This window comes from Pararge aegeria, chromosome 21 (assembly GCF_905163445.1).
Source record: "Pararge aegeria chromosome 21, ilParAegt1.1, whole genome shotgun sequence".
In the NCBI taxonomy this organism is placed as follows: Eukaryota; Metazoa; Arthropoda; class Insecta; order Lepidoptera; family Nymphalidae; genus Pararge; species Pararge aegeria.
This window is the reverse complement of record NC_053200.1, coordinates 11,741,455-11,974,077: the sequence shown is the minus strand read 5'-3', so window position 1 is coordinate 11,974,077 and position 232,623 is coordinate 11,741,455. Positions and strand designations below refer to the sequence as shown.

The 232,623-nt window shown below is 35.3% G+C and overlaps 2 protein-coding genes across 2 annotated transcripts; one reads left to right on the top strand and one right to left on the bottom strand.

The window, feature by feature from the left end:
• Positions 1 to 16,890: 16,890 nt before the first annotated feature.
• On the bottom strand, positions 16,891 to 205,518 carry LOC120633289. Its single transcript, XM_039903469.1, has 17 exons — positions 205,362 to 205,518; positions 117,292 to 117,737; positions 61,331 to 61,449; positions 41,994 to 42,081; positions 40,264 to 40,340; positions 37,701 to 37,835; positions 28,078 to 28,215; positions 24,755 to 24,921; positions 23,203 to 23,338; positions 22,835 to 23,084; positions 22,196 to 22,272; positions 21,895 to 22,026; positions 21,445 to 21,573; positions 19,372 to 19,559; positions 18,960 to 19,095; positions 18,760 to 18,798; positions 16,891 to 18,702 (listed from the first exon to the last, which is right to left on the bottom strand). The coding sequence occupies exons 2-17, from the start codon at positions 117,485 to 117,487 to the stop codon at positions 16,891 to 16,893; spliced, it is 3,819 nt and encodes a 1,272-aa protein (XP_039759403.1). The 5' UTR covers positions 117,488 to 117,737; positions 205,362 to 205,518.
• A 13,632-nt stretch (positions 205,519 to 219,150) lies between these two features.
• On the top strand, positions 219,151 to 223,174 carry LOC120633449 (uncharacterized protein K02A2.6-like). The gene is made up of 3 exons (XM_039903656.1): positions 219,151 to 221,450; positions 221,653 to 221,885; positions 222,393 to 223,174. The coding sequence occupies exons 1-3, from the start codon at positions 219,151 to 219,153 to the stop codon at positions 223,172 to 223,174; spliced, it is 3,315 nt and encodes a 1,104-aa protein (XP_039759590.1).
• Positions 223,175 to 232,623: the final 9,449 nt, after the last annotated feature.

The following is a 232,623-nucleotide window of genomic DNA, read 5'->3' as shown; positions in this document are numbered from 1 at the left end:
TAAAAAATCCCACTGAAACAATGTCATTAACATATGGTATGAATCAGTTATTTAATATTATAAATGCGAAAGTGTTTTTGTTTTTATTCCAGAGTTAGTTGTAAGGACGGAGAGTAAAATAGGCTATTTTCTATCCCAGAAAAAGAATAGTTCCCATGGGATTTGTAAAGAATCGTAGCAGAAGTGAACGACCTCCAGCAACAATCAAATATAAATAAATTGTTCTTGAAAGAATTCAATAATGAATAGCAAATTCGTTACAATGCTTATCAATTTAATAAAATATCTAGCACTTATCAAATTATAGTAATCAAAAGTTTAATACAAGTCCACTACTCTGAGGAAACAACAACCATAGTTCTGGTAGAAAAACAACAAAAATAACAAATTAAATACTGAGTGCAGCGAATGCAAGTATTCGATACACGGACCTGTCGATGAAATTGACAAAGTATCTACGTAACAAATATTTATCTGTAACAGAGTGACGACAAAGAAACTTATAACGACTGCGAAATACGAAGAAGTTTTATTGAGAATATTTTAATAAAAACTTATACACGATACATACTTAATTTGAAGCCGGAAATACAAGTTTGTTGTGATGCAATGCACGAGCACTGTTAGTGTACTCATAGAAGTAAGCAAGCCGTTCTTTTTTATTCTATACACAGAAATGCCAGACACACACTACATTGGGGGAAACGGAGTGGTTATAAGTCCGTCGAAGAATACACAGAGGTATTGTTCTCTGTGTGTTCTTATAGACGAGAGCACGAAGTAAGCAAGCATCGTATCGGTAAGCGGTGAGGCTAGATGTGAGCGCTGAGGTTGTAAGTAGAGGGCCTGGGTTCGATTTCCGACAGGGGCAACTTTTAATTTCAGAACCTTCGCTGGTCAGGTCTGGTTTAAGGCTTTCACGTCGGCTAGTTACCACTCTACCAACAAAGCCGCTAAGCGATTTAGCGTTCTCGTATGATGTTGCGTACAACCCGTATTTGGGTATGCGTTTAATATAACTGCCACATCCTAACAGGTTAACCCGTTGCCATATAAGACTGCATCATCGCATACCAGCAGGTGAGATTGCAATCAAGGGCTAACTTCAAATCAAATCACATCAAATACACTTTATCTTACACCAAATTAAAAAAAACAAGCATAAAAAATACACAATTAAAATAAAAGAGAAAAGGTGCAATAGGCGGCCTTATCGCTTAAAAGCGATCTCTACCAGGCAACCTGCCAAATCAAATTGAGTACATGAAGTTAGGAAGGAAAACTTTTAGTGGAACAAAAAAATACTCAGCACCGTTCCAATTCCGGTTCAACTCCGAGTTGGGATATACCATAAGGCATTCTAGAATTATTCAATCTAGCAAGTTTTTACCAGTCTCCAACCTCTCACTTACTAGTCCATAAAACTCCATAAACTCAATAATAAAATACCTATAAATAAAATTTCAAGAAAATGGAAGCAAAGATCCGTTTGCTTACATTAAATACTCTGGACAAAGAATATAGCGACTTGAAAAGTCCATTCGCAATTTTTCATTTCTTAATTCTAGTTTTTAATTAAACCGACTCGAGTCAGATATAAAGCACTTTAGCTGCTTAAAAAGTAAATGGTATTCGTTAATCGGATCTCGGTACAATGGCTATTCTTTGATTTAATATTTTTATTCTAATTTGTAGACTCATATTTGAGTCTACAAATTATGATTTAACAGTTCTTATTTTAAGGTTACACCTTGTATATATTAATATTCTGGCATCATCGATTTTATTCTAAAAATGTTCATGCAGTCACCGTCCGTTAAATAAGAGTTATTTTTAACCGACTTCAAAAATGAGGTTCTCAATTCGTCGGGATCTTTTTTTTTTAATGTATGTTACCCGATTACTCGAAGAGGCTTGAGCCGATGGCATACTTTCCAGGTGGTCGCATTTATATTTTATAGAAATCGGTCGAGGAGTTAGTAAAAAAAATCAACGATAATGTAAAGTAGCGAATTTATTTTTGCTTTTTAGTTCCTGGGCGTATGTCGAAGTCGGTTTTTTTTTATTACCAGCCCACTACAGGGCACGAGCACGGGCAAGAAAATCTCCAGTACGGTTAATAAATACTTAAAGGTAGGCTTTTTATAACTCTTACAATGCCTATTCTTAACTTTTTTATGACACGTACTTGGGATTTTCCTCATTTTATATCATCTGCATACCCTGCGCATACCCTGTATGCACGCCACTGCCTCTCAGAATGAAGAGGGTTTAGGTTACAGTCACACGCTGCCCAAGTGCGGTTTGGTAGACATCGCACGCCTTTTAGAACATTATGTAGAATTCTCAGGCATGCGGGTGTCCTCACGCTGATTTCGTTCACGTATCACGCAAGTGATATTAAAGTTGCTTAAATAAAAAACGCACATAGTTCCCAAAATTAAGAGATATGTACCGGGTTTTAACTTGGCACATAAATCAATAAATAGGATGACAATGACAATCAATCAATGACTCACATCGCCCAAGCCCCAAAGTAAGCATACATACATACATGGCCAAACACAACTGTGCTCCAGTTGTGGGAATCAAACCCCGCACAGCCGACTCAGAAAGCAGGGTCGCTGCCCACTGGGACATTCGGACGTCATACGCTCAAAAACTGCACCTTTAAGTATAATATACAAAAAATATTGTTCGGAAACCAATACTTCGTGTATTGGTTTCCGAACCGATTTTAATCGATTCATAAAATAACGAATAAACTTAAAATATTAAAAGACAAAACATATGAATGAATGAATTAATGAATATCCTTGTATTGTGCACCACAAAAATACATAAAAAAAGAAAAGTATAACAAAACAACGTATACAATTTCGCGACCTTATCGCTTCATAGCAATGCCTTCCAGGCAACCAATGGCGAAGATAAAAAATACAGAAAATAGTCTGGTAGTGCATATAAACATATACATATAAAATAAATATTTCATTACTTAAATAAATATATAGAAAACATTATTTATGACTAAAGACAATTAAGTAAATAACCAATATAAAAAAAAAAAAACATAATATTGGGTAAGGGGAGAACTTGGCGGGGTTTCATGCCATTGGGTTTCTTATCAAAGTAACGTGATTAAATACGCGTATATTCGGGTCCAGAAATCGATCATGGTCTCATCTTCGGGATTAATCGCTTTGTGCTCCGAGCGAAGTGATCCGCCCAGATATATATTATATATTACGGGAAAACGGCTCTCGTTATCTGACATTGTGGGCGGGTATGGATTACAGGGAATAAATTCCGGTTGCAACATTTGCGACCACTATTTCGAGATAAATCGATGAGATATCAAGGTCTTTTATTCCTTGTGCAGTGAATAATTTGTTGCCTTTTATAAATTTTTGCGTGTTGAAGTCAGTTTAAAGTCTTAAAGTAAAGTCTGTAAAAGTATCTTAAGATCTAGGTAAATTACCTTAAGGTTTGTGTTAGAATAATTTACCATAAGACTGGCTAATTTTTTGCACAAAGAATCATCCTGGCTGTTCAGTGCCGAAACGCAGCTATTTTTGGCACTGGATGTTTAATTTAAGATTTGACACGGAATGTTTAATTTAACAATTTCTTTTTTTGAGATCGCTTTTGTATTTTTTTTTATTTAATACTGCGTAATAAATAGACAAAAATAATAAAAATTTAAAAATCATTAATATTTACAAAAAATAAAAGCCGTCTAACTGTTCACTTACGGGCATGGTACCCAAAATGCTGCCGCTATTGCCCCTTTGTACTGCAAGACTTAGCCGTTGGGCTAAATAAGCGCCAGCTCTTGGGTCACGTAAGGAGACGTAAGGACCAATTGTTGGGACACGATGTTAATAAAAATTTTCGTGTCCGAAGACCATGGGCCCAGAGTCTCAAACGCAAGCGCTGCAACGTAGTCATTCCAAAATAACGGAGAACAAGCCGACAAGAAACTCATTCAGTTGCTCTTTTCCAACATAATTTTCAAATTTAACAATATAAAAGCGGCCTGCTTCCAAGCAACGCTGTCAAAACATAGTGCCCTAAAATACGCACGATAATTATCCAGTGTAACAAAATACATGTTCTTATTAACCTAAGCACCTTTATGATGTATATTTTATTATTTACAGCAAACATAATCCGGTAGTTACGAATACATTATCATTAGCGGTAAATTTTAATGTGTAATTTATTTACCCTTTTTAAGCACCTAAGTCTTTGTATTAAAGTGTTCCATTTTCCGCAATCTCATGAGGATTTACTCGAATGGGAACAGAATGAACGAGGAAAAGGAGGTGTCTGAAAAATTAAAAATGAAATTTCTTGGTCTGTGGCTAATATATTTCGTACATTTTTAAGCACACTTCAGAAAATATACCATAGCAAAATAGGCATTCTGTTTGACGAATTATACGCAAAAGCTGGATATAAACACTAAAATTACTCACAACGGTCAGCGGAAGGTACAGAAGTAATTTATGAGCTTGAGTAAGTATATGTTTTATTTTATTATAAGTTTGTTATATGTACATATTATATTTGTATATATAGGTTTATGCATGTTTATTTGCAACACAGTACAGTTAAATGCACCACCTACCTCTCTTCTTGAGCTGATTTTAACGCCTTTGGTTGCCTGGAAGAGATCGCTATGTATCGATAAGGCCGCCAAATTGTATACCTTTTGTTAAATTTTTACTGTTAATTTGTTATGTTTATGTGGTGTACAATAAAAGTGTATTCATTCATTCATTCATTCATTCATTCATGTTTTTTCATACCACTCGCTCGACCATGCCTTATTAAATAGCTTAGTATTGAAAGGTCAAGTACGTCAATACATCCTATAGGCTAAGCGGGAAAATAATGTTGTACTGGAGTCCCTACGGGCTTTTATGATTTGAATAAGGAACATCGCGCACGGCGCCCGGCGTATCGCAATAAAATCTGTCCATTCTCATATTGCTATCTCGCTCTAACGTATGATGGCGTCCCTGTCACTCACCAGAACCTTTGAAGTGCGAACTATAGAGTATAGATTGTAAAAAAATCCCTTCTAAACTTGATTTTATTGCTATGCGAGGTGTGAAAAGTGGAGTATTCAATTCAGCGTATGACAGGACGACTTTATCTGTAGGAAAGTAGCTAGCCGCAGCGGAAACCTCGCACCAGACTAGATCAGAGAAAATTACTATAAAAATTCCTTAATTATCTCCGCCGAGGTTAGAGCCCCGGATCTCCACTGGTAAGGTCATAGCGCTCACCACTGTGCTGTAGGTAGGTACTTTTAGGTTATTTACACTCAAAGAAATTTATTGCAAGATTAAGTTTGATATATACCCTTGTTTTATTTCTTAGCCACCTCCGTACCTCGGCTTATCCAGGTAAATCGCCGTAATGCGAGAGTACCTACTTACAATATAAAACGAAACGTAGAAGCTCTACAAAAGGCCGCGAAAAGCTATTAATTTTTCACACTAATTCAAACAGACTGTCAACTCTGAAGTCCTACTATTCTCGGGTGTGATAAAGTAAAAGATAATTAAATATCGCCCTTATCCCTATAATTAAATACTATACTTTATACATTTTTAAATATTTTGGTCTGCTAAATTATAAAAGATGAAATTAAAAACAGTTGTTCAAAAAATAGAAATAAAAATTTAGGATAAACACCCTTATCAATTAGGGATATAAAAATGGTTAACTTCCTATTCTCAGGCCTGCTGAATATACGCACGAAATTTTATAGGAATCTGTCAAACCGTTTCGAAGGAATTTTGTAACAAACACTGACGAATTTTATATATAAGATACGGATAGACTAACCTGTTATACTTCTATGCTAACACGGACAAGAACGCTTTAAAAGGAATTTGAAATAGCTTTATATCAGGTGACGCTAAGTACCGTTCTGTTGACATAGGTAAGTGCAGTTTCCGTTTGCTACGATATTACGGTGTGAAGGAAAGTTAACAAGCCATAAGTTTTGATAATATTAAAAAATATAGTAAGCGGTGATAGCATCTGTGGCCTGTTTGCACGCCACGCCTGACCTCTACTTATAAAATAACAGTGCGCATCACTGCACCAACGAGGTCGTCCAAAAAAAAAAAAAACTAAAAGGTTAAAGTTAAGTTCGATTAAAGACGCCATGCTAATATACTATCAAATAAAGAATTACTAACAAAGCTAGGCGTAAATATGTAATTTTCTATGAAAGGCCCCATGTACATTTGACAAGTCCATACAAATGTTGCAGATAAACTCAACCTGCTAAGAACCATGAAAATAACATTCACTGTTCTTAGTCAACTAGAGTATTACTAACAACGCTAGGCATCAATATGTAATTTTGTATGAAAAGCCATGTGCATTTGCCAAGTCCATACAAATGTTGCAGATTAACGCAACCAGCTAAAAACAATGTATATTACATTAATTATTCTTAGACAACCCGCGAAAGAAATAGAACTTTACCAACAAAACAAGGCATGAATGTAATTTTGTATGAAAAGCCATGTACATTTGAAAAGTCCATACAAATGTTGCAGATTTATTCAACCCGCTAAGAACAATGAATAAAACATTCCTTGTTTTTAGTCAACCCGCGAAACAAATAAATTATTACTAACATAGCTAGCCGTAAATATGTCATTTTCTATAAAAATCCATTGAATCTGCAACATTTGTATGGAATTCATAGAAATGTTGCAGATTAACTCAACCCAATCAATATAAAATTCATTGTTCTTAGTCAGGCCGTGCCATTATCTCGTCAAATAGTTCCGTCAAGAAAATCAAGTTCACGTACGTAAAAGCTCTCGTTATGACATTTTAAGGGGAAACACTAGTTAAAATGTCATAACGAGAGCGTGGACGTGAACTTTACGATCTTATATGGCACTGTTAACATTTTTAATAAAAAGGGACCTCAACTGCTATTTGAAATTGGATTTTCAAACGTTCTTTTGTATGAACATTGTATTTATATATGAACTAGCTGTGGCCTGCGGTTTCAGTCGCATAATCTAAGTATATATATATTACTGACGACTCGCCGGGCTTCGCATTTTTAGATATAAATATAAAAATATTTTTTTAAATATAAAAACTACTTTTTGTGACGTATATATCGCTGGCACAATTCTAATTGAGAAAGTATGTCATGGCAAACTACAGCTATAGTTATCTTAATATATATAAATCTCCTGTCACGATGTTTGTCCGCGATGGACTCCTAAACTACTTAACCGATTTTAAATTAAATTGGCACACCGTGAGCAGTCTGGTCCAACTTAAGAGATAGGATAGCTTAGATCTTTAATTACAGTCGCAATTTTATTTTATTGCAATAAATTAATTGACAGTCGCATGTTATATTTACTACTACACTCATTTAAGGCTTAGCGATACTGAATACTTTAAAAACAAAACGCAGACGAAGTCGCGGGCAACAGCTAGTAGCTTATAGATGTTTAACGACCTCCCTGGCGAAGCGGTGAATACTGCGGTTTTAAGCTGGAGGTTCCCAGCGAGGCAATTTGGCAATTTATCTATCTATATATATAAAAGAGAAAGTGTGGGGGTATGTTCCGTATAGGCTCCGAAACGGCTGGACCGATTTCAATGAAACTTTTAGGGAATCTCCGGATTGACCTGGCGAGTAATCCTGTCAAGTTTGGTGACGATCGGAGCACTCCTATTTTTGAACTGTCAAAATGTCAAATACAGCGTTTATTTACTATGATGATATTCTATTGTTGGGTGTACATTGGTGTAGATAATGATCTTCACCCGCTCGAGAAGAGAATAGAAGAAAATAAATACGGAGAGAAATAAATGATTTAATATATGATTTAATTATGAGACTTAAATTAAAAATTTAATGATGTAAGTTTATTGTTTAGATAAAATAAAGCGAAATCTAGCCCGGCGGAGCGGGCTGGCTACGCTAGTAATTTCTTAATTTTCTCTGGTCTGGTGGAAGGCTTCGGCCGTGGCTAGTTACCGCCCTACCGAAAAAGACGTGCCGCTAAACGATTTAGAGTTCCGGTACGAAGTCACGTAGACACCGATTAGGGTATGGTTTAAACTTAACTAGCATACTCTCTTAGCCCGCTACCATCTTAGATTGCATTATCATTTACCAGGTGTGATTGCAGTCTAAGGCTTGTAGTGGAATAAAACAAAATTTCAAAAATTTAAAAGTGTTTCACAAATTGCACGACCATTAGTTTTTCCGAACAGAAAAGTAGCCATTTTGTAAAGCAAGGCAGCCATTTTGTTTTGTTAATATATCTTAATTTCAAATTTCAGTCCAATTGGTATAGTACTTTTCGTACATAAACTTTTCCTTCGTAATCTTCACAGTCTTCTTTTTTCGCATTCGGGTTTGAGAGGTGTCACAAAAACTGATCCATGCGGCTATTATACAACGTGTAAATGAAAACCGAAATAAAACTTCTCAGGTTTTAGACATTATGTACTGTCTCTGAGACATATCTGTAACCTAAACCTACCTAAACCTAACTAAAAACCTTATAGGTTTTTAATAAACCAGTGCCATAGTTTTTACTGAAAGAAAGCACTAATATCACGTGCAAAATTATTATCATGTGACTCCTGTCACTTTATCAGGTAGGCATCGCGTAGCGTTGGTACTATGGGCGTGTCGGTCTTTTATCTTCAATAGGGTTGTAAATACATACATAGAATGTTATGACTTCGTTTGTTATGAAAAAATAAATATGATTCTTTTGATTTAATATTTTACAGGGTGATTCTTTGTAAAACCTTATGCATCCTTCAACATTATTACGTGATTAGCTTACACGTTGTAGTATCCTAGAGCTGGCGATTATTCAGCCCAATGGATATTTCAATCCCGATTAAAAATATCGCCAGCGTCTTGGACACTTTGCATATGGGATGTATTATGTATTTATTATTTATTTATTTATTATGTATATAATTTGGATGGTGTTCATTTTTGAAATATATTTAATTTTTGTAACTTTAGTATCATCATCGTCATCATATCAACCAATTAACGGCCCACTTCAAGAAACGGGTTAACTTCCACAATAAGAAGGGTTTAGGCCGTAGTCCACTAGCTGGCCTAGTGTGGATGGTGGACTTTACACGTCTTTGAGAATATTATAGAGAGCTCTCAGGCATGCAGGTCGTCACGATGTTTTCACATAACTTTTTACCATTTTACATTTTGCCGCCTTTTTGATCTTTATTTTTCTTTTTATTGTAGGTACCTTTGTGTTATGTTGCGATAAAGTATTTCTTTATAATTATATTTATCTATACATCTATCTATAATTTGTAAGTTAGAGTAGAGTGCCGAGAATAGAATTCGGTTCCCCCGAAAGTGAGGTTAAAGTCCTAACTACTAGGTTATGACCGCTTCTTGAAATAATTACCTTATAAATAAATTAATCTTTATTCATATTAAATGATCTAATTTCTAATGAAAATTTAGATGGTAAAATTCAAGAATCTTCAAACAAAAAGGCAGCTGTTTATTTTCCCCGGGCGCTATTCTCAAAAGCCTGCAAGAGTTGAAAGAATTTACTGCCTTAATGTGTGTTTTGAAGAGCTTCTTAGCTCTTAAAATATATAAACACGCTGTTTAATATTCTGTATAAGCACTTAAATAATATGAAGCATTTAACTGTGTTTCTTTAATAAATCAATTTTCATTTCATCAACAAAAAACTTACATCATAGTAGGTATCTCATGTTAATTAAATTTCTTTGTCAATTCTTGTATCTGGTAAACTCGCAACTAAGAAATAACTTTTCCAGTTCGGCTTCCCGCTGAATGAATAGTTTGTTAATTTTTAGTTAGGTAAACTAAGGCGAAAATACAGCATATCAGACTATCAGTAGAAGTTAACGAAAATCTATTATTTTGTGTTATGAACTTGCTAAAAGTAGTGTCAACTCCATACAAGTTTCGTAGATAATCCTAACTCCAATGAAGCGTAGTTAACTTGAAAATTGAAACTAGAACCCTACATACATCCAAGTTATGATACCAATTATTTAGACTGCATCGTACATAACTGATAGTTTTTGTGATAGTAGGTTTCTTTTAAAATAAAACATATTCTATACAACAAATAAATATATTTCCATTAAGTTCCATGTATAAATTTTAAAATTACCTTTCAAATAACATTCATGACAACAATATCTTAATAAGTTATTTTACAATACTTCGGAAGTTGAAAATTTGAAATCACAATGTTTCTATATAATTATAATATAATAGTTTTAAGTTACAATAATATTCTCTTCTATAATTATAATCAATTTCATTAATATGTGTATACGGTATACAATACGTTCATAATTTGGTATAAATAAGTAGGTACTCGGACTACATACTTCATCTATATCTAATTACATTTATTTACATAAATAAATGGTCGGTGCAGCAAGTTCCATTTATTAAAGAAAACATTTTCAATGTTTATTTTATACAGCGGGGCATTGACCGGATAGTGGTATAGCCTTAGCTTTTTAATTATAATGAGGGTATGGAAATAGTTTTCATTAATACATTTAAGTTAACGATATGGCCACGTCCAGCAGATAACCGTGCTGGAGGTAGACCACACTATCGGTGGGATGACGATATCAAAAACGTGGCTGGACCAAACTGGATGCTGGAAGCAAAAAACAAGCGGCTGTCTCTGGAGGAGGCCTTGACCTTGGAAAAGGGTTCTTCATAACGCAGTTTTCATTTCATTATAGCTTCTATTATTTTTACTTTAGATACTTGATAATATGAAATTATGTAAATGTATAAAGAAATTAATAATGAGAAATTAATAAAATGTACCAATAATACTAGGTTTAGGCAATCAAATAATTTACAGTACCTTTTGCATATTGAAATGCCCGTTTCCACTAAACCTAGGAATTACCTTAATCGGATGCCTAGTGATTTAGGTGTTTCCTAGGGAAAAAAGTTTCATAAACTTTTTTCTTATCTGATGTCCAACGACATGAGGCGCCGTCTAAAGTTATGACACCGATTCGGCAAATCGTAAAGTTTAGGGTACTCATAACTGACAATTGACAGATGAGTTTTTTTTTTTAATGACCTTAAATTCATACGAAAAATATAAAATTTGATAATACAAACACAAAATACCACACCTTGTGGAACCATAGACAAATAAGGTTATATGAGTTGCCTAGTGAATATCGATTGGTGAAAGGTAAATCTACGCCTAGGAATCTTTTTTGATTGCCTTGTCGTCGTTATTAAAAACGGGCATAAGACTCTAATTACGAAAAGCAATTAATTAATACCAATATTAAAACAGAATAATATAACAAAGATAAAAATAACAGTTAATTCTGTGGAGTTTAAATTACAATGCTTTAAATACTGCCGGTTAAATAATCGCGTAGAAATATTTCACTGTGCAGGCTATAAGGCCGGTTTACCACCAAAGACATTAAAGGTAGCGACATTAAATGAGGTATGATACATATAAAGATGCAAAGCTTAGTTTCACTATATAAAAACAATACTGAAAGGTGACACTGTAGTGAAATGGCTTTTACAGCGCAAAGCAGTGTAATACAACCAATATAATTAGCAAGTTATGGGTTCTAGAAAGGCAAGAACTATTTTCTTACACTTACGTGTTTCAAAGAACTTAACTTAGCCGATCCCTTTACGCAAATTAAGCTTAGTTTGCTATACTCCACGAACAGCAGGAGAATCTGTGTGGTGTTATTTATAATTTATTCAATCCGTATACTCCACACCAAACAGATCCTTGGCAATGTACCCTCTACGCACGTTTCGCTCCGAAACCGGAGCATCCTCAGGAGATGTTGACGTTACAATGTATAATTGTTAAGTCAACATCCCCTGAGGATGCTCCGGTTTAAGCTTAATTTTCATAATATTTCCGCAAAGTAACGCCTGCTCCTATCCAATATTTAGCCGATCCCTTTTTCCATCATAGCAAAACTTAGCTATAATATGAAATAAGACAAATGAAAGAAAAAAAAACCGAAACTATATGCAAAGCTTCGGAGAGTAGATAAAAAATTTTGTTAAGCTAAACCTCTTTTTATTAGCGCTAAATTAAGCAACGCGTCGCTTTATTTAGCTGTAATAATCGTTCGCTCGCTCGCTCTAAGATCGTCATGATAATAAAGCAACTTAAAATTGCTTGGTATGAAATATAACTCGAGCATCGCATCCTTGCGGAGCTTCGATGGAAATGCGCATTTAACCGCTGATAAGGCTGTTTTATTACGTACCGTAAATAATGTTGTGTATTTACGCTATGTAATCCGGTAAATGTAACTTCAGTATCCAATGAGTGCTAAAATGGCGGTTGCTGGAAGAAGCAGGATTGATTGAGGGTCAGGAGTCCCTTGTGACTCCAATAGGGCTAACATGCCCATCACGAGATAAATATGTCCAACTTGTCCTATCTCCTGATGCCTAGCTTAGTGCTTATGTACAAAAGACTTTGTGGGGTTAAAATCTCTCTTAGAAACCTTGATCTAGTTCTACTGGTGGACATCCATCAGTTACATCTGAAAACCACGACAAATTTCTCTAACTGTTGTATGTGAGGCATTTTACTCCTTGAAATGCCCCGCTTTTTATGAAATTGCTCCTTAAAACTAAGAAAAAGAAAATTCATGTGCTTACATTACCTACTAAAAAATTGAATAATGGTCCACATGACATCTAAAATAATAGTATAATTAAACATCGACAACACTATAATAAAGTAAAGTAATATAATAAGAAAGTTTATAATACTTAAGTTACAACACAAAGCGGGGGATTTTAGTGGAAATTATGTTTACACTGTTTACATTTACAGTTTTTTTCCTTTTTGATTTACAAATAAAACATTCGACATTTAACAAAAAATGAGATTTTAGTGTTTTTTCTGGAATACGGATAAAATCTTATTTTAAAATTATTTCGTACATCTCTATTGAGATGTACTCTATTAGTTTTTTCCAGTGTTTAATGTATTCATTAAACACTGGAAAAAACTAATAGAAAACCATTTTCTCAAGACTGCCAAAGTTACATCCAGAACAGTTCAGGTCCAGTGGCGTGCACTTCATACATGCACAATAGCACTGCCTACCCTAAAAATGATATATTATAACTCGTATGAACTGGTAAGAAACCCAGTGCAAGCCAATGTTCAAGTCCCACTTACTGTATTATATTTTGCCTGCTATATTTCTTTGTTTGTATGTGGCTCACAAAAACACTGGACTAAACTCTCATGGATATTCGGTTATACGGTTGACTAGGTCTGTACATACTCTTGTGATGGGAAAGTAACAGCACGTCTTCTGCAATATACGAAATAATCCCATAAATTAAATAAGCATTAACACGTGATATAAAAGCACGTCTTTTTTCCCCTAAAATCCACAAAAAAGAACTTAAAACATACATTTAACTATGTCTTTTGAATATTTTTTTTATATTGATAAGTACTTAAATCCTAGATTGGAGAAAAGAATATTTGTGGGTGCCTTATGCTGGATGGCACGAAAACTATTACTAAAAATGCTCTTATAAAATGTTGTTTCGTGAATCAATTTGCATGGTCAATATAATATATTATGTATTTAACTAAAATGTAATTTCATAAAATATCTCAAACAATTAAGTAATAACAATCGTAATAAGTAATAATTTACGTAGATACTTATGAACTTTGACAGATACACGGACAAAAACCAATGCTCGACTTTACTTTTGTTTCTATATCTCTACTTATATAAAGATATGTAATATCCAAGATATTAGTTGGGGAGTTTGTTTGAAATAAACTTTCCAAAAAATATCTTGGACGTTACATAAACCATAAACAGATGTGGTTTTTTTTTTAATAACTCCACTGACGTTATTGTTTGAAAATGAATATTCATATTTAAAAAAATCACAGTAGACAAAACCTACTTAACACTAAAAACAAGAACGTAACTCTTTAAAAAAGAATATGAAATATATTTAATTGACCACACTGATGTCTAAAGTGTAATGTTAGAAGTGCATATAAAAGCCTAAAATTACCCCAGTTTTTAGAGCGAATTATAAAATAGCATGGGCAGAACTCTAAAATCTATTTTTAACCAAAGCCAAAAAGGATAAGTTTTAGCTATCTTATGTAGTTTATTCCTATACGAAATAGTTATAATACCTTTAAACAATAGACGGACGACAATTATAGAATAAAAAATAACTTACTTTTTACCATACTAAGTGATTTTTTAATCTATATGTTAGGGATATATCTATAAGCAGGGTGTTATTTCAATCTGAGTTTTCATTCAAGCGGGGTAATGATAAGTTAATACAGGTAAACGTATATACCCACATCTAACAACCACCCTTAAACGATCATATACATATATTTTTAGTTAATGACTGAATAAGGTTGTGCGTTAATATTCGTCACGAGAATAATATTTTAAATTATTAAGTGAAATGGATTTTAAAAAACTTACGACGGTCACATCTATGCATCCATCTGAATATATCCACATGTGTGTAACATAGTTTGAGCTCTATTTTCTATGTAAATAAAACATATAACCTATAGAAAATAGAGTATCAACTCTGTAGCTATCGGTTGGTGAGTAGTTGTCGTGGTAAACTTTATACACAAATGAATTACTATTACCTATTACATCTAATTGGAACACCATTTATAAAAATAAACAAAAGTTTGCGCTCTCAGCTTTAATAAAATATTACATATTATATGATGGTCATTTATGCAGCGAATATGTTTTGCTTGCTATCAAATATCACACGTAAAAAAAATGTACGTTAAATTGGGTACCTTCAATCTATGTGTGGCATACATATCAAAGATCGATTCGTACTTGTCATTTCAGGATTCAGGACTTCACATATTTCCGCGTCCTGAGACGATTTCATAAATATGGGTGTAAAATGTAAAATCTTATAAAACACTACTGCATTTTTACCAAAAATAAAAAAAAGCTAAGAAATTTATACAGTGCAGAAACGATGAGTATATTCAGAAAAAAACTTGCCGCAAAGCGATTTAGCGTTTCGGTACGATGTCGCGTAGAAACCGATTAGGGGTATGGGTTTAAGAAAACTGCCGTACCCCTAACAAGTTAACCTGTTACCAACCTCGAATGCATCATTTCTTACCATAAGGTGAGGTTGTAGTCAAAAACACATATTGTAAGAAATATAAAATAGTCTATGTTGTATTTTATTTACCGGGAATCATAATCTTTCCAGGGTGATTTAAGTTCCTTACAATAAAAAAGTTATCTCCTGTGATATATATCGTTTCTGCGCTGTATATATTCTAATTTTAAAATTGTACATATACATATATCATTATGTTTATTGCCTTTGAATTATACATATTTATGGTCTACCAATACATCTGTTGTTTGCTATTTCCTATAAATATCAGTAGTTTCATAGCATAATCATTTTATTCACTTTTGGCCTCTGCTTTTTTATTAAGGAAGGCTCATTAATTATAATTGTCAGTGCAATTAAAAATTGATGTTTATATAAAACCCATTTTTATATATATTTTTTACTCAAACCCATTTGTTTGTCGCTATGTTACATTCAAATCGACGGACTTTTATTTAAAATACCTTAATATAAAACATAAATATATATATGACGGTTCAGGGTATAATAAGGATATCCAATCATGTCACACTAAAAGGTTTTAAATATGTACTTATAAATTAAAGGGCGACACAAAGTATTTTATAAAGCATAAATCTAAATAAGCAGTTTGGCACATTAATAAGATATATATTTTAATAAAATAACACTGATACAGAGAAGTTGTTCATAGAAGCGATACAATAATAATCATACAATATATTTTATATATATACTTTAATACAATAAATATTTTTTTTGTAAATGTAAATACTTGTAAGAAATCCAAACAATACTAATGTATTATATAATAATAACGTAATTTAATATTATAATAATTATGTTAAGGCTATCAAAGTATTGGAATTAAACTACAAACATCCAATAACGTTTATTCTAACACCAAAACATGAAATAAATATGCTTTCGTTACAATTATCAGGATATTGATTAGGACTACTTTTTTTCCTTTAGGACTACAAAATAAACATCACCTCTTTAAGTCCGGCATTCTATTAGTTTTACGCGCGATCATGTATAATTTGAAAAATCTTACTAAGAATTTACTCAATTAGTACAAGTAGGTACTTTTTACTACACATAATGCACGTTACTATGTAAAACGTCAAAACGTTACAGTGACCTTTTCTCTTTTTCTCTAAATCGACACAAATGTATAAAGCTCACATTAATGTGCCGATGTGAGTAGGACAAAAATAATTAGTTATGAATTTATCTAAATGACCCTGTGTCAGTCGAAGACTGCGACGCCGTCCGCGGCGAGCCTCGGGATCACTTTCTAAGAAATTTAGAATCTACGCTCTACTACGTAGTCGTTTCAGGCACAGCCTACTTACGGTACCGACAAGACGCCGCATTAAAATTATAATCGAAGTAATACATACAAATTCACTAATTCAATAGAATTTTGGCAGTTACGTTCGGTTCTAGGCGAGAACTAGGGATTGAGTCGGCGACGCGCTGGAGGGTCGCCAGCGTCGCCGCACCGGGGGTGGGCCCACTAAGCTATAACTACATCGGGCCCCATGCGACGCAGCGTGTAGCGCCGGCAGGTGCGGGAGCGCGCGGCGGGAAGGCACGGCGTGGGAGGCGCGGCGGCTTCGGCGCGGCGCTGGGGCCAACGCCGCCGCGCGCAGTCAGAGCGGGAAACAGCGCGCAGCGCGCCGCGGCTCGCTGGCACCGCGCCGGCGCCGCTGCGGCGCTGTACTGTCTGACGGCGACTGCGGCTCCGTGTCACCGCCGCCGCACAGCCGCGCGGGCTCGATCGGCTCCAACTTGTGCATCGACGGCCGACTCGACAGCCTAGCGCCGTCTGCAAGCGGAGTGGACGCACGCCGCTCGGACGTGCTATCCAGTTCTATTCGACCTAATTTCAATGCAAGTGCATACTCAGATCTCTCAATTACGCTCGGAGGCTCGTCCGCGACTGTTGACTCTGCAAATGTAGAGTCAGCAGCGGCCGAATCCGCTCGTAATGAATCACCCTGTGCTGTAAGATACCGTCTAGTGTCGGTTGACGATGGCGAAGTTTCGGCCCGGCGACGCTCCGGTGTTGTAAACACCGAGTCTGAAGCCCAACTTCGGGATTCCGAATTCTGTCGAAAAGTATCATCGACACTCCGTTGGGACGTCCGTCTGCTGGCGCGTGGGCTCTCATCGTCAATCGCGCGAAAGTCGAGAGTGCTTAAATCGAAAGGGCCACCCCGACGTCGCGACCCATCACGTCGAAACGAAGGCCGGTGCGATGAAAATGCTGCGTCGTACAGCTCACAGATGCTAGTGCGATCTGAATGTGGCTCCTCATATAAGGTTAGATTTCGTGTCTCGGTTGCATCGGAGGGTGTTTCATCGCGATTAGACGTGACCTCGCTGCGTTCAGATATATCGAAAGTAAATCTAGCTCCAAATCTGTCGGGACTTAGTAAGGGCGCGGATCTGGAACAATCGTCTGTGGGTTGTGCTTCAGATTCTAGCGGTAGAGGACGTATATTACTTCGCCGCGGAGACGTTTCGTCAGAATCAGTTGAACGATCGGAGCGTGGTGCTTGACAGATGTGGCGGCGAGTCAGCGCAGGCTGGGAACCACATGGTGTCCGCTTGCAGCAATTTCGCTCATGTCTGACATCCGAACCGCTGCTCCCAGTAGATTTTGAATGTGGAGGTCTTCGACGCCGGTCGTCCTCCCGCCCGTACAAGGATGTAAAATCTTCTGAGCAAAATTTTTCAAACAATTCTTGCGAACTCAAACGTGTCGAGCCCGTTGCGTTGTAAAATGCTTCAGTCGGTGAACGTTCTACGCGTTCATAAAGCGCACTCGAGCTAGCTCGTTTTGACTTATCCATTAATCCTAACTTATAAATTCTAGGCAGACGACGTTCGAAAACGCCTTGCGAGTGGGCGCGAGCGGGTACACGAAGTGTCAGCGGAGTATCGCGTCGGTCGAGCACGCGATCCGCAGACGCGCCGCGTGCATTTGCAACTTTATCTATCATTATTGGATCTGCTGGCGGAGAGGCGGCGAACTCTGGTTCGTAATCGTCTTCTTCGGGCGTATCAGCGGATGGACCGGAACGCTCGAATGAACGTTGGCACTCGCACTCCTCATGCTCATCACTGGCGTCGCCTTCGTCGAAAGAGGGCGCGCGAGGTCCGTGCCCAAAGACACGGCGACGTTCCTCGGCCGCACCGTCGTCATCTTCCATACGAATAGAGCGACGAAGAGGAGGTCGATCCCTTCGAGGTCTGCGGGGAGCGTCGACAGTGACAGCGTGCGGCAGTGGAGGACGCGCGATGTTGGGCATGAGCCGGTCGAGCGACAGGCCACGGCGGGGCCGCATCGGTCTGGTTTGCTGGCGCTTGGCGTCTCTCGGCACCGCTGTAGGGCTGGTCTCCTCCGGCGTAGTAGGTAGAGCAGCACCGCGCCCAAATTCAATGAACCAGAGCTCGTCCTTGAGTTCGCACTCTCACTTCTTCTCATTCATATCCTTACTCAAATAATGCAGCACGTAATGTAGAACCAAATCGTAGCAATACTTATATTCAGTCTGCAAAGAAGCGACAATAATGTAACATATAAAAATGTAAAAGTAACATATAAACAGAAATTAAAGGGTACTATGTAGAATGACGGTTATGTGGCCTAGATTGGTTTTATAATATAGTCATAAATAAAAAACACAACGATTACTTTATCATGATAACTTACCATGTTTTCGACGAGCTGCGGACGATGTCGTCGCACAGTTTTCACAGCCTGGAACACGTCGACCTCTCCATGTTTTATCACTTGCTCGATGCAAGCGTTGGCGGCGCAATATACGCCCGCACGACTGCGCCCATCACTACAAAAATTCCAATTCAAAGTTCAAATTTCTTATATATCTGTGTATAGGAAGTATATAAAGATATAAAATATATTAAAATAAGCTTAAAAATATATGTATAAAAACTATAGCAAATCAAGTATAACTGAATTTTAAAAATAATAATTTTACGGTTGGTCGCTTAACGTAATTAGTATATTTAACTGAAATTAATTGAATAGATACAAATATGGCAAGTAAGTATGCATGAACAACGAAGGTACTTAACAATGTTAGTTTGGGACTATTACGTACGGTGAAACAACACAGACGGGCCCGTAGTCGGTGCGCTGTCGCCAACGCTCGACCATATTCATCAGCTCGACGAGGGAGTTGGTGGATGACGGGACTTTGTGTCCCATCGGCCAGCACGTCAGTTGGAACAGCTGGACCGTCTTCGGAGGCGCTTTGACTCCTGCCATCAATTCCGTCAGCGATACAATCTGTTAGGAGATAGCAACGACGTTTTACTTCGACCTCTTATTGGATCATTCCTAACTTTTTCTTAAACCTAACCTGACGACAGGCCCAGATAACATTTGACGGCACGCAATTGTAGAGTCATTATCGAGTATCAGAAAACTGTAACAACAGAGTAAAGAAGAACTCACGAAACTTATTTTAAAGTAGATTCGTAGGCATTTTACTGCAAGAACTCTTAGCGGGTCATTGATAAAATAATAATCGGTAGTAGGTACAATATCTGCGCTGTAAAAATAAGTTGCATTACGATCGTTTTAGTTTGACGTTATAGTGTTTCAATAATCAAATACGTTTATACTGGTTGAGAGGCTATGACTGCAGCTAGGAACCCTACATGCAAAACCATACCACCAAGTAATTAAGTGGTAGTGTTTCCAGGTCTGGTTTACTCAATATTGGGACTTAAATGCAAAAAAGCTGTAACAAAAATCTGGACGTCGCTAAGATTTATTTCAATGGTGCTACCAATCTTTATTTCTAAATCACTATGATCGTGTCTAATTTTATCTATATCTTCCGTTACGTTACGTGACGTCACAAATAAAAATATGGCGTACAGGAGTAACTTTTGAGTTAGTCTATTTTTAGTAAGGCACGGCACGCCTACAAATAAACAGATCGATAGATTTTTAGTTTAATTATGATTGATACTTGTTTGTGAAATTAAAATTTAAAATTTTTATTTATTTTTAATATTCCTACTATAAGAATGACACCAACAGATATGTAAATGCTTGTAAATATACTGTTAAAATATAGTGTTGTATTTAAATATCCTATGTCGATACTGGTTTTGCATGACTATAATTTCCCGGCATTTTCCCGTTCGAATAGAGCCTTGGATATTTTCATTACGAAAAATAATATTTTTTAATACATTTCATGGAAGTTTACAAAACAGAATAACAACTGGGAAATAAATGATGTCGAAACTCGAAATTTTGGTTATTTATCGTGGCAATAAAACCGATAATGGACCATTTTAGCGAACAATAGTAAATCGTTTTCACGCATTGAGTTTGCAAAGTGAAACGTATTTTTGATATTATTTTGAACCTGGTGCAAGACAATCTATATTATAGATAAAGCAGGAGAAACCGCTTGGAACTGCTAATCCATACTTCTATGCTAATATTATAAATGCGAAATTTTTTATGGATATATATTTTTTACTCAATTATGCCAGAAAAGAAGCGATCAGGAATAAATTTAGCACAGAGATAGATTATATTCTGGAATAGTACATAGGCTACTTATTGTCCCAGAAAAAATTACGATTCCCGTGGGATAAATTTGATTCGATTTTCACAAAGCAAGAGATCGACATTTTTATTTGCTTAGCAGTAGTTCAGGGGTCAGAAAATAATTTCAATGTCTACGTCTACGACATAGACATCGAAATTCACCGGGAAAGAAGTCGCGGGAACGTTTAGTGTCCATACTAATTACGACAGTGTGTTTTTTTTCTTTGTTTATTCTACCTTAACGCCCTGACTAAGCGACCTATCGACTTGATTTTTAGCATAGAGTTAGTTGAAAAGACTAGTTGAGAATAACATAGATTACTTTTGGTCCCGGAAAACATCAAGTTGCTAAGGATGGTTTACAAGAACTTATGGCACGTAAAAGGTTCGTATTATGGCACGAAGAATGGTCCTCGATTCACGTTCTATAAAAACAACCAATTTGATTTTTTTAATGTTCTACGTTTAAAAACATCAATGACATCTCATATAGAATAATCACTGCTAGTAACCCGTAACTAACTGGAGTTAGTAGCGTTTAAAGTAAAATACAAACGATTAACTATAATAAACACGTACAGAGGCCAAAAACATGTCTTACTTTCTTGTTAATCCTAAATATCCAAGTCTTTATGTTTGTATAATGGTTATGGGAGACGTGGTCTATTGTGAACACTGGTCCGTATTTCTTAGAGTGTCTCCCTTCCGGCCAGAAGGGGGGATATTGTTGCTGTAACAGAAAAAATACATTACATTTCTATCGAATCTTCGATTCTCTAAAATCACTTTTTGATAAACAGTTGTTTTAGAAAACAATGTTTTAATTTGATTTATAACCTATGTAGTTGCTTCTATTAAAAAGTCGGTCAATAATTTGGTTGACTTTAATGCTTGAAATTTTTCAAAATTCAAATTCCAAAATTCCATCATCTAGGCGTTCATACATATTTGTTCACACATCACATTGAGTGTGTACTTACGTACGTACGTAAATTGATGGATTGACTGAAAGTATCTAGATGCTTTAGATAAGCCTAATGTACGGACTTACAGAATTTTTCTGTGGCACACACAAGACCACGACTGCAGCGCATTCGTAGTCATAGACTAGAGACCAAAACTCTCCCTGCGTTAGTACTAAAGGCCATTCCGTCACTATGTACTCTCGAGGTTTTGTGTAACCCTGAAAAGAGGAAACTTTTAGCAATGTCTTCGGCTTCGGCGGAAGAACTGTAAATTGGTCATGATCAGGATAAATCATAAATCAGATGTTGTATTGATCAAAAAGCGGAACGGTCTATGCAGAATCAAACAGTATATTCTTTAAATTATTACAGTAGTAAAATACTCACATCCACGAACACAGCATTGATGTAGTCTGTAAAACTATTGCCTTGGAAGGATGTCAAATATGGGCGAAAATTATCCGCTGGAAAAAAAATAACTTTGTATTGCAATCTGATTCTTAAAGATTTTATGATCAATAAATTCTAAAATATAGGACATTTCGAGCCAAAATAGTTTGAAAATGCAAAAAGAACGAACTATCCAATGCCAATATGTTATGAAAATGACGAAGACCAATGATTACGAGTCATAAACATTCGTGGTCAAAAGATTTTGCTCTATTTTCCAGAAACCATTTTTTTCTGTATTTATGATTATTAACAAAGTCTATTTTCCATTTCCATAAAAATAAATAAAAAATAAAATAAATATACTAAGACAATACACACATCGCCATCTAGCCCCAAAGTAAGCGTAGCTTGTGTTATGGGTACTAAGACGACTGATGAATATTTTTATGAATAATATACATAAATACTTAGAATATATATATAGACACACAGACACTGAAAAACATTCATGCTCATCACACAAACATTTTCCAGCAGTGGGAATCGAACCCACGGCCTTGGACTCAGAAAGCAGGGCCGCTGCAAACTGCGCCAATCGGCCGTCAAAATAAAATAAAACTATAGCCAACTTACGTGGAACTACAAGAACATCTCTATTCTTTTCTCTATTATCTCCCCTGTGCCCACCAGCACAGTCTCCTATAGTGAATCTTGGTGTCTGTTTACAAATTTGCTGGTACTCCTTCTGATACTCATTCAATTTGGTCACTGGATCCCTCTGGGATTTTTGTTTCAGTCTTTGTGACAGTTCTGATACTGGAAACCAGGAAACTCCGCAAACAACGTGCTCCTCTAACGTATCATAGACGAATTTGTATTGCTCCTATGAAAGATGTTACAAAATATGTATGTTGACTACAAAATAGAGTAGGCATATTTAAATTCGAATCAATTAAACTGGTAAACCTAAGAGTTTGTTTTAAATAAAAAGACTTTCATACCTCGTTTTCTATAAGGCCTTTTCTGGATTGTCTCAATTTCTTTAAATATCCGAAGACATCAAAGCAGTCTTCTTCTTCGGCTAATTCTAAATTCGCATCAACCGCTAAATACACGCCCGAACGCCCGCCACCGTCACTAAAATTAAAATTAAGCGATGTTATACCTTTTCGAGGCAGCTAATTGAAATTACACTGTCGTCGTTCATTTGAAGCAGTTTTAAGTTAATATTTTTTACAGCGTGTTTTAATGAGCGCCACCTTTGACCCTTTATTCCGTTAATTAATTTGATATGCATAAATTTTGCTAATTAACCGCCAAAATAACTGTCCATAAATTTGTTTGTTTTTAATTAAAAAAACGATGTGGAAACGATACTTGTTCACTTTCTTTATATTCTTGAAAACATTGTTAAAATGATTCTAATTACTCTGGCCTGGGATTTTTTTAAATAGGTTTAAACAATCGATTGCTAGTAGCCTTCACAATCTCGTGGAGATCATTTATAACTTCTCACTGCAATTGATAAATGACTAGGAGAATTACTCTGGTGTTCAAAATATTTATATCATATACGACGAAAATACAAGTACAATGAGTTAGGGTAAAATACATATAATTATATATGTATTTTGGTTGAAAAATGTTATGTGTATGTATGTACTATTTACTGTTAATGTATGTTTCCTTCAGTATTTCCTCTGTATCTTTGCATGTTAATGTTTTCTTGGCTGTTCAATCATGAGTTGTTTAAGGTTAAAAGACTTAGAGCGACATGTGTGTAAAAACTCTTCTTCGAAATGTTGATTTGTTCTTAATAACTTGTCTACGTTATTTTTATTGTCGTTAGAAAAACCATGATGAGAATGAAGTTATTCAGGGTTTATACAACCCGTATTGGAGGGGATTTTTTCCATTTTACGCCATGTACCTGCTTTATGCATACCCTGGTCAAAAACCTTATGCACGCTACTGAAGGGTCTCCTCCCAGAATGAGGAGAGTTAGAGAATCCACCACACTGGCCAAGTGCTGATTAAAAGACTTCACACCTTTGAAAACGTTATGGAGTTAACGTTACCCTCAGGCATGCAGGTATCCTCACGATGTTTATCTTCACCGTTAAAGCTAGTGATATTCTTAATTCCTTAAAGGAGAATGCCGTATTGAGTATGGGATTTGGTTTCACATAGTACTTATAAGGTGCCTTCTTGGAATTTATCTCGTTTTGAAGGATTTAATAATAACAATACATTACCAAAAACATTAAAACTCTAGTTAGCCGGATTTCAGAGTTACATGCAAATGAAGTTCGTGAATTAAGGTTATTGACGCATAATAATAGTATATTATTAATAATCGCATGTGTCAATGATGCGATTATTGTACCTACCTATTGATGGTACTGTTCACAATATATTAGAACCACTAATCTATTTCAATAAAAGATTTTTTAACCGTCGAAGTTAAGGCTTGGGATTTGAGAGCTTGTTAAATGAGGCACCAAACGAAACCGTGTTCCCGCATTTTCCTTTAAATTACTTCTAAACGCTTACTTGCAATGTACAAGCATAGGGCCTGTCACAGAGTTGGTGGCGAGCCTTCTTCCGACGACTGCTCGAACTCGTCTCCTGAACTCTAGTAATGCGTTGCTGAATGGACACGTGTGAGAGTGCCATTGGGTGTAATGAAACTGGAGGATGAATCTTTCTTCGACAACCACCTGTGTTAACAAAACGTAAAAGTATTCTTACTTAAAAAATACAATTTTTAAAATCACTCGCATATAAAAATCGCGTGTCGCGGTTTTTGTGGTATCTCTCTGTACCAGCTGGATCGATTTAGAAGATTTTTTAACACGTTCATTTCTACCTTGTTCTTACATATTCGAACATATTCGATGTTGAACGTACATTACGTTTTCCTGGACCTCCCTACCTAGTCAATATTATATAAAACTTTTTTTTCTTCTCTTATTTGAGATCAGACTCTTGACTATAATCTGATTTAAGGAATTTATTTGTGGGTTTGGGTCATCTTTAAAAATAAAGTATAATGTACTCACTACTCTCTACTTTGCTAATATTTTGTATGCAATGAACGCATCATAAGTGCGATCCATGTACCTACTTTAATAAAGAAACATTTGACTTTGATTTTGTTAATGTTATGTTAGCTAATCGTGTCCTTTTCAGACGGAACGTGCAATAACTATATACCTAAAACTTGAATGCAATAATAACGTATTAAATCATTGACTTGTAATAAATATACAAGACAAAACGTATTGTTACTAAAGACGCCATAAAAATGGCGAAAGCAAAACCTCATGGGGTTGTTCTATTTGGGACAGGAAACGTGTTAATGTTTATTTGGTAGATATGAGAATACGTCGTAAAGTCTACTTCATATCGCAAGGTGATTAAGCTGAAATCCAGATTTGTTTCCATGTTTTTTTTTCATTTGGCATCTAAAAGTGGAAGTTTGATTTAAATTGCATATTTTACGCGAAGGCAGAGAACTGTTATTTAATAAAAATACAAATGATAATAAAACAACGCAATGTGTCATTTGTAGTGGCATATATACCTTTGATCAGAGAACCGAATCTGGAATGTTTCCTACTAGACAGTGTTAACAGTGGGAAAGCATTCTTCAGGCCATTATTGTCGGAGAGATGCGTTTTTAAATCCCGCTGCTCTTAACATTTTAATTATATACTTTTAAAAATTATATATTGGTTAATTCCATTCTCTAAGTGAAGGTAAAAACACTTTCATAAAAAGCATCAGAATAATTAACGTTGGAAACAGAAATTTCCTAAATATAACTAACTCTACAGAAAGTGAAATTATAATTTCACCTCGTGAGTAGGAAACTGAACTAACTTTATAAAGTGAAGCAAAATCAAGACTGACTGTGTAAACTCTAGCGGTAAATATAACATTTGACTTCATTCTAATGCATCTTAAAAGTGTACATATAATAAAGCTGACATGGTTACATTTCTTCACATAGCAATTTTGTCGGGCTTTTGTTATCAGAATATGGACGAAATGTATCTATAATAAACGTAAATGAACCAACAAAGCAAACATTTACACACTCTTAGTGCAACATAATATCCCCGATACGCTAAAACGTTGCTGAAACCTCCTTCTATACAGAAGAGAAATCTTATTTTTCCTTACTTAATATAACGTGGGATTAAACGGCAAGATACTTTATCAAGCTCAGCAAAATACTCGCAAACGCTTTCTGTCTCACATTACCGTCTCTGTTGCTTTGTCCACTATTGCCTTTTGTGTTATTTCTCTGTCTTGCAGTTTCGTTTTTACTTTTTAGACAGAAGTATTTCTATTCAAATTACGTACATGATATTATCGTTAAAATATTTTTGCTAACAACGAATTTCATTTTTATTGCTCTACCACCCTCAGCCTTTCGACTTCCCAATACTTAAGCTCATTAACTTCCAAATTGATTCTTCCGTCTTGCTCTCGCTCATTACTATAAATACTCGCGTTAATACCAGATTAAAATATTTTAAACCCTTTGCCCTAAGTGTCTACAAGAACAATACTTCCTATTACAACCCCTAAGTTCACGTGTGCCGCCTTTATAATGATTTAGTATCAAGTAATCGTAATATTGTCATTTTTAACAAAAGGATAAATATTTAAAAAAATCAAATTATTAAGCACTATTCCACATAATCTTTAGGGAAATGATATATATATTATTTTTTAAGTGTTTCTTTTTTGCTTCAACTTTAATTGTATCTTTATTTTCTGTTTAATTTAATTCCAAGTTGTGTACACATACTTTGGGTTGTAGCTTAGAACAAAACTTGTTATTACTTATATTTAGATCTACTTTTAGTTATTACCTGTTTTGTGTACCTAATAACAATAAACAACAAACAATGCTCTAAACAAGCCTCTTGTCTAAACTAAGGCAACCACGCTTCTGCAATAGTGATTGGTGGGCTTTAACGACTGTTATCACTAGCTAGTGAAACTATGCTCTCGGAGGCACGGGGTTGACACCGCCAATTTCCTATTCGGACTGGAATTACAGAAAAACCCAATTTCTTGCAAGTTTTGAACCGGAGATTTGAACGCAGGACCTCGTGAGCAGTAGCTAAACAAGCTAACCACCAATGAGGCATTATTGCTCTACTGTCACAACACTTATTTAATAAGTTTCAGGTTTCATTTTAGATTTGTTTTCAAAATACAGGTGACCATTTTGATTTAACATAAACAGTATTGTGTTGAAATCGAAAGTTGTTTCAGGGTACGACCTTGCGAGACAAGTGGAAACGAACAAAGTTTGTTACTCTACTGAAAGCGCTCGGATATAAATAGACCTTAGACAAGTTTGTTTCCTTTACATACAACCGAAAGTAAAACCTTCCCTGGTGAAATAGCAATATCAGCATAACCAAATAAATGGTAGTACCACGGGTCATTTCCGAATTGTTTAGCTTTGGGGTACTCGCCTTAAGGCATTGCTTCCTTACCCGGAACTTGTTTTTTTTATTCCACTGCAAGCTAGCCTTCTACTGTGATCTCACCTTCTGGTATGTGATGGTGCAGTCTAAGATGGTAACGCGCTAATCTGTTTGGAGTAATATTAAACCGATACTCCTAATCGGTTTCTACGTGTCATCGTACCGGAATGCTATTTCGCACGTCTTTGACAGAAGCCTTTAAACAGACCAGACCAGCGAAAATTCAGCAATTATAAATTCTTGAATTGCACCTTCCGGGGATCGAACCTTGGACCTCCCACTTCAAACCACAGCGTTCACAGCTGTGCCAGGGAGGCCGTTGAAGTTTATATCATGGAATAAAATAATAACAAAACAACATACATCTTTTTCAGTCTTGTAGAGTCGGAAAGTGCGGATGTGGAAGTTCGCAAGCTCCTCTTCCTGAACGATACCGACGCTGATGTCACCATAGGTCTCGTCCTTTTCCTTGTTCGGAGGCCAGTATTGGACGCACATCACCTGCAGACAAGAAGCACAATTAACTATTGTTTGAGGGCTTCACAAATAATTATTACGACAATATAAAGGACATACACCACGGATATACAGCAAGGACATATAAAGGACATTGACCATACACGGGTCATGGTGTGTCATATTTGATACTTGAAATAAAATTTTTGAATTCAGTTCGGGACTACAAAAAAAGTTCTTCCAATGCCGAGTTTTAATTTGTGTCATTTTCATAAAACATAAAAGGCAATTGTTTTTTTTTTAACATAACCCTGTGGTAACAAGATAAGTTCATATCATAATTTACACCCCATTGCCATTTGAAATTATTGACATGGTTTCACATACTTAAGGCTTACATGGTCTAACAAATAACCATAGCACAGGAAGAAGTCGAAAGAGTTATAAATAAATAAAATACACACAAAGTAAGCGTAGCTTGTGTATTGGGTACGAAGATAATTGTTGAATAATATACACAAATACTTATAATATACAGATAACACCCAGCATCGAAAAACAATGATGTTCATCACACAAACATTTTACCAACACAACATACAACATATTTGTGGGAATCGAACCCACGACCTTGGACTCAGAAAGCAGTGTCACTGCCTTGCCACCCCATCCTCCTACTTACTTCGTTTCCCCCTCTCAAAGTTAAGCCAAAGTCAAAACTTTACTTTGACTTTGAGGGAGGAAACTTCATTCAAATAGGCCTATAGCAGGCACTTTTGATGAATATTTTTCTATGGTAATGAATAATAATATAAATGCAAAAGTATATTTGTTTGTTTGTCCTTCTTTAACGCACTGAATAAGCAACCAATCAACTTCATTTTTGGCAAAGATTTAGATGAAAGGTTTGAGAGTTACAAAGGCTACTTTTTATTCCAGGAAAACTAATGGATTCTACGGGATTTAAAAAAAAAACGTAATAAATGCGGTCAAAGAAAGCCGCCAACAGCAAATTTTCCATATTTGTAAAAATTAAACCACCAAACGCGCCTGGTAAAACGGAGTTAAATTTAGAGCTAAACCATTAAAAAATAATAAACTCCTTCATCGTACTGATCTAAAACGCGTAGCTCTTTTATAAATAAAAGTAAGATAAGTGGCTGTAGAATCTCCCACTTGTATGGGAATCATTCTGAGTGGCATCCAAATAGAATAAGCAAAGACATCGCGGCCCTACGGTACAACTGAAACGAAATAAGATTTTTTCTTATGTGAGGCTTTTCCCATAATAATGCCGCCTTCCTAAAAACGCAGTTAAACAATCATACAGATAATAAACAGTCATTTCAGTCAACGTCAGAACTTACGAACAAACCCGCACAGCAGGAACTTATGTGTTAGTATTTTAAACAAATCTTACCGATGGTAAATATTTGGATAATTTTTTTTTTGACAGAAATGAATCGACTTTGTTATACAACTAAAAAGCACGAAATATATATTTTCTACAACGTTTTTGAGTCGGTGCCAAGTAAAATTTTGTAAACAGTTCTGAGGAAACAAAACAAAAGGCAACCGAATTGATAACCTTATTTTGTTAAAAAGCACATAACATACTTAAAAGAGAGAGGAATACGGCTCAATGCTGTGCAGCTGCATTCCTCTTTTAGTTGTTATTTTGACATGCCCATAAAAAAAAATGATGATTTAAAACGCACAACCCTGTTATAAAAAGAAAGTACGAAGAGAATCTGTAGGTTTCCGCAGTGCACACTGGGCGTTAAGTATGGTGTGTAGTGAAAAAAGAATGAGCTAAGACATCGCAACACTGATGTACAGCTATAATTAAATTTTCATCACATTAATACATACTATAGGTGAAAATTTAAATGATTGTTTTACCATCTGTTGTTCTTCTGTAGTCATCATATATGAACACTCGGACGACCAAATTTCGCATTGAACAGCGACCCTGCTTTCTGAGTCCAAGGCTGTGGGTTCGATTCCCACAACTGAAAAATCTTTGCGATGAACATGAATGTTTTCCAGTGTCTGCGTATTATAAGTATTTATGTATATTATTTACGCTTACTTTGGGTCTAATGTCGATGTGTACACTGTCGTATTATATTTATATATTTATTTATTCTATTTTTCCAAGAAAGTTGTAAAATAAAGCTTTGTAAAATATTGAATACTGTAAGAATATGTAATTTGTATTTTTATTTATTTCTTTAAAATGTTTACAAACCTTTGCTTTAAGGTTTGTATGGCGGCTTCTGAACTGTATGATCGCTAAGCTGCGCTACGAAGTATGAAGGCACGGTCAAATGAAGAGAAAATATTCGCTCAAGTATTCCTTCCACTTTATTGAGGTTGGGGAGCGTCTATCTGGTTATTTAGCGAACAAATTGTTTGACATTTTTGTCTCGATGAAAACTTTTCTCCTACTCGGACGACGTAAGTTATATTGAAATTTTCGCTCTTTATTATGAATCTTATTAACTTTCATCGTTTATTTCTAAATATTATGGTTTTGGAAGGCTCCCTAGCGCATCGGTGCGATCTGTGGGACCGCATCATGACTCACCAGTGTGTGAGATTGCAGCCAAGGGGCAAGGGCTAACTTTATTGGAATAAAAAAGAAAAAATATATCGCATTTTAAATTTGTCATATTGCATTGTATTCTAGTAATCCAGACCTTTCTTTTTATTTCAATATAGGTATTGAGGGAGTTGTGAAAAAATATGTAATCCGTCATATTGTGGCGGCCATCTTAAACCGTTTTTCACCAACTAAAAACACACCTGACTAACTCAAGGTAAAAAAAACCTGAATCAAAATACGCACTGACACACACATACACACACATAAACATCTTATAACACCCCATCGTTTTTGGATTGGGGGTTAAAAATACGTGTCGCATGAAAATACTTCCTTGCCAGATAAGTCTGTGTCCCAGAGTAGGGTCAAATGAAAGAAAATATTAAAATATTCGCTGAAACATCAGCCCGCTTTGCGACGTCGGGGACGCATCCCTCGGGTTTACATAATAAACAAATTGTTTTACATTTTGTCTAGGTAAAAGGTTGTTCGGCACGCTAAGTGTTTTGCTTTTTAATGAACAATTTAGGAGCTGTTATCGTTACTTAAGATAATATTATTTTACCTATAGTATTTTCAATAATGATCGAGACAAGTCGAAGGTGGTAAGCAAATAAAGTAATATTATACATTACATATTTCTTCCATGCTGTCAACTGCATTTGAAAGTGTCATACCGCGTAAATACACTTTAATAAATTAATTTAATTGATAATCTAGTCCAGAAAACCTGTTATCTAAAATAACTAATACGCAAAATTTTAATGAATTAGTGTTCAATAAATACCATTTTGCGTCATTAAAGTCAATACTTTTGTAACCTTAGTTTAAGGTTTGCATTTGCATTACATAATAGATAAAATTATATAAACATGATGGCGGTAAGAAAAAACCTTCATTTTAATATGGTGTGTGGCTGAATGGAAAACTGTAGTTTCAAATAACCTAATATTACTAGCTTTGATTTGTGAATGTTGTACTTCAGATTTTTGACTAAGAAATGTCCCACCAAAAGCGCTAGCTATAGAATTGATAATAAATTGTTGCTTTGAATCAATATTTATCATTAATTTTATTCAAACTTTTACAGCTTTCATTGCAAAATAAAATTTTACTGTACGCAAAGTACGAATTTAAAGCGAACAACATTAGGTATATTTTACTTTGACATCGAAACTTGATAAAGAATTTTCTATTGCGAGACTGTTTTTTTGGCGAGTGGAAAAGCTTTCTTGGTTAGGACGGAGGTTATGTTAGACTCCCCCTTCTGTAGGGGGTATACACAAACTAAAAACTACCACGGCATGTCCCTCTTGTTGGCTTTTTTACACGCTCGGGTAACCCGTTGCATTCCTACCGGACTACCAACCACCCCAACAGATTGCTTGGGCTTCCCGCGCTAATAAGAGGGGATCGGGACAGCTGAAACCCCGCCTCAGACCGTAGAGAGGTTTGTGTAGTGACGGGTAGCTAGCTTAATAGCTATTGCGAACTTACATATGGATTGTGATCAGAAAAGATGGCGTGTAAACGCGGTTAGCCTAAACAGATCACTAAGAAAAATTCAATAATATTATATTGCACGCTTTTTCCCAGCGAAACATAACGTAATAATATTTCCTCATATAAAGAGGGGTCGAACCGCAGAAATAGCGGCATGCTATGATGGCACGGCCAAATGAGGTGAAAAAACTCGCTCAAGGCTTATTGAGGCGGGAGTCTCTACCGGGCTGTAAAATAAAAGTAATAATATTTTGCTAACGGTAAAAATGATGCCCTCATTTTTTCCAGAGGTTAAAAACAATTTGATTATGCTTTCCTTCATATGAAATAAAATTTTATCGATATCGACAAAGAGGATATAGAAATTGCGACATAATTATTTATGTCTTTTGACAAATATGACAAAATCTTTTTCACAAGCGGCAGTAGCCCAAAAGTTAGACTTTGACTTCACTTTCGGGGGGCCGAGTTTGAATCCCAGCACCTCTAACTTTTTGACGTTATTAAGCAATTTAAATATCACTTGCTTTCACGGTGGAGGAAAACATAAGATCGAGAGGAAATCTGCATGCCTGAGAGTTCTTCTAATGTTCTCATATTTTACTAAAATCTAAAATCTCTGTGCCAATGTTTATCCAGATCTGCTGAGCCTTTCTGGCGTTTTTGAGTAATGAACATCCATCCAAACTTTCACATTTATAAGAAGAGTAAGATAGATCAGTTTTTTAAATGTTCTGCTGAAGTGTATCTCTCTTTATTTCACTCACATATATAATAGAAAAGATTATATAAAAATGATGGCGGTAAGAAAAATTATTCATTTTATTATGGTCTGGGCTGAATGGGAAACTGTAGTTTCAATTTTGTTTGTAAATGTAAATTAAGTGTTCGAATTTAATTGTTTGTGGACGAGTTAATGAGATTAATGTGGGAATAACAGGCATAATAAATTATACTTTTTAATTATAGTGCTCAATTTTATAAGTTATTTATTATGATGGCCCATTGGTGATATTTAATTATTTTAATTTAATATGTTTACCAGAATATTGCTCATTATTCTATTTTATATTTAATTACGAATGAGGAGATCCGACGAGGACGACGGATGCCATCTAGCGGGTAGAGGGAGCCTCTGGACACAAGCGGCACAAGACTGTTATTTTTATTATAAATAAATTCTTTATAGCACAACCAAAAAAAATACGAAAAAAAACACAATATATAAAAACAAAAAAAATAGTTTAGGTGTGCAAAGGCAGTCTTACCGCTTAATCTTTTTAATTCTAATAAGGAACGGGTTGGTGCGGCAATAATTTTACCTAATAAAAATATTGCAAAATATACTTAGGAATTATAAATTTCTGAATTTTCTCTGGGATGTTGGGATGCTTTGGCCGTGGTTGGTTTCCGCGTTACCGACAAAGTCATGGCGCCAGACGATTTAGCCGGAGATAATTTTTCGTACAACCCCGCGTAGAAAAGAAAAAGGGGTATGGGTTCTATGAAGCGGTGATGGCCCAGTAGGTAGGACTCCGAATCCCAGAACGTACCTCTAACTTTTCTAAATTTGTTATTATGTGCGTGTTAAGTAACTACTAGGGGGGCCGAATCTGAACCCCAGCTCACATATCACAAGCTTCAACGGTGAAGGAAAACATCGTGAGAAAACCTGCATGTTGACAGTTCTCCATAATGAATACTTTAACCCCCTTATCATTGTAGGAGGAGACCCGAGCCCTAAAGTGGGCCAGTAATGGGTTGCTGATGGTGATGAACCTTTACCAGGTTAGCCCGCTATCATTCTAGACTGCATAGTGACCAACAGGTGATATTAAAGTCAAGAGCGAACTTGTCGCAGAACAAAAAAAAAATACTTTAAGTTACTAACTCCTGAACCAAGTTCTACATTTTTGCATCGTATATTTCTAGTGCATTAGCATCGCCAACCGATGACTACGATCCCGTATAACCGTAGGGTTATGCTCACTAATTCGTTTCCCACAAAAGAGGGTGTCGTTTTGTAAAGTCGTCTCCACACTCTTGCCAAGGCACTACTTTAGTTGCATTCATCGTATGTTTCAATTTTTCCAGAGATGTTTCCCTCATAGCGTGATTGTCCAATGTACCTCATTAAAGAGAATCTCAATATTCCTATTCTTGGTACTTATAGATCATCTCATCCTATCTGGCCGTTGTTTGTCGTCATAAGAATAAGTAACTATCGGTTTATATCTACGAAACAAAGGAAGTTTACAGCATGACTGACGTTTAGTTTATTTTTGGAATTTGCGCCAAAGTGACGTCAGATTGGTTCGAATAATTTTAATTACCCAGTTCAGTTAAAACAAATAAACGTGAAAATGCACATTAAGGATTGGTCGGTTTTCATCAAAAATACCGATGTAGTTTGACCGTCTCCTTCAATGTTTAGAGGTTCTATATAGGTACTACCTAGAGCACTTTCCAACAATTAAATTTACGCAAAGCGTCACCCTACATAGTTAATTGTAAGGTAAAACGGATTCACATAACTCAAACATTACTAGTTAGCATTGTAGGTACTAAAATTAGTGCTTCGATTTGTCTCGTACGGGTATGACCCTATCGCCTTCTGTATAATGCAAAATTACAAATAGACATCAAAAACGTGAATTTATCTCTATCACACAGGAAATAGTTTGTAGGTATATAAGTAATAGTGTGACTATATAATAGTGTACAATATCACCTATATGATGTTGCGAGCAGAATACACATCACACACTGTGTTATGTTTGTTTTATTCGCGTTATGTGTAATGTAGCATTGCATCGTAATGTCTACCAAGCATGCGGATTGCGAATGCCAACGTTTGCTAGCTCGGGCTTGCATTTGTCGAGTTTAGACATGTGTGAACCGAGACTCGCGCAAGCGTGTGGCAGCACCATTATTTAGACGAATTCACAGTATAATCAGGATGAAAAGGAACGGGGCCAAGTGGAATGGAGTAACTTAATTTCAATTTTGTCTCAAAATGCACGCGCCGCTTCGGCTACCAATGTATGTAAATTTTGGGACAGAAGTTTGTGTTCATATTATGTTTGTGTGTGCTGGGACGATGTAATGCTATAAAGGAATTCGTAAATAGAATAAGTTTAATTCGTAAGGGTTTACTTATAAATGGCTTGTTAAAAAGGAGATAGACATAGTGCAACACTTCGCAAGCCATGCAAGGAAGTCTTTCCAAAACTGTGGCCCATGCTGTCCATCAAACTGAGGCGTAGGTGTTAAGCCACATCATATCAACCCATTACCGACCCACAGCAGATTGGTCTTCCACATATGAGAAGAGTTTAGGTGGCTGTCTACCAGTGAACATGCTGGTCCAGTGCGGATTGGTGGAATTCACACGCCTTTGAGAACATTGTAGAGAACTCTCAGGCATGCTAGTTTCCTTACGATGTTTTCTTTCACCGTTGAAGCAAGCGGTATTTTACTAGCATAAAACGCACATAACTTAGAAAAGCTAATGGTGCGTGCTAGGATTCGAATACGGCCCCCCGAAAGTGAGGCCGAAGCCTAATCACTAGACTATCATCGCTTGTTAAGCCGCACGTGCCAGAAATTAGACCGGCAACGAAACCCTTCAGAACGTAACACGATTATGCTGCTTGGCATAAGCACCGTAGTACTTTCCCGTATGAGCTGTCACAAAAAGCTTTACTAATTCTAAAACAAATATCCGGAGTAGGTTAGCCTCCTGCCATTGTACCGTTGTACACCCTATTTACAGTGAGATTACAGTGAAGGGTTAACTTGTAGTGGAATAAAAAATCAAAACAAAATTGACATACGGTTTACGCGAAAAAAGCCATGTGATGTGTGAAGATACTCTTTGTATCTTACTATATACTCTATACAGACCATACAAAATCTTGAAACCTTAACATCTTGGAAGATTATTGATATGACTTAGTACCCACTCGTTTCCGCTATCTATTACAGCACGTCTTTCCACACAGTGAGTAATGGAAACAGTTTGCATTCCCTCAAAATTATAAATTTGTAAAACTGTCCAGCTTCAACATACTCGTAGAGCAGCAGGGTTCAAATTTCTGTGTATTTACTAAAAGTAAAATAAACTGAGCAGGTTAGAAGGGGTCATTTTATTCTTTTTTTGGTAATAGAACCCAAGGGAATGGAACCCAAGTTTAAAGATTTATTTTAAAACGTTGCTTTCCGTTTAGGCTGCAGTGTTTAAAATGTGCCAATTAAATTTAGAAAAAGAGCAGAATTTTTTGTAATAGTTTTAATTGTTAGTTTTGAATCAAATTCAAGGAAAAATATGTTTAGCTGTTAGCCGAAACCCCACTCGCTTTTATTTAAGTTCTTAAAAATACTTGGCGTTTCCTTTTTCAGAATTTAAATTTAACCAAATGTTCCAAGATCGGGCTAGCTGTGAATGGGTTATTGGAACTTTTCAGTGGAACAAAGGTAATTTTTATAAATCCAGCAAGGAGACTTTTTAGATATTTTATAGGATAAATTGTATTCAATGTCGGTTGCCGGCACACAAGCTATCTGCATGCAAAGTTTTGACATGATAAATCTAGCAATGAAGAATGATGTGCTTAAGAAATGTTAATATTAAATCCCCGAGAACACGATCCCGTTGCTTTTCTGGTATAAAAGTATAGTATGTCTATCATCAACATCACCCAACGACGGGGCGTCCTCAGCTGGACATTGGTCTTTTTTTGGATTTTGCACTGCTTCTATACAGCCATTCCTTTTACCTAGTTTTACGTCATCCGTCCACCATGGGAGTCTACCAACACTGCCAATAACAGTCAAAAGCTGGAATGAAGATCTTTCCTACTGGGAGTGTTTGTTCATAATCACCACGCTTGGCAGTCGGATCGCTGCCGCCCGTTTTCCGATACATTCCCTTACTCGCCCCGTACAACACCCGCGGGATGAGTAGGGGTGGTGACAACTACTTTATTATTAGCAACTTTATTATTAGCATGTTGGATTATAGGTACTTTGTTTTTCTTTGTTAAGATAGATAAATGTAAACGGAGTAGAGCGGGGACCCTGAGACACAGGTTTTAAAACTTACTTCAGGATTTCCAACACTATTGTAGAATGACTAATACTTTAACAATAAATTTCATTTCATTTCATTTCAACTGTATTTACTGGTGCAGTCTGTCTATGTGAGGTGGAGGAAAGTATCGTGAGGAAGGCCTGCCTGCGTATTCTCCATAATGTTCTCAAGGACGTGTATTCGCACAAGGTCAGCGTGGTGGACCACGACCTTAACCCTCCTTATTCTGAGACTAGTGCCCCGTAGTGGGCTGGTAATGGTTTGACGAAGTTTTAATAGCTATTTTTAATAGTTTATTGGTTGTGATTATGACGATTTTTATCTTACCTTTATGAAATCAAATGTTTTGGTGAGCATGACGATGGCAGCAGCGCGTTCCTGCCATATCATGCGCCAGAAGGACACCACCGTCTCCTCTGTTGGCCCCTGCGTCACTATATACGCGTTTGGCTTTAATATACTCTGTGAAAGAAATATAGTATTTAAGTTATGACCTCTATGGTATAACAATCGCAAAAAAATTGTGTCACGTGGTAGTACCATATAAATAGAAAGTAAGACCTCTTTTGGAAAATGAAATCTCAGTTCCAGTCAGGAAATTGGCGTTGGTTAGCCACGTGGCTTACAGAGCGTATACAGTCCTCGGTTTTTTTTTATTATTACTAACATAAATGATAATAATCGTAAGCCTGCCAAACTGCATCTAGTAAGTGCATCGCAGAGGGTACAGAATTGAGAACATACAGACCGTGTACACGACAAATATTGAAGCATCATAAACCCTTGTGTTTCTCGAACATACGGTTAGTCATTTTATTCAACTAGCAGTTGACAGTAATTATTTTATCTCTAATGTTCTAAACGTTTACCACAAAATGAGGAAAATGAAAATGTTTGTGAGGTCAGCAACATCACGCGGGTGTGGAGTCAGACGTGCGTTTTTGCTGTTTTAGGCACAATGCACTCCATGCAATATAGGCTGAATGAGGGTTCTGTATGTTCTTAATTCTATGGTAGAGGGTGTAAGATCACGATCAGCTCTTTAATGAGAGAGGAGGTATGGACTCTCCTCAGGGAGGAATTGGCCAAGAGCGATGATGATGATAATTTTTTTAAATTCCGAATTGTGACGAATTTGAAATATTACATTACTAGTAATTTTCGCTAAATGTGTTTTCGTCTACTTAAGTCGTAAACTGTAAAATATTGGCTCGATATAATCTTTTTGGAATGGAACGTAAATATTTGCTATTTTTAATATGATACTAATACAAATTGCTAGACAGTTTTGTGTGGTAGCGAGGATGTTTTAAAAACACACCATTATAAATAATCGTTTTTAAGCAATATTTTTGAAATTTCAATATGATAACCATCAAGATATAGTTTATGATTATGACGAATGCGTTGTTTTCCAGAGTTTAAAAGTAAAATAACACCACTAGTGGTGAAATTGGTGCGAATGAAACATGAATGAAAATAGTTAGTGTTGTTAGTGACGCTTTCTCCAATTTATTGTTTCTTGCAAGAAAAGTATTTCACGAGTCTTTGTCGTTATAATAAATGAATACACTTTTATTGTACACCACATAAACATATCGTAAAATTATAAGTATAAATTTAACAAAAAGTATACAATTTGGCGGCCTTATCGCTACATAGCGATCTCTTACAGGCAACCAAAGGCGTTAAAAACAGCTCAAGAAGAGAGGTATGCGGTGCATTTAAATAAACATACATATATACAAATTAATTATTAAATATTTAATTTAATAATTAATTTAACGGTCTCGTTTAATTAAAAAAAAAACATTATTACTCGGTCATCAATATCTTTATATCAGGCCGGGACAGTAACGTAGATACTATTACGTAGGGTTGCCACGAAATCACAGTGGCATGTGTATTTACAATTAAGTCAGGAATTTTATAGTCCTCCTACAATTTACACGGCAAATTTTCAACAAGGTCGGGTGCGGTTATTATAGGTGGCATTTAAATTTGTGTGTAGCAAAATATGCGATAAATTTACATGAATTTGTGTTGAATAAAGCCTAAATCGTCGGTCGCGTTTAGTGGCAATGTGAGTTAATTTTATTATCTGTATTTTTAGCATCACTTCAAAAAAGAACCCTAGATAGAATTATTGATGTAGATTCAGCGTTAAGCTCACGTTTAGTGATTAACACCGAAAAACATTGTATACAAAGAAAATATATTCTGATTATATTTTATTACGATTTAGCGATAGTATTTCAAATGCATTAAAGTCAAGGTTGTAAGCAGTGATAGCCAAGTGGTCAGAGCTTCAGCCTCTCTTTTGGTGGGGCACAGTTCGTTCCCCGCACACGCCACCAGTTTTTCGGAGTTATATATGCCTTTTTTTGATTTTTGCATGTAAATGTCACATTATGGAAAATTGTCATTCATGCATGCAAACCTTCATGAATGGGTCTTCCCCGCTGGCTAAGTGCAGATTGGTAGACTTCAGAACATTATTGAGAAGAATATAAAGAACTCTCAGGCATGCAGGTTTCCACACGATGTTTTCTTTTACCGTTGAAGCAAGTGATATTTTAATTACTTAAAACGCACATAACTTAATAAAAGTTATGAGACGCTACGCTATGTTAGAGATGCGTGCTGTAATTCGAACTCGGACCCCCGAAAGTCAAGTCAACTGGGCTATTACAGCTTCAAAACTATTTACCGGTTTCCAAATCAGGCAAACAAATAAAAAAAATAACTAGCTTCTAGATAATTCTTCCTTGTGCTAGGTGTACAATAAAGTGTATTTTCATGTTCATATAATTTTAATTTTGATTGCATTTTCATTTCTCTAAAAGTATTTTATATGAAAAATAAATTGATTGGAAGTAGGTTTACTCACATCTACATAGGAAGCATTAATATAATCAGAGTCCGGTTCCCGGTCGACCGTCTGGAGCACCACCCTGTTGTAGTCATCTGCGAACAGTCGAATAATTACTTATCCGGACTAATAATATGATTGAAAATATTACATTACCAATATAAATATATAAATAAATAAATATATAAATATAAATAAATAAATATAAATATACTACGACAATACACACATCGCCATCTAGCCCCTAATTAAGCATAGCTTGTGTTATGGGTACTAAGATGACTGATGAATATTTTTATGAATAATATACATAAATACTTAGAATATACATATAAACACCCAGACACTGAAAAACATTCATGCTCATCACACGAACATTTTCCAGTAGTGGGAATGGAACCCACAGCCTTGGGCTCAGAAAGCAGGGTCGCTGCAAGCTGCGCCCATCGGCCGTCAACTATATATAACATATATAGTTATAATTTACTTATAACCTTATCAGTTTCTATGTGGCATGCTACCGAAATGCTTAACCGATTGGCGGAGGCTATGGTCGAAGCCTCCCACCAGACCAGACCAGCAAAAAATCTAATAAATTCTCAAATTGCCCTGGTTGGGGATCGAGCCCGGGGCCTCCCATTTATGACCACAGCGCTCACAACTACGACAGGTAGTCAAAACACATAGGTATTATTGTATGCCATTAACTCTATATCTAGGTATATCAATGTTAGAAAGAGGAAAGATTTGTTTATTTGTAACCCATAATTTTTGAAAATACTTAACCAATTTAATAATTTCTGCACCATAAGAAAATTATTATATTCAGAAGTAACAAAAACGGATTGTTGTGATGGAAATTACGGATCGAAGTAATTATAAATTACACCATACAGATTCTGCTGCTGTTCGCGGAGTATAGCAAATTAAGCTTAATTTTCATAAGTAACAAAAACTATATTCAATTCGATAATAATAAGAGATCAGCCTGCAGTATTTGTATCTGTACACCAATACAGAAAAAAACGCTATCTAAATGGCCAGTCATACTGAAATACTATGTTCTACAAAAACACTGATCTTTAGCAGATTTAATAAACAATCCGCAAAAAATTTAGAAAGAAGAGTCTTTACAGTCCATACAGAGAGAAATAAAGTTGAAAACAAAAGTCAATAAAGTTAATATGTGCAAAAGCGTCGTTATCGCTTGAATCGATCACCAGACAACTTTCCAACCATCCATCTATCCATCCAATCAAAATCTCTTATGAGTAAGCAATCTTGTGTAACTTAGACCAGGACGCTTTTGGAACCCTCGTAGCTTTAGTTTTAAGTTTACGAATGTGGTTATCGCCATCATCTCACTACCGTGTAATTCTTATGTACGCATCAAAAGTGCCACCTATGGCCCATACTTGAATAAAGATATTTTTGACTTTGACTTTGACTTACCATTTAAGCAATTTATATCCCAGTTTAGCAGATAATGAAAAATTAACATTACCTAATAATGGCCTATATAACAATTTACGATATAACCTAAAAAATGAAGTAGCTAAATTATTCATAAAGATATATACTTTCGAACCCGCCATCCTCACCATAAACGCATATTTTCTAAAGGGATGGCTTATTATGTTGGAAAATGTTTGTTACAATTTATTTTGAACGATAAATAAAAAAAAAAACGTGGATGAAACTGCGAGAACAGCTAATAGATATGGAAATAAATGTTAAATAATACTTACACGGAGTAACTTTTTGGTTCTGGTTTTTGTGGGCGTTAGTTTTCTTCTGTGCGTGGCGACAGGCGTGTGTTTCCACCTTGATTGCAGTCTGTAACAATAAAAATAAAGTATTATTAAACGGTGATAGCCCAGTGGGTAGGACTTCGACTTCACTTCCGTGGGGGTGATTTCGAATCCCAGCACAAACCTCTAACTTTTGCAAGCTAAGCGCGTTTCAAGCAATTAAAATACCGTTTGCTACGATGCAAGGTGAAAAACATCGCATGAAACCAGGAAACCTGCATGAATCAAAAGCATGAAAATAAATAAATAAATATACTACGACAATACACACACCGCCATCTAGTCCTAAAGTAAGCGTTCATGTTCATCACACAAACATTTTCCAGTTGTGGGAATCGAACCCACGGCCTTGGACTCAGAAAGCAAGGTCGCTGCCCACTGCACCAATCGGCCGTCAAAATGAAAACATTCTCCACAAAGTTCTCAAAGGCGTGTGGAGTCCACCAATCCGATATCCAATATGTTGATGTCACATTTATAATATTCAACCACAAGGCGAAGATGTTTACACAATATAGATGTTACTACGGGCAAGTGTGATGAAAATACATAAAAGCTAATGGATTGACTGCATTCAGCAAAAATGTAAATTTTTAAATTTTACATTTTATTGTGACACAAGTTTGAATTCTAGACATTCATTTTAATTTACATGTAAATTCAAGAAATTCTTCAGTTACTATTAACAAATAAATATTTTTAATGCAATTTTTAATATGAGTTAATTTACTACCGTAATCCTATGTAATTTAAATATTTGCACGCCGCAATGACAGGAAATGTTTTAGCTATGTTATATCAAAATTTTGTATTTATATTCCAGCAAATAAAAACTATTTTTATTTCTATTTATTTATACCTATTATTGAAATTAAATTTGAAATTTATAAAAATCCTCTCATTATCACATTGATAAAATATTTACGTCTTATTTACAGTTGAACGTGGAGTCTGTAAAGATGTCGATGTTTACCGACGTTAAATGACCTTGTACATTAGCTTTTATGTTCAAAGCGATCGGGGCCGATGGAGCGCGATAAACTCTCAAAACCGTTCCCGCCCTAATAAACCACCCTTAAAATGACCCTTCAAAAGACAGCCCGATAACGTAAGTGGGGGAACATACAAAAGTATAGGAAAGTATATGTATATTTTCCTTTCCTTTAGCTTTTACTATTAGCGTCCACCTATTTTCAATATAAATTTTCCCAAATTTACTTGCATACTCCTTTCTATAATCTATTGTGTGTTTACTTTAATGATAATTATTAATTTTAAAGTGCATTAAAATAAATTTATAATCAGTGTTTTGACAGCCGATTGGCGCAGTTTGCAGCGACCCTGCTTTCTGAGTCCAAGGCCGTGGGTTCGATTCCCACAACTGTAAAAAAATGTTTGTGTGATGAGCATGAATGTTTTTCAGTGTCTGGGTGTTTATATGTATATTCTAAGTATTTATGTATATTATTCATAAAAATATTCATCAGTCATCTTAGTACCCATAACACAAGCTTCGCTTACTTTGGGGCTAGGTGACGATGTGTGTATTGTCGTAGTATATTTATTTATTTATTTATTTATTTATTTAGTGTCTTACTTAAATAATTGCCTTAAGTTAGCAAGGCATTACTAAATTATAAGCCTAGATACAGATAAAAATGCAACTTTACAGATGTCATATAAAAAAATTGCATCAAAATACACTACTTATCATGCCACAGATATGTATTTTACGTGTTAATAATTGTTTCACTCTATATCCTTGGATATAACTTTTCCAAGGCTGTATTTAAAAAATAATATAACTGCAGATTTTAATGCATCGTACATCAAAAACATAGGACGAAAATACTACCCTTTACCATCAATCCGCACTGTCCCATCGTGGTGGACTACCAGTGGCGTGCATAGAGGGTATGCAAAGGGTATGCAGGTGATATTTAATGAAAAAACTTATTGATAGGCTTTTTATAACTCTTACAATGACTATCCTTAAGTTTTTTACAACTTGTACTGGAGGTTTTCTTCATTTAATATCACCTGCATACCCTGTGCATACCCTCTATGCACGCCACTGTGGACTACCCCTTCTCGTTGTGAGAGGAGACCCGTGTTCTATAATGAGCCGGTAAGGTATTGAGGTATTGATGATAGTGAATCAATAAAAAAACTGCGTTCTAAAGTATAAACGTTATGTAATTAACTTGTTCATTAGCTTTTATGTTCGGCCAAATCAGGCAACGGGGAGTATAATACTTACAAACACTTTCCATCCTAATGTCGTACCTATCAGCTTAAATTACCCTTTTGACCTTCGACAGTAAAAGCGTGCTAATAGTACTGGGTAAAGAGATGTACAGGGATCATTGGAATGAATGCTAAAAGGTAGAAACTTTCCGACCCTTTTTTATCTTTTGTTCAAGCATGTTCATCGTCATCAGCAGTCTATTATGGTCGCAAGAGCTGCTGGGCGCAGACCTCTTCTCTCATCACTTTTGTTTAATTATTATTAATAATCTTATACTTATTTAATAATATAATTGTACGCCCGGCTGTGGGTATATTGTTTTGAATACTTTTCTAGGCCTTGTCAACTGCCTTTCTATGTGTAAACAGTGAACAATAAAATTCTATTATATTCTATTCTATTCTATGGAAGAGACGGATTCGGAGCATTTCTTTTTTTAACTGTGATAGACTAACGCTTGTCCACAATCTCACCTGATGGAAATTGTAGATGTGGCCTAAGATGGGACGCGCTTGCCTAGAAAATGCCTATTCACTTCTACTATTTCTTGTTTAAAAGATACCCAGGTTGTAACAATTAGGAAACACAGAACTCGGAAGGTTCTTCCAAACCCCAGCCATGCGTATAAGAAAAGAAGATGCAAATCGCTTCGTGCGAGTTTTTAGGATATCACATAGGGGGAAAACCCGCCCGGTGCCTTTAAGTGCAATGGTAGAATGGTGAGAAGGGGATGAGATCGAATAGCTCCTGAGCTCTCTAAAGTATGTCCTATAAAACACCGACAGACTGGCTACCTTACGGCGATGATCAAGACTTTGGAGTTTAGCTGAAAGTGGTGAATCCTCACCTATAAGTCTTTTGGCTCGGCATAGGCCCACCAAGCTACTCCAATGTGGGTTGGCGGGCTTTAACGATATCCTAACTTTCCAGATATCTTTAACTTTACTAAGTCCAGACTGATACTAAAATTTCTTAATAGAAGAACCCAATACAAGTTTCGGCACAATCCACGAATTGAACCGAAGACCCTGTGAGCCGTATTTGAACATGCCAGTCACTAGACCAATGAGGCAGTTATCATTATCGTCATGAAAGTATTAATATCCCACTCCTGAAAACTGGCATAAAACAACAACACACAGAGGTATGTTGGCGAGCTATTGTACGAAATTTTTGTGAATTTGTCATGACAACCGCTGTAGGTACATTTAAGAGAAGTTATTTTACATCAGCTGTAGTTACATTTAAGTTCAAATGAGTTAAGTTTCATCTTAGCAACAGAATATATATTCTCGCACATGCAAACATGTGTAAAATGTAATTTCAAGTCAATAGGCATAATGACAGTGACAAAGAATCGCTAAAATTTTGTATTTATCTAATGTTATATGATTCATGTATTATAGAAAACGCATTTTATTTATATTCGAAGTGAGATTGGGTATTTATTTTCAATAATTTATGACGTCACGTCTATATAAACCATTTTACAACGCTTGAACTCCGGAAATCTCTGCGTATATCAAGTATTTGGTGTTTTCAAGAAACATAGTAAAATCAATGGTTCAAACTATAAGTTGCCGAGTTTTTTGTTGCTAATAATAAAATCAATAATCTGTAGCTATGGAACAAGGAAAATTCTAATTTGCCTATGACGTCACAATTGCGGTGATGACAGTTTGCGCGGGAAATATTTTTTTAAATATAATTCGTAATTTATTTCAGCAAAACATTTAATTTCTGCAAAAATAAGTAATTTTTTGGAAGATACATCTGAACATCATAGGGCAGTTTTTCAAATTAATCATCATGTCTATTGGCTTTAAATTTGTTACTTAAGAACTAAAATTTATATTATTCAAAATTTAAATTATAATAAATTCTCTTAAAGAAATCGGAGCGCAGCCGGGTACAGAAATTAATAAAATAAAAAAAAATTGCGACTCCATCTTGTAGAACTAATAAGTTACTTTCACAAGCTCTTCATTTATTTTTGCCTCTGGTATAGAAGTTTTAATGAAATTACTTGTGGGCCAGATATTAGATCAAAGATGCGGGGACTTCGAAGAGATGTCGAGACCACTACTTTAATCGATTAGTTTTTAATAGAGTTGGTATCTTTTTATTATTATGGAGGGTGGTTTAGTTTGGCCTTGCTCTAAATGCGCGAATCAGTCGATTGCACTAATAAAACAAAGTCATGATGATACGGTAAACTTACACACTGGATGAATCATGGAAGACTTTGGAGTTCCTTATTTGGCATTTTCTGAAATGATGAAAACCAAAATAGACCAGTGTCGTTAACTAAGGCCTTTAAGGAAAACACGAGAACACTGACCGAGCGCTTTATGGCAAAATACTTTTTTTCACCTGACTAAATAACAACGTACCATCTAAAATTCCCCAACCACTACTACCCTACTCCCTTGTTTTACAGAAACAAACTCGATTTTTTACCTGTTCCCGTGGGTCTTTCCTAACTGTCTTTGTTTAAAAGTAAACCCTGTATGTGACGCGAATTTCAGAGTATTCTCGCTAAATTTAAAAATTTTCATTTAGACGCCATTTTCATTAGAGTGTAAACTTTCTGTCTGTTAGTCAGAACAAACCTTGTAGTAATTTTAAAACTACTACAAGTTGCTAGCTAGCTAGTTGCTAAGTTACTGCACTAGCTTTAAACGGTAAAGGAGAACATCGTGAGGAAACCTGCATGCCTCAGAGTTCTCCATAATGTTTTTAAAGGAGTGTGAAGTCTATACCAATCCGAATTTGGCCAGCGTGGTGGACTACGGCCTAAGCACTTCTCTTTCTGAGATAAGACCCTTGCCCTGTAGTGGGCCGGTAATTGATGATGATGAAAGGGTAGAAGATAACTTAATATTGAAATTTTAATTTTAAATTGTGCAAACTATCTTTTAAAATAATAATTTTGGGTTTTTTAAAAAGTGCTTTGAACCAAAGGATTGTCTACCACGCTGGTCATGTGCGGATTGGTAGACTTCACATTATGCATGTGGGATCCCAACCACACAGTTTCCCATAGCAGTTTAGTGAATAATGGAACTCGAAGACTCAATTAAAAAAACACTTTTTATGTTTAATTTAGAAAACGTTTTCAATGATTTCATTAAAAGACCCTAGAAGTTTCTAATTCAAGGATTAATTCAATCTCGTTCAAGCGATTCAATCGAAACTTCTATTCCATTAGCAACTGTCTCTTTGTTCTATATATTCCTGCTCCGTATAGTTTTCTGGGTCAACGACGTTCGTCCCAATAACTAAGAGTATTGCGGCTTATAACAAATGGTTGTTCTCGCCACATGCCTCTCCTCGATATGGCGTCTTATTAATTCTAACCATATTTGCAAGACTGACTACCTTTTGCATCTTGGAATAACATTGTTTGATGTACGAGTACATTCGCTATTTGATACCTTGTTCTATTGTGATGATTCATGTTGTTATTATCAATGGCATGTGTTGCAGAGAGAGGACTTATATAATACTCAGATTTATATATATTTGAGCAGAGATTGCTCTTTCAAATGTTTTTTACAATAAGATCATGACAATCTTTTACCTCTTGTGTCCATTGTTTTCCTGTCTTGCTAGTGAAGTCATCTGGCCATCTAATGGTTACCTACCAATGCAAAGTCAGTCAGGTCCTTCAAGCTATGTGCCTCAACGATTGTCACTTAAAATTAATGTATCTTGGTTGATATCTTCATTTCTATTTTATTTTTTAAAAATATTTCGAGCATCTCTTTCTTCACTGAATAGCTTGTATATAAAGTCGTCTGTCCACGTCTCTTCAAATAGTGCGTTTTCCAATGCAGAGTCACCATTCTAACACCTTGGCCTTACAACGTAAATGGACCCTTTAAGCTATATACCCCAGCCATTGTTGTCACTTACAATTGGCAACTCGTTGAACTCCTCTTTTTTTAACATAATTTTGTAAATATATCTCGACCGTTTCATCTTTCTGCACCGAATGATCAAGCTTGCCTAAGTCAGCTGTTTCGTCAACCGTTAAAAATTCCAAATAAAGTCTACAGTATAACGCAAAACAAAAGAAACTCGGAAACCAATAGTTCAAGAGGAAATTTCGTTGAAATAAATAATAGAATAGAATATAAAAGACAAAGGCAGCTAAGAAAAACATAGACTTAATATGGAGTTTGTCTTTTCTTAATTGTGTCTGCAGTGGGGTCAGTAGATAAACAAGCTGAAGGAAAAGCAATAATCGTATTGTTGGAAGTTCAAAGCGGGTTTGAAGTTTCAACAATGGGGGTGTTCGAAGTGAAATAATTGTACCTTCCTTTGGAGCCTTATCACACAAACGACTTTAAAGTGTATATCTTAGATCAAACACCACAGCTCGTTGAGATCGGATCCTTCGCAAAATGACTACCATACTTGAGTACCATTGAAACACTCCTGGGTTTGATAAAGTAATTTAACGTTTCGTGTGTTATGAGGGTAGATCATTTAAACGTCATGGATATGACGTGACTATGACGGCCATCTTTTAAAAAGTTTTGATAGGTTTGTTGAAGGTGTGGACCCAAATTTCTCAAAAGCTGGCAGCATATTACGTGATTAGATGGTGCAGAAAACCTTCATGAAATGGTCACTTAAATTGCCGACTGGAGCATTTGTTGCTGTATTATTTTATATAAAAAGTGTCGTTGAATATTCATGAATGTATATGTATCGAGGCTAGGCTAGCGAGGCTAACATACCAGTGGTGGACCAGAAGAGCAACTCTGTGGAAAGGCCCACAACGCAAAAGAGCCAAAGGGAGACACCTGATACGATGGGAAGATGAGTTAAAAAAAATAGCCGGCCCAAACGGCCCAAAATAGGAAAAGATAGAGAAAAATGGACATCGTTGGAAGCGGCCTTTACCCAATCTGGGTTTCTTGCAAGTAACTAACATTTGTAACAATACATTTAATTAACCGTAAACTAAACTCCTTATATTAATAGACTAGCTTATATGGAAATGAAAATTTTAAAAATAAAATGCTTTTTTATTTTTTATGTATCTTTATCGCTTTGATACTAGGTTTTTCAAGTGATATTGCCAAATTCGTCAAAAGCCTGCAACGCATTAGCGGATCCTATGGTGAAATAAACATTCGTCACTTAAGAACCCGAGCCAGTTTTGGTGCCGACTTTCCGAAATGGATATTTCGCAAAATATCCTACCGAAGCGAGGTTTTACGCACTGTATGTAGGAATCCAACTTAATCGAAAAAATGCAAATTCTATTGTAAGAAACATAGACCCATAACCTTTGATAACAAACACCTCAGCAGTTTGTTGCAATGGAATGTTTCGCCAGTGAGGTATTATATTCATAACTTTCACTCACCCGCTTGCTCGTTTCACTTTGTGTGATTTAGGTTTCCAAACGCACGAAATACAAAATACTTTTTATTCCTTCGTAATTTTTTAAATGTACGTGAAATTAAATGAGTACTTATAATTTAGACAAAAAATATGAGATACCTCGTGTCTGAGTTCGTTCGCTTCTCTGTTTTAATGATAACACAGTGTTATGACCTTCGCCTTATTATAACAGTAGCCAGAAAGTACTCTTTATAGCGGGATCTACTTTCGGGAACGGTTTTTTAAAATACTTTGCGTTTATTTTTAAGTTCATCTTGAAAAAATGAGGAGGATTTTAAGGTGACCATTTTTTTGCACCGATATATTTTATTTGTTAATACTCAGTTTTATTGAGGAAACCTGTATGCCTGAGATTTTTCCATCATGTTCTCAGGTTGTGTGAAATCGACCAATCCGCACTGGGCCAGCATGGCAGACTACGGCCTAAACCCACAGAATAAAGAACACGCAGAAACCTCATTCTGCTCATTACATGCAGTGCATTGTGTCTAAAAATAGTGAAAACACCCCGCGCTTCTCACCAATGGAATGATGCTAGCTCACAAAATTTTCCCATTTTATGGCAAACGTTTAGAACATTAGAGGTAAAATAATTACTTTTAACTGCTAAATGGAATGGAGTGTTTAGCCGCCTATTCGAAAATCATTCATAAAGCGGAGCGAATGATGCTTCAATATTGGTCGATAAATAATTATATACAGAAGCCGCGTTGGTTTCTGTATTTTCTTAGTTCTGTGACCAAAATATTCTAGGAGGAGACCCGAGTATGCTGGTAATAGGATAATAATGATGACGTACGTTTTATTAAAATTTTCGTGAGAATCTGATCAAGTCTGATCTGAGTCTACTCAATAGACTCTCCCCAAACAAGTAACTACACGTACATACGAATTGAAATTGAAATCGAACAAATTGTAATTACGTAGGTACTGTGAAGTTTAATTGCTTTCGCTTTGAAATCGTTAGTGTGATAGGTCTCACTAAGTCAAACTCAAACATTCTTTTACAAATAAAGAGTTAGACAAACATTTATTTGTAGAGCATTTGATTATGGTTTGTTGAATTAAAATTGTTTTACTCGGACGTAAATGTTAGGGATTACTTTTTGTTTGAATTCTCTTTGGAATTTAATGTAAGTGCCTATTTATTTCCGTTCGTTGATACCGAAACAATATGGTGCCTCTGTTTTGCATAAATTCATCAGCCTCTTTAAGGCCCCATAGCTTGCCAAATGTTTTTTTTTTTACAGACCGGAGAACAAAAATGCTTTTTTTAACCTTACAGCAGGGCTAGCACAGGCCGGAGAAAAAAATATATCCCCTGATTATATCCCCTGGCAAGGGATATAATTGAAGTGACCACCAGTTAAAGAACGGGAACACGGATTAGGAGGAGTTTACCCCTGTTTACTATTTACATACTACTACACTTACATTATTTGGTGCTCCGAGAGTTGATAAAGCTATGGGAAAAGATAATATTTTATCCCCGGGGATATAATTGTCACCACCGCTTTTGTTTCCACGGGTGTTGTACGAGGCGACTTAGGGAATAAAATAAAATGATGTTGGAAAAGAGCAATCTGCTGAGTTTCTTGCCGGCTCTTCTCAGTGGAATCAGCCTTCCGAACCGGTGGTGGAGTCACTATAAACAGACTGACCTGACGTTTCAAAAGTGCTTATAAGTTAGGCCTACTTGAAATAAATGAATTTAGAATTTAGAATTTTTTGAATATAACGGAGAACTGGCAGCAGCGTCCCCTGTTCTTACATTACCATCTTCTGCGAACACGTCTCGTCACGTCTGCCCAGCGTGCGATTATGAGCGAATTCTCCTGTTGGGAAAGGCCTTTAGTCCATCAAAGGGCTGTTATATGCGATTGATGATAATTATTATTATAATTCAAATAGTATGGTTGACACCAATAACACTGATTAAATACATAGCAGATTAAAACGAGAACAAAGAAAAAAGAAAAGACAAAAATAAAAACAGAAACAAAAACATAATTATAACAATTCAATTTACTTTTCTATTCAATTAAAAGTTTTACCTACTATTAAATATACTATCTTCTGAAAAAATCAAAAAATAGTTAAGCCAAAAACATGGTGCTATTACATTTCTCACAGTACTGTAGGCACACCTTCCGCATCAGTCATATAGCGACTGTAGCGTCATTTAGTAGGAAACGTTGCAGTTTCGATCTACTTTTTCAAAGGTCCTTATTACAATGAAATTGCCCGAGAGTCGCAGGTCAAATCCTGTCGGTTCCGAATTTTTTTATATGCATTTTAAATTTATAAAATTGTTTTGGAGATTTTCTTCATTTTGTATCATCTGCATACCTTGTGCATACCCTCTATGCACGCCACTGCTTGCAAATTTGTTTTATAAGTGAATCTGATAATAACATAATATGCCGCTTCGAGAACGAGGCTTGTCACGAGACTGATCACGGTTAGGTTCCAAATTTAAATGTTACCCCAGACGCTGCTAAGCCGTCTGGATGTGAAGTTCGCTTTAAGTTATAATTGCAGATCGCTTAGCGTCCTGAGGTTCCGAAGTTAAATTCGAAGTTAATCACCCATTTACTTATCGACTTTGGTTTCGCGAAATAAACGTGGAGGTAGTTCTTTTCCGGACAAGCTCTGTCATACTGAAACTATTTTGTACCGCTAAAATGTTTGTTGAACAGGGCGGGACAATCAGCTCAATTAAGTAATTTGCATCATCAAAGCTAGGTAACATAGGCCTAAACTGTACTATTTTGTTATTTTAATTAATTCACTAAAACTTCTTATGCATAGCGGGTAGGTTGTCGATATTAAACAAGGATCGGGCTGTTATTAATCAAGTTGAAAGCGATTGAATTTTTAATTCGATCATCTCGTCAACTTGCAAGTTAGTAAGCACCCAAAATATTATGTTTTTTGTGATTAAAGTCATTACAAACAATCTACAACGAGGTGCGTGGTGGGTCTATGCTCTAAAACCGTCTGTCCTGTGCGACTCCCTATGCGAAAGTGAAGTCGAGCACCTACCCAATGCGCCATCACCACTTCACTATTTATCTGACGTCATTGTTATTGCCCCTACTGTTATACAATACAGATTAGTGTAAAGAACTCTAACCTTTTTTTTTTAAATTTAATGTCACAAAAGCTGTATTTTATGGAGCATGAGTAATATTTTCTCTTCGCATTTAAAATGATTGATAATATCCCTGTGTGGACAACCTAATGTAACGTTTTCCGAGAACTTTTTAAAATTCTCGCACATTTAAACACATGAGAGGGTTTACGCTCACATATTTTATGTTGTTTTGTGATAATAGACAACAATCCACCTACATTAGAGCAGCGTGGTGGTTCTATGTTTTATTATTATTATAGCATAATGATGCTAACTCCATTACCAATGCATATTGTACTTATATATGTGAAAATATACTAAAAATGTACCGTAGCCGTATAATAACGTCTACAAATAGAGTTAAAAAATTCTTTAAATTATTGTAAAAAAAATCTCAATAACCACCAGTAAATAAAAAATAAATAAATAAAAAATAACAAATTATTACTTTTCCCACCTTTTAGTACTTTTATATAATTTTTCCTTTATTTCACATTAAAGACACTCACATTACATTTAATTTTAGATTTTAGATTTTTAGTTTTTCTTTTTTTTAGTTTTTCATGTTTATTAATTTCATAATTTTTGATTTTGTTTATTATTTACCTCTTTGATGATTTTGTATTTCTCGATGTAAATAAGTTTGTTTTAATGAAAAATATCTTTTGTTTGTTTATATATTATATTCTATGTTATTGTTCTTTTTTATGATTATTTTGTTATTGTTATTGTTTAGCTGCGAGGATTCAGTGATGACGAATATAATGGGGCTGGCTGAAAACCAGTGCTGCGCGTTTTAGTTTGCAGCTATACTGAGCCAGCTCCTTTGTCACACATTTTTTTTTTTTAATTTTTATACTTTAACAATTATTTTATTTCACAAATGTAACATTTTACACAAATGTGTGACAATAAATACGATTTTTCTTTCTTTCTTTCTTTCAATAATATGGTAGTTAGACAGAATTCCATGTTTTATGAGGTTGAATAACATCTTTTATCCGCCATCCGAACCATCCGAGTTGTTTTGTCGTTTAGGAACACTTTTTACGGCTCTCGTTCGTTTTTTCGTTCTTTCTGCCTGCATTTCGTGACTGCGGTTGCGTGAAAGGCTCTGAATTATTTTAGTGTTTCTATATTTTTTACGAAAAGGAAGGAAAACATCGTGAAGAAACCTGCATGCGTGAGAGTTCTCCATAATGTTCTCAAAGGGTGGGAAGAGACTCATACCCTGTAGTGTGTGTGTGTGTGTGTAATATTAGATCTGCCCGCGATTTCGTCCTCGTGGACTTATGTTATGAACGTGTACAGTAAATCTTAATAGCCAACCCAATATATATTGGAACCCGGAATTTAGCATCTTCTTGCATAATACGTTACACGAACAATGCTTTTATCACAGAACCAAGAACATACAGAACCCTCATTCAGCTATTATTGCATGCAGTTCGTTGTATCCAAAGACAGTAATAACGCCCCGCGCACGTCTCACTTCATACCCGCATAATGTTGCTAGCTCACAAATTTTCCCATTTTTCCCATTTTATGGTAAAAGTTTATAGAATTGAGATAAAATAATTACTGTCAACTGTTAAATTGAGTGAAACAACTAACTGCCTGTTCGAGAAATACTACTAAAGTGGAGTGGTTCTTGAGCATCAAGCAAGCAAGGAATGAAAATAACTGTACTGTTAATATCTTAATAGCCAAACCAATATCTATTGAAACCCGGAATTTAATTTAGCATCTTCTTGCATAATACGTTACACGAACAATGCTTTTATCAAATAACTAAGAACATACAGAACCCTCATTCAGCTATTATTGCATGCAGTGCGTTGTATCCAAAGACAGCGAAAACGTCCCGCGCACGTCTCACTTCACACCCGCTTAATGTTGCTAGCTCACAAACTTTTCTCATTTTATGGTAAACGTTTAGAGAAATGAGAAAAAAAAATTACTGTTAACTGCTAAATTGAGTGAAACAACTAATCGCCTGTTTGAGAAATACTACAAAAGTGGAGTGGTTCTTGAGCATCAAGCCAATTTAGTAGTCTTTGTTTCTCGTTGCTATATTAGTCGTATACATGGTTTCTGTCTCTTCTTAACTTTATGGATATTAAAGATAATCATAAAAAAGCTGAGTTGGCCGACAGAATATTCAACAGAATACCTAAGGCTTAAGAGGCTAAGCCGGGGCTACAGTCTACCGCTTCCCACTTACTGGGACAATATTAAAAAGCTTATAACTTCTTTTAGCCCGTGCTCGTGTTATTAAATAAAGCCGACATTCTTTAAGACGGATCTGTTTTGAATTCAAATTAGACGCGAAACTTCTGCACATAGAACTCTTAGGCAGAGATGAAATGTATGTAGTATTATAGTGCGCAGTACAATACTACTATTGAAAAAATAAATGAATTCTATTAATTTTATAAATTTAAAAAGCATATAAAAATTTTCGTAACCGACAGGATTTGATCCTGCGACTCTCGGGCAATCGCGGCCTGAGCGCTTTCACCAATTAAGCTACGGCTCTCCTACCGTCGATGCCTCTATTAAATTGGTTTCATGACATTATTTTATTAATAACTGGCTGCTTTTGGCCACACCATTTATGACACAGCAAGTTAGCCCTGCAATTGCGCCAGGTGCATGAAGCCTAAGATAGTAGCGGGCCTCATTCAACACCACGTAAAAATCACGTCGAGCTTATTTGCTATATGACATGAACTAAATATAAAGTAAACTTTATTCCAAATATCAACAGTTTATAGTTGCAATAAAAGAGAAAATACGTAGGAAAGCTCTACCAAAACCATTTCCTTGCCAAGTTTAATAAAGCTGAAATTCTCGTTTTAGTAAGGAAATAAGACTGCACTAATGATACAAAAGCATCATTTAATGCAAATTAACAAAAAAAAGAATTCAATTTCGTTTTACAGACTTTACCCGATTTATTACCTAGATGGCCTAAGACTTCGTTGGCGTTAAGATATTTAATGAAACGAAGTCGGTCGGAGTAAAGGACATTTGACGGCCGAGTGGCGCAGTGGGCAGCGACCCTGCTTTCTGAGTCCAAGGTCGTGGGTTCGATTCCCACAACTGGAAAATGTTTGTGTGATGAACATGAATGTTTTTCAGTGTCTGGGTGTATATCTGTATAAGTATTTATGTGTATTATATTCATAAAAAATATTCAGCAGCTATCTTAGTACCCATAACACAAGCTACGCTTACTTTGGGGCTAGATGGCGATGTGTGTATTGTCGTAGTATATTTATCATTATCATTATCATTCCTTATTTTTATGGCAGCATCATTTGACGCGGTTTACATATTAAACATGTATTGTTGTTGTTTGGTGCGAAATATTCTAAAATGATCACCAGGTTTGCATCATCATCATCTTCAAACCATATTGGCGCAGTGGGCAGCGACCCTGCCTTGCCCTGAGTCCAAGGCAGTGGATTCCCACTACTAGAGAATGTTTGCTTGATGAACATGAATTTTTATCAGTGTCTGTGTCGGTGTTTATCTGAATATTATAACTTTATAAGTATTTATTTATATTATTCATAAGAATATTCATTAGTCATCTTAGTACCCATAGATGGCAATGATATTACGACAATAGTATATTTATTTATTTATAACAATACTTATGTGTTGAATGTTCTTTATGAATCAATATTTCTGTTCTATTCACTCCATTTAAAATTATATCACCAAGGTTAGCTTGGTGACATCATTTTAAATATCTTAAGAGTGAAAAATCAAAGTAAGTTTCGCCAGCACAAAATCTGATAAAAGTTGTATTCGAGTGTCGGCAGAGATTTTAAACTTTGTAGCCTCGAGCATTATCATACAGATTACATTTCGCAGCATCTAATAATTTTAACTTATCTCGTATTTCATCTGAATATATCTCAAACAAGCTTAAGTTTTGTCAACCTCCTAGGCGCAAGTCGCATAAGTTGGAGGTCCCGAGCTCTTTTCTCGGCGGGAGCATTTGGAAAATAGAAATTTTTGAATTTTCTCGTGTCTTTTGTAGCCTTCGTCCGTGGCTAGTTAATGGTTTAATGAGAAAGACGTGCTGCTAAGCGATCCGGTATAAAGCGTTGCGTAGAAATCTATTTTAATATAGACTTACAGCTTCGCCCACTACTTTAAGATTTTAGTTTTACCTGGTAGTAAATGATAATGCAATCTAAGAGGTAAATGGTAATGAGCTAGCCTGTCAGAGGTACGGCACGTATATTAAACCAAAACCCAATCGATTTCGTAGTTTCGAGTTTGTCTTTGGCGGCAGGGGATATTTAGCCACGTCCAAAACCCCCACTCGACAGGATCTACCACCTGTCTTTTATGAGAGAAATAGTAACTGCCGCTTCTGAATTATAGAGCTAGACGATGTATTTCATAAAATAGAGCTGAAATATGTTAGAAATGAGTTGAGGTGGTCAATCGAGCCTTTTTAATTTCAGGGTGGGTTTATTTATTAATATTGTTACATCTGTAAAATACGTGGCATTCTATGTTACAAGAAAACTTTTTCATTTTATAATTCTGTTTTCTTGGTAAACATAATATCTGAGCTCAAACTCAGCTCAAACTGCACGAGAATTTTAATAAGCCCTTCGAAAGGGTTACATAAGAGCGTTCACAAATTATCATAGAAATATGAATACCTTCTTATTAAGATTTTTATGAAGACTATCAATCTAATGGTGATAACAAAAAAAAATCCTACATAAGTTTGTTGAAGGCTCTTCTTAGACCAGAGACCAGGGACGCGTTTGGAACCTTCGCAGCTTTAGATTTAAGTTTACGAATGAAGTTAGTTAGTTATGAAGTTACGATGGTGAGACCATCCACTTACAATTATTTAAACATATATGTATGACCGCTTCATAAGTGCCTGTGATAAAAACTTCTAAACAACATGTACAATAAGAATGAATTAAAAATCATCTTACTGCTATATGAATATGATGAAACTATTTATTTGAATTAGAATTAATACTGCGATAAAAGTGTAAACCACTTTTGTTCCAAACGGCGTTGTAATTAAATTATAGAACACAAAACTGCTATTGTGTATTAGCGATAATAAGATATACTCCATCGTGTTTTTTTTGTGGGTTACAATGAGTACTTTAACTATTTCGTAAATATTTTTACGTACCACTAATAGTTTTCTCAGCGCAGCCTAAGTAATTCATTTTTTAGGCAAAATTTTGCTACTTTGGGTTACATTATTGCAATTTTCTTAAGGATCTCCAATTTTTTATCAAATAAAGTATAGCCTATGTTACTTCCTGATAACTTAGCTTTATTTTAGTAAAGAAATAGTTGAAATCAGTTCAGTACTTTCGGAGCCAATTCGATACAAACAAACTAACAAGAAAATCTTTTCCCTTTATAATATTAGTTAGTGCCTAATGAAGAAGGAACGACTTTTTGTGCGAATAAATTTTAAGGAGAGTTGGCTTTTTTTTTTTAATCACTATTTAATAAACATTAGTATTGATATTAGTTTCGATAAGTATTTTATAGTGACAAACTGCAAAACTAAAAGGGAAGGCAGCCAAATTTAACTTGCAATTTTTGTATCAAGATCAAAATACTGTTTTCTTGGTAATTAAAATATACGAGCTTTAACCATTGCACGAGAATCTTGTGTAAGTCCTTCCAGAATGCTACATAAGAGCATTTATACAGGGACACCATCAATCATTTTAAATGCGAACGCAGAAAATATTCCTCATGCCCAATAAAATACGGATATAAAGAAATATCACTATAACAGATATAATAAATTGAAAAAAGTAGGATAATCAAACCTGTGTGGAATAAAGAAAAATGTTGGAGTGAAATGAGTACCTAAATAGATTTTTTTTTAAATTTACTCACACACATTTTAACTGTGTGAGTAAATTTAAAAATGTTGTTTTTTTCATTCAAATGGTGATTAAATTATTATTAGTATTATAACTGACAAAGAAGTGTGAATTATAATTATGCGGGCTACAAAAGTTAGGGTATTTTGTGTATTCGTCTCGAATAGGAAAACTGTAAGGTAAGGTGAGCGTGCTGGTGAATTGTGGTTGCCATTTTTGTAACATGAAAAAAAAACTGTGAATAAAATATGTGAGCGTAAACCCTCTCATGTGTTTAAATGTACGAGAATTTTAAAAAGTGCTCCGAAAACGTTATATAAGGTTGTCCACACAGGTATAGTATCAATAATTTTAAATGCAAAGAGAAAATACTACTCATGCTGCATAAAATACAGCTTTTGTGACTTTGAATTAAAAAAAGGGTTACAGTTCTTTCTACTAATCTGTATGGTATCAAAAAAAATTAGGGCCAGATAAATAAATAGTCATAGTGAAGCGGTGATGGCGCATTGGGTAGGAGCTCGACTTCACTTTAGGGGTGCCGAGTTCGAATCCTGGCACGCCCTTCTATCTTTTCGAAGTTATGTGCGTTTTAAGAAATAAAAATATCACTTGCTTCAAAGGCGAAGGAAAGAATTGTGAGGAAACCTGCATGCCTGAGAGTTCTACATAATGTTCTGAAATGTGTGTGGAGTCCACCAATCCGCACTGGGCCAGCGTGGTGGACTACGGCCTTAACCCCTTCTCATTGTGGCAGGAGACCCGTGCTTTTTAGGGGGAAGGTAATGGGTTGATGTGATGATGATGATGAAATAGTCATTCCTAAGCGGTGGCTTATGTCAAGTAAGTGTTCAGTTCTGTTCTAAGTATTACATTCCGTAAAAGTCAATCCCTTCCCATATTTAAATGTCGTCTTAAAGACTACTATCTGTCTTTGAGTGAAATAATTTGAACAAATATTTTTAATTAATGTTTATTATTTGTATTTTTCTTTTCAATATTTATATATATATGTATGTATATATATTTATTTTATATGTATGTCTATTTATTTTCGAATATATATGTATATATAATTGCACTATCCCGCTCTCTTGCAGCTTTTCCTTCTGCCAGAGGTTGCCTGTAAGAGATTGCTTGCAGCAATAAGGCCGCCTTTGCATGCCTACAATTTTAGTTCTGTTGCTTATTCTATATTTTATGTATATTTCGATGTTTGTGTGCAATAAAGTATTTCTTCTTCTACATTCCCTTAAATAGACTGTTACTTAGCATCCACCTTCGTTGAAAGTGCTTAACTTAGCCATACTACAGAGTTTTGTAGACTTAGCACGTGATAATCATAGATTTCCCATATTATTGACAAATTTTAAAATCTTTTTCGCTTTTAACGATAGCGTGCGTTTAATCATAGATTTCCCATATTATTGACAAATTTTAAAATCTTTTTCGCTTTTAACGTTTATGCCACAACTCCAGCGGTGTCGATTAGGCGAAGCGCTGTCGAGGAGTTTAAGAAAAAAATAATCATTAAAATAAAAACAATAAAAATCCCAACTCCCAATCACAACAGACATTCATTGATCGTACATTAAGAGGCCCATTTTCGTAGTTACGAGGAGAACACACAAAAAAACAAAACATTTTTATCCACGTTTCTGATACGTGGCGTTAGAATGTGGAACGCCCTCTCGGTAACTGTGTTACCTGCCACGTATAACTTGAGTACCTTCAAGGCGAGAGTGAATAGGCTTTTTCTAGGCAAGCGTGCTCCAACCTAGACCTCATTATTGCTTTCTAAGAGGCATGATTGTCGTCTATCGTTAAAAAAAAACCTTAGACCCGTTTATTGAAGTCCGTATGAGTGACAGTGCTAAGCTATGTCAAAGCAGTTCTTTGCGGAGTAATACTTCCGACGAACGCTAAGCATTGACTATTTACTCGTATCTGGGCTTAAGTGTTTAAGTAAAATTAGTAAATAGAATTTTTTTGAATAACTCTAAGGATTACTCATTACTATCGAGTTTACCGGTGATCCTAGAGCGGGCAGTTTACCTTGGCCAACAAATTAGTTTGGCCATCCAAAGGGGCAATGCTACCAGCATCTAAGGAAGTGTGCCTCGCTGCGGTGGTTTCGAGGACGTTTTAGATTTTATTTAGTCTTAAATAGTTTATTTCAGGTTCTATTTATAAAACAAATATTTTAAAGAATAAAATTTTTAACTGGATTACTTAAATTACGATTTCCAGGAAATTAACGTTATATTTTCTTTGCAACTATAATATCCGTGCATAAAGCCCACCTTACGTGCTTTTATGCACGGGATGTTTAATAAGAGCTTCGTAAACTCTACATAAGGCCGTTTACACACAACCACTTTTATTCTAGGAAACTGTATCTCATTAAACATGAATTATATGTTTAATGAGATACAGTTTTTAGTGATACTTTATCATAAATCCGTTAGTATAGGTTCTTTTTTATCCTACGAACAGCTCAAGAAGTTTACGTGTGAAATCTGGACAAGTGAGAAAGACAATGGCAAAGTAAATTAGTTTTTCTTACCTGAAATTCTAGCTTGTACAGCACAGGAAATTTTCTCCGTTGCTCGCAGAGTTTGGGGAAGTTCTTCAGTTCGACGGGCCGATCTGGTATAGTCTCCGATATGGATCCGTTTTCATCAGCTGCGGAATTAAAAATAGTTAAATATATTCCCAAAAAACTATGCTCAGTTGTAAGTAAAACTAATTACACTAGTAGCATTAGTTGTTTCTAAGACTTTAATACACGTTATATCTAATCTAATGTAGTTTTAATAAAATTCGGCTTTTGATTAAAAACGAAGGAGAATCTTAATTTAACCACCACGATGTTTTGCTAAACCGCCGTTGGCTAGTAAGAAATAAAATTGTATACGTTGAATATTTTAAGGATAACTATGGCCTGCGTATAGACACAGACATAAATTAAAAATATCTTGCTTGCGAACTTATGCAAAAATACTTGCAATCTGTCTGTCCATTGGCCGCATCGAAGAGGAAATATATTTATCATTTTTTCTTTCAGATTGCCTCCGTGAATCGGTCAAGGGTACTGGACATTTCACCATTTTAAAGTTTTACTTAATTATATGCGAAGAAACACTCGGTTTGCGCGATTATTTAGAACTATTTGAATGATTTTTTTTACATTACACCTGACTTGTTAGGTTGCTTGATGGCACGTATGTGTCAATAGGGTGGTAACTAGCCATGGCCAAAGTATCCCACCAGGCAAAATACCTAGAAATTTTGAGGCTGTTCAAAACCGTGTTTAGGGTAAAAGTTCGCTAAGGCTATTTCTTATAATATACGCTTAATGGTTGCGATGTATTGCCATGTGGTCGCACCTTTAGAGTATTTCTATACACTCTATCTGCTCCAGTGCACAATTGACTAATTAAGGAAGGTTAACATGTTATTCTCCACATGTCATCCCGTATCCCGATAACGTTATACAAAAAATGAAAAAATATAAACGACATCCTACAGTTAAAGAATCCGGCAGGGTGATTACGTATCTCGCGACAGGTTTGCGACAGGCGGAAATCTTGCAATCACTGCTGTCAAACGTCGCTTTTGTTTATTTATTTAGTTTATTTAAAGTGACGTTTCACAGCAGTTATTGCAAAATTTACGCCTGTCGCAAACCTGTCGCGAGATACGTAATCAACCTGCGGGCCCAATCACATATTTATGCTATAAGATTTAAAAAAGTTCTTATGTCAAAACCCGAATCTCATATTGTAATTTTTTTCCTGCAGCACATTTATGGACATTATTATTTTTTTATCCGTCGATTCTGTTAGATAATAATTAATTATTTCTACGTTTTGTTAGTCATTATAGATTAATTTAATATTTTTAATATTTACTTTGTTAAGGTTAAAGTTAAACTACTTTTGTTACATATAATATAATACAGAATACGTAATACTAAAAAAATTATCTATAAAAGCAATGTTTAGTCGTGTTTTTGTAGGTCTGGTGAGCGAAGAATAATGTAGCGAAAAGTAGAGTGAATCAAATTTATAATACAAGTGAATCCAGAACATAGTTTTATAGAAAAAGTAGTTCCGTTTTGTTATGTTCTAAAACTCAACATTAGAAAACCTTTCAAAGATAATTGTTTTCCTTTGCTTTGAGATCCTATTTGAGATAAAATCGACAAAACCAATGGTCGTGTATTTTTTTCATGAAGTACTTCTGGAAGATTCCTTGGTAAGGTTTGTACGTGTGGGCCGCAAGCAGATACCGCATATTTTTTTTTACTTTTTGGAAACGTTAAATGCTTCTAAAGTTTTCTGAATATAGAATGGTGGGGATCACTTCTACGCAGTCTACGTCTCTGTGTTCTCTCTTACATGTTACAATGAAAAATCTGAGTAGTAAACACTAAGCTATTTCATTGTAAACTAGTGCTTCCTCTGTTTGTGAGAGAGTGAGATGCCTGCATAGTGCCAACGTATAACGCTACAAGGAAAAGCTGCAATACATTTTTTGGAACATTTACTTTTGTTTTAATAGTAAAGTTAGTGTTTGCTGAGTTTATTGTAGCCGCTAAAACTCTTTCTTGTTGCCAGTAGAGGAAAGAAGTGGAAGCCAAGGTTCTGCGGTCATCATATTGACGTCAAACTTCAATGCCAGTCCCGTGAATATCATAGCGAATCGAGCGAGAGATATAAGATCTAGTTTAGTACATTCTTAACATAATTAAATCATTTAAAATATCACTTGCTTAACGGTGAAGGAAAACATCGTTAGGAAACCTAATAGACAGGTGCCTGAGAGTTATCGATAACGTTCTCAAAGGAGTGTGAAGTCTACCAAACCACACTTGGCCAGCTTGGTGGACAGCGGCCTAAACCCTTCTCAGTTTGAGAGTAGACTCATGCGCTGTAGTGGGTCGGTAATGAGCTTATAATGATGACATATAAGATCATTACCGACCCACTACAGCAATATTTTTTTATATATGCAAAATATTACATAGAATATAGTTCCTTGCTTGTAGAATTTCTATAACCTTGATATAGGACGAGTGTTTTGATATTGTTAGGAATATCATTTATATAATTTTTATTATTAAACTAGCTTTTGCCCGCGGCTTCGCTCACGTTAAGTTTTATTTTTGATTTGTTAAATTTACTACAAAGGGTTAAAAAAAGGTCTTGCTGCTTATAGAAAAATATGAACGGAAATTACTTAGAAAATCAGAAACTTTCATATTAATTTTGATCCCCTATGAAATACGTATTTCTTTATTATAAATCGAAAACCTAAAATCAAAGTTTAATTGATGTAGCTTGAAAAATAAATTGATAAATGAAGAATTTTTTACAAACTTTCATCCCATATTTAACCCTGATGGAATTTAAAAAAATCCTTTCCTAGCGGACGCCTACGTTGTAATAACTATCTGTGTGCAAAATTTCAGCCCAATCCGTCAAGTGGTTCGAGCTGTGTGTTGATAGATCAGTCAATCAGTCAGTCAGTCATTGACCTTTTATATATTTTGATAATATACAAGTTATGAGCTGCTCAATAAATATTTTACGCAAAAAGGGTTTAATAGGTTAGGTATACTTTCGAAAATTTGTTCAGTTATGCTGATAATGCGTTTGGTGAAAATAATTGGTCATATACAATTACCAATCAAGTAATCGGTGAGTACTAAAGCAAAAATGATAACTTTTAGTTTTTTAATCGATGAAGTGCGTTTGAAATAAAAAAAAATATTTTCTAAGATTACGTTGACGAAACAGAGACAACTATTGCAATATCCTGTACAACCAATAGCTTGGACATGGTAATTATTAATGATATTATCACTCGCGTTTAGATGTAATTAATGTTTTAAAAGATAAATTTAATTAAAACAAAAAAATTAGGGATTTTTCATAAAATAAACTTCTTTCTAAAAATATAAGATAAAATTAAATTTATATTTAAAAAAAAATGAATTAAAATAAAACGATAATTGTAAATAAGAAATGTGAATAATAAATGATTAAATGTAGATTAAAATTGTAGCTATATTTAATTAAAAATCGATTAAAATAATTTCTCAGCTTGAAATGACAGCTTAATTTATGTTATTTTTATTTATAAATAATAAAGACAAAAACAGGTTATATTGATAAAAAAAAATCTATTTCAGTTTCATACTCTATATTTAATAGAAGTGTGAAGTTGTTTACTCAAAACCTATTATGTCATTATTACTTTATAAAACTATTTACACTGTAACTTATAATTAATCTTACTTAAATTTGTATTGTTTATCGAAATTATTACTTACGAATATGATGGTGATATTTAATAACATGGACATCATATTTACATTCTCCGTGGAAAAATACATGGTCATACCAATTTTTATGACAATCGGTTGAACGGGGCGGAAGTCGATACTTGACAGCGCCGCCTGGTGGGGAGTTACATCAATGGACATAGCATGTTCGTTTTCTCCGAGGAAAAATACATGGTCATACCAATTTTTATGACAATCGGTTGAACGGGGCGGAAGTCGATACTTGACAGCGCCGCCTGGTGGGGAGTTACATCAATGGACATAGCATGTTCGTTTTCTCCGTGAAAAAATACATGGTCATACCAATTTTTATGACAATCGGTTGAACGGGGCGGAAGTCGATACTTGACAGCGCCGCCTGGTGGGGAGTTACATCAATGGACATAGCATGTTCGTTTTCTCCGTGGAAAAATACATGGTCATACCAATTTTTATGACAATCGGTTGAACGGGGCGGAAGTCGATACTTGACAGCGCCGCCTGGTGGGGAGTTACATCAATGGGCATAGCATATAAACCTTCTCCGTGAAAAAATACATAAGCATACCAATTTTCATAATGATCGGTCAAATAGTTTCAGAGTTTATCGATGAGATATATACAAACATCCTCTTTTATATATATAGATTAACAAAACAAGATGACTGTTCAGTTGCGTGCGGTGCGCGGTAGCGAGCGCGCGTTCTATTCCTCGGTGGTGATATTTTTATATAACTACCCGCATTTGAAAATAAAATAAAATGAGTGAGAAAAGTAAGGGAGACGCAATTATTGGCGGTAGTGACATGAGTGAAAGTGACGGTATAAATATTAATATATTAAATGAGCAACAATTTAATGAGAACGCGGAAAGAATAGACTCACCTATATTAATGAGACCGGACAAGCGAGGTAGGAGTGATAGCGGAAAGGATGATGTAGACGGTGATGAGGGCTTTACGACGGTGGAGAGAAGACGAAAACGCCTCGCTCGTAGTAGTACACAAATAAATGTAAGCGAGAATTTGTATGAAATTTCTATAACATCTTTGGAGATATTACCTAAACAGATTAGCCTTGCGAAGTTCCTTCGATCACTAAGTATACCTAGCATATTGAAAGTTAAATATAAAAGCCCCTACAAAGTAATAGTGACATTCGCATCGAAAAATGATGCAGATATCCTATTAAACTGTCCTAAACTGGTCGATTTGGGATACAGATGTCAATTTACGCATGAAATTAATTTAGCTTACGGCATAGTAAAGCAGGTTGAGCTAGAAGTTAATGACGAAGAATTACAGAAAATATTTGTTTGTGACTGTGAGATCGTTTCTGTAAAAAGATTAAAGAGGCTAACAGAAGACGGAAAATGGATAGATAGTGAAACTGTGCGACTTAGTTTTATATGTTCTACATTACCTAGCTATGTCTATGCTTATGGTTGCAGGCTCAAAGTGGAACGGTTCATATTTCCAGTAACCCAATGTTCCAGATGCTGGCATTTTGGACATTTAATGCGGGCATGCCCTACAAGGAAGATAATTTGTCCTAAATGTGGGGAAAATCATGTTAATTGTGAAACAAAATCATTTAGATGTGTTAATTGTAAAGGACCACATATATCCTTGGATAAATCTTGTCCAGTATTTAAAAAAGAAAAGGAAATTCGTCGTGTTATGAGTGAAGAAGGAGTGACATACCGAAAAGCACTGGAGTATTATTTGGAAAAAGAGAAGGATCAAAATCAGGTTCAGAAGAACTATTATGAAACTACAGCCAAGAGCCAAACAGCAGACATCACAACTCATAAGTTATCATACAGGGATATTCTAGTAAGTCAAATTTATAGGGGGAAAGCTAATAAAGAAGCTAATGATGCCAAAAGTGAATTTGATACTGAAAGGATACAAGAAATGACTGTTCCTGGACCTACAAGACGTAAAAAGAAAAAGAAGAGCCGGCAAATGAGTAAAGAGTGGACGTTGGATAGTGAAGAAACCCAATCGGAGCAGGAGAATAGTCAGGAGGAGGAGATGGGCAAACGAAAGAGAGAGTCTACTGCCTTTTCTTTTAAGCGATGCTGGCTGAAATTGAAGGCGGTTTTTTTAGCAGACATTTCTTTTGAAGAAAAAATCAAAAATGTTATGAAAATTGTGTGGGAAGAGTTGTCATCGGTGTTAATTAAATTAGTGGGGGAAGGTTTTTTGCAAAATATTTTAAAGTATATTTTTAATGGATAAGCACTTTAATTTAAGAATAGCCCAATGGAACTCACAAAGTCTGAGGCCGAAAAGGTTACCATTCGAAATTTTGTTAAACAGGGAACGAATTCATATTGCATTGGTAAGTGAAACGTGGCTCGAGCCGGATTCCAATATTAGTTTTAATGGTTATAATATTTTTAGAAAGGATCGATTGGATGCATACGGGGGTGTGGCAATTATTGTTCACAGGTCAATTAAAGCTCAAGTGTGTCATACAAGTTTTAGTAATGCAGGCATAGAAAATATTCATGTTAAGATATTTAACTGTAAACTTTTAAAGAATATTGTATCAATTTACTGTCCATCATCTGTTTATACAACAAAGAATGATTGGGATGACGTATTTTCCACATTTTCTAAGTCATCTTTGGTAGCAGGGGATTTTAACGGCCACCACACTAACTGGTCCTATAAAAGCGATACTCGAGGTATTTATTTGTTTGAGTCTTCCATTGAAAATAACTTTATTTCACTAAATAATGGTGATGCAACTAGAGTTAAACTAGTAAATAGTACTTTACAAGAAACTTCTCCAGATATTACGTTTGCCACTACCGATATTGCCATAAATTGTAATTGGGGGGTAAGTAATGATAATTTGGGTAGCGATCACGTAGTAATTAAATGTTTGTTAGTATATAAGGAAAAATTGCAGTTAACATCCAAAAGAAATTTCAAATTAGCAAACTGGGATTGTTATAGAAAGTGTATAGCTGAATCCTTAATTAGTAGATCCCAGAATGATATACAGAGTATGTATGATTTATTTTTAGATATTATAAATAATGCGGCCGATATAAATATACCTAAATATAAAATTTGTACCAACCCTAGTCAAAAATTTGTGCCAAAACACTATTGGAATCCCAGTTTATCCAAACTCATAGCACAAAGACGACTTGCTTTAAAGAATTTGCGACGTAATCCTACACCCCATAACTTACAGCTACTGGAGTCTAAAATATTAGAGGTACAGCGTAAAGAATGTGAGGCTAAGTCAAAGTCCTGGGAAAACTTTTGTGACACAATTGATCAGACAACAACATCTTCAGATATGTTGCGTAAAATGCGTTGGATCAAGGGCCTTCCAAATAATCGAAGCTATGCATCGGAGGAACAGTGTGAGGAACTTCTTTGTAGTCTGGCGCCTGACTCTGTTAATTTACCACAGCCTATATTTTTATCTAATAATCAATGCCTTGAAAACAATTTTAGTATGCAGGAACTAACAAACTGTTTAAAAAAGAAGGACACTGCACCAGGGGACGATGGGGTTACATATTCTATGATTTATAATCTTCCTGTATGTGCTAAAGAATATTTAATTAAAGTGTATAATTTCATCTTCCGGACAGGTTATATTCCTAGCCAGTGGCGTAGAATACAGGTGGTTGCTATCCCTAAAGCGGGAAACTCTAATAAATTTAGACCTATTTCGCTTATATCATGTTTGTGCAAAATTTTCCATATTATGCTCGCCCGAAGAATAGAGTGGTTTATAGAAAAAAATAAAATTTTGGCGGAAAGCACCAATGGTTTCAGAAGAGCGCAATCCAGCCTAGATTGTTTGATTAAGTTAATTACGCAGATACAAATAGGTTTCTCAGAAAATAAGCCAACCTTAGCCTGTTTTCTTGATGTTGAAAATGCGTACAATAATGTTTTTATACATAAAATGGTGTGTTTATTGGATAATCTTAACATAGGAAGTAAAATATGTAATTTTTTATGGCAGTTTTTGAGTGAACGGCACCTCATAATTAAAAATACGCATAATAGTTCGGAAATGGTTAGATGGACGAATAAAGGTTTGGCACAGGGAGATCCAATATCTCCTCTCCTATTTAATATAACAACATGTGAAGTTAGTAAATTGATTCAAAATGCATTCATTTGTCAGTACGCCGATGATTTTGTAGTTTATTCACAAGGCAATAGTCTTAGAGAAAGCACTTATAAAGTTCAAGACTCATTAGATATATTTAAGTCAGTTTTGGAAGAATTAGGGTTGGAGATATCAATTAGTAAAACAAGTTTTTGTATATTCAGTAAACGACAGCGTAATGACCCGGTTAGACTTCATGTTAATAACAAGGCAATTGCTTCCACTTGTAATGTTAAGTACTTAGGTATATGGTTGGATCGGTCGTTATTGTGGAGCAAACATATTAATGAGTTAAGTCAAAAAACAATGAAAATTTTGAATTTACTAAAAATTTTAACTGGTCCGTCTTGGGGGGTCCACCCGAAGCATTTAAGAAAACTTTATATATCTTTGCTCCGTAGTAGACTTGACTACGGGTGTTTTTTATATGACAATAGTGCAAAAAGTCACATACAAAAGTTAGACAGAATACAAAACCAGGCATTGCGAATAATTGGGGGTTTTATTAAGACCACACCCATTCATATGGAGTCGGAGTTATGCCTACCGCCGCTGTATCTGAGAAGATATTATTTAGCAACTAAGTACTGCTTTAGAACTCTAAGCTTTTCTAAAAATACGACTATTGAACTGTTAAATAACTGTTATACACTCTGTCAAAATAGTAGGTATTGGCGGAGAAGAAAGACTCCATTAGTGCCTATAATTTATAATGAAATTAAGCATGAGAAGTTACATTCATGTAGTCCTCTGCAAATGTTCACATTGAATACTTGGGTCACAAATATTGACATTAATAATGTCGTAAGTACAGACTTGGATAGTATTAAACAGGCTAAAAGGTTTTATGAAATAAATTCGTTAAGAAATTGTATTGTACAGGAATTGAATAGCAAATATGGTGATTATCATATATTATATACGGATGGTTCTAAATCAGCCGAAATTTCGGGAGCAGCGTTTCATGACTCCGGCTCTAATAACATTTTATTTAAAATAACTTCAAATGTTTGTATTATGTCAGTGGAATTATTTGCAATCTCAGAGGCTTTGGCATATGTGGAAGCATCGAGATACAAAAAGGTTGTGATATTTACTGACAGTAAAAGTGCCTTGCAGCATTTAGCTCGGTGCGCCTCTGGGCTCAGAGGTGTTCCGGTAGCGTATGCCATTTTGGCAAGGATTAATAACGTTTTGGAAAGTTTTGTCGAACTGAGACTGCAATGGATACCATCGCATATAGGTTTAAGAGGAAACGAGAAGGCTGACCTGTTAGCAAAAACTGCATTTCTGACGTTCTAAAGAAAAGGGAATTTGGTATCGAACCATACAGAGTCAGCCTCCTCGAAAGCCTTGGTTCGAAGTTGGTAAGTTAAATAGGTCTATGATCAAGATAGCGCATAGGTTGCGTTCTGGGCACGTTCCATCCAATAAATTTTCATTTTTAATGCGGAAATCGGATTCTCCAAATTGTGATGTATGTGGGGTAGTGGAAGATGTACACCATTTGTTGATCGAATGTGCCCGTGATGATCAAGGTAGAAGGACATTAATAAGGGATTTAAAATTAAACCTTAGTGATATAGGTGTGTTTCATACCATCTTGTCTTCCCCAACTTCTGGGGAAGCCAAAATGATATATGATTTTTATAGAAGTAGTTATTTATAAGTTGTACAAGAATAGAATAAGTTACGATAGGGCTGACATATTTTTGTAAAATAAAAGCCCTTTAATCAATAAGAATAAAAAAAAAAAAAAAAAAAAAGATGACTGTTAATTCGTATAGAGGCAGAACCCATTAGAGTAGTAAGGAACCATTTCAGTTAATTGGATTTAGATTCACCCGTGGTAATATAATAGATTAGTAATGGCGAACCTTTTTAACCGACTGCGAAAGGGAGGGTATGTTTTTTATTATTATTATTATTATTATTATTATCTGAGTGGTATCAATAGATTCGTGTTGGTCGTGAGAGTGACAGTAATATCAAAATTTAACCAAAAAATTACAGGTTTTATAAACTCATCAAACCCGACCGCGTTAATGTCTGCTGTCATCTTTATTAAATTCATTGAAGAACTGAAAAGATGGAATCAATATTTTAATTTGAATATTTTATTTTTCAGTTCTGATTAATCTTAGTTGACAGTGTTCACAAACGCTATCAGAGGCTTTCATATCATAATTTTGTTGGTGATATACGTGGAGCAACCAAATCTCGGAGTAAGCAGATGTCTCCAACAGAGTATAGAGGTTTTAATTTAATAATTTATCTCTGCTTTTCTCTAAATGTAGAACTTATTGTGCTATTTTTTGTATCACTGGTGCAGTAAACTTCAGTTATTCGGTCGACTGGCGCAGTGGGCAGCGACCCTGCTTTCTGAGTCCTAGGCCGTGGGTTCAATTACCACAACTGGATTCACATGTTTGTGTGAAGAACATGATGGTTTTTCAGTGTCTGGGTATTTATATGTATATTTTACTTATAGCAATATTATACATGCGAAAGTGTTGGTTTTTCCTAAATTTACGCCTTAACTTAGCAGCCAATCTGTTTGATATAGAGTTAATTGAAAGGACAGAGAGTAACGTAGGCTACTTTTGGTGCTGGAAATGAAATTACTAAGTGTTTACAGGAATATACTACACGTATTTTTACACCAAATGTCCTAAAAACCAAACAAACAACGTAACGCCGCGGGTCGCAGTTAGTTTTGAATAAGGCATAGGGTTCTGTAGATCGGATAATTTAAAGAGGCCGTCTGTGTTCGTCGATAAAAAAATCACTGTTATACCACAAGTTCTTTGTCAGCGGTTGGTTCATTATGAGCCACACAATGGCCGGATATTAATTGGATATTGTGTAGGAGATGCCCAACTAGATAACAAGTATTTGTTTATACCATCTAGATGAATGGAGCTTTTGAAACTGAGCCTTTGGAGTAAATTTCACGTGGATAATTAAAACCGAAAGTACTAAAAGCTATGTGTCATCCTATCAAAATTCGAAATTAATTTATTTTAAAAACTACCTCGCCTATTTTATAAGCACTTTTAAAGCCAAAGAGTCTGTTTGTTTATTGTGACTCTACCACCGGTTCGGATGGCAGATGCCAGAGAAGAATCCGGTGAGAAACTCGCCAGTGCTTTTTCCAACATTAACATCACAATCATTAGCCAATAACGCATTCAAGTTACACTGAAGCATACATTTCTTCTTTATTATTGGGGGGTTTTAGAGCATAGACCCGACGAGCTGCTTCCATGCAGGTTGGTAGGCTTTAGCGATTATTATGACACGTGAAAATCATATTTTACATTTTCTCAAATAAAGCAATATAATTTATTAAGATAAATAGTATTGTTTTTACTTTTTTAAGTTACAGTAAAGCTCTTGAACGCAGTGTTTCCATCCTGTTTGACTGTTTGTTCATTTTCTTTATCTAGACGAACTGTAAGTATATAGTTGTAGATCGAAACTGCAACGTTTCCTACTAGATGACGCTGAAGTCGCTATAAGACTGATGTGAAAGGCATATACTAATTTCGGCATTGACGGTAGGAGAGCCGTAGCTTAATTGGTGAAAGCGCTCAGGCCGCGATTGCCCGAGAGTAGCAGGTTCAAATCTTGTCGGGTCCGAAATTTTTATATGCATTTTAAATTTATAAAATTGATAATTCCTCCAAGTGTATGTAAAAACACAAATGAAAATGTAAGTATATAGCTATATATAGCAGTTTTTTTCAGCAGAAATGCTTGATGTACCTATATAATAATGTGGTTCTTAACTTATTCTAAACATGATTTTAATTCTATTTAGAACCAAGCATGGAAGCATCCATTATGATTTATGTTCAAAGTTAGTGTTAACTAAATAACCAAACTTTATGCATCAAGTCTTGAGACTTTTGAAAGTTAATGATGCATGGTGCATTAAAGTGGGACTATTATAGACTGTATAATTATGTTTCGCAGTTTATATATCATTGAAACTTCCTAGAAATTGGATCTGGGAATATCTGCAAGATCGTCAACTAACTACTAAGATTTTTAACGCAAAGTAAGCAAAATAGTTCATAATTAATAAAGATTACACATTACTCAATATAACAGAAGGGTAAGAAAAATGGCATAGTAAATCCCTTTGCCTCAGAGAGCACTTATTGAAACGACGGTGAAGGTGATGCTGCAGTAAGTATTGCCTAATCAAAGAACATTATTTACCTTGCACCAATTAATTTTCACTACCTTACTTGTCTGTGGTTCTTGCCACAATGTGTCGTGTTTTTTGTTTTTTTTTTCATCTGTCAAGGGTCATTTACGAGCCCCCTAAACTTTACTATCTGCCGAATCGGTGTCGTAACTTTAGACGCCTTATGTCGTTAGACATGACATAAAAGTTTGTGAATTTTTTAATTGTTTTAATCACCTAAATTAATAGGCATCCGATGAGACATAATACACTGTTATTAAATCTAGGGAGTTCTTTATAACGATTATAGATAAGTTATTAATTACCAAATTTCTGCCTAAATCGTTGTTTTCTGTACACGATTAAGTAAAGTTAAGTAAAATTTTCAGGGCAGGAATAACAACAAAGTTACCTCAAGCGCAAATTCGCAGTAACGTATTCTTAAAAAAAAAAAAAAAACGGAAAAGTGCACAGTGCGGCCACGTAGTAGTTTAGGTTTGAGTTTCAGTTGCAACGTTCTCCAAACACTCTCTCAACGTAAAGTAATTTCCGGTCATGTCACTTTCTTAAGCCGCCAATCCAATGGATGGGGCAAATAAATCGCAGAATCGATGGGGTTCTAAGTTTCAGGGATGAGAGAGTCGCTAGTTAAAAGCAGCATAAAACCATGAAATTTGTTAATCTTCGAAACAGACCTTTGTACATTGATCTATATATATAGATACTAGTCGCTAGGACTTTCGAGGAGACCGAGTAAGATACCCAGCACTTGCACAGAACTAAAGCAATGAAGATCACTTACTTTAACTATAAAGGGTGGAAAACATCGTGAGGAAATCTGCAAACTTGAGAGTTCTTTGTAATTTTTTAGTTTTAAATGTACTCGTATAGAAAAGTGCAAGTACTTGATGGTAAATGATGATGCAGCCTAAAATCGGGCGCGCTTGCCTAAAAGATGCCTATTCAATCTTGATTTGAAGGTACCCAGATTATAGGTATCGTGGAAGATAGGAGGGCATTACAGGCCAGATCACTACCTAAACCATTCTCTTTCTGAAAGGTAAAACCGGGTCCTGTAGTGTTCCGGTAATTGATAAATGATGACTCGGTTATCGAAAATGGTAAAGCGTTACGTTTTCTTCTGAACATAATTTTTTATATTTTTATTATTCACTTCAACTTAGCCCTATGGTTCCATTTTTTTTTCTTGGAGGCAATCGAAGATGGTATCGTTTAAGCTGTTAAGGGTAAAGAAGTTATATTAAACCTACCGTCTTTGTCAGTAGAGTGAATGAATGAATGAATGAATACACTTTTATTGTACACCACAGAGAAAATTTACAGAGATACAAATACAACAGCACAATAAGGTAGAACGTACAATTTGGCGGCCTTATCGCTAAATAGCGATAGAGTGGTAACCAGCCAGAGCCGAAGCCACCCACCAGACAAATATCACTTTCAATCTTCTGATCAGTAATTCCTAATTCTATTTGTATTCTCCAACATACCTCCAAATAGAGTTTGTTCGACCTCGACAACCTCCAAACGACGACAAGTTAGAAATACTGAAGCTCGAAGGACATTTCAGATCTTTGCGCTTCAAAGTAGCTTTGAATATTCCTTGCAAATTCATCGACCTATCTAAAAGTTATGTCGATATCGTTTCACCCGATATTGTTCCATATTATAAAGGTTACCTAAATGACTTTCATATCATTTCCTCCTAAATACATCAATAAAATCCATATAAATGTAAAAGAATGCTTTTTTGTTTGATTATAAACTATTTTCGGTCCGACCGTGGAACCGAGCTTAGCAAAATTTGGCACACAGATAACTCGCATCCTGGAGGCGGACAAAGGATACTTTAAATCCCGGGAAAATTAAAGGTTCCTGAGGGATTCATAATTAAATTGGTTTTGTAGGCTACCTAACTCGACCGCTGAAATAATTTTAACGCAATTTAGTACACAGATAGATTGCATCCTTGAGACGCAGACAAAGAATACTTATAAATCGAGGAGGATACTTATTAAACAATATATAACAACCGTAAGGCTACATACCACGACGCGGGAGCATCCGGGGGCAGAGCCTGTTGTTAAAAGTTCATAATAACTTAAATGAATTAATGGAATACTTAGATACTAGTACAGATAAAAGTTTTCAGCTTGTTAATAAGAAGATTTCAAAAGATCATAGAGAATTCATTCATAGAGAATCATCGAGAATTTTATTGCTTTAACTGTGTACAGTTCCAACAGTTTGCCACTTTCTAGCGTGCAATATTCTTACTTATTTAGAGTTTATATTACACTTAAAATTTTAAACTTTAGACACTAACTAAGAACTGTCAAAAAATATTCGTTAATATTATAATACGCCTTACTTATTAACCAAATAATGGGACTATAACAGGATATTGAAGCATGACATATTCTTTTTAACACATTTAACACATTTCATTTGGTTATTTTCGAGTATTAACATAAAATAATTAACATTGTGATTACTGTCAACATCCTTAATATAATCACAAGCGATATTGTATGGTTTATTAAAATACGGGTCGGGACGTGTGTTTAAATAATTTCTGTATTGTTTTAGCAGTTTGTTTTGTTATTGTTCCGCATTTAGATATTCCTAAGTTTAATAGTGTGCATGTTCAGTAAACCATCTACGTGGCGAAAAGCATTAGTTCTAATCTAGCTTAGATGTTAAAGCGGTCCTAAACACAAAATATTATTGACTTACTCTCTGGTTTAAACGTCACTCGGTCTGAAATAATAAAATCGGACATTAATTCAATGTCTACGATCCATTGCCCGTAAAAGCGGTATTTTATCTATTCCGCTGGTATTTTACTAGCTATAGGAAACGAGCATGCTATCTCGTGGTAATAAATCGAACCATTTAAAGTAACTGCTTTTCTATAAACTCAAGTGTGTACTAAAGTTTATGTTATGTTTTTTGTCGAGTTGTATCGATTGCGTGCTTCAATCTAAACTACAGCAGAACCATTAGATATATCGTCTAGGCTTGTATATACGCAGTATATTTTTACTTTGACAAAATGTTTTATAAAATCTTGGAGGAAGTTTTTCAATAATCTATTTATTTATAAATATTAAAAAGAAGTTATTTATACCATAAAATTAATAACTTCAACCTTCTAATTTAAATCTATGGGCTGAATTATTTAAGCATTTAAAAAGTTCAGTTATTATTATAGCAACTCTTATCGAATTAATTTTCAATCTGACTATAATAAGAAATAACCACTTACCCTAACGCCCGTTTTCTCTTGTTTTGATTATTTTATACATTTCCTTTCTTTACTTGTAAGTGTAAATAATGCTCAGCCATATACAACAAGAAAAAGTCTTTATACATTTCCTTTCTCTATCTGTATTTAGTTCATAAACAAATATATTTTGCAGTAGATTTTATTCACACAAAAGATTAGTTCGTATGAAATTCAATTCATTTAAACATTTATGAGAGTTATTCACAAACACGTAATCTGCATGTGTACGCGTCGCAGGGCACTCAGGTTTTAAGGCGCCATTCCAGTAGAGCTCTGCGAGTTGCTTTTCCAGGGGTGTGTTAATTTCCGTGATTTAAATTCAGCTATGCTTAGGGTTTCCTTTAGCCAATTTTCTAGGGTTCCGTGTCCAAAGAGTAAAACGAGACACTATTACTAAGACTCCGCTGTACGTCCGTTTGTCTGTCTATCGGTGTCACCAGGCTGCATCTCATGAACGGTAAATGGTAGACAGTTGAAATTTAGGAGCTTTAACTTATTGAAAACAACAGACATGATTTTTTATGCTGTATTCTGATCTGCCGTCGCCACACAGCTAACAAAATGATACTGCTTTATGGAACAAGCAGAGCATGCCTGATTCAATTTAGAAGTATACCCCTACATCTTGGCCAGTTTTTAAAATACTTGGAGATGTTTCTAATGTAGGGGTATGCGCTATACTTCTAAATTGAATCAGGCATGCACTGCTTGTTCCATAAAGCAGTAAAATTTTGTTAGCTGTGTGGCAACGGCAGATCAGAATACAGTTGTCACTACCATTTCTCTAACCGAGGGTGTCGTACGAGGCGACTAAGGGAATATCACGGAGATCGCGCAGCAGCGTTCTCAGTACTACTACTATCATCTATCTACTGCGATTGCCAATCAGTCTGCCCAGCATGAGCATGGTCAGGAAACCTTCCCATCGGGAGAGGCCTTTAGTCCAGCAGCGGACTGTTACAGGCTATCGATGATGATGTCGTTTTGTTTTACAATTATAATCCTTATTTATAGCATGTAAAGTATGTCATATAAACAGTTATTTCAAAATTATACTGCCTTAAGCGATGGTAGTAAGGTCTCGTTATGAGGTTCTGTTAAGCCAAGCTTTGTAACTTGACGATGTTTTGTTGTTGTTCATCTATAAATATAATTTTATGCATTCTCATATAAAACTGCAATGGTGTGCACTGTATTAATTTATGGGAGGTATCAAGATCCCATTTCCTTAAGGTTAACTATGATCGCCAAAAGCAGTATTATTTTCAATTTACAGTTTTAAATGACATACTTTATCGTCCATAGAATGAGAATTGGAATTCTGAAATAAGTGGGGATCTGTGTTGAGAAAATTTGATAAGGTCACATCTCGTTGGAAACTGATTAGGGTATGAATTTAATTGAATACCAGTCCCATTTCAAGTTAGTGTACTTTAATCATAGACTGCATCTTCGCTAAACATCCGTTGATATTAGATTCAAGTGCTAAGTTATTATCGATATGAACCAAAGAAACTGGCTGTAATTCGTGTGATCAACTGGCAAGTGCGGAATGTGTAATCCGAAGTGAAATCTTTGGACTGTCACTCGTATGTCAGAAGTTCCTTGCCCCGCAAACGAATTACCAACAGTATAACTACTGCACGCATCGTCCCGACGCAGCTACCTCAAACATATTCGCACGAAGCATCTGGTTTTTGATAGTAAAGGTAAAATAGCTATCGCTCCTTTACCTCGCACAGCTTTAGTGGAATGGCAGCATTACGTATTTAATCATATTTTAGTTTTCGTTTCATGTCTGCAGAACTTTTTCAGCGGTATTTCGAATGTATAAAGGTTTCACTTACCTTTTATGTAGAACCAGGCGTAGATGAACATGGAACAAACAAAAAATAACACATTACTTTCTCAGGGTAAAATTAGTATTAGTATTCTAAACTTTATCACTGTAATTATATGACAAGTTAGCGTTTGTTAAAAAAGTGGATATTTATTTAATCACAATTTAACAAAGTAAAAATTAAATTTGATGTCTAGTACCATTACAACCATTAACTTAGATGCATATAAAAATTAACATACAAGAAACGTCATAAATTAGTGACGTTAGCATATCACTTTGCTAAATTTTTCTGTAATAGATCCGTTTAGCTGTTCTGACTGAGTAACAATCTTACAACCGAACATTCGTATTTACGATATAAGTATAGATTATCACACTTGCAATCTTAGTTTTCTTTCAAAGATATATTGTTTGTGTTAAATGACTTTAAACCAAAGTGTAGTGGATTTGGTGAACGGTATACATTTTACAATGCTTCTCAACGGTGCAATTAAAGTTTCGCAGACAATATTAAAAACTAAAAGGTGAAGCGAAAATTCGAGCTAGGTTTGGGTTCCCTGGAATTGACAAGGCAAGTGAGGATTTAATTGGGTTGTGTGAAGTAGGTTTGCAGGTCGTTCAACTCCTTTTTCTTTTGAGTTTTCGCGAATACTCTCCGTGACTATTTATTAGATTTCATGTTTACTTTCTAGAGTCATTGTGTTTTTAATTAATAACCTACCACTATAAAAAATAGTTATTATGTACACAGATATTGTAATATATTAACTACATTATAAATTAACCTATTAACAACTTTATTTTGTTGCTTTTTATGTATTTCCGCAGAACTTAATATATCGGCTTAACGCTTTGAACGCTTTTGCCAAAAAATTCTCAACACAAGAACGTCATGAAGTTTATCAAGTTAAGGGCCGTACAAGAAAATATAAGGAATCGTGCGTACGCTGCACATTTTCTGATTCTAAGGCTGTGAGTTCGATTCCCACATTTGGAAAATGTTTGTGTGATGAACATGATTGTTTCTCAGTGCCTATGTGTTTATATGTATGTTATAAATATGTATATTATTCATGAAAATATTCATCACGCTTACTTTGGTGCTAGATGGTGATTGCATAAAAGTCCGATAAAAAAATTAACTGAGATGCTAAAAATACTTTATTGTCATTAATAATAACCTAATTAAAACTTGATTTAAATTATATGCGCGAGTGAAGCTGTGTAGCTGAGTAAGATGGGATTTCACTAACCTGCAAGGGGTACGTAAGTTTAATCAGTTTCTCTCGGCAACGTACTGAAGAGCTTAAGCGCTGGCGGTACGTCTCTGTCATTAGTGTGATCTAAAGAACTACATAATGAAGGCGGAAGTAGAACATTTATAATCGGAAACAATTCGTAGACTATTCGTAGCATAGTACTACGAATGCACTACGAATGCATAAAAAAGGAGTGTAATGTTTTCACGAGGCTGACTTTTCCTTTTCCACCAGTATTATTTAGACGTTTAGTTTCTGTTTTATAATCTATATTCTCAGCAAGCCAAGGTAGAAGCGTTCCGCTACGACGCCGCGTAGAAATTGAATGAGGAGTATTGTGTTGAATATAGCTGCCATACCACTAACAAGTTAGCCCAAAACTATTTGTTTTACATTGTACTAAAGGGTTTAATAGCAGGCGAACAAAAATTTTTTTTTTATTTCATGTAAATATGTTTGTATGTGGGTTTCTTCATTCCACCATAACTTCTAAATGCCGCAAAAGATTTGGTTGCCGTTTGAATCGTTATATCATGCCGTGTTATACTAGACGTATTTATATGCCGTGTTATACTGGACGTATTTAGTATGTTCCATATTTAAATAGGATAATTTTTATAGTGTTCGGAAGTTGTAATTATTTTTTTCACTTTATAAACTAAGTACTTGTTGTTAAACAAAGAAGGTAGTCGTGTGGTTCCAGCAGATCAGAATATAGTTGTCAACACTACTTATTTTCCGGCGGGTGTCTACTAATCTACCGCCATCACTAATTCTTCTATCCAACATAGTGGTTATGGGCAAAACCTCCCATTGGGGGAGGCCTTTAGTCCAATAGATTTATGGGTTATTAACGAAAAAAAAAAAATAGCTACTAGGCGTGCTTAATAATGTAATTCACTAAAGTAACATGGTTCGCTCAAACCTATTTGATTAAAAAAAGAATACAAAAAGCATGCACCGGTTATTTTTTTAAAGTTCTATGCGTTTTAAGCGATTAAAATATCATTAGGTACTTTAACGGTGTTGGAAAAGCATCGTGAGGAAACCTGCATACCTGAGAGTTTTACATAGTGTTCCAAGGCACGTGGAGTCCACCAATCCGCACTAGGCCAGCGTGGTGGACTACGGCCTAAATCCTTCTTAGTGGGAGAAGACCCGTGCCCTGTAGTGGCGATAACCATATTCGTAAACTTAAAACTAAAGCTACGAGGGTTCCAAACGCGTCCTGGTCTAAGAAGAAGCCCACAACAAACTTAGCCGGGTATTTTTTTTTGTTATCAACACTATTTCTTGATTTATTTATCACCATCGCATATTGTCATTTAAAATTATTATAATACTCTAATCGGGTCCTTAGAATGCCGTCCGCACGTTTTGTCGTCTTACGTCGCGCCATAATGGCGCCCTCGTCTGACCTGGCCTCTAATATGATTTCATTCAATGAAAGTCAAGTTACGGGCAAATTCAAAAGCATTGAAATAACATCCAAATCTCTAAAACTTGCCCATAAAAAGCTGTAATTATTTAACTCATTTACGCATTCGTTACTGAGCTATTATATACTATAACCTCCAACCCCCTTCTACGGCGAGGTTAATTTGGTAAATACAAAATTTCAGAATTTTCTCCGGTCTAATCTGGTGGGAGGCTTCGGCCGTGACTGTTAACTCTTTCGAGAAAGACGAGCCGACGAGCGCGACGACCTTTTTATCATTCAATACGATGCCGCGTAGAAACTGATTAGTCCCATCTCTATCTCTGTCTCTTCTCTATATATATATATAAAAGAGAAAGTGTGTGGGTCTGTTCCGTATAGAATCCGAAACGGCTGGACCGATTTCAATGAAACTTTCAGGGAATCTCCGGATTGACCTGGCGAGTAATCTTCTAAAGTTTGGTGATGATCGGAGCACTCCTATTTTTGAACTGTCAAACTGTCAAATACAGCTTTTATTTACTATGATGATATTCTATTGTTGGTTGTACATGGGTGTAGGTAATGATCTTCACCCGCTCGAGAAGAGAATAGAAGAGAATGAATACGGAGAGAAATAAATGATTTAATACATTATGAGACTTAAATAAAAAATTTAATGATGTAAGTTTATTGTTTAAATAAAATAAAGCAAAATCTAGCCCGGCGAAGCGGGCTGGGTACGCTAGTATTTATAATATATAAAAATTACATAAATATTATGATTATTATATATTTATATATTATAATATAAAAATTATATAAATATTATGTTTATTATATATTTATATATATTATGTATATTTTATATTTATATATTACGTATATTTATTTAAATTATGTATGTATTTGTATCTTTACTTTTTGGTATTTATGTATTATTATGCAACACTCTTGGCACTATCCCGTTCTCTGGCTGTAAATCCTATCTACAAAGGTTGCGTGTAAGAGATTGCTTGCAGCAATAAGGCCGCCTTTGCATGTCTACATTGTGTACTGTGTACTCCTTACTGTTTCTTATCCTGTATGTTATACGTGCAATAAAGTGTTTCTTCTTCTTCTTAAAAAATAATTTAAAAAAACATTTTATTTTAGGTCGGGGACCCATATACAAAATTGATAGATTTGGCAGCGTGGACTACGGCCTAAGCCCTTCTCACGTCTGGGAGATCCGTGCCTTGCAGTGGGCCGATAATGGGTTGGTATGATGATGGTGATGTTTGAACAGCACAGTGATTTTTCAAATCAACAAACACAATCCACTGTATATCCCTATCCCTATCCCTACCAATATTATAAATGTCAATGTAAGTTTGTTTGTTACGCTTTCGCGCAAAAACTACTGAACCGATCCTCATGAAACTTTTTACACATATTTTTGGAAGTGTTAGAAGTAATATAAAATACTTTTTATCCCGACATTAAGCTCGGTTCCTTTGGGAGAGTGGAGGAAAGTTTTTAACGATTTTACACCTTTACTCCGACAAATTATAACCGATTTAAATAATAATTATTGTACTATAGAGGTTATAATATGTGTTTAATTTTGCCTAAACTTTGTGTAGATCTGATAAATGTGGTTGGAGATAGAGAACAGAACTCCTCAGCGGACAGCAGCAAACCCCTCATTTAAGGCTTAGCGATACTGAATACGATAATTTTTTTTAGAACTACAACTCAATTGAATGCCACATTAAAAAAACAAAATCAAACACGACGAAGTCGCGGGCAATAGCTAGTACAAAATAAACTTTTCAAGTGGTTAAATTAACTTCACTTACTGCTGTGATAAAAGGTCGGTGACGCGAAATTACAGGATTTTACTCATAAAAAACGTAAAACACAAATATGATACAGTCAAAGGCCGCTTCACTACGTGTCAAGCGCAATATTTATTTATTTTATTTAAACTCTTTATTTGTACTCCACAACAAGTAAATCAAAAAATGAAAATAGACGTGCAATATGTTCGCGGCAATATGTCACGAGCCCGCAATTTTCCCATACCAAATATCGTTTACCTAGAGTGACTTAAGAAGTTTCCACTTCAAAAAATCCTTAAACAGATATGAAAACGTATTTAAAAGCTGTTATTTATGGTCGCGCGAGATTGCAATAACTTGCTATATACATAACATTAACCGGTCCCCATATTTCATTTTATGATGATGAGTTACATTCTATATTTGCCATTACTTCACAGCTACTTTTCATAATATCAAATACAAAGTATCATCATCATCATCAAATCAACCAATAGACGTCCACTGCTGGACATAGGCCCTCTGTAGGGAGTTCCAAATTCCACGGTTTTGTGCCGCTTGAATCCAGCGGCTACCGGCGACGCGCCGAATGTCGTTCGTGCACCTCGTCGGGGGTCGAACAACGCTATGTGCCCTAGCCCATTGCCACTTCAGCTTCGCGACTCGTTTAGCTATGTCGGTAACTCTGGTTCTTCTACATACGTATCTCTACGTGATAAAATAAATAATGTGGAGATACTTCCACATTATTTATTTTATCACGTAGAGATACTCCGAGCATAGCGCTCTCCATCGCCCGCTGAGTGACTCTGAGCCTTCTTATGAGGCCCATAGTTAGCGACCATGTTTCGGAGCCATTGGTCATCACGGGCAACACGCACTGTTCGAAGACTCTGGTCTTCAGGCACTGAGGGAGTTATACAAAGTTGATACAAAGTATATTTTTATCTAATTTATGGCTTACGGTTGATCATCACACCCCTATGTTGCTTGCAATTTGTATCTGTGTATACGTTTTGTGTCAGTTAGCGTTACAATAGTATTAGAAAACAAAAAAAGGATAGATTTCGAAAATCAAACGAATTCAGGAGGAAACCGTGTAAGTGTAGAAGTAAGTGTAATAACTATGCTACAGTGCTATTTTGTTACAGTTTGTAATTCTACCTACCAAGTTCTTTGTTCTACATTTCCAGTCGTTGATTGATTAATTCACGTCGACCAATTAATGTTTGACGGGACCTTCATATTTGCAGTACTTTTTTATTACTGATCCGACCGGGACAGAATTTTTTTTAGAAAGGTATTACAAAAAATAACAGAAACGAACGTAGATCAGCGACAAATTCGCAGGAAATAGCTAGTACAATCCTTATTAACCCATTCCGGTCCACTACAGGGCACAGGTCGCGCTCTCAGAATGAGTAGGGTTTAGGCCGTAGTACATCACGCTGCCCAAGTGCGGATTGGTAGACTTGATACGCCTTTAAAGAGATCATGTTGTTGATGTTTTTCTAAATCGTTAAATCAAGTGTCATTTAAATGTTTTCATTAAAATCGCACATAAATCCGAAAAGTAACAACCGGGGATCGAACTCGATCGCTCCGAAAAGGAAACCAGAGCTTTACCCAATGGACTATCACCGTTATTTACAATATATATGTATACACCGCTAGCACAATATATATTGGACCCGGCAGACATCGTCCTGCCCGGTAAAGCAGCGCCACCTAACGGTAATTGTTTAACGGTTAAATACATACGAAATTTCATCAAAATCGGTCAAGCTGTTTAGGAGGAGGTGACAAACATACGATCAGAAGTATATTAGTTTTCTCACCGTTTAAACCTTCCTTATACTTCCACAATTATTTCAAGACCTAAATTAGCCAAATCGGTCCAGCCGTTCTCCAGTTTTGATGAGAATAACGAACAGCATTCCATTTTTACATAAAGATATTATAGATAGATAGATTTATAGCACCCTATTCTCATCTTAAGTTTCAATTTGTCATCTTTGCTGAGATCGTGTCTATGTACTGCCTGGGGCGTTATCTGAAACCTTGAAATTTGATCATCAAGTTTGCCGCCCTCAGTCGCGACGATCAGACGCCACTATCTGACCTGACCTGCTTTTTATTGAGTGCGGTCCAAGTCATGAGCGACGTGTTTTCTGAATAACGTAATATAGAGCTATGGATCACCCCTTTCACCATAATGACCCGACTTCTAATAAGTCATTTGGGAAGACCAGGGTTGTTTTTTTACATACGGCCGATTGGCGCAGTTTGCAGCGACCCTGCTTTCGGAGTCCAAGGCCGTGGGTTCGATTCCCACAACTGGAAAATGTTTGTGTGATGAGCATGAATGTTTTTCAGTGTCTGGGTGTTTATATGTATATAATAAGTATTTATGTATATTATTCATAAAAATATTCATCAGTCATCTCAGTACCCATAACACAAGCTATGCTTACTTTGGGGCTAGATGGCGATGTGTGCGTTGTCGTAGTATATAAATGATTTATAAATTATATTTAGTGCCCGTGCTATTAATTTACCAATGACATTTATTTATCGTGCCGTGTGGTGACGGATGATCAGAATACAGTTGTCAGCCCCCTTCTCTACCCGCGGGTGTCATATGAGGCGATTAAACGGAGAACCGAATGTAGCTTGATGATTATGGGCACACCCTCACGTTGGAAGACCCTCAATCCAGTAGTCGACTTCAATAGGCTATTGATAAAATATATATCATTAAATAGTGTATTTATTCTAGTTTTCGAAGAAATAGAAAAGAGTTTTTCTTTTTCTTTACGTCACCTGTAGAAGAAATATACAACAATTTATGTGAAAAAAGAGAAAGTGACTGTTAATTCTGTGTCGGGGATAAGTTAAGTGCTTTAACTTAATTTTTAAATCATCCTTAATAATCCTTACCAATATTATAAATGCGAAGGGATGTTTGTTTATTTCTTTGTTTTTTTTTTACCTTCATTTACGCAATCAACTTGATGTTTGGCATAGAGTTAGTTGAAAGGACGGAGAGTAACATAGGATTATTTTTACTAGTCATATTAAAAGGTGCTGTCATTAATTGAAGTGTGACAAAACACTACACAACTGTTACGACGTAATGCCACTTTATTAATAAGAGGCTTTACTATTTTTGCTGAGCACATTATAAAGTAAGCCTGCTTCTTGTCAAACCGCTGTTCTCTTGTAACTTATACCATCTCTACGCAGCCTCCTTATTGAAAAGGGTCGAAATGGCCTTCCCGCAATAAATATACTGTTTCCGAGAACTGTGCGTTTACGTGCGTATTGCTCAATGACGTTTAAGCACGTATTATGGATATGTTAAGGCCCCAAATTCGATTGTATTATTGTTATTTTGGTCTGGGCTGTTTGGCGCACTTTCTATTGTTATTTAACTTTACTCAGAAATATTTTTCAACGCCTATTTTAAAATAAACGGTCACAAAAATACTAATATACTTAAATCATTAGGCATTCGATTAAGGCGATGTCTATAGAAAAAAAAAAAGTTTCACAAACTCTTAGATGATAAATATTGGTGAACGTAGAAATATGCGTTACCTACTTAGGCGTTGCTTTGTTCGTTGTTAGTGAATACGGGGATAATTATAATAGACAAAGATTTATTTGGTAGTATTAATTCAGCACAAAATCATTCGGGGTGTTCTTCGGGGATTAAAAGTATTTATCTCTGTGCCAAATTTCATCAAGATGGGTACAGTAGTTTAACCAAACATAGGTAACAATCAAACAGATAAACTTTCGCATTTATATGTAGAAAGGTATGGTCATGCAAAAATATTTAATCAGTCTATAATTTTTTGACATTCATTTTTACTCTGCTATTGAGAATTTATTAAATGAAATATATTGAAGTCCTACCCTATCTGCGCGGCTATCAGCGCTTCTCGTGACACATACTCGTTAACATATACATACCCGTATTATAAATATAGATTAGCATCATGTAGGATAACAAATTGATTGGTTTGGATTAAGAAGATGGATGTTGGAAACCTTTTACCCTGATCCGTGTAATCTGACCCCTCGGGAATAATAAGTTATTACTAAAGGGAATGTAAAACGTTACGGAACGGCTCAAACTCTGGTATAGTTTCTAAGATATATTTATAAGTTATATAAGTACATACATAATTAAACCAAAAGAGATATTACGCGGCGAGACAGTTATCATATTATATGGCAGTTGATTGCCTCATCTGGTGACTGAAGGGCTGGCTCATTTTTTGCGCAAAGAATAACCCTGGCTGTTCTGCGCGGAAATGCAGCCAAAAGTCTTGGCACCATACCACGCGGACATGACCTTTACCTTTACTGTAATTAGTTTAGTTATATGTTATACGTTATTCGTAATGTTTGGTAATAAAATTTAGTAATTAAAAAACTTTGTAAAAGCAAGAAAACGATGTTTATTTTGGTTTTTCTTCAAAATGGCTGTACCGACTTTGAATTAATTTTTACAGACAATTATATTACCTAGATTATTCTTCTCAAGGAATTGGGCTCAAGGCTTGGAATATTCACTCTTTGGAGAGTAACTTCGAGTTTCCTACCCTCAGGGAAAATTTATCCAGTTTAAGGCGTTTTTTACTTAACTAGGAAGGTGAATTTCCAAGGTAAATTAAAAAATTAAAAATATCCAAACGACGTTGCCGGTAAGTGTATGTGTGTACTTTTACACAGCAACGAAGCAATCTATAACTACACATTTATTCATCTCAAGAGAACAATCTAAAGGCGAAGTGGCAAGCTTAAACTGGTTTTCTTACACTTAGATTGTGTGCAAATAATGACAGAGTACCTAGGTTTATTTGCGGGGCTCTGGTATTTTAATAAAGCAAGATCCGTTAAAGTTCTGGGTTGTCTGTGTTTTATACGCCGTAATTTTTAAAGTGACATAAAATTGACTTTCGGGCGCCTTTCTTGGGAATGCACCAAGGCAGTCAATAATGCGTTGTATATATATTTTCAAGTCCTTATCACAAGCTAAGTGAGGTCGGCACAACATTTTTTCATTTCCATTCACTTTTTAAATTTTTTTTTTTAAATTTTAATTATTTAGTTAAATTATCTTCTTCTATGTAACATGTCTATTATTTCTATTATCATCACAAACTATTTGGTTTATATACCTACCCTCGTTTCTACGTTTATTTCTTGTTATGAAAGAGCGGTGTCTTCTAACACAGGTGTAGCAATACTACTCTTAAAAGAAGGCCCCAGCCATTAGCGTTTACAGTAATTTTATTTACCCAAATGAACTATGTTTATTTTTTTTCTCTTTATTTTATTCACTACAAGCAGCCACGCTTCATTATCCAATTCTTTTACACGCATGTACTCTATCACACGATCCACCCATGTCTGCTTTGGTATGTCTGTACTCCAATGCTTTTTCACAGAAATATTGAACATGTTTCTAGTATTATGACATTCCTCAATACGCATTGCATGACCATACCACTCCAGGCTGTTATTGCTCGTCTTTTCTGACACTTAATAACATCATCTTATAATATTAACCTGGTGTTGCCGCCTAGTCTAGCCTAGACACTGTCGTCGTCCAATTTAGAGAAGCCATCTATCAACTGACTTATCTTGCCGAGAGTGAGATTAAGAGTTTAGTTCCACCGCGCAATTCTTTTACTGGTGTAATATTGCAGTAAATACCGGGTATAATTAATAGTCAAATTAGTGCATTTAAAAAATTCAGTAAAAAGGTGTTTAAGCACCTACAACATTTTTCAGTCGTTGAAAAACATAAAAAATAAATATACTAAATAATATACTTCGACAATACACACATCGCCATCTAGCCCCAATTTAAGCGTAACTTGTGTTATGGGTACTAAGATGACTGATGAATATTTTTTATATATAATATACATAAATACTTAGAATATACATATAAACACCCAGACACTGAACAACATTCATGCTCATCACACAAACATTTTCCAGTTGTGGGAATCGAACCCACGGCCTTGGACTCAGAAAGCAGGGTCGCTGCAAACTGCGCCAATCGGCCGTCACTTCGTAACTACTTCGCTATTACATAGCGTGGAATATTTTCTGTGCTACTATATAATAATTTTGGTGCTTTAAGGCATAGTGGTGAGCGTTCTGGTTTTAAGTGGGACGTCCCAGGTTAGATACCTGGCAGGGGCAATTTGGGAATTTATAGTTTCGGAATTTTGATGTATGGGTTTTATATAACTGCTATACCTCTAATAGGTCAGCCCGTTGCCATTTTAGACTGCATCATCACTTGCCAGCCGCATATATTGCAGTCAAAAGCCAACTGTAGTGGAAAAACCTATAAGAACTATATTATAGTAAGTACCCAGGTTACATGTACATTTACTAATGAAGTAGATTTTTTGGATTTTTTTTTACTGATATTTTACAGTATTTATAAAGCTGAGCAGTAACTATTATAACTAAGCATGTTTACTGATTACAACGTGACGAGGTGTCGACACTAGTATCGTATCAAAGTCAGGAGTATGTGGCAGATTTTGATTAACTTCTCTATTATCCAAGCCGATATGATCTAGCCATGGCGTGTTGGAAATTGATATCTAAAATGCCCCAGTTCCAGTCGAGTGCAATCGAGTATCGAGTGAGAAGTGGCTGCTACGTCAAGAGTTTCTAACTTGACACGTGCTCTAAAACATGTGCCGAATTCATTATAAGCTGACCTACCAACCCACAGTGGAGCAGCGTGGTGGGTAGCTGCTGTAAAACCCATGTTCCCGATGATTGAGGAAGCCTGTTTCCAGCAATGGAAATCTAATGGACTTATGATGGTGATACTGATGGACAAGAAGCATTTTAGTTCTTCCAAAATTAGAGCCATTATCTCTAAGCAATAAGTAAGAATTATTCTATCCCGGAGAATACTGGAGTCCATCCGTATATCTCGAACGCACGTTAAGCTGCTATTGGTTATTGTTTCTAATATATTATGAAAATGAAGCTTAATTTGCTATACTCCACGAACAGCAGGAGAATCTGTATTGTGTAATTTATAATTTCTACACCATACAGATTCTCCTGCTGTTCGTGGAGTATAGCAAATCAAGCCTAATTTTCATAATGTATTATGGATTTCCGCAAAGTAACGCCTGCTTCTATCCAATGTTTCTAATATGTAATTGTCGTCGCAAAAACTAACATTTCATAATTACACATTGTTAAGTTAACATCTACTGAGGATGCTCCGGTGTCGGAGTGTAACGTACTTTGATTTTGGAATATACGTTTGGTGTGGTGCAATTTTAAATTGTGCTGTATAGTATCCCGGCTATCGCGGATTATAGCAAATAAGCTTAATGTATTTGTTTAATTCCGCAAACTAATACCTGCTTCTAAAAACATATTATTAAGATTATTAATGAAATCATTGGCATTATAATTGATAACGCATTACCAGTGGTCAGAATGAAAATAGTTAAGTTAAGTCCACCACGTGTGAGTGCGGATTTGTAGAGTACTCTCAGGCAGTCAGGTTTCCTCACGATGTTTTCCTTCACTACTTTCCTACACCTACTTTCCTTACTGTCTGACTAGCTTTTCTTACGTAGAAAGTCATCAAGCAACGAAACCGCACTACTACTACTACTACTGCGTCTAATTAAAAGTCTAACTTTTTGACAGCCCGTTGGCGCATTGGGCAGTGACCCTGCTTTCCGCGTCCAAGGCCGTGGGTTCGATTCCCACAACTGGAAAAATGTTGGTGTGATGAACATAAATGTTTTTCAGTGTTTATATGTATATTATAAGTATTTATGTGTATTATATTCATAAAAATATTCATCAAATTCAAATTCAAAATTCAAAATTCATTTATTTAAAGTAGGCCTAATATAAGCACTTATGAAACGTCTAGTCTGTCTGTTTGTAGTGACTCTACCACCGGTTCGGAAGGCAGATTCTACCGAGAAGAAGCCGGCAAGAAACTCAGCAGTTGCTCTTTTCCAATATCAACAATTTACATTTTAAATTTTAACATTAATTTTTCTATCTTGTGAGAGATGAAAGCGGAGCCGGATGCTCCCAAGCAACCTTGTCATTAAGAAATTCATCAATTGTATAATAACCTCGCTGTAATAAATGTGTTTTAACACATTTTTTAAACTTATGCATTGGTAGGTCCAAAATTTCCTTAGGAATCATATTATAAAAGCTTATACTCAATCCCACAAATGACTTCTGTACCTTTCGCAGACGTTATGCAGATGTCACTAATTTATGATCATTTCTTGTTTATATCCACTTTTTGTTTATAAAGACTATTATGTTGTCTTACAAATACTATATTATGATAAATATATTCATCAGATATCTTAGTAACCAAAACACAAGCTACGCTTATTTTGGGGCTAGATAGCGATGTGTGTACCGTCTTAGTACATTTATTCCAATTTATTATTATTAAAAAAAAACCTAAGCTGAAACTAGTTTACCCAAGACGCCAATTATCAACCTCTTGCTTTGAAGGTGCTCAAATAGTTCCATAAGTTGGGTGCTCAAATAACCATGTTTCTTGTACTTAAGTTGAGAAGGGTTAGAAACACCCTCACAATAAACACAGCTCCCTTTTAGCTATGACTTATCGTGGTTCAGGGGCTTATTAGATCACGACGGGTTAAAAGCTTTCGAGAACATGATAATAATGGAACATTATCTATTATTTTATTGAAAGTTCAACACGGATACGCATTCACTGACCTTTGGAGCTTGTGTGAAGCCATAAATAATATGGTTGAGGATTACCTATATTGTAGAGGCTGGCAAGTATATTGTGTTTCTGATTGGCTTCAGTATATTATTGCGTGACATGCCCTGCGGCTTCGCCCGCGTAAATTACGGGACGCAGCGTACTTCAACATAGTCTACACCTACCGCAATAAATCAGATACCTAACGTAAAGTTTTTTCAATCACATAGGAACTGCTATTTTTTATTATAAGCAGTACTAGTATATATGTAAACAATATGTATGTAATGTAGTATAGTTTAAAGCTATTTATATTTCAATTGCTTAAATTAAAAAAGCACATAACTCCGAAAAGTCAGTGGTTCGTGCCGGGGCTCAAACTCGAGGAAAACCGAAGCCGTACCTACTAGGCTATCAAATGGTCCAATTGTCGCATACTATGGCATAAAAATATTGAAAAGTATGTTTAATATCAAATAACATAGAGCTCACAATCCAATGCTTTAATTACAGCTGAATCGGTGTTTATAGACTTATCGTTACTGATAGTTGAGATACGAAGTTAAAATTAATGACGTCAAAACTTATAAGCCGGAGTTAATTACTTGAGTGAAGACATAACTTTCTGTTGTTTACGGCAACTCGAAAGATACTGTGATCCTTCTCCAGTAAATTGGGTGTGTTGCAAGTTTCAGTTCAGCTTCTACAAGCCTTTGGAACTATTAACTTATCATTTTTCCTTAATCAATGAACATCCGTTATAAGACTAAAGGTTTTATATATTAGTAGAACCTCTGTGAGGGAGTCCATCCGGGAAGTACTTCCGCAATGCTTTTTTTCTGCCCCCAAGCATTGTTCGCGTGGTTGCCGATGTAGTTCCAGGCTCATGATGCTTAACAACTACGGTTAAGGTTTATGTTTACAGGATGGACCTTGGAGGAGGTTGCTCTATTTATATACGATGGTTTTCCACTTACCATCAGATGTCCCATCTGCTTGATCCATCAATATTTTAAAAAAGTGCATATTTAAGATGCATTTCTATACTTATAATAAAACTGATTTCTGTACATTTAATATATCTGTGTGTCCGGGCGTCACGTGAAAACTATAGAACGGATTTAAATGAAATGATATTCCGGGTAAACATATAGGATACTTTTATCCCGATAAACAATAAGTTTCCTCCAGGAAATGGGCTGACAATTTTACTTCATAGCTCCGTTAAATTTGAACCGATTTTAATCATTATTTTTTTTATGTCAAAGTGTATATTACCAAGCATGTATTGTCTTATTTTATTTTGATAAATATTGTCGGAGATAAAGGACATAACTCTCCACAATTAACAGCAAGTCGCAAGGCATATAGGACAACGATCGAATGCAAACGTACCATCCTACTAACATTATAAATCCGAAAGTTTGTGAGGATGGATGTACGGATAGATGTACGAGTATGTATGTATGTATCAGCTAAAATAATGACAACTTACTAACTCAGTATACCACGTAAAATAATAGTAGGTACATAGCCAGCCACGATGATTATGATGCATCAGATATATGCTAGCTTTTCGATTAAATAAATAAATAAATATACTACGACAATACACACATCACCACCTAACCCCAAAGTAAGCATAGCTTGTGTTATGGGTACTAAGATGACTATTTTTATGAATAATATACATACTACATAATACTATTAGAATATATATATATAAACACCCAGACACTGAAAAACATTCATGCTCATCACACAAACATTTTCCAGTTGTGGGAATCGAACCCACGGCCTTCGGCTCAGAAAGCAGGGTCGCTGCAAACTGCGCCAATCGGCCGTCATTTGCCGTTGATTAACTCATACGCGGATGAAGTCGCGAGAGTCCGCTAGTATAAAATATAGGTACCTCTTTATATTTATGTCCAAGTGATGAGCTCACGTCTCTTCCCTCATAGGAGAGAGGGTTTACATCATAGAAATAAGGATACTTGGTAACTATTAAATACTTAATAACAGGAATAGCCTTCGTCATAAATTGGTCCATTTACAATTTCCAAGTTATTTAGACCATTCAAGACATGCAACTTGAACCGTATCCAAGCGGCAGTAACTGAGAACAGAAGTCACTTATTATAACACTAATTGCTTCAGTTATTCCACAGCTAGATGTTGCACCAGATTGGCTTCAACAATCGTAGTAAACGGAACTCTACTCCTAAAAGTTTTTGAAACCCGTTTACTACTCCGATGCTATTTTATTTATTTAATTATTTGGTAACTATGACCCATCTACACTATACCATAACAGAATAATTAAAAACTATACTAAACAAAAAAAAAACTGATATTAAATACTTACTTACTTTTATTCCGATTTATTCAATTATTGTTTTACAAACTACCTTTTTTTCTCGTGGGGAAATCCTTATGGATACCCGCGATGGCATGGTGTTTATGTCGGACTCGTACTGACTAAAAGCCCACGGTGTTCCTACCAGCCGCCTGGTGGCTGGGCTACGGGAACGCTTTCACACACATCCGCGACCCAGCTAAACATCCGCGTACAAAGTACCTAGAGTAACCTGATCTAACCACCTCGTCTTGTAACTGCCTCTATGGTCAAGTGGTTAGTATGTTTAAGCAAAAAGAGATGTGATTCTTGGATAGGCCTTTTCTAGTTCCTGGGTTTACTTGTTATGAAGATTCCACTAGGGCATGGCACTGGGAAAATGGCGTCGTGGAGCATATTGGCTGGAGATCTCGGCTATTGTCACTGATGCAGCACACCGATCCGTATTGGGGAATCGCAGCTTAGAAGTTCAGAAGGAATAAATCCAGGTCTCCTATGAGAAAAGGCTCCGGCCTTGGCAAAGACGGATCAAGATAAACTTGGTGATGTGACTGGGTCAATTTTATTTTCACATGATAGTGTGAATCGTTTTTACGTGGTATCGTACAGGAACGCTAATTAACATGGCGGCATGTCTTTGTCGCCAGGGAGGCAACTAGCCACGACCAAAGCTTCCCACTTCACCAGACCAGATAAATTATAAATTCTCGAATTTTCCCTGTAGGGGATCGAACCGAGGGCCTCCCACTTGTAGCCAAAGAATAGGCAATGCTTTTTACGATGGTAAGCCCTATCACGCAATTGGACAGCTTAGCTTCTTAACTTTATATCTCCCTAGTAGAAACCTGACATTGTTTTAACTCCTCGGGTTAATTAGGCATTCTTTTTTGTTAACAACCTATGTAATTTGATGACCGTTTTAGGGCCTCCAAATTAAAAATGGTTCCTTTTATGTAAAGGGGTTTAATTTTTATTCCGAGACAAGTCAGAAACTAAAAATGAATTTCCTTTCATTTCAAAGGCGGTGCTGAAGCTCGGCTTACGGACCTGTTTAATTAGCGATCATTTGAGAGTTTCTTTGCTGCTTACTAATTGTTACTCAAGGTAGACAGAGGAAATTTCTTGTAGTATTTTTTTTACTTGAATTTTTAACAGAAAGGTTTTAACCATTATAGAACGGAAATGGTGAAAGAAGGAACTTTGGCGCTGTTAGGTGAGTGAGTTTGTTTATTAATGATTATCGTCATGCTAAGCCTATTATTGTGCTGTGAACAATAATGTTAACACAACCGAACCTTTAACGATAATAGACGACAGTGCCATACATAATACACTAATACGGCAGTACAAGTAAAGCATAAACGATCATAGACATAGTCTATGAATTAGACCACTGTACCCTAATAACGTAGATGGCTGTACGGTGATATACCTCTGCCTTTTCCCTACGGGATAGAATAAAGAGAGAAATGTTCTGCATATATCAAGTATTTTCTGATTTCAAACTATCAGTTGTTAAGTTTTTTGTTAGCCATACCAAAATACATCATCCATCTATAGCTATGGAAGAAGGACTGACTTACTAAAGCTCTTTTTTGCTAATCGCGTAAATCGCGCGTTTTGACGGGAATTTTTTTTTTTAACATAATTTGTAATTTATATTAATAAAACCTTGAGTTACTACAAAAATAAGAAATTTTTTGGATACTTCCGGACATCATAGGACAGTTTATCAAAATAAGACATCACGCCTATTTAGGCAAAACAAGATTTAACTGTAAGGCTCCTTAAATTTCATATCTTATCCCGCCTATACAATAAATTGAAAATCGTTGCACTATTTGGGTTGACGCATCTGAGTCTGAAGGTCTATTTGCTTCACTACAAGTTAACCCTTTACTGCAATCTCAACTGCTCGTTAGTGACGATGCAATCTAAGATGGTGACGGAGTCATCACATATCAGTTTCTACGTAAAATCGTACCGGAACGCTAAATTGCTCGGCAGTACGTCTTACATTTCCAAATTATCCCTGCCACGGATCATACCACTCATGTGCTCACCACTGTGCCATGGAAGTCTTGGTATGCTCTGATTCTTCCCTAAACACACAATAGGTTATAGTGTATACACAGAATATAGTGCTACGTAGAGAATTTGTACTCCTTGGTATCGGTGAATGGTATCTTTTTAATCCTACCTAAAACTTACAAAAATTGCAGAACACATCATACTAAATCGCACTTTACCGCTTCACAGACTAGCGTGTTCACAATTTTCGTACATGGGCAACAAAGTAAATTAATAACTTTGATAATATTCACAATTGTTTTACCTTTCTAAAGGGTAGTTTGTAGCATTATTACTAGGTATATTCTTGAGCCATGCTATCCTCTTTCTATTCTTCTGCCTGCTCGCAGAAGAGTAGAAAGATAAAGTACTGTACGGTCAATATATAAACTTAAATCACGCGAATCCCTCCGTGAGAAGTTTAAAGATATAGGCATACTTACTGTAGCTTCACAATATATTTATAACAATATAGTATTTGTAAGACAACATATTAGTCTTTATAAACAAAAAGTGGACATAAACAGTCGACTTACAAGAAATGGTCATAAATTAGTGTCATCTGCATATCGTCTGCGTAAGGTACAGGGATCATTTGTGGGATTGAGTATACGCTTTTATAATATGATTCCTAAGGTGATTTTGGACCTGCCAATGCACAAGTTTAAAGAATTTGTTAAAACACATTTATTGCAGCGAGGTTACTATACAATTGATGGATTTTTTAATGACAAGGTTGCTTGGAAGCATCCGGCTCTGCTTTCAGCTTTCACAAGATAGGAAAATGAATGTTAAAATGCAAAATGTAAATTGTTGATGTTGGAAAAGAGGAACTGCTGACTTTCTTGCCGGCTTCTTCTCGGTAGAATCTGCCTTCCGAAACGGTGGTAGAATCACTACAAACAGACAGACTTGACGTTTCAAAAGTGCTTATATTAGGCCTACTTGAAATAAATGAATTTTGAATTTGAATTTGAATTTGAAAAGGTAAGTCGAAGAAGTTCATACTTCTTGTGTTCCGCATCAACACTTTTTTCCATAAAAGTTAGCTATAACGAGTTTATGTACCTACTGTACCTACCTATATCATTGTATATAATGAATTATTCATAAACGCACAAATCATTTGAGCATAAATTTCGTTCGCTGAGAATTAAGCTTGGCGGTAGTACTTCCGGAAACGAGCTGTGCCACAAAAATCTCTACTACTGCTACAGCTAGTTCCACATACAATAATTAACATAGTATTAGCCGCAACTCGCAGATTACCTTAACGTCAAAACTATATACATACATTTGTAGTCGTTGAGACCACTGGTAAAATATTCATGGCAAATATTTGACACATATAATATACTTTATGCAATTACATTTTCATTTCATTTCATACATCTAACAAGAATCGCTACTGAGAGCAAAAGCTAATTAACAATGTAATAATTCCCCCGAAATACAGAATTTACCAAGGAAATATCGCGATGAGTCAATGAGGATTAGCTAGTACATTTATCAGGTTATTACAGATTGGCATATAAGCATTCACAACCTTACTACTTCGCAATAAGACTCTATTCCGAATGGAGTCTTTATTCTGACTTGTACTGAGCGAACCCACCTGTTGCTACGCAACATGCTGGACTGAAGGCGCATGCGTTTGAAGCATCGTTCAATTTTTCCCAGACCCTGCATCTTTTTTCGTTGCTAATTAGGGACAACAAAACAAGTTCATGTTACGTTAATCGAATCACCATAGTTTATAGCAGTATTATTTTAATATCGTAGTCTTTTTGTTTTAGAAATATGATCTTTATTTTTTGGACGTTAAGGTAACGAAATAAAATAGAAAAGAAAAACTTTATTGCAACAAGGAAAACAGTAATAGTACTTAGTACTAGGGTGCAAAGGCGGCCTTATGACTAAAAGTAATAATTTAAGGGCAACCTGAGCGTGCGAAACCGATAAAAAGGTGGAAAGTGGATGGTGCACAAAGTATGTTACAGTAAATAAAATAAACTTACATGAACATACATACTACATTTAATAACTACAAAAATACCTATATAAATGTAAATATGTCAAAAAACTGTAATTTTAAAATAATTCTTAGTTCGTCAAGCGATGATAGTAATCCCCTTTGACCTTTTATGACAATCTTTAGCAAATAAATGTGTGTGTGTGTGTGTGTGTGTGTGTGTGTGTGTGTAATAAAGCTTTCAAACAAACACATAATATTATCTATATACCTACCTATAAGACATCGAGTTATAGATATAGCTGTTTTTAGATACGGCAGGGTGATTACGCATCTCGCGACAGGTTTGCGACTGGCGTAAATCTTGCAATCACTGCTGTCAAACGTCACTTTTCCATACAATAAATAAACAAAAGCGACGTTTGACAGCAGTGATTGCAAGATTTACGCCTGTCGCAAAGCTGTCGCCAGATACGAATTCACCCTGTGGATATGCCCTCTATACGACAAATATTGAGTTTATAATAAAAATTATGTTAGTCTGTCAAAGGATCTAACCTGTTTAACATTATAGGTAGGCGAAATATTTGTGTACACCATTCTTGTATTAAACCGATACAGAATTAATGCTGTACCCTGACTTACATCCAACCAGCTTAATTGTTACATCTTAACTAAGTGGGCAAAAGGAACACAGGTCACCTTACACTGGTGTCCGGCTATAAAGGCATAGGGAAACTTCCCCGCCATCGTTATTTTGTTTAATCACTTCAAAGGAAAGAGCTTTCAAGTACGATCGGAACTTTATGATTGAAGACATACTTTTCGGAGTCATTTGTAATAGAGCATGCTTTTGATTCGCTTTGTCATCCTAGCGTGTAACTGGTTTTGAATTTCCACTTTGTATTATCAATCGGTTAATATTTATTTATTTATTTTATCACACAAACTACTAACATTAATATTCTTCGCATCTTAAAACTCACATGAGTTTATTTGGACGCTGCACATTCCTCTAAAATGCTTAAATACACAATATAGGTATATAGCTTTGATTAGCTTCTTGATAATGAATATCTAGTGAAATGGCTGAAGAGGACAAAAACCCTTTGAGCTAGTGAAGTGCATCGACGTTCATGCACAGTTCATTACAGTGAGAGAAACTAGTTTTCGTACTAAGTAATAATAACACGTTGACAAAGAGAACTTTAAAGCATAGTGTCAAGGACTGAGTTACCCATATGGACATACAGATTACATCTCTGGGGCTCCGCCTGCGATTCCAACATCAAAATAATCCAAAGAGCTGAAGACTCGATTCTCAAACAAATAACGAATTCCCCTTGGTTTATGAAGAACAATGAGATCCATGAGCATCTGAGGATCAAGAACGTAATAGAAGAACTGCAATAGTGCGTAAATACCTAATACTACGTAGCACCATCCCAACCAGCAACTCACCGTATCAGATTGTCTCAGCCGGCTTAAAACAAAAAATGTTCTAGACCTAAATAAATGCTAAACCAGTCTCTCCTCAATATGACAATTTCCAATGGGAAATTATCATAAAATAATTAAAATATCTATGAACACATCTGCTCATAGTCAAGGACTGATCGCAGGATAACAACAGAAAAAAAAGACTGAGTTTAGTCATTGAACTTTGTCTTCGTTATGACTGAATAGAACTAGAAATTAAAGTTGAGTTTGATTATAATACGTAATAAAGTATCATATGAATGCTCAGAAAAACATCAGTTTGATAGGTAACTCTTTTATAAGAACATGTTGCAGATAAATGAGTTAAACGAGTTAGAGTTGCAGGTGATCACCATCATATCGACCGATAGATGTCCACTGCTGGACATAGGTATTTTATAGGGAGTTCCAAATTCAGCGGCTACCTGCGACGCGCTTAATGTCGTCTGTCCACCTCGTTGGGGGTCGATCAACGCTGCGCTTAACAGTGCGGGGTTGCCGTTCTAGCACCTTGGGACCCCAACGTCCATCCTACTTATTTATTTTTAGCAGTTTTTATGGTCCTTCACTTGAATAATCTGCATAGCGATTTTGATATCATTGGGAATCGGAACTTGACTCACTTTTGCTCACCTTTATTTATATATCCACGTGAAGTGCAACATACATTACGTGGATAAATAAATTATTTCTAAACGCAATTAATTTATCAGTAAGCAAACGACCGACTTTAGTAATCTTCCACTGTGATCATCTATAAACTTATGGGTCGGTTTTAGCGTATCACATAAAACACTGAAGCTAGTTTGCTTTCCTTTTAAACCAATTATTTATTCAACACCACATTCCGGGTTGTCGATAAATCAGCGAATGCATCTCGCTATAATAAATCCACTGGAATCTTTTTCAAATAAACAGTGCGTCTAAACTGTACGTTTCCTGCATGTTTTATTTGCACGAATGGAATTTCGTGTGGGCCGGTATCGATTGATGTGCCTGGATAAAACGCTAATGAAATTTCTTCCAACCTGCTCCCAAAATGGAGGAGGTTCTGGACGTGTTCCGTATAGGAACAAAGTTCTTATTTTCGGATAGAGCATAGGAAGTATAGGTACCGTTTGAAACATAATATAATTTTCCAGAGATAGTTAAGCTTTCTTTTGGCGAAGAAATGGTTACAATAGGCCCAGTGCTTTCGGAGTCTATTCGGTACAAACAATAAAGAAAATCTTTTCTATAATAATAAATAAATATATTTCGACAGTGCACACATCGCCATCTAGGCTCAAAGTAAACGTAGCTTGTATCATAGGTAGTAGGTACTAAGAAAACTGATGAATGTTTATGAAAAACATCCATAAATACTTATAATATACAGACACCTACCCTCTGAAAAACGTCCATGCTCATCACACAAACATTTTCCAGTTTTGGGAATTGAACCCACAGCCTTGGGCTCAGAGAGCACCTTCAACTGTCCAAAACGGCCGTCCAGACTTTATAATAATAGTATCGATACAGTATGGCAAATGAATATGGGTATTTACGAATTTTCTACGGAGAATACCTGCAAAGTATATGCCGCCCGGGCAGTGCCTGTCTGCCATGTATGAATGAATGAATACACTTCAATTCAATTCAATTTTATTTATTTGCTGATACAGGTAAATAGGTGATACAGGAAAAAAAATGCAGATCTTAACTGTACCACGCCAAATTGGCATGCAAATTGTTGTCAGGGTAGTGTTTAAAATTTTAATTTGCTACTACTAGGTACAATTAAGATATTGGCAATTACAATGTTTATAAATACACAATACAATTAATAAAATAATAAATCACAATTAAGTTTATATGGGCACATCTCAAAGAATACAAAATAAATTAATAATTACTAACAAATGTCATTTTAAATATTCATCAATAGTATAAAAAGAATGTCTATTTAAATATTGAAATACCTTATCTTTTAAACATTTCATGTCATTTATTAGTGGCTTCATTTCGTCAGGTAATTTATTGAATATTTTTATCGCCATAATATAAAAACTATTGTTATACAGAGCGGTTTTATGTGCGGGGAATCTTAATCTAGTTGTATGACGTTTATTTTTAAATTCGTTAAACATTATTTTGGTGGCGGCCACAAATAAGACTACCATTTATTGTACACCAAAGAAAAAAAGTAGTTACAGGGATATAAATACAATAAAGGCAACCAAAGGCAAAATATTATGAGATCTAAGGTTATTAACCGGACAAGACTATTTACAACTCCAAGTAGCTTTGCCTTGCTCTCAAAATGATTTTTAAGTGCAATAATAAAACGCTTTTTCATTCCTATAAGGATAAGTTCCGAAATTTTTCTTTAATGCACACATAACTCTTTAAGGAATAAAGTGTGAAATGCGTTGTCTGCCAGTACATTCAGTTTATATCCTCTTTGGGTTTATATACTCTATACATATAAATCACGTCCAGGCTACTGTGTGGTGTGGATAAAAATCATACTTAAATAATAAGGATTACTCTAACGATAATATAGCTTGGGTATGAATTGCTCTTCTTCATAGTTTAATATTAATTAGCTGTGAGATGGTGATAACCGAAAAAGTTGGGACTCTTCCCAGATCAGGTCGCGTTTGTAACCTACGTAGTTTAAGTTGGCGAACGTAGCTGTTATCACCATAACCTCACGACTATAAGTGTTTGTTATAGGCCTAAATGAATAAATAATTTTTTGAATTTTAAATATTGTTTTATTATGCACTTATATTCCAGTGTTGACCTAAAATTCGTGATAATACGAGTATATCATAGAGAGTGATTATTTTCGCGATCAGAGATATTGCACTGAACATTTTCGTTTAAAGTGGATTGAATTTCGAAACATATGTACCAGTCAGTAACAATTCTAATTTTATGACCAAACATTTTCCATTCTATTTTCTCCCTGCACCAATTAACGTGTGAATAAATCGCGGAATTGGGTCATTTTCTGGCGAAATTGGAAACAGAATTTGTGCTAATTATGCGGATTGAAATCAGTGGTGGCCCGGGAGCTAATTTAACTGATTATACGCAAATAAATTGTGCGTCCGGTGTGGTGTGTTGCACTGAGGTTAGTATTTATTGTCATCATAATTATGAACGCTTTTAGCTTGTTGGAGAACGTGGGGATGGAACTTGAACAATACTCGTTTTCACTTATTGATCTATCAGCTTCAGCTTACAAAAGGAGCTTTGAACTACTTTGGCTTTTTTTGATAAGCAAGCAATTTCTTTTTGAGGTTACTTTTGGAAGCAACAACTGAACTAAGCTTCCTCATAGTTGGATGAATATCATACCAGTATTTCATAGACTCGTAAATCTTATGCGCTAGAGGTTTGGGTTACTTGAAAGTTGAAGTGATTGCAGTATTATAAGTTAACTTTTAAACTTAAAAAGATTGATAAGTATGTTATTCAATAGAGGTTTCTCATTTTATTTGAGGTTCGTAGCTCCAAAATGCATTACAATGCAAATTCCCATAGAAGCAACCCGGGTTAGCGTATGCTCAGAGCGTAATCAGCAAACGGAACCTCGCCGGCGGGTGTCATCCGGTGGATTCACCGGTGCACCGGCAATTACCATAAGCCGCGGTGCTCGGTGCTTGGAGGTTTTTTGCTGTTAGATATTGTTATTCTTATTGGATACACGCAGGCGTTACTTTGCGGAATTCCATGATAAACAATGAGTTCATTAATCTTAATTTGCTAAGCTCCGCGAAAATATAGATTCTCTATAGATTCTTAAAGACTCAACACCAAATAGATCTACGGCAATATACTGTTTAGAGCACATAACAACTTTAATGTTACTTGTATTGCTATTCTTTTGCTTTAGCCTTAATATTTTGGCTTCGGCATGAAATGGTCATAAGGAAAACATAACGTGGCTAAGTTTATTGTGGGCGTTTAGTGATAGACTGCAGCGTTTCACAATAATTACATGAATGAAACTATGGTAAATAAATGATCTTAGTAGGCGATGCGATAACCGATTTGAGCTTTTTGAATCCAAGTAAGTGTAAAGTACGTGCCGAGTCTTTGAAGTAGCCGGCAAACGCTTTTTAACAAGAGTCGGCGCGGTTTGCCCTTCCAAAGCACGCAAATTATTAGAGGGAACTAAATAACTACTAATGATTTTACTCGCCAAGCGACGTATGAATGCCTATGAGTACTAAACAAGAAAACAGTGTTCCAATTGAAAAAAAGGAGCGGATATTTTTTGCGTTATGAGTTATTCAGTTATTGCGTCCAATCCCCATTAAAGGGTGGAGCTTTACGAAGAATATTTTATTAATATTGAAAATTTCAACAGTAGTTACTTGTAACTGTTACAGTTACAAGATAATAGGATTGTTAATTTTTTTTTGCGCCTGTGTATATTTTATTGTTTGCACTGTCCCCCTTTCATATTTTCTATTACTTTCAGCAAGGTTTGTCTGTAAGCACACAAAGTTTGCACACAACTGTATTTAACTTATATTATTTTTTCTTTTCTTGTGTGTTTCTTGCATTGTTTTTAAGTTTGTGCAATAAAGTATCCTCAATAAATAAAATAAATTAAATTTTGGTCGTTCTGTGGACGTTTGATTGGTTAACAGTGATTATAGATGTTCAACTGGTAAAAATAGGTAGCGAATCTATTGGTGTACATCATGAAGGTTTGTTTGTTTGTTTGTTTTAAGTCTTTATTGCACACACACATTTTATATAAATTAAACACAAATAGAAGAAACTTAAAATAATAAAAATAAAATAGAGCGTGCAAAGGCGGTCTTATCACTAAAGCGATCTCTTCCAGACAACCTTTGACGTACAGGTTATAGTCAAGCTGGACATAGGTCTTCTGTAGGGAGTTCCAAAATCTGTAAAGTAAGTTTTTTTTACATCTTATTCGTACAACAGGGCCATTGACACTAACTAGATAAAACTACATAATTTATGGATAACAATAAGACAAATGAATAAAAGATGAAATTAAACATTATTAAATACATGATATTAATATAGTGTACTATAGTGGATAGCTATTGCGATAGTTATCACCGCCTCTCCACTACCTACGGGTTTTGTACGAGGCGACTAAGGGGATATAACGAAAAATCCGTCTAGCTATTGTGCTGACTATGGCCAAATCCTTTAGAGAGGCTTTTAGTCCAGATGTGGACGGTTACTGGCTATTGAAAAGTGATAATACATTTGGTTAGGTTATAAGTGGACGAAATGTGAGAAGACAGTAATCAAAATGTTTATTGTTTATTAATTGCTTTATGTACATACAGAAGAGACATGACGCAACGCCGGGGTATTGCAATAAAATTTGTGGAAATAATTTTTATTCCTTATTGTGTTAAAATTAAATAATAATTATTCCAATTGATTTTATTATTTAGATATTTCAACTTAAAGCTAAAAAAAATGAAACATTAGAATATTCTAATATTTTGTTTTTAATAAAATTGAATATTTAAATACGTCAACTTAAAGCTAAAAAAAATAAAATATTAGAACATTCTAAAATTTTTTTTAGCTTAGTCCTCATAAGCATAATTTCAATTGACAATAATTATAGAATTAGGATTTAATGTCACTTGCTCTATTATTAGTAATTGATAATTAATGCAATTTATATAGTCCAATTGCGAACCGTTTTAAAAGCAAAATGTCATATGTAATCGAAACTCTGTGGCAACTGGGCTTTAAAACGTTACCTGGTGTTTTTTCGAATCCAGATAAAAAAACACATTTTCGTGGCAGCAGCGCCGCAATTTGTCCATAAATTGCCATGTCTAGCTTATCTATATCGAGCGTGTTTGGCTTGAAAAATTGTTTCGATAGCTTATGAACTACGGCCTGAATTCACCTTATTTATTGGTGAACGCAGTGTTTTGTTTTAATAGTATAAAGGACTACGTAATCGATAAACAAGCTTGGGTGTGAACTATTGCTCTAACCAGGTTGCTCTTCTAATCATTTTAAATGACAATGTGAGATTGTGATAACAAGAACAAAAAAAACCCGGCTAAGTTTGTTGTGGGCTTCTTCGTAGACCAGGACGCGTTTGGAACCCTCGTAGCTTTAAGATTACGAATATGTTCACTACCATTTCACTACCGCATAATCGCACGTAATTTACGCATCAAAAGTGCCACCTATGGGCCAACTTGAATAAAGATATTTTTGACTTTTGGATTTCGAATGGCTGTATGTTTTTAATTCTGTGGAAAGTTTTATTCCCGTTGGCTTCCTAATAAATATATAAAATAAAATAATATAAACTGTAAATTCTAAACACATGTAGATTCGCATGAAGTTGAATCTCTAATGGTGTTTAAACTTAAACCAGCAATGCTATAACTTCACGTCCCATGGCACTTCACCTACACAACACATCCATTCTAACATTAAAGTTTAAACCCTTAATCATAATCGTTCTAGCAAAAAAAGTTTTTTACTGACTCGTGCTTTTATAAGCTAAGTTACTATAAAAATAAAATAGAATAAGCAACGTTATATACAACATAGTCAAAAGAGACAAATATCTTATACAATGGAAATCAGATACGTGCGCGCCGCACGACTGGTTCTAGATATCGAGTTTGGTATTCTTCTATTTATTCCACATCGGATATGCAGCAGGGAAATGATAACACGGATTTCCTAGAAGTATAATAGAAACCCCGAAGTAGGTGTGAAATTCGATGCGTTTACTAGAAAGATGTTCCTGGAACAAACTTGTAAACTGCCTAAATACTAAAACGAATATTATAATTATTTCGCGAGATTCACACTCGTACTCGTAGTTTGAGTCATAGACACTCACGTAAGCCTTACTATCCACTAATATTATAAATGAGTAATTGTGTTTATTTGATTGTTTGTCCTTACTTAACGCCCTAACTAAGCAAACAGTCAACTTTATTTTTGGCATAGTTTGGTACAATTGGTAAAATTTGGTAAAATTGTTAATGTTGGAAAAGAGCAACTGCTGAGTTTATTGCCGGCTTCTTCTCGGTAGAATCTGCCTTCCGAACCGGTGGTAGAGTCACTACACACAGACAGACTTGACGTTTCAAAAGTGCTTATATTAGGCCTACTTGAAATAAATGAATTTTGAATTTTTTTGACAATGGGACTACATCGAGAATAGACATATCCTATATAAGGTCCTACCCACTGAGCTATTTGCTTCGGAGTTTAATGATAAGCGACAAATCGATGTTTCCGTTTCATAAGTACTTGCTTACCTAGAGTTTTAAATACCTCTCTCCTATAACAGAAGCGGCCTGTGCCCAGAAGTCACTCTCTCTCTCTCTTTAGTCGGTCCCTCATTACTGAAGATCGTTATCTTTGTCGAGTAATCTTGTGATATTTTATATACGAGATGAGATATGATGTTTTTGTGATAAATGACGTCTCTCCATCGGGTCTTGTCCTTGACCATTTGTACTGCCTTATAGAAGGTACGGGCACCGGTTAGCAGAAGTGATACGCTAGATTGATAATGATGAACAGTAAAGTAACTTTTTTTTTTTTTTTAAAGTTACTAAGTCCATCCTACGTTATTCATCCCAGGTATTAAAAAAAATACCCGGCTAAGTTTGTTTTGGGCTCTTCTTAGACCAGGGCACGTTAAGAACCCTCGTAGCTTTAGGTTTAAGTTGGCGAACGAAGTTATCACCATCCCCTTACAATTATGTAAACATATATGTATGAAAGCTTCATAAAAACCTACATGAATAAAGAAATTTTGAATTTTAATTTAGTCTAGTATAAGTCAAGTAAATAGTCTAGATTGTAATAAGCAATAAAGCCGTTCACTGATGCTCTATGGTAAAAAAAAAATCCGAGGTTATAACGGTTCATGACCGAATATCTAAAGCTACAATTAACGAGATCGCAGCAGGATGTTTAGATAATAATTATTTCTACGAGGATGAAGTTACGTGTAAAAATTTTGTAGTTAATGTCATGAAATTTTTATCTCGAACCAAGAACGTGACTCCCTACAAAATTGTTTCCGCATAAAGCAATTTGTGAGAATGGTAAAAGAACACGCGCGTTGAAACGACACGGGAATGTCAAAATCATGACGTGCTGTCATTGACGCAGCGAGGTACTCGCGAGGTATTTCGTTGGCATTCTTAGTACTAAGGTGCTGCTAATAGATACTTTCTTGTCGATGTTCTGAGCGCTGGAATACGGGACTCAAAAGCGCCTCTGTGTGTGCACCGTACCGCCTACGAAAGTCACAGGAATTAACTTTATGCACTGCATAGCCAACTTGTTGGTGAACTAGTTGAGCAACAAGTTTTATTAACCTGTGAAAATTTGAGGGTATTTCACATCGTGTATTTGAAGTTCAGATGCTTGTTTAACCACTTCCATTTGGCAGCTGTTTTCGTACACATGAAACAGAGGGTTTATACTGTATCCATCTCGTATAGTAGGAAAACTCTGCTTTTGGAATAGTAGCAATCTCTCAATAAACAGACTATCCATTAGTGAAAAGCTATAGAAAATACATGTAGTAGTTTCATGCGGTCTGCTTTTCATACCTATCGATTGGAAGATGGATGTACACTGCTGGACAAAAGTCCTTCCTTTTAAGGATTTCCAAATTGCACGGTCTTGCAAAACCTGTGTCGAGGAGATATCTACGTGTCTTTATGTCTTCTGTCTATCAAATCGAGGATTCACATACGCTGCGTTTTCCAGTGTGGGTTCGCTATCTTCTTCGGTTCCTGGGCTTGGCTCCGTACTTGGTTGGCCGAATCATCCAAACCGAAACCATGTGGTACGTGCGGAATCGCTATATCAGTACCCTGGAATCCGATGCATCGAACAATCAGTTCTAACTCAAAGCAAAGATAAATCAACGCCAAGGGGGCTTTGGTCGGCTACAACATAAAAATAGAACGTAATATATAAATGGCTAACAAGTGCTATTAAATATTGGATAGAAGCAGGCGTTAAGTTGCGGAAATCCATGATATATTATGAAAATTAAGCTTATTTGCTTTAGTCCGCGAAAAGCAGGAGAATCTTTAGATCTGTTTGGTGCGGAGTATAAGGATTGAAGAAATTCTAAATTACAATTATTGTAATTTAGAAGTGCTATTAAATCAAGAAACATTGAATCCAGACAAGATGCATCTTCGTGCAGTTTAACTCTCTCTCTAAGCTGTAGGTCTATCGCTATCGTAAGTTATTACAATAGCGATAGACCTACCAACTAAATTCAAAAATTTAAACAAATTAACGTAACACGTCAAAATAAATACGAATACATTAAAAACTACGCAATAGAGAACTAATATTAGTTTAAACTGGAGAATTATCGAAAACAAGCTCGTAGCGTGCTGAGTGCGAATTCAACGTTTCAATTCAATTTATTATAAACCTATTAGTAACACCGGAATGCTTGTCAAAATATGATGACTGATATGTTATTTCGATGTACGTTTTGTAATTCAAGTCATCTCTCATTTAAAATGATATTTCTGAAAGTCGTGCGGGTTTAGTTATTATAACTGTAACCTGTATTATTTGACCTTCCTACGAAGCAGCTTCACCTGATTAAGTATGTGATAACCTGGTTTTGTCGCTGCCCTAAACCTTAACTATATAATACAAACTAGAAGAAAAAAAAAATATTTTCTTATACGTCAGTATTTTTAAAACATCTTTATTATAGCGAAATTCATCATCGCCATCATACCAACCCAATACGGCCCACTACAGGGCTCGGGTCTCCTCCCACAATGAGAAGATGCTAAGACCGCAGTCCACTACGAGGTTCTTCTTCTTTTTCTTCTTAGTCGTTACAGTCTTGACAGACTGGTCGTGGTTGTCATCTGGGTGTTTTGGCTCGCTTTTCAATCCTTCGAACCCTTCTCTAACGGTTGCCTTTCTTGTACATTCATGTAGTGGAGCCTCGATTGTGTCCTTCACTGGGTTCGTCTATCTCATTGGTGATCTACCGCGTGCTCTGGTACCTTCTTCTTTCCCTAGAACCACAAGGCGCTCAATGGGCACGTCATTACGCCTGGATACATGACCGAAGAAACTGAGAATTCGCGCTTTAACTGCAGAAGATAGGCGCAGAAGATACTGAGTTCGTCGAGAATTGATTTATTAGTACGGAACATGTACCAGGTCACTCCCAACGACAACCACCAACGAGGTCGGTCAGGACAACGAGGTTACTATAAAATAATTAGTGTACCTAATTCTGACAAGGCTAAAATTAGAAAATAAATAAATATGAAATATAAGTACTACGACATTACAAACATCGCCATCTCGCCCATTCGGCTGTCAAGCGCTAATATGTGGTTGGTAAACAGAATCTCAAGAGGAAAATCACTCGCCTAACCGTCAGAGAATTTTGGGATATCCTGCTGTTTCGGGAAATGTGGATAAAACACTCCACGTGGCGGCCAATTTAGCGGTATTTTAAACAAGTGGAAGGCGAATCCCAAGAATAATCACACTAAGAAAGACAAAAATAATTATTTGTAAGAGAGCATTCGTAGAAACCCTGAATACATTCGGGCGATCATGACGTTGATTCGTCATGAATGAAATTTGCGCTTCTTATAATATAAATAGACTTTTCAGAATAATAAAAACGGTTATAAATAAAAATTCTTTTCCAAAAGTGGCTTCAATGGCCACAGCAAAGTGATATTTTTTGCACGACTCATAAAAAGGAGTGTTATGTTTTCAGCATTTATGTTTAATACGTGTGTTTTTTTAATTTTTTATTCCAATTAAAAATTGCAGTTAGCAATTGCAAATGATGACTCTAATCGGTTTCTACGCGACATCTTACCGAAATGCATTTAGCATTTCGGTAAGATGTCGCTTGGCGGTACGACTTTATCGGTAGGGTGGTAACTAGCCCCAGCCTAAGAGCCTCCCGTTAGACCTGACTAGAGGAAATTAAAAAATTATAATTGCTCCAGCCGGTGATCGAACCCAAGATCTCGTACTTATACGATCACAGCGTAACCACAGCGGCGGGGAGAACGAAAAGCAGTAACAATATAAATCAATGATAGTAACAGTATGTCAGCAAAATGTTGGAGTAGATTTTTTTTAAGCAATCCTTTCGTTTTTTTATATGCCCGTCCCTGTTTTTTTTAATTCAAATTTTAACGATGCTTGTCACAAACTGACACGATGGTACATATCGATTTAGTTTAAGTTGGAGACACGCTAACCTAAAAGGGGTATGGTTTTATTTGCTCCTAGAAAGTTTAGGAAAGTGTAGGAAGTAATCTGCCAGGCCAAGTGCTGATTACTAGGTATACTTCAGCCGCCTCAGAAACATCTAGAAACACATAGAAAAGCAGTTTTTTTCACCATGTTTTGCAAGTATGATATAATTGCTTAAAACACACACAACTCTGAAAAGTTAGAGGTGCGTGTGTGTGTACTGGGATTCGAACTCAGCCTTCCGAAAGTGAAGTCGACTACCCTGTCGAAAAGAGCTACGAGTAACACCACTTCTACGTTACGTTACGAAATACTACATACGTAGCTAGATTATACAGTTTTGCCAGTCAGGTACCGTCACAGAAAAACAATCGAGGAACCTTCCACTATGCCATCCAATCCCACGGTGCTAGGCAGTCAGTATAATACAGATATTCTTAGTAAAATTTGACCTATATTCCTTAGTTGTATACAAATATAACTTCTATCATTTGATATACGTGGAGCACTTTTATTACTCCTATACTCTTGCAATTTCATCAAAAGGCTGACCTAGAACTGGACGTTGCTCTATCAATCTTCACCGTTACACTATTGAATGTAGGAGAGACTATAAGACATATTATAGTACTAGCTTGTGCTCTTCATGTTTGTTTCGGTTTTTTAAATACCTCCAGCAACCGTTTTATACTAATTTCAAACCCATATTTTGCCATTTTAGATGATTTTTTATTCTTCATCTCGTTGCGGACATCTGCATTTGAATAGTTATCTGTATGATGCCAATCAACCAGATCCTTCAATTGTTTTCAGTTGTACGTTGATAGATCAGTCAGTCAGTCAGTTAGTTAAAATATAATGAATTGTAATAAAATATAACTTGTAATAAAATTCTTTAGTCGCACTAGAAGAGCAAAAAAATTCATTATGTATCTTTCTTTGTTAAGGATGGTGTGAAGAAAAAAACATAGTAAATACCCATTTGAAATTTTAAGACTTTCACTTTCATTTTAAGACATTTGTTTTAACTCTCATTAAGTAAACTAAGAATTTTTTGATACAGCTTGTTCAGTACCCTGTGCACGCTTCTCCGACTCGTAAGCATGAAATATTTACGTTCGCTTGCCTATTAGGTACTTACTTCAATTTAGGTAATGGTCTACTAAATTGCTTCAAGCTTTCGAACCGACTTCCAGAAAAGGTCTTCTGTTTTTTTATTTATAGTATGTACCGCCGATTTCTAGGAACTTACTTGGCTTATTATCTTTTGATTCGTAGACCTTACTAAAACTTTGTTAACTTTGGTTGAATAGTTTCTTAATGCCCGATCGACTTGAAAATCTTATATTTTGGCTTTGAAACACATTTCAAATGTCTTCTATTCTATTCGATTGGAATTTCAATAGACGAAAAATAATTGTTTTATTCTCATTTTAAGTTTCATTAAAGTGGCCGGCTAAGTCATTTCTTGTTTTAAATTTCCCAAAAAAAAAAAGTCAACTACTTAAATCGTTACTTTGTATTATAAATGCGAAAGTGTGTTTGCTTTATTTGTTTGTGTGTTCTCTTCCGTTACTCCCTAACTAAGCGACTAATGAACTTGATTTTCTGCATAAATATAGTTGAAAGGTCGCAGAGTAAAATAGGTAACTTTTAATCTCAGGACAACTAACGTTTCCCACGGGATTTGTTAAAATGGTAATAAACGCACACGAAGCACGTGGGCATCAGCTACTTAGGACCACTATACAACATACATGGAAACGCTATTTGCTAAAAGGGCTAAACGGAGCTTTGGGACGAGAAAATATAAGCGCTGGCTGCCCTGGTTGAATGAAAGCTAAAAATATTTTTACCAAAAAAAAACCACATAAATATTTTTTAAACTCCTTTCAAATGCAAATATGCGAGTAATTTGGGCTACATATTTGCACAGAATATTCCTGCGAGCATAACGCTGTTTGTTTTCGAATCAAATTCCGCCACAAAGCATTTTTTGACGGTCATATGACTGAGGCTCCTGTTTAAAGCGCAAAAAGGGGATTTCAAAGAGTTCGCAGCTTTTTTTTTTAAAACAACACATTCGTCGATTCGTCATCCAGTAGCCGCGAGCTACGGGCGTGTAGGAGAAAATAAAAGAATGTCTACAACAGCGGCTCTTTGAAAACAGTGGTTAGGCAAAAACAAAACGGAACTGACTATTTGTCTTCTAGCTTTGACGGAATGTTACTCGATTTCTGTTGTTTAATGACCGACAATAGACGACAGTAATGTCCATTTTCTATATTCATTCCAACCGTTATCTTAGATTTATTGCTTACTACACTAGACAAAGTTTGTCAAGTGGAAAAAAATATCCATACAATTTAACAAATAACAACTTTGCCAAGCAACTTATCAACAGATTACAGCTTTAATATGAAAAAAGGACTATTATTGAAGTTAAACTTCTTTTGGCGCCTTAGGGGAAAATGATGAGACTAAATTTTTACGATGCGCGCGCACACCGATACTAAAAACCAACACCCTGAAGTTAACTATAGTCAACAATTTTGTTTTTCAATAAAAGATTTGACACTGTAAACTTTGAATTGTCAAAGTCTGCGGGCCCATTCCGGTGATTTAATTGATTCAATTGTACAAAAGAAATATCTCAAATTTTAATGATGAAACTTGGTTTTCCGATAATGAGATGACTAGATAATGCATTACAATAAATCTTTCAATGTATTAAATACCTTTTTCTATTGTTATAGTAGTTTTTTCTACAAACGCAGATAAAGGCGAAAGATAAAATTTTTGAAAAGATTTTTATCTTGTAACGCCATAGAAGTATAACGTCTATCGCGTGTACATAAGTACACACATGTTTTTTTCAGTTAGATTCTTCAATAAAGCATCTTGTGGTAACATGCTAGAACTATTTACTTAGTTGTTCGCCTCGAGATAACCTCGTGCCTTAAGGCTAGTTGAGATGGCGCCTGTAATAATTGCTCAGGTGCTTTGTCTAGGTTCCAGATACACACTGTTTTCTTCCTAGCAAATTCGTTCTACCATCTCCATTACTTGACTTTACCTGTTATTGGTTTTTCTAATATTATAGTAGATTTATTGAAATATAATTTTGTGTAATTTTTCGCAAAGTTGAAAACAAAATACTTACTTTGAAAGCCCCCTTTGAAAATTAGTTTGTTTTATTCCACTACAAATTAGCTCCCGCCGAAACACTGGAGGCGTTTTAAATTAACTTTTGTTATCTGTGTACACACGCACCTCTAACTTTTCTAAGTTATGTGCTTTTAAGGAATTAAAATATCACTTCGTTCAACACTGAACGAAAACAGCCTGAGAGTTCTCCGTAACTTTCTCAAAAGCGTGTGAAGTCCACCAATCCGTACCGGACCACGGCTTTAACCCCTCCACATTGTGGGAGGAGACCCGTGCCCTGTAGTGGGCCGATAATGGGTTGATATGACGATGATGATGATTTTCTGTGTGCGGCGCAGGAGCCTCACCTTATTATATTATATATAGAGGTTGCTTGCATTCTGGTAATAGAATTTTTTTTTTAATTTCCCGGACACAAGTGAAAAAAAAAACAGTAAAAGCGGACGAAATCGCAAGCATGTTCTTTTTATCTGGTCCGTTTTCCGCACTCAGACAACTTCTCTTACATAAAAAGCTTATCGCTATCGCGGACATAAGCTAGTAGGTACTAAATAATAGGCGAATTTGGTACAAGATACATTTTGTACGTATAGATAGTTCCTGCATTCCTATACTATTGACGTAGATATGTGAGTCATGTTAGTACGAGATATGTTTTCCATTATCAATTTTACAAGCTTCTGCCGACGCATGACGCATTCGCCGTTGTAAAACAAACAAGTCGAGCTGTTCCATATTAAATATTGACGTAAAGTGATAACCAATCACTATTAAAGGTCTGAGCTATAGGGCTCCCAACTGTCTAAAGAAACTGTATTCAGGGATTATAGCAAACGTTATGGTAATGACGAAAATTCAAATTCAATATTAAAATTTATTTATTTCATGTAGGCCTTCTGAAATCTAATATAAGCACTTTTGAAACTTCAAGTATGTCCGTTGGTAGTGACTCTACCACCGGTTTGGAAGTCATATTCTGCCGAGAAGAAGCCGGCCAGAAGCTTAGCAGTTGTTCTTTCCCAATTGATAAAGTTATGAATATATTTGTCGATATTTGACGCAGTGCCCTCACGCTTTAGTTTGTGTGAGATCAAGTGCGAGATCCAGGCGGGGAAAATTTGGGAATTTATAATTTTCTTTGGTAACTAGCCACAACTGAAGCCACCCGACAGAGAGTGGCTTCAGCGATTACCACTCTACATGGTGCATGAGTTTAATACAACTGCCATGCCTCTAACAGCCGGCGGGGAAAATTGGAAATTTATTTTCGTATATGTTGACCCGGAATATCAGCTACCACTATACCGATTTTTATTTAAATCCGTTCAGTAGTTTTTACGTGATACCCGGACAGACAGGCAGACAGACAGACAGACAGACAAAAATTAAATAAAAATCTGTTTTGGACTCAGTACCAATTATAAAGCATCCCCCGGTAAAAAAATTCAAAGTATATTAAATGTACAGAAATCTTCCAGTTACAGTTTTATTATAAGTATAGATAAATAAAAGAAGAAGCAGAGAACTAGGGCAGTAGGCATACAGTACAAGCGGACGAACATATTTAGGATTTGAATTTGTATATAGACTGTGCACATAAATTCGCTCCAAATGCATTCCTTCAGAGTAAGTGAAGGAATATACAGTAGCAATGTGTCGGAGTGGAAAATACGCCAGAACTGAAACAGCGGCCATTTCTGAATGCGCCGTGTGTATCGGATACGAATTTGAAATTCAAGATCACCGCTGTCTGTGCATACTGAATGGATTTAACATTTTACGCTATGCATTAGAAAACAGGGGAATGGAAACAGGAAGACATCTATATAGGATTTTGGGGATTACTCTTATGTACAATATTGATTAGTTTTCTTGAGAGTTGATTTTACAGACTGAAATTAAAAACCAAGCTTATATACTGATTTTAGACAAGCAACACTTCGCAGGGCTTGCGAGAACCACGTCCAAAACCCTGTGCTTCCCTGTGTCCATCAATCTGAGGCATATGTGTTAAGCTTCGTGTTAATGCAATTACGCCGGCAACCACGCCTAAAATTTTGTTCTGGAACATATCTTGGCGGTCGAAACAAGCTTGTCGGTAGTTCTTCACCGGACGCGCTCCGTCTCAAACAAAATTGTGATATAATAGGACCTCCTTTAAAACTTCCATCCCCTACTTGAATTCCTAAAGTATGCACTCTAGAAGTTCCCTTTCTAAGTTTGGAAATACATACTTTATGCAAATTTGAATAAAAAAGAATATTTAGAATAGTTTTATGATTTTTTGTCATCTTTTAACGGCAACATTAGAACACATATCCTTACAAACAACATTCATATAATCACTATCATCAGATCAACCGATGGACAGCCGCTGCTGGACTTGACCTTATACCGTTCATTGATTCATTTTTGTCTGTCTGTCTGTCCGTAGGAACTGCTAAAATCAATTGAAAAAACATGATCGGAATTCATACTTCGAGGTAGGAAATAGGATACTTTTATCCGTGAATTCAGCACCATTCCTGAGAGGGGGTGAAAGTGTTTGACGATTTTATACAATAACTCCGCCAAATGTTAAACGATTTAAATATTAATTTTGTCCCGTATTCAGATAAACTGGTATTACAACCTATTGGTTGTAGTACCAATTTAGTTTAACAAAAATTTCGTGTAGGTGAATGAAGTGATGAATATGATTGGAGATATAGGACAGAACTCCTCAGCGGACGGGAGCAATATCCTTACTTAAGGCTTAATGATATTGAATACAAAAAGTGTTGCCTCATTTATGAGGACTTCAGTGTTAGGACTAATTAATAATATTAGGAGTTTTCTTGGCTCACCTTCCGCATACGAATCAACTAAAATCGCGTTAACGGTTTTTCTTTTAACGATTGACATACTATGTTTGCGAATAAGGCTGACATTTATGGATAAAAAATTATTTTCAATCTTCCAAAGTCGGCCACCCATCCATTTACAGACCCGCGTCAACGTTGTTTACCCAGCGCGAAGAAAACAAATGGTTCCCGCTGATTTGGTAGCATAAAACAACTAATAGAAGATAAGCCATATAGGTAAGGTTTAATAACTCACCAAAAGAAATCAGGCCGCTGTTGAGCATCGTAAGTTTTATGCTGTTAGGAATCGATACCAAACTGGTCGTTCCTGTTGTCTTGAGGTCTTTTTTCTTCGGCTTCTTCTCCAGGTCGTACCTCGGCGTGGATCTAGACCTGTGTTTCCTTTGGCTGGTCGCGACCGACGTGCCGCGCTGTCCCGTCCTCGACGACATTTCAACCGCGAGCCCGGACACACACAAATAAATTTACTGCGGAAGTTATGTGTTTTTATTAGCAGCACATTTTTTTATTTACGATCACGATTCCCGCACACAATTTTGTTATTCGGTAATTTTCCAAGCTTTATTCTAATGTGTAATAAATTAACGGATAACTATGTTACACTTGACACTGAAACTTAGCACTATATTTATTTCTATATCATAACACGGACATGGTTTGGTTTGCTGAGGAAGTCGTCGTCTGAAACAAAAAAAAAAAAAATTTTAAGCACGAGTACTATGATGATTATTTTGCAATCTGTGTATTGTATTTATTAAACTGTTAGTTGTAGTAGTCTTAAAATGTCTATATAGTATGAACACTCATAGGAAGATATTCTTATATGTTAATCTGAGTACGAAATTTGGTTTTTCTCCAAAAAGAGAAACAGTGAGAAAGACTGTAAAATAATAAGCAGTTTCTTTAAGCAGTTCATTTAAATTAAATACTGATTGATTTCTCCATCAGTAGTAGACCGGTTCTGATTTGGGCAAATCCATGAAAAGGGGAGGAAAATCTCAAATAATGGTTGATTCCCACAAATTGAATAAAATCTGTTTATGTTTGAGATGAGAGTCATTGTCAGTTGTATTTTTTGTTCAACGTTTATATAAATGAGGATAGGATAAAAAGAATTATCAAAATTGGCAGAGTAATCGAGTAACATATAATAATGCAAAAAAAAGCCTACAGTCCAATTCAGAATCTCCTTCTTTTCTTAAGTCGGTTCAAAAAATGGGTTATATTAGGTAAAAAGTCACGTTGATTACCATGCCCTAACACTCAAATCGGCCGACGTCCCAGACACGTTTAAGAAATTAAAAAGAAAACAAAAAAAAACAGCTAATTGAAAACCTCCATATCCGGTATACATACATAAAAAAAAAACAACTAATTGAAAAACTGCGTAGGTTTAAGAAATCGGTTAAAAAATATTACCCAACTGATTCAACGAAAAAATAAAAAATGACCCTTCGCACGGGATAATAACTACCCCGTGGCAGATTCAGAATTGCTTTTATTGGTTTCCACCCCTTTCGTATATTAAATTTTCTCCCTTTATTTATTTTACTGGTAAATGGAACGTTGCTAAAATACCCAAGCTCTATTTGTTTTCTGTCCATCAATTAAAAGGCGGTGAAGTGAAAAAAGACCGGTCCGAGAAATAAAAGAAAAACGTGGGAATTGATACAAAGTGCTGTAACTTTTGATGTTAAACGTCCTTTAAGTTAAGAAATTGGTTTTATGCTGCTTGTTATATATAACCGAATATTTCTGAGATTAGTAAATGTTTATTTTCGAGATTGTCGCAAGAAATAAAAGCAAAGAAAAACACTTGGGTCATAATGAGTTCTAGACTGTACAATTGACAGCTCTTACAAAACAGTCTGGAAGAAATGAATACAATACTTTGTGGTGACCTGTGTCGACAACTTGAAAATAGGTCAGTGTAAATTAAAGTGTAGACACACCTGCGTATTTTAGTCGTGTCGCATTTTTAGTTCCTTGAAATGTTATAATAGAATAGAATAGCAAAACTTTATTGCAACAAAACAAAATAAAAAAACAACAAGGATAACAGTTGTAGTACTTAGCGCTACCGGCTACGGTGCAAAGGCGGCTTTAGCACTAAAAGTAATCTTTTAAAGGTTACCTGAGAGTGCGAAGCCGATAAAAAGGTGGAAAGTGGATGGTGAATAAAGTAAAAAAAAGTGTGTGTCAGCTCCGACGCACGACTGAAGTTTCCTCCTTAAGTACGATTATCGAAACATACACAAAAAGAGTTTATTTAGCTGAATAAAGATTAATACCATATGAAAGGGTAAATTAAAAATCCTGTGCAATTTATTCACACACGGCGGAAGTGTAACTTCTTAAAAGTAGCCTACGGGAGATGGAGGTGGATGTAGAGTATCAGAACTATTAGGATAAATGTATTGTTTATTATTTAGTTTCCATGGTAACAAGAATAGGAAAAAAAATGTATAATGTTTTCTATATATTTATGTGTTTGTTTCTTTACCTAGATAATATTCGGTTTCCTTGGTAACTTAAATAGGAAAAATAAGTTAATTAAACGAAAGCGACGTTGCATGTTTGCGCATCACTGTTGCCGGGCATGCAACGTCGCAAAGCGAAAACGTAACGAGGTCATTCATCAGTAGATTTTACTCCTCACATATTTCTCATACCAGGCGCCTTATATATGAAAATCGATTCTTAAGGAGTAAAGTCCAAAAATTAAAATATAATGAACTTACATTAGCGTTATATATTAACGTAATAACTCCAAAAATACAGGTGTAAACGTAAATTTATTAGAATAGATATTTACGATATATATGGTATCATAAACTTATACAATACTTAATAACATAGATAAGTAATACGTTTTTTTTTTTGTAATGATATTTGAACAGGTGAATAGACTCGGAATGACTAATTTCCCAGGGGAAAAAGTCCCACAGTAATACAGCTTTAACAGTGAATGACTCGTTAAAGCGCTGACTTCACAGAATAAAATTTTATTTAAGATCGAAATTTTTTAATGGCATTCAGAAAAAATTGTTATACTATTAGCGCAAACCACTTGCTACTTGTTACTACAATACAAAATTTGCGATTAGTATACTTTTTTGTTAAGCTATGCATTATGTATCAAGACGACCGATTGGTAATTTGTTAAAACGACTGAATTAGTGCGATACATATCCCTAGAAAATGTTCCTAATTAGGTTTGTACTCTGATATTAAAACTTGATTATAAGACTATGCCGCTAGGGTAGTCAAAAAGCCGCAGCCAATCTGACCAGACTTCATTCGATTTCCAAATAAAATTATTTCGAAATTAGAGCACATCGGGAACCTTACTTCTTATCATCGGGGTGAAAATAGGTAGTACTTAGTAGTCATATTTCTTCTTTTTTTTACGTAAGTACATGTTATACATTTTCAATCGAGTCGCAAGTGTATACGTAAGCTTAGTGCATTCATAGACAAGTCAGCTGTAACTAGATATTCCTTTTATTACACAGTTGGGAAGCGAATTTCTGAAATTTTAACCGAATAGCCAAAGTTGGTTCGCACGTAATACCTATTCTTGCTCCATTAGTGAACGAGGCTGGTAGAGATAATCCGAGATAAAATTGCGCGCTTCATATCAAAAAGTATCCATGCATGGAGCTTGGATAAGCTTAGTACCATAGCTTAAAGCAGCATGTCACTAAAATAAGAGTTTTAATTCTGAAACAAGAGCGTCAACATTATTGAAATAATACTGCTTTGAGCTATGGTAGTGAGACCTTTAGTATATTTCCCTTAGTATTATTTTAAAACTTTGATGGCGCGAATTTTCAACCCACTTGAACCTCAGCGAACTGACAGATTCCGTCAGCACTTATTTATTTACGATGCTTTGACACCCGATATGCGATTTATATCCTGTGGTATACTCGTAAAAATTAATGGGGCCGATGATTAATAAGAGCTTAATAATTTTATGACACGACCGCATCATATGAAGATCAAGTAAAACTTAATTATCTCAGCAGCAGCCCAGATATCTAGTTCTAATTTTGAATAATTGAATTTTGGTTTTATGTTTTAGTCTATCCATATAAAATTTGAGCAACGAATTCTTTCATCACCATCGTATTTTAATTCAGATTGATATGATTTTAAGTTATTCTCAGCACTGGTAATAACTAGCTCGCCATTTTGGATTTAGAATAACGTCACACAGCTAACCATGCATTGCAATTTAAACTTAACGTGTAAATCGGTTGAATCTGCTTCATAATTATTGAGTTTCAAGATTCCACCCGAACGAACATAGTTAAAATAGTACACTTCTTTATATGTTTATTATTGCGTGATGCCGCTAATTAAAAGGCAAGCGTGATGAAAACAATCGAGATTTCCTGTGTCAATACCCTGTCCTTCAAGGTAACCTCGTTTGAACGTGTATTTAATACGAATTTTCTCTTCATTAATACATGTGTTGCGTGGGAGCAACGGAAGTTGACGGACGTTATCTGTTCGCGTATCATGTACCTACTTATTTCCAAGACGCTGACTTCAAATCTGGGATCTAATTGAAAAAGCTTCTTGTTCTTTTATTTATATTCTACAATAACTACACCCTTGACAATTTCTTTGCAATTTCTTAACTCATATGTGTGTAAGTGAAGTTATCTCCAGTATTGCAGTACACCTTTTTGTAACATCTATAAATTTTACATGAGTTTTGCAAATAAATGATTATTATTATTATTATTAAAACCTAATCAATTTCCTTCAGGGCATCGTACCAGAACGCTAAATAACTTGGCGGCATGTTTTTGTCGGAAGGTATATATTTTTATATTATCTATCGCATTTCACAGATTTGCGTAATTCGAGCGTTAATCACATTTAAAAGATTTACGTAACTCGAGCGTAAAATGTGTTAGCGTCAAAACTTACACTGCCAGCTCTGAGGTTAGAGTTTTAAACCAACGCGCCGATACAGTTACAGCTTGACCACGAGACATTCGTTAAAATTTATATTGCTGGCTCTGAGTTTAGAGTTTTAAACCAATGCGCCGATACAGTTACAGCTTGGCCACGAGACATTCGTCAAAACTTACATTGCTGGCTCTGAGGTTAGGGTTTTAGACCAACGCGCCGAGACAGTTACAGCTTGGCCACGAGACATTCGTCAAAACTTACATTGCTGGGCTCTGAGATTAGAATTTTAAACCAACGTGCCGATACAGTTACAGCTTGGCTACGAGACAATCGTAGCATGCTAACATTTGCGCGGTGCGAAGGATGAACTGTTATTATAAATAATGGTTTAAAATTTACTCTTCCGTGCTGGCCATTAGACATTTGCTTCGCGCGGTGATTGTTAAAAGCGAAAAAAAGATTGTTTGATTTCAGCTTAGTTTACGAATGTAAACTTTGAACACTTTGTTTTAATTTCCTTCTAGAGGAACATTCAAATCCATTTTCTTAATTAGAATAAATCATTTTGTTCCGCAATAGACAACCATCATATGATTGCAATTGACTCATTATGTTTTCGGTTTTGGCACGGAAATAAATGATTGTTGAACCGAGCGATTGCTATCAATCAAGACATCAAAGAATGATTTGCGCAGATACGAGTGTTGCAGATTTATTATATTTGACTACCTAAACCCGGCCACATTATTCCATGGCTCAATAAAGAAATAAAATGTTCTGTAAAAAATATTTAAATTATAAGTCAATCCAATAACTATTGTTTGAGATTTGTTGTAACAAATAGGTAGCTGAACTATATAACGGTATACCCGCTTTACACCACTAGTGTTATACATTCGGTATGTTACCATTCTAGTGATACCATTCATACAGTGGAGAGGTTATACCAGAAATGAGTTTTAGCTCTACCCCATAATAATAAACTATGCATTTTCAGGGATAAAAAATAGCAAATAAGCCATTCACCAGCCCATTAAACATCTTTGATTTTAAAATATTGGTAAGGCTAAGCTAGGGCATTTTATAAAATATCTTATCATAAAAAAAGTCCTTAAAAGTCCTTTTTAAATGACTTCAAAAAAGTAGCAAGTTCTCTTGATACTATGATGCTGTTATCGTTTTCAACATTTGAGTGATTTTATTTTTTGACTTATTCACAATGTTATCTTCTTCTTTAGTTTTTATTACCTACATAACCTACAACCTGAACGGCTGAACGTAGATCTTGAAATTTTGATGGAACATTCTTTGAGCATATCACGTTAAATGCCTCTTGGGTTCATGTTAGTATTAATTTTTAGGGACCAACAAAAGTCTTCACAAATTTTACTTTAATTTGGTACTTTTTATTTCTAGGAACAAACAAATGTGGATAAATGTATTACAAAACTTCAATTTAATGTCGCGGTGTTCCCAGAAGCCCATAGACTAACTTTTCTACTTCATTACCATAATATTAGCTTTAACCTCGACTTCAATCTGCATGGATTCCGGGTCAAGCGATATCTCGGGTTCTAGTAGAATAACTTTGATCGAAGTTGTAGAAGCATTTAAGATTTAACTCTATCACTATGTGCTTTTTAACTCCGAAAGTAATTTCATTTGATTCAGTGGTTTATGAGTATTAAGAGTCGAGTAGATATTATGCACACACGCACACATGCCCCTACGCACGCTGCAAACACAATTACAAAAACTAACCAAGTAAGGGTATTACATATATTCGAAACTACCATAATATATATAGTTAAAGAATGATTATTACTAAAATAATTTAGATATACTGCATTAGTAGTTTTCATATAAAATAAACAAGAATTGATGTATTACTATTTAGAAAAACCAAAACCTTTTTGTTTTGACTTTAATGTAATCACTCATGTTATGGTTGTCACTGCGTATTTAATACAGTTTTTCTTTGAAATTAGAATCATCCATGAAATTAGAGTCATCCATGATATATATATTTATTTTTAATTTGGTAACTGCTCTGCTCTTGTGTACAACCACGGAACGGACTAAACACGGACTTACCGTGTTTTTTTCTCCTTTCCTTTGTTGGTTTGCCTGGCAGACATCGCTTGTTAGCGATAAGGCCGCTCATTGTACCTGTGTTTTATTGTGTTGTTTTTGTTTATTATTTAATTTCTGTTAGGTGTACAATAAAGTTTATTTACATTTTTTCATTTCATCCAAGCAATAAGTTTTGTAAGAAAAGGATCATTATTATGAATACTTTTTAAATCAAAGCATATAAGTGATTTAGTGAAACTTATGTGGCAATGGTCCAAGCAGAAAGCTCGGAGGATAGGAATCCCAAGTCGCTGAAATAGCAGCAATTTGCAGGAAAACGCTACGCTTGTTAGCTCCGCCATTAACTGTACAGACGACAAAAAAAGAGTGGGATCGCGAAATTAAAAACATACAGAACCATCATTCATTCAGCTATGATAATAATAATAATAACGTTTAATTATGATAAAAATCCATAGAAACAATAATAACATTTATCTTATTTACTATATTATAAACTAAAATTGGCCAAACCTATAAATAATAAAAAATTAGGAATCTCCTAACTAAGGAACCCTCTTGAGCACTTGGTGTGTGAGTGTGTATTAACCCAGTGCTCCATAAAGGGTTTTTGCCATTTTTTTTCCATTAAGAGTTATTTAGTTACACACCGTTGCCGCTGTCTTCGCCGTCTGAGGAGCGTGCTTGCCTGTGTGCTTAAAAAAAAAAGTATCGCCTAAACGCTATTCCTTCTGGCCACATATTTCCATCCATAAACACTGATAACTTACTATTAGGGATATCAAATTTATGAGATTCATATCGTTTCGCCTGTTTCATTCTTATCTTAGATAATTGAACATTTACATTAGTCTTTTCAAAGATATATTTCGAAATATCTTCTGTTGAGTTGCCTTTGTCTACATTGTATATGTAGCTTTTATTCCATGCAGTGCATTGTGACCAAAAAAACCCGCGGAATATTGCCAGCACACAAACTTTTCCCATTTTATGGTAAACGTTTAAAACATTATTTGTAAAACAATTACTGTCCACTGCTAAATGGAATGAAGTGACTAACCCACTGATCTAGTAACTCTACTAAAGTGGAGTGGTTTTTGATGCTTCAGTATTATTCGTGTACACTGTTTTGTATGTTCATAATTCTGTGCACATAAGTATCGCAAGCTGGGATTTGCAAGTCTTTGCACAGCACCATTGACATCAGGCGAGTCGCTGGGAGCCGCTGGAGGCAAGCGGCCCAGGACCGTGTATTGTGGAACTCCCTACAAAAGACCTATGCCCAGCAGTGGACGTCGATTGGTTGACATAATGATGATGATGATGATGATGACATAGCACCTTCATCCAGCTATGGACTTTACAATTTATAACTGGCTTGAAGTTCAATTTCCGTGTGTATACAGAAGATATATCCTTGAAGCTTGTGGTATTGACCTTAGCATGACTTGTTATTTACCCCGATAATCTATTATAGGCATAAACAAAAGGACTGACACATCCACTAGTAGCGTGAATTGTAACTATTGTTTGATACGCCAAATAACGTTTAGTAATGGCATTATGAGTCGAAGCGTATCTTGAAATGTTGCCAAACGATTGTATTCGGATTTGTCGATACTTTCATAGCTATAGTTCGAAAAGATTTAGACCAGCCTTACAGTAATTTTGTAAATATGTGCCGGATAACATTTTTACATTTAGCATTATTTAATAATATTTTATGTAATATGTTCTAACATAGTTTAATATAACATAGTGGAATATCGGCTCGTTAAAATACAACATAAATCCAGTTGAAATAGATATTCGGGTTTTGAAGAAAATGTTTTTGTATGTAATCAAAGGACCTTCGTTCTTGGTGACATATACCGTAGTATACTTATATCACTAGAAATAAGGGACACAAAGGTGAATGGGAACGAAGATAATAAGATATTATTATTAAGGCCGTATTTCATGAAGAAGTCCGAGGGAGCTCATCTCTGCCTTTGATGTGTCTTAATGATGAAACGACGAAAATGAAACGAAGGGCGCAAGAAAATATACCGTTATTACTGAAACACTAGATATTTTTAGCGGTTTTTCTCGTGTTAAATAAATACTATCAAAACATTATTATTTTCCCAAATTTTATCACTAGTTAGCCTTTATTTGATTGCTATCTCACTCGTTGCAGTTTAAGATGGTAGCGGGCTAGCCTGTCCAGGGGTATAGTAGTTATATTAAACCCTTGCCCCTAATCTGTTTCTATGTGGCATCGGACCGGAACGCTAAATCGCTCAGCGGTATGACTTTGTCGGTAGAGTGGTAACTAGCCACGGCCGAAGTCTCCCACCAGACTAGAGAGAATTCAGAAATTATATATTCACAAACACCTTGGCAGTGCATATCAGAGGCGGTGTTAAACAAATTTCACACGATTCGCACCGACAGCGGAGCATCCTCAGGAGATGTTGACTTTAGAATGAACCATTTAACAATGGTTAACAGTCAATCAAAAAAGATCTGTTCTGTGTGGAGAATAAAGATTGAAGAAAATTATAAATTACACCTTACAGATTGTCTTGCTTTTGGCGGCGGTATAAGCAAATTAAGCTTAATTGTATAACCGCAGGCGAACAATAACATCCACAAGACTATAAAAATCCACAACACTATAAGAATTATAAAAACCTAAAAAGCAATGTGTTTCAGAGTGTATCATTGTAATATGAACCTTTGAAAAGTAGATAGAAAACTAAAAGTTTGCAACTAGATGATGTATATCTTATATCTTTAAACGAGCAATTCTTGTGTATATATAATTGGAATCTCGGAATCGGCTCCAATTATTTTCATGAAATTTAGTATACAGGGAGTTTCGGGGGCGAAAAATCGATCTAGCTAGGATTCATTTTTACATAAACATAAACTTACTTTTTTTTATTGGAAGAAAAATAACAAAAAGGTTTGGGTAGTCCCAATTCAAACTGAAAAATATGACTCTTCCTGATATGATGACGTAGTAAGTATATCTGAGTTGTTGGAATTGTTGTTTCTTTAAAGTTCTACCCGGAACAAAGATGTTGCTTTGCAGCAGATATAAGCATGGTGAACATAGAGAATACGTCCCCGGATGTATGCTGTATGTTCACCTACAAATCCACAGAGTAAATTATATCAAAGACCTTAAATAATAATACCTATAGTATTTTACGTATTGTTGTCTAGAGAATATGTTATCTCGATTTGAAATCTGTGTAAGGGACCACGGAATGTTACCAACAATATTACAATAATGTATGTATATCATAAAGCGGGCACAATACAATCAAAAAGGGTTTCCAGAGCCTTTTAAGGTTACGAATACCGACCATTCTGTTGCTTGAGTGTACTTGAATACATTTCCGTCCTTTCAAGCCAAAAGTGCTTTACGGCAAAAACCAAAAGACGGGAAAAGGGAATCAATTTTGGCGCAATAATTTGTAAATGGATGTTACAATTCCAGCTAGCATGGAAATTATTTCTTTCAATTAATTAAAAATAGCAAATAAAAACAGAATCCTGAAATAATGGCTATAACAACGAAGAATAATGTGAATGTAATTTAAACGAAGAATACATCTGCGTAAAATTTTCGAGGGTACTAGGTTTGATTGCGCTAACAATGTCATATCAGCCATCGCAGTTTGCTAATTTTTCCGTTGTCTTTTTCGAAACTCTTCATCAGATCTATTTTCAGCTATGAAATTTAAATGGGACCTCGCAATAAATACCTTTCAAACAAACTGTAGCGGACTAATCTGTTAGGGAGTATGGCAGTTATCATAAACCAATACCCCTAATCAATTTCTAGGCGTCATTGTACCGGAACGCTAAATCGCTTAGCGGCACGTCTTCGTCGGTAAAACCACAGCGTTTACCGCTGCGACAGGGAGGTCGTTTAGGCGAGTTGGCAAATATTATTAATTATGTAGAGTAATTTGTTTTATATAATATTGTATTGAAAAAATGGTTTCTTTCTTTAAAAACATCTATATTTAAAATCAGACTTAAAGTTATAAGGAATAATAATTACAAACTAAAGTTTAAATTAAAAATGGTATTAAGTAAATATTGTATAAAAACAATTAAATTTTCTGGTAATATGGAAAGGGATTGTTCAGACATCTCATATCCTTTACCGGACCTCCCTTGAGAATTCTCAGTTGGCAGTCATAAATGATCAGACTTGGCCACGATTTTATTGTTACTTTTATTTTATTGCTCAGATTGAGTTTTACGTACCTAGTTAAAAGATTTACCCACTATTTCATTCAATTCATAATATGCTCTTTAACATAAAACTATAAAAAAATACTAAAAGTATATCATATGTACCACTTTATTAGTTTTAGTTTTGCATATCGGGTTGTGACACTAATCAAATATTGGAATATATAAAATATTTTAATTATTGAGACTGCGGAATTAACGGCTGTTTTTAATGAAAATCTTTTTCCTAAGCACATTAATTATAACTTATATTTAAAAGGTACATAAATTATAACACGCAAAAAGCTCAACGAAAGTTAAAGTAATTTAAGATATAAAAACATTTTGATTCGACGGCATTCCTTACCGAACAAAATGTCACGCAAATCATTCTACAAACGGCGGTGAAATCGTTTTATACTCGTAGAACACAATTAACAAGAATTTGAGCAATAAAAAGTAAGTTAAAGTATTATTTAGAGAATATTACGTCAGAGAAATATAATATTTTTCCATTTCTTAACAAAATAAGAAATCGCAATTTCCTAGTTTACAACAAATCACGGTATATGACTGAAGATTATACAGTTTCTCATTTCAGCGAGACCTCTAATGTGAGCTCTCCGAGACACTTCATTGGAGCACTGGCAGTGATAAATGTTTGCGGATGGCCACCGTTTTTATTGTTACATTCATTTTATTACTCGACTTCTACAGATTGTATTGCTATTTTTATTTCGCTGACTGTATTATAACAAAAACCAAGTTTAGATTAATTTCTTCTTTTCGAATAATATGATAGACCATTGTGTCTGACAAGAAACATATGGCGATTGTATTGCTGTGTTTGTATGATCTCTTTAAATTATCTTAAGGGACCAACCAATTCAAAGATTGCAGACTGTAAATATATATATTTTTGCTTCGTCTTTTCTTATACGCATGGCTGGGGATTGGGACGCCCTTCCGAGTTCCGCGTTTCCTAATTCTTACAATCCGGATATGAATAGGTATCTTCTTGGCAAGCGCATCATTCAGATGAGATTGTAGTCAAGCGCTAGTCTATTATCGAAAAACAAAAATTCTGAGTAACAAGTTGTTGTAAGTATATTAAGATTTTACAGATAGGATGGGCAGGGTGATTACGTATCTCGACAGGCTTGCGACAGGCGTAAATCTTGCAATCACTGCTGTCAAACGTCACTTTTCCATACAATAAATAAACAAAAGTGACGTTGGACAGCAGTGATTGCAAGATTTACGCCTCTCGCAGGCCTTTTGCCTTTTGCGAGATACGTAATCAGCCTACCGAGCTTCTTGCGAAACTTCTTCTCTGTGACATGTTACACTTATAAAGTAGTTTCAAAAGACACCAACATACATAATCCTAGTTTTACTTGATTTATTTTGTTCAATTTGGGTTTATTGTTACTTCGACCACAAGAATAATTGTTAGCCTAAGGAAGATAGATTGTCCACTTAGGATTATATTCTAGGAACCAAAAAATTAGAACCAACGTGCGTCCATAGGTGCGTGAAGTCTAAATATTCGCATTTTGCCAGAGGGGTGGACTACGGCCCAAACCCTTTTTCATTCTGAGTGTAAAACTGTGCCCCCGGAGATGCCTGATGACGATATATTGAATTAGTGAAAACAACTTAAACGACTCGATAATAATAATTAAAACGTTACAAAGATTGAAACTAAGAGGGGATTAATTAATAACCCCAGGGCATCAAACGATTACTATGGAAATTGAATTTAAGATCCATTATCCAGCGAAAGCACGGCCGCGATGCGAGGCGACACAGAAATAACTTCTTTGAGTTAGCATTAAACTAATCTTCTTGGTACTAAAATGAGTTTTATAACCTTAGTAAATACAAGCACAAAGGAAATGTTAACGACATGTTGATAAATTACCCTTATATGTTTTAGTAAAATTTTTCGAAAATGATTGTAGTGGAATATTTCGAATTACTGAAGATAATAATTTGTATTGTATTTATTAACATCATTGTAAGTATTGGGAAGAAGCAGGCGGTATTGCACGATTTCAAATGAACATTAAGTTTAGTTAGCTACATTCCGCTAAAACTAGGGAATTCAATTTATAATTTAAAATTAAAATTGCACATCACATCACAGAGATCTTTCAAATGCACTCTCCTGCACCGTGCACATTTGCCAGGTTTATGTAGTTGCTGAGCGAATGATTCATTATATATTAACCATAATTATAGTATTTTGATAATTAACAACCAACAACTATTTATAAAACTGTTGAAGTGTTTAACCAGTTCTAAAGTCCTGGACCGGAGGCGACCTTCAGATCTACGCAGTTGTAAAAAAATTTGTTCTGCTAATGATAATTTAAAATAATAGTAATTTTTTTTCATAATGGCTTTTTGAGTTAACCCTCTCTGTCAATTCTAAGAATTGATTTTAAGAGATATAAAATGTCTCTTGTAGGTAGTTAAAGCTTGTAGTATCTTTATATCTATTAAGACATAACTTTGAAGTTTTAATTCAGTGCTGTTTGATATGAGGGTATTTTTACTCGCTCTTTCCCTAGCATGGTATTCGCATTCATAGGAAAAATGTCCTAGAAGCGTCATTTGATGTCGCAAGAATTCATCCACGAAGGTGATGGGTTTATCAAAACTTAAAAGGATCACAATATCGGTACAGTATCTGTTATTAGGAGATTCAATTCGATGTTCATCTCGTTTAGTGTGAGTTGAGTAAGGTAATAGCCTTAAAAACTCATTAAAACGCCGTGAATGCCAACGATAAGTAATTGAGTGAAATTTAGGCGAAAAGCGTAAATGGTCTCTTCAGAAGTAGACAGTGTAAGATGAAGGTGCCAGAAAAAGAGTGAAAACGTAAAGCAAAACAGCACGTGACTTTTTCAGCCTAAATGCGAGTAGTCGAAAAAAATATGAAAATAGCATTACACCATCATATTGTATCTACTCGTATATACCTTGCTAAATATGTAGAGGTCTGATTCTAAGACCAATGTGCGTTTAGATCCTCATAATTTTACCTAAGTTAACTAATGTAGATACCACAATCATCTTACACTAATGGAACCAGTAGTTCTTACAAAATAAAAAAAAACACGGTAGCCAAATACTGTACGTTTTTTTAACTTTTCAAAAAGTCGCCATACTGACTGATTTCAAAACAATTTTAGGTTAGTATCCGTTAAATGTCTTCACACGCTAAGTCAATTAATTTGAACCATTTGAATTTTGTTCGTTTAAACGAGATTTCACGCGCAAAAGAACAATTCTTTCTCTAACTTGTTTCATATTTAAATAATGCATTTATGAAATAAAAGTTTGAATTGTGAAATTGTTGATTAAATTAATGTCATGAAACTAACTTGACCGACCTAAAGTTATGTTCAAGAAAGTAACAAAAGCTATAATTTATAAGATGGTAAATAAGATGATAAATAAGGTTCAATCTATTTATTATTCTTTATAGCAACTTTGCTAAAATGTTTCCACAAACAAAGTAATATAACGAAGTAAGATTTTTATGAATATAAAATGTGTAACTTTTTCATTGCCAAGTCGTTTCGCGAAGCAAAATAAAGGTAATAGGCAGTATTTTGAGTTGCTCAATTTCTATGCTTGAGCAAAGTCGATCTTCGTTCTTTTCAATGTAGTTTTACCGTAGAAATCTGAACATGTAGGAGTTGGTGCCTTCTTCATCAAGATAACATTGATCAATAGAGTTTTTGATTATACTCCGACGTTATTATTATTACGTAAATAGTTGTTGTCCAGCAGTCCGCACTGGGCCAGCGTGGTGAACAACAGGCTACACACCTCACGTTGTCAGAAGGGATCCGTGCCCTATAGTGGGCGGGTAATGGGTTGACATGATGAAGTAGTTGTCGTCTAAGGCCGATAGTTTTCCCGGGTGATCAAAAGGCTTTATGTTAAATTACGCCCAGAAAATTCTGAAATTATCAATATACTAATGATCTCCTCTCGCAGGGGGTCGAATCTGGGATCTCCCACTGAAAGGATCAGCGGTAACCACTGTGCTACAAATGTCCACTCCAGTGGACGTGAAGCATTGAAGAAATTATAAATTGCACAATGCAGATTTGCTTGGTTTAGACGGATTAAAGCAAATTAAATTTATTTGAAGGGGAAAAAATAATAACGTGTACTTTTTCATAGTAACAAAATTACTCGAGGGCGCAGTGGCGAGCTTTGTGTTACTTTTTGAGTGATGGAACCCGGGACGACTCTGTTCCCCGAATCAAATTTATTATGGAATTTGAGAATTAATAATTTCCCAACATTGTCCAGTCTGTTCTGGTTTTGGCCGTGATTAGTTTCCACCCTTTCTAAAAACGATCGAGTCACTAAGCGCTTTCGCTGTCTAGTGATACATCTATATCGCGGCGATACAACTATACGAGTATGTATCCGATATCTCTTTAGATACCTGTACCCCTCACGGATTAACCCGCAAACATCTGCATCATCACTTCCAACGAGGGGAAACTAATAAGTAGGATATAATAAAAAAAAAAATTAACTTATTTTTACCAGCACAACTCCTGGCCTATGACTGAACGACGGTTGTTGAGCATACTCAGAACGGAGGCGCAGCGACTGAATTTTTAATAAAGCCGACGATTTCTGAGGAGTAAAGTGTGTAGGTACTACAGTACTGCTAAAAACGCGAACGTGAAACGAAACTCGCCCCTTGTAAGTTGTATGGGAAAGTTGTTCTGAGCGGCTTTTTAATTTAGATTTACGTATTTTTTTCAATAAAAAAGGAACTTCATTGGGTTGACTAGTTTTCGACCGCGACTTCATGTGTTTGGAATTTCTGTTCTCTTAAGGATAGGATATTTGCCAAGTGCTGGAACACACAATATCTTACCAAAAATCAATTTTTTATGCTAATTTAATGAAAATTTGTTGTTTATGTAGTAGTAGTTTCTGAGTAACGCGCATTGAAGCCAAAAAAATAGAAACTATTTAGCTTTATTTATTACTAGCTTCTGCACGCGACTACGTCTGCCTGGATTTCAGAATTAGGTCTACAGCTTTGGTCGTTTACAATTTTTAATCTTACCACGGGAACTATTAGAGAGATCATAGCATAGGTGACATGCATACAAAATTTCAAAGCTGTCTGCCCGTGGCTTAGCTCGTAAACAACTTTCCCTCGGGAACTACTTAAGGAATTGGGATTAAGGGTAGTCTATGTTCTTTTCCAAGTCAAAGGCTACATGCATGTCAAATTTCATCCAAATCCGTTCGGCCGTTTTTGGCTTATTGAGTAACAAACATCCACACTTTCACATTTATGATATTAGTAGGTAGGTAACAATGGATAATTAATCCACTGGTATTGTTTAGCAACTTCTTCGTTTTTTACATATCTTACATGATATAATTTTGCAGAAACTTTATACTTCCCGATGAATCTCATAAAATAAAACAAAGAAGATTACTCAGAGTATACTTATTAGTTTTATTTTATAGGAAAAATACAATGACCAAGACAATAAACTAAAAACTTTTGAACTCCCGCGGATCAAACTGGGTAAAGTTGGCTCGGCTCTTGGAGTTTTAATTCAAGGAAACTAAAAGTTCTGACCTATTTACTTTTTGCTGAGTGTAAAAACTTGCACGGGCAACTTTAAATACAGCAAGACCATAATCCTAAGGATATTTTAATGTTATTTTATAAACTGAATTTGACGGACGATTGGCGCATGAGCAGTGACTCTGCTTTCTCAGGCCAAGGCTGTGTTCGATTCCCACAACTGGAAAATGTTTGTGTGATGACCATAAATGTTTTTTCAGTGGCTGGGTGTTTATCTTTATTTTATAATTTTTCGTGTTTATTATTAATACATTTTCATCACTTATCTTGGTACCTATAACATGAGCTTAACATGAGCCACCATAATATGGTGAATTACATTTTATGACAGCTCTCTCAATATGGATATCAAATGAAAGGGTTGGACTAATAGGATAATCTAGACTGAAAAGGAATGAGGAATGAGAAATAATTGGGGTTTTGAATTTTTAATTTAATATTTACTTATTTATAATTGACGAACCAAACAGATGGCTTACCAGATGGTAAGATACTACAAACAAACACATCACAGGACATGCAAGTAACACGTCCTATAAAGTGCTGCGCTATTTCCATCAACAGTTTTACTTTTAAGTCTGTTTGTAGTGACTCTATGGTTTAAAATTTAAATTTAGCTGAGTAAAAGACGGACACAAAATCAGAAGTTGCTCTTTTCTAAAATCACCATTCTGAATCTCCTTTATATCAAATATATGCAAAATATGTTAAAACTGTCTCGAAAATACTTTAAACCTGTGCCACTAGCTCATCCATTATGAATTGCCCGGAGAGTGCGGCTTAGTAGCAAAGTAGAATATTAAGCAGAATGTGTTATGATTCTCGAGATATAAAGTAAAAACCAAAAGCATATGAAAGTCTAACTAACTTTTCTATTAAACCAATTACATAAATCTTTAGCTGGGTTGGCTGGATTGCTTTTTGCTTTTTATTTTTGATCCTTGCTAAAAAAAGTATGTTATGTAATTCTCCGGGTTATAATCTATCACCGTGCCGCAACTTAATTAAACTGGTATCTTAATTTATAACAATGTGACCAACGCTCTATTCTGTTATTGGCCAAATAAATTAAATTTTCCGGACAGTACTGAAAGGAATATACTCAAATAAACCGTAAACAATTGCTCAAAATAATCCTTTCTTTCAATGCATTCAGCTATATAGACACATTACTGTTACACAAATGCAATGACTCTTAAAACAATGCACAAAAGGAGGAAATTCCCGCAGCAATGTACTGTGCACAATTCTCAGCGAAGGATGCTCCTTCTAGCAAAAAGTCCCTATGTCAAAGCGCATAAAAGTGGCAATACAATAACACAATTTTACTGTTACTTCGTTGTGGAAGATAGTACGCTAGACTTGTTCCGACACGTCCCGTGTATAACTTAGCCACAGTATTGTACTTTGTACGTTTGTACTCTTGGACATGTTTAAGCCGTAAACACACGTTCTATCTTTGTTTTACGGGCGTTGGAACTTCACTGTTGAAAGAGAGCTCCGGAATGAAAATGTAGCCACTTTTTGTCTTGATTTTACAGGAAAAAGTTCTAGTTAGAATTGGTTAGTTCAGCTCAATGGAAAAGAACATGAAAAAGGTGTTACTTTGCAAAACAGACAAAAGGTTTTTTAGAACATGTATAATACATTCGTATATCTCCACCGAGACCAGATCTAAATATATTCAAGATGTCTCATAACTTTGTGTTAAAGAGTATAAATTCTTTACTAATCTCATAACTTAAATTTTTATTAAGTTAAATCTACATTTCGTCTGGACTGGTACCTTTAATGTAGATAGATTTTTTTTAATGCAGAAATACATACATATATTCTTTTTTTTACTTTTTACTGTTAAATATGTACTGATTGTGTTTGTTGTTTTCTTTTTTACAGTTTATTTTAATTTTTTAGTAAAATTTAATTATTATTATTACATAAATTAGTAACAAAATTCTGCATTAATACAATAGCGTTGAAATCTATGTGAAAGTGAAACAAAATGTGTAAAAATAACAAACGCAGAAGTGACAGCGTTCTGACTTTAAAACAGTCTCAGTTTGATCAGTATGCCAGTAAACGACAATCAAACATTTTTGTGTTTCAAATAATCACGTTAGAATTTTTGTCTGTAAAAGTTGTGAAGTTTTAACTTAAATACTTACGAGCAATAAAATTGAGTTTTTTTCTAATTTGATATCCGGTTTGCCCAAGCTATAATAAGTTTCCCGCCACAAAATACTTGTTTTTAATAAATAAATCCTATACGATAGTGATACGCCTAGTTCTAGATATAGCAAGTACAATATTGTAATACATTGTGGTTCTTAGCTTTAAGTAAGGTATTATAATTTAATTATATTTTTATTATAAATAAATAATAAATAAATAGTTTATTTTTTCCAAATTTTTACAGTTTTAACAAGATTGCAAGTTTGGAACCTTCTTTTAGATGTAATAGTACTACACCTGTATCTGAAGACTCCGCTCTTCCATAACAATATCCGTTATATGCGTAAAAAAAGTAAGTTGCGTTTTAAAATATTAAAATATTATATATTTAGGCAAATTAACGTTGTGCGTGTATGTGCGTGTGTATGTGATATGTGGGTGAGTGTGTGTGTGAGTGCGTGTGTGTGTGTGTGTGTGTGTGTGTGTAATGAGTGAGAGTGTGAATGTGTATAATACGAATAATAGATGTGCTTCAAGTGATTATATAATCCGCTTTAAAAGGTTTTCCACATCTTCGTAACTAAGAGATGAGAGGTACTCAACAAGATTTTTTCTGCAGGCATGTACGTTTAAGGGATTTATATTGAGTTTCTTATTAATCAAATTATACAAATAATGAGATTGCCGTTGGAATTGATTACGGGCAAATTTAGTCCTGGCAGGATGTGTTTTGGCTACAACATCTTTACGACGTTTACGAAGACTGTCAATTGAGTGTGGCAGGGTTTTGTGCGTTTTTAGAACTGTGCGCAAAATGTACAGGCTTCTTACTGAAAGCAGCCCAGATAAGCTGTACAGCTGTGTTGTGGGAAACATATAATTTTTAAAAAGCATTACTTTGAGGAGAGAACGTTGAGCTCTCTCTAGATCCAAAAACCTTGTTTTAGCAGCCCCGCCCCACGCAGGAATACAGTAGCTGATAACAGATTGCGCTAGTGTAAGATAAATGGTGTTCAGTAGTTTTTTAGATGAAATATGCCTTAGGTTTTTAAATATCCATATGAGCTTTCTTATTCGGTTGGATACTAGCTCGATTTGAGAAAACCAAGTCAGTCGATGATCCAACATTACACCGAGATACTTTACGGTAGAAACTTGTTTTAGAAGGGGCATTCACAAACCCCATCGTCCTGCAATTTGGAACAAGTGTGAATCTTTATTCCAAAACCTTCTAAATTTTATATATTATAAATTTTATTTTCATGAAATGTTTTTTATCGGTGTCTTATTTTAATTTTACTATTTTATTTTATTTTATGCTTGTATTTAATAACATTATTTTGTTCGTTTAATTTACTTTTTTAATTTTATATATTTAATTAATATTAGCTTTTTATGGTAACATAAAATGACAGCTTTCACGGAAGAATAACAATATCGGAATCTTCCGTATAAGACACTCCTAACTTCATCATACCTAGCTTTAGGCAACTTCGTATTAAGTTGTCACGGCTCGTTAGCACAGAAGCTTAACTACACTGAACAGTTGTTGGATTTCTTTTCTTACAAAGTTTGGTTTTCGGAGTCAGGTTTTCTATTGTCTTTTAGTATTGTTTTATGATCTGCTAATGTTATTACTTGACAAGTGTCGCATTGCGTACCCTATAGATTTCGATGTAGATTTGGCAGAAAATTGTCACTCTCCCGATCGCATATTTTAACGTTTGTGAGTATGCCGAATGTATTTTGACAATATTCTGCATATTGTCTTCTGAAGGATCGAAGTAAGTTTTGACAAAAAATACTGTTTTACAATAAAATATATGCTATGTATAGATTTGATCCAACAAACAAACATGTTACACCAATTAAAATCACAAATAAACCAGCGACATCTCTCCAAGTTACAATAGTCATGACTACGGTCATTGGTTAAATTAATAATATTTTTGCCGTTATATAGATACGGGATTCGTTTTAGAAACGCTTTACGAGGGATTGCATCTTGCATTCATTTAATCGTACTAAGTCGTTGGGAGTAGGCTTGGCTGGTGATATTTTAAAGTTTAGCACCAATGATTCGGTGCGATTTTGTTTTTTCTCAATAACTATGCGCAGTGATATATTATGCCTACTTTTTTTATAATTTAATGTCATACAAAGTGATTTGTTTTAATTATGTAAGGCTAGCCGCTCAGAAGAACGACTTCAGCTGTGTCGTATCGTGACAGCTGATTAGGAAAATGCGTTACGTTTCCATACATATTTGAAAACCAAAATGTGCGCTTGCAGAATCTCGTAGATATTTGAATGCATATAAAATCTTAATATATATAAAACTCCTGTCACGATGTTTGTCCTCAATGGACTCCTAAACTACTTAACCGATTTTAAATTAAATTGGCACACCGTGAGGAGTCTGGTCCAACTTAAGAGATAGGATAGCTTAGATCTTTAATTATAGTCGCAATTTTATTTTATTGCAAATTATTTGTCTATAATTAATTGACAGTCACATGTTATATATATGCTACTATACTCATTTAAGGCTTAGCGATACTGAATACTTTAAAAACAATATCAAACGCAGACGAAGTCGCGGGCAACAGCTAGTGAATTATAAATTTTAAAGCGACTGTACGAGTCACTGTTATTTATAGTGCGTGTGCGAGAAACACCTAATATAAGTAATATTTGAACGGTGCACTGCATATTATCACATTACACAGGTATTCAAAAGTGAAGAAGCGGAAGTGTTAAAGGAGCGGTGATAGCCTAGTGATAAGTCTCCGGACTCCGGTCTCAGGAAACCTAAAATCTCCTCATTCTCCTAACCAGTGTCTTGTAATGGGCCATTTAGTCAGAATGATGATTATGATAACTCAAAAGTAATATAACATGTTAGACAAGAGTAACTGCTGAGTTTCTTGCCGATGGTGAGCTCCTTTGCGACAGAACCCGCTTTGACCCAACAAAAACCTGTAGAAGAGTCTGTACAAACAGACAGTCTTGACGTTTTTTTGCTTCGACGAAGACGAATTTGAATATGGGCTAATTTTTAATTATTTTATTTTAATACTTAGATCATTTTATTATTGACCAAATGGCCAAATGATCACCATCATCATATCGACCCATTACCAGCCCTCTACAGGGCACGGGTCCTGAAACAATGAGAAGGTTTTAGGCCGTAGTTCATCACGCTGGCCCAGTGTAGATTGGTGGACTTCACATGCCTTTGAGAACATTATGGAGAACACTCAGGCGCACAGGTTTCCTCACGATGTTTTCAATAAACACTAATCGTTTTATCATTTTACGGCTAATATTTTTATCGAATGTTATAAAAATATGCAGCTCTCATGTCGCTATCAGATGAAGACAGATGTCACTGACGTTATTAAAGATACTGCATCAGAGAGTGAATGTTTTCTTCGTTTGCTGTATAAACAATGTTAAAAGGGGACCAAGCATGTAATAGCATTATTTAAGTTGATTTAAGATAAAAGTAAGAAGCAAAATTAATAGTTTACATTTGAATGCAAAAAGATTAGCCTCAGCTTCAAAAAAATATTTTACAGTGAATACATTCGTCTTTTCATTATTCCATCGTCAATTTATTATTTTGTGAATATTATATTAATAAATTATATGAATTCCATTGAATATAATAGACAGGTTTACGCCGTTGAAGCAACGTTTAAATAGCTTTGATGTATATTCATTGCGTTATAAATTTCTAAGTGAGTGTAATAATTAAACTCTACTCTTAACTTTATGGATATAATGTATTGTAACCTTCCCTTTTTAAACCATTTATTTAGGAGAGAAACAAAATGTAGACTACAGCATTGTAAAAGAAATGTAGAAACTGATGCACCGGAATCAATAAAATCCTTGAAGGCGCTTTGGCCTGCCCCATCGGAGTTGAAATTTATCCATTGCAAGAAGTTATCCAAATTTCGAAAAAATGTCAATGTTGCGCAAGGCTGAATTCCGTTCGCTGGAGTTGAAAAAAAAATTAATAGCCCCTGCGATCGGATTCGGCAACTTCCAGTAGAAAAACCAAAGCGCTCACTACTTCGCCAGAAAGGTTTTAGGTTTTAGGTTAAAGGTTTAAGGTTTTAGGAAGTCAAGTTTATAACCATTTATCTAATGGAAATAATTGTACATTTATCACCATGTCCACACGAAGCGAGACCAAAAACAATTTTCAACGCGTATGATTTATCGAACGCGCAGATATAAAACCTATAGCCCTGAACCTTCTCCATTCACGTCACGATAAAAAATGTGTTTACGTCGTCAATACGTGAAGTTTGCGATTTATGGGCGCTTAGAAGATATATGAGGAGCATTTGATAGGTGACACTGGGATTGGGCGAAGTACGTGTGTTTTTCAAAAGGTTACGGTTTTTCTTTCTGTGCCTCTTTAAACGCGAACGCGGGTGAGTGCGGGTTTTTGTCACAAGTATGTTTGCTAGAGTAAATTTTTCTACTTCCAGTGTTTTATCACGTTCTGACATATGAAAGGTGCTGTCAGTTGAGGTGTGACAAAAAACTGCATAAATATTCGGACGTTACGCCATGCTCGTCAACCAAATTGTACCTTCTATCGTATACTTCTTTTGTATTTGCATTTTTTTGGTTTTGTTTTTTATGTGGTGCACAATAGAAGTGTATTCATTCATACATTCATTCATTCACGTCAGTATGAAACAACGACGCACCTGCTGTTTGTACGTTTAGATCTATTAAACTTCGTAACGGATTTAAACGCAGTTGTCAGCAATGGATAGAGTAATTCAAGAGAAAGGTTTATAAGCAGTAAAAATGTATATATTAGGAGGAAAAATCAAAGAAATTCAATGATTTTTAATGTTATGTCGTAACAAACGTTTTGTGCGCTAACATTGCAAACGCTGGCTTAACCTTACGATGTAAATTAAATTAATGTACTATGGAATTGTTATTAATCTCTCCAAAACTTACTCCGTTAGTACATATTGCACCCGTGCGACGCCGGGGTGGGTTGCTAGTTTATTAGTGCGAGGGTAAGTGTTTCATATTTTTCGCCTTCTATTTTTAAAAGTTTGACTGTTTGACTTTCTATTTCTTACCGCAACCAATGGAGGTTCACTTTAAATTTTACTCATCCGTTACCCGCCGCTGTAATATTTATTGCTTGGTTAAAGTGATGGTACTACGTTAGTAAAAAAGCGTTCGCACTAATGTAAATGGAAGTTCGGCTATTTGGGTCAGGTCTCGGGGCTGGAGACCAGATATACGAGTTTGTAACGACGACATTTGTTTTGTCGGGCCACCTACTCTACAATTCCTACCCATTGTTGTGAATATATGAGCTTTAAAATACCTCGGCAGTACAAAGCCGGGCGTTTACAAACTAAGCGGCAAATCGTGTATTAGGTACCATGCAAGTCATAGGTTCAGGTGTAGTTAGTATTAGTCAGTTGATATTTAATTGCTTCTTTTTACAAAATCTATATCCATAAATGCGAAAGTACGTCTGTTTGTATGTTTTTTTACCTGTGTTCGGCTTAATCGCTGCACCAATCTTAATGATATTTGGCTCATTTATTTATTATCTTGAACCTTGAAGGATAATTTAGATCGCGGAAAATCACCAGAAACATTGTCCCAGAGAATTTAAAAATATAGCCTTTGTTACCTGTGCACGTTACAGCTGCTATACCGATCTGGACATAAGATAGTTTTTATTTCCCTTATGCCTGTTTTAACTAATAAACAAGACTAAACTAACAAGACAATTCCCAATTAAGTAATGCCTAATTAAATTAAATTTATTCGCTGAGCATGAGCTTTCTTATTATAATACATTTACCTTTAACTAATCGATTTTCATTAGTCAACTCTATAACAACTTGTCTATTGCTTATCATATTTTCCATTTTTGGTATGGATTTAAGATTATTAAAAAAAAAAAGAATTTATCATCTGTCAAGTGTAATTTTAAGAGTCCCCAAACTTTATGATCCGCTGTATCAGTGTGTGCTGATACACAAAAGTTCGTGAAACATTTTTTTCGTTAAATCACCTAAATCACAGAACAGGTGGTATAAAGTAATATCAACCGAAAAACAATTACAAAAATTCGAATACGTTTAAAAAAACATGTACTAATAAGGTTGATTCGAACTCAAATAACAAATTCAGGATTGAAGTTAGAGCGCAGTTTCCCGAAACTGGTGTCTTTATTTACACATACGCTAAACGCTACGCTAGGTATATTCTAAACTTCTGGTTTCTGGTAAAAGATATTTATTGTTCCATAAAGGAATTTCCGCTTAAATGGAACTTACAGGCTAATTTCCAAAAAGAGGGTAATTATATAAAATTGCATCTTCGAGCGCACAATAAATAAATTGTAAATTGTAAGTGGGTAGTTTTGAAGCACCGTATCAAAATCATATCGATGGACAACTGGTGACGCGAGCCGCGGCTTTGTCACTGCATAGGTAACATGGATTCATCCACAACTAGATGTGACAGCTGAAACTGCTACTTGGTTAGTTAGTTAAGTAATTAATTTCTTTGTTTCTTAGATAGAGAATAAGTTTTATTTTTAAAATGTAAAGTTTAAGTTTTATTCTGAAAATGGTATTTTAGTAATTTTTTGAAGGTGTGTATATTTTTGGACTCTTTAAGATTTTTAGGTAGTTTACTTCGCAACATTAAACTAGAATTAGACTAAATAAACACCAATTTTCACAAAAACATTGTGTTTCAAAAGTTCTGCCACGTTCTTCTTTCCTCTGGTCTTCTCTTTACTCTACTACTTCTTTTGGAGAGCTTACTACCACAGCTTAAAGCAGTATTACTTTAATATTGTTTCAGAATTATAATTCTTATTTTAAGGATGTCAAATTAAAAGTCAGTTTAAAATATTTATGCTTTAAGAGAATGTATTCCTGGCCATCTTCTTGTACGTGTTACTCTATTGAACTTTCTTTATTTTTTTTCATAATCAGCATAATATTGTTTAGGTTAGGAAGTACTGTGTTTGTGCCTACGTTTTAAGACAACATCGTGAGGAAGTCTCGAAGATAATGAACCTCTCCATGATATTCTTAAATGGGGTTATGACTACCATTTTACGGTACCAATCTTCATCTGAGTGGAGACCCGTGTCTCTTTTGTTATTCCGGAATATTTTCTGACGCTCTTAAAACATGTGTCAGATCCATAATCTCAATTTTACATAAAGCATATGGTTATATACTCATCCAATAGTATCGAGCAGCAGAACCACTTCTTAATAAGTGTGGTAGCTACTCAATTTTTGGGCTATTTACGTGATTCAAGAACTTTCTTACCCAGAGATTACGTGACAATAATATTCACAGCTCTATTATCATAGTATTGGATAAGGAGTGCGATTGAAGTATGACGCTCGGTCAATGCCACTCAGGTCGGCTAGAAATCGTTCTATGTCAAAATTGTCGACTATCAAACCAGGGGTGGAATATAAAGCAGGATTCGCACAAACACAGAGAAAATGTTTATCGAATCGATATTATCATGTTCCAGTCCGCGTCGCTTATATCAAACAAATAAAGAAGCTCAAGAAAGTAACTTTATATACGACTAAGTGTCTTGTTGTCTGTCTTTATTTATAAGCAACTTTTAAATTTGTTCAAGTGAAAACGTAATATTCCTTAAAATAAATGTAAAATTACTAAGTACCTATAGATGTATTTTGTATTCGGTTTCGTTTTGTATAGTACCTAACAAGGAAAATAGCCAGTGAATTTTAAATTTTACTTGGAACCGACTTAAAAATGTTGTAAAAAATATTTATTTCTTGCTTTTAAGTTGTAGTTGTTCTTTTTTGTCAACAAAATTATTGTGATGAGCATATATTACTTAGCAGCCATATATCATCATCATCAGCGCAATCCATCATCGTCATCATCATCAATGCAACCAACCGACGTCCACTGATGGACATAGGTCTCTTGTAGGGAGTTCCAAAATCCACGGTCCTGGGCCGCTTGCCTCCAGCTGCTCCCAGTGACTCGCCTCATGTCGTCTGTCCACCTCGTTGGAGGCCGACCACTTTAAGACCCTACCTATCGGTTCACCGAGCTATGTGCCCTGCCATTGCCACTTCAGCTTCGTGAGTCTCTGAGCTATGTCGGTAACTCAAGTTCGTCTACGGATCTCCTCATTCCTGATTTGATCACGTAGAGATACGCCTAGCTTTCTCCATCGCATTCTAAGTGACACTGAACTTTCTTATGTTCGGGAAACTTCGTGAAATCTTCTCGTCCGAAATCCATGAGTGCCTGAAAACTAAAGTGTTCGAACAGTGCGTGTTGCCAGTGATATCTTAAGGATCTGAAACGTGGTCGCAACCCTAATTATTGTATAGTTCCGGTGGGCATCCGTGGTCTAAATCATCAGTTCTTCTAGACCACATGGTGCTCAAGCTGCTACGGTTTGATAAGGTTTGCCTATAATATTTGAAGAGTTCGCTCGATTTCTCCAGGATCCCTCCAACAAGTCATCACCAAATTATAATGGGACCATTTTTGAGGTATATCGTACCAAACAAAAAAATAATTAACTAAATTGGCTTTTAATTGGCGACTAACAAATATACCAAAAAAAACCAGTCTAATTGAGAACCTGCTCCTTTTAAGTTGGTTGAAAATATCATAACAAAACCACATTTAAAGCCACGGGTCATTCGCTAAGATTTTTTATGTGTGTGTGTGTGTATGTGTAAGTGAGTGTGCGTGCGTGTGTAACTATGTGTGAACGTGCATGCATGTGTGTGGATCAGTGAAAAATGTGACGTTTGAACTGTCATTCCTTTCTACGAGTAAGGGTCGAGGTCTAGTTTCCGTTTACTTTTGTTCCTGTAATTTAATTTGTTTTTGCATGTTTAATTAAGTGGAAAATGTTGTTTGGTAGTTACGCACAGTAAATACTATATTCAGCTTCAGGATTAGGTTAATCAAGTGAAAAAAGTCTCTCTTACATTTGTACGCAGTCTCATATGTCTTTCCACTCTTCGGGGCGTCGATTGAGTTTGCCTACGTTTTGGTTCCCGCCATTTCATTTGTTTGTGTGTTTAACAAAGTGAAAAATGACGTACTTGTGTGCATAGCTTCGTATTTACGTAGCGTAAACATACTTTTCAACTCAACGAGGTGCAGTCCGAGAGTTTTGTACGCTTTTTAGTTCCCGTAATTTATTAATCATAGCCAATCATGCTTTGAAATGACTTATTAAAACATTATGACTAATGCGTTTATATGTGAGTTTAATTAATCAGGATGTGTGAACGTGTTTAATAAAGGAAATATTAAATAATATGAACGATGTCTCGTATGTATTTAGAGGTGTAGGTCAGATTTGCCCTTTCAAAGTCAAAGCCAAAAAAATCTTTATTCAAGTAGGCCCATGGGTGGCACTATTGATGCGTACATGAGAATTACATGGTAGTGAGATGATGGCGATAACTATTTTCGTAAACTTAAAACTACAAGGGTTCCAAACGCGTCCTGGTCTAAGAAGAAGCCCACAACAAACTTAGCCGGGTGTTTTTTTTTTCAAGAGGTCCCACATTTGAGGTTCTTTATGTGTGTTTAACCAAATGGAAAACGAAGTATTTGAATGCGTATTTTTGTATCGGGGCTGTGTAGGAATATCTTTCCACTCTATGCAGTGTAGACCGAATTTATCTCAGCTTTCTAGTTCCTTTCCTTAGGCTTACATATAACATGAAATAGATGTGTGTACTATATGTTGAATGAAGTAAAACCTATTTTTATGCGTTGTTAGTAGCTACAAAGCGTAGACATGTCTACATTTTTTTCTTTAAGAGATGTAATCCTAAACTTCTCTTTGCTTTTTGTGTTATTTTAATAGCCAATAAGTGCCTAAGTTTAAATCAATGTCTTATGTATTTAAGTGAGCGGATTAAGACGTGTATGTGTGTGTGATGTGTGCGTTATTTAGTATCTACGTAACGTTGGCATAAAGGTTCTAACATTTTTACTATGACCTTTTTACTTGTACTGTAGGAATACATTAAAATGAGTTGAAAGGTTTACAGAAAATTAAAAATTAATGTGTGTCTCAATCTCTAAATATATTTAAGAAGCGTTTTGAAAACCATTTCTTATATATACTGCATAAATATGTATTTACTTATATATAATATGTGTGTAGTATTAGAATTTATGAGTAAGTAGTTTATTATAATTATTTTGTATATATATATATATATATATACATATATATGTTAAACTTAAATTGCTGCACCGACCCGTTCCTTCGTTTTTCCTAACGTCATATCTGTAAGAGATCGCTTTAGTGATGAGACCGCCTTTGCACGCTCTATTTTCTATTCTAAGTTTCTCTGTATATGTGTTTACTTTGTATAAAATGTGTGTGTGCAATAAAGATGATTTTTTTGTGTGTTGTAATTATCGGAATGCAGAGTCTACGTGCATTTATGCTTTTAAATTGCTGTTATTAATTGATAGCCACGAGATCGTCTATCGTTGATAGTGCAACTAGTCCAAATTCTAAATTTAAAAATAAAATTCCTTTATTTTAAGTAGGCCTAATTTATAAGCACCTCTGAAACGTCTGTCCGTCTGTTTTTATTTATTCTACGATCGGTTCGGAGATTCGGAGATTCTACCGAGAAGAGCCGGCAAGAAACTCAGTAGTTGCTCTTTTCCAATATCAAGAAGTCGCCTATGAAATCTTATAGATTTAACAACCATTAATGTTTGAAGGGAAAGAAATGTTGACTTTATTATTATTTTGCGTTAGATAAATGTTTTGTGAATTAATAATGAATTGTTTAATATTTTAAAATTTCACTATTTTAGCTTCGAGGGATTATCACAAACTTATTATAATAATTATTTGAAGCAGGGTGGTGGATTTATGCTAAAAAAACTATATCTTCTATTTGAGAGGATGCAGTGCGCAGTAGTGGGACATTAATAATTGACATATGATAAGAAAGTAAATTACTCCTTTCTAACTATTTCATTAGTCTATGAATGTCCTGTCCGACAGTCAATCAGTTCCGTTATTCAGAAGTTTAGCCTAGACTAGCTTCATAGAAATAAGGGAGAAGGTTTCTATTTAGAAGTGAGACATAAATGAGCTGATGATGATGAAGAAAATTGGTTCATTATTGGTTTATTATAGCGCATCGCTTCTTTATAGTGTCAACCACAGTTGGATTAATCCACAGCACCTTACCTTACGGATAACCGCCTGGCGAGTTAGGGCGGGAAATTTCAACGAGTTTACAATCCACTTTAGCTTTGGCAACGTTGGAGATGCAAATTTTGCAGCGATGCCAAAGTCGATAATGTTTTAAAACTGCTTTAAAAGTCTCCTTCATGCAAAATCCTGTGATAACGACCTCTTTAAAGTGTACCTATGCATGTCAGAGGACAGAGTTATAAAGTTCTAATAGCAAAGACATGAATATTAAAACCGGTACGGTTGTCCATCTAATTTCTTTCTACTATATATATTTAGCATAAATAGATACACGAGCGTAAGTTAATAAATAAATAAATATACTATGACAATACACACACGGCCATCTAGCCCCAAAGTAAGCGTAGCTTGTGTTATGGGTACTAAGACGACTGATGAATATTTTTATGAATAATATACATAAATACTTAGAATATAGGCACATAAGTATAAACACCCAGACACTGATAAACATTCATGCTCATCACACAAACATTTACCAGCTGTGGGAATCGAACCCACGGCCCTGGACTTTGAAAGCAGGGTCGCTGCCCACTGCGCCAATCGGCCGTCGAATGTTGAAATTCAATGCCGCGGACAGATACAAATACGCAGATCCTATATACAGTTACACCACTCTTTTTCCAGAAGAATGCTTAATGAGAGCATGGTATGTTGTGTTTTAACAGAGCAACTAAATATCTAAGTTTTATAAAATATGTAGCTAAGTGGCATTAAAAAGGCGGATGATATTATGTTAAGATTTTCTATAAGATGCGACCGTTGACGTCACTATGTATAGAAACGCTGACACATCGCCCTTATCTCTATTCAGCTTAGCTCGAAAGTTACTAAGAGCCTGTGAATATATTACAGTGACGTATCTTAACGACATTCTATGATATTATACTATACTAGCTGTAGCCCGCGACTTCGTCTGCGTTTGATTTTGTTTTGTGATGTGGCATTAAATTTAGTTGTACTTCTAAAAAAATTAAAGTATTAAGTATCACTAAGCCTGAAATGAAGGGTTTGCTGCTGGAGTTCTGTCCAACCCCACTCAGATCTACACAAAGTTTTGGCAAAATTAAACACATATTATAACCTCTATAGTACAAAAATAATTATTTAAATCGGTTATAACTTGTCGGAGTTATAGTTTATAATCGTCAAATACTCATCCCCTCTCCCAAAGGAACCAAGCTTAATGTCGGGATAAAAAGTATCCTATATTACTTCTAACACTTCCAAGAATGTGTGTACAAAGTTTCATGAGGATCGGTTTAGTAGTTTTTGCATGAAAGCGTAACAAACAAACTTACATTGACATTTATAATATTAGTAGGGATGTACGCTAAGAGTGTATAGAACTCCATCTTTTTCATTGTTTATAATGTTGTAGAAGTTTCTTAATTAAGATTGCTACACACTTCACTTTCAAATTAAAATACGAGTATATTCTTATGTATGTTAAGTGTTGATATATTAATTAGAGTCGCGAAGCTGAAGTGGCAATAGGGAGGGCTCATAGTTACATTTTGAGTGAACTGTGTACTGTGTAGTTTACTTGTTTGAGGGCAGGGAATACAAATAAACAATTTTTAAAAACGTCAAATGTCGCCTGCGTCTTCTTCCGCGGTATTTTGGCTATTGAAAAATCCCGCGAGAAACTTTTATTATCTCAGGATGAAAATTAATCAGTCTGGTCTTTAGGGTGCAAGCCATACAAAAGAAAAAAATTCAAAGATGGAATTTATTTCGAATCAGAGGCAGATAAATTATAACAGAGACGTCTAGCAAGAAACCTTAAATTACGTTTAAATTGGTACAAATGATGCTGTTTCATGTTATTTTATAATAATTTTTCCTTTACAGTGTGCCACGGTATAGTTATGGGGATACTTTCTTGAGAACTGCTTATTATATGCTGAATTATGTATCTACCTAGAACTTTATGTAATTATGTTGACAATTGTATAGTTTTATTTGATAAGCATTTAACACCATAATCGTCATCTGTGGGGGCGAGGACCTCGCAGTGGACCGTGGTATTGGAAACTTTCTACAAAAGACCTATGACCACAAGATGATGTTTATATAAAGGTGCATTTAAATCAGTCCTGGAATTAAGGAGGCCGGGGGGTTCCCCGACACTAAACGGCTGAAAAAATAAGAATGCTAGTTCAAAACCGCTCATTTTTAATAGCGCTGTTTACTATAACGTCTTATTTGGATTCACCCTAATAAGGACTATATTTAAAAAACCGCTTGTTTATCTTCCTTAAACAGTATGAATTAATTTCACTTTTTTTCCTTAACCAGAATGGCTTCTACTGTTTTGGAGGTGAAAGCGGAAAGACTTTTAATGTAACAATTTTTTATCTTTATCATCTCCTTTGACATTGAAGCCAAGTTGGAATTTTTAAAACGACATAGCTAAAATAAAGTCATTGGGTATTCACGTCCTATCTGGCAGTAATTCCCGAGGTGCCCTGTCGAATTAATCCCACTGTGGTTCGCACTTGACGGTCTAATAGTCAACCATTCTATAAAAGTTACTGGAATTGTTCATACAATTCGCGACCTTAACTATTGAAGTAAAAGGCTAATTTCATTTGAACTGTTTTCGTATTATCTTTATTTCATATTGCTAGTGGTAGGTGTTTGGCTACGTGATGGATTATGGGAGAAAAGTTGCCGCTCGGCTACTCTTTGAAATGAGTTTTAGCCAATCTACACGCATATGTAGACACACTAGTTTATGCGTTTACAAACTTTATTTATTACTAGCTTTTACCGGCTACTTTGTCCACGTTAGTTTTAATGCATAAGTATTGATAAGTCTCTAGTATAAATTTTCTTCCGCTACCATACTAACTTTTGGAGTTACGTGCATTTTAAGCAATTTAATATAACTTGCGGTTTAAAAACATCGCGAGAAAACCTGCATGCCTGTTTGTTTCCAGGGGTGCTAGAATGGCAGCCCCGAACTGGTAACCCACAGCGTAGGTCCACCCCCAACGAGGTGGACAGACGACATTTAGCGCGTCGCAGGTAGCCGCTGGATCCAAGCGGCACAAAACCATGGAATTTGGAACTCCCTACAAAAGATCCAGCAGTGGACGACTATCGGTTGATATGATCATGACATGATGACTATAGACATGATAACTAATTTTGAAAAACTGCCCTATGTAGGTCAGTAGGAACTACTATATCCATGATATATTTTATTTTTGCAGAAATTAAAGTTTTTGTTGATATAAATTGCAAATTATTTTTAGTAAAAGTAATATTTCCTGTAAAAACGCTTTCATTCCGCCATGACACCCAGTGTCATAGCGTAATGAAAGCGTTCCGTAAGGATGACGCGAGTTCCATGACTTTTGTTCACCCAAAAAGGGCTCAGCGTGCCTAAAAAAGTTTTCAAGTAAAATACGTTGAGAATGTTTGATTGCCAAAAGAAAATAAAAAACGTGAGCTATTTATATCTATTTGGAGGGTTGTCGGGTTAACACAAAGGCTTTTTTCAGTGTCGCAAAGATTTATGTCGGACGCTAAGATAGCTATCGTCGCAATATTGTTCACCAATACTGTCGAGTTTCGAAAGTAAGTTCATGTATCTCAAGAGAAATCAGCAGTTTAATAAGATTTGTTTTAAATATATTATTTTCCTCAGCATTATTGTCTATCGGCCTTCATAATATCTTATTTGCACTTTAGACTCTAGACCTCAGTTATCCCCGGACCAGCTACAGTCACTTTGCTTTTCTCTCAAATTAATGGACTTTAGCTCTGTAAGTGTGACGCTGCAAGCAATACGAGTGCCCAAGAACTGAAATTAGAACGACGAAAAATACTATATTGTTATTTGCAGAAACAAATCATATGTTGAAATGCTTCAAATGTAGTAGAGTCACAACCACATTCGAAATCCAAAATGCTTCTGGAGAATCCTGCTAGAATCAGATTTTTTTTTCGAATTTCGAAATGGGGATAAAATTTAAGTTGTTATGTTTGATCTGTTATTTACTAGTAGTCCAGTGTGTAACAGATTTTAGTGATACAGCTATCGAATATTTAAAAAATATATATAACCTACGATTTAGTTCGAAGACATGAGTGTCATAGTCACAGCTCATGCTCTGAGTAAACCTACAGGTTGTGAATTATCTCGTTTGTTTAGTGGTTAACATGTTCAACTAACGATTACTAGATCTTTCCTAGGTTTAATATCCGGGTCGGACTGAGAACTTGTTGATGGGTTTTTGTTTAGAATACCTAAAGTTTTAGCCCAGAGTTACAAAATTACCGGTGTCCAACCTATTCATACTATAACCCTATAATAAATGTACTTGTAAATAAGTACATACAATATATGTACACTCTTTTAAATAAGTACCTACATAATATATTGTTTAATTATAATTATCAAATACTCGTTTAAACAGACGTCGTAAATTCTGGCATCAACGTAGAAAGCGTGATATTATCACGAAGAAATATTATCGCTGACATATGAGATCACATTTGAGATTGTACGCTGAAATTGCCAAGATCTGAGCAAGCATTTCGGGAGATTTCCTTGCGCTATCCGAGTATTTCCTTGAAAACTTATATACCTCTTGCAAATCCTGAACAGGGCAATGATATTGGTAGTGCAGACTAAAATGGCATCCATCTTAAAGCAAAAGTTTCGCTGTTGTCGTATCTGGCATAGTGGTGAACAGCGTTGTGGTCTCAGGTATATAAGTGAAAGGCCCTAAGTACGATAACCGATAGGGGGGATAATTTGGGAATTTATAATTTCTTAATTTTCTCTTTGTTCTTGCCCAGTGGGTAAACGATACGAAATTCCTACCGACAAAATGCGAGAAACCGATTATCATTGGTGTGGATTTAATATAACTGCCAAATTAAATAGGCTATATAATGGGTTAGCAGACTGCTATCTTAGACTGCATAATCCCTTACCACCAGGTGAGACAGCAGTCAAAAAAAGAGTAAAAGTACATGGGGGAGAAGCCAAGGAAATCTATTTAAATAAAATAAATAAACAATACCACAAATAAAGGACAACTTACCAATATGATATGTGATCACTATTGCTTTCAAATCTCTATACTTGTATTTCCATTCGCCAAGATCTGATACAGTGTAGGACGTATAAAAGGATTTCTATTGCTGTTACTATTTCAAGTACTATTTGGAAAATTTATTCGCTAAGCAATCAAAGTAAGAAGGATCTAGTCGCGTCGGTGGAATAAAATATATTTCTACTGTACTACTGGAGACTGAATATTTTATTCAAGAAACGAAGATACTCGTATAAATTAAAATGTAACAGATTGGACAAAGCCACACATTCAAATCAAGCAAACGAGACCGTACAGCTTCTTTTGATTTTCTCGCTAGAGTTATAATTGAATAATTGTTTTAAGGACAATGGTGTTGTTGCAACAACGTTATTAGTCTCCTAAAATAAAAAGGACTTAAGTCCATAACAGGATAGGTTAATAACTTTGCACTATTTAAGATGGTCTTTACCCTTCCTCCGAGCCTCTTAAAGCATTTTAAATACAGTCTTTATCACTAGCCTGATAAAATGCCACCTTAACACTGTATCACGTAAACTCCTTGTACATTGTTACGTATGGCCGATATTTCAGATGCAAAAGCTGGATGATAAAGGAATCTTAGGAAACATATAGAAGCATTCGAGATGTGGGCCTATCGACGCATACTAAAAATCTGTTGAACTTAAAAGGTTACCAATAACGTTTAGTTGGCAGCGCGAACTAACTGCGAATGAATATAAAAAAGAAAAAAGTTGTTTATCTAGAACATGTGCTTAGGCATGACAGATACGGGCTTCTGCAAAGGATAATGATGCGCAAAGTTGCCGGGAAGAGGCGCAACTGTCGCTAGAGGAAATCTTGGTTGCGCAACATCAGGAAGTGATATAGGAACGAGAGTGCAACCTAGCTGTTTAGCCTCGCAAGAGACAAAGCGAAGACGGTCAGTTTATATAAAAACTGACAACCGATAGACTAGTTGGAGAGGCACCTATAGAAGAAGAAGATATAACTTTATTTGGTATCTAAGAATCGGAGTTCATAACTTAGGCCCGCTCACCGGTATTGGAGCAAAGTTGAGGGACCGAGCTCTATATCCCTATAAGTGAAGATGCCCAGCAGTGGGATTCTAATAGATTGACTTACTTCTTCACATACTAGTGAGACATAAGTATTCAGAGCAAATCTAATTAATGTTAAAAAAAAGTAATTTACATGTTTAAATTGTTTTTTTAAGATGTGTTATATTTAAGCTTTTTTTTAATTGTTGTCTTATAAATATAGCCTGAAGAGACCAATTGGCGAACTGTAACATCTCTTACATGTGTATAAAATAAAAAAGAACAATAATATAATGCCTCTGCGGAAGATATGCATCATATGTCTCGCAATGCGACGTTTGCGAAGTTTGCGTCGTTGTAAAAGAAGGCAATAATCATAAACTTTACAACGGGTAGTCAATCTTGCTACGTTTATGATCTTAGCCCATTGCCGTGCAGAGCAAGATGTTTCTGCATATTAAATTCAAATTTCGAATTTAGTGTGAACAATTTACCTTACGAGTTTCTTTGTGGTTGTAATGTTGTGTTCAGCCACAAAGCATTTCGCTAAAACTTTGTTACGACACATATTGCAATGCATTGCAATAATTGTCATTCGGGTTTTTGAATAGGTTAAAATAAGAGAATTGGAAAAAGTAGTACAGCAAAATTACGATATACCTATCTTTTTGTAAGTAAGCAAAAATTTAAAAAAAATAGGTAAAGTAGTCGGTGCCTTCAATAACCTCCCTATAAACCTTAAAAACATTAGGAAATAGTGTAGTATTCAGCAACAAAACCTATAGACAAATCTGCGATACGAAAATATTTTCAATGTCGTCTCTGCTCTCTGAATCAATCTCTTTGTGTGAAAACAAATTGTATCTGATTATGTGGTGAATTTGCAATGGGTCGGCGGATCTAGTGTCCCTGTTGGTGTAGATTTGTTATCTGCGAAGTTCAAACTCCCCGAAAGATAGCGGTTAGTGAAGTTTAAATACATGTCTTCAATGGCAGTATTCGCTGTCACGACTATACAAAGACATGACGAAACATCGATGGTAGGAGAGCCGTTGCTTAATTGGCTAAAGCGCTCAGGCTGCGATTGTCAGAGACTCGCAGGTTGAAAACCTGTAGTTTCCGAAAATGTTTATATGCATTTTAAATTTATTAAATTGATAATTCCTCCAAGTGTAGTGTAAAAACACTAATATAAATTATAAAAAAGAAACGTGTCTCATTGTAATATAGACCTTTTAAAAAGAAGATCGAAACTGCAATGTTTCCTACTAGATGGCGCTAAATTCGCTACAAGACTTATGTAAAAGACATACACCAATTTCCGTATCGACGGTAGAAGAGCCGTAGCTTAATTGGTTAAAGCGCTCAGGCCGCGATTGCCAGAGAGTCGCAGGTTATAATCCTGTCAGTTCCGAAAATTTTTATTTGCATTTTAAATTTATAAAATATATGAAAACACTCTGCAATAAATATTTACATCTAATAAAGCGGAAGTGAAGATTGAACGGTGAATGCCTTATGGATAAAACTTCGGCTTCCCTTTTGGTAACCGAGTTAGATCCCGGGCATGATCAGTAGTAGAGTTTTTTGTACTACTACATTGTAGTAGAAACATATTGCTACAGCCATGCGTGTTTAGCAGCATTGCTGTATTCTGGTCTAAAAGGCGTGGTTGCCGGTGTAATTACAGCGACATAACACGAATGCTGTAGGTTGATGGACACCGGGTGGAAAGTTGTAGGACGTGTTCCTTATATGTCTTGCGAAGGGTTGCTATGTTTATTAGAGTCGGTTTTGCACTTCTGCTCTATCAATCCGTCACCCGGTCCATTAATAATTACAACAAAAGAAAACGCACTTCGAATTTTGCGGTGATCTGTGCGTTTTAGTTTCTTTTCTTCTTTGCGTCCTCTAACATTTGGTGGTGCATAGAGCCGGGACTACTTTTTTCCATCGATACCTATCCCAAGCGGCAGATTTAAGACGTGTTTCAAGACAAGTTAAAAGCCTTCATTTCCGCATTGTGAGACCGCTTTCATGTTGTCATTGGCCTTCTACGTCTTCGTTTGCTGAATTGGAAATTGTTTAGCCTATCCTTTCTGTCTCTAGCAGTCTGTGTGGTTCACAAAGTGTGCGAACAGTCAAGCATGCAATTCTAGTCCTAGATTTCGTGCTAAAAGTCGTCGGTTTGTCGGTTCGGTTTTTATCTTAGTTTTCTCAGTTTCTTTCATGGAGATAGTTTGCGTTTATTTGAAGCAATTAAATATCACATGCTGAAGGAAATCATGGTGAGGAAACTTGCATGTTTGAGAGTTTTGAATAACGTTCTCAAATGCGTTTAAAGTGTACTAATCCGCATTTGGCCAGCGAGGTGTATAATGGGCTAAACCATTCTCAATATGGGAGAGATCAGAGATCATTAGACCCTATAGTTACGGGTTAATTATTATGATGAAAAAAGCTAGAGCTCCATGCTTTTCGAATGTTTTTTGTAAGTAATTAAGTAAGTGGAAAACCATCACCTATGATCAGAACAACACTTCACAGGGCATACAAGGAGCATGTTCTCTAACATGTTGTCCTGTGAACATCAATTTGAGGCGTAGGTTTTAGCCTCATGTGCCTGTAATTACACCCGCAACCGCAGACCGGAACACAGCATTGCAACAATTCTGCTTAGCGGCAGAAATATGAGTGGGAATAGGTGAGTGAGTGGGCACAAAAACCTATACTACTACTAAATACATGTTCGGATGTGCGTTGGTGGACCTAAAAAATCAAAGTCGAAATTCAAAATTAAATGGCAAGACGTATCATTTTAAGAATGTCCTATTGTTTTATTTAAAACTTTTTTCATATTATTCAAAGATTTTTTAAATAAAATTGCATCTTCATTTGTCAGTATCCATTCCAAATTCATTAATTAAGCAAAATATGTAATTTGGTTCCACAGCAGCGAAATTACCATAGTTCCGCTTTATTATGTTCATTATTTGTATAAAGTGGCGAGTGATGTTCCATGACTTACGGATTAAGCATAATGAACACAAGTTATAATTAGGTGAATTATATTACTATTTTGGGTTTTTTAATCCCTATGGAATTATATAAAATCAATAAATATACCATGAAAATACACACGTCGCCATCTAGCCCCGAAGTAAGCGTAGCTTGTGTTATGAGTACTAAGATAGCTGATGAATATTTTTATGAATAAAATACACTCAATACTTATAATATACAGATAAACATCCAGACATTGAAAAACATTCATGCTCGTCACACAAACATTTTTCAGTTGTGGCAATCGAACCCACGGCCTTTGACACAGTAAACAGGGTCGCTGCACACTGAGCCAACTAGCATATGCAGGAGACAATAATACATCCCCTGATAATATCATCCACTCACCGGGGACAACATTTACTGATACACTTGTCAAATTACGGCAACATAGGAAATACTCACACCGAGAGTGGCTTTTTTTTGTTTATCAGCTACAAGATAGCTCTTGACTACAATCTAGTCTCGCGTCTTTGTCAGTAGGGTGATAACTAGCTTCGGCCGAAGCCTCTTAATAGAGCAGACCAGAGAAAAATAACTTGAGTTCCCAAATTCCTGCCCTGCGAACACGGGAACTCAAACTTAACAGCACAGCACTCACTGTTGCACCACGGAGGTCGTCGAGAAACCTCATCCACAATCATACCATCATCGAGTCAACAATCTAAGGAGAGCACTGTTATACAGGTTTTTACCTAAATCAGGGACAGTAGATTTTAAATTGCACCATTACATACATTTATTACATACTCACCAATATAAATAATAATTAAATTAAATTTACTTTACTTAAAGATGTACCTAAATATTATAAATAAATAAAAAAAAATATATATTATACATAAAATCTCATTCGCGCAATAGAGATGCGCATACATGTAAATGAGATAGCTCGATATCAACCGCAATTTGTAAATCTTTTCTTTAATGGTGCGGGTTATACCTGTTTAATGTTCTGTGTTCGATTGTATCGGGTGCCGTACTGCTAACCTCAAACTAATGCCCCGTGAGACCACGGCCTTACTGTGCGGTTAATCGACCATCCTAGCTAACATAATAGATGTGGCTTCACATACATACCCTTATATCTTCATGTAGCTTTCTCTTATTTTAATTATTCTCACAATCGGGGGCTTCTGGAAGGATTCATTTCTTACTTTGTCATAGTTAGTTTTACTTTATATTCGGCACTGAATAAATGAATAGCGTGTGCAATTTTTTTTTGCGATAAAATTTTGTATGTGTCGTGTTCCTTTTATAGTATTATTTTAATAAACTTCAAAGATTTGTTAATTAACTTAATCCATGTTGGATAAAAGTGCGAAATATAAATAAAGATAATAAAATAAAAAACTTTTTAATTTGACGCATTCAGTCCAATTTGTACTTAAAATACAAATTGGAGAGTAGCTCAGTTTGTCTGTTACCTTTTCACTCATACATTACTGATCAGATTTCGATACCAATTTGCAAGGATACTAGGATAGGTTTTATGAATGGTACTCTGGAGAAGGCGAAAGATACTTTTTTACCTCATAAAACTTGACTTTTCTTGAGGAATAAAAGAAAGGAAATCTGGACGAAGTTCAGGAAAACAAAAGTAATAATGAAATTATCTAAAATAACAATAGTAATATAATAATACAAGGCTTAGTAATTAATATTGATAAGCCATAGTTATTGTATACTCTGATGGCGTCTGAATGTAAAAAAATAATCGTTTTTTTATATTCCGCGCAACCAACCCTTTTATTTGATACCAATGTCATAGATGTGCATAAAAAATTGATCTGTCACATTTGGAAGTACGAGTACACATACTTATTCGCATAACAAGCTAATTTTATCTGCGAGACATAACAAGTTACTAGCGCCAGCAACTCGATTGGTGTAAACGAGTATTATCAAATACACATAACCATACTAAATATGTTTGCTTGCATACAGCAAGTCCACTCGTTGCATGCACTTGCACATGACTAACGACTGACGGTCGTCACATAAGTGTTGCTCTGACGTTATGAATTCAGTTTCACGCTCACCCTTAGTATGAGCTTGGACATCTCGATTGGTGATTTTCGTAAGTTTTATTCTTTAGCCTCGGTATAAAATGGTGGGTGTATGTAAAAAAAAATATTACTTTAAAAACAGATAGGCAACATAAAAAAAATAAATCTTCTTTACAAGCTGGCCTTGTAGTGGCTTTGATAAAAACCAACTAAGCAGGGGTCGCGATTTATCACCACCGACACGCAGCGCAGTTCCTTAAATAACTTTTTCACTTTGGTCATAGAGCATCCTCAGGAAATGTTGACTCCATGATTGCAAAGTCACTTTATAGAGACAAAGTGCATGCAGTTATGTGGCGAACTCAACTACTTCGCAATTGTGTTGCAAAGTAAATAATTGCAACATGGTAGTGGTCATTTCCTCAGTTATATAATCTTTCAACGGTACTTTATGGCACATGGAACGGTAATTGTGCATTATTGAAATAAATGCTTTAAAAGCATTAGGCTGACATTGGCATTAATTTATCCGTACTTACGATTACCATCAACGTTGTCGAGATGTGCTAACTTGCACTAAGTGTACTGAATAATTTGCATGAATCGCTTGGTAATGACAGTTGAATAACATAATTCAATTTCGTGTGAAGCGATATTTCCTGTTCCATTCCTCCCGGTATTTAATGAAATATTTTCCCATGATTAATTTATGCGTGTATCTTATAAACGAATATCGCATGTTGCAAATTCCTGATCACGGCACGAAAAACCTTGTTTACATACCGAAGATACTATATTCTTCGAAAGGTCCCAGTAACAAACAAACACAAATACACAATACATACAAAAAACACATTTTCGCATTTATAATATTATCTTTTGCTTGCGTCTTGTGACGGTGTGGACTTCAGAATGGGATCTAGTGTGTAGTAGTAAAAGAAAAAAAGGTTAGGTACATCTGAGACACTTGGAGATCATATACATGGATACACATACATGGATTGTGGTATAGTTAATACTGTGGGAGCTATTTACTAACTTTATTGTAATAATTTAGGTTTCAACTAAATCGTTAAACTTCAATATTCGTTTCTCCTTAATGCATTGTGGCGTGTGTTCTACACACGCCACAATGCATTTTATACATAAAAACTTTTACATTTATCTTAGTAAGACTAGCTTTACCCGTCGGTTTCATCCGTGTAATCTAAGAGAAGCAATTTATTGCATCACATATACAACCTCAATAAATCTGCTAAGTATCTAAAACATTTTTTTTAGTCGTACTGAAATCCAAATATTCTAAAATACAAACAAACTAGGAAAAAAAGCAACATGATCGACTGAGTGAAGGCAAAAGTAAATTGGTAGTAGTTACAACCTTTTCAATGCAAGAAAAATTACTAAAATTTGTTCATATTTAATCAGCTATGGTTTAAAATCGTCAAATTATTCTCTAATCCCCTCTAGTTTTTGAGATTGAAAGTATAATGTCCTATGTATGTAAGTTTTATTTGAACTCATCCAATAGTTGCGGCGTGTTAAGCGGCCAAGACAGACATATTATCAGCATTGTCCAGAATTTTGAAGTAATCAGTTAAGTCAGTTTGAAGTAATATATGGAAGTAATGGTGATGACTAACGCATCTGCAACGTGTTCGTGTACTATGAGCAGGCTTAGAGTCACTCAGTGAGCCACGGAGCTATGTTAAGAGAATCTCTCGTGAACAAAACAGAAATGAGGTGATCTGTAGAAGAACTAGAGTCACCCACATAGCTCAACGAGTGACAATGCTGACGTGGCAATGGGCGGGAAATATAGCTCGGAGAACCGATGGACATTGGGGCCCCGAGGTGCTGTAATTGTGACCCCGTGGAGGTAAACGCAGATTGGGCGAGTCCCCAACGAGTTGGACAAACGACATCAAACGAGTCGCTGGGAGCCGCTGGAAACAAGCGGCCCGTGGGTTATGAAACTCCCTACATAAGCCCAATGTCCAGCAGTAGACTTCACTCGGTTGAAGTGATGATGATGATGATGAGAAAGTAATTCTATTGGTTTGTCCTCTTTTCACGCAGCAACTTTAGCATTTATGACATGAATGAGACAGCGGCGAACAGAAGCACACAATAATAAACCGCCGGCAGAACTAGTAGCAAACAACTGTGCAAACGTAATTAAAAATATCGTTTATTTACGGGACGGATAAGCTTCGTACATACGGAATTCCAGCAATTTCTGTCCCTTCACCCTCGGGCGAAGAAGACATTAATCTCATCTCCCCCAGTCTCATTGACCCATTACCCTGTTTGGGAAAGGACGGATTTGACATTCGTCGGTAGGTTTAATACCCTTCGAATTAATCAAGTTTCCCCTGCCCTGCATTTCGTGAGAGAACAACTACAACGCAAAAACATAAATAAGAAGAAAAGGCCAAAACTTTTATATCAAGAAGTCGCGGCCATTTAATGTACAACACCAATTTATGTTCTCCAGGCTGAAAATGAGTAAATGATAAATAAATGAATATACTACGACAATACACACCTCGCCATCTAGCCCCAAAGTATGCGTAGCTTGTGTTATGAGTACTAAGATAACTGATGAATATTTTTATGAATAATATACATAAATACTTATGTATCTATATATATCTTCATCACAAAAAAAAATACCAGCTATGGGAATCGAACCCACAGCCTTGGTCTCAGAGAGCAGGGTTGCTGCCCACTGAGCCAATCGGCCGTTAAACCAGACCGAAAAACCTAACAATTTTAGGCCCAACTCTGAAATCGACTATGAATTAATCGACGAGGAATCGACGTGAATACTTGCCGTTTCAAAAGTGCTTTTATAAGGCCTACTTGAACTAAATGAATTTTGAATTTTGAGTCTTCTTTGAATTTAACTGAAGATCTTAAGTTTCTTATCCTACCTTACTAACCAATATTTCAAGCTATATTTATATAGGTATATTTTGTATAATCAAGTGATTTTACAATGACAACAGGGTCAAAGGCCAATCTTTGGATAATCCCCAAATCCAGATATTATAAAAATTAAAGCTTTGTTCTTAAGACAGTGATTGCAAAAATGGATATAAAAACCATTTGCGACGCAGCTATTTTTATTTAATACGGGCAAAGAATCTCTAATATTTTTTATTTATTGTCCACACTTTTTGGCCATCTGTGTCGACATCTATTGTTAATCTTACATATATGTTTCTTACGTGTGTATGTCACTGAACTCCTCCCAGACGGCTGGACCGATTTGAATGACTTTTTGGTATACGTTTGGGTTGCACCCTGGATGGTTTAGATTCACAAATTAGCCCGACATATGGCGCTGGGGTCCGCTAGTTTAACTATAGTAATCCGAGTTATGCTTTTTTAGCATCATAATATTATATGTTAGGTTTATAATAGCCAAGAAGCAGTCATAGCCTAGTGGTTAAGGCATCGGCTTGCCTTTCGTGGACACCGCGTTTGAGCCCCGGCACGCAACACTGACTTTTCGGCGCTTTCAATTCAAGCAGATTAAATATTAATTGCTTTAAAAGGTGCAGGAAACATCGTGAGGAAACCTGCATGCCTGCGAGTTCTATATAATGTTCTCAACGGCGTGGGAAGTCATCCAATCCGCACTTAGCAAGAGGAGTTGAATACGGCCTTAACCCTTGACATTCTGAGAGGAAGTTCGGTAATGGGTTACTGATGATGACTGATGAAAACAAACAAATGCCCAATGTGTCATAAGTGGATTATTTAATAAACAGTTATAACTAAGCCATTAGCGGCCAACTACAGCGCACGGGTATTTTACAGAGTGAGAAGGGTTAAGGCCGTAGTCCGCGCCGCGGGCCATGTGCGGATTGGTAGACTTCACACGCCTTTGAGAACAATATGGATAACTCACACGGCTTCCTTACGATGTTTTTATTCTATGTTAGAGCAAGTGCCGACCGAGTTTTGACGCAGCGGTGATATGGTTTTAAGTTGGATTCGATTCCCGGCAGGGAATTTATAATTTCTGAATGGTCTGGTCTGGTAGGAGGCTGGCTAGTTACCACCCTACTAACAAAAACGTTCCGCTAACCGATTTAGCGTTTTTTCGATTACTAGGTTTAATATAACTGCCATACTTCCCAACTGGTTAGCCCGCTACCATCTTAGACTGCATCATCACTTACCAACAGGTGATATTGCAAGGGCTAACTTGTAGTGGGATAAAAAAAATGCTTGATTGCTTAAAATGCACATAACACCGAGGAGTTAGAGTTTAAGCAGATCGAATTCGATAAATGTCGGATAGGAATGCCGAAATCCTAACCACTAGGCTATCACCGCTTCTGATTAACAGTAGACGGCCGATTCGCGCAGTGGGCGACCGTGCTTTCTGAGTCCAAGGCCGCGGGTTCGATTCCCGAGACTGGAAAATTTTTGTGTGATGAACATGACATTTCTCAATGTCTGGGTGTTTATCCATATATTATAAGTATTTATGTATACATAAAAACATTCATCAGTCATCTTAGTACTCATAACACAAGCCTACTTTGGGGCTAGATGGCTATGTGTGTATTGTCGTAGTATATTTATTCATTTATTTGTAATTTATTGGTGTAGATAAGTAAAGCGATGAAAAATTTTTCGTGTGAGTAAAACATAATATACGCGGTTTTGTCTCTATAAGCCCTTGTGGAATCGGCTTAACACGAGTAATTACGAATTGGTGTGGGGTGAAATAATGTTTGCTGTAAATGTCCGGTACACTGACGCCTGCCACTTCAGTCGACGCTGGCTTTGGACATGCGGTTCCAGCGCTATGGTGAATGTTAGGACATTTTCCAGAGCAATCCTTACTAAAATTATAATGATAAATCAAATCAATAAAAGTCATACTCAAGCGTCCCTTTTTAAGGACATTAGGTACGCCTACGGAGGAGTATGAGATTTTGCATAATTAAACTCAATTTTGGGAGCACGTGCAGAAAGCTTGAATGTATAAAAAAAAAAATTGGTTAAATTTCGATCATTAAGCGATTTTAAATTATAATATATATATATATATATATATTAATATATATATATATATGAATTTACAAGGGGTAATATTATATAGATAATACCAGTATAATATAATATAAACAGCTTATATATATAATAAGAGACGAATAAAATGGTGCAAAAATTACGAACCGATTGCGTGGAATATGAAATTATGTGGCGACTAACGAAATAATCAAACAAGATCAAAGATTAAGACATAGAAAGCTATTCAAAAAACAAATGTGTCAACTAATTGAATTGTTTTTTTCAATACCTAATAAAACGTTATTATTGTTGGCAAAACTAAAGTGCCATATTTTGAATTCTTACGTTGAGATTAAAACTTAGACATTCAAATATGTACTTAATAATAATTAAGAATTTGCAATGTTTTACTTAGGTAGTGTGCACAAGATTTTCCTAAATTTAATTGAAAACTTTGAGAAGAAAGACGACCGATTGGCGCAGTGGGCAGCGACCCTGCTATCTGAGTCCAAGGCCTTGGGTTCGATTCCCACAACTGGAAAATGTTTGTGTGATGAACATGAATGTTTTTCAGTGTTTGGGTGTGTATATGTATATTATAAGTATTTATGTATGTTATTCATAAAAATATTCATCAGTCACCTTAGTACCCATAACACAAGCTACGCTTACTTTGGGGCTAGATGGCGGTGTGTGTATTGCGTTATATATTTATTTATTATTTATTTATTTACTTTAGTCCTGTCATTGGTAAATTTTGACATACGAAAAGTGCTTTTAGGCCGGCTGATTGCTCAAAATATATGCATATTTGCAAATTCTGGGCAACTGAGCAAGAGGCCACATTTTATAAGCCCTCAATAAACAAAATAAACGACATCAATTGACTATGCATCCACAATCCACATCGTGTAACCTAATTACCTAATCGTTTGTGCCGATCCACTGGCGCTGAGGACATTAGCCTGACCTAGACTCACCAGCGCGGAAAACGAACGATAATCGCACACCGTTAAAACCATCCCCCCTACAGTAGCGCTAAGTGCTCATTTTCCTCAACATAACGTGTAGTTTTTTAAGCTGTATAAGAAAATCAATACTCTGCAATTGTGCTACACGCAGTATGTGTGAAATCTGTATGACATCAAGAATTGAAAATGGAAATTCGTTTGCAGCAAATTAAAGAAGTTCTTATTCTTTTTCTTCGCAGCTAAATGCATTATCGGCAAAACTCTACAGCCCTGGATGGGCCTTCGCTTTGTCGAGGAAATTTATCTAAAAGCAGCTTCCTTCGGATAAAAATGCTTAAAAACCCCCAAGTCTAGTAGGACACCAATAGACATGCAAGTTTTGCCACGCTTTGAAGTTTTGTGGTGCTCTTGCTTTCTAATGAGACTTCTAGTTTACTCACGTCATGTTTTATTATTTTTCCATTCTAAAAATTGTAATAAACTTAAATACTAAAGCAATTCTGTTCCTAAATGGTTTGAAATGTTAGGTTTTCTACTTGCATTTACCATCTAACAATGATGTGAGTATCGCCTTCATAAAATAGAAGGAAAAATCAAAGCAGGATCGACACAACTAGTTTTTATATTTTTAATTTAAATATAATTGCCAACAGAGGTAGTAAGCAAGTCAGGATGTAACATTTCCTCTTCATAAATCATAATATACTGATAAAAGGAATGTTTTTTATCTTTCTTTACGAATAAAGGAAAAATCATAACGGATACACAACAATACAAAGAGAAGGCAAAAGAGACAAAGCAGTGAGATAATATAACAAAAGCAAAACAAAATGTAACGTCTCCGTTTCCATTAATTTCATTTCACAATAGTGAATATTGCAAAAAATATTCATTGTTAATGAGAAAATAGGTGTAGAAAAAGATTTTCAGTATCTTATCGGACATGTATGACGTGATCAGGGAACTTATAGCACTATATTTGTCAAAAATTTATGATAATTAAACCATCTAGGCGACCTCTAGTTTAATGTCTTTAATAAGTTGACAGACACTTCTCGAAGGCCTGCTAATAAATTAGGTAAATGTGAAAATAAAATAGTGTTTTTTTTGCCAATTCAATTGCATTATAACATGCCACTATTTTTGTTATTATAATTTAAACTGCTCTAAAGCAAAACCTAATACATGAAAAATTGTAGTTCCTCATTAAACTATAACACAAACGACAATCAAGAAATAAAATTAAAAAGTATAAAAGTGTACATACATTTCTAATCTCAGATTATCGCTTCGGCTTAACTATTGCTAGGTATAGGAAACTCGTTAGTTTTAAAGTTTTTCAAACCTTTAAAGTTTTTCATATTTAGATTTTATACGGAATCGTGGCAATGTCTACTTCAATCTAAATGATGAGAGTTTTATTATGTATCTAGTACCTAGGTTGAAAAGTATCTACGTACGAAACTCTTCAAAAAGACGATGAACTACAAAAAAAATGAGGGCTAAAATAATAAAGCTTAGCTACTTCAACTCAGTAAATCTAAAAAGATTGGATAAGAGGTTTCAGATTCCAATCAGTACTGAATTGGTCCAACGACAAAATTTTGAAATTTGAAAAGGATAACTAGTTAAAGTAATAGTAACGGAATAATCTTCGTTTTGTTACTACAGAAAATAAATTGTATAATTTGAGATAAATCATTTGAACTAAAGTTTAGTTTGTATGAAGGTTTCTATGAACAATATTATTATGTAACATCATCATCATTATAAATTTTAGATTTTTTCGATAATACTTAAAAGTTCGAATAACAAATACGTGTTACCAATAAATAAAGTACCTCAATGTTTTTAACAGATATAAAAAACTATACTTGAACCTTTCTCTGTTGGAACTGAAAGTCCTCAAGCCACTAATAGAAAATGGTTCTGGCTTTCGAGAGGCTCTCAACCGTCATCCCAATCACAAAAGCTCTATATTGGCACTCGATCGTTTTATTAACCAAAGCTTAATAAAGGCGGTTTGCGAGATTTTTTTAATTAATTAATTTTAAGAACTAAATAGAATTATCAAAAAACCATACAAATGCAAAAGAATTGTTATGGTGCAAGAAAGCACACTTAGCTTTAATTTTAATCCTATCTGACTAGACTTTTAGACAGTTGAATTAAAAAAAATAGTAGTCTATGGTAGTAGGGGTAGTAATTATAAAAAGAAGAAGAAACACTTTATTGCACTTATAACATACAGGAAAAAACCAGTAAGGAGTATACAGTACACTGTGTAGACTTGCAAAGGCGGCCTTATTGCTGCAAGCAATCTCTTACAGGCCTTTGTAGATAGGACTTACAGCAAGAGAACTGGATACTGCCAAGAGTGTTGATAGATATACATAAATACCAAAATGTAAAGATACAAATACATATATAATTTAAATAAATATACGTAATATATAAATATAAAATATATAACAAACATAATATATATAAGTAGATTTATAATATTCTTAAAGTAGAAACTGCGAAGAAACTTACAAGCTGTTGAATTTGGAGGGTGAGCGCGAAACGCCTATTTAATTCTTTACAACTTTCATTGGATCTTTTTTCCATACAATGATCCGTTACCAAGCTTTTCCGACAAAACTTGTTTTCGCACCTTCCATTTGAGCCACTGGCGTAATAAGCACACTGATCCAACTTTTTGTGAACCTTAATCTCCACTCCTTATAACAAAAAAAAAAGTCAGACAAAATTCTAAGATGATGAAGGAGTTGATTTAAAGATTTGTTGCTTAGTATATCCACTGTTCAGGCATATAATATTAAATTAGTTAGGAGTAGAGAAGTTTGTCCATTATAAGGGGGAAGTTTTTAGTGCTAGCAAGGATCAGACAAGGATTGAATGGAGGTAACGAGATGATAAATTATGCTATTAAACAAGGGTTTTACAGATAAACGTAACATAACGTTGGAATTTAGTTATGCAGTTCTTTTTCACACTTCAACTGACAGCATCGTTCTAATGACAGAAAGTGAAAATACACTGCAAGGACCAGAAGTAGTATTGCCATCTTTATACCATGTTTGAATCTATGGCCTTGCTTAAGAAGATAACTATGATTGATTGGTTGTTGCTATACATTTACAAAAATAAATATTTTTAGTCATTTAGTTTTCACTATCATGGACAAAAATGTATAATAAAAACAAACGTGGTTAACCAGGAAATAGTCAAACATTGCTTTACGCTCGGACATTTGAAAGATTCTGTCAGTTGAGTCGTAACAAAATACTGAATAAATATTGCGACATTGTGGCCTTATTTGTAAGGCCCTAAGAGATTTTAAAACACATTTAAAAAAATGCAGTTAACTAGACCAACAAGGCAGTTACTAGACCGACGAGAAAATATAACACAGAACGATAAAAAGAGAAGTAAATTGAATCAAGACTCAGACAATTTCTGGCCAGTACCTACACAATTCAATTTGCCAACAATGAATTTGCAAGACGGGAACTCCACCCATTTGCCCGTCTTCTTGTTGTCGAATTTAGGTAACTCCATGAAAGCGATCTTCGATCCAATGGCATTGTTGTTATATGCAAATCTAGTCTAATCGGTATTATGCTTGCTTGTAATACTACTATGCAAGCTTAAAACAATACTAGCTTACGAATTATATGGTAATGTAGTTTAACTAAAGGTAGATTATTCAATTGTTAGATATCTTAAGTGAGGGATAAATCTGAGTTAAGATAGCTTGATGATTAGAAAACCTGCATTTAGAAAGACGAAAGTAAAACGGGGAAAGAAAATAAAATTGTTATTCTTTAAATCGATACTAATGTTTTGAGGATAGGGATTTTGTTTCTTTGTTGAAGTTAGCTTAATTCAGGAAATACCAGTCCAATTCCTATACATTTTTTGTGTTTTGTTTAGGAGGTATAACATTGCGTTACCAAACTAAAAGTTAAAGTTAAAATTTGGTCCATATTAAAAGTGCGTGAAAAGGATTAAGTATATTACCTGTTTTTGAAATTTAAAAAGTCTATTAATTACCGAAATTTAAATTTATTTCGTGTGTTTTGTTTATCATGCTTCCTTTTGAATTTGTCACTATTGTATGTATGCCATATTGTTGCATGCGTGAGATATACCCAAATAAATTATTTTCCAGTATTTTAGGAATAACGATGTAACTTTATTTAATACACAAACCTATAAACAATCTGTGAACATTACCGTAGTCGAGTTATCATTTGAGATGCACTTGACGCTGCTAGAGTTTGCCGTTGAGGTTCATCTATGGATGGAAACGTCTGAATTAAATGATTATGATTATTATTATTTATTCATTTTCATCTTATTCGAGTACAGGAAAGTAAAGTAAATTTAACTGGAAGGTCATATTTCTAGAAAAAATGGTCAGAAAATAAACATTTCAAATGTCCAATATTGAATTAGCAATATGGCAAATCGAATTTTCGCTTCTTTTGGTCAAATTTCGCTGCCATTGCAGAACCGAATCGATACCGGCTTTGTTGTATGTAAATGGATCAGTATTTAAATAATGCATTTCATCAGAATTTAAATTGTATATCAGATTACGCTGTATTTCTCAGTAGACTCTTGCTAGCAGACATGTCGGTCGTGTCACGAAACAATAACGCATGAATTTGCTCACTCGATTTTTTTGCTTAATTGTCGTGTCACGAAACAATAACGCATAAATTTGCTCACTCGATTTTTTTTGCTTAATTCATTTCTTCTTTTGTTTATAGATATTAATTAAGAAAAGTGTTCGTTGATTTTTTCGCAGCAATATGTTTAAATCGAACTTATAACTAAACAAAACATAAAGATACTAACAATGAAACTGAAGAACTGACTTTATACTTGTTTGTTTGAATTCGCTAATTAATCCCTAGAAGTAAAAGTAGCATTTTTGCATTTATAATCTAGTTTTTGAGGAAGACTATAGAGTTAGAAGACTAAATAGAGTATAAAAGTTTGTATCAGTTTTTATAAAAATTCCACCTACCTACAGAAAGGCTAGTTTAAAAAACATCATTAAAGGGGTGAAGTTTATTTGTTACAACATTATGAAAAAAGGAAATGCCACACCGATTATAGATAGGATAGGATTAAATATGGATTCGCATGAAGCTATATTGGATTGTAATTAAACTTTAATCGCCGTCAGTGTATTTTCGCGTCCAGTCGCGTCATTGCCATAACCGCCCAACCAACTTTAATTACAAACTGCTGTTAAAAATAACATCTAGTAATTTTTATAAAATCTGTGTTCGAAAAATCACACGTAATTACCCATGTCGATAACCCCAAATTTAAATCTAACTTAACAAAAGGGACTAATAAACAAAATTTTTGAGGCAAAGTAAATTTAATCGAAAAGTCCATCAAGATTTTTGCCTAGCAAGGAACCAATTCAAATTCTGAATTTGCAAGATAACAAATTAAATTTCCGCTTCTTTTCACCAAATTCTGCTGAATCGATCTTCGAATCAATACCGGCATTGTTCTATGCAAATCCAGCGTCATGAGTATTCCAATTTTGCCCCAAATTACTAATTTTTCAGCAGATAGCTGACTTTGATTTGTAACTGGCGTTGGTATTCCGTGGCTCCCGATCATTGATCCTCTAACTTATTACAGCGTGGTTACTATAGAATTGATGAATTTTTTAATGACAAGGTTGCTTGGAAGAATCCGATTCCGCTTTCAACTCTCACAAGATAGAAAAACTAATGTTAAAATGTAAAATGTAAATTGATGATGCTGGAAAACAGCAACTGCTTAATTTCTTGCTGACTTGTTCTCGGTAAACTCTACCTTCCGAACCCGACGTAGAGTTAATACAAACAGACAGATTTGACGTTTCAAAAGGGCTTATAAGTGCCTAGTTGAGAATGTGGGTCGATGTAATTATTTAAATTATGATTATTTTTCATGTTACTCGTATCTAGTGTACAAGCAGCAGAAAATACTTTTTAGATACCTACTGCAGGTATTTTGACTATGAAACACTATGACGCAGGTGAAGCCATAGGAATATTTAATATTTCCGAATTATTTCATCTCGTAAAGAGCTCTTTCATGTACCTACGTGCTCAAATCGGCTAAAAAAGGTAAAACGGCTTGGATAGATTGACGAATCAACATTCGTTGGCATGGGTAGTATCGATTCTACTCTTAATTGAATATTGGTTAGGAATATTCATTATTTTTAATCTGTTTCTAAATATACCTACTTATCTATTTATCTGGTAAAATATATGGTACCCTCTAACGAAAGTCGTGATAAAGTCAGCATGGGTAATATAGCTTTTATTCTCATTCGAATAGTGTTAGTATATCGGTTTGGAATATTCAATTTATATTTCAATATTATGTATGGCAAAAATACCTATATGGTTTGTTCAGTGGCGTGCATAGGGTTTTCGGTCAGGGTATGCATAAAAAAAAATAGGTACTGAACATGCTATTTTGATGTTACTGTATAATTTTATTTGTGAGTAGGTAGGTAACCTAACATTGTTTGTGATACCCATGTAGATCTTCTCATCATCTCTTATTTCCAGTAGGTATAGTAAGCTCTGAGACGACCGACTAGCGAGTTTTTAAAATTGTCTGCCATTGCGGCAATTACATTAAATAGGTAATGTTTTTTAGTGTAAACAATAAACAAACATAGGTATTATTATAAATAAATAATGAAACAAAACATTGATCACTGCTATTCGCCTGTTTCTGTAAGTCAGTCAGAGCTCTTTTTACGTGCCGCTCCTTGTAGGTGCATTCCTTCCTTTACGAATAATCTCAATTAAACGTTAGTTAAGAATTAGCTCTAAACTTACCTACATTTTCCAAGCACACTGAACCATCAGATCACACGCCGAATAGATCACACGCCGAATATAAGAACTTTCTTATACTAAGAATATTCCTCACAATCATTCACAAGCAGTACACTGTCACAAAGGTTAATGTTAACAATAATAATTGTAACTATTTACAAACAACCGTACAGCAAACGAAAAAGCAGTAATTAATTCTAATTCGGTGAATATAAGTTGTTATGACAGAAGGCAAAAGGTAAACAATAATGGCGCTGAGCGATCGCCAGCGATAATGAGAATATCATACTCAAAATATGTCCGTAATATTTTCTTAGTACACAAATGCTATTAAAAGTTGTAATTTGAAGAATATTACTTCATCAGTTACCAATGGCACCTGGTATACGTTAATAATTTATTTAACATAATTCGGCAACTTTTAATTTGGTTATTTTAATATACTTATTGAACAAATTAGGTACTTATAAATTTCTAAAGACCTTGAATGTAATAAAATTCAATGATAAATTTTTTAACTACAAAAAAGAATTATTGCCGTTTTAAACAATAACAAACAAAGCAAATTACTTGTGCTTATAAAAAAACAAAGCATACATTTGGATTTCAAATTTCCGTAAGCAGTGCTTTTAAGATTTGCACACAAGCGAAACCCCTATACTGGAAACCTGGAAAACTCGCACACATAGAAAGAGCCAAATATTGTGTAAGCACGCACGCGATTATATCACTACACACCAGAACTTCCATGTGTGCTGGTGCACACAAGTAACGACAGATGCATTCAATCGCCGTGCTTCTATGGAGACCGCGGCGGCGCGGCGCATTAATTCGAGCGACGAATAAACGATTTGCCCGGCAATGGATACTTAATCGTGAAAACCCCAGCTAATTTTATGAGATTTAAATTATATTTAAAGCGTTACTTTTTATTTAGGGATACTGTTTACAACTCAAAATTAAAATATAGTCGAAATATTATGCAGTTTGTCTATTTTAGTTCTAAACCATGACACGGGACTTGTCCATTGATTTACATAGAAGTGCGGCCGGTTTTAACGAGATGGCGCTTTTATAGTTATCTATAAATTGTTTAATTTTTTTTCAATCTTTAAATTTTAAGTCCTTATGGTCTGAGAGGCCCTGAGGTCAGGGTATGCACTGCTTATTTGCATCTATGAGATGCACGCCACTGGGTTTGTTGTAACAAAAATGGCAATACGTGGAACTTTAATATTTTATTTCAAGCAAAAGAAAGGTTTATTTACACGCTACAACTCTACAATAGGGCGTTCATTTTGTATCTGCAATACTGAAATAGTATCATAAGCCAGCCATAGCGAAGCGTGGCGATAATATTAAACAAGATAAGCATGGGTTTATACCAAAAATATATTGAATAAAAAGTTTGCATATTTTATACATACAAGCTGTTGACAGTGTTCTGCGTCATGGTTCATTACGGTCTTTTACAAATCCCGTGGGAACTGTTTGCCTTAGGATAAAAGCAGCCATAGTTAGTCTCACTCCTTTCAACTAATTATGCCAGAAATCAAGTTGGTTGCTAAGTTAGTGAAGGTAGGACAAATAAACACTTTCGAATTTATAATATTAGTAAGGATAATACGTTTAAACGTTAATGTATATTTATCAGTATTTTATACCACAAGCTTTTTTTCAACACAGCACTAATTTTAAAAGAAATAATACCGAAACGAATATTAATTTTCCAAGATATCTTAACTCGCAGCGGCGTACAAATAAAGATTATTAATTAGTTAATATTTAACAAGAGCCCGAGCATCCATGCATATTAAATCTAATAATTAAAATTGTATGCGAACTGTAAAGCAGACAGAACTACTGCTGCATTTGACTTGCAATATTAATGCTACCTACTGAACGTCCAGAATCCACTGCAATTAGTGTGAGTACAATGAAATAATAATTGTAAGTGCAGGTGCTCTGAATATTTCCGCAGTAAACTTCGGTGAAGCCAGTTATGTTTACCTATGCGATTTATACGCTGGACTGAAAATCAGAAGGCTGTAAATTAAAATCACATCGGAATTCGTTCCAGTACCTTGCCGCATAAGAACCAGGCAAACAAAGTCACGCTTATGGACACGCCGAAGCATAGTATTGAATCATGCTACCAATAATCAATCACCAGACCATTTTTCTATAATGTATCATTTAAACTTACAAAACACTCTTTGTATTATAATCGTCATTCCAAACACGATGTTGGTCGCTGACAACCAATTCGTACTAATGGCAGAATATTATTAAACTTCTAGTAAACCTGGAAAATAGTACAGCGCGGGAGGCAAACAAACGAATTACTCGTTTTGGAAAACTGGAAGGTCGTTGGAACTTGTTAGTTTTAAAAACTGAACGATAGTTTAAAAAATTGATTCTATCATACGCATGAAAATTATATAGTTTTATTTAAAGTCTAAAAGTTGAGATACCATTAAAACAGAAATACATAGATATTTTAGTATTCTTGATGAAATTCTTATTTAACTGAAATAGGGGTACGGGATTTGTATAGCTGCATTATACCTGTTACACATAGGTGCTAGTCAGCTACTGTCTTTGACTTACCATCATGACATTACCAGATGAGGTTGCACTAAAAGGTTTTGACGACCTCCCAGGCGCAACGGTTAGCGCTGTGAATTTAAGTGAGAGGTCCCGGGGTTCGTTTCCCGGCAGTAGAGAATTTATAATTTCTGAATTTTCTCTGGTCTTGTCTGGTTGGCGGCTTCAGCCGTGGCTAGTTACCACCCTACCGACAAAGACGTGCCGCTAAGCGATTTAGCGTTCCGGTGCGATGTCGCGTAGAAACCGTTTAGGGGTATGACTACAATACTCCCTAACAGGTTAGCCCGTTACCATCTCAGACAGCATCATCACTTACCACCAGGTGAGATTGCAGTCAAGGGCTGTGGCAGTGTCCAGTATTAATGCGGCATCATACCGATACGCTAAATCAGGTTACGTTTTGCGTGTAGTAGAATACGTCTGCGGCTGAAGGATCTATACAGATCAGGCCTGAACCTAAGTAATAATTCATTCCCAAATTATACTCGTAATTGGATTTTCCCTGGTGCAGCAGCGAAGTGACCCTCACACAACACTACGAATAATATTACTTCATAAATTATTATAACACCTAAATGCTTTATCAATAACTTGTTTCTTTATTAAATATTTCTTGAAGACTTGAAGTTTTTAAACTTGATTCAATAAATCTCAAATAGTTTGACAAAGTGAAAACAAAAACTAACAGCGTTAAAAACCAACCTTACTAAATAAACTTTTAACTAGGCATTCCTTAGAAAGTTCGGTTAAAATCACTAAGAGTCAAGTTTAATGCGAACTTGGAGAGAAAGTAAATATTATCGTATAATTATAAATATATTTTCAAACTGCTCTGTTAGAAACTTCTATTCGTAAATATGTCGGTAACTTTGTCTAAGTTTGAAACTCGGGTGTCGCAAGACAGAATTTAAATTTCAAAAACTTTACCAATACGCTTTATTCAAATAAACTATAGGAAAGTGATACTTCAGTCATTTTCTTTTCCCTTATTTAAATGCTGCCCTGAATACTCGTTCTAAAGCTTGATTGAGCCTTAAAGGCCTTCTAACCTAAGAGTCCTGAAATCCCTCAGTGCCTGAAGACTAAAGTCTTCGAACAGTGCGTGTTGCCAGTGATGACTTACGGAACTGAGACATCGTCGCTAACTCATAAGAAGGCTCAGAGTCACTCAGCGGCCGATGGAGAGGGCTATGCTAGGAGTTTCTCTACATTATCAAATCAGAAATAAGGAGATCCGTAGAAGAACTAGAGTCGCGAAGAAGTAGAGTGGCAATGGTCAGGGCACATAGCTCGGAGAACCGATGGACGTTGAGGTCTTAAGGTGCTGGAATGGCGACCACGCACCGGTAAACGCAGCGTAGGTCGGCCCCCAACGAGGTGGGTGGATGACATCAAGCGAGTCGCTGGGAGCCGCTTGAGGCAAGCGGCCCAGGACCGTGTATTGTGGAACTCCCTACAAAAGACCTATATCCAGCAGCAGACGTCAGTTAGTTGACATGATGATGATGATGAACCAAGGAGTTATCTCTTAGGTTATCAATAGATGAAAAATTGAAAAAAATGACGCTTAAATGTAATAATAGTATCCGTCTAACTGGATGTCATCTATACATGGACCTTTTTAGATGCTCTTTTAGCGAGTTCTTGAAGTCCACCATGAACTTTTACCCGGCTAAGTTTGTTGTGGGCTATTCTTAGACCAGGGCGCGTTTGGAACCCTCGTAGCTTTAGATTTAAGTTGGCGAACGAAGTTATCACCATCCCGTTACAATTATGTAAACAAATATGTATGAACGCTTCATAAGTGCCTGTGATAGGCCTACATGAATAAAGAAATTTTGAATTTTGAATTTTGAATTTTTATGAATTTTGAACTGTATCGAAAATATTAGTTAGTAATCTTGCCTGTCAGATTAGGGTAAAGGATGTAAGATAGATTAAGTAGTTTTAATAAATATATAAAAATCGAGCAAAAATTAATGATACACATTGTTCTTGGATAAAAACAAACCCGTTAGTCTAGAAATAAATATCGCTAAAAGTTATATAATTCTAGATACTTACAAGTATAATATAACTTGAGTAACTTCAAGGTAGGAATGAATAGGAATAGGCAAGTACGCCTCTACTCTTATCACAGGTTTCTGTCAGGAGTGATTCTAGATTTATCTCAATAGTATTGTGCTGACAACGCTCCATCAATATAATATAAACAGAGCATTTACAAATAGGTATTGTTTCTTCTATTTCTTTCTAGCGCAAGCGGTCCCCGGCAACTTTTAGGGCATATGAATCAACCGTAAAATATAGATATGCTGTCGCAGCGTTTTATAGAACATTTAAGGGAACATTTCGTCATTTCGGCGTAACTTTAACAAATTACGCATCGCTTGCGTCGGACTCTTTCAAAAAGAATAATTTTTCATTGATAATCCGCTTCATATTGGTCGTAGCGTCATGTAATGTAGCCAATAGCCTTCCTCAATAAATGGACTATCCAACGCAAAAAGTTTTGTTCAATTTGAACTATTATTTTATGAGATTAAGCGTGCAGCCCAACTAAATTTACAGCTTTATAATACAAGTATAGATTGTCACGGGACTTCATTAACTACACTCGAATGAATTCGAAGCATAGTGTTATCTAGATTTTTAGATCGCTTGTCCAGTTACAAAAATCAGACGTAACATGTTTCGCCATGTTTCCACTATTGTCAGTATTTTAGCGAAAAATACCGAAAAACCAATCCCGAACAAATTGAATTTTGGAGACACGTGCGGTTTTATTCACATACTACAGTTCAGTGCAAGCAGTTTAATTAATTTCGTTAATATAATAAAACAAATAAACTGATACAAATTAATTAAAATAGGTATATCTGATGCAAACTAATTTATTTTGCTGTTTCAAGGCCTGGATAATTTTATGTTGAACACGTTAAACATGGGCGTGGCTTTTGAAACCTTATCGCATATTCAAGGCATCATACAGGAATTTAATTATTTTTCTTAGCCTAGTAAGCTTGCTGGATTCCTGTAAATCTAAACATCCCTACTAATATTGTTATTTATTCGAAAGAGAAAAATGCAAACAGAATTTCTTTGACGCAGAAACAGAGCATTGACATGATTCGGCTTACATAAAAAATATAATTTATGGGTAACCTTGACTAACAGCTCTTTAAAAAAAAAAAGGCTAGTTTTACAGTAATTTTATAAAGTGGGTAAATAATTAAACTTTTGATAACTATAAATTAATATTTGCCAAATATTTTATGCAATTAATCAGAATTTTACAAATGCAGTAACAATTATTATTTAATTAGTAGATAGTTTTGAAGAAATAATTGATCATGACATTGTGCCGCAGGGTAATTTGATATACGCTCGTACTGAGCATATTTTTTAAATACTTCAGTCCCGTGTGGACTCGAACGATACCTCCCGGTGTCTTAGTCGTTATCACAAGGTTACTAAAATACTAACCAGATAAGGTTAAGCTGTTTTTATAAATTCTCTGAGTCGGTGGTGATTTTCTAAGATAAAAACTGTCCAATGTCTATCTCCACGATGCAAGCTTTAAATCATGTGATCGCCGTGATCTTAATGAGCCGAACATATTATGTAACAAATAAACAAACAAAGGTGTCTCTTTTATATTTATAATTTAAGTATTTATATGTGAACTTTTGTCCAATCTTTATTGAAATATTATGACAATTAGTAAGGTCTTTATTATAACCGTTGTCAAAATATTACACTTCAATTAACGGAAATTGGAGAGGCAATGAACATGTGAAATTGCGAATTAATTTTACCGAGGGTAGCTACTTGTGGTACTCGAGGCGTTATTGAAACAACGTATGGTTAATTAGAAAATTTATTGGGGATAAACTAAAGAGAGATCCATTGATACGAAAATATGAAATGCTGCAGCACCATTTATTGAAGTTTGCAATTAAATCGTATTGTTTTCGGAATAAATTATTATTCACTGGTAACTTCGTCGCATTTGTGTTTTCCTTAAAGAATAAATATATTACCGGGATAAAAGTATCCACGTTATGACTGTTTGTCAAGTTTCATTTTATACCCGAATATAATAATTTCCGTTTATTAAGACACACATAAAAAGAGAATATACGTAAAACATACGTTTAGCTTTATATACATTACTTTATGTTATTTACATTTAGCTTTCTATCCAAAAGTTAGAAAAAAAAACTGCTCGAAGTCGATAAAATATCGATAAACGTTTTCACGGGAACCAAACTCGTAACTTATAATGATCATATAATTGTAAAGACATGCTCCTGTTAAGTTGAACTTGTAAATTTTTATTTTCATAATAAGAAATGTCTTTATTTTGTAATTTTTAATTTAAATTTTTAATTTTTTTTTAATTTAGTACGAGTATTTATGTGACTAGGTATCAGAAATATAATGACAAACAATAATGTACGAGGTTTATTAAAGGTAGTACTAATTATGCTAGAGAAAAAGCTCTCTGCGAGTATTTATTTCAGATCAGATCAATTTAAATTAATTATTTACACAAGGACCAGGGAAATCCATCTAGATAAACGTTTTATCCTGAAGACCCGTTTGTTTTTATTAATACTAGTATACTCGAAGAAGAAATACGTCAGAAATTAGTTTTGACATTATGGATTACCGCTATGAGCTTCCTAAATACCTGCCGCCCTTACCCATTGGAACAAAGTCCACCGAATTCCAACATACGTTTAAGTTTCCAAATGCCTTCGTAATCCCGTAATCTGCTTCCCTGTGGCGACAGGAAATCTATTACACCTGTCAGAAGTTGGTACGAAATTGGATGCGACTGAACTCTAGAGCCGCTGTAACTGTCGGGAACACGTCACGAAATACTTCCAAATTTAAAGCTCACGGAAGCTGTTTTCGACTTGAGAATTTCGTAAAATATTATCAGTGTCTTGCAAAAAGGAAAACTGGAGGTAACTAGAATTACTTAAACTTCTTAATAATATTTAACCATTGGAAATTTTGCTTGGAAAATAAACCATTATCTGCAGAATTTTTTCCACTACTTTTTGAATTCTTTTCCGAGGATAAAAATAAGAAGAATTTGGAACTTTGCGGCTCTTCAACTGTGTAATTTAACTCAAGTATTTCGTTCTAATTATTGAAGAGTATTATATGTGGTACGATTAATATGACTATATATACTATGATTAAGGATTAAGCATTGGATGGAAGCTGGCGTTACTTTGCGGAAATCCATAGAAATTATGAAAATTAAGCTTAATTTGCTTTACTCCGCGAACAGCAGGAGAATCTGTATCTGTGTCTTAACATCCTCAACATCTCCTGAGGATACTCCGGTTTCGGAGCGTAACGTGCGTAGAGGGTGCATTGCCGAGGATCTGTTTGTTGTGGAGTATACGGATTGAAGAAACTATAAATTACACCATACATATTCTCCTGCTGTTCGCGGAGTATAGCAAATTAAGATTAATTTTCATAAGGTTTAAGCAGTCATTTTATAATTTGGTTTCATACGGATAATTTCGGAGAATTTCTATATCGAAAATATTTTTGAACATATAGTTTATTTTTAAAACAACCTAATACCATTTTAATTACAATATCATTATACATCGTCTGTTATTATCTGGCGAAGATAATAAATTTTCATTATAAAACCGACGTTATTAAAATTTGGACCGTAAACTGTGTTCTACACTTTTAATTACGCGTGTGGGCGAATAAGTTTTTTAGTATTAATTACATTTTGTTGCCCGCTTATCTATACTGGGATGATAACTATATGATAAATGATAATATAATATAATTACCGTTTGGGCACGGCAGACCAAATACAATTGTAAATTCCCCAACTCTTCCCGCGGGCTTCATCGGGCTCTTCTCGGTAGAATCTGTTTTCCGAACCGGTGGTAGAGTCACTAGACATACTTGATGTTTCAAAAGTGCTTATAAAGTATAGTACAGTAGGCCTGCTTGAAATAAATTAATTTTGAATTTTGAATCCATTGGTGCAACTTGCTAGCGTGTGTAGAAGTTTTAAACCTAGCTAGCTTTGGGAGGAGACAAAAATTGTACCCCGCCATTACATCCCTCCCCCGCAAGATATAAAATTTACTTAGCCAACTGCCGTAACCCAGAAACCGCAAAGAAGTTTACCCCCGTTTGATATTATACGTATATTAAAGATTTTAAACTAATATTTTAGTGGTTAATCAACATTCACGTCACGACGGTCACGACGGGACACGATCCATGCATCCACCAGTTCCACCCATGTGCCCATCTCGGACACACGGACAAAAATCTCTAGTTTTTAAATTTGTGGGTTTTTAGTTATTTCTTTCAAATTTGACTTTTATTTAATTTTAATAGTTTGTTTAAATTTGAAGACAGGGTTTATAATATTGCGGGTTTCGAACGCGGCGACTAAGGAAATATAACGGAGAATGGGCAGCAGCTATCTCTGTGCTACTACTACCGTCCACAGCGATTACTAACCTGTGAAGCCTTAATTCCAGCAGTGGGCTGATATAATCTATTGATGACTATGAATTAAAAATGTAATATACATACAAGCGTTTCATATAACACGAAAACAACAGTAATATCATAACAACCTAACTTTTCGCGGAGTTCATAATAGTCACGTTCGTAATAGTTAGCTGAACTACAATTAGTTTTAATAGTGGTTCGATCCATAATACGAGTAGTGGCATGACACGACGCAATTAGTGTACTAATAGTGTGTTTGCAGACAGCCAAATCTTAGAATAAAATATATAAATAAATATATTACGACAATGAATCGCCATCTAGTCCCAAAGTAACGTAAGCTTGTGTTATGTGCGCTAAGAAAACTGATGAATGTTTGTGTTTACAATATGTACAAAAATACTTATAATATACAGCTAAACACCCAGACACTGTAAAGCGTGTGTGTGTTGTATTTGTCTGTGGCATCGTATTTCCGGAACGGATGAATCGATTTCGATTTAGTTTTTTTGTTTAAAAGGTGAATCAGTCGGGAGTTTTCTACGTTTCATGATAACCGGTTCACGATGGCCGTGGCCACAAAATGGCGTATAACATATTTTTTCAGAACTATCTCAATATGGGTGTCAAATGATAGGGCTTGACTAGAAGAAACTAATTTCAAATACAATATGGCCGAGACCACATAATGACTACAATGAATAAATTACATTTGTGCTTCACAGCTGCCTCAATGGGTATCAAATGAAAAGTCGCCCTTTTCATTTGATACCCATTCGTCCTAGTAGAATAATGTACACTTTATTGAAAGAAAGCTTTTTTTTTAATTTCTTTGAACTCGTTGTTATGCGTTAGACGAGTACAAACGGCCGAGTGGCGCAGTGGGCAGCGACCCTGCTTTCTGAGTCCAAGATCGTGGGTTTGATTCCCACAACTGGAAAATGTTTGTGTGATGAACATGAATGTTTTTCAGGGTCTGGGTGTTTATCTGTATATTATAAGTATTTATGTATATTATATTCATAAAAAAAATATTCGTCAGCTGCATCTCAGTACCCATAACACAAGCTACGCTTACTTTGGGGCTAGATGGCAATGTTTGTATTGTCGTAGTATATTTATTTATAATTAAAAAAATAAAAAACTAATTTATGAATAATATTCAGTGTAATTACTGTTTAATTACTAAGTTAACTGCCTGCCTTTTGGCCTAGTTGTTAGCATATTTGATTGCGGATCACGAGGTCTACGTATGCGGTCTTCGTTTCCGGATTCGGCTAAAAATCCCAGAAAACAACTATCATGGTCGTGCCTTATTTTTTTTTTCTCGTGGGGTTTCCTCCTGGGTACCACCGCATCACGGGGAGTTGCAGTAGTTATGTTGGACTCTTACAGGCTTTAACCCCGCGGTGCTCCAACAATTTTTTTTTCTTCTTTTGTTTTTTACATTAATAAATATGTCTGCCAAAGATAAAAAAACACAACCGCAACATGATAGTATCATTCTGTCGTAAGGCTGTTGGTTACCGTGCCATTACTTTGGCTAATAGTTGCCGGATAGACAAATGTTTTACCAAACATTTCGGCAAATATATTTTTATATATAATCGATAAGCCATTATTTTGACAGTAAGTTGGCGCAGTGGGCAGCGACCCTGCGTACTGAGCCCGAGCACATCTGTGTTCAACACACGAACATTATCCGGTTGTGGGAATTGAACCCACGACCTTCGACTCAGAAAGCAGGGTCGCTGCGTATATGCCCATAATATGAATATAGGGAGGATTCTCTAGTGACTTATCACGTTACCGAATCATAATTTTCTCATTTTCCGTGATAGCACAATAATCACGTTGCGTATACGAGCGTGGACTATAAAACGAATAGACCAAGAGCCCATGATCAGGTTTCACTAAGCATCACGCAGGACCCTTTTGTTTTCCTGGGCCGTTATCCTTATGTTTTCCTGGGCCGTTATCCTTATGTTTTCCTGGGCCAGGAAGAATTTTCAAGAAAGAATTGTTTGAAATTGGTTATTCAAAATGAATGCAAATGCGCCATTCCAAGGTACCTACCGACATTTGAAAGATAAGCACGTCCGGATTATGAGCTGAGTCCTCGGGTATAGGGATGAAAACTTAGGTTAGTAAATACTGAAAATTGAGTTCCTTTAGTAACGTTTTTCCAATCTCTTTGTGAGAAAATATGATAATGAGACGACAACATTATAGAAGTTGAAAAATTATTGAATTTATTTTCAGACAAAATTAAATTTATGTTGATTCTATACGTACACTAGTAATCGCAATTTGTAAACTTATTGGCATTATTCACCCGTGTAATGTAATAAAATAAGTAAACAAACAGCCTATCAAATGCAAAATACGTAAATTGAATAGGTTTACTTCTGGATTGGATTGAACTAGTCCTTTCGTAGGGTTCAATACCCTCTAAGACTAAGCTTACAAAAAGAAATCTTAAGCTTAAATGAAAATAAGTTTCACAATACCTTGATCGTTTAATAATGAGGTGGAGACCCACGCTACGCTCGAATAATGTTTTTTATAAATCATTTATTGACGGACTAAGCTTATACGGCCCACCTGATGGTAAATAGATAAACATTGCATAGAAACAGAGCGACACTTTGCAGGGCAAGGAACATGTCCTACAAAGACCTGTGTGCATGAAACTGATGCGTAGATGTTAAGCCACATTTGTCTGTAATGACACCGGCAACCACGCCCTTTAGACTAGAACGCTGTTTGGCGATACTAATAAGCATGACAGTAGTAATGTTATTCGATTCCGAAACAATCCAATCCGTACATTTCTACGGAAATAATAGCAACTGAGTTTTGGTTTTAATCCTTTCCAGTGCTAGATTGCTATTGTGGTAATTTACAACGGGGGATTTGGAGCTTAGACCTCTACACTATTCCACTGGCAGCTGGCGGACTTTAATGATTATTGTGATCTGATGTTGATAGTTTTTAAATGACAATGTGAGATGGTGATAACGAAAAAAAATAACAACCGGCTAAGTTTGTTGCGGGCTTCTTCTTAGACCAGGGCACGTTTGGAACTCTCGTAGCTTTAGTTTTAAGTTGACGAATTTATTTATCGCCATCAACTCACTACTATGTCATATTTTACATGTAAATAATAAAGAAATATTTGACTTTGATTTGACTTTTAACTTTGATGCTAGCGGATAGTGATAGCCTAGTGATAGATTTTAGCCTCGCTTTCGAGTTCGATCCCCAGTTTTGACCTCAAACTTTTCGGAGTTATGACCGTTAATCTACTATATATCACTTGCGGTAACTGTGAAGAAAAATATCGTGAGGACAGAGTTACCTTACGTGACAGAGTTTTCCGTCTACTAACCTGCACTTGGCCAGGGTGGTGCACTAGGTCCTAAACCCTTCTCATTCTGTGCGGAAGCCAATGCCCTTTAGTGGGCCGGTAATGGTTTGATGCTTATGCTGTTAACTTATGTGAGGTCTTAGGAATTTTGACTTAATGAATTAATTTGGTTTATTACGTTATCGATAATAACACATGTTACCTCAAGGTCGAGAGTATGCGAGGTATTAACTACTGAGGATTTCTTGATTTTAATTTTGCTTCACTATGAAATGAAATCCACAACAACTTTTTTTGTATCTGTATTAAAAGGTGCTTATTACTTGCAATGGATGATTTTAAAATCAATTAAATCAGAATTCAGTTTAAATAATGAAGTTAGTGAAGTACTTTTTGACAGAGTGGGGAATGAATAGCACTAATAAATGAAATCTTCGATCTGACAGATTTTGGATGAGATCGATTATTAATTTCCAGCGTAAGGGTAAACTAGAAGCACGGATTTATTGTTATTACATATAGGTACATTCCAATCTAAAAAGCCACCGCAATGCTTATCAACTACAAATCGATATCTGTTACAACGGATAACACAGAACGGTTTCTATCGAATTTCAATTAAAACTCGTTACTAGTCTCCGCTAATGGACGCAGATTGAATCTTGCCTTTTCCTGCATATCTGGTTTTATGTTTTATATTCTTCTTGTTTAATTCAAAACTTTTTCTTATCCGTTTTATAGGATAGTTAAGTACATAGTTTTTCTAAGGTAGCTTATTTATAATTCGAACGCAAATTGGACTTTAACACATTTAACAACCTCTAGACTTTCTAATTATAAAATAATCCTCCTACAGTACGATAAACTGATTAATATTACGATATACTAATATTATGAAAAAGTACAGTTTGTTTATTAGTTTAAACACTTTTTAGCGTAAAAAAGTTATCTTTTAAACTTACGGTAGTAGGTTCTACTCTATGCGCTGCGCTGGCTGATTGGTTCATCATACCATTCATAAAGAATATCTAATTTTATTTTCTATTTTTAAACAAACTTATAAATAAAACGTTATGAAAGATGTATGACTTAATAATACAGCTAAGAAAAATGAAGTATAGCTAAAATTAAAAGATTCAGAGCGTATATAGAACAGTTGCAATAACTCCGAATCAAGATTTTAAATGGACGAACGAAGTTAAAGTTTAAAAATAACAAACCAGTTTTAAAACGTCGAGAGTCGCGAATGTTTTGAAAGAAATGGCCACTTGCATTTTATGTTGCCATAAAACGGAAATAGCCGTCGCGAGCCATCGAACAGCGTTAGCTTCCTTTTCAGATATGACCACACATTATAATGTTGACAATATGACAGTTTATGTCATACGTTCCCCTTTGTAAATTCTTCTTGGGAGTTTCGAGAAGCATTTCATGGAACGTTATTACACGTTATATTTTATTGTAATAATGATTATTATTGCTCTGCTCACGTTGATTTCCCCTTAAACATTATTCCTATATTTTTAGATTTGAATTTTTGACCGTTGACCATGCAAAATAATGACAACTTATGTCATTCGTTTCCGTTGTTAATTCTTCTTCGCAGTTTGAGAGATAGTTCTTGATAAGCTATTAAATGTTATAATTTATTGTTATCATAACTGTTCTGCTCATCCTTCCGTCCTTTCTTTTCAGATTTGATATGACCCCACATTATTATGTTGACAATGTGACACTTTGTGTTGTGTTTTCCCATCTGTAAATTCTTCTTTGCAGTTTCGAGAGGTACATTGTGGACCGTTATTAAACATTATGTTATATGGTAATATTAATTATTCTGCTCACGTTGATGTCCGCATATCAATTCTTTGTTTCTTTTCCGAATTGATATGACCACACATTATAATGTTTACAATGAGACAGTTTATATCTTACGTTGTTACAATTTGTCTGGTGTTAACTAAATAGACCAGCATAAATAAATATTCTCGTATGAATTGAAATTATTATTCCTTATTTTTGGATAAAACATTGCGTGATATAATAAAATCCTACGACATAACTGCAGCACATCTATCTAGCGAAAAATTAAAGATTCCACCATGCAATTAGAATAAAATTTAAATGTTTGTTCGCATAAAAGTCCTCAGCGTTTTATTGTTCACCATAAAGGAGTTTAATGAATTTTATCGTGAAAATGTTTGTAACATTTTATTTCAGAGCAGAGACATTTTTCATAAATAATTTTCTCTGCATTTTGTTAGGGAAAACTAATTAAAAATGAGTTGTTCTTATCTAAGCCAACTCTTGAATGAGCATTTTTCAGCATTTAAGGGTTATTTTAATTGTAACTAATATACCGTGTACACTTAGTCCGTAAGGGGAGGTTGTGGCTACGTAGTGATGGTGGTGACGGCGTACACGGCGCTCACAACTGCGCCTATCATTTGTGACCTATCCCTGTTCACTAATCCGTATTTCATCTATGTAGGGACAATATACTCTGAAGAGAACTAAACAACAAGTTAGGATAATATTTCATAAATTAAAAAAAACCCCCGAATTTAAATAGAGTGTACGTGATTCTACTAGTCAAGCCCTTTCTATTGTTACCCATATTAAGGGTAAAAATATGTTATCCGCCATTTTTGGCAACGGCCTTGATCTTGGATTGATTTTCATCGAACATAGAAAAAGAAATATCTCGACAAATTCAAACCAAAAAAACCAATTCTAAAATTTTGGGAAATACGATGCCACTGACAGATACACAAACACACACGCTCACAGACACGTCAAACTTATGTTTTTTTAAATATTAACAGCGAGCGAATCTCTGGCAATCGCGGTCTGGGCCCTTTAACAAATTAAGCTACGGCTCTCCCACCGCCGATGCTGAAATTAGTATTTACCTTTTAATATCAATCTTATAGCGACTGCAACGCCATCTAGTAGGAAACATTGCAGTTTCGATCGACTTTTTTAGAGGCCCATATTGAATTGAGACGTTTGAAACCAGAGTAGACACGTTGCTTTTTTATAATTTTATAGTTTCGAAGTTTTGTGCGTTTCAAGTAATTAAATATCACTAGCTTCAACTGGTGAATGATAACATCGTGAGGAAACCTGCATGCCTGAGAATTCTACATAATGTTCTCAAATGTGGAGTCCACCAATCCGCACTGGGCCAGCGTGGTGGACTACGGCCTTAACCCCTTCTCATTGTGCCCTGTAGTGGGCCGGTAATTATTTGATATGATGATAATTTTTTTTAGTGTTTTTGCCTACAGTTGGAGGAATTATCAATTTTATAAATATATAATGCATATAATTATTTTTTTTGCTTTATTAGTATCTGAACAAAAAACATAATACAGATTTTACATTACGAATCTACAAGAATGGAAACTGAATAACAATAACCGTACTCGTGTAAATCTAACACATGCACAGAACTCCTTAATGAAGCTTGCTGGTTAACAGCTAGTCAAATATAGCATGCGAAATTCGGCAGTTAAACAGTTTATCTGCTTTAATAGTGTCTGAATAAAATACCTGTTACACACATACTGACACTATCAGAGTTCCTTGTTTGTGACCTAAAAACATTACTCGAGTAAAGAATAAATCCCCTTATTAGGCTCGCGAACAAAAAATTAGGCTCGCGATTCAATTGATTGTTAATTTCGGGGGCCAGTCAAATTAAGGGATGTAGGTCTTTTGTAAGAACCAAAATCCATGGTCCTGGGCCGCTTGTTCAAAGATTCCAGCGGCTCCGAGCGAATCGTTTGATATCGCCAGTCCAAATCTTCGGCGGTTGACTAACGCTGCGTTTACCGGTGCGCGGTCGCCAATCCAGCACCATGGTATCCCAATGTCCATCGGTTCTCTGAGATATGCGCCGCGGCCATTGACCCTTCAGCTTCGCGACTCGTTAAGCTATTTCAGTAACTCTAGTTCTCATACGGATCTCCTGATTTTTTATTTTATCACGTAGAGATACTCCCAGCATAGCTCTCTACATCGCCCGCTGACTAACTCTGCGACTTCTTATGAGGCCCATAGTAACGACCACGCGCACATATTATAATATACTCGTATGTAACATAAACATTGGATTCCTAAACGAAGCGTGTACAATCGAAATGCATCACTCATTGAGTCGGTCGGCGGAGTTATGTTATTTATAGAAATTGGATGGGATGTCCGACCGAGCGATCTCCACTCGAACACACTCGATAGCTTCATTATTCCGCCAAATATTCGCCCGAATACAGTTTTATATTTTGCATATATATTATTTCGTACTATCTCTACCCGGAGCTTTGCGTGCGTAATTCGCGGATATCGTGTCCCTTATTTTTTTACTGTTATAGAATATGGTGGCGTCTTTAAAAGTTATTGCTTAGCGACATGTCAGTATCGGCATGATGGTAACTAGCTTCAGTTCAGCCTTCGACCCAAGAATCGAACCTGGAACTTCCCACTTAAAACCACAGCGTTCACCGTTATGCCAGACCGAATCATTATAAAAATGCGATCATTTGCGAAGATGTATTTATAACACAATTACGTGTGAATTGGGTTGAAACATTATTTATTGTGGATTACTCTTTGTGTTACGAGTAATTTTTATTTAGGCAAATTGTTTTCATGTAAAATAAAAACTCTATGCAAAAACTACATTAATTAATTAACACCAGCTGGAAACTTAATAGATTGTTTGGGCTCTATGGCCGGTGATAACATTATTTAGCCATATTATAACATGTAAGTATAATTGGTGTCATGTAAAAAGAACGATATTGGTCTAAGCTTATGAAATTTTGTAAACTATTTACATAATTTTACTTTTTTCATAATCAACCTCAGCCTATCAATGCTCTAATGATGTACACAGGCCTCCTCTCTGGCCGGCTAGAGGGAAAAAGAGCTAAGACCTTTTCGCTTCTCTAATGTGACGCTTATTTATCAACGCATACTGCTGATAATAACCGCGACCAACGGCTTGACGAGTTTACTAAGGTCTGCGTTGAGTTTTTTAACAGCCTCAAGAATATCTACAATTGGATTTATGACAAATTATATTTTTGGAATCATATGCATAAAGATGATAAGGCAAGGTAAGGTATTAGTTAAGGTTATTAGTTATATGAACATTGATTAAAAAAAGAGATGAGAGAACACCACCCTGTGGTACCCGTGGCTAAATGCAGGAAATTAATGTTCAACGCGGACACATTTTGTACGGTCATGCAAAATGGATTGAAACTAGCTAACCTTACGAGATTTTTTTTAATGGTTTGAGTACATCCAAGGGAATTCCAAAGCTAACAGTGTTGAAGACGGTAAAATAATATAAATGATGATATGCAGGCCGCATTATTTCTCATCTAACTTTATAATATGGACTATAAATTCCTTAGGTTTTTTCGCTCATTTTACTTGACACGAATTATACATATACATACAATATCTGCCAAACGAATATAGCTATGGTAAACATGGCGTTATATGTGAACCATTCCATAAAATCGTATGGTAATGACAATGCATTGGATATGAACTTGTTTTGCCACAGCTTGTTCACGTACTGATATAATATTATGCGCTTAATATGACTTGGTGGACTACGGCTTTAACCCCTTTTCATTGTGGGAGGAGCTCCGCGCTCTGTAGTTGTCAGGGCTTAATATGATAATGATGATAACGGTGTCAGGATGTTAGCTATCACATTGCAAATCCATCTATTGCGCTGGTCTAGTGACACAACCCAAGTTAGTACGCGGACAGATGACCGAATTAGTTTAAATTTAGCCACTAATCAGACCGATGATAGCGAAGATAAAAGGCAAGAAAAACTGTTTGTTTCGCAACAGAATGTCAATAAATATCGGTAAGGGACATAGGTCTAAATTTTGATGTACAGTTCGCAAACATTTATTTTATTTATGTTCAACTAAAACTTGTGACAGTAAAAAAGTCAACTGCAAATCAGAATAGGTACGGTGACAACTGTACCTATTCTGATTTGCAGTGAACACACGGCAGTAATCGAGTCAAACTGGCATCAATTAATCTCACCCTGTGGAAAGTCTGGTGAAAAGTTAGGTGGTCTAAGGTGGTACAGGACTAACCTGTTAGGGGTCATAATCATCGTCATCATATCAACCGATCGACGTCTACTGCTGGGCACAGTTCTTTTGTAGGAAGTTCCAAATTCCACGGTTTTGTGCTGTTAGCGGTATGGCTTTTACAAAAACTTTCCTTGCTCAAGATCAGCATATACATCAAAAACCATAATTGGATTAAAAAAAAACATGTCATAAATTGTCTGAATTGTTGGTATATTCATAAAATTTTCCTCTTGATATAATGATTTAGTCGCCCGCCCCTACTGACCCGTCTCAAAATTACTACCCTGTGTATGGCGTCAATAAATATTAACGTCACTATATTCGGCGGACATAATTTAATACGAGAATGATGTCGTAAAATGAGTAAATATTGCCTTCGTTATTGACAGATTTAATAAATGGGTGTTTTCAGGAAAAACTTACCCTTATGGGAACACTGTAATGACTTGTCTTTGCTTTGCAGTCTGTCTGTCACAACTTTTTCTCAGGAATATACGGAGGTATCAAATTGAAATTTATGTTTTATATCAAGTCTGCAATCCTTTGAGATCTGAGAAAAACTATACTGATAGGTACTTCTAAGTCAACGCATCCAAAGTTACGGTTGAAAGTTCTGCATATTTTGCCACTTGCCATGGATTTATTGGAAACCTATAAAGTTCGTTCTGTTGACATAGAATCCATTTTAACCTTCGATGCACGAGTCCTTCTGGCCCTTGGCTGGTACACAGCACTATAATATTTTAATTTCGTATTGTATAGGCCGATACCTATATCTATAATACCCAACTTATATAGGCACAGGTGTCCTTTCCCATAACGGATTTATGGATCTACCGTTGGTGACTCCAGCCAGAATATAACGCAAGTAAATATTTGATATTTATATATTATGATTGCTCTGTAGTAATTAATAAATTATTAATTACTTAGCAGAATCTGCTTATGACCGCTTCCGTTTAATTTTCTCGTTTCCCACAGGACTTAAACAGTGCTCTGGGATAATAAGTTTCATATAGTGAATTCATTCTACATAATATTTAGTAAGGTTCAAACAAAATACCTACAAAAGTGTCTGTTTAAATGTAATAATACATTCTGAATTCAATGGAAAAGACTGTGATATAACCGTTAATAAAATGTTGGTTAAAATGATGACAGAACAGTGTATAACCAGTGCATGAATAATTTTATATCCAAACAAATAGTTAGCTCATATAAAAATATTTATTGCTACGCATATTTTTTTAATATTGCCATGTCCACTACGCTCGAACTGGCCAGGTTTGGGGAGAAGGTTATGAAGAACTCTCAGGTATGTGTTATCAAGACATTTTCCTTCATGGTTAAAGCGAGTGATATTTAAAATTCCTTAAATTAAAAAAAACAATTAACTCCGTTTTGTGGGAGGTGCTAGGATTGAACTCGGTAACCCTAAACCGATGGTAATCACCGATATTAATTTTTTACTACAATGCAGTGCGATTCTAATGTAATAGTCTATATGGCTAAACTCAAAAAAAAGAGAAAAAAAACACAAAACTCATTACAATAAAATTAAGCGAAAGCTTTTGAAGTGGCTTTTAGTCTTATCTAAGCCAACTACACTACGTGCTCTTAAGGACTGACGCCCGCACTGTCACAATATGCAAAAATACAAACGTGAATAAAGGAAAAAATGAAGTAAAGTAAGATAAGAGGATCGCGTCGTTTATAACCGTAATATACATACCATCGCAAGTGGATAGGTTTGTTTCGTGCCTATTTGCAAATTTTTCACACAGCAACGCCGCATTGATATTTTTTTTTTCGGTTGGGAAATCTCAAAAGACAAACTTTGAATCTAGCAATAGGGCATTAATTAGAGTAAAGGAAATGAGACTAACAGTTTCCCTGATCGATTTAGATGATGGTGGTCAATCTCCAGAGAGATTTTCCAAATAAGCATTAGATATTAAAGTGCAAAAGTGTGTTCGCGAAAACAGATGCACTCTATTCTCTCACTCTCATAGTCTGATGGGACGACAGTCCGACACGACCGGAAACAAATAAAGCACAGGACCGATAGCTTAACGTGACTGACAGCTGAACGATACTAATTTCCGAACTCCGTGCTGATACCTACTCAGAATTTATACTTTTACTTTCTTCATCATCATCATCATCATATTAAGCCATTACCGGCCCACTACAGGGCACTCCTCCAAAAATAAAAAGGTTTTAAGGCTGTAGTCCACCACGCTAGCCTAGTGCGGATTGGTGGTCTTTACACACCTTTGAGAACATTATGGAGAACTCTCAGGTATGCAAGTGATATTTTATTGGATAAAGCGCACCTAACTTAGAAAAATTAGAGGTGTTTGGCTGGGGTTCGAACTCGCCCCCCGGAAGTGAAGTGAGTGAAGAAGAAGTCCTACCCAATGGGCTATCACCGCTTCTTTCTTACACGTTTATAATACCTATATCAAAATTCATTAAATTTGTAGCAGCTATACCATCGTCTTCTACAAAGTTTTCAAACTTCGCTTTAGTTAGTTAGGTTAGATGTTGATAGCTCGTATCGACAATGTTATTAAGATAATCAACACGACAAATGTATGTAATTATGACGGGTACAGATCAAAATGTTAAGTAGACATTATCAATAGAACTGCACCGTTGGGAAAAATAACCTAGGCGTAAACAGTTATACGCGAGTCGAACCTAGCAACCTGTAATCTGCAGTCGAATATGATAAACACAAGACGAACAAGGCAGTTGAAGGAATGAGTAAGGAAACATTGACAAAAGAGGAAACTTAACGATTGTTGCATGACAAAAATCGAAATGAGCATCTACACAATTTACATATGCAGCCAAATTACAGAACAATTACTTGCATTGAAATATAACGGTCAATTTGTTAAACGTTCAGGGTAATTTATTATAAGACAGTCGCGAACCTCAGTTTATCATTGAAGCCAGTTAGAAATATAACCCTGACTATCCTTTACGTTGTGTAGCTCGCTGATTGGATAAATCAGAGCTTAATTGACGTAATTTATAATTCAATTTGATCGGGATCCTTCTCGCCTTGATTTATCATTATCTCAGTCGTCACTAATTTTATAAGGCTTAAGTTTTGGCCCTCAGAGTGGTGCAAACCAGATTTTTATGTATTTGATGAAAAAAAATAACATTAAAAACGTACTTAGCTTGCATCCAATGCATAGATATAAGATACGTTTTATTCAGAATTTGATGGAGTAAATTTACTAGATCGAAGCTGAAATATCACAAGGACCTCGTTCTTATTAATCAGGGAAAGACCATAGAGAGACAGAGAGGGGTTAAGTGAGAAGAGAAGGGAGAAGCATACGGTATATATATAAAAAATGAATGTGTGTATATTATATACAAAGTATCCATATAGTACATGGACAGCGTTCATTAACGATGACTTTCATGATTTTTGTTTAGCCAAAAAGTTCTCAACGTGCCTAAAGAAGTTTGCACTTGTAATTCAAATAAAATTTGCACCAAGACTGATAATCCGTACATAACAAAAGAATGAATGAAACTATTTCCACTTAATTTAAAGAAAAACGATACAAACGCAGATTACTTTGTTGGCAACAGCTAGTTTTTAAACCTCTAAAAAACAAGGGGTGTTATAGTTTTGATGTGTTTGTGTGTGTGTCAGGTGAATTATACTGGAGTGTTTTTAGCTACATTTGATGTTTGGTGAAAATCAATATGGCCGCCGCCACAAAATGGTGAATTACATTTTTTTCACTACTCCTTCAATATGCGGACTAGTAGAATAAAATATAATAATAATAATGTAAACTATATTGGAACGACGCGTCGGGGGTTTTTTAATTTATTTTTTATATATGATACATCTTTCAGGACGCCTACAAGCGTGAACGTGTCGTACGTTTAGTTTAAGATTGCATAATATGTATATGAAAGTGTCCTTACTTTACTAATTGCAACTATTCAGTTTCGAGTGTTGATATCAAACGTGGAATGTCGAGGAGTTGAAAGCATGTGATAGCCAACTATGCCTTTGACACTTGGATGCGTTTATGTGTGACCAAAACCACTCAGCTAAATACGAATCAATGCTGTCAATAGAATTTCGCCCCATAACTTTCCAACCCTATCCCTTTCCATTTCTTACTATATTATATAAATGCAAAAGTAATTTTGTGTGTTTGTCTACTCATTTAGTTATACGGTAGGTACTCATAACTGTAGTATAAAGGACTACCTAATCTTGGGACTATTGCTCTAACCAGGTCTAATAAGTTTAAACGACAACGTGAGATGGTGATAACAAAAAAGAACATCAGGGCGCATTTGGCTCGTAGTTCGTTTAAGTTTACGATTATGGTTATCGCCATCATCTCACTACCATGTACACATTTCGCATGTACCTAACTAATGTATGCATCAAGATGAATAAAAATATTTTTGACTTTGACTTTAACATCACATCTTGGCACATTCCTACTCGTTCTTAAAAAGAGGAAATTAGAGCATCAACCCACCACGCTTTTTTCAATGCGTGTTGGCATGCTGGCGGACTTCAACGATTATTATCAGATGTTAACCACTAGATTTTGTTAATAGTAGAAAGCTAAGCAGTGTTCCGGTCTGAAAAGCGTTACCGTTGTCATTACAGGCATATAAAAGTTAGGTTGATGGACACAGCTGCAAACGCTGTGAAGTTTCGAATTATAAGCGATGGTTTTCAACTTAGATAACATTAGGTGTTCTTGGTACGTCAATTAATACGATAAAAATAAACCCGACATTCATTCACTAATTAAATCCGACACTACACATATAACTACATATTAAATGCCTATAATAAAGGCATACAGACGTCCGACGAAGCCGTAGACGAAGTCAATCAAGCGCGAAGATGTAGTAGACTAATTTAACTGGCCTTAGTAGACTAGTTTAGCTTGCCTTAGTAGACTCATTTTTTTTGTAACTATTGTTGTGTTACGGAAACAATTTTTTCATTCATTTCTATTAAAAAGTATATTTTTGAAATATAAAAAAACAAGTGTGATATAACAAATATGAAAAACAAATAAAAAAAGAGATTTTCTTTTTGTAAGTGTTTGTTTTATTATTTTCTTACCAATTTAAAATAAACTAAAACGTTACGGAAATATTGTTTACATTATAAGATAGGTAAGAAAAAATTGTTTTTATTGAAGGCCCTAAATATATACCTCTATGCAGTGCGACGTTGTCTATACGATGTCACAATTCACCACGATGTCAAAGGCATTTCACTACTGTATCTCTTCTTTATACTGTGGTACAGGTAAGGTCAAAAGTTCATCAAGAAAGTAAAAGAGTAAAAAAAATGCCCTTTGTGGTATTTCTGAAAAATAGCCCCAATTTAAATAAAATTGCTTTCGTATTGCAAAGTGACTCAAAGGGACAATAAAAGAATCGTTTTGGTTGGAATCCCTCAAAGTAAATCGCTGATAAGACACGCAATGGAGGTTCGTTCGGAATTTTGATTATGAAAATCGGTATAAAAGGAAATGTATGCCCTTCTATTTATTATTTAAAAAATGTTTTTTTTCTGATATTTATAACATGAGCTATTTGCAACCACTCAAATCTATAAAGTACATTAGCTAGGGAAGGTTGATCCAAGTTGGTAACGAGATAGACATACTACTTTGGTTATTTTTTATAGTAAATATTAAAGAACCAAGCAAATGGCCCATCTGATGGTAAGTGCAAGGAACATGTCTTATAAAGTGCCACCAGGTGTCAATCAACCTGAGGCGTAGAATAGAATAGAAAAGAAAAACTTTATTACAAAAAAACACAATAGGAAAAACACAAGGAAAACAGTAAAAGTACTTAGTGCTAGGTAGGGTGCGAAGGCAGTGATAGCCTTCGTGGCAGTGATAGAAAGTGATTCTTTAAAGGCAAACTGAGCGTGCGAAGCCGATAAAAAGGTGAAAAGTGGATGGTATATGTAAGTTTATTTTATTTCTTACTTTCAAATAAAATAAACAATATATTAATAACTACAAAAATACAGTTAAAAACTTATATACACTAGAATAGATTTATTATATACTAGCTGGACTCTGCCCTGCTTCGCTGTGGCACATTGTGGTTGCGTATTATACATCGTGCTAACATTCAGCTCGATCGGCAGAACTTTTGAGTTTTTCAAGCGTACACAAACCAACCTACCAATATCTATATATATATATATATATATATATATACTAGCCGTTTCCCGCCCGCTTCGCTAGGCGAATTGAAAAAGGAAATAAATTACATTTTATGTTTCATTTTTATTTATTTTTTTCATATTTTTATTATTCTCCTTTTTTTTTATTTTTGTATGAACATAAGTAGGCCCCGCGGATAGAACTGTAAGCATCGATATTGTTTAGACTTACTCAAATTCCAAATTCCATCGATTTAGCCTGTATCTTTCATCCAGGTGATTTTTCTCACTAATATTCATTGTAACTTTCAATGTGCAATCATTATAACATTTCCGTGCCTTTCTTCCAAAAATTAATAATAATTGGAATGAAGAAAAAAATTTGAAATGAGCATTGAAAGTTTAAGTTAAATTATTTATATATAGGCCTAGTGCGGATTGGTAGACTAATTACATAGATATGTAATAATTCAAGCGTTCTTTGAACAGGTCTATGCACCTGTTCTCGTTAACACCTGTTAAGCCTGTAATCTGATCGGCATCCACGCCCTTTAGACCGGAAGGCCTACGCCTATTCTACGTTTGTAGAAAAAACTACATTAACAATAGAAAAAAGGTTTTACAATTGAATCAATAAAATCACCGGAATGAACCCGCAGACTTTGACAATTGAAAGTGTACACTGTCAAACTTTTTTTTTGAAAACTAACATGTCAACATGGCTAACTTCATGGTGTCAGTTTTGGTGTTGATGGTGTGCACGCGCATCGTAAAAATTTACTCTCATCGTTTTTCCCTAACGCGCCAAAAGCAGTAAAATTTCAAAAAATGCATTTCTAAAATAACCTCTCGAAACTCAACGCAGATTCGTGTGTACTAGCGCAAAAAAACTTCTGAAACATACAGAATTACCACAGACTATTTGCGTTGGATGTAATTTATAAGAACGCCGCAAACCTCGGTTAATCCTTGAAGCCAATCAGAAAGCCAACCCTTCCCATTCTTGACGTAGCGTCAAATTCACTGATTAGATAATGTGAGGACGCAGAAATGGGTTTGGAATACACAATTGCTGTTAAATTTTATTTTAAAGCTAATTTGTTTGATACTAGACTTTTGGGTGTTCAAAGATGCAAAAAATGTTTAGAGTGGATTAAATTTAGGAAAAGTTTTTTTCGGTTAGGAATTTTTATTTTATGGTTTCGGTCCGTGACTGCGTGCAATTTAGAACTGAGTCCATAAAGACTTAATAAATGAGAGAGTAAAAATAATGCAACAAAATGCTCCATATGTGGTACATGTTAAACGTATAAATACTAACTTTAATAACTCTAAAAAAATTTATAAACTAATAAATGAAATGATGGGTCGTGTATCCTTATCTATTGATGATTCCATTTTAAAAGCCTTTGAATCACAGAGGTTATCCAGTAACGCCATTGCTAATGGTTTTGCAAACGAATTCGACAAGGCTGTTAAATCGATAATTCCGACCTGCAATTCGAAGCTATTGGACCCTTGTTTGTATACCAAGTCAGTGAACTCCTCCATTTTATTTCAGAAAGCGACATGCACTAAAATTTCTAAGATTATTCAAAACTTAAATTCAAGTAAAGCGCCAGGAGCGGACAGCATTAAGGTTAGCCACATAAAGACGGCTAGGGATAAAATTTCTTTAGCTATAGCAAATCTAATTAACAGCAGTGTCAAAAGCGGTTTCTACCCTGAAAATTTAAAAAAAGGATGTGTTCGACCAGTTTTTAAAAAAGGGAAACGCAATGATTTTTCAAACTACCGACCAATCACGCTTTTATCGTCGGTAGACAAAATTGTGGAAAAATTTGTCTGCGAACAAATTCATACATTTTATAAGAAGAACGAAGTAATTTACCGCAACCAATATGGATTTCAGCAGGGAAAGGGATCAATAGATCTTCTCTCAATATTTTCTGACGAAGTTAATGAACAGCTTAACCAAAAAAAACATGTACTTGCACTGTTTATAGACTTCTCGCGCGCTTTCGACACTTTGAACCATAATCTTCTTCAAAGTAAACTAGAAACATGTGGTGTCCGCGGTCCTTTGCTCGCTTGGTGCGCAAACTACCTTCGCAAACGCACATTTAGTGTACGGATTGATAACGCCTACAGCGACACTCATGTGGTTAGTGAAGGCACGGCTCAGGGTTCCGTCCTCGGCCCGTTGCACTTCTTGACGTATGTGAATGACATGAGCAACTGTATAAAGCATTGTTCATGTTACCAATTCGCGGACGATACTTGCATCATCTTTGCTGGTCGGGACCCTGACAAGATCTGTGAAGCATTGCAGATGGATTTTAACACCCTGACCATGTGGTGTCACGATGCGGGCTTAGTTCTTAATGTGAAAAAAACCAAACTGATTCATATTAGATCACCATATCTAAAATTCACTCCCTTTAAAAATATTATAGCTCACGATCATGCTTGTCTACACAGTGTAAATTATAATTCATGTAAGTGCCCTTCGATTGAGCTAGTCGACCGATATACCTATCTTGGTCTTACTATTGACTGCAAATTCAACTGGAGTTTCCACATAGACTACGTATGTAATAAACTGAGACAATTTCTCGCAAATATAACTATTTTAAATCGACGGATTCCATTTAAAATCAAATTAATGCTATATAACTCGTTCGCTCTTACTTACGTACAATATGGTCTCAGTAGCTACGGTCGTACTTATAAAACTTATCTCAATAACATATATAGCTTACAGTTAAGAATATTAAAAGCTATTGTCTCACATTCCATTAAATCTAAATACGACGGTAATGATCTAGGGCTTTTTAATCATTGTAAAACATTACCTGTTCAGGAACAGTTTAAATATACTTTATTGAAAAATGAGTTCTTTAATAAAAAGATACTCCGGAAAAATGAACATCCTGTACATACGCGGACGATGACTGCCAACCGCATGCTCATTACGCGCGCTAACAATACATACGGTGAGCGTACGACCGCCTTTTTGGTTCCGCGATTCATGAACGAACTACCTTCAACGTTGATCCAAAATGTAAATATTAAAAACATTAAGCGTAAACTCAAAGAATACTTTTTAGCGAAGTTAGTTGGCTGACTCTTTTGTATCTCGTATAGTTTATATTATTTTGGTACTTACTACTATTAGAAATTAAAATTGACAGTCTTACTTGGTTCCTATCGTTTTACAATGTAGCAGTATGTTTTTCCCACAGCTGGTTTTATTCTTTTAATTGACACCTTAGGTAATCGTTGCAGATAGGCACCGAGGACAAACCTCTGCGGTTTTTTCGGTGTTTTTATACTAACCATTTTATTGTAATTGCTTTATTTGATAAATAAATAAAAAAAAAAAAAAAAAACATAGATGTACTATCGCTCATCTACATGGAACATTTAAGAAATTCGCGCTAGAACTTTTAAATCTTCCGATATAGATAGATAAAAGCTATTTGGTAAACCAGGTCTTACGGAAATGAACAAATCTTAAACGCTTCTAAAGGTTTGACCTTGTCCTTAGCGACATTATAGTCTAATTAAAAACTTATACATGTGGTCCTATGGTGTAATGGCAGATCAGAAAAAGCTGCCAACCCTTTTCTTCTCGTAGTAGGTGTCGTACGACTAAGGGAACTAGTCAGCAGCGGATGCTGTGCTTCTTCTTCCATCTACTGCGATAGACCTTTAGTCTAGCAGTGTACTATTACAGGATAATAACTAAAATGTAGCTAGTTTACTGCCAGCAGTTATATTGCCATGTACACTTATTATATCTTGACTTTTAATATATTCTCATTTATGTTGGATACTTTACCTTCACCCAATCAACCGTAAACTGTTTAATTTTTAGCTGACTTCAAAAAGGAGGAGGTTCTCAATTCGTCGGAATCTTTATGTATGTTACCCGATTACTCAAGCACGACTGAACCGATTTGAATTATTTTTTTTGTTTTAATGGGCATACTTTCCAGGTAGTTCCATTTAAATTGTATCGAAATCGGTCGAGCTGTTATTAAAAAATCAACAATAATTTTGCCTATAAAGTTCATTATGTGGCGTGCGCTGAGAAAACTACTGATGGTACATAAAAAAAAATTCCGTTCGTGTTCTAAAATTTAATTAGATTTTTTTGCTTTTTAGTTCCTATGTTGAAGCCGGTTTTTTTTTATTTTATAAATAATTAACTTAATTCCGGTACGGTGCCGCTTTACCTTCTTTACTTTTAAATAACTTGGACAGTTATAGAACTTATTGCTAAAATTTATTTTAAATAAACTGATCAGTGTGTACACTATTTGCCATTCAAAAGAACTAAAAGTCCGAGGAATTAACATACGTGTGTGCTTTATTTATCACAAGAAGGCGCCAAAATTTTTGACAGCGTAAAAGAAATTTGTGTAAGTAATAGAAAAATCTTTCCAAGAAAATTTTAGTTCATTGATCCTACAAAACTACCTACTATTGTATTTGTATTGATAATAATGTTGTATTTTTAAATTGTGAAATTCCCAAAAGAAATCAATTCGGTAGTTTCACGTTGTGCCGATGTCAAACGAACAAAATATAAAAAACATCGAAAAATTTTGTGGATTCAGAAGCTTTGCAGTAAAAAATAAACGAAATATGGCACGTTTGGATCTCTCGCCAGTTTTGGTTTTTAATTTGAGATCAAATATGAATGACTAACTAGCGTACTAAAATAGTTAACCTCCTATTTTCAAAGATAATTTTATTCCTACTACTACAAACACAAATTAAAAAAGTTTTTTTTCTAAAATAGGTATCCATATTAGATACTTTGCGTGAGTCTATGTTATACAATGAACATTAGGCAAACCTTGCTATAATCCGAGAAAATCATGAAAATCAGCATGCTGTAATTTATAATAATCAATATTGAAGCCAAAACTTTGACTGACTGTCTGTCTGTCTGTCTGTATCATTACCGATTATCACACTAAACTTTGCAGTAGTTCATACTACGAGGTAGGATACTTTTTATCCCGAAATTCAGCCCAGTGCCTTTGGGAGAGGAAAGTGTTTGACGATTTTACACCATAACTCTGCCAAATATTAACCGATTTAATAATCCTTTTACTGCTGGATTGGTATAGATCAGTTTAATTTTGTTCAAATTTCGTTTAGATCTGGTGAAAATCACTGGAGATAGACGACCGAACTCCTCAGCGGACAGCAGCAAACCTCCTATTAACGATTCTGCATACATAAAGTGTTGCCACATTTATAACGACTTCTAGGACTACATAGAAAATGTTAGAAATTTTCTTGGTTAACCTTTAGCATACGAATCAACTAACAATGTAATTTGGATTATTTCTTTAACGATTGCTATTCTTTGTTAGTGATAGGATCTGAGACTGATGGATACCAAATTATCTTTCAATACACAACGAGTATTGAATAATATGTGGTTCTGTTATTATTTGCAGTCATTTGTTATAGGGTATTCAAAGTATAAAATAAGGTAAAACGGGAGTAAATCCTCGGGACAGGCATTTGCGATTGGCAATATTTACGTGGTTGAAGGTTTCAAACAGTTCGTGATTAGAGCTTCAAGAATAAGAACAGATATATTATTCACCTATATATATCTCACTAGTTTTTTAATATGTTGAAATACTATCTGTACAATCTATACTTAGGTTTGTATATTTGACACTTTGGTTTTGTTTGACGTTTGGTAGTTATTTGATGAACTGTATCTGAGCAAAGCCGCGGGGCACATCTAGTTAGAAATAAAATTAGCAACACTTCCTGAGGGTACTTTGAAAGATCTGAAGAAGTAGTACTCAAACAACTTTAGATAGGTTAGGAAGGTAGTTATATTAAAAATATACATATTGCAGAAATCTCGACTAAAATTATAAATGAAGAGTAGGGGCCATGGATCATTTAGCAATAATGAAAGCGAAAACATAAATGGACGAGGAATGACATTTCGAGTTAATGTAGTGTACTGATAGAGTTCACTCAGTGAATAATAGAACAAAGGAACTGTGTTTGCTCACATAAAAATACAAAGACAAAGAATTAGTGACTCAAAGAAAACTAACGGGAATGATTCCTACTTAGATACAACAGCATTAAAAGCTCAAACTTAAGTAATCTTAAGGCTTGATCAGTCACAACATCTTGTACGTAAGTACTTCTACCTACAATACTTTTTCTTTCATTGAATACGTCATTATAAGGCTAAATTCATAGATCAGTGGAAGTAAGGGAGTTAATGGATTTTTTAACCAAAAAATATACAGACTGTTTGTAATTAATGGAACTATTTCAAATCATTTAAGTAAAAAAACATTAAAGTCGACGTCAAATAAAATAAATAATTTATTTTGCGGTGAAATAGACCTTTGACTTTGGGATTTATTCGGAAAACAACGGGGCCTGGGAATATACTATTTATGGAAAAACATGCCCGGATTATAATGCAAAAACTGGTTTTAATTTAATTAATAATGCAGCAATATTGGGATGTTAGAATACTCAAATTAATTTTAAAATTTTAAACTAATGATTTAGAAATTTCCACCATCAGAAATTTCCGCTTTTGCGCGTTACATGTCGGCTAATTTTATTATACCTTGAGTACTTTTACGTGTATACTGATCAACGTAGCTGCAGTAAAAGTTGTTAACAAAATTACAGATACCAAGGAATATTTCCTATTTGCTAAGAAGAATATCCAGCACGATTCGAGTACTTGATATTCTTCAAGGTTTCGGAAAACTTATTCCAGGCAGAGTTCGTTATTCCATACTCATATCAATACAAGTATCATTGTATCTCTTTTGATTTGGCATTTTATAATGTTAAAAGGATGAAATTTGATTAAGATACTTATATTTTTTGAATAATAGGCGACCAACTCATCATCAGACTTTCGAAACAGTCCTTGTAACACAAATCGAAGGAGCCTAAACTCGATGGGATTGCGTCTTTTTATTTATTACAAAGTTCACGTTCGTTGCCACCTTTGACCGAGGCAGGATCAGCTGCATGTTATAATATTATTGCACTGGCGTCCGATATACATATGCATGCAAAATTACAGCTCAATCGGAAACCGGGAAGTGGGTCAAATTTAACACGGACAGTTGAAACTAAATAAAAGAGCCTTCATTAGTTTTATTTCGAGCTGCATGAGTACGGTGTGAGATTTCCAGTTCGTTCCATTATGAGTATCGTTAAGAAAGATAAACGTCCAATTATACAAAAGTAACAGAAATTCTAGCAGGGATTTTATTGGTATTTATTTTCAAACACAAATTTGTGAGCTCGCAACCATTAAAGTACAGTGGAATGACGTGATCATGCAACACAAACTTCGAGAAAGGCGTGTGATGGCAGGAAGCATGGCCGGTGCCGAGGGGAAGCAATTTCCGTACCGCATCAATAACCCAACGGATTTATGTGGCTCTGTTTACCGAGACCTTTCGTGTTTGATTACTGATAAGATTTGTATTGGACTCGACCTTTTTTATTTGTGGGCGTTTCAATTTTGAGTTGACTCCAACTTTTAATGAAGAGACCTTGTTGTTTCGTTTTTCTTTTGAAGTGCCAACTATTGGTATATCTTTCTGGGTGAAACTATTTTTTAATGTTTGATTATAATATGAATGATAATATTGTTAATTGTTGTCTATATTTGGTTCACATCACCAATCCTTATAACATTTGGCACAAATATAGCTTGCATCCTGGAAATGGACAAAGGATGCTTTTTATCCCGGGGGCCGCTTAAAATATAGTCTTTGTAACGGCTCCTTAGCTAAACTGATTATGGCAGGGACATAGAGTACTTTTTATCCCCGAAAGAGGAACGATTCACGCGAGATTTAAAAAAACTGAACAAACACACAACAAGCATTTTGCGGATATTTTAATATAATTCCTGTAACCTCGAAGCGCTTTGCCAGAAGCATTTTTTAAATTACAACGAAAGTTCATTGATTTTTGGTTTTTATTGTAAATGTCTTGTTTTTGCAATCAGTTCTTTTGTAGAATGATGCTATTATATTATAGCTTTGTATTTAAGGGTTCCTCAATGGATATTTGCTATTGTTTAATTTATTATCAAATGTAATAAGTATGTATTAACAATTACCTATCTACTACATCGCCGTCGTATTTCATACGGGCGTCTACTACATGAGTATAGTTTTACTACGTGTGATAAATGGGTAAACTCTAGACAAATGAATATTAGAAATTAGCCTAGAGTTTTAGATTAGAAGAAATATATAATTTATATAATAGGAAGAATAATTTGTACTGAGACGTTATAATCTTGATAGATGCATGATTTATGGGTGTCATCTTATCACAATTTAGTAAATATTGTCTATACTAGAGATATTTTATGAAGAATCTTGATAGTTATTATTAGCACATCTTTAACCCATGAAGGTTAAGCCCAGGGTTAGCCCCTTAATTTTTAATAATGAAATGTACACGCATCCTCTGAATATTATAAATTTCCTTTTCCTTGGTGATAATAGAAAAGGAACATGACAAACGATAAAAAAGTTCGATACTACTTTAGCTGCCGTAAATTAAAAGATTGGATCTGGCAATAGATCGGCAATGTGTGCAATCATTATAGAACTTTTGTAAGATGTTTTATCGCGCTTCAAGCGGATGAGGATTGTTGATTGTGTAAAAAACCACAAGGTGTTAAATCCTTGACACGATTCAGTAATGTTTTCCAACTCTCCTGGAATATTAATGGCCTGAGCTCGCGAGCAAAAGAAGGTACCCACTTAAATGTACATACATACGGAGCTATTTATAAATGAAGACCTTAACGTCCATAGTATCGACACTGAAACAATCCGTCTTAAGAATCATACAATAGCCAAAATACCGAACGTTTCAAGGTTGGTCGACATTCTATAAAATGGCCGTAACGTCGGTTGATTAAGACGCGTCAAAGTTATCTGAAAAATGGATACTCACGGGTGACACTTTTGGGCGGCTGGCGTTCGGGCGAAGTAACACTGGCTGTAAGAGCACAATTCACTGTCAGTGGGTCAATGGTTAGGAGTGCGGTGTAGGAATTAGTGGCGTGTAAATTTAGAGCAGCTTCGCGTTAGGAGCGACACGTCGTCGCTCTGTGAACTGTCGACGGTGACTAGGGCGTCCCGCCGGCGCCTTGCTCCCGCCCGCCCCTCGCCTTATCACGAATAAAATTCATTTAATGGATAATCGGCACAGCGATGAGAGATTCATTGAAATTATCACGGGATTATTATGAATTGTAACGCCCGACACTGCGTGTAAGCTTTGCGGGGGCATATTGAAAGCACAGCTTAAAATGTTTTCAGCGCATACTTCGTTACTTTGTGTACTTTGATAAAAAGCTAATATTATATTGATCGTTTATTAAGGTTATTATCATCCGCAGCCTTTTAACTACCTACTGATGGGCACAGGCCTCGTCCCTCATAGAAGAGTCGGTTTTAGAGCATTTACCGTCCAATGGAGGTTGGTGGGCTATTAACATTATAATATTCTTTATTATCATAAATAACGTAACACACCAAAAGTTGTCTCACTGGCAAAGTTTTTATGGGGAATCGGAAAAAGGAACTGTGCGCTGAAAAATGCATTGGAAGCTGTTTATTACATTTAATTGCTACAGGCTATGTGCCTGGGCCCATAACCTATTATGATTCGAATTGAAAGACTTAGATGTTTTGATTTTTATCTTAGTTCGGTAATATAAACACACACACACACACACACACACACACATACACACACACTGATATCTATAAAACGTTCAAAATATGAAACCTAGTACAAATATGATTACCAGCGTTACTTGCGAATTCATATCTTTATTTTTTTACTTTTTCGTTTTAAACAAGCCATATTTATAAGGAGAGCCCAGTCGCCTATAACACAGGTTTATACCTAGCTTAGGGACAGTTGATTTCTGCATATCCGTGTAAATTATAACATTAATATAAGTTATACCCTTTGTGCAGATGTAATGTAAATTGTACCTATGTTTTATTGAACAATAAACAAAAATATTATATTTTTATAAATATTAATTACTTTTATTTTTAACCATCAAAAACTTAATCACGTAACACTGTTAACCCCGTTAACCCATTGACATTGGTTTTAATTTTTAATAGACAACTTTATAAAAGCAAGGGTCTGGCACCTAGCTACCATAGATCATACACCTATGTAAAGTGAGCATTGACTCTCAACACAAAGCACCTTACACTCGCAAGGGTCTCATTCTAGATACTGGCATAATCGACTAGGGTGAGGTAGTAGGGGCTTAATTTATGAGGTATAGCGTTTTTCCGATCAAGAAATTTACAGTAACTACCAGCCCTGAGTTAAGAAAGTGGTTCTCCGTACCATCAGGCCACTACTTTTTTTTTTATTATACAGAGAAAATGCCTGACGCATACCACTCCGTTGGAGGAAACGGAGTAGTTATGTGGGACTTGCACCCACTAAAAACTCTGTGTGACCCTCGATAGACCTATAAGTAAGAGCACGGGGTTCACTTGCGTATTCACCGCACTCTCGCCAAGGTTTTCACCCCCCCAGTGCATGGCGGGTTCTATCATCAGGCCACTACTGGTGAATATCACTAGAAAGAGATAGTAATCACCATACCCATTCTTCTTCTTCTTCACCATACACATTTTAGCCTCCCAAATTCCGAGGATGGGTCTTCGCTTTTTTAACACTTTTCTATGGGAGAGGATGCAGGATTGGATGATTTTGGTTTAAAAATAATAATTTATAGTACCTATAGTCTATTCAATTTGCTACATCCTTACTAATATTATAAATGACGAAAACTACTGAACCGATCTTCATGAAAATTTTTATAAATATTCTTGGAGGTATTAGAAATAACATAGTATACTTTCATTGAAAAAAAATAATTACGTAAGATAAAAAAATGATTGTGAATAAATCTCAAAATCTCATATATGACTATAGGTGTATATACTATTTAGCAGTACTGCCTCCCAAAATTATGCGGGCATAGCCGCAGGGCACATCTAGTGCTATATAAATAAGTATATAATTTTTTTTTTACATTTATTATATTAGGTATAATTTTATTTGCGTACTCTAATGCAATTATTTATGTAATTATTTGTAAGTTTTTTTTTCCTTGATTATGCACGGCCTGCATTCTGTTTTCCTCATGTTATCCTAATCCTAAGGTTGCCTTGCAGAGATTGCTACTAAGCGATAAAGCCGCCTTTTGTATTCTGCTTTTGTCTTTGTTTTCGATTCTTTTGCTTCTTTACTAGTTGTGTGCAAATAAAGGTTATAAATGAATAAGTAAATGTTGCTTAGTGGAATAAATAAGCATGAGTAGTCTGCCCAGACGAGCTCTGTCACCAAGAAGCTCTAGTACTATACACACCGACAGTATTACTTGTTATAGTCAATTACATCTTGCCTTCCATTCGGCAGGGAGAACTTACTAATCCACCACGTGTACTTATTATATAAGCACCAATAGCCACTGACATTTTCTTCGTTCGACGTACGAATCCATACGCAGTAATACAATAAGTCTATGCTTATCCGATGTTCTTTACGCCGGCCGAATTACTGGACCACAGTAGCGTCAGCGTTGTGGAAAAGACACTATCCGATATTACGCTCAGCTACGTGTATAAGCCGCTGCTGAAAAAGGAAAGGGTCTAAAAATAAAAAGATCGAGCAGGGAATCAATAAAGGGCAATATTTTTTTTGTTTTCCGAAACTTTAAACCCTTTAACTGTTAACCGTGGGTTCGATTCCCACAACTGAAAAATGTTTGTGTGATGAGCATGAATATTTTTCAGTGTCTGGGTGTTTATATTATAATTATATATACGAGAATATTAAAAGTATTTATGTATTGTATTCATAAAAATATTCAACAGCTATCTTAGTACCCATAACACAAGCTACGCTTACTTTGGGGCTGGATGGCGATGTGTGTATTGTCGTGGTATATATAATATATATAATAATAATATAATGACATTTTTCCGTCTTGTGTTTTAAGATGTTTAAGCAATTGAGATAAACATAATAAATAATACTGACCTAATGTTACTGGGTTCTGTAGTAGTTAGTAATGGAATTTCAGTTGTAGTGGAGCTTTTTGTGACAGAACTCTCTCGGCGAAGTACCTACTACCGGCAAGCATATTTCTGATCAGTTTATCTCGTAAAGTAGCCTTTTAATCCAGTGGGAATTTTTCTTGGATGTTTTAGCGGGATAAAATGATTCGTATGCCCATCTTCAGGATGTATAATGACAAAAACATTGCCTACCATAAAAAAAAAATTTGATGTCGTTATGCAAATGGAAAAATATGGAAGAAGCTTTTACTGCCGCTGGTGGTCCTTAGATACATGTTATAAATTAGATAGTATATGAACAATAAGGGCAATATATTACTTAGTTAAGAAAACATTATAAATAGGAAATAAGAAATTAGGATTAAGAAAATTGTATTTAACTCTATTATATTTAGCCAGTAAGGTACTTAATTGTAAGGAATGTAAATAAAGCTTTATTATTATTATTATTATATATTATTATTATTATGCCTAACCCTGGTCATAAACCTCGAGTGCGCCATTGGATGGGAGAATGATAAATCAGTGTTATGTGCACTCAACGACAATCCCTTGAGGATGGACTGTTGAAACTTGCGAGGATTAGAAACTTAGTTGTTAATTAGGTCGAAAGCTAGCGTATATAAAGGATATACGTCACTTAAAACTTTTATATAGGAACCTATTAGGGTTACGATCATGACATGTTTTAATTGTTTTATTAGTTAGCCCTTGCCTTCTTCTGTCTTACCTTGGCTTACGTCTGGCTTCACGGAACTTCACTTGGCTTCACGGAACCTCACTGGGTCTTAACAGTCACAGCAAAAATGCTGAGTGATTACTATTTTGGGACAACACCGTACCTATAATTGTTGTGTAGACTATCACTCACTCAGACTCAGGATCTATTCGATCTCGTCCCCTCCTCACCATTCTACCATCGCACTGCTAGGTACCAGGCGGGTTTTGAAAGTTAAAATGTAAATTGTAAATTGTTGATGTTGGAAAAGAGCAACTGCCTTCCGAACCGGTGGTAGAGTCACTACAAACAGACAGACTTGACGTTTCAAAAGAGCTTATATTAGGCCTACTTGAACTAAATGAATTTTGAATTTGAATTTTAAAGTGATTGATGTTGTTTGGTGATGAAAAAAATACCCGTTTATAGGCGTTAAAAAGAGTAAGATGAAAACGAAGTTGGTAATCCTATCGGTGGGTTCTTTAAAATCCTTTTTCCAGTATTCTCCTTTACCCTTCAGTAAAAAGGCAGCTTAACGGTCGAGTTTTTTATTATTCGATTACTATCGAGTTTTAAACCAATTTGCTTGCAACTGGAGCTTATGGTCTAACATTTGCAGTTCCTCTAATAAATCCGATGTAAAGTACCTCTAGCCAATTTGCAAAATCTTACCACCAGCTTATAAAAGTTAATGCAGTTTTATAGTAGTTTTACTAAAGTGAACGATAGGAATAAATTGATACCGGCAACCGCACCCTTAAGGCCGGAAGCAAGGCTGCTTGGCAGCAGAAATACGCATGGCGATAGTACTTCCACGGCCGAGCTAATTTACAAAAAGCTCTACTAAACTCCACCATAACTTTTAAATGACTTAACAGATTTGACTGTCTATGGTATATTTAGAATCTTTATAAAAATCTAATTCTAAAAATCAAATCGTGGCTACTAGTAGAAAACTTTATTAACTATAATGACAATATTAGCAAAAGCATGATATTAACTAGAAGAGTAACGTCTAAAAAAGTGATTGTCAAAAGAGCAAATAACTACTACGGAAACCGAACGACTAACTATCTCGTACCAAGACTAATTAATTGCCTGTCTCACCGAAAAAAATATAAAAAATGCTGTCAAAAAGTACTTCCAGAAATTGGAAGAATATTGAAATCGTGTTCTGGGAGCAACCTGTATCTGCCTATGTACCGCTTGTCAGCTCGCGGTGGGATTGCATTATATGATGCGGTATCTCGACCTGCTGGCGGCGTATTTGTTCACCTACCCGCTTAAATTTTAAAACTTTGTATAACATTAGAGGATTGTGCAATGTCCATACAATGGAGTTTCAGGACATCAAGTCAGAATCAACATCAAGACAGGACATCAAGTCAAGGTAGAATGGAAGCAGCCAGCCTCGCTCTCATCGCCCGCAAGATAGCAAAATGATTGTAAATGTTGATGTTGGAAAAGAGCAACTACTGAGTTTCTTGCCGGCTCTTCTCGGTAGAATCTGCTTTCCGAACCGGTGGTAGAGTCACACAAACATGCATACTTGACGTTTCAAAAGTGCTTATATTAGGCCTACTTGAAATAAATGAATTTTGAATTTTGAATTTTTTTGAATTTTGAAGTCACCTATGTATACCTATCTACTTATGATTGTAAGAAAATAAATAAAATAAAAATAAATTCAAACATAGATTAAATCAAACGAACGGACATACTTTTCTTTCTCATTACTTTTATGGATAGAGCTGCAAATTTTACGCCTGAACCTTTTACCGAGAGGAATTTTCCGGACGTATAACGTAAACGGCAATAAAATAAAAATCTTTTCCTTAATGCCTAATGACTATTGGAGTGAAATACCATGTAAGACTTTTTGAGTTTCAATTAATACGCAGGCGACCCTAAAGTTTATGAAGCCCTTATAATCATTTTGTTTTTATACCGCTGCATTAAGTGGCATTTAAATTATTATTTACAAACAAGAATTACTTAGTTACTCGCAAAAAAAAATTGTCGTCTACTCCTCAAATTGATTGACACTGGGCAGCACTTATATGACGTATTCCTGGAATGCCCTGCGTAGTTTTGTAATGCTTATAGTCGATGAAATTCCACCTACAACTAGCAATGATTACCTTCTATTAAAAACTGAAAACAATGCACTCCTTTTTTGGTACGTCTTGTAAGATGGCAATTACGTTGGTCGAAAATTAGACGAAATAAACAAACAATTGAATTGCGTAACCTTTTTCGTCACAGTGACGCGACGCGACTGTCTGACGCAAAGTCAACAATTGCCAACCACTTGTGCTGTATTTTTAACGAACAGATTGCCACTTGTTCACGATAATTAAGCATTATTTACCTGTTGGATCATTAAAACTTTTTTCAGTTCAAATTCACTACGACTTTTGAAGAGCGAAAAGTCATTGTATTATTTACAGCTAGCAGTTCCCCACAACTTCTTCCACCTTCATCTTCTGATTAGTATCATTTTCGTTTGCTTTTTTACACAATATACCCCGACTCACCGCGTTGTATGATCCGCCTCTGCTATAACTACGTTTGCGAGGCTCCTGAGGATCGTAGTTCTGTTCAATAGCGGATACCCTTCCGCAAGAATTGTACTTTAACCAATACTAATACACCGAGGGTTCTATATTCCAGAAAATTAGTCATCAATATCATCAACATATCAACCCATTACTGGCCCACTATAGGCCACGGGTCTCTTCCCACAATAAGGAGGCCACCACGCTGGCCCAGTGCGGATTGGTGGTCTGCACATGCCTTTAAGAACATTGTAAAATAAGTAAAATATATACATTTATGGGTTTTTGAAACCGTAAATTTAATTGGAAATTGTTTCCATATTAGTTTAATATCGTAACTTCATATTTTTAAATGTTTAAAATAACATTTTATAAAGAAAACATCAATAATATTTTTTCTCATAGATATAGAACAAAATAAATATTTGAGAAAAACATACATAGCGACAAAATAGGCCTTTTTGGCATAATGTTATTTAAGAGATTGCTGGCACTGGTTAAACATAGGAATTAAGAATATATGGTGTTGATAATTGTACAGTGTAAATGAGCGAGAGAGTTTTTTTAATTAACGAATAAATGATAAACAGACAAACATGTAACATCTATTTTTAATTATATACGTAGTCTCTGTCCCATCGTGGAAATAAACTTAAGTACCGTATTTTATATTCAGAGTGGTTCATTATTCTACCAAGCAATGGAAAAATTAACGAGCAATGTCTGATTTATGCCTCTATCAGATATCTTCATTGTACATACAAAAGTATCAAGTGCACTGGATTTACTGGGAGTGCCTCGTTGGTCTACTAATTAACATATTTAAATACTCTGCACGAGGTCAAATGATTGCATGTCATGGGCGAGATATATATTATGGAGGGTGGGATTAAATATATTTGTTTTAATAACATTATCACTAAGATAATTATGGACCTGCCAACGCGTTACTTGAATACATTTTTAAAACTCATTTATCAAATAAAGTTTATAGATACAACTTATGGCTTACTTACTTAATGTCTCTGGCAAGTCAGAATAATTAGTGTAAATAATTACACAGTTGTAAAATCTCGATGTTGAAAAAGAGAAACTCCTGAGTTTCTTGCCAGCTTCTCCTTTATTAAACGTGCCCACTGAACCAGTGGTAGAGTCACTGCAAACCGGAAGAATGGACGTTTCAAGTGTGTTTTGTGTGGGCCTTAGACTAATAAGCCATCACAAGTGATTTCTGAGTTTTGAATTTTTGAGTTGTATTTTCATAACCTGGAATCTGGAAATAGGTGAATATTTTTTTTATACATTAATTCAGAATTACAGGCCAAGATAATAAAAGGGGATTAAAACATTGCCCTCCTCCACTTGTAACTTAAATGTTAAGTGAAAATGCGCCTGTCAGTCTTTTCGGAAACTCAAACTGCATCTGTCAAGAGAAACGGACAGCGAAAAGAATTCCATTCCTGCTTTACAACTGTACGTATTCCAAGCGCTCGAGAAAAGCTCTTCATCCTGATTGATGGAATATTTATTGCGAGTGTAAGAAAAAAATTCCAATTACATTTCAAGTAGAGTTCAATCGAGACTCAATAAAATCTATACTGAGCAACAGTGGCGTACACAAGATCATTGACCACGGTAGCCATATAGCTGGAAAACGGCATAAAATGGAAAATTACTCTTCCTTTTTGAGTTATATAAATTTTTAATTGTAGGCCGTGCATTTTTGCATTTATTAAAAGCACGCAACTGCTTAGCAAACAATAATTTTCAACAAGCAAGACTAAAAATAATTTACATCCCGATAGTCAGTTTTGAGAAATGTTTCTAAAAAAAATATATTTATATATTTAGACTCAAGCTTTTTTTAATACCTGACTGCGTGTCCGGCATTTATTCTGTTTAAAACACAGTATGAGCTCCATCCCGGTTCTCTCACTCCGTCGGGGAAAACGCACGACTTTTACAGTTTTTTTTAACATGGGGAATGCTCACTCGCGAACCAGCCTACGGTTTTCATTGAAGCAGACCCTCGTCTGGGGACATCATATCATGTCATCACATTTGCCAAAAGGGCACCTAGAACCTAGAGCACAAGTATTAATTACGTATTTTTAATTTTCCTTCTTATTAATTTTCTTTCTGTATCCAAGGTTGTGGTTTCGATTCCCAAAACTGGAAATTTTGTCTGATGAACGTGAATGTTTTTCAGTCTGCAGGTGTACTATTATAAGTACTTATGTATATTATTCATAAAATTTATTGTTTTTTACGTTTGTGTCCGCAAAACTAAAAAAGAAGTAGATTTGAGTGGTAGCGTTTAGTTTTATTAAACTTACTAGTTTTAAAGTTGCCTTTACTCGTATATACTCTTTATGGTTGTTAAGGTCTCTAGAAGAACCTAAAGCCTTAAAGTTTTTTTTCCGGTTTTCGTCTCTGGTACTTAGTAAATCCAAGAGTAAAACCGTGGTTAATGTAGCAGTAAAAAACAACTGCAGCATGTTTTTTAAAACAGCAAATTACCACTTGTCCCGTTATAGTACTAGTTTCCACCTGGATCATTAAAACTTTGTTGAGTGCGAAATTGCAATGCTCTCTGGCTTACTACGGCTGTTTTATGTCAGCGTATTTTTTGTCATACACTTACTTTGACGATGAAAATAAACAAAAGCTATTTAATGTGCAGAGTGTAACTTTTCATCAGATTAAAAAAAAGGTTCGGATGTTTTTTTTGTATAAAAATTAATTTAATTGGTGCGACTTTGTTTGTCTGGCAAAACTTATTTATATTTCCGTGATAATCGCTAAAAACCCCCTTGCGAAGTAAAAAAACCACTTATTATAAACTTGAATTTACATGTGGACTTCATTCTAAAGCCTTCTTATTTTCAGAAGAGACTCACGCCGTGCCCTGTAGCGGACCGTTAATGGGTTGAAAATGTTTTTGATGATTCTCTTTCTTCTTCTGCTTGCGGCTCAGGTTCGCCTGGTCCCTGGGGTTACTTCGACCGATTACGATCTATTGTGACCCCGCTGTCTAGATCTCCCGGCAACGTTGGTCGCCGCTAAGAATAGCACTTTTCTTGCTAGAAGAAACTTAGCATCTTCTGGTTGTATTATATACTTCCCCAAAGGAGTGCTGCGTTTTTGCATCAACGCGGGACAGGAACAAAAATGATAATGATTACGTTTCTTTAACTTTATTTCAGTTTCTATTATGTATTAACTTAGGTATTCGTATATCTTATCTATAGTTCTTGTCTTTAATTTTCCTAGTTCAGCACATTTATATTCTTTATATTCATTCCCGTGAGATCAGCTTCCACATTCCGTCTTGTATTAAAGATTCCATCATGACGCAGTGGGGTCACAGGGTGAGCTTAATTTATTCTAAGAGATTCATTAGTTTTATTTTTACCCGATTGTTCTAGAAGGAAAGTTATTACTGCGGGTGTAAGTGTGTATGCGTGTACATGTCAGTCTGTGGCGTAGTAGCTCCCGAACGGATGAAACTATTTTGATATAGTTTTTTTTGTTTGAAAGGTGAATTAGTCCGGAGTGTCTTAGCTTTGTTTGATTAAACTCAATCAAAGATGGCCGCCGCCAAAAAATGGCGGAGTACATATTTTTCCACAACTCCCTCAATATGACTATCAAATGAACGGGCTTGACTAGTTGAATACTATACGCTATGGCCAATTTTAATTCTAATGTTAGTGCTTTCACAAAATGGGGAATTACAATCATATAGCTTGTAGCACATAATGTGTCGAGTGTTTTTTATTTTTATTGAAAGGTAGTTTTTTTTTACCAGTGTTATGATAAGTTGTTTGCGTTTTATTATTTTCCCACACATTTCTAGTTTGGAACGTAAAGGTTTCTCTGATTGCGTCAGCATCAAGCAGAAACTATTGATAAAGTTTAAAGACACCGTGAAGTATATCTGCATAGTCTAGAGTCTCATACAAGTCTGAAGAGTATTGAAGATGTACCCGTATTTATCAAAATATCCACCAACGTCATAAACAATAGCTGTGAGTCAAATATAATTTTTATTATTTCTTTAAACCTATTATAAAATAAGAATTGCTATATTTAACTATTAAATTTATTATACTATATTTAATTATGAAATAAGAATCATCAGAATATTTGTTAAAATGCAAATTCAGTTTAATATAATATCTGGGACACAGTTTTCAATTCAAAGTAAAATTTATTATAAAATTACTGTAACACTAGTTTAGTGCGTTTTAGGTACTAAGAATTCAAACGATGGTTTAAAATAAGTGATTTTGAGATGATCTTTATGTTATCACTTTTAATAGTCCCAAAAATCACTTGCTGTGACGGTGATGGAAAACATTGTGACGAAACCTGCATGCCTGATACTTTTAATTCCTCAAAGGCGTGCTCTGTCTAACAATTCGCACTAGGCCTACGTGGTTTAATAATGGGTTGATATTGGTAATCACATTCACACATAGGGTGACGATAAATTATAAATTGTAAATCGATGCAACTAGAATATAATATACTCGTTATTACCCGCGACTTGGTTCGAGTGGAAATTTGAATGTGTATGTTATTCTCTTATGACTTAACAAAAATAAAACTTTTGAAGGGAACTATATATTTTCCCATTGTAAATAGTGACAAGATGCAACATACGCATTAATTAATTGTTTAAAAAATTGATTAAAACATTGTTTTTTTTAATCTTTCCTCTTTTCTCTTAGTATGTTGAAATTTATTGTGATTTATAAAAGTATTTATAAATAAAAATATTTATTAGCCTATATGCTATTCAAAACTATAATCTATCTCTGTGCTAAATTTCATCCCGAACTGTTAAGTCATTTTAGCGTTATTAAGTTACAAACATCCATACAAACTTTCGCATTTATAATGTTAGTATAGATTTCAGTAGGTGAACTTGAAAATGATAACAGCGATTAATCACCACCCTGACATTTAGTTTTATAGCAGCTCCAGTTTCCAGTAAATCTATTTCGGTTTAACTACCTACCTCTTCGTTTTATACGGTTAGTTGACCTTTGGCAATAACGAAATTAGATCTGGATTTACTGGTTGTTAAAGGTGCTGACGTCATATTACTAAATACCACCTTTAACACAACCCATCTATCGCAGGAAAACGGATGTTTCCCAAGGGATTTTTAAAAATCTTAATCAAGACGGACCAAGAACGCTGGCAACCGCGAGTAGTTCTGTAAAAGAAAAGGATTGTCAGGGAAAAATTAAATTTAAGTTTTAAAACAAATTCAATTTTTTTTTAATGAAAAGCAGTCGCTTCACTGTCATCTCTTCCGAATGGAAGTGACGATGCAGTCTTAGATGGAAGCGCGCTGACCTGGAAGAGGGGTGGCAGGTCATTCAACTCCTACCCCTAAAATCTTGTATGAATGGCTTTAACTAGATCTCTAATTCAGTTTACGTGAGATCTTGGTCAGATTCATTTTAACGATTCACGGTAAGTAATTAAACCACTACTCTATAAAATTGAGTCATGCATATTGCAATAGTTCTATGGAACGACCAAGTCATACTTTTTGACTAGGAGATAGGATTTTAGAATTATTTCTTGGACACCGTTCCACTTTAATTCCACGGTCTAAACCGCTTATACCCAGCGAATCCCTGCGAATTGCTTGATCTGATTCTGACCTGATTGATCACTCTATCCACATAGTGGGGGCGTCTACTAACAATGCGTTTCACAATTCCAGATCGCTGTTAGATAACTATGAGCACCTACGCAATAACAACAATTAAATCTTTACTAACGTTATAAAAGCGAAAGAGTATTTGTTTGTACTTCCTGCACGCACTACCGAAGCATACATTCAACTTGATTTTCGTCATAGAGTTAATTGAGTAATGCTTCGGAGTTCGCTTCGCTTCGTTTATTTGGAGAAAAAATTATAACAGTAAATTATAACAGTAGGTAAAGAGATGGTGCGCGGCCGCCGGTTAAGACCATAAGGGATGCTACACAGAGTAGCAACTACAGAGTAGAATCATCTTACAATGTACCACAGACCAATGTATAAAGGTTTGTTTACATATCCACACTTATCCAAATAAGATGCGTTGGTCCGTGAACTTAATGGTTTATTGGGAGTACAAATTAAAATTATAACATTGGGTACAGATATATTGTGCAGTCGCCGGTTCAGGCAATAAGGTACGCTACAAAGAGTAACGACTACAGAGTACAATCATACCATACATCGTACAATGTACCAAAGACTTATGTACAAAATGTATAAAGGTTTGTTTACATATCGACGCTGGGCCCATAGCCTGATGGGTTTCAATTAAAATATGAAACGCTGGCTTATGAATTTAAAGGTTAATAGGGAGCACAAATGAAAATTGTAACAGTAGATAGAGAGATGTTGCGCAGTCGCCGTTTCAGGCAATATAGGACCCTACACTGAGTAACAAGTACAGAGTACAATCATAGAATAGGGTAGTAACCAGCCACGGCTCCACTTGACCAGACCAGAGAAAATTGAGAAATTATACATTCCCATATTACCCTACCCAAAAACCCATTTAAATCCACTGCGCTCACCGCTGCGACAGGGAGGTCGTCACGATTCTCAGGATTATTGAATTATCTTTTAAGCCCGCTATGCCGTATTGTAGCAGTGCAATAGGCCTATGCTATAGAAGGCCTATACCCAGCATAGGACATTAATAGAATGATGAAAACAAAGTAGACTACCCACAGTGCACCTATAACAAAGTTACACCAAAAGTAATAAGAGATCAGAGGTACTACAGAGGTAGCCGAAATCGTAGAGGACAATGACCGCACCGTCTACGACGTAGAAGCGTTGGATGTCCTAAGGGACCTTTAGTTTGATTGATCGCTGTTTTCAACGTTGAGGCAAAACAAGAAAATAGAAAAGCGCTAGAATTTTACTAAAATTTCAATACTAATTCAAGCTGAAAGCATTTTTGGACTATACTATATACGTCTAAGATTTTACTGGCTTAAGCTCTGTGAGTGAAGTTAAAAACGTTAATGTAACTTATTTTAGTGCATCTAACTCCGTTATCTGGGATTTATTTTTAATTACATTCGCATTTAAAGCACACATTCGTGTTTATCAATCTTGGGTATTATGTAACTGTCATATATAAGTATCTACATCATTTGTTTACCTTTTCTTAACAAAAGTAAAACCAAGTGGGTAGTTTAATTAACACATGTTCAGACTGTCAAGTTTTGCTACCTAGCTCAATAAACGTGTTACTATGCAATATCATATTATTTATACATAATAGTGGCGACGAGGCGAAAATTTAATTAAAATGGACCACAAATCAGTGAAATTTAATGAATTTAATCAAAAAACGGATGTATGGGACAATTACATCGACCGGTTAAAGTTTTGTTTTGAGGCTAATGGCATCATGTTAGACGGCGCCAAACGAGCGAATTTCTTTACTGTGTGTGGAGCGGAAGTCTTTGAGACTCTTTTGGCCTTGATTACACCAAGGAAAGCTAGTGATGTGACATTTGTTGAAATTGAAACAATTTTAACAAAACATTATAGCCCAAAGCCAAATGAAATCTCCATGTCATATAAATTCTACACACGGAACCAGAATACTAATGAAAATGCATCAGAATATATTGCACAGTTGAGGAAAATTAGCTCAAAATGTAATTTTATGGAATTAGAACGGATGCTACGTGACCGGCTTGTGTGTGGTATGAAAGATCGTCGTCTACAGTATGAACTCTTGAAAAAAGATAACCTGCATTATCAAGATGTTATTGATGCCATGTTAGCAGCAGAGACTGCAGGAAAAGACTACCATATGATTCATTCATCTATGGGTACAGAAAATAGCAGCACAAGTACAAACTGTGCAGCAGCAACAACAACTCAAAGCTCCTCAGTGGAAGAGATGGACATAAATGCAGTACAAACTAGATCAAATACACGACTATGTTTTCGGTGTGGTGATCGTCATGGTGGTGAATGTAGATTTATAAATGCCACCTGTCGGTTCTGTAAGAAGCGAGGCCATATTGAGAAGATTTGCTTGGTAAAGAAGAAATCTTTAAAGAGAAATATTAATTTCACAAATGATGAACACACAGATACACACTTGAATGGTATTTACAGCATTAACTGTGAAACCAAAGTATTACCATTTGTTGTTGAAGTATCATTGGAGAATATACCTGTTGTGATACAGGTAGACACAGGTGCAAGTTTTTCATTAGTAAATGAATGCACTTGGAAGAATATAGAACATCAGAACCAACATATAACTCTTCAACCAGTGAACCTTACTCTACGTACATGGACAGATACACCTGTAATCTTACTTGGTCAAGCTAAACTACAAGCTCAATACAGAGACATCAAATGTTCACTAAATGTTATTATAGCAAAGGGTCGGGGCCCCAATCTTCTGGGACGGGATTGGCTGGGCCCATTGAATATCGCATTGAATATCAATGTTATAGCTAACAGTGATCTTGTGAACATTGAGAAGACAATTTTAAAATACAGCAACATCTTCAGGGATGGACTGGGCACATTTAGGGGAGATCCAGTGACCATACATCTCAAACCTGGTGCTACACCTAAGTTTTTCAAGGCTCGTCCAGTACCATATGCTATCAAGGCTAGAGTTGAAGAGGAAATTGATCGCTTGGTGGCTGAAGGTGTACTGAGGCCTTTATCTTATTCAGAATGGGCAACACCTGTTGTGCCAATAATAAAGAAGTCTGGAGACATTCGGTTATGTGGAGATTACCGTAGTACTGTCAACCAAGCAACTGAGTCGGACACCTACCCCATGCCAACAGCAAATGAGGTATTTGCTACAGTTGCAGGTGCGAAGTTCTTTACAACCTTAGACCTTGATAGAGCATACACACAAGTGAAAGTTCAAGACAGCACTGCTAAAATGTTAACATTAAACACATGCAAGGGTCTCTACTCCGTACATCGGTTACCTTTTGGAGTCAAAGCCTGCCCTGGAATATTCCAGAGACTCATGACAGCATTGCTAGCAGGAGTTCAAGGAGTGGCAGTCTTAATTGATGATATAATTGTAAGTGGTCCTACAATGCTGGAAATGCAACCACGACTTGAAACTGTTCTAGACAGGATACAAAAGGCTGGATTTCGTCTTAACAAGAGCAAATGTAAATTTGCTCAAGAAAAAGTAGAATTTTTAGGTTTTGTGATTAATGGAGAAGGTATCCACCCAGCTCCAAGTAAAATAGAAGCTGTAGTGAAGACGCCAGAACCACAGAATGTCCAGGAGTTACAGGCTTTCTTAGGACTGTATAATTTTTATGAAAGGTTTATACCCCACAAGGCAACTATACTTGAGCCATTACATAGACTACTAGATAAGTCTCAAACATGGCAATGGACTCAACGGGAACGAGATGCATTCAATAAAGCTAAACAGTTGCTTACATTTGAAACCACATTAGTTCATTATGATTTATACAAACCACTAATTCTTACGTGTGATAGTTCACAATATGGCGTTGGGGCAGTGCTATCGCATGTGATGGAAAACGGACAAGAAAGACCGATCGCAATGAGTTCTAGGACATTAAATTCCCACGAACGACGGTATTCACAGTTGGACAAAGAAGCGACTGCCATTATGTTTGGCATTAAAAAGTTTCACAATTATTTTGCGGGGAGGAATTTTACTGTGATAACCCTGTGATAAGCCCCTACTTGGAATATTCGATCCAAAAAGGCCAATGCCATGTATTTTATCACCTCGTTTGACAAGAATCGCAATAGCATTAACTGCGCACGATTATAGCATTGCTTATCGACCAGGAACTGAAATCAGCAATGCAGACAGTTTAAGTCGATGGCCGCTACCTGTACCAGATCAAGAGGAACAACCTCTCTATGAAATACTACTGATGGCGGAAAATCTTAGTGATTTCCCTTTTACCGCGCTTGAGATATGCTCTGAAACGAAGAAAGATCAAACTCTCTCCCGAGTTGTTCACTTTCTACAAAGCGGATGGCCAAACAAAGTTAACGATCGTGATTTACGAGTATATTGGCTACATAGATCAGAGCTCTCTCTACAAAATGGTTGTGTATTATTAGGATTATTAGGTTGTCGTGTCGTCATACCACGACCTCTTCGACAAACCATCTTACGCATGCTGCATACTACGCATAATGGAATTGTGCACACAAAAGCATTGGCCCGAAGTTATGTGTGGTGGCCACAATTGAGCGATGATATAAATGAATTAGTAAATAATTGCACTCGGTGTCTAGAAAATAGGCATATGCCTCCAAGATCATCACACGAGTGGATCGTTCCTTCAAGACCATGGTCCAGAATACATATTGACTTTGCAGGACCATTTATGAATAAAACTTTTCTTATAGTAGTTGATGCTTTTTCTAAATGGCCTGAAGTGCTAATGACAAATAGTACTAACTCGGCATCAGTGATTCGTCATTTAAGGAACTTATTTGCTACTCATGGTATTTGTGAAACCCTGGTATCAGATAACGGAACTTCTTTTGTGTCCGCAGAAATGAAATTGTTTTTAGAATCTAACAAAATTAGACATGTGACATCCGCACCTTATCACCCGGCCACTAATGGCTTGGCAGAGCGGATGGTACAGACAGTGAAGGAAAAGCTTCGGAAGATGGATGGATCATGGGAAATAAAAATTCCAAATATGTTACTAGGTCTTAGGGTGACTCCGTGTTCTAAAACAAATAAAAGCCCTTCGGAACTTTTGATGAATAGACGCCTACGCACGGTCTTAGATTCTTTGCACCCTGATAGCCTGCAGTATAAAAAGGTTGAAGGTCAAATAATAAATAATGCACAACAGAAAAACAGAGAAACTAATGTGGGACAAAAAATAATGTACAGAAATTACACAAACGGGCCAAAATGGTTACCTGGTCAAGTTTTCGAAAAAGATGGCCCATCTAATTACAGAGTACAAACTGAAGATGGTGCAGTTTTACGGCGTCATATAGATCAAATAATTAAAGTACAAAATAGAGAGAAAACAAGTGACATAATTGGTGGAAACAACAATGAGAGGAGTAATGCAGAGACTGAGGAAGATAAGATTGATCAAAATGAACAGAATAATGATTTAGGAAGCGGATCAGAGCAAGAGTCAGAAAATGATCCTATTATTGAAATACCAAGTGCAGAAAAATGGGAAGAGATGTTAGGAATACCTAAATCAGCTGAAATTGAAACGTCAGGGGGGAAGATCAGAACTAAACGAAATGTTCATTCTAAAGTTCCATATTCTAGACCCAGTTGTTTTAATGAAAATAATGATTAAATTGATTACTTTATTTGTTTAATTTTATGTTATATTTTTAATAGTGTACTGTGGATTTCTTGATTTAAATTGTTAAACTTTAGTTAATTTACATGACATACTTGGGGGAAAGGTATGTCATATATAAGTATCTACATCATTTGTTTACCTTTTCTTAACAAAAGTAAAACCAAGTGGGTAGTTTAATTAACACATGTTCAGACTGTCAAGTTTTGCTACCTAGCTCAATAAACGTGTTACTATGCAATATCGTATTATTTATACATAATAGTAACACTAGCTGTTGCCCGCGAATTTGTCACCGTTTAATTTTGTTTTTGAAGCATATTTTTCAATTGCGTGTACTTGTAAAAAAATAAATCGGGTGTAGTTTTAAAAAAAAACTTTTTTAATTATCTAATTATTGTCCTTAGTTTATTTTGAACTCGCGAAAACTTCTACATTAAATGTCCGATTGGAATGAAAAAAAAAGTATTTTACTGTTATCTCTATCCCTATCCCTACTAATATTATAAATGACAATGTAAGTTTGTTTGTTACGCTTTCACGCAAAAACTACTAAACCGATCCTCATGAAACTTTGTACACATATTTTTGGAAGTGTTAGAAGTAATATAGGATACTATTTATCCTGACATTAAGCTCGGATCCTTTTGGGGAGGGGATGAGTGTTTGACGATTTTACACAATAACTCTGACGAATTATAACCGATTTAAATAATTATTTTTGTACTATAGAGGTTATAATATTTGTTTAATTTTGCCCAAACTGTGGTTGGAGATAGAGAACAGGACTCCTCAGCGGACAGCAGCAGACCCCTCATTTAAGGCTAGCGACACTGAATAATTTAATTTTTTTTTAGATCTACAACTAAATTTAATACCACATCAAAAATAAAATCAATAGCAGACGAAGTCGCGGGAAACAGCTAGTAGAATATATTTTACGCATGAGGCTTAACACCTATGCGGGAAATTGACGGACACAGGGTAGCAATGTGTAAAAATGTAGAACCTGTTCTTTTCCACTTATCATCAGGAGGAACATCTACTTCCGGCAATTATTACTTGAAGTCAAAAATATATGTTTTAGATCTTCCGGTGAAGATTAAGAGAGATCTTCTTGTCTATTTTTTATAATAATTTATCCATTCCGCGTTTTGTCGGTGTCATCATAAGTGCATTCTACTCCGTATGAGAATAAATAAATAATAAATAAATAAATATACTACGACAATACATACATCGCCATCTAGCCCTAAAGAAGTAAGAACCCACCCTTGGACTCAGTAAGTAGGGTCGCTGCAAACTGCGCCAATCGGCCGTCATCGGACATCAAAATGTAAATTGTTTATGTTGGAAAAGAGCAACTGCTGAGTTTCTTGCCGGCTTCTTCTCGGTAGAATCTGCCTTCCGAACCGGTGGTAGAGTCACCCCTCTTCCAGGTCAGCGCGCTTCCATCTAAGACTGCATCGTCACTTCCATTCGGAAGAGGTGACAGTGAAGCGACTGTTTTTCAAATAACAAATACTCAATGTGTAGTGACACACAGACAAACATGACGTTTCATAAGTGCTCATTAGGCCTACTTGAAATAAATGAATTTAGATTTTTTTTAATTTTGAAAAGAAGCTGAACAAACAATATTTATAGAGAAACGACTCGGCTTTTAGAAAACATTAAAATGCAATGTTGTTGCAGACATGCAGTGGCGTGCAAAGAGGTTATGCACAGGGTATGCAGATGATATAAAATGAAGAAAATCTCCAGTACGAGTTATAAATACTTAAGGGTACGCTTTTTATAGCTCTTGCAACGGCTATCCTTAAGTTTATCATAACTCGTACTGGAGATTTCTTCATTTTATATCATATGCATACCACAGGGTATATGCACAGGCATACCCTCTATGCACGCCACTGCAGACATGCTACCTCAACAGTTAAAATTTTGAAATTATTAGAATTTCGAACAAGTTTTCGTGATTCGGCGATGTAAATTGCTTCTTGTGCTCTTAACTTCTTAAGTAATTAAGTTTCTAAAATTAATTTGCAACGTTTAAAACTTTTGATTGCCACTTTTAGTTGCCGACAAATCATAATAATTCTGACAGCACAACCTACAGTTTTCGTAATGCAAATTAATCATGCTAAATTATTTGCATATTTTACCCCGATTTATGATTTTAAATGAAGAAAAAGAAATATTTTCTTCGGAAGCTCGGATTTAATAAACAACATTATGTTTTTTGTTTTATTTGAATTGTTATAGAGGTGACAACAAAAATATCAAAAAATTCTTATGTATGGGAATAACCACTTTAAATCACTCTCAATAGATAACAAAATTTAGTTGATACGAAGTTCACCTAGTCATCTAGTCCTCATGATATAATACTAGATGTGCCCTGCGGCTTCGCCCGCGTAATTTTGGCAGCAGGCAGCGTACTGCTACATAGTCTACACCTATAGTATAGGTAATAGGTATACACCGGATATATGAGATTTAGAGATTTTTTCACAAACATTTTTTTTTCCTACGTAATTTTTTTTTCAATGAAAAGTATACTATATTATTTCTAATACCTCCAAGAATATGTATAAAAAGTTTCATGAACATCGGTTCAGTAGTTTTCGCGTGAAAGTGTAACAACTTACATTCACATTTATAATATTAGTAGGGATAGTTGGGATTATCATCATCGGCACATACAACATTCATTATTGTATATATGAAGTACACAAGAGCAATTGAAGTTCAATGTAGACAAATATTAACTCTTATCACAAAATATTCCAATGGAAAATAATTACTGTCTGCATCAAAACTGGCAGCTTAATTTAACACCTACTTATTTTAGCATTCAAAAAAAAGAACGAAAGTACTAGCACAGAAAAACTAATAACACTAAATTAAATGACAATGTGAGATGGTGATAACGAAAAAAAAAATAACAACCGGCTAAGTTTGTTGCGGGCTTCTTCTTAGACCAGGGTGCATTTGGAACCCTCGTAGCTTTATATTAAATGGACGAATTTATTTATCGCCACCAACTCACTCATATGTACATGTAATGTACGCATCAAAAGTGCCATCTATGTGAATAAAGAAATATTTGACTTTGACTTTAAAACATTTATTAGTCAATGGGGAATGTTATAGGAATGATGAAAAGCCAGAGTTCAGAGTTCGGATCCCAGCACGCATCTCTAACTCTTCTAAGCTATGCGCGTTTAAAGCTATAAAAATATCCCTTCTTCTCACGGTAAAGGAAAACATCATGAGGAAACCTGCATGCCTGAGAGATGTTCAAAGGTGTGTGGAGTCCACCAATCCACACTGGACCAGCGTGGTGGACTGCGGCCTTAACCCCTTTCCATTGTGGAAAGAGATCCGTACCCTGTAGTATGTAGTGTACCTACAGTACTTTGCTGGCTCAGGACTTCAGTCGATTTCTCGAACGATCCCTTTCTTGTGCCCATGGCCGCCAGTTTCGCATGCTGATGGTCTGTGTATTGTCTCAGTCTGCTCTGTCTATCCAGCGCAATTTTTGCCTACTAATCGATCTCCGTCTGGGAGGCTGTGGCGACCAAATTTTTTTTGGTTGGCTCATGTCCAGACCACTTAGTATTAAGATTTGTAAGTGCTGGACGATGTTTGACTCCCCAAAGATGTGATGAATTTCATTCTTGTACCTGAATCGCCACAGACCATCCAGTTTTATCGCACCGTATATGGTTCTTAGTCTTTGAAAAAAAAAAAAAAGAGAGTCATTAAGGGATAAACTTAAAGAAGTTAAAATAATGACGGTGCATAGTCAGTACATATATGAAAATTTAATTTATGTCCATAAAAATATATCAAAATTTAAAAAGAAAATGCACTGTAACAATATAAATATTAGAAGCAAAAATAAACTCGTTGTGCAGTTTACTAGGCTACACAAAATTGCAAATTCATTCAAGGGCAATTGTATATTATTTTATAACAAATTACCAAATGAAATCTTTGAGTTGTCTCTCAATAAGTTCAAAGTTTATATAAAACGTAAGCTTACAGAAAAATCCTATTATAACATTAAGGATTATTTAAACGATAAAAAAGCTTGGGTGTGAATTGCTCTAGCTTCATAGCTTAATTTAAATTTACTGGAAGATGGTGATAACAAAAAAATAAATTTACCCGGCTAAGTTTGTTGTGGGCTCTTCTTAGACCAGGGCGCGTTTGGAACCCTCGTAGCTTTAGATTTAAGTTGGCGAACGAAGTTATCACCATCCCGTTACAATTATGTAAAAAAATATGTATGAACGCTTCATAAGTGCCTGTGATGGGCCTACATGAATAAAGAAATTTTGAATTTGAATTTGAATTTGAAAGCTAAAAAATAGGAAGTACTGATAATCTTAAATAATCTGTAAAATAAAAATAATCAAACAAGTTGCATATATATTTATTACAAAAAATGAAAACTTTGTATCTACAATTAAGAGCTAATAAATAAGCTAATTCATATCAAACGGTTAATGTAAAAACAGAAAAGATTTAGCGTGGAAGATGATTTTGCACTTTGAATTCAGACGGATTGGTCGCGTATAATTCAGACATGGTAAACCGTTTTGTAGGTGAAAGTGCTGAAACCACGCTGAAACGTTTATGTGTGGTGACGATTTGCATATGCCACACGGCCCGTACTTACATAATGACGGCCGTCTGGCGCAATGGGCAGTGACCCTGCTTTCTGAGTCCTAGGCCGTGGGTTCGATTCCCACAACTGGAAAATGTTTGTGTGATTAACATGATTGTTTTTCAGGGGCTAGACGGCGATGTGTGTAGTGTCGTAGTTTATTTATTTATTTATAAAATGTACTTCGATTTTCAAATGGTGCAATTAAAATGGATTTAAACGGAAAATAGCAGTGCCCCTGTAGATCAGATCTTAATATAAAATACTTATCCATTTCAGCACAAAAAGACTACTTAAAATCACTACATAAACACGCTACTAGCATGTCGGTAGTACCAATATTTAATTATAAGCCTGTTAACACCATCTAGCGGCGTATGAATTGAACACTGATTGAATTCTCAAGTCTCAAAATGTTATCTTATATTAATTAATCTATAAAATAATAAATAAAAATCGTATTTTAATAATCACCATCAATCATCTGAGTCTTAAAATTGTTTTTTTTTTGCAAATTGGACGAGGCTTTTTATATATTAATTATATAGATTGTTTTAAACGAATATAAGAACCCAAAATGTTCATGCTGCTTTAAGTTATTTAGCAGCAAAAAAATAAAATATTTATTTTATTTAAACTAGCTCACCCGTGCAACTTCGTCTGCACCAAATCGGTTATTACCGGAAAACACAAATAAAATGACATTTTCTAAAAATGAATCCTAGCTAGACCGATTTATCGCCCCCGAAATCCCCTGTATACTAAATTTACTGAAAATCGTTGGAGCCGATTCCGAGATTCCAATTATATATATACCAACAAGAATTGCTCGTTTAAAGATATAAGATATATAAGATAGGCATTTTAATGCGATGACGTATGGCCCAAACCATTTAAGAATAGATTTATAAAATCGGCCAATTTAGTGCCGACCTCTTTCGCACACGGGTGTGCGAATATGGTGCGAATAAGAGAGCACGAAATTTCTTTATGAGTGAACAACGCGGTTTAAACATTAAAATTGTTAGAAGCGACATTCAGCATTTTAAGTTACGTATTAAAAGCTTTTCAATCGCCAAATGATCTTCTGGGAATAATTTTGAAGTTTCGGCAGTCGTTACCAAAATCTAGGAAAGAAACCTTAAACTGCATTAACTTTTATAATTCACCCGTTATTATAATTTATTATTATTATTAAAATTATAAAAGTATCAAAAGTTCGTTATTCTAGTGACGAAAATAATTAAATAGGTTATAATTTTTGTCCAAAATATTAACGCAAGAAGGTACAACAACAATGGCTATGTAGGGAGGATTAAACAGTCAGAGGTTTTCCCAGTTATAAATTCGCCCCAACTTATGTACTGTAATGGCGTATTTAAATGCAAAGATCATTCTAAGCTTTGCCAGAATACAGCTCGTTACTTGCTAATTGGACCACGTCTCTAACTAATGTAACCCTACAGGGACCTAAAGATGCTATTACATAAAGCCCAAAGTTGTTTAAAAGGAAACTGATCTACTGGACGATTCCAGCACAGGCAAATTTAATTTTTTGTATTTCATAAACATAATTAAATTCAGTTTTTAATTAATAAAATAATAATATATAAATAAATAAATAAATAAATATACTACGACAATACACACACCGCCATCTAGTCCCAAAGTAAGCGTAGCTTGTGATATGGGTACTAAGATAACTGATGAATATTTTTATGAATAATATAAATACTTATAATTTACATATAAACACCCAGACACTGAAAAACATTCATGTTCTTCACACAAACATTTTCCAGTTGTGGGAATCGAACCCACGGCCTTGAACTCAAAAAGCAGGGTCGCTGCCCACTGCGTCAATCGGCCGTCTTGTCAATTTAAATATAATAATAATATATAATAAAATATAAATAATATATAAAATAATAACAATCTGACAATGTCAGATTTAAAACAATCATACATTATAAAAGCCTGTGTTTGTATACTCATTGTCATCGTTATTATTAGTAGATATGTAAAAAAAATAACTGAGGAGAAAATATTTTGTCTAATAAAGTATCTTATTATAAAGAATTTGGTCTGGTATAGTGGGAAGAGTCACCCGCTGGTCTGGTATGGTTTTCGGTCACAATGATGGCGGTTAGGTTTGGGGATTTGCGTTCAAAAAACAACTCAGACTACAACTCTGACTACACTACCATGAAATAGCAAATAACCACTGAAAAAATGTATCGTTTCTCTACAAGAAAGAATTAGTTGTATGTTAAATGATATATATACTCGTACTTAACTGCAAAAATTAAAAAAAGGTTGCAACTCACAGAACAAGATCTCCATATAATATTTTATCGACGACGCTAAGAAGCCTTAAAGTTATCAATATTATATTCAATAAGCTGCCTTATTTTTTATTAATTTTTGCGCCTGCTGTATCTTAATAGTTGTGAAACTAAAATACAAGAATTCCTCACACTATGAACCTGGTTTTCTGGTGAAAGAGTAATAACTATAGGTACCATTTCACCAGAAAATATATTATAACTAAAGGCACCAGAAAATATTATTTACTTGTATTTTAATGACATACTTAACTGCGAAAATCAGTTTTAAGTGGGTCGCATCTCGCAGTAGATACAGCTTGTTACTTGTTAATTGGAACACGTCTCCAAGTACTATATTAACGCCGTTAAAAGACTTAAAGCTGATGTTACACGAAGAATATTGTTTTTAATACTTTGTTTCTTTCATATTATAGCACATTTATCTTTTCGTATTAAAGTTGGTTACTGACACGTCTTTATTGTATTAACTATTAAATGTTTTATAATCAACAGCTTAACGTAGAAATTTTAAATTTGACAAAGGAGCTGGCTCAGTATAACTGCATACTAAGCGCAGCACTGGTTTTCGTCGTCGCATGCTTAGTCGAAGAAAAAAAAATTATAGTGGTCATTGAGATTTTTTTGTACAATAATATGAAGAACGGTTTTTTGTTTCAATTCTATATGTAATGAAGTTAAAATATATTTTTTTTTTAGAATAAGAGAACCCAAGCTAGTTAGTAATGCTTTTAAAAAAACCTGTAGAGTTTCCAAGCTACTATCAGGAATCACAAATCGGATTGAAAAAATTATCTTGACAAATGCAGTTTTAAAAAAGCGGGTTTTATATTTCTGTTGCTGAAAAAGATTTGGCGTTTTGGAATTATACTAGTGTTAGTATCTACTTTACTAAATACACCTACTACTAACCTACTAGAGCTAGTGCATAATATAGTATATTTTAAGTTTTTCTATAACCTCTACTATAACGACCATATCATTGGCAAACCAAAGTTGAAACCAAATACTCCGAAATACTCGTCATTGATATTAACTCCAACGTTACAGTCCAGATGCAAATAGTATAAATACAATTTCCCTACTAGCTATTGCAGCAAAACTTCGGAAGAGGAGATTTGCTTTTTTATGGATAATATATGTGGTAACAATTATAACATCAACTGTGTTATAAAAAGTTATATTTAAAAAGTTTTTATTTTATTTTAGGATTTACAATTGCATTAACTCCGAGTAATTTGCTAATGTCCAGTTAGAAGTTCCATCCTCTATACAAATAATATTAAAAGAGACCAAATTCATATGTAAAGGGTCTTTAACGTTTAAGGTCACGTCCACACGTCCTTAATGGCACCTGTGCGGTACCGTAAATGTGTGTTAAAATGTAGGCATTATTTAAAATTTTCAACATTTGCGTAGTATGTACTTTAAAAATAAATAAAGTTCGGTCAGTATGGTGGACTTCTATAAAGGAGAGGAGATCCGTCCCGTGTAGTGGATCAGAAATGGGTTTATAATAATAATACTAAAAATAATGCTTTATTTGGACAACTAAGGCTCGTAAGCCGATGATAATGATAAATAAAACGAGAAGACTAAAAACTAATGTAACTAAATCATAGAATATTCATATTGCGTATTAAATGGCCTCAAATACTGGAATAAAGTGTCCTGGGATTGGTGCTATTACCGTCCCACTATAGGGCACAGGTCTCCTCCCTATCAGAAGGGGTTAAGGCTGTAGTCCACCACGCTGGCCCAGTGCGTATTGGAGTTCGCACACCTTTGTAAACGTTATTGTTACGACGTTTTTCTTCACCGTTCAAGCAAATGATATTTTAATTGCTTAAATACGCACACTATTTAGAAAAGTTAGAAGTGCGTGCTGGGATTCGTACACGGCTCCCCGAAAGTGGAGTCAAAGTCCTACCTGACGGGCTATCACCGCTTCACGGCTTCAAGCTTCTCTTTAAGCTTTATGCTTTATTATTGCCCCACAAACTTCAAGTGGAGCATGAAAACGCAATAAACTTTGCATAACTTAACTTGCAAGTATGTTTAACAGTTTCACTCCCTCCACGATCAACTACAGCTACAACCTTTGACTTCCCGCAAAGTTTCCTCAGTACATACTCGCCAAAGCACTCTCTATGAATTCAAAGGGCGGAAATAATACTAACCCAAATGTGACGCAATTTAGCGTTTGATTCTAATATCTTTATATACAACATCATCGTCAGCATCATGTCAAAAAATTACGTCTATTGCTAGACATAAGTCTTTTATAGGGAGTTCCAAATGCCAGTCTTGTATATTTCCACTTCATCAGGGGTCTACCAACGCTGCGTTTACCGGTGCTAGATATAGCGCTCTGATCTATTGGGGGGTTGTCGGCCAGGGCTAGTTAACACCCTACTGGT

Coding starts and splice junctions, on each gene's coding strand:
- LOC120633449 (XM_039903656.1), top strand. CDS start 219,151: ATGGACCACAAATCAGTGAAATTTAATGAATTTAATCAAAAAACGGAT. Junction 221,451..221,652: donor TTAAATTCCCACGAACGACG/GTATTCACAGTT, acceptor GCACGATTATAG/CATTGCTTATCGACCAGGAA. Junction 221,886..222,392: donor GCCAAACAAAGTTAACGATC/GTGATTTACGAG, acceptor TTGTGTCCGCAG/AAATGAAATTGTTTTTAGAA.
- LOC120633289 (XM_039903469.1), bottom strand. CDS start 117,487: ATGTCGTCGAGGACGGGACAGCGCGGCACGTCGGTCGCGACCAGCCAA. Junction 19,096..19,371: donor CCCGTCTGTGTTGTTTCACC/GTACGTAATAGT, acceptor GAATTTTTGTAG/TGATGGGCGCAGTCGTGCGG. Junction 18,703..18,759: donor ACGATTTGGTTCTACATTAC/GTGCTGCATTAT, acceptor TGCGAACTCAAG/GACGAGCTCTGGTTCATTGA.